General features: G+C 37.1%; 1 protein-coding gene and 2 pseudogenes across 2 annotated transcripts; 1 reads left to right on the top strand and 2 right to left on the bottom strand.

Annotated features, from left to right (window-relative positions):
• LOC149575762 (beta-galactosidase 5-like) overlaps positions 1-38 on the bottom strand; it is an 18945-nt pseudogene extending 18907 nt beyond the window's left edge.
• A 70089-nt stretch (positions 39-70127) lies between these two features.
• LOC149575760 (DNA photolyase) lies at positions 70128-264447 on the top strand. Of its 2 annotated transcripts, XM_089815548.1 has the most exons (14): positions 70128-70670; positions 71368-71501; positions 71780-71929; positions 72072-72183; positions 72285-72519; positions 140319-140532; positions 140642-140734; positions 199896-200151; positions 200297-200409; positions 249192-249290; positions 260669-260716; positions 260839-260949; positions 261140-261230; positions 261418-261714. In XM_089815548.1, the coding sequence occupies exons 1-14, from the start codon at positions 70289-70291 to the stop codon at positions 261549-261551; spliced, it is 2172 nt and encodes a 723-aa protein (XP_089671674.1). In that variant the 5' UTR covers positions 70128-70288; the 3' UTR covers positions 261552-261714. The 2 variants fall into 2 exon arrangements, with proteins under 2 accessions (XP_089671674.1, XP_089671675.1); XM_089815549.1 differs by lacking the exons at positions 260669-260716; positions 260839-260949; positions 261140-261230; positions 261418-261714 and adding an exon at positions 264323-264447.
• On the bottom strand, positions 208818-209483 carry LOC149575761 (F-box protein GID2 pseudogene; annotated as a pseudogene).
• Positions 264448-288358: the final 23911 nt, after the last annotated feature.

The raw sequence follows: 288358 nt of genomic DNA, 5'->3' as shown, positions 1-288358 counted from the left end.
GACCAGCTAGAGAAACCAGAGATTTGATGAAGATCCATACTTATCAAACGTGTAGCTTATTTCCTCCAAACAGAGCTTTGTTTCCTCATCTTGTGAGCAATTCTTTGTTGCTTCGTGACCACAATCTTTGAAGTGAAAAAGAACTTGTTCGAAATAGAGCGGATGCTTACCATCATGACAAGTGCTTTCACATAGGTGACCACATTGGAGAAGAGCCCTACAAATTCATCTGATCTATATTGTCCACATCATCTAGAACAATGAGCACCCTGATAGATTTCAGACGAGAGGCGAGAATTCCCTTCCCTTCTTCTATATTCTCAATTGATATATTTTGAACACCGAGATCTTCTACCAATTTTCGCTATTTCTTGTGCAATGCACTTTTTGAATCAGCATCTCTCATATCGAATAGAAAACTAGACTTTTCCATATCTATGTATTTATTATTAAATAATTGTTTGGCAAGTGTGGTTTTTCCAGAGCCACCCATGCCCCAAATTCCCAAGATTTGTAGAGTGTGATGGATTTTTGCAGGCTGAAGTGTTGTTCTTTCAAAGTCTAAGAGAGCCTCATCTAGACCAACTGGATGTTTGGCAACCAAAAATTGAATATTTTTTATTACTGATAGAACACGATTAACATTCTTAAGCACTCTACCAGAGTCACTGAACAAAACAAAATAGAACAGGGCAATTTTCATTTACCATGACACCTATTTCGAAAAGCATAAGAAAGAGCAAAAAGAGGCACCGAGCGTAAATAGAAGATGACTGATAAGAAAAGAATGAGTGCTAAAAACAAAGTAATTACTACTTACTCGTCATTATTTATGATCTCGCCAATATTGTATGAAACTTTGTTGATCACGTCCTTCCACTCCTCAACCTTTCCTGAGCTATATCAACCCTTCTTTTTATGCCGCAAGAGCACTTCAGCATACAGTCCCTTGTCATATCGGATGTTACTAGGCTGAAGATGGTAGAAAATAGGAATGATTGGGGTACCAATTTTAAGCATATATGCAAGTTCAGCCAAACACTAGGGGGATTCTACATACTTCTTTGAAAATAGGGCTATGTGGAGCGAAGCACTTTGCATCACTTCTTGAAGTTCTTTGGGCAAACAATCCCCCAGTTGAAGCTCTTCTTTATCAAGGAAAACCCTCAAACCCATGACAGAGAGGGTATTGTAAAGAGTGGTTGCGAGGGTGTGTTTGACATCGGGGCCACAATGGTTGATAAACACATCGTAGGAAAGCTTTTTACCTAGCTTTGAGGACGGGGAAGATGGAACGAGCTCTTCAAAAGCATTTGTAGGCGGCGATGAAGAAGCCTCTTGAAAGTCATTTGTAACCAGAGTAGAGGGAGATTTATGTGGCGTGGAATGGGATTGATTTGAACAAAGATTGAAAGAAGAGGAAAACAGGGAAGAAGAAGTAGATGGAGATGAGGCAATTTTTTCAGATGCATTTCTGTGCTCATCATCAGTACATGTGCAGAACAGAGGATTGAAAGAAGATGCATCTTTAATGTGCAAAACAAAAGGAGGGTCGCAAGGATGTCTTGGATAATGAAAATATATTTCCTCGCTCAAACAATCTTGTTCTTTAAAATCTAACAACAAGTTGTGATTGCCATAGAAATATAGTGCTCCTCTTGCTCGCGATACAAAAATGCATAGCCTATTTTGCTTATCCAGATATCCAAGATTTCTATCATTGTTGGATCTTACAAGGAAACAATCACAGTGTTATTCTCTGAACCTTGAAACCCCAACAGTAAAACATCAAACAACCACATTGACAATGAAATAGGGCATCGACCTTTTTCATTTTCAAAACAATATGAAGCCCGTGATGGTCAAAATTTTGACCAACACAGGCATGGATTTTAAAACAAACATATTTTTCCTTGCATAGTGCGACCAATCTAAACCATTTTAATAGATGGTCAAAAATTTTGGTCGAAAAATAGGGTCAAATGTACTAGTGATCTAAGTTTTCTTTAAATATATTTTTGAATTGTTTATTATTCCATTTTAGTATCTTTTCTTTTACACTCTTAAGTTTGGATACAAAGCAGACTCTTGCCACCAGTTTTTTATAGTATTCATAAAGCTTTTATCCATGAACCACATCTTTTCACATTTAAATGGATTTCCACTGGGTTTAGTTTGTTCTTTGAATTCAATTTTTACTAGAAAATGATTTGATCCTGCCATTAGTAGAATTTATGCCTTGATTTTTTTTTTCAAGTTGTTTAATTCTCCTTTAAAGAAAAATATGTCCAATATTTCTACTATATAGCTAAATTTTTTCCTTCTGTTATCCCAAGTATACACTCCATTAGATGTTGGAATGTCAATGAGAGAGTTCCTATCTATCCATTCTTTGAAATCTTCTACAACTCTAGACATTGTTCTGGCTCCACCATATTTTTCATCTCTATTTAAAGTTGCATTAAAGTTGCCCCCAATAATGATGTTCTCTTCTTTTAATGTGCTAAGGTAGGTACTAATCTCATTCCAGACTACAAATTTTTCTATTGTTTGTATGCGTTCATAGACATTAATTACTATCATCTGTAAATTTGTCTTAGTGCTAGAAACTTTACTTCCCATCCAATTTGAGTGTGAAATGATGTCTTCTATATTAACTTTTCGGTTGTTCCAAATAATTCCCAATCCTTCTGAGGCTCCCTGAGATGGTTTAAATTCTGATTTCCAAATTCCCAGTTTTTGTCTTAATCTGACACCTTCTTTGCTTAGTTTTGTTTCTTGAATTTATAGAATCTCTATATTAAATATTGTTAGGCTATGCTTCAGTAACCATTTTTTGCTAGGGGAATTTAAACCCCTAGCATTCCATGTAGTAATTTTCATTGTTCCTTGGGAAGGTTATTCCCCTTCCCTCCTTGTAGGATTTCTATTATTTTAGTTTGTTCCTTTACTTGTCCTGTTTCTTCCCTTAGCTCTTTCGATGATTTTTTTCCTCTTTTTTGTTTTAGTTTTCCACAAACGGGTGTCTTTATGCCTTTTTGATTCATTGCTATACCAAATTTTTCCATATTAGCTTGGTTAATTACTCTTTCTACAACTTCAGATTCTTCTATTGTCTTTTTATCCTTTGTTAAGATTTCTTTGATAAGTTGGTTGTTTATTTGGTCCTCTTCTACTTCTAAATTTTGCCCTTCTTCTTCCAGTCTTTTTTCTCTTATTTCCTTCTTCATAGTGATGGTTTCCATAAAAGGTCCATAATCTTCCCCTATTTCCTGTACTTGATTTTCCTATTCTTCTTTTTGCATGCTTATTTACTTTTCTATTTGTATTGTTCCTAATGTCGCTTTTCCTATTTCTATCTCCTTCCTTGATTCTTCTTTATCCTGATTGAACATATCCCTTCCATCACTTGGTGTCTGCCAAAATTTATAGCTCTTCCTTTTTGTTTTTTTCCTGATAATTATATTACTCCATTGTGTTGATTCTATTGGTGGAATACTTGGGCTTTGTTCTTTCTTCTTCATTGCTTGATCTTGTTCTTGATTTGTTTCTGAATTTGGTTCAAATTCTCTGTGAATCCCTTTTTCTGATTGGTTGTTACAAATCTCTTTCTCCATTTGTTTAGATTTTATATTGTTGTTGTTTGGTTTTTCCTTCTCTACATCTATCTCCAAAATTCACTTACCTTTGTGTATTATATGATTAGCCTTTGCAATGATGCATTGGTCTTCCAGATCATTCTATAATAGCAAGATCTCATGAGTGAGCATCTTTATTTTTTTGGCATTGCTCTCTATCTCATCTATTGATTCCATCTCTATATTGTAGTCCTGACATTTCCCGTATTTCTCTAGTAAATGTTGATAGTCTATTTTTGTCATCCATCCATACTCTACCTCTTTTTTCCTTTCCAAGTCCTCCGTTTGAGTCTCTTCATTTATTTCTACTTTCATTACATCTTTAATTATGTCCTTCTCTATTATTATTTTTGCCCTATTTTTCTCAAGTTTTCCATCCTTTTTCCTGCCTGCCCTCAGTAATTTCTTAATGTTATTTTTTATTGTAGTAATATTAAAGTCAATTCCTATAATATTATTGATTTCTCCTGTGTATTCAGTGAATGTTAGTTTGTCTATTGATCTATTTGTTATGATTTTCTTATTTATGGAGTTATTTTGATTAATTTTAACTAGAAATCTTATTTTGCTTGTTTTGTTTTTATTTGATTCAAAACCTATTAATGTTCCTAGAGATTGACCTATTCTTTTTATAATGTGGTTTTCATTTAATTATGATGGTATTATTGCACATTCCAACCATTTGATTGCCTAGTTATGATTGTTATCATTTTCATCAAAATTTGGCTTCCATGCTATGAAATCTATATGATGCCCTTTGTAATAACAATTTGATAATTCTAAAAGTTCATTTCTAGATTCTATGTCCAAACTTTGCAAAAACCAATAATGCTTAGTGTTGAGTATTATGTTACTTAGATTTGCTTGAGAGATTTTCGTTGGATATCTTTCCAGATTAGCTCTATATTTGTCTAGACCGTTCCAATAAGCATAAATGCCTTTTTCTGTGCATTCCTTCCATCTTACTTCATTTTATATGTTGCTAATGATTATAATATCGATATAGTCATTTTCCATAGAGTCACTTTGTTTAGGGTTTCTCCCATCACTTGGTTTTCTTGATATATTATGCCTTTTTTGATGGGGTGGAATGTAAACTAACTAGGACCGTGCTTTGATTCCCTTCTAAATTGATTTTGGATTCTTTGGTTTAGAAACATATGCTTTCTTTTTATCAATAAGAGCCCTTGTTGGTGGCAGGGAGTGACCTAGAGGTATATTGTTGGGTTCAAATATTTAGAAGGGTTGATTTGCATACTTATAGTCTTGGCTTTGCTTCAACGAAGATTTTTTATTTACTCTACTAGGGTATTTTGTTTTATTGAAAAATACCTCTTGATTTTTGAGCCATTGGTTTATATCTCTGCTCCCTTTATATTGATTTGAATTCTGGTTTCTATTTCTTCGTCTTTACTTCTTTTTGTTTAGCATGGTCTTCCATGTTAGGAATAAGGTGTCTCAACCTTGGATAATTCCTATTCTTATTATTTGTTTTGTAAAATGTATTTCTTGCAAATAATGTTGATGTGTCAGCATCTTGAATTGTGTATAAGGAGATCATTGCTAAAACGGTTATGACAAATTCCTATGACACGTAAGAGCTTTGCCAGGAAGATTCAATGATAGGTGAAGACATGTGGAAAATGATAAATTTGAGTATTGTACACTCTACCCCAATAATTTTCTCGAAGAATGGTAAAACCCTAATACAATTACCTTTGGGAGTAGCCCTAAAGTGAAGCACATGTTATAAGCATTTGTAGGGTTGCAAAGAGAAGCGATGCGAGAAAGTGTATTGTTGGTACTGTGAGTTGCTACTGGGGTCTTTTGTTGTCGTTGTTGAACTTGCATTGCAAGTGTATTGTAACCTTGTGTTGAAGATAATATATTGTGCAGGTTCTGGAGGGGTGGGGTTGTTTTACTGAAAGGTTTTTCCCCACCGAAAAATCTTTGTGTTATGTGTTTCTTTCTCTATCTATTTTCTTTATGCTTGGTTGGCTGAAATATTGTTGTTTACATGATATTGAATCTGTAAGTGTAAAAGATTTTAATAGGATTTGCACCATACTTCTCTTAAGAGATTAGTGTAGGAAGCTATTTCCACACCTAAGTTTCCTTACATTCCATTCATGTTCATTCGTGCTATTCTGAGATTTATGAATGTTCGCATTGTGTTTTGAATGAAGCTGAAGTAGGGTTTCGAATCCCATTGATTTTTTGGGTGTTTTGCATTTTTGTTGATCCTCCTGGGACTTTACGGATACTCCACTCTAGTGTCTGACTAGGTTAAGATAATTTCCCTCAAGTTGAAGAAGAGGCCTAGTTTTGGACCCAAATGTTTCTTCTGCTATCCGAGCTTCATACTTTTAACCATATCTCAGAAAGAGTTTTCCTTCTAATTGCCATTTGTGAGTGCTTTGAATTTGTTACTGATTGGAATGCACGGGTGCGCCTACCTTACTCTTAGTTCCTTTGCTAGTGATGCATTGTTTTTGGAGCCATTTTTATTTACTTTGCCTCTATCGCGAGAAGGTTTGTGAATTGTTCAAAAATCATTTTTGCAATAGGCTACTTTTTTTCACTTTTGCTGCTTTTCTCGCCATTTTTTCTTCATTCCAAATATATTTATTGTTAGATAATAGATTATGCAATAGCCTTAAAGCTTAAAGTAATAGATTGTATTTTTTTTTAAAATGCACATGACATTTTTCATTATGCAATAAGAAGTTTGTGAACAATTGTATTACAATGGGTTTTTGTACCCAATATTTGTAGAATATTAATGAAGACTACCTTTTTTAGATTCACATAATCTCTTTTTTCTTACATAGTTGAGAAACCACAAGGATTGGATGGAGAAATATGAGGTGTGAAAGGGCAGTGCAAGTATGGAAGGAAAGAAGTACCTACATTAATGTAAAATTGAGAAAGTTCAAGGATTATGGCATAGAATGAAAAATTAAATGGTTGTATAAATGAGGGCAAGAGTGTAGTGGTAGCTACAATGCATAATATTACACAAGCCTAGTGGGTAAGATTAGCAATGACATTGTTAGGCTACAATTTCATAGATCAAGAGATAGATTGCATATGTCGTTCCATTAGAGGAGTTGAATGGAGCATTCATTCTACTGTGTGTATGTGAATTATGCATTCCTCTTTGGAGAGAGCATGGTTTGAATTCTATTGTCATAGTATGCTACATAGTTTGTTCATCCCTAATATCAAATAAGATAGTGTCATATTTCTAAAATGACGTTTGTAAGTCTGAGGATGATACTATCTGAATTTCCACATGACATTTCTCTATTGCTAGTCAGACATCCATAGCCCTGGTAGAGTTACTTGCATTACCTAATTTTGTCAACATTTCCTTTTTTAGTTAGTTGTCTTTTAGAAATGCAGACATTGAAGTCATTTCCAAGTTGGAAACCAATATTTTGTCAAGGAATTTGACCTTTTAATTTTTCACTTAGTATGATTATGTAGATCAATGACTTACTAGCTCATAAAAGGATTTATTGTGTATTTCTTTGAAGATGTAATGAATAATGCCTATTCAATTTAATGTAACACATAATAAGTCTACTCAGATGATGCAAGAGTTTGCAAGCTAACAATGCTAAACAAAGTCCAATGTCATAAACAATCTAAGAAATGGCACTTCTTTGGTGTGCATAGCTTGGAGGAAGGATTAATTGTACATATTGTAAAGATAATCCAAATTCCAAATTGGGTATGGAGGAAATATTTGTGTCCATGGGTAGATTCCTTTATTGCATGAGGATTACTTCATTGATTGATTAGCAATAACACAAGAATTCATACATGTTGGATAGCTTAGTGAACTATAATTGTAGGAAATATTGTAGTACTTAATGTTTAGTTTTGCAGCCTTACTCGTGAATACCACTTATGGTTTGTTTGCAATAGAGTCAACTTTTCCAACTCATATACATTTTTCCCACCAATGAGAAATAATATTTTTACTCATTTTTTGTAATGTCATCATTTTGTTAGTCTTGTTCAAATTATCTTGTTTTTAAAAATGAACATAAAATATTAGAAATTATGCATATGTAAATATTAAATAGACATAAATGTGGTTGTGAAATATAATAGTTTTTGTTCAAGAAGCAAAGTATATCTTGTACACTTTTTATTTTGGGAGATCTTTGAGGTATTACAACCATGTCAATTGATGTTGAATTGCGAGAGAGCTAACTTCTTTCAATTTGTGTAGTTTTATTTTTTTGTAAGTTTTGTCAAACTATACCTACATTAAAAAAAAAATCCATTATAATTTTTGTTTTTGTAAATTTGTAATAGGCATTTAAGTGTAAAGGATGTAGACCTTTCTTTTTAAAGGTACAAAGTAGATCTCTAGTATTTTCCTTTTTTTTATTTGATATGTAGGAGATTCAAATTAGTAGTTAATTAGCAGTAGAAACTATTAGGTAATAAAGAAGCCAAAAATATACAAGTTTGTCAGTATGAATACTATGACAACATTTTTCTGTACCCAGACAATCTTTTTTATGCTACCTTTGTCTCCCTTAATGTGTTGTATTTGGAATGAGTAGATTGTTGTGAACAAGGGATCATTTCATTGGGCATCTCATTATTCTCAAGCACACCTTTTGCGCTATTGATTATTGGCTTACTATTTTCATTCACCTCGAAAATACTTCTTTTCAAAATCATTCTAGCAATTTTGAAATAATGTATTCATAAATTTTGAGGGAGCATTAATTTGGTGAGCTAACGTACCTTTAATTTTTTTGAAACTTTTAGTAAACCTTGTATTTTTCCCTTTCTTACTCTATATAGTAGTGAAATGAGTAATTTGGCTAAATGAGAGTGTGTAATAACCTAGTTTGGAAATGCTTGTACTAGTATTTTATTTACAGTAATCACTATTAGGTGATAAAGAATAATACAATACAATCTTGTTAGTATGAATATTGATGAACTAATTTTACATAAATGGCTTATCTTTTTTGGTAGGATAATTGTAGGTAACATTGTATCTCTGTAGATGTGTTTTTTAGACCATTCACTAGTTTGAATTCTCATTGAGAATAGTGTGATGGTTTTATCTAAGATTGTTATACGACACTTCTTAGATAGATGACGTGGTGATTACTTGTCATTTGACTTTACCCATATTGGTTATGAGTCAATCACCTTTAGAATGTGATTGAGATGTTACAATGGCCATTCTAGAAGACATACAATGGTGAGCAATCAATGCTCTTTAACTTTGTCATATTCCCTTTGTAATGTAAGTCATTTCCATTTTTTCCTATAGTGAAATTCAATGTAACAAGTCAATAAGTATTTATTTAAAAATAATTAGTAAATTTTGTGAAGTATTTGAGGAATTCAGTTTTAAGAAGCATTAAATAGAAAATAATGTATAAAGGAAACAAACTTTTTTATGGGGGAGTAGGAATGTAAAACTTCATCGTCTCCTATTATTCTTGTTTGAGTAGGTATGTCGATAGTAAAAATATAGTATTTATGAAATAGTAGCGAGTAATAAATATTAATTAAGTACCATTTATAATGTTATTAGTGTGAACAATGTAGACATTGGTGGTCATACCTTTTCTTTCTATTTTGAGAGCAATTGCGAATGAGCCTCTTCTTTTTTCTTTATAATGTTGTAAGGATTCTTTTTCAAATTGGAATAGAAATCAAAAGAGATCTTATATGTCTTTTACCTAAAATACTGCAGTAAAGGTGAGGCCTTTGTGTTTGACTTTACCAATATCATTTGCTTCCTTTTTTAGTGTCAAGCCTTGTGATTTTTGTATAGTGATAGTGCATGTTATTGATGGAGGAATCTCCCTATAGTTCCCTCACGTTATTGGTTGTATTTTGGGCTTTTTTTCATCCCATGGAGGACCATTATACTTGTTGCAACCTTTTTCTATTATATATTGTTACAAGCTAATTTTTTGGGAATAATTGTATGGATAGGTCAAAATCTTCTTGTTCAGTTTTTGTTATGTTCTTGTTTGTGCATATGATTAACAAGTCCCAATCTGTTTGATTTAGTTCTACATTGCACATATTTTAAGGTTTCTCAAAATTGTACTTGCATTCTATGACCACTCTCTTGTCTGTAAAAGTTTTGCAATATTATAAATATATTAAATTTGTTTTTTTTTACAGGTGTATTAGATGCTTGGATAGGTTTTTCCATCATAGGCGTTAGGTGTGCAAAGTCGCCTACAAGTATGATAATAATGCCCCTGAAGCAAGGATGTTGATTTTTGAGTATTGCTTTACAAAGCCAACTATCAGGTTTTAGAAGCATCATTGGCCCAATGAAGATCATCTCATCGATGAGAAAATGTCTTATATTTTCCATCTCTTCTTGGAGAGATGTTAATGGTTGTGCTTGGAGAGGTTGCATATCTCTTATTGGAATCTTTAGGGTTGCATGTATTGTTAAGGCTTATATATTAAATATTGTAGTTATTCTCGTTGGAGCAAAAAAAGGAGTGGGTTTAATTCTTGTTGTCCTTGTCTTTATAATGTGTTTCTTGTTTTATTGTTAATGCAAATCTATATTATTTAATACAAAACTATTTTATTTATTATTCTAGATAATTAGGAATCTTATTATAGTTTATTTTAATTTGACTAATTTATTTAATAAAAATAATAATTTTTACTAGTTATTTTAATTAATAAAAAATAGATAACAAGATTTTTTGGATTTTATTGTTATGAAAAATGTAACTTCTATTTTTCAATTAATAAAAATCTATTTTATTTATTATAATAGATATTAATGAATATTATTTTATTATATTTAATGTAATTTTTTAATAAATTAAATAAATAATATTTTTTTTTGATGAAATAAAATATTGAGAAAATATTTATTTGATTCTTAATATAAAAATAAGCTTAATTTAGTGTATTATTATTTTTAATTAATTAAATAGATATTTTTTAGGAAAATAAAAATATTGAAAAATTATTTATTTAATTTTTCAATATAAAAAGTAATCTTAAATTTAGTATATACAGTTTTGAAGATATTATTATAATTTATATATTTTAAATGTGAACATATTATTATTGCATTTATATAATTTTTATTTTAATCACTTAAGGATATTAATATTTTTCTAATTAATAAAAATAAAATGTAATGATTATTTTAATTAATTAAAAAATAGATTTTTACTTTATTAATAAAAGAACAACTAAATTAAAGAAGAAATAAATTGGTTATACTATCATTTACCAAGAAAATATACAAACTTATTTTTACTATCATTTTACTTATACTTCTAATAATTTCTTTGATTATTACATATCTTTTTTACCCTAAAAAATAATTGTAAGGTTTTATACAATTAAATTTATTATAGAATATTTATTGGTAATGATTATTTTGTTCAATAATATATATATAGATAGATAGATAGATAGATAGAGAAAAAAGGGGTAAAAATTTATTCAATCAAATCTAGATTACAAACAAAGGCCAGATGCCCGCCAGATGCCCACAACAGCACTATATATTCCTATCTTCTGATATCAACTTATCAACAATCTCACGGTATTCCCAAGGTAACTCATCCTTCCCATTAATATCCCAACTGTCCACGTTCTCTGAAGCCCACTTCGTCAAACAATCTACAACTCTGTTCCATTTGCGAGGGATATAACGAAAGCAGACAAAGTCCAAGGAACTACATAAGCTTAGAATTTGTCTAGCCAAAGAGGCTAATCTCGAATTAACATTCTTCAAGCTCTGATTATTTAACATATCAACAACAACTTGCGAGTCAGACTAACATATGATCTACTTCCAGCCTAAAGAGCACTCTCTCTCCACAGCCATCTTAATAGCAAGGGCCTCCATCAGATTATTAGAGTGTTGACCCTTATAAATGGACAACATAAAAACCTCACCCCCATCATTACCTCTACCTATAGCTCCAATACCAGCATGCCCAGGATTTCCCCGAGAAGACCCATCAGTATTAATCTTCAAGATCCCAGCTAGGGGAGGGGTCCATCACCCATCCCTACAAACACATTGCTTGCCATGGCACAACCGTTTCCCAAGGGTGCATCCCCAATTATTATCGTCCAAGTTCAAATTCCTCACAATAGTTTGTTCCCTAGGATCTATACTTTTAGACATGTCACACTTAGAAAAAATAGTCTCCTAAAGCTTACTAAGAATCTTCCTCCACAACTGCAGGCTATCTAACTTAGAGTCACAAAAAATCCTGTGATTCCTCTCCAACCAAAGGTTCCATAGAATAAAAATTGGCCCAACCATCTAGGCACTCTGCAAGAAAGAAGTCTTCATTGGAGGTCTACCCAAACTTTCCCAAAAGTCAATGAGAGAAGTTGCATGAACACAACCATGACTCCAAGCCTCCCACCATCTATGCCAATTTCCTTTGAAAAGGGGCAAAGAAAAAACAAGTGAGAGATACACTTCTCATTATGTGAACATAAGAAACAAATAGAAGGTCCTTGAAATCCTCTTTTGCGAAGATTCTCCCATTTAAGACATTTCTTCTAGGCTAGCAACCATATGAAGAAATTACATTTGGGCCAAGAAAAGTTGTTCCAAACCTTCTTCCACCAGTGCACTTCAGTTGTACCATGTAGGTTCCTGTCCAGCATAGCATAACCTTGAGCCACAAAGAATTTACCTTTTGGGCTAGGATCCCAAGCCAAAACATCCCTCCCCTTAAGAGAGCTACAATACCTATTTTCCAACACATGAGCAAGAAGAGCACGATCCTCATCAAAGCCCCCAGTAGGCCACTCTGGAGGATCCTTGTTCAATAAAATATAGATAAGAAGAGTTTTTTCAAATAAAATTAGAAACATATAATGTTGAACATTGTTTCTTAATGTCGAAAAATTTTTTGACCATCACAAAATGGTTTTACAATTTTCTTAAGGTTGTTTTATAGGTTTTAAAATAGTTTCGCAGGGTGAGACAAATTTTTTGATCAAAAAGTACAAGGGCAATCCCACATTAAAAGTCTATTGGTTAATTAACCTAGGTTTCAATACATTACCTATCAAAGAAATAAAATAATAAATAGTATGTTTTCTCTATATTTTAATTAGGTATGTGCAAGATCATGGTGTGTCAAACTATACCCTTAAGTGGTAATGTAAAATCAGTGATGGGGACACAACCCAAGCACAGAATGGACACAACAGAAAAAGGGAAATTGTATTAACTGTGAAAATAAGCTAGTACATTTAGTACAAAGAAAATAGACTTCAAAACATGCCCTAGGGGCTTACAATAGCATAAATCTGAAGATAATTTCTCCTTTTAGTACCTCCTCTCAAACTCCACTCTAAACTGCCTTTTACAATGCCAGAAATCTCCTTAAATAGACCCTGGAGGGTTAAGGACTAGGAATACATTCTAGAAAGTGCTAGTAGGCATCCACCGACCAAATAGAAGGCTCCAGAAGCTACGTTAGAATTCGACACAAATCTAGAAGAATCCAAAAATAGTAACCGAACTTTCGGGAGGCATAACTTTTGAAATGTAGCTCTGATTGACGAACCATTTACATTTTCGAAAAGCTCTCGAAGCGCTCTATAGCCCTATGGACCAAGCTTTGCTTGTCCCCAATTTTTTGGCCCTTTTTGAGGTCATTTAGTGCCTCTAACCTGACTCTGAAGCATTCTTAGGAGGTCTCCAAAACCCGAAAAAATTGCAATAACTTTCAAACCGTGGGGCCTTTTGACCTGATTCTTTTTTTGGAATGCTCTAAATTACAATTACATTCATCTGGCCAATTTACACATTCTAGTTTACCAAAATTATGGCCCAATTACATACTCCTATTTTTCGGCATTTATGCGTATCCCAAGGTGTTCAAATACTCTATCCTAGAACACTGATAGCGGAACTGTGAGAGTTGGAACCTTTATTTGACCCAAATGGGTATCCAAAAATGAAAACACATGAAATAGAAACTAAGTCTAAGTACATTTTTTTTGGGTGACATAGGATTGCCCTTATACCTCTGGATGCTCCTGTATCAGACACCCAAGGTAGATTGAAAAGTGACCCTATCACTTTATGAATGGTAGAGGAAATCCCAAATGGAAAACCTCAGCTGCTGAAATCCAAGTTGAGTCCTTGATCGGCCGTCCTTTCCACTTGACTAAATACTCTTCATACTGCCTATTTTTGGTACTCCTACCCACACGATGATCTAGAATGTCTTCTATCTCCTCCTTCTTAGAAGCAGGAATCGGACATGGCTCTAACACCAGCTCCTCATCTGCACCATCATCATGATACTCTGTTAAGTCTGCAATGTTGAAAATAGGAGAAATGTGAATACCATTTGGCAGCTCCACCTCATATGCATTTCCTGAGTCATATTTCTTTAGAATTTTGTAGGAGCCAAATTTCTTCATTTTTAGCTTGTTGTAAGTACCGGCTGGAAATATTTCTTTTCGTAAGTGCACCATGACTAGATCCCCTACTTGGAATTCCTTATGTCTTCTCCTTTGATCAGCCCTAGCTTTATACTCTTGATTCATCTTGGTAATGTGTGCTTGAACCTCCTCATGTAGAAACTTGATATGTTCAGCAAATTCCTCAGCTTCAGCACTTGTCCTCTCCCCTTGTTCTATCTTCCTCAGCTCCGGTGCAGTCCTTGGGCTACTTCCATATACAATTTGGAATGGTGATTTTTCAGTACTCCTATTTACAGAGTTATTATAAGAAAACTATGCCTGTGGTAGAATCAAATCTCGTCCCTTGGGCTTATCCCCAACTAAACATCTCAGCAAATTGCCCAGACTTCTATTTACCACTTCAGTTTGGCCGTCAGTCTACGAGTGATGTGTGGAATTGAATTTTAAGTCTGTTCTCAACTTCTTCCACAATGTTCTCCAGAAATACCCCACAAATTTAGTATCTCTGTCGGAAACTATACTCCTTGGGAGACCATGTAGTCTCACCACCTCTCTGAAAAACAAGTCTGCAATATGGACAACATCATGAGTTTTGTGGCATGGAATGAAATGTGCCATTTTGGAGAACCTGTCAACCACCACAATCTCCTCCTTTTTCCTGGTTCTATCTCACCACTTAGTAGGACCCTTTCATTTACCAAGGTCTCTCCTCTTTTTGCATCTTCTGAATGTGATGATTGTGCATCCTCATCCACATGAGAAACCCTAGCTTGACCCTCAACCCTCCTATCTGTCCTTCCTTGTCGTTGAGGGAATTCAAAGGCACAATGACCTTCTTCATTGCAATGGAAATAGGTACCACGTAAGCCTCCTCTTCCTTGTCCACATCCTCTACCTCTTCCTCTCTGATTTCCAAAGTCTTGATCACAGGAGAGGTTAAAACCCTCATTCCTCTGGTTCCTGTTAGTACCCACATCTTCATTTTTCTTTTGGGTTTCATTGTGGCCTCCAGATGACCTACCACTTCCCCTTCCTCCTTGACCGCGCCCTCTTTATCTTCCTTCAAACCTTTTATTCAGCTTCTCTTCAACTCGTAGGGAAAACTGGTATGCCTCTTCAATGTTGGTCATTCTTACCAGACTTAATTCCTCTTGGATGCTAGGCCGCAACCCATTGATATAACGTGCAACCTTCTCCTTATTTGCTTCTGCATGCCCTGCTCTAATCAAGAGTCGATAAAAATCCTTTGTATATTCTTGGACTGATCTTCCTGCTTGCTTTAACCCATGCATCTTCTTAAACAAATCAAGCTCGTAGTCCACAAGAATGAACTGCTTCTTCAATTTGTCCACCTTGTGATCTTCTCCTTTCCTCTTCTGTTTCTTTCCAATTGAACCTCTTGCCACCAAATTTTGGCATGGCCTTTCAGTTTGACCTTTGCAAACTTAACCCTATCTGGGTCCCTGATATCCTCATACTCAAAGTATTCTTCAAGTTCATTGATCCAATCGATCAACTCATCTGGTTTCAGATTTCCTGAAAATACACCCACTTCAATTGTAGGTCTTTTCCCAAACCTAGTAATGGCCCTAAAAAGCCTTTCCTCTGCCTAATTCAGAACTTCCCCGTCAAATTCCCCTTCTGTTCCAATTTTATCTTCTTCATTGTCATCCTCACTTTCATCACCTGCGGCCACATTTGTTCCTCTACGGAGCTCCTCCTATGCTTGTACTTGCCTTTAGAGGGCTCTAACCTCCTCAAGATTAATAGCCCTAGCCCTTCTGCCATGCTCTCTTCGTGGAGGCATCTTCTAACGTGAATCCATAACCACACAGTCCTAGTGCAAACTGCCTCACAGTCGGTGCTCTGTCTCCACACTCAGGAAAATCAGCTCTGATACCACTTGATGGGGACACAACCCAAGCACAGAATGGACATAACAAAAAAAGGGAAATTGTATTAACTATGAAAATAAGCTAGTACATTCAGTACAGAGAAAATAGACTTCAAAACATGCCCTAAGGGCTTACAATAGCATAAATCTGGAGATAATTTCTCCTTTTAGTACCTCCTCTCAAACTCCACTCCGAACTGCCTTTTACAATGCCAAAAATCTCCTTAAATAGACCCCGTAGGGTTAAGGACTAGGAATACATTCTAGAAAGTGCTAGTAGGCATCCACTGACCAAATAGAAGGCTCTAGAAGCTGCGTTAGAAGTTGACACAAATCTAGAAGAATCTAGAAACAGTAACTAAACTTCTGGGAGGCATAACTTTTGAACCGTAGCTCTGATTGACGAACCGTTTATATTTTTGAAAAGCTCTCAAAGTGCTCTATAGCCCTATGGACCAAGCTTTGCTTGTCCCCCATTTTTTGGCCCTTTTTGCGGTCATTTAATGCCTCTAACCTGACTTTGAAGCATTCTTAGGAGGTCTCCAAAACTCGAAAAACTACAATAACTTTCAAACTGTGGGGCCTTTTGACCTGATTCTTTTTTTGCAATACTCTAAATTACAATTACATTCATCTGGGAAATTTACACTTTCTAGTTTACCAAAATGATGGCCCAATTACATACTCTTATTTTTTTGGCATTTACACGTATCCCAAGGTGTTCAAATACTCTATCCTAGAACACTGATAGTGGAACTGTGAGAGTTGGAACCTTTATTTGACCCGAATGGGTATCCAAAAATGAAAACACATGAAACAAAAACTAAGTCTAAGTACATTTTTTTTGGGTGACACAGGATTGCCCTTATACCTCTGGATGCTCCTGCATCAATCAGCAAATCAGGTTTATGTCAACTTGATGTGTAATTTTGAACTAGTTATGAAGTCTATATTAAAACGTTATAAGAATAGAATCTGTGGGAAATTGAATGTAGTTTCTAAACTACTAGGTCTATCTAAAAATAATATAATCAAATCGGTCAAAAAGTATTATTTTAATGCAGTAGAACAAAAATTTCAAAACAAAAATAAGTTGGTGTATGTTCGACCACCTTTATCACAATCAAATAATAATATATTTTTATAAGATTTTAGATATAAGAAATAAAAACATGCCCAGATGTAATGCATATTTTTGGGTATTTGTATTCCAATAATTAATTAATTATCAATTTTTGGCTACAACATGTTCTAAAAAAAAAAATTCTTATGTCTGACCACCTTAACTAATTCAAAAACTTATCAAATTAAAAAAAATTTGTTGTAGTAGATGAAACATAGAACGTGACGCATCATTCAAATTTTTTAAAAAATTACAGTTTGAAAGTTATTGTTATTTTTCAATCAATATGTCAATCAACACTTTATAGCTAACTCCATTAGAAAATAAGTAAAAATTACTTACTAAACCCGTAATTTGACAGACATTATATCAATGGAAAGATGAGAACATTATTAAGAAACCCTTTTCATTTCATCGAATACAGGTGAAAAAAAAAAGCCATCATCTACATGCTCGAAGTCAAAAATTTGAAGAAATAGGGTAAAAATATATTTTTTGGGACATTTTTGGCATTGACCATGTAGGCTTGGTATCCAAAGCACTAACAAATATCAGATATCAGATATCTGATATATGGGATACCTACCAAATTTGCTCAGTTATGTGTCATGAACCCAAATTGTGCTTTCATACTCTCTATATAGAAGTCTACTAATGCCCCAAGTTTCATCTCCGCAAGTGGTCATTTGATTAGTTTTCAAAGCCAAATCCAAATGGAATTTCTTGTTTCTTACAAGTTGTTTGTAGGAGCAGTTGGAAAAGGGCCAACTTGGTCAGTCAAAATCTTTCAATTGAATAGTCATCATAAGGCAAGGTTTTGAAAACTAAAAGAGTTTGCACCAAAAAAACATGAATGCAAAGTTGCAGGGTCACATTAGGTGTTTTTTTCAATTTTTAAGGTTGGCTTTGGGGCCTACTGTGATTTGTAAACTAGGATTTACAAATTTTATAACTTAGTCCAAAATACAAATTTAATCCCTGTTTTAGGTAGTAATTGTGTGGTATGCAATTTAAATCGTTGAAATTACAAGAAAAATTATGCTTTAAACACAAATAAAGTATGTGTTTAAATACATAAAACAAAGAATAATAGATTTGAAGAAAATAGAAGGAATAAGAAAGATATAGTAAAGAGACGCAAATAATTTGATACAGAGTTTGTCCGAGCAAGACTATGTCTCTGGGTCCGCTTCTCCATTGGGGGGCCGCTTTATTAAATTTGCCAAGAAAAATGCTTTATAATAGAATCCAAGCTTTGAGCCTTTACAGTCTCCTTCTATGCACCTGAAGACAATGCACAAAGCCTTCATGCTTATAACATCTCCTCACTTTACAAAATCCTCTCAAGAATGTACAAAATCTTCCCAAGAATATAATCCCTCCCGAAATTCTAATTTCTTTCCCAAGACTATTTTTTTTCCAAAGACAATAACACCCCCTTTTATACAAAATATTTTCTTTATTTGGTCTAAAACCAAATAACAATTTTCCCCATTTCACCATGCAAAATAACCTCTTTTCCCTTATTTAATTTTAGACATAACAAATAATAAATTTTGTTTAGTAAAACTTGTTTTATGTATCATATTTGGAGTTAGTTTTAACCATAACCTTTCTTTTTAATAAAATTGGCAACTAAACATATATTAAATCTAACATACCACCAACTGAGTTCAAAATTAGAAAATGGTGCATTGGCGAAGAGTGAATTTAGGGTATAGATGGTTGGGAGATTAAACCTCCCAACCACAATTTTAATGTCATTGCCATGCAATTTTTAGGAAACAAATAAAATATTGCCTAAATATAATCCCAAGGATCTTGCATAGCTTAGTAGTAGGGAGAAAAGTTAGAAGGTGAGAGGTTATGAGTTCAAAATTCATAATTAAGTCAATAGGCTTCCCCTATGGAGCGAATGCTCCAAAATATTGTCTCTCGCACAGTTAGTTGTCTCATGCAAAAATTACAATATGTATGTTAATGCCAGCACATTGTTTGACTTATGTCTAGCTGGAGTATTCAATTTCAATTCTAAGAGTAGTAATCATAATAAGTAGTAGTGACAATAGAAGTAGTCATGAACTTGTTATCGTATTCAATTGAAATGCTAAGAGTAGTCAGGACAAGTAGTAGTGACAAGAGAAGTAGTCATGACAAGTAGTAGTGACAAGTTAATAGTGACAACTATATGTGATCTTAATGAATCGATCCATGACTTGACACCTTTGCATTTAGACAACTATTTTCACTACATAGTGAATCTTTGTATATTGGTCACTTTCTATTCATATTTCAACTCTCCTTACCTGGTTTTAGACTTGAAACTGGTTTTACAACACACCACACATGTTGCAGGCTTCCTTGTGATGATCAAAATACTAGGGACATAGATTTCACTGTCATTACACTTCTTCAGTAGAAAATCAAGTAGCTTTTTAGTGACATCCCATTTTTGTAAATCAATGGTAGTGGAGAAATTTGGCAAAATAGTGTGAGATGTGGTTGAAAGAGAGCCTCTACGTAGAGAATACCATAATGTAAGATGCCACTAAATGTGGGAATGCTCAAACAAGCAGTGTTTATTGGCAACATCTCTCACGAGCAGTGTGTACTAAATGGGCAGAGGTTCTACCACGTGGCTCTCAGAATGGGAAGGGTGAGGAAAGTAGTGGTGCCTTCTAGGGATTATTTTTCTTTGCTTAAGGTGAGTTCTTTTCCTATTCATTATGTTCTTCTCTGAGGTGTGCCAAAGGATGAGCTTGAGATTCTTCTTCAAGGCATTTTGCCCAAGTTGGTCACTACATAGTTGCTCTGCTCATGGGGAAGATCCCAAAATCTTCCCTGTATAACTTGACACTGAAAGAAAATTATCTACAGACAGAAAATATTGATTAGTGAAGCACAACTTTGGATGAGGCAAGAGTGAAAATGAATCACAGTGGTTCCCTATAGGCTAGATGTCTGTATCAAAAATTCACAAGCGGAGCAAAGAGGGAATGTCATGGATTTAGGTGAAGTGTGGTGACAAATAACTAGCTTCATTGCACTCTATCTGCTACTACCTCCTCCATCATTTCCATACCCATTGACAATTACAGCCATAACAAGAGAAGCTTAAGTTGGTGTTTGCAACAACCTTCATGTGCTAATCTTTATGAAACTTGTAAACCATAACCCTGTCATACCCAGTGAGATCCTAACTTCCTGAACAATAGTATCAGTATAGAGCAAATTGATATCCTTATTGGGCACAACATGCAACCTCAATGTTGCATTGATTACCCATCCAACTCTCTTATTGTGGGCTTCAAATCAATCACAATCCCAACATCAATCTTATGCACAATTACATAAAAGGGCTTCTTGCTCTTGGACTCTTTTGTTGGGTTTACCAACCTTTTTTCCTTCATCATCGCCACCTTCTCCAAATTCCTTGCACTCCACACTATAAAAACTCTCTATACATCGCTCATAATTCTCATTGTTGCCTTAATTCCACATCCAAAACATATTGACTCTCACTCTTCCTTGTCGCACCCACCATTTCTATCACATTTTCCCTATAAGCAATGATCCTAAAATTGCATTCCTCGATAATGAGCATGCATCTAAAAACCTAAAGCTTTCCTCATCTTTGCATTCGAGACAGATGGGTCATAATTTCCTGTTCAAGAATCGATTCTGGCATAAATGGATTCATTGTCATTATCAATTTATTATTAGTGTTACTTGTCAGCTTTGCTTCTAACCCTGTCACGTGAAGCCTATGTCCTATTATTGGATGCTATGATTCTTCTTTTATATTCTTTGTGCACTCACCAAAGACTTTTGCTTAACTTTTTAGATTTTCCAATTGCAAAAAAAATCAGGAAGAGATGTTGGATAAAATCTCCCAATTGTCAAAGGTTCAATGTCATCTATCAAATTCCAATGTGAGGTGTCTCCAAGCAATGAAGCATGCACAATTTCACTATTTTAGAAATAAAGGAATGCCATGATTATATTATATAGATAGGTGATTCAGTAATTCTTCAAAAGTCATGATAATATGGCCTCCCTCGAAAAACCTAAGGAATATGAATAAAAATCTACATCAGCAATAAAAATGATTATTCTAGCCATGGCCATTTTTTCATGTGAGTTTCATTATCAACACATTTGATTTTGATTACATCTCAATAGGAGACTATAAAATTTGAATGGTTATTTTACAATTAAATTATTTTTACTAGCTAAGGAAATGATGCCTACTGGACATTTTATCAACATTTGAATTCAATTATTTGTACAAGCTAATATATCAATTAGTTTCACAAGCTGATATATGAAATTTTAAAAAATAAAATATAAAATAAAGTTCTTTTCAAAAGAATGAACACTTGTTACACTATTTATGATGAATGAGTTGAAGTTAGCATATTGAAATAGATCTTGTTTTGAAAAGGATTGCTCTTCCTTTTGCGTCCCAATAATCAAATTGGTTGTAATTATGCAAGCTTATTACCTGTTTTTCAACAATGGTTAAAGGAACGTGAGTTGAAATTAAACCAAAGTTCCTAACTTTTGATACACTTCTTAAAAATATTTTTCAAATTCTAAATTCTCTTGTGAATATGTTCTTTAATATATTTTATTTCAATCTTTCTGAACTTTTTAAATAATTCAAAAATACACTAGATTTTTTTTTTTAAAAGCTTGATCTTTTTTATAATTTCTATATAACTAAAAAAGTGTAAGTTTTCCTTAAAAATAACATCAATATGCATTCACATACAAATGTTAATTGATAGTTGCCTCATGCATATAACAAGTAATGTAACAAATGAGATTTAAGCAATATATATTTTAATAATTTGACACACAACTCTTGTACCAAAATAATTTAATAAACATTAATATGAATATATGAGTATTTCTACAATATTAATATATTTAAATATTACATTTATTATTCTATCTCTATCGGCTTACACCTTGAACCCTTATAGGTGCAAGTGCTAGTTAGGTTTTTTTTAAATAAACAAATGAATTTTTTTCCTTCTAAGGTGATGTGTGTCACTAAGACTTTAGACCATGAAGGTACATGTGTCAACGCCTAATTAGACTAAATGTATACCACATCACCATTTATGTCATGCTGATGTCATCAGTAGCCACTTGCTCATTCTTTTCGTTGGAGAACTTCATTTTGCTATAACTTTTGCATACAGACTTCATTTTTGATGAAACAAATGTCGTTGGAAAGCTTTTGACAAGATCTTTAATTTGAAACCCATTGTTGACCACTTTTGAGATAATTAATTTTTTCAACTTTTTGATGACTTATGTTTTCATTTTGACCAAACTTTGACCAAGCATAACTTTTCACCATGATCTCCTTTCGACACAATTTAAATACGTCAAGATCATATCAGTAAACCTAATCACTAATATTGATTCTGTGAGATTCTGAGACTATAAATTTTCAAGTTCTTTGGATCCACCTGGATCATTCCTCCCCACTAAGAAGCTTTTGGACCTCCAAAAGTCTATTTTTACATAGAATGAAAATGAGGACATATTCGCCTCACTTGTCCAATATCATCTGCACACCCTACTAGAATTCTAAACATTTGGCTCAACACAAACATAATGAAGAATGAAATAACATTGTTGATACATTCAACCATACATTCACTAGTATCAATTGTCACATTCAACATCCACATAGTACCAACTAGTAGAAAAAGAAGCAACAACACTAAATAAATTGATGAAATAGAAAGAGTATCAACTCTTTGGATCTCCTGCATAGGAACACCATTAGGAAATGAATCATCCAAACCCTCTTTTACCATCACTAGTTTAAGACTTGATTCTACTTGCACCTAATCCTCACTTGTTGTGGAAAACATGAGATTCATTCTACTACTTGTATTTACAATCATTTTCAAATGCCTTTTATTTACAATTGAACCTTCATTCTTCATGTGATGAGCTCTTATAATGTATTCAATTTTATCCTTAAGCAAATGGTACTTATTATGCTCCTTGTGGAAGATAGCTTTTGTATCATATAAGTATGGGCTACCCAACACAATCCCATAGATGTCAAGTACAACCACATCAAAATCAACCTCATCTATGTACTTGGATGTAATTGCAAATCTTAACCTACATTGCTTAGTTATTCAAAATATGTTATCATTACACAACCAACCTAATGGATAAGGCCTCTTGTTTGGATTAGTTTCTAATCCCAATTGTTTGAAAACTTCTAAAATCAAATTAACTTGGGATCCACTATCCATCAAAGTGTCAACTTTAATGTTCTTAGAAATCACCCTTATATGAAAAATTTCACACCTTTTACTATCTTTAAAAACATCGCTACTTTTGGAAGTAGAACATGAAACATTAGTGGTAGAATCAAAAAAGCTTTACCTTTCAAACCTACAACTAATATTTTTGTTTCATCATCAAAATCTGATCCAAGATCCTGAACAACAGGTACAGTCTTTTGCTTTCCTTTGTGATTCTCCTTAAACCACTTTGGTTTCAACTCAAGATGTAGTTTCCAACATTCACATCCACATGCCCTTTCTTCTAACAATGTGAACATGTAGGACTTTCACCTTCCTCTTTCTTCACTGTGGCTACTTTCTTGCCCTTCTTGTTGCCTTCAAGAGGAACAATATTTTTCTTTGAATTGAAACTTTTGTTTCCTCAACCTACTTCAATATGGGTTGCTTGAACACATACTTCACCAAAGTTAGAAGGACTAAACATCAACATTGTATGTTTCAAATATGAATGCATTCCACCTATATACTTTGACAAAGTATCTTGTGTATAAAGAGGAATTCCAAGAGTTAATGCCTTCTTCCTAAACACCTGTGTATACTCTTGTACAGATTTCCCTTTACCTTGCCCAAGATTTTGCTAATCCATAATGACTTGTTGCATATAACCCAAAGGATAAAATTGTTTCTTTTTTTTAAGTAGAAGTAAATTCATACCAAGATGAAATAATTTTACCATGTGTAGCAAGATGATCCTAGATCTTACTCTCCCACCAGAATAATGTAGTGCCTCTCATGATAGTAGCTAGCTGGATTTTGGAAGAATAATCCAAAATATTTGGAGCCCTATAGCACACTTCAATCTTCTTAAGCCAATTATCTAGTTATTTTGCTTCCAATTCACTATTATATACAAGAAAATCAAACTTTACATCAAGCTTTAACAAGGGTGTCTTCATAGAATGTTTCTTTTTAGAAGAAATAGATAGAGAAGAAGATGATGATGAAGATGATGAAGAGGATAGAGATGAAGGTTCAAGAGGGTCACTACCACCTATTACTCCTTTACCTTTGTCATCTTTTGCCGAGGATATAGCATCTTCCTTCTTCTTAGCCTTGTCTACCTTTCATCAATTGTCTTTCATGCCTCTCTTGAAGAAGAATTTCCACCAAAGCCTTCAATTCCACAAAAGCTCTTTGGAAAGCTTTTGCATCAAACTCAAAAAAAAATTGTTCAAATGCCATGATTCATGGAAAAGTTCTTCTTTTTCCAATCTCTACATTGAACTCTGAAAGTTCACCTTCTCCTTGTTTCAATTTCTACCTGGTTAACATTCACCACCTGCAATTTTTTGCAAAATAGGCTCTGACACCAACTTGATCTATAAACTAGGATTTACAAGTTTTATAACTTAATCCAAAATATATATTTAATCCCTGATCTAGGTAGTAATTGTGTGGTACACACTTCAAGAAGGCATTCAATACACCCTTTGATACACCTAGGGGTGAAAAGAACATCTCATTCACCATGCATCTTAAGGAGATAAAATGTCCTTATAAAAACAAGCACAATAAAATGAAAGGCACAAAGAGGCCATATACATGGCCACTAGAAAAAGATCCCATAATCAAACTAAGTCTAATGCTCATGCACACAATGACGAAAATAGGCAAGGCTACTATAGAAATCTATTTGATAACATCCTTGTCGGTGGTAATGATGGAAACAATACACCTCCTAGGTCTCCTACAATCAATGCAGGAGCATGCCCATCACCACCTAGAAATTCACAATCATACCATGAAAGTGAAACCAATGATGAAGTCACTAGTAAAGACTTGATGAGATTTTAACAAGATGAGGTCTCCCAAAGGCTAATGCTCAAAGCCTTGGAACAAAATGGGGACCAATACTTTTGATACATGACATCAAAGGGATGGAAACTCCCTCAAGAATTTGACATGTAAAGGATAATTAATTAATGAGAACCCACTAAGGCTAAAATTTTGAGAGAAAAAACATAAGAACTTAGAAATCAACTTGTACAACTACAAGTCTCCAAAGAATAACCTAAAACTTCATTTGTTGAATCGATATGTGCTCTTCCTTTTGATAGGATTATTTATAGGCACTTCTACACTATTAGCATGGATTTTATGCATGATGTCACTTACCTCATGAGGTTGTATCCTAGGAGTTTGAGAGGACAAGCCATGGAATGGTTTACGAAATTGAGGCCTCCTCTCAAAATGTTTGATGAACTTGCACAACGCTTTATCCAACAATATTCTTATAACATTCAATATCCTATTACTAAGTTTCATTTGTGTAACATCAAACAAAAATAAGGAGAACTCTTTGCAACTTATTTCTAGCAATGGAGATCTTTACATTCTATATACCCTCGGCAAGTTCTTGAGACCAAGATGATTGACATCTTTGTCAATACACCTATACCAAAACTCTACTTTGCCCTTAGGAAACAACTATTCACATCCTTTAACAACATGGTTGAAAGTGCATGTCACATTGAGGATGTTGCTATCAAAAAAGGTGACATTTTCTTGAATAAAGAGAAAAATGGCAATGGAAATGGAAAATACAAGAACAAGCCTTGGAATAAAAATATATACATTGTCAATTATGGAGTAGTGGATGCTCCTAAGACCAAGGAGTTTACCTTTAAGCTTACCAATGTTATTTACACTGTGAAACAACAAGAGGATTTGAAATCTCAAGCATATGACAAAAACAATAAATTTTCCAAGAAAAGATGTGTTTACACACCTATGGTCGAACCTTATGAAGTGGTCTTGAAGACCTTACTTGTAAAAAAAATAGTCATGCTTCCAGAAAATTCTCGGCCCTATGACCCACCCATTAGACCGACATAGTGGAGAGAGGATCGTGTCTACAATTATCACAAGAGAAAAGGCCACAATACTGAAAATTGCTTTAAACTCAAAGATGGCATCCAATATCTCATCAAAGCTAGAAAAGTTTTAAGGGATGGCTTAGTTAAAAACTATGATTACAAATATTTCAAACAACCATTACCAAAGTATGAAAAAATAAAATCATCCAAGGCTAACAAGAAAAACCATGATGCAAAGATCAACTATACATACACTAACACTAACAACATCATAAACATGATAGAACCCATTGAATATCTTTGCATGACGGGTCTTAAATTTGACAAGGATCCCAAATATGATATAGATGATGAAAGACCCAAGGTATTCCTCAAAACATGCAAAGTTTCACAAAAACATAAGGATACTCGACCTAATGTAGTTCTTAGAGTGGCAAAATCTTCCTCCTCGCATGGTGATACACTTAATGTTGTCACTAAGGAGCAATCAAAAATTGTCCTTAAAGTTACAAATGATCCTAAAAATGCCTCATCATCTAAACAAGAAACTACCTCAACAATCTTTAGTTATGACCTTTTCAATCAGCTACAACAAACCACAACACAAATATCCATCTTTGAATTGTTAGAGTTATCTCCTTTGCACAAGGATATTCTTGAAAAATCCTTACACTCTGCCAACATCCCCATGGATATTGATGCAAAGTGGTTCCAAGCTATGGGGAATCAAATTTCTTCACCTTATTACCTCACATTCTCCAAAGAAGATGACAGATCTCTCGCTCATCCCCATAATCTTACTCTCGACATAGAAGTCCAAATTTTTTATACTCACGTTCATTGAGTCCTGATAGACAACGGTGTAGGGTTAAACATTATCTCTTTCAATGTTATCCAACATCTAGGCATGTCTAGATTTTTCATCAACCCTAGGTGAAAGATCACCACCAAAGCCAATAATGAGGTTGAAAGGCCTTCTAAAGGTGTCATTGTGCTACCAATTTGCGTTGTTCCTAGTGAAAAAGATGTTGTCTTTCAAGTTCTAGACATCCCACTAGCATATAATTTGTTGCTCGAAAGACCTTGGATTCATGACATGTAGGCAGTACCATCTATGTACCACCAATGTATAAATTTTCCCTTCAATGGTACTGAAATAGGCATTCCTAGCGATAATTTTATGTCTATCAATACATTGTTTATTGCTGACACACTTGTCCCTCTCAATCACTCTTCTCATGAGCTTAAATCATCCCTTAAAGAGTGTGAATAAAATTGAAAATGATGATCCTAGGTATGGATGAGTACACTTTGGATTCTATTGTTGTTCTACCTATTTCTCCTCAATCTTATGGGAAACTTTATACAAATTCAAAGCTCTCGGCTTCCACTATGACTATTTTTTGTACTTTTGCTCAATCCTCAATTCTCCTAAAAGTAGAAAAATAAGACCAAGTTGTTAGAGATTGGGTATACAGGCAAGAGGAAGATATGGAGGAAGTCATGGTCACTACTCCTATCTCTCCTAAGTGTTATGGAAAAGGATAAAAAATTCTAAAAAAGTATGGGCTATTGAGGCCATGGGCCCTTAATTGGTAACTAAAAATCTCTCATGAACCCTTAAGTCATACTAAGGGTCGCAAAACTAGACATACTACTAACCTAGGCTTTGGGCTAGAAGAGAATTACCAAGATTTGATAAAAGTGCTCCCATGTTTAGTGAATCAGAGGATGATGAACCATCTTTTGCTACAACTGTTCTAGAAGAAGAGGATTTTATGCCTCCTACTTCTCTCCTTTGGGGAGAAGAACTTATGGTTACCTTGAATGAAATTGAAACTTCTACCTCTAGACAACACTAATAAAATGAATCTGATCATGAAGACCCAAACAAAGGAAGGATAAGAGAGAACATTGCTTGCTTGATTGCTAAGAGTTGGAGTATAGATTCCAGTGAGTATGAATGTGAAAGTCTCTTAGATGTATCTTGTGAATTAGGAGTGGATATCATCTATGCCTATGTTACCCAACCAAATGTGGTCGAAGACTCTAGTTTAGGGTCTGACGAGTTTGGTTTGCAAATTGTTTTAGTGGATCATGTTGATCCCTCTAGTCCTATCCTTGATTTGGATTCCTTTGGAACTTTCACTATAGGCTCAACTTTTCATGTTACTAGAGATGACTCCTACCATATCAACAATCTTGAAGCCTCCATGTCCCTCTCATTAACCCATCTTGATCTCATAGATTGGTCTTCTCAAAGACCTAAACTACCATCTTTCCAAACTGATTATGATATCGCCTGCTACCTCAACACTATCAAACCCATGATATCTTCTACCAGTGAACCTATAGTTAACATGATAGAAACAAATGTCAAGTACCTAAGTCAAAAAATCAAAAGAAAAAATAAGCGGTCAAATGGCAAAAACCACTTTGTGGTGGTATCTGAACTAAAAAATTTTTAAAATAAAGATGTATCTAAAGGTGAAAATCTCCTTGAGGTTCCTATGGATGAGGTCCTTGGTAGTCTACCAAGCTATTTCTAGGATAGATTATTGATTCTCATCGAACCCATACAACCTTTCAACTTGGGTATAGAAGAATCTCCTAGAATCATTCACATGGCTCAGTCTCTATCAGTTGAAGAAAAGGAGAACTTTACTAAGTTCTTACTAGAAAAGAAAATCAAATTTTCATGGACCCACTTAGATATGCCTAGTCTTGACACTAATCTAATTATGTATCATCTATCTATTTCTCCTAGTATCAAATATGTTAAACAAAAGTTGAGGAAGATGCACCCACACGTGGCTCTTTTGGTCAAGGAAGAACTAGAAAAACTCCTAAGTGCAAACTTTATTAGAGCCATTGATTATGTGGAATGGATCAGCAATATTGTACCTATGTCTAAACATGTTAAGTCCATTCGAGTGTGCACCAATTTTAAAGACTTAAACAAAGGATGCCATATGTTGGGCCCACTTGCCGTTGCACCAAAAGCCATGACTATTAGTGAACATGGAACACCACATAATTAACCACCTGTGGGCAGGGGAGCGCATCGCATCACCCAACAATCTCCCCCTCGACGTGCATACCAGGTGCTTACGCGGGTCGGGAAGGCACCGGGGAGATTTGAACCCATGACCAGGCCAAAACCAGGCTCTGATGCCAATTGTTGGGCCCACTTGCCGTTGCACCAAAAGCCATGACTGTTAGTGAACATGGAACACCACATAATTAACCACCTATGGGCAGGGGAGCGCGTCGCATCACCCAACACCATAAGGATGATTTTCCACTACCTAACATAGACATGATAGTGGATATGACAATGGGTTATGAGATGTATTCTTTAATGGACAGATTCTTTGGGTACAACCAAATCAAAATCACACCTGGAGATCATGAAAAAAAAAAAAATTACATGTGCATGGGATACCTTTTGTTGAAATGTCATGCCCTTTGGGCTAAAGAACGTAGGAGCTACCTATCAATGAGCCATGACCACCATATTCCATGACATGATGCACAAAAATATGGAAGACTATGTTGATGACACATTAGCCAAATCTAAACAAAGAAATATACATCTCAATGACCTTAGTTTGATATTGGACCATATGGAACAATTTAAACTTAGGCTAAATCCCAAAAAGTATGTCTTTGGTGTCATGTCAAGCAAATTGTTAGGCTACATCATATCAAAAAAAGGCATTGAAGTTGATCTCAAAAAGGTGCAAGCCATCATGGGAATGCCTCCTCCTAGAAATATCAGTTAATTATGAATTCTTCAGGGATGTCTGCAATCCATTAGGAGGTTCATTTTTCAGCTAGCTGATAAAGGTCAATCTTTCAATAAGAACTTCCATAAAGGTTCCACGTCTATCTAGAATGAAGAGTATCAACAAAGCTTAGATCAGAGAAAAAGGTATTTGGCTAAACCTCTAGTATTAACGCCACCTATCATAGGAAAACCTTTGATTATATACACCTTGGCTACAGATTCTTCCCTAGGAGTACTCTTAGCACAAAGTGATGAAACTGGAAAAGAGAGTGCTATTTACTACATGAATTGTACTTTGGTGGCCTATGAGATGAACTACAACAACATTGAGAAGGATTACCTTGCAATGGTATTTTCCTCCCAAAAGCTTAGACACTACATGTTGACTCACACAGTGCATCTCATTGCAAAGATCAATCCCCTCAAATATCTATTGAGTAAATTTGTTCTTACCAACGATCTGGCTAAATGGATGATGATTCTCTCAGAATTGACATCCAATATGTCAAACACAAAGCTATCAATGGGCAAGCCATACTTGATCAACTGGTTGATTTTCCATTGGAAGACACAACTTCTATAAAGATTGAATGTTCGGATGCTTCCATCATCTATGCCACTGAAAGAACCCAGAAGATGTTCTCTAATGGTTTTCACACCCAAAAAGGGGTTGGTGTAGGCATTCTGTTTATCACACCTCATGGTTACACAATCCCTAAGTCCTACAAACTTCTATTTCCTTGCATTAATAATATAGCAAAGTATGAGGCCTTAACAAATGGGATTAAAATGGCTTTAGAATGGAGGATTATAGAACTACATATCTATGGAGATTACCAGCTTGTTATTAACCAAGTTAATAATGATTATCAAACAAAAGATGACAATTTGGTACCCTATAAGAAATTGATTGACACTCTACAAAACTATATTACATTTGTGACCTTTCAACAAATTCCTAGAGCAGAAAATAAGGATGCAGATGTTATGGCCACCCTAGCATCTATTCTTTAGTTACAAGAACATGAATCACATTTTGAGTTCCTGGTGGAAGAATTATTTCACTCTACATATGACTTCTCTAACAATCATGTGATATGCACTATTGCTGACCAAGACTCCTCATTTTACTCCACCATTTTCTTCTACCTATGTGATCAGGTTATTCCTAAAAATCCCATGCAAAATTAAAAATGTCAACTCCTTCACAATGCCTCACACTACACTTTGGTCTCTAGTGACTTGTATAGGAAGGGCCTACATGTAACTCTTCTTAGGTTTCTAGAACTAGAAGAGTCCAAAAAGGCATTAGTCGAAGTCCATGAGGACATTTGCAGGCACACTCCAATGGCCTTGCACTTTCTCAAAAGCTACTTAGGTGGGCTACTATTGGCCAACCATGTAGGTTGAAACTATTTGATATGCTAAATCTTGTAAGAAATGTCAACTTAACGATAACTTGATTCATGCTCCTAGATGTGAGCTTGTATCTTATGTTACAGATTAGCAATTTCAACAATAAGCCTTTAACTTTGTAAGAAAGATTCATTCAAGTTCATCTAGTGGTCACAAGTTTATTATTACAACAACTAAATACTTTATAAAATGGGTTAAATCTGTAGCTTTATCTACTTCTATAGGAAAACATGTTGCCTTATTTATTTTCAACCACATTATCTATTGATATGGCATCCCATCCTCCATAATTATTGATAACGGAGGATAGTTCAAAAATAAAGACCTTAAACAACTATTTAAGAAATTCAAGATCAAACAACATTGGTGCTCAATTTACTATCCCCAAGGTAATGATCAAGTTCGGGCCTCTAATAAGACATTGCTCAAAATCCTACACATAATAGTTCACAAATCAAGAAAAGATTGGTACCTATAGATCAATCTAGCACTATGGGCCTAGAGGACCACCATTTGTACTCCTACAAGGGCTACACCTTTTTCTTTAGTCTATGGTTCTGAGGTTGTCTTACCCTTAGAAGTTGAGATTCCCTCACCATGAGTCTCTATACATGGGTCAATAATTGATGAAGACCATAGGACTATGAGGATGCAAGAGCTAGAAACCCTTGATGAGCATTGCAAGGCTACTTTTGATCAGATGAGAGCATATCAAAACAATATGTCTACTACCTACAATAAAGAGGTCCATCCTCATGAGTTCCAAGTGAGCGAGCTTGTGCATCGAGAAAATCCCAAAAATCAGCAAAATAAGGAGTAGAAAGGGAAATTTGAGCCTAACTGGTTGGGTCCTTACATTTTCACAACAAATTTTGGATCCAATGCATATCAAATTTCTACTCCTGAAGGGGAACAACTTGTTGAGCCTATCAACATTCTACATCTAAAGAAATTCAATGCTTAAGGCTCACAACTCAGCTATCTATATATATGTATTGATCATGAAAAAAAGTCAAAAAATCATAAATTGTCCTTAAAAAGATGAGCATCTTAGTGAAAACCTAGCAATAGGCACTTTGATGTATCACCAAAAAATTCAAAAAAAATTGAAAATAAAAGTCTTGAAAAAATCTACCAAGTGGTGAAAACCTGGAAATGGGTGCTACTTGAGACCTTCATTCTTATATCTATCATTCCCATTTGTTCACTCTGCAACACATTTCCTAGCTTGGAATTGTCTCTTTTCCTCATCTTGGGAACATGGTTGCTTATCCTATTAGGGTCTCCTTGTGCATTAGGATTTTTTTTGGAAAACTCAAAAATAGTGTTTCTCAACACTTCTCCCTTGACATCGAGTGTTTCTCAACACTTTTTGGATATTCTACCCATAGTCTAGGATGTTGCAATATTTCTCACTATCAAATTCAAGTCTTAAATAAATGGCCATGTGACATACACACATGCACTTAAAAATTAAACTTGTTGAGCTAATATGAAATTTATCTTCTTTGTGTGTTGACTATGATGATTTCTTTGTTGAATGTTCCCTCCCTAATATTCTTTCAAGGATTTCATGGACTAGAACATTAGGGGCATGGGGGCATGTTTTACTTGCTTTCCTCTTGTGGGTATACTTTGCTAAGTCTAAGGTGTTTAGAGAATTCATGCTTGCTTTCTTCTTGTGGGTATACTTTGCTAAGTCTAAGGTGTCTAGAGAATTCATGCTTGTCCTACTTGACACTTTGGACCTACAATGTATCATCCTTGTTTTTTTTTCCAAGACTGCACTCAGGAGTTATCATGTCGCTTATGCCTTAATATAGGTGTCATCTTTCTATACTAAACTCAGGAAAGTTGACTGCATTAGCCATCTTGACTTACAAATCTTTGATGCTTAGGTTGGATTCCCACATACCTATCTGATATAGATCATATTCATATCCTCATAGTTATACTTGTGAGTATTGTATGGTCTTCTGATGTCCCTAATAATGATCAATGATGAAATTAGAATCTAATTTTTTTGTGTCCCTTGCAAGTAAACCATTTTCACATACTAATTTGCATCATAGGTACATTCTAGCTTAGTCTTTCATTTCTGCATATGGGGGAGAGCTCTCTCTTCATCTTTTCTTAGACATATCAACTAATTGCTTTCATCTTTTCTTCACTTTCTTCTGGATCATGTCATTTCATCTTCTTGATCTTTTGCTTCATCTTTTTGTTATCCTGTCATCACAAAGGGTTAATCTAAAAATCACATATGATCTATCCAAGTATTACATTTTCAAAACATGATTCTACATCATATACATGAGAGCTAAACTATACATGAGAGAGATCCATGAGCACATAAACATGAGCAAAAAATTGCAACATCACATGGAAAAATAAACTAAAAATATTGAAACATTCATATACAATGTGAAACACATGAGCATAAAGATGAGACAAATACACAAGTACATCAATTGAATCCAGTATCTCATATATATCAAATGTGACAAAGGTACATATATAATATGGAATCCAAAATATGGATAAATATCTCAAAATACATATGGTACAACAAAAATGTCACAAGGACATCATCTTAGGCTACTTTTAACTCTAGGACTAACTCCTATCTTCCTAGGTTAGTGGTGTTCATGGAGGTGGAGCTTTCCTCTTATCTACTAATTTTACAACATCATCTAATCTACTTGCTCACTCCAAATAATCAGGCAACCCCTGTACCGATGGCACCACACTCATGTATGTTGCATAATAGTAAGCAGTTTGTGCCCCATGATGTGCTAACTCTCACCTAGTAGCATCTTGCTCCCTATAGAGCTCCTCCCCCTATGCTCGCTTTTCTATCAGCTATTGATCTTGTACAGCTCAGGCAACCCACCCTATCTGGAATTCTATACATATGGTTTTTTCTTTCGTTTACATTTTTTTGACTAGTTTTCAAAATATAAAGTGATGCCCTAAGCTGACTGCTCGGAGTAGGTGAACCAGGACAGTGTGAAGATGTCATTGTAGAGCACACCCCTGATCAGACTAGGCCAATCCAATGCCATGTTTAGAATCCTTAGGATTTTACCTTGATATAAAAAGTGGTTGGAAAGGTTGATCTGAAGTTTGAAAGGATTTAGAGGCCTTTTGGTGAAAATTGGTCTAGAGGCCAGAAAGATAACCTAGAGACTAGGGCTTGAGGGTGAATAGGGTTATGGATGTTTGGAGACTGTAATTTTAGATTCTAGGAGTGCTAGATGATATATTTTAGAATCCTAAGGTCTTCCATGGGTTTATTTGGAATAATTTGGTGAAATGGAATAAATCATTATTACTAGACCTAAAGCAAATATCCCTAATTAGCCCTATTTGAAGATAGTGAGTTTTTAATGGTTGTTGATGTGACTAGACATGTTAGGAAAGGTCAAGAAGGATATAGAGGGTATCTAAAACATTAGTAGAAACCAAGGAAGGGTGAGAGAAATATCCTAAGAAAGGGTTAGGGTTCTAAAGGAAGGAAGTGCTAGTAGGATTAGTGCCTTAGTAAGGGAGATTAAGTCTACACCAATCCAACTATACCTAGGAGTCAAGTTGGGGTAAGAGTCTTAGAGGCTAAGGTTGGTGTAAAGATCAAGAAAACAAGAGCCATTGGATGGTTCAAGGATTAGATCCTTAATTAGGGGTGGTTAAGTGTTAGAGCCCTAGTCCCTCTACATCACCTACCTTCACCTCCGCCACCATCTCCTACATCTCCCCCCTATCTTGCCACCATAGGTGGGGCATCTAGTTGTGTGAATCTAGGGAAAGGGTGCCTCTGCATCTCATACAGATACGTCAGGTCTGCTCTCACATTTGGGCAATAGTTCCAAGGCTCCTGCATCAAAGTTGATGTATCCCTTAAAGTAGCTTGATAATCTAACATGGGCAGCCAACCTCGTGCCTCCTCCTCATGGAATTGTGCATAGGTAGTGGTCTCCACTAAGATCTCCTATCAATGGCCAAACTAATGTCGTACTCAACTAATTACAAAGCACTCTAGTATGTATGAATGTCTATCAATTAGTGGCCAACTATAGTGCATATACTCAAGCTCCCACACATCAGACCATTCGTAGCACTCACGATATGGATGTCAGACAAAAGAGGTGAGCTCATCAAAGAGACACAGATAGTAAGTCACATCTCCATTGTGACTTTGTGGAATGAACCCTATATACCTAAAAATGAATGGCTCCTTACACTCTTGTGGTTGCACCTGAGGTTGAATCACTACAATATCTAGGCCAACACCAAATCACATGTTCATGTCTTCCCCTCTTAATAGGCTATCTTGTGAAGCTCCTAATACATATTTGCAATAATTTTAGGGTACCATGCCATACTTCAGGGCCACTCAATCAAATTTGCTGCTAGTCTACCCCATCCTAGTGGGAAGCCCTTTTGGCTCCTATCGGTGACTACAGCCTGAGAAACTAGTGAGCAAAGAAGGCAAGGTAATGGATACTCATTTCCATACTCATCTATGAGCCTCTCTTAGCTCAAGTGGCAATCCAAGATGGTCACATCTTAAAATATTTGTTGTACTACTAATCTCCCCTCTATCAGGGTTTGATCATAATAAACCTCTGACATGCAAAACTCTCATTAGCACACCTCATATGGCTATCAGAAACTTAAGAAAACAAACGAGCAACCAAACATAAAAATTCACTGCATCTTCATAGCATGGTACCCAAAGGGTGCAATATACATCCTCCAATGTGATGGTGGCCTCACCAGTAGGCAAATGAAAGGTGTTGTGTTCATTGTTTCATTTTTCAACTAGAACAGTCAACAACCCATAGTTTTCTTGTATATGGGGCATGCATGTCACCCACTTCAAACCCATACTCAAGATAACTGCCTTCTCATTAGCATCTAAATTCTGAAGGACATGCAACCCCACCACTTTGGGGGCTCTGATATGAAGAGTAGGAAAACAAATCTGCAAAATCGAGTCAAATGAATGTAAAAAAAATCAGTAGCTACTATAAACATCATCAACCAAGAAAAATGACAAAAAATAGTACTCAAACATTCAAAAAAAACTCAAAAATAGACCGTGCGACACTTTTCACTATATGCAGGTGATACTTTATGTTGAGTATCATGTGATACTTGTTATAATACTCAGTTGATACTTTTATTCTGGGTGATATTTTGCACCACTTTATACAAGATTTGGATATAGCTGATATGATACACCTTTAAGAATTCGTGTGATACTTTATGTTTGATAGAAATATCATGCGATATTTCTTTAAGTATCTGTGTGGTACTTTAAAAGTATCGCACGATATTTCATTTCAAAACGGTAAAATGCAACAAAACCATAATAAATACTTCAAAAAATGACAAAATTTTGAAGACTTATCGGGGCCTTGTACTCAAGTGGCTAGTTGTGTAACTGGTTGTGCTCGAAACAATGTTTGTGGGTCAAAATACCAGCTAGTGCCCTAACTCTCCAAATCGCTCAAAAGCTCTCCAAACCCACAAAAGACAGATGAATTGAAAATGACCCTTGGACCCCTTATATAGTCCTTGAACCTCATTTTGACTCATTTTTCAAACTCCTCAGAATTCCACAAAAATTGTATCCCTAGCTAATTTCAATGTCCTAGATCCAATCAAAATCAAAATTCAAGTTCATCTTTATAGTCAAAATTGCATTTCAAAATTCTACCTTCTTCTATGGAATTAGCTGACCTTTTGAGGTCTAATATTTGAATCTTCACTAGGGCATCTTTATTTATCCATGTCTTCACCATTTATACACTTTTTACCTACTTCAATCCACATCTTTCACTTCTAAATCATCTTTCTACTTGATTTGACCTAATTTGCATACTTTATCCTTCTTGGTCAACTTTGGTCAAACTAGGACATTCTATCACTTCTTTATGGTCACTCTTTGGTTCTAATCTCATATCTTTCATCATGGACTTTGCTATATTTTGATTTTCTCATATCTAGCTCATTTTTACATTCTCTTTACCCAATTTCAATTTTGATCCCAAGGGGGCAAAAATACTCTATCATTGCTTGCTATAGCTATCTATTTTTTAGGAGCATCTGTTTGATCTTTTCATTCTTGATCTATCTACTTTTCTTGGTGTTAGTACTCTTCTTGATTTTTGATAGTGCCTCTTTCCTAATGTTCAATACTATTGCTATCTAGTTGTATATCCAGGACTTGTTATCTCTTTCTGTATTTTGGTCTTTGAAATTAGATCTCTTTATCTATTGTTGGCTACTTGGCTTCTATATTATTTGACATCATGTGTTCCCGAATTGATCACACATTAGTCAAAGAGGGGAAAATATAATCACCTAAAACTGATCATCTAGACTATTAGCCCCCTTCTCAATATTTTGGCTAAATTAATTAATCATTTATCTAGACCAAATTGCTAAAAATCAATTAATTTGATCTTAACCTAAAGTTTGACTGTATTATTCTAAGTCCATATTTGATTAAAATAATGTGTCCCCATTTAATTAAATTAAAGACCCCATTCTTCTAACCCACTCAATGCTCACACATAAAGTCCTCTTTCTATGTACAAATTAAAAGAAAAGGCTTTTGTCTCACATATAAAGTCAACTTCTTTTCATTGGTTGACTTGGTCTTACACATGGATCATGCCAAAATTCAACCCCCACCCTTGATTATCAACATCTTGATCTTTATCTCAACTTTTTGTCTACCTTTAAAAGAGAGAGCTTTCTCCTTCCCAAAGGATCCATCTTCTTGAGTATTGTTATGTTGCAAGCTTGTTGATCAATTTCTTGGAGCTTTGTAAAGGAGTTCTCATTTTTTGTCTAATTCTCTCATATACACTCTCATATTAGCTTAGATTCATCTTTCATAGTAGCTTGATTCATTTTTTAGTAACTTAAATTACATAGTTTAACTAGCTTGACTGTTGTAACACTCTCATTTTGATTAATCTAGTTGCAATATTCCTATCATTCGAGCTTAATTTCATTCTTACATTACATGATTGCGTGTTCTTTTGGACACTTGAATTTTTCTCTTGTCTCAAAAACCTCTCATTGCATGGTTTACTAGCAAGGGTTATGTCTCTAAGGCTCAGCTGAGAGCTATTCATATGCTCAAAAACACTCATTTTCACTCCATGGATAGGGAGCTGTAAGCCAACATTCAACCGTTCCAACTCATGGGATCACTTGGATAGAAGGGTTTAGAGTGGTGCACATTTCTAGTGTAAACTAGGACCCTTAGGCACATATATTGTCATGAAATGTGTTGAAAGGGGCCATAGGTTATTCTATGACCCCTTTCGATGTATATGAACAAATGAAGTATGTCCCTAAGTGTCCTAGGAACACTAGGCAGATATGTTTTCATGAAATATGTCAAAAGGGGTCAAAAGTAATCATGTGACCCCTTTCAACCCATATGAATAAATAAAATATGTCTCTAGGGGTCATAGGACCCCTAGGGACATATGTTGTCTTGAAATGTATAACCTGTGACCCCTTTTGACCCATATGTTGTCATGAACTATGTCGAAAGGGTCACATGTTATCTTATAACCCCTTTCGACCCATATGAACAAATGGAATATGATTCTAGGGGTACTAGAACCCCTAGGGACATATGTTATCATGAAATGTATCAAAAAGGGTCATAGGTTATCATATGACCCCTTTCAACCCATATGAATAAATGAAATATGTCCCTAGGGATCTTAAGGCCCCTAGGGATGTATGTTGACATGAAATGTATCGAAAGGGTCATAGGATATACTATGACCTTTTTGGACCCATATGAATGAATGGAATATGTCCCCAGGGGTCCTAGGTCTCTTAGGGACATTTGTTGTAATGAAATGTGTCGAAAGGGGTCATAGGATAACTTATGAGCCCTTTTGACCCATGTGAATAAATGAATCATGCTCCTAGGGTTCCTAGTACCCCTAAGTACATATGTTGTAATGAAATGTGTCAAAATTGGCCATAAGGTACTCTATGACTCCTTTTGATCCATGTTAGATATGTCCCTTTCAACCCTTTTATGTTATCATCGAATGGGTTGAAAGACCCCTTTTGACCCTTTTGAACATGTGAGATATGTCCCTAAGGGCCCTAGGACCCACAGGGACATATTTATTATGTTTGAAAGCATCAAAAGATATGCCCCTAGGACCCGTAGGGACATATTTCTTATGTTTGAAAGCATAAAAAGGGGTCATAGGGTGACCTTTGGCCCATTTGATGACAACATATGTCAACATATCTCATATGTTTGAATGGATTGGAAGGAGTCATCAAGTACTCTATGACCCCTTTTGACATATTTCATGACAATATGTGTGCCTAGGGGTCCTAGGAACTATAAGAACATAATTCATTTTTTCATATGGCTCGAAAGGGGGGGTCATAGGATAACCTATGCAACACATTTAATGACAACATATGTCCCTAGAGATCCTAGGATACCTAGGGACATATGTTTTCATCGAATGGGCCAAAAAGGGTCATATGTTACCCTATGACCCCTTTCGATGCTTTCAAACATAAGACCCCTTTCAACCCTTTTGAACATGCGATATAGGTCCCTATCAGCCCTAGGATCCATAGGAACATATTTCTTATGTTTGAAAGCATTAAAATGTGTCTTATGTTTGAAAGTATCAAAAGGGGTCATAGATCCCTAGGGACATATGTTGTTATTGAATGGGTCAAAAGGGGTCATATGTTTCCCTATGACCCCTTTCATTAATTTTTAACACGTGAGATATGTTCTTAGGGGTTCGATGATCACTAGAGACATATGTTGTCATCAAATGGGTTGAAAGGGGTCATAGGTTGCCCTATGAGCCCTTTTGATCCATTGAGTCACATTACATGTGTCCCTAGGGTCCTAGGACTCTTAGGAACATATATTGTCATGGAATAGGTCGAAAGGGGCCATTGGATACCCTATGATCCCTTTTGACCCGTTCAAACAAATCAGATATCTTACTATATAATTATTATAACATATACTATATAATTTAATATACACACTATAATTGAATATATATTAATTAAATATATGTACTATCTTACAAATGTATATAGTATATTAAATTTATACTATGTAGCTACTATGTATGCTAAAATATGTACTATATATGATAATATATAATATCCTATATCCTATATAATATATAATATATAATATAATACTATTCTATATAGTATATGTTATATTCTCATAATATTAAATATATGCAACAATATGTAATTAAAAGAGAATTAAAAGACAATTTTGTTTATTTGTCTCATTTTATAACAACCAAAAAGGCATAAAGTTGACCAATAGAATTTTAATTGCATGGATCAAGGAGGAGAGAATCAATTTTGTGCAAAGATTTCTGCCTGATATTGTAGCTCTTCTCAAGCCTTTAACAGCTATGCTAAAAAAGAATGTAGTTTTTGCATGGACCAAGGAGGCCAAGGAAAATTTTTAGGCCATAAAAAATGCATTAGCAACAACACCCGTCCTAATCAATCCTGATTTCAATAAGGATTTCATTCTTTATGCCTATGGTGGTTATGACGTGATTTCAGCTATGCTGGTTCAGGAAAATGCTGAAGGATTAGAATAGCCAATAGCATTCTTCAGCAAAGGACTAGAGGAGTATGAACAGTGTTACAGCTTTGTGGAAAAACATGTCCTTGTTGTGATTAAAAGCCTTAAGAAATTTAGGCATTTATTGATGCATAATAAGGTTATTTTGCGTGTCACACACCCAAGTATCAAGGAGTTCCTCCTAAGTAAGGACCTGAATGAGAAGAGAGTTGGCTGGATTACACGTGTCATGGAGTATGACATAGATATACAGATAACCAAGTTGGTTAGAGGAAAGGGATTGTGCGAGCAAATCACAGATAAGAATATTTCAGAGCTTGAGGAGCAAGCAAATGCAGTTTTGCTGATTGAAGTTGCTAGAAACGATGATGGAACAACAAGTTGGTTGCAGGATATGATTCATTTTTTGAAAACCAGTCAATGTCTAGCCACCTTGGATCGAGTAAAGCGAAGGTATTATCGTTTGCAATCAATCCCTTTTGTGTTGATTAACAAAATTCTATACTGAAAAGACTTCAATGGAGTCCTTCTTAGGTGTGTTGATTCATATCAGGTTGCTCAAATGTTACATGAATTTCATGATGGACATTCAGGAGGGAATTTTTCTCCTAGGACAACAACTTATAAGATTCTATGAGCGAGCTATTACTGGCCTAGTTTGTTCAAGGACTGTCATGCATATGTCAGAAAATTCACTAAATGCACCATGTTTGCAGGAAAAGAGAGGTTGCCAACTTTTCCCTTGCAGCCAATTAAGACAGAATAACCTTTTCAGAAGTGGGGCATTGATTTTATAGGGCCCATCAACCCTCCAGCAAGCACAGGTCACAAGTGGATTATCACAGCCACTGATTATTTCATGCATTGGACTAAGGCAGTAGTGTTAAGGGACGCAAATGAAACAACAATCCTAAATTTGTATGACGACATTGTGAATAGGTTTGGAGTACCTGATTCCATTATCTCTAATAATGTGCTTGCTTTCATTGGAATGAGAGTCATTGTTTGGGTCTTTAATCATGGGATATATCTTAGCACCGGCGCTAATTATTACCCACAAGGTAATGGATTAGCAGAGTCTTCAAACAAGAACCTTATAAGGATCATCAAGCACAATTTGCAAGAGAATCAGAGAGATTGGCATTCAAAGTTGAAAGTTGCTTTATGGGTTGACAAGATTACTCCAAAGAAATTTATTGGAAATTCGCCTTATAGGCTTGTATATGGGAAAGAGGCCAGATTATCTATTGAGACAGAATTACCCGTGCTTGATCTTGCTTCACAGCTGATTTTATTTGAGGAAGGTGACCTTATTTTAGTACAGTGTGCTCAGTTGATGGAGCTGGAAGAAACCAGGAAAAAGGTCATGGAAACTATGGAGTATCAACAAATGTAGATAAAATAGAGCTTTGATAAAAGAGCTCAAGCTCAAGAATTCCATATTGGTGACATGGTACTGAAGTGGGATGTTTTGAAGAGCAGGCTAGGCCAGCACAGTAAATTTGATCATATGTGGGCTAGGCCATTTCATATTGTTGATTGTAAACAACATAATGCTTATTAGCTTGCTACCATGGAGGGAGATGTACTATCGATCCTTGTGAACGGGATCTACCTCAAACTATGTTTTGAGGTATGAGTTTCAGTCCTACTTTGTACATACTAGGATAGTTTCCGTTGTTTTCAATAAATGTGTCTGCATTTTATTTTGTTTTGTTTTCTATCCTATTTTGATTTGGTAGTCTAGGTTAGTTAAGTTGTTGGTTTATGTTGTTTTGCAGTCATATCTGCCCATTTCATTCACGCATGCATAGATATGTGTGCCTAAATGCATGCATATATCCAACATATGCACACATACACACATCCATATCACTAACACTAAATATGTCTGGCTGTCAGCCATACATATTTGCATATCCATGCATACGTTGCATACATGCATTCATTTAAATCCATACATCCACACATACGCCAACCAAGTGGTCAACTATGACGGTTCAACTCCTAAAGTTGATACTTGAGTTCTGACCTTGCATACCTGTCAATTTAATAAGAATTTCCAATCTTATTAAATTCATGAACATACATTCAAAACTGAACCAACAACTTTAGAAGTCACTTTGTGTCAGGTTTAGGTGCTACGAATGCATAATCAAACTCTATGCCCAATAAATAAGAACAACTAATCAAATGTCAAGCAAGCAGACATACAACAGAAGTCGCCAAAAAATGTTACTAAAATTTTGCACATGTGTAAAATTTTAAGTATATATGCAATGAAAATACAAGAAGTGCCATTCATTTCATTAAAACAATAGAAATTTCCTTGTATTTATTTACTTTCAAATATACATTGATGTTTTCAAACAATGAAATGAAATGATATGCTGAACAAAAAAGATCTCACACAAGCCGTGAGTATAGCTACTAAGTTTCTTTCATAAGGAAATACACAAACAAATACATATGAATGAAAGAAAATAAGAGTAGAGATAACCAGTCATTGCCTATTGCTTTGACTAGTTATGAGCTCTTTTCCAGGCGCACTCGTCCAGCTCTGAGCTCCACGATCTCTAGCAGTTGCAAAAAACATGAAAACAACTGATGTTAGATCCCGAAGGATGTAAGCAATGACTACCTATCTCTACAACTACATACTCTATTTGTTGATGCATTTCATTATGAGAGAAAGTAAACTGAAAGAAAGAAATAAAAGTTATTGTGAGTGTCATGAGCCCATGATCAAACCTCACAGAATAAGATGCTACAGGATTATAGCAAATAAATAATGATTGCCATCATAGATTGCAAACATGTGTACTACTGCAAGAAAGCATGAGAGATAATCAAGAAAAAATACTTCAAGCTATACTTCAAGCTACGCTGAGAATTTCATTGCAAATGTAAAACATGCTACTAGAAAATATATTGACAAAATATGCTAGTACAAAAAAAAATGTAGATGTAGGATGAAAAACAAAACAAAAGAATGTCAATGAATTAGTTAGTTCATCTAATGGTGAGAGCAGATTGACAATCATATACAGCTACCATAATGAAGGGAGCAAAATTACCCTCCACCAAGATAGGATTGTGGTAGAGGTCCAATGGCAACAGCTACAGTAAAGAAGTTAAGGCATTTTAATGTTGGAATATATGTAACAGCAAGGAAAAATGAAACCTTCAAACATCCATATCGGTTCTATCCATGGAGGGTGCAAAAAATTATAAAAGGAAAAGTATCATGGTAGCAAGTTATAAATTTTGTGCAGGTTTTAAAGAAGAAAAGGGTCAACTTGCATTCATCTAGCAGAGTCGGCAATCAATTTTGTAAATGAATCTATTGTTTCAGCAAAGTCCATACATGAAACAAAAAATTTGAATGTACATTCAAAAGGGCATATAACATATAGAGGTTTCCCTTGTTACTAATTTACATCTGTGGGTTTCAAAGTAATGCAAATATCAGAGAAAGAAAGTTCAAAGCAAAAAGTTCATGAGGAACCTGACCTGGGTTTTGTTACAATACAAGGTCACTTTAAGAATTTACTAAGGAAAGAAATCAAACCCGTATGCAGCAGTGAGTACAATATATCTTGTGTCAGAAAGTTATAAAAGTTCAGTGAAAAGCATGATTTTGCGAGAAGCTTGCAAGGTGGGGACACAATTTGTATTTGGGCACACCCATCACTTCTACATCCACGAATATAAAAAGAAAAGAGTGGAGTTCATTTTCTATGTGGAAGGGAAGGTCAAGAGACACAAACCTTAAAATAGGAGAATAATTTATATGATAAACTTGTTCTACACTTGGTATGGATGCAATGGAACTAAGTTAGAAACATTGTGTTCTTAATAAGGCAAAAGTCTTCCCAGCTTCAAAGATGTGGAAGGTCACACAGAATTTACAAGGTTAACATGAGAATTTTGATAGTTTCTGTCAGAGATATTAACCGGCGCTATGTTGGTGATTATGTACTTTCAAGCAATGCGTCAAGATCTTCAGAATGCGTACACTGCACAAGTATAGTTCTATGAAAAGCTATGTTCATGGAAAAGGACATTTACAGAATAACATGCATAATTTTAGTAGACACATGACTGGAAAACAGGGCAAATTCAAGCAGACAAGACACCAAAAGATGATAAATTGGTCCATGGTTGAATAAATTTTCATTGCTGGCCGGTTTATGGTTCTTTTACCTTACACTTGCAAATCATGAATTATGTATAACAGCAAAGAACAAGAAAAGGAAAGGAAAACCATTTGGGTTTTATGAAGCACATTTTAGCTGCATTAAAAGTTTTTTTTTTAAAATTAAAGTTCTTTCAAGCCATGGAAAATTGAAGCACAAGTAATACATTCAGGTTCTCTCAAAATACGACTTGCAAATTCCTTCAAAGAAAAAGAAACCCTCAGTAATTTTAAATGCAAGCACTACGTATGGAAAATGAAATGAATATTGTAGTAATGTTTTCATAGCGGCCACCCAAAAACCAAAAGCCAACTCTATACGCTGTTTAAAAGTGCACAAAATTGAGATATATGCAGCAGACCTGTGTATCATGGTGACTGTTGATCCAAAAGGAAAAGCTCCAGCAAAACCCTCATTTGAAATAAATTGCAACTCATAGAATACCAGCAAATAATGCCATCATATAAGAGCAATGGAGGGAAAAAGAGCAACAAAATAGCTTACAACAGTGTTGTACCTCCAATCTCAATAACAAAAAATGAAGATAAAGAACAATCCAGATATGGCAACTCAGCCAGCAAAACTCTATCTTCTTTAAACCCTCACTCCTCTTCCATATGCGAAAACTCCAGAATGTATGAATGAAACAAAATTTTAGGGCTCTTACAATGTCTATCTGCCCTTTTACGTTTTACATAGTATTTGGAATCCATGAATGATTATGGGATATTAATTCCTTCCTCATTTGTTTGAACTATGTGAAACAATAAAATGTTCAAGCATTTTAAATGTTTGACATTCCTTTAAATTCATATAATGCATTTTAAAATCTTTTTTTTTTTTTTTTGCACATGCTATTTTTAAGATATTAAAATGATTTATCATTTTGATATTTTTATTTATTAAATGCAAAATAAAGGGGATGTTGTTTTTTTTGCATATCTTATTGTAACAAAATAATATTAAAATGATAATATCCATCATTTAATATTATTTTTCCTTTTAAAAGGCAAAGAACAAAAGGGGGGGTTTTATATTCATCATTTTCTTTGCATAAATACTCTTGTAAAGGAAAACTATTTAATGATAACCTTTATGAATCATTAAATAATTTCCTATTTGTCATGCAAAAGAAAATGAGTCATCTTGTATGCTCATGTAATGGTTTTTAAGAGGGGAATTAGTTGGGAAACATGTGGAGAGAATATAGGGGGTCGAGTTTGACTTTGCCAAGTCAGTTTATGGGTCTTTATGACTTGTTAGAGCATTTTTAGGGAGGTTTTGATGAATCATGGGGGCACTTATGAGTTAGTGGAGTCATATGAGTTATGAAACTTCATTTTTGAAAGTTTCTAAGCCCTAATTTGGAGGCTTTTATTTTGCATTCGACCCAAGGATGGGTTGGTACTTAATGAGTTTTTTTTAACTCATTAGAGGAGTTCTGATTTTTGATAGAGTTTGGAGACATCTTTTTGAGTCCTAAGATTTGTTGTAGAGTTTGTAATTCAAATTTTTTGAAGAAATAATACCAGTGACAACAGTGTGATCATGCTCTATGAAGTTAATTACTACACCCTTTTCTTTTCTGCAAATTCTATGTGCGTCTTTGGATGATTTGATGGATTAACTTGTGAATGTTTCATTGTTCCTTGTTTTCTATCTCATTCCAGCATATTTTTGTAGAAAAGTAAGTTTGCTTGTAGGTTATGATATGTGTTTATAGATGAAATTAATCAAAGTGAGGTATTAGTTTATCCTTCTTTTGTAGTTTTAGTATTGAAACCTTATCGTAAATTACTTGTGTGAGCCTTTATAGGAAGTTGTACTTTATGTGTGTTTCATATAGCTAGATAATCCTCTCTGTTACATGTTTATTACATCTTCAAAATCACTTCTAGTGTATCACCTCCTTAGTTTAAACTTTAGGTTTTAGGTTTGTTTTTAGTAATTTCTTACCTTTTCCCTGCAATTTTTTATTGAGTTTTACAAGTTTTTCACTGAAGAATCCAATAGGAGCCGGCCTAGAATTTGGAGGTTTCATTTCATTAGCCAGTCTCACATAGTGAAATGACTCCCATGTTAAGTAAGGGTTACTAAATATTACTAGTTCAGTAGGGTGCAAATCTTGAAACTTAAGAAGACTAAAATAATGGTGTCTCCATTGTGGGTAACCTGATTGGAAACAATGAAACTCAACATCATTTCTTCCCAAAATCTCAAAATGTCAACTACAAGCATGATAAATTTGCTCTATTATAGAAATATGTTGCTCTTAATTCTTAAGTGACAAAATCTAACTATTCTAGGTTAGGGCAGAAGGATAAATCATCCCTTACATTTCAATATGTTGCTATCTTGCTACCTCAATCATGAGATTTGTATCGATGAAAAAATCTTGAGCAAAATTCCAGACAAAATCTAGGGTTTTCCACTCTTGGAAAATAGTAATTCTCAACTTAGGTAGAAAATTTCCTCATTATCAATTCACCTCTCTAGAGAAAAGAGTTGCAGTATCTAAGCCCATTCCTCATAAAGAGTACAAGGTCACTGGTCATCATGTTATTATTTATTTAAACCTTAAGAATCCCTATAGATGGCATTTTAAGGTGGTCATCTACAAAATCAAGAGAAAGCATGGAAAATCAAAAGGACACATGGCAGAGGCAATATTGCTCCAATGGTTTATTTGTGAAATGTGTGGCCCTAAGCAAAAGAAAGGAAGAGATTGTGAATTGGTGGTTGGGAAGTTTTAAAAGTCAAGGAAGTATAAATTCTCATTATATTTTCTTTTTCCTTTATAAAATGAAATTCAAAGTCAATTAAAAATAAACTTTTATTTGGAAAACTAATCATTTGTAGGATTTCTTTTTCAATTTATCTAGTGGAGATTGAATTTTGATTTTAGAGATTATTGACCTAAAACTAACCCTAAATGAATTAAACCCCCCTGTCTTCTAATAAAATTGTTAAACTTTAAAACCCCAATTGAGATTGGGAATAAATTTGGTACATTTCTGGGCACAAAGGATAACTTTACTAATTCTTCAAAGCTCAAAATTTTAGTAAACATAAAAGATGGCATTACAACCCCCGATGCTTTATAAATCATTACTAGGGTAGAAAGGCACTTCATCACCCTTTAGTTGTTTTCAAGACCTATCCCCAAATATGTATTTGTAGACAAACCCTAAGTTGATCAAGAATCTGAGTATGGTATCTTCTCAACACTATGTGCCCCACACATAAGGATATAGAGTTGAATTTGACAATTAGACAAGTGGTTTCATCCCATGATTAAATAAAAATGTATTAATTAAAGATTCAACCATTCAATGCACTCCTAAGGAATATGGTATTATGATTAGTAATGGGGTTTGTACTATCTAAAATTAGATGCACTCCAATTTAATGAAGGTTCAACACCTATTTAGTGGGAGATCATCAATCTCCTTGCACCATTCCTTCTTTTTTCCCTTTTATGTCCTTTCTCCTAGGTGGAATTGCAATAAAACCTAATACATCCTCTTTCAAAGATCCCATTTTCATGTTGATATGATCAAGATAGGACATATCCTCCTAGGTCCTCCCTTTCCTTCATTTATCCACTTAGAATCTTCTCTTCACACTATAATGACTATATCTCATATTTTGCACTTGATTTTGGAGATTCAAGACTTATTTTGGGATCTTGAAGGGATATTAGAGACTCTAAGACCTTTTTATCAGGGGTGTAGTGTGCCCTAACCAATCAAGGGCATAGTCCACCCTTGATGGGTTAATCAAGGTTATAGTGTGCCCCTGATTGGGACCTATTTTGGGTCTCCTCTTCGATTACCATGTTCATGTACCTTCGGGGTTTTAAATTCCTAGGAAGTTTGGCCTATAGGAGTTGGTCAATTTTGAGCTCTATATAAAAAAATTTGTTTGCTCCATTTCTCATAACAAACATTCTATGATCAAGTAGCCACAAGTTCAAATTGCTCTACTACTCAAATTTTCAAGTGTTTAAACCTTTGAGTCTTTGAGAATTCACTCAAGCATTCCTCTATTAAAGATTAATACTTCATGAATTCAATTGATTGAAGGAGTTTATCTTAAATATCTTCTTCAATCGATTCAAGATCCTTTGTTATATATTCTTCATTCATTTACCTTCATCTTCTTGACCCAAATGAAGTAAGCACATTGCATTTGATTCGAGAGATCCTAAAATTGTAAGGTGAATTCATACATTTACTTTAAATTATTCTAATCCAAGGTTAATTCCTAAATTAGGGTTTGATTAAGGCAAACCACCCATAAAAACCCTTTTTTATTGCAGGTTGTAGATATTGAATTGACGAACAAGTTGTATATCTAAGTACCTATTTTTGTCTTTCTTTAGACTTGTGAAATCAGAATCAACACCACTCATATTCAATCAGGGTCGCAATGCACCCTTGATCATCCATTTCACCCTTGATTGGTCGATTTCACCCTTGAAACATCACCAAATAATGTTTGGGTTTTTGTTTGTTGCATAGTTTTCCACTCATTCTAATCAACACAACAAGCTTAAAACTTAAAAACATATTCAATTTATTCTAACTAGCACAACAAGCTTAAAAACATATTCTAAAGGTGTGTTCTCTACTTTCTTTTCCCTTTTAGCATATTACTTAAATCTAGCTCTAGATTCTTATGTTATCTATGGTTTTCAACAACTCAAATATCTTTTCCCCTATTCTTCCTAGATCTAGTTTGCATTAGTGCTCCTCAATTATTTAGTTAGCACTAATTTCTCCAGACCTAGTTCTTTAGAATTAGGATTGAAAGGATTCACCACCTTGACTTCCCTCCCTCTAGTAAGGCTCGTTTGGAAGTGGGAATACAAGTGGAATAGGCATATGTAAATTCTAAAAAAATTGAACTCTTCATTTGGATGCACCAAATCAAAATTGGAATACGAAATAAAATAGGAATACGTATTCCAATTTTGGCCCAAAATTGAGGTTTTGCAATTCCACATAAATAGGTGGAATTGGAATATGTATTTCTATTCCAATTTTATTTATTTTAGAAAACATAAATTTTTGGGTTAGTGAATTCCCCATCAAATTTTGGCTGAATCAAACAAAGAATAGGAATATGTACCCCCATTTTCTATTCCAGAATAGTTATTCCTATTCCCACAGCCAAACGGGCCCTTATGGATATGTATGTTGGTTATGGGATGAGCTTGGGCTCCTATCCTTGATTCACATTTCCTTCATTACAAGGCTGAAGAAGATGACAAACTTTGGGAGCAAGAAGTCGAACCTCTTCAAGAAGAGTTGTAAAATGAACTATTATTAATTGAGCAAATGTATAAGGAAATGAAGCACGATCAACAAAAAATTTAAAATATGTGAAGGAAGTAGATCTAGAGGAGGGAGAGATAGTAGGTAATTGGAGAGAGAAAAGTCTGGCTCTAGTGAGTTATGTCCCTAATGTTAATTTAGTTATGGAAGAAGAACCTAAGGGTCCAAATGCTTATGAGGAGTCTCTATAAAGTTTAGCTAAAGGGGTTAGATGAAGATGATCCAATATAATGAGGAGAAAAAAAAAGACAAACCCTTCTAATAAAGGTGATGTCTTGGCTAAAACTATTAACCTTGGTCTTGAATATATTTGTAATGAGGTGTTGGATGATCTCCTTAAGTGAATTTTTGAAGAGCTACTTAATCTGGAGGAAATTGCCATGGAAAAATAACTACTTGTTTCTAAGATTGTAAAACTTGAACAAAATAGGAATCAAGTCATTTTGGAGCAAGAAATTGTTGAACTAGGTAGTGAAGAATTGGAGCCTATAGAATATACTCTAGGAATCGCACAAACTAAATACAATAAGGACACCCCAGAATGTGCAAACAGAAACAAAAAGAGAGGGGAAAAGTATTTCTATAACTTAGTACCAAAGATGTGTTTGTTGAAGATCAAACCAAAATTAACATGTGGAATGTTAGGGACTTGAATGCTCTTAACAAGTGACAGATCTTGAAACACTACATTTCTGTCACCAAAGCTAAAATTTTAGTACTTCAAGAAACAAAGCTCAATGAGGGAGACTTAATTGTCCTTAGTAAAAAGATAGGTATGTGGGAACTAATTGGGGTCCTAGATGAATGTGCCTCTAATAGTCTTGCGATAGTTTGCAACCCTGGAGTGGTCTCTTTTTAGTCTTGGAGAGCCAAAAAAATTGGATGTTTGACATTGTTAAAAGCATTAAGAATAATCTTCAATTCACGTTGATTTATGTATATATGCCAAAATTAAACAAAGACAAGAGTGTAGTTAGGAAGGAGATTGAGTAGTTCTTAGAAAGCATTCTATATCATTCCTACATAGTTGGAGATGATTTTAATGTTATCATTGACCCTAGAGAGAAATGGGGAGGTATTACTCAAGCTTACCCACTCACAGTTGACTTCAAATAATGGGTTAGTAAGAACAAGATGATAAATATCAATACAGAGATAGGAATATTCACTTGAAACAACAAAAAGAAAGGTTTTAACAACATATCTAAAAAACTTGACAGATTCCTTTGCAAAGGTAATTGGATTGAGTTACCTTTCACTCTCACAATTGAGCTCATCTCATACCCAAGCTCCTACCATTTGCCTGGACAACTAAACATCTATGAGGATACTTGCCCAAATCGACGTTGTTTTTTTAAGTTTAAAACTTTTTGGCTAAAAGATGTGATTCTAATGTGTTACCTTGCATTTTCTCACCACAAATTGTAGGTAACAGTGCAAAACTTTTTCAACTTAGTTTCACATTTATCTGAGATAACTTATTATTTACTTGGCCAACATTGATCAACCAATCAATCCCAATTTTCATAATGAATCCTTTTACTGAAGGCTTTTATCAAGTCCTTTTAGCTTTTCATTCTATTAAGACTATGCTTGATTTTTGAAACCTTCAACATCCTTATTTGCATTTTTGAGTGTGTGTTTAGTTGCTTTTAATTTTTTGTTTTGTTTTGTCCAATCTCTTGCATTCAGTTTTCCCTTCGATTTGGTATATCTTAAGGCTTAATTAGATTTGGCAGTTTAAAGATATGACCATTTAAGTGCCCAAAAAGTGGACTCTCTAGGCACACTCACATATTTAAAATATGAATGTTATATTTCATAGTTGATACTCACTTTTTGAAAAATATAACATAAATTGACTTATGTTATGTTTTTTAGTTGCTTTATCACTTAAGTGACTATAGTGCACTTTATGTTATATTTTCACGTTGAGTTGCTTTTTAATTTTTCACTTAAGTGACTTTATCACTATATAGTTTTAATTTATTTTTGAATTTTACTTTATGCTTTATTTTAAAAACATCTAAGTTAAATATTACTTTTTGAATAAAATTTGCACATGATATATAAACTATATAGTGTAAATATTATTTTTAACTCCTTTAAGTGATATAACTCAAAAATCAATTAGACATGTACTTAATTGGTCATTTAAGTTGTGCAAACTCAATAACATGTCTTTTTACATCTTTACATGAAAATGCATATAGAGAGTTTGACTTTGGCTTGAAATTACATATTTTAAATATGTAATGGACTTCTAAGAGTTCATTTACATGAAAAATTCCCTCTACATGCAAACAATTGTACATATAATAGAACTTTAAGAGTTTCATTTACTCTAGGAAAACAATTTGTGAACTTAGGCAAATAAAAAAGTATGTTTTTTAAATATGCAATGGGCCTCCAAGACCACAATTTTCATATAAATGCCTTTCCCAGCCAAACATGTAATATGTAATACCACAATGAGAGTGCGATTTTGATGTAGCAACATCCTGGGTGTAAGGGCAATTTTGCATTACCCAAAAATATTTCTATTTCCAGATTTCTAGATTTTTTGTTTTCAATAAGGGTTATTTATGTACAGATTTGCTATTTATAGGAGCTTTCTAGTTTTAGTAAGTTGGTATTATGTGCTCAGATTGTTCTAATCTCATATATGGAGGTTTATCTTTGACATATCAACTTGTTGGATGAATTTTATTGTCATATCATATGTATTGGTGTAATTATTGCATATTTTCAACATGAATTTTGGCTATCCAAATTTTAGGTCCAATGATGAAGTCCTAATAAGCTCCAAAACAAGGCAAAACCATAAAAGATGAACGCTTGTGTAAGTAGAAGATATAGATTTTCAGTCGAGGATTTCAAAATGGGGTTATAATAGCTCATCAAGTCAATGGTTCACTAGTTATGGTCTCCAAAAGTGGACCCATCCAAAAATGTAATTTGTAAATTATCTTGAGTTGATCATATGTCATAAAGTGTAATGAAATGATAAAATATGAGGTTGGTTGACCTCAAGAGTTAGGGCTTAGTGTCTAGAACTTTCTTGGGTGATAAAAAGTGCCTATATAAGGAAGGCTTATAGGTTTCTAGAAAAATTATGGGTGATAGTCGCAACTCTGTCATCCAAACTGTTGTAAGGAAGGCACCCATGTGAGTTTGCATATGGTAACTCTATAATTATGCATTTGGAGCGATAATAAGAAGCTCATATTTTATTCCCTCAATTTGTGTTGTTCTATGTTTATGTTGTTTGTTGTGATATTAAGAGGAGCACCCTTTATCAAGTGGTATCAAAGCAGTAGTTCCTAAGAATGGGACAAATTGTTGTTTGGAAGGTAGTTTGTACCGGGATTGTGGTTTGGGTTGAGCATGTGGATAGATCACCATTTGTGATGCAATTTACACTAGGGTTTTAGTAGAAGCACAAAAATGCCTCCATGACGAGAGTATGGTGGAAGAGATGTAGGTGTTATGACTAATGATTTTAGAGCCATTCAGAAATAGATGCAAGCATTGGATGAACAAATGCATTGAGGAATACATGTTACTGTAAGAGATGAAAGTGAGGACGAAGGAGAAGAAGAAGAAAATGTTCAAGAAGAGGCCATTCTGAACCTAGAAGAAAAGAGGCTTTTTAGGGTCATTTGCAAGATTGGAAAAAGACTTAAGTTTGAGGTTCCTACTTTTTTGGGAAATCTTAACCCGTAGGAATTGATCTATTAGATCAATGAATTGGAGGAATACTCTAAGTATGAAGATATTAAAGATCCATATAGGGTCAAAGTTGCAAAGGCCAAACTAAAGCATCATGCAAAGATCTAGTGATGGGAGATTCAATTGGAGTGAAATATAAGAGGGAAGGACAAAATCACAAGATGGGATTGGATGATAGCTAAATTGAAGTGACAATTCATTCTTGTGGATTATGAGCTTGATCAACTAAATAAAATGCAAGGATCGAAGCAAGCGGGAATATATGTTCAAGAGTATATCTAAGATTTCTACCAAGTTCTCATGAGAAGCAACCATGCAGAAGCCAATAAGGAGAAATTTAATCGTTATCTTAATGGGTTAAGGCCAAGTATTTAGGAGGAACTGAGTCTAGTTTTAATGACCAATATTGATGAGGCACACCATTTTGGCCTAAGAGTTGAGGAAAAGATGAATAGAAAGGTTGATAACAAAAATAGTGTTAGAGGTCGTGGTGTCTAAGATCTAGCAGATGGTCTTACAAAGGCCAAAATGATTAGAAGAGCAAGGATGAGGCTAGTAAAAGTAGTCAGAATCAGAGGAGGAATGAATACAATCATTTTTATTATCAGAACAATAGAGATTGGAGAGGAAGAAGAAGACAGAAAGGATCTAAAAGAGGAGGTTTTTGTGGAAAATGTTTTTATTGCGGAGAAGAAGGGTGTAGAAAATCTGAGTGTTCCCAACACCAAGGAAGGATTGATAGAAGAATGAAAGGCCTGGACAGAGGTGTGCATGTTGATGAATATGTCAAATCCTCACATTTTGAAGATGGTGAAAGAGGAGAAGTCTTGGTTAACAGAAGAGTCTTGTTAAGTGGTGAGAATAAACCTGATCAAAGGAGGAGTTTATTTCACACAAGGTGCAAGTGTGAAGATAAGTGTTGTGATGTGATCATTAATGGTGGAAACCTTGATAATCTAGTACCAAAAAAGATGGTCACAAAGTTAAAGTTGAAGAGGAAAAAACACCTACATCCATATCGTATTTCTTGGGTTCAAGATGACCACAAGGTTATGTTCAATGAGTAGTTCCTAGAGAAGTTCAACATTGGGATCTACCAGGATGAGGTGCTTAGTGATATCATACCTATGGACATATGTCATATGTTTCTAGGTAGGTCATGGTAGTTTGTCAGGCATGTTGTACATGATGGGTATGCAAATACCTACACTCTGACAAAGGATGGAGTAAACTATAAGTTGAAGCCAATGAGGAGAAAGAAGAAAAGGTATGTAGTGCTGCCAGAATATGTTTTATTGATGGAAAGAAATTTCTCAAGGATTGAGGTGTGAGCATATTTGTTTTGTTGTAATTCCAAAAGATGGTAAAGAAGAAGTGGAGGAGGTACCTAAAAAAGTTGCAGATTTGTTGGAATAATTTTTAGATATAGTGTTAGATAATATACTTGATGGATTATCTACAGTGAGGAAGATCAACCACCAGACGAACTTGATCCAAGAGCTAGTTTTCCAAACAAGGCAACACAAATAATGACACCAGTAGAAAGTGAAGAGATGAACAAACAAGTTCATGAGTTGTTGTAGAAGGGATTGATTCGAGAGAGTCTAAGTTCATGTGTTGTACCAGTGGTATTAGAACCTAAGAAGAATGGAGGATGGAGGATGTGTACAAATTCTCAAGCTATCAATAATATCACAATCAAATACAAATTTCTATTGCCACAGATGGATACTGTTATGGATTGTTTGAGTGAAGTTGTGTATTTCACAAAGATAGATCTAAAGAGTGGGTACTATCATATTCACATCAGAGAAGGAGATGAGTGGAAGACTACCTTCAAGAGAAGGGAATGATTATACAAGTGGTTAGTAATACATTTTGGGCTAACCGATGAACTGAACACTTGCATGAGGTTCATGAATGAGGTACTTGCATAAGGCTCATGAATGAGGTACTAAAGGAGTTTTTGGGTAAGTTTGTCATTATTTACCTATACAATATTTTGATCTTTAGTAAGACATTAGAGGAGCATTTGATGTAGATTTGTAAGGTGTTTGACAAGTTCAGGGAAGAAAAGTTGATAATAAATTTGAAGAAATGTAGTTTTGTGAAGAAAGAGTTGGTGTACTTGGGATTTGTAGTAATGAAAAAAGGTCTGAAAATGGGCCCTAAGAAAGTGAAGGCTGTCCTTGAATGTCCTACTCTAAGGAGTGCAATAGAGGTAAGATATTTTCATGGACTAGCTAGTTTTTATAGAAAGTTTATCAGCGGTTTTAGCAATATTTGTAGATCTTTAACTAAAACCATGAGAGGAGATAGGAAAGAATTTAAGTGGACTTTAGGATCAAATAAGAGTTTTAATATGTTGAAATATAAATTTATAGAGCATCTTGTTTTAGCACTTCCATATTTTAATAAGGTGTTTCAAGTAGATTGTGATGCTATTGGTACTACAATAGGAGTTGTTTTGAGCCAAGAAGGTAGACATGTTGCTTATTTCAATAAGAAATTGAATGATGCCAAAAGAAAGTATTACGTTTATGATTAGGAATTTTATGCTATAGTTTGGGCATTGAAGAAGTGGAGACATTATCTTCTTCTTAGGGAGTTTGTTTTGAATATTGATCATCAAGCTTTGAAATATTTGAATAGTCAAGGAAAATTGAATCAAAGGCATTTGAAGTGGATTGCATTTTGTAGAGTTTTACATTTGTTTTAAAACATAGGAGTGAGAAGTCTAACATTTTTTTTAAAACATAGGAGTGAGAAGTCTAATAGAGCTGCAGATGCTCTTAGTAGAAGACAAGTTTTGCTAATAGAAATGCAAATTGAGGTGGTGAGGTTCAAGGAACTCAAGAATTTCAATTCGGAGGATCTCGAGTTTGGTGAAGCTTGGAAAGATTTTACAAAACCTATCACACTTGGTAGGAAAAAGTGGTTGGATTTCATAATCCAAGATAGTATGTTGTTCAAGGGTAGTTAGTTGTACATTCCCATAAGTTATATGAGAGAGAATATCATCAAGGAGAAACATAGTGGATGATTTATTAAACACTTTGATAGAGATAAAACTATTGCTTTGGTTGTTGAGAATTATTATTGGCCATAGTTACAGCAAGATGTCAAGAATTTTGTGCAGAGTTGTAGAGTATGTCTAATGACAAAAGGAGTGAAGCAAAATACATTGTTATATTCGTCATTACCTATACCTGAGAAGCCATGGGATGATGTCAAATTGAATTTCATTCTTGGTTTACCAAGGACATAGTGAGGGCATGATTCAATATTTGTAGTGGTTGAAAGATTTTCAAAGATGACATATTTCATTCCCTGCAAGAAGACTAGTGATGTTGCTCATGTGGTGGACTTCATTTTCAAAGAAGTGGTGAGACTGCATGGTCTTCCAAAGAGCATAGTTTCAGATCAGGATACCAAGTTTGTTGGGTATTTCTAGCATACATTGTGAAGAAATTGAAGATAGATTTGAAGTTCAGTCCATCACATCATCCATAGACTGATGGATAGATAAAAGTTGTGAATAGGAGTTTGGGAAACTTGTTGAGATGTTTGGTTGGAGATAAGGCAAACGGTTGGGATCTAATTTTACTATAGGAAAAATTTGCATATAATAATTATGTCAACAGGAATATTGGTAAATCACCATTCTAGATTGTATTTGGGAGTAGTCCCATAAATGCTTCTGAATTGAGGTAATTGGAAAAAGGAGAAATAAGTACAGTTGAAGCATAAAACTTTATTAAGCATTTGAAGAACATCCATGAGGAGGTGGGGAAGAAAATTGCAAAGATGAATACACAATATAAGGCTAAAGAAAATGTGAAAAAGATGTATAAGGAATTTCATATTGGAGATGAAGTCATGGTCCAATTGAGAAATGAGAGATATCTAGTAGGTACATATAATAAGATGAAAATGAAGAAGTTTGGACCATACAATATTGTGAAAAAGCATGATTCTAGAAATGTATATGAAGTAGAGTTGCCTATTGAATTGTATATTTCACTAGTGTTTAACATTTCAAATTTGATAGAATATTATAAGGGAGGTGATGGAGATGAAGTTGCAAAAGCATAGTGGAGTATTTCAACATCTACTTCAGCTACATAGGAGATTGAGGAGATATTAGACAATCGTGAGGGAAGAAGCACAAGGAACAAAATAGATGAAGAGTATCTGGTCAAATGGAAAGGGAGGCCAGTGGAGGATTCATCATGGCTAGCACGGGAGGAGGTTGACCATCTTGGTTTTCCTCTAACTACCTGAGACATGATAGGGCTACTTCTCAAATTATCCTGGGTGTCTGATGCAGGGGCATCCTAGGTGTAAGGGCAATCTTGCATCACCCAAAAATATTTTTATTTCCAGTTTTTGTGTTTTCAATAAGAGTTGTTCCTATACAAAGTTGCTATTTGTGGGAGCTTGCTAGTTTTAGTAAGTAGGTATTATGTGCTCGGATTGTTCTAATATCATATGTGGAGTTTCGTCTTTGACAATATCATATGTATTGGTACAGTTATTGCATATTTTTTACATGAATTTTGGCTATCCAAACTTTAGGTCAAGTGATAAAGGCCTAAATGGATCTAAAATGAGGTGAAACCTAAGTTAATGGATGCTTGTGTGATAAGTTGTTGTAGATTGCTAGTCGAGGATTTCAGAATGGGATTATAATAATCCATCAGATCAACGGTTTGCTAGTTATGGTCTCCAGAAGTGGACCCATCTGAAAATATAATTTGTAAATTGTCTTGAGTCAATCATATGTAATAAAGTGTAATGAAATGATAAAATATGAGGTTGGTCGGTCTTAAGGGTTAGGTTTTAGTGTCTAGAACATTCTTGGGCATAAATATTGCCTATATAAGGAAGGCTTGTAACTTGTTTAGGGCAATTCTGGGTGATATTCATAGCTTTGTCTTGTAAATTGTTGTAAGGAAGGTGCCCATGTGGGTTTGCATATGGTAACTCTTTAATTCCACATTTGCATTGATAATAAGAAGCCCACATTTTGTTCTCCCAATTTGTGTTGTTCTATGTTTCTATTGTTTGTTGTGGTATTAAGGGGAGTACCCTTCATTGTACTTTGCACTGTAACACTAGTAAAGGCATCTCAAAACCACATTTTTGCTCCTCAAGGGCAAAAATGCCTAAAGCATGGCATGTGTTACATATTTTAGACATGTAATGAGGCATTGAGAGTGTAATTTGCACCAAAAATATGCATTTTTCTCCAAATATTGCATGTAATAACCATTATAGAGTCTATTTTGACTCCAACTTGCATTATAGAGGGCATTTGAAAGAGAAATAACACAACAACAACACATTTAGAGTTTATTTTGGCACGAAGATGCATGCAAGTGCATTTGGGGCTCACATATTTTTATTCCTAAGCCAAAAATGGCTCAAGATTCGATAATCCAAGGGCAATTTTTTTCTAAAAATGCCTAGAGAAGCATATCCAACTTGAATGATCCATCGACAAGGGCCATTTTTGCATTTGGAAGCTTATTTTGGCATTTTAAAACCACTTTTTTGCCCTTTGTCTTTAAAAATGGTCCATGTTTTGGCATTTGGAGAGCACGTTTTTATAATAAAAAAACGCCTCAAGAACATGTATGAAAAAATGTTTTGCATTTCAAAGGTTTTCTAGGTTGTATTTTGGCTTCAACATAAAAAAAGGTCCAATTATTTGAGCATGCAAATTTAGATTTGCAACTTTGAAATGGTCAAAAGCTATTGATTTTTTGCATGCAAATACATTTAGAGAGTTCAATTTTGGAAAAAGACTCTTTCATTTCAACTTATCTTTCCTCCACATTTGTCTCTTTGAGCTCACTAAAAATGTGATGGCACTATCTATATTTTTATGTGTTTTCCAAGTGAAGATCTAAATGCATATAAATAGGAGTAGAAGACACATGTCTCTATGCTAATCAATATTAGTTATGGTAAATCTAACACTTCATAAGAGGCAACCTTGTCAAGGAGGTTAGAAGGTTGATATCAGATTTAGAGGGAGTTTGATGTTCTATTAGAAGCAAGCTTGATTGGAAAAAGTCAACAGATTTAGAGGGAGAATTTTGAGGTGAAATCACTTATAATACATTCTTCTTAGCTATGGTGTATCCATCTCTAACTTGGTTCATGGTGGATATCATGAGAGTTTCTATTTTGCATATGTGGATTATGTCATGAAAGGCAACAATCTTTCATTGATGTATTTGTGAGGTCACTATTGTAAGGTGATGATCTTAACAATGGCTTTACCCGTTATCATGATGGACTACACTAAATTGTTGTTCTAGAATATACCAGAGATCATGATAGACTACATTAAGTTCTTGTCCCGGAATGTGACAAAGATCATGATACTATATTTGTTGTTCTTGGGTTCTTGATCTATTATCATGATATACTTCATTAATTTGTTGTCCCATAATATTTTGAAAATCATAATAATTAATGTATCGCAATAAACTACATTAAATTTATGTCCCAGAGCATACCCAAGATTGTGATACTTATTGTAATGGAGACTACTTTGTTGTCCCTTAGATCAAGGTTGTTATCTAATAGACTACATTTAGTATTGTCCAAGGATATTTAAAGTAAGAGGCAACCTTCATAATCTAGTGTCAAACTCCCTCTTATCATAGTATAATAGACTCATAATCTCAATCTTCAAGGGTATTCACTTCAAGAGCCTTACTTCATCCAACCTTATCATCAGATGATTCATGAATTCTAGATCACAACTTCTTTATAGTTGCTATCATAAGATTGAGTTTTGCACAATATTTGGTAGTATGTGTAAAGTAACAACCTTATTTTCCTACACAAACAACCTCAGAGACAAAGGTAAAGATCAAGGATAACTCTTATAGTATATATAGAAAATAAGAGATAGACTACAAAATGTAATACTCAGATAATGAATACTTATTTGTATATCAACATTCTTGATACAAGTTTCTCCAATGAGGGTCTATATGTATCAAATTAAATAATGGTTCAACTAGGAACTTTGATGATGTCCCTTCTCAGACATGTTTCCTTTAAAGATGGTTCAAATGGGGAATGGAATATTGGTAATTATTATTCCCCCCTGCAATGTAAAATTCTCACTCATTCCATTTTATAGAGTTTTCAATAACTATCAAGTCTAATGAGTGATAATCATCTAGGAATGCTATCAACCTCTAACTTAGTTAGTCATCAACTTCTATGTCTAAAGTGACCATCTAATGCCTCAAATGACCAATCAGTCCAAAGTATATGCATATATAAATTACTTTCACTTAGCAATACATAACTCATATAATTAGCCTATTCCAAATTTCATTATCTTGTTGCATATTTTGGCATCTACTTCCTTCCATTTGGAATATGACAATGACTTAGTTACGTTTGGAATGGTTATCAATTTGGGATTATTCATCCAAGTGGATGTAGAAACTAGTATGAAGTCTTCATAGTTTATAGAGGTTCTTCAAGTATTTTTAATTTCTTCTTTTTGAGTTGAGGCCTTCTGAAAGGTCATTTCTTCCTCTTCTCCGTTTGACTTATACTTTCTTTCTTTAATTTAAATAAAAATAAAAAAAATAAAGCATATATTATATCATTTCAAAGAGGATAACTCCTCTTAAGTAACATTTCTTCTACTTCCAATTTTAGTGTAATGATCAACGTACAATTTTGAGTTCGTTTGAAGTAATTAATTTTATGTTAGATAGGAGGACCACACAATATTGTGATCGATTGTAGAAGTCAATTCTGTGATCGACTGTAGGAGAAGTCAATTCTAGGATTGACTTAGGAGAAACCAATTTTGGAATCAAATGAGAATCTAGCTATTTTTTTCTACTTAGATTGAAGAATCTCTGAGTTTGATTGCAAGTCCAAGCTATTTAAACTTCATAAAAAATATTGATTGTGCTAAATTATTTGTAGGAATTCAAATCACAGTCAAGGTTCTTGTGCTCTCTAGATAATTGAAGGGTAACAACCTCATATGGTTATGGGAAATATACCTATTCTCCCATTTCGCATGTACTCCTTTGTTTGTCGGGTTAGCCAACGACCATCCTTAAACACCATACACTAAGGAATAAATTAAGCTTGGAAAATTAAGTAAACTTTGACTATTTAGCACTTTTAGCCTAAGAATCAAGCCTTGGTGTGTGATGTTTGAGCCATCTGCTAGCCAACAAGGGTCACCCTTATTTAATGTATTTATGGTATTTTCTTGTTAGTAGGTGGATCTAGAAAATATATTTTTGACGTCGCTCACTACAGACTTGGTAATAATTATTACTGTTATCTCTTGAAATTACACCCTTTAAAAAAAAGCTTGATAAAACCTATAATTTCAAGAGGAACAATGGAAACACTTATAAGTTGTGGGTGAACTGTATAAGAAGTGAATCTCCAAATAAGGCCGGCTCCTAACTTTCTCACACAACAAAATATTTACTTTTAGGGAAAAGGGAAGAAAATATAATCCTTATGAAAAAAAATGACCTTGAACATTAGAATAAAACCCTTAAAGAAGGTAAATTACTCTGTGACAAGTACTTGTTTTCAAAATGCAGAGAAAAAAAATCACAACCTATTATGGACCTTTGTGCATAAATATTTCATTAACAGGTATGAACGGTGTAAACACTAGCAAAAAAAGATGATTTTTTTTTACAAGTCAGTATTTGTCACCTCTACAACACAGTTAATAACTTGCACTAAAAGTCACTTGCAGAAAGATGAAGGTAAGTGAGACAGAAAACTACAAAAAATAGAATTTTTAAAAGGGAAAAACATCTGCATTTTTTGTTTCATCAATCACATGTCATACTGAATGCAGTAATGAGTAGGAAAAAACTCTGCAAAATGGAAGAAATACCTGCTAAATATATTGATATTCAGTGATAATGAGCTACAAAGAAATGATGCCAAAAAGATCCAGGAACAAAATTTTCACTAAGTTCTTTTCAAATCACCAATTAGAACTCTATCAAAAATGAGCTCCTCACCCACTCAATCACTTTCCACAACCTCTGAGGTCGGATGCTAGAAAAAAGCCTCAGAAAAAGGGCTTAGAAACTTCCATCATAAAGTTCCACTTCTGAAAATATCTCCTAAGTCATAACAACCTTATGACTCATCATAAATTGCCCATAAAACTCTCCAAATGACCATGAAGACTCTCCAACTGATAAGACAAGGTCAAATTCGACCTTGGTCTCCTATATTCCTTGCACCTATTTTGAAACTGACTCATGATTTTCAAATATCTCCATCAAATGACAAGATAAACATGGCTTAGTCTTTAAATGCATTTTCTAAAAATAAACAAACCTATTTTCATGGTTTTAAATGACCACTAAATAGTTTACTTATTCAAAACTATGCAAATGTGAATACATTTTAAATAAGCTATGATATAAAGTGTCTCACTAAATCCCCCCCCCCACCCCCCCCCCCCATGGCATTATACATGACACAACATTTGTGAAATAAAAAAAGAGATCCCATCAAAATGTCGAATTTCAAAATTTTATGAAATCCGACATGGGACTTGCTTTTATGAACATCTCATGTTGCAAACCTAAAATCATTTGCAAAAATGCAAATGCCTGGAGAGCTGTAGGTTAAGGGGTCGGCTAGGGTTTGCTGAAGAAATTATTATTTTTATATTCACCATGACAATGCCTGAAAGAGCATTCAGATTATGAAGTTGCCATCATACTGTTGACTGCACTATGGCTTAGTGCTAGAAGCAATGATTTATGGGTATTTTTCAAGTTAATGATGCCATTTTCGATCACATACTTCGCGGGTAACTTTTGCAAAGCATGTTTTTGGTATACATCAGTATTTTTTCAGTTGTTATTTCGTGTTGGAAGCACGATTTCCTCCTGCTGTATGAATTATTGCTTTATAAATCACTATTCTGGGCGTTTTCTTTTTAAAACCAGGTTTCTGATTTTCTTTTCTAGATGCGTTTTTCCATCTGTTGTAAACAAAAATGCAATGTTTCATCATATATTTGCAGGTGACTTTTGCAAAACACATTTTGGTTTTTTGCTGGCAGAATGTTTCTTCAAGTGCAAAAATAAATAAATCATGATATTCTCCTTTCTGGGTTTAAAAAAAAACAACCAGATCTTATGTTTTCTTGCATATTATCTTTCTTTTATCCATTTTCTTTCAATCCGCCTGAGGTAGTATGTATTTGCTTTTAGCACTATGCCATTCTGGAATTTTTTTTTTCTCTGGTTTTCCTGAATCTCTCGAAGATTTCTTCTTCGTAGAAGGATTTTCTTGCTGAATCTACCAGCCTCCTGAGGAATCAGAGGCTTTGAATCCAGAGGCTACCTTTGGTTCCAAATAGTTTCTATTTCTTTCTTTCGGCTGTAAAGAACTTTTTGAGCTTAAGGGAAGACAAACATGATTATATCCTATCTTAGGAGTTCTTATGTAGTCCCATTTTGTGCTTCAGGAACATCTGATGGATGCTTTATCAAATCTTTAATGGGTTCCTGGTTTGGATCAGTATCACATTTATTTAACTAATTGATATCATGGACTCTGAAAGTTTATTTTTTCAACCTCCTTAGTTGCTCTAATCTCTTACAAGTACGCTGGGCTCAATAACCCTCGTGGGAGCCTACAGTTATATCCCCGTACTTGTGAGAGTTTGGATGCTTCACAAGAAACAAACATGTTCGAGAAAAAATGGATCAAGATTTTATTTTTTTGAGATTTTTAGATGTAAATGCAATGTATGAGGTAAAGGTTGAGCTTGTCGGTTATTGCTTAGATCATTTTGCTCTAACTCAAACTTTTGCATCTGCAGGATCTAGACTGGGAGCATGGCAAGACGAAACGACAAAAGCAAGTGTGCAGACAAACATCGGCAAGCCAATCATTCCAGGCAATGGCTGGCACCTATGAACCCTTTACTTTTACATTACTTCTTTTTGTACTTGCATTTATATGTAAAATTCTGATTCTGATGTATTTCTTTTTTCATTGGTTAGTTTCACGGCATGTGTGAAACACTATGGACATTTAATAAATGAACTTACATTTTCGAAAAACATTTTGTATCTGTATTATACATTGCCTCTTTTATGCTTTCGTCATAAAACGTAATTCATAATCCATAAAATAAAATGAAATATCCAGTGCAGAGAAATAAATTATGCCAGCAACACAATCTTGTCTTTTTGGACTAATAGGTCAAAAGGATAACAATTACCGATGAGTTTCTACACAATAGTTATTTATCTATGATAAATGTCCAACGCTTTATCCATTTGAGGTATAAATCACACCATCATAGTTGTTTGGTCTCGCGGATGTCATTAAAATCCTTCATTCATTCATTATCTCCTCTCAATCATCAATGTAGTTTTAGGTTGCCATCAATGCGCAATGCTTCATTAAAGTCCTATCCAATATCTTGGCCCTCTAAAGATTCTAAATAGTTTATACTCCAGCTGGTGTTGGATCTAATTAAAGATGTCAATGTTTGTATTTGGTATCCCCACCAAGGAATTAATAACTCTATACATATCTGAAATATATAAGCAATGGCGTACACGATAGTATGAATCATCAAATTTGATTTGATCAAAAGTAAAATGATGCTTTCATTATTTTAAATTCTTGAAATTGATGGGGTAATCAATGTATCATATAGCGGATATGTAAATTGAATTATTTTAAAACTTTGGCGACTTCACTGGATCAATGGATTACTTCTCCCAGTAACTACAGAGATGATTTCTTATCTTTGGATTGGAAATCTTCTATGAAATACCATTGTGATTATTATTTCATTAGGAATTTTAATTTGTATGTTGAGGATTTTGATATTACCAAGCTAGATATTGAGACAAGATGTTCCATGAAAATTGGGATTAAAATGATACACGAGAGGTCTAATTTTTTTTGAGTTTCCGCATGGCTTGGTGGATCATCATTTACAGTACACAAGGAGACACCATAAACTTAACAATATTGGCTCTCACCTTACTAAGTCTGCGAGTCTATCTAGATAATGATTATATAAATCCTACTTACAAAAATAAGATTAAAAAATTTAACCAAAACATACAACTACCATACTTAACCATAATGTCTTTAGAGATAACTACTGAAATACTATGAAGTTCATGAGCTAAAAGCAAAAAGGGTACACATACTCGAAAAGAGAGAGAGAAAAAGGTAGGAGATAGAGAACTTGATTAACTAAAATTATTATTAAGGACAATGATGAGGTCCCAACTCTTTTCAAGGTCCTCCAAGGCCTTCTTCTAGTTGTTCCTTCTAGCTGTTCATCTGCCCAACCCAAAGACCCTGACCTTTCACTTTTCTATTCTCGTCTTTCTTGTTGAGATGCTTTTTAAATTTTGATATTCATACTAATACCCCATCACCTATCATCGCTCTATTCAAGATCATCCTACTACCAATGTGGAAATAAGGAAGTTTGTTATGAGAAAAATTCAAACTTCTATGTGGTCTCATAACATGAGTCGAAAAAAGATATATTATATCAAGGTGTTCAACACATCTTGAGAACATGGGGGTCAAACTTACCTAGGATCAAATATTAAAGGGAAGGCTAGGGTGTTAGTAGATTAGTTGAGGACAGGTTCACATCATCTCATATTCGACACAAGTAGATGGAAAAGATGGAAGGGAAGTAGGGGGAGATGATTTGTAGGTTTTACGAAAAGGGTGTGATTAATACTAAATGCCACTTTCTCATCGATTGCATATCATATGAAGACATTTGGGCCCAATACAAGTTCGTCGTAAGGGCTAACATAAGTATGCATAGTTTATTTGATGAGGATATGATAAGGCAGACTACAAGTTTTATTGCCAAAATCCACAACAGGAGATCGTACATAGAAAGGAATATGGAGTTAGTATAAGGCTATGATTCATGGTCCTTTAGACTAATGGTCTTGTGGATGTCATTAAAAATCTCCATTCATTCATTTAGTTAGTTTTATGATGAAAATGGTAGCTTCCTCCATTTCCTTTTTTTTGTCAACCATCTTATTTTCTAGCAAATTCACCTTCTCCTTAAGCTTCAAGATAACATCCTTGTTGTTCCCTCTCTCCATCTTCATTCTCTTGAATCTCTTACCTATCACCCCCTTCCTCCTAGAATATTTCAAAGTCTTCATTATTGAAACCCTCAGTTTGTTGAGTCAATGTTATCCTCATAAAAATTGACCTCCTTTTCATCTTCTTCCTTCTCCTCATAGACCTCTTCTTCACTATTTTTCTTTATTAAAAAAGTATTGTTTTTCCCAAGAAGATTTATTTTCCTCATCATCAAAAATAACATTTTTACCTTTAATTTATGTGGCCAAGGAAACCTTAGCTAGCATGTGAGATCTTTGACCCCTTGAACAAGAGGACACAATTGCATCATGTTCCTATCAAAATGTTTTTATATTGAAGTTGAAATTGTAGTAGTACTATTAGAATCTTCATATTGTGAAGAATAAAATAGAAGTTGAAGTTCTTTGGAAGATAATTGTAGTGACAATATAGTAATTATTTTGACAAATAATAATGAAAAAAGTTCAACTTTGAATCATTGATATTTAAATGTTAAAATGTGAAATATTTTCCTCGGTAAGTCACAAGGCCTATTGAAAGGGTAGTTATGGATTCAGTTCTTACTTGCCCATTGTTGAAAATAACAAGGATGGTGGCCTAGAATGGTTAGAGATCAAACACCATAAAAAGGCACATGATATTAATGCTGCCATAGTTACTGTTATTGTTTATGGTCTTTTACTAGAATTACTATTGGGAATTGTTGACAAAGGGTTGACACAATGCTCGAGTAGAGATATTGACAAGATAAAAAATGCATGCATAGATTCATGGAGAAGTGTTGGGTGAAATTGTGCCATCATGGTGAGAGTGCTTTGGGAGACACGAGGGATAAGGAGTTGTAGACAATGAACACGAAAGATATAAGAAGATTCATTGATCGAAGTAATGGAGAAATAAGGGTCATAGAGGGATAAGGAGTCAAGGAGAGATAAGGAGGAACTTAATTAACCAAAGTGACAAGGGGCACTCAATTAGCCAAGCAATAATGAGGAGAATGTATATATCAACATGAAACAATCTAGGTGTTAATGTGTCATCACTTGCTCATACCACCACAGGGGTGAGGTCCCCCAATGTGAACCCATTGGTTCATAGCTCTAGTCAAAAGGATTGACTAGTGAAAATAACTTATTATCATATTCATGATTAATAATGTATATTATCATTTAAATTAATAATTCTTCTATTTACTATTAATGATTACATAATAATAGTAATTATTCAATTGAATTTTTTTGATGGATAATAAGCCAAAGTTGAGATTTATTATTATTTATTAGGTTTAAGTAGACTTGAACCCAATAACTCCTATATAAGAGACAGACAATTTATCACTGTGTTGTAGCCTTTTGCCTTATTGAACTGAATATTTGTTAACTAACCAAATATGTAATAATTACGATAACTACTATTATGTATAATTGTATGTATAATAATTATTCTATATTAAAATAATGATAAATATTGTTTATCATCTATAAAAACTATTATTATTCATAATAACGATTCTATTATTTATTATAAATAATTATATTTTTTAATAATAAGTATAAATTATATAATTATATTTAATGTACATTATATATATATATATATATATATATATATATATATATATATATATATATATATATATATATATATATATATATATATATATATATATATATATATATATATATATATATATATATATAGTACATTACATTCTTATTTATTAATTATAATATTACCATCTAATAATGATAATTATTATATAAAATAATGATCTTAAACGAGTTCATTAAAATATCACATTAAATTGTAAATATTTGTGTTGTCTTTTCTCTTAATATTATTATTATTATCTAAGGAACATCCACGTTGCCAAATTTGTACGAGGCACAATCCAGGCCTCAACATTAAATTGTAAATATTTGTGTTGTCTTTTCTCTTAATATTATTATTATTATCTAAGGAACATCCACGTTGCCAAATCCAGGCCTCAACATTAAATTGTAAATATTTGTGTTGTCTTTTCTCTTAATATTATTATTATTATCTAAGGAACATCCACGTTGCCAAATTTGTACGAGGCACAATCCAGGCCTCAACATTAAATTGTAAATATTTGTGTTGTCTTTTCTCTTAATATTATTATTATTATTATCTAAGGAACATCCACGTTGCCAAATTTGTACGAGGCACAATCCAAGCCTCATCCCTTACGATGTCTTTGAGCCTTGCACTCAACAAGACTTGATCCCTAGTGGGCTCTTTGTGAGCCATTCAACTTCACTAGTAGACCAAAAGCCCATTCAACTTCAACTTAATATTATTTTTAATAATAATAATAGTTATACTTGAATTTTCTCTATAAAGGGCCAACACAAGCCGCTCTAAATTTTTAATATTTTCTTAAATTAAGACAGCATTTAAAAATTGAAAATTAAACATCTCTAGTAACTTTATATGTATGCTGATTTATGGGGCTACTAAGATTATTATCATATGTATGCTAATTTAATTAGCCTAATTAGTGTTTTAAGATTTTATTGCCTTCCGGATATATCCCACCTTTGTGTGGTTCAACCTGCTCGTGATCCAAAATCACGACATGACAATAACTACATTTTTGTTTTGGCGGGGGCAAACGTAGGTTCAATGAATTCATATTTTCAATGTTATTAACTGTCCGCCGCATGCCCTTCATTCAAATTTAGTGGCAAAATCCATACAAAATTTAAGCTTCAAAAATGCCAATCCCCTGTCACAGACTCCATTCCCTGACTGCTTACGTAGCAACTCCACCTGTAATTAGGAAAAACAAGTGTTTTTTGCATCGATCCACATTGTTAACGTCCGCCAATTGTTATCAGCTCAATGACATTTTAAGAATCCATAACAAGTTAAAACACTCCGTACATTTATCTTCAGTTTATAGAAGGGGAGACATCCGGGCAGACATACGGGCAACTGGGGTGACCGAGAGTAGTTCAGGAGGAAGGAAGCAGGAGGAAGTGGCTCTGCTTTGGTTCAAGCAAGATTTGAGGATAGATGACCATCCCGGTCTTGTTAGAGCATCCCAATTCAAGACTCTAATTCCTGTTTATGTATTTGACCGCGACATTTGCTCTCGTAAGCTCATATACATTTTGGTTTAATTTTAGTCCCGATTTTAAGGTTTTTCATGCACCAATTAATGTTTCTATGTAAAATTTACTGGTTTAAGTTTCTGCATTTTGGCTAATCTGAGTCCTGAATCGAGGATTTAGCATTCACAGAGGTTTGTTTTGGCTAAACAATAAATTTTTCCTCAAGAAGTGTCTAGAATTTCTTTAGCTTTTTAATTTAATATTTCGTTTTGCCGCTGGTCTTAATGACATTTTTTACACCATTTTAGACTCTTCTAAAAATACTTTTTAATATCATTTTGAAGTTCATAATAATATCGAAAAGAAGATACAACACACTCTTATACCTTTTACAGTTGCAGCACTGGTGCCTACTCACTGTGAACTTGAATGCATTAATTGTTTTCACAGGTACTGTTCGGTATGCAAAGAGAATACTTTCTTGTCTGTTATAGCCAACCTACACCCCCTCGCAAGCTGCTGCTTTATTTAATTCTTTTGTTGGTCGCACATCAACATTTTCTTAAAGGAAAAGATAGATGACATAAATTGTAATAGCTCCTAAGTGCAAGAGCATTTCAATAAAATGATTAGGTTTAGTTGAACTGAATATTAAATTGATCAAGTTCTTCTTCTCTAATAATTGACAGTAGTAGGGATCCACCTAATCTCAAACTCCGTTTGATTCTGTGATCCTCCAGGTTTTTCTAGCCAAATGCTGGAAATGCTCATTGATGCTGTTCAGAACTTGAAACAACTACTCAGAGACCAGGGTTCTGATTTAATCATCAGATATGGAAGAGCTGAAGACATCTTACTTGCATTAGTAAAAGAGGTACCGCTGATAGGTTAATGACTATAATTATGATTATTTGGCAACATGTGAAGGAAAGTTTTGAATTGTAATGCAATGGAGACCGTTTGCGTACTAATCAAACTGCAAAAGCGCTTTAAGAAGTTGAAGCCTTTATTTAGAAGCTACTATTTTTATGGAATTATTGGAGCTGTAGGTTGTATAGGAATTATTGGAGCTGCCGAGAATTTAGCCAGACTTCAGTCATTACGAGTTATTCACTTTAAGGCTGAACTGTTAATTTTATTTGCATGGCTCAGGTTAATGCTACTCATATTATCACAGAGGAGGTGGTGGAGTATGACTGGCTCAACTTAGTTCATTCAGTCTCAAAATCTCTTGCAACAGTTTATGTCTCAAAGGAAATACCAAGGTTTATCTTTTGGCAAGCACATATGTTTGAATTTGAGGTTCTTACTTGACACTCTTCTGGGTCCTTCATCTTTCATTCAGAAGAATGTTTTTCAGGTTTTGAGACATTTATATTGAACACTTTCCAATGCGTAATGCATGCATAAACTTTGCTTTTTTTCTTGCATATACCTATTATAGAATTTGGAGAAAATTCCGGAATCGTACAGAGAATTTCAGAAGATGCAGAAGCCCTCTGTTTTACCTCTTTCATGCCCTACATTACCTGTGTTGCTACTGGACATAGACAGAGGTAAGGCAAGTCTGATCACTTTAGTTGTGCACATATTATCTTCTTTTTTGTTTTGAAAAAGTACTGGTTCAGAAGTTTATGGTTCTATTTCAATGCTTCAGGAAATTTGCCGGAATTGAACATCTTAAGAGGAATTATGGAGGGAAAAACTAATCTAGAAAATGTTAAGTCAAACCAAGCTCTCAATGAACAACATCTACAAAATAAGGAATCTGTTTTCTTGAGTGATGAGGCTGTGAAGCAAATGGCCATTGGGGCTGGAGCAACCACGGTTCGTAATGCATTAGATGGATACTTGAGGTATCTAGAGGCAACTTCGAGAGATGATTGGCAAGAGTAAGTATTGATTCCATTCTAAAAAACAAATTTATAAGTGCTTCTTTGCTGTAATTTATGTTTAATTCAATGGAGCTAACTTAATCCAGGGCATCTCATGATCTTGTCAGAATCGAAGGTCCATGCCTGTAATTGATTCATCCATTGTTATTTTAAGTGTGTTTTATCAACTTGAATCAACATCACAGTTTTCCTTCCACAATGCTGCTTATGAAAATAACTGGAAATCATGAAACTGGCATCAATTTAAATTTCAAGTGATTTCTCTTCTATGACACTAAAGACAAGAAAACTCTATCCAGAGCTATGTCATTGGCCTTCAAAATGGAAAATTCAAATGACAATTTAACCTAACAAACAAGTTTAATCACCACAATGACCATAACAAGAATCATTGGAATTTATTCAACTTACATTCTGTGGGAAAATGTCCTCACCCCTTGATCCTCCATTACCATGCTATTTTCCTATTCATATATTATTTGTAGGATATTTGGTGGCGTTTCTAGGTCACTGCTTTATATGTTCTTGTCCTTCCCTCTTCTTCCAAAAAGATGATTTGATGGAACATAGCATTTGACGACAAAATAACAATGATAGAGACACCAATAATCCGATATTTAAAAAAATTTCTAGCAGAGGCAGCTTTTGTATTGTAGGGTGTTGATGGAAGAAACAAAACCAGTACCAACCCAACCAAAATAAATAATACAGTGTCAAAGATAGGACTTATAAGAGGAACCAACCATCCAAACTAAGACATCTGAGAGGAATATCCAATGATATGTATTATGGATGCATTAATATTTATTAGACTCAAAACTTTCTTTGAAAGATAAGATTAGAGTAGTTGAAGCACCTTAATCTCAAGAGTATGCCCAACAACATGACATTAGATATCATGCATTCAGCATCAAATTTCAAATTACAACATGGTGAACTTCTAGACTCTACCATAATGAAGATATGCACTTGCAGTCATCCTAGGCATTGAAATTCCAATAAAGTTAAACTTTTATAGTGACAAGGATAAATTCCATACACCCCTAGTATCCCATATTTAAGAGACCAATAAGAATCACAACTGGTTAATATTCCTAAAGGAGGCCTACAAGAAAACTAAAAGCCCAAATGTAAGGAAAAAACTATCATGAGATCATAGTAGCACCCATGCGGCACTGGCAACTTAACCCGGACTACACCTCCCCTCACGAGCTCAATTGGAATAATATATGATGAAGTCAACCCAACTTCATACTTTTGTAATGCAATACCCAAGACTTCCAACAATACATCATAGACACAACACGATCAAACATCAACATGCACAGGTAATACAGCCTTGGATCACCCAACCTTGGAGTTCTCCCTAAGAATTGTGCTATAGACTTGGGGCCTATGAAGGGACTCTATCCTCAAACAAACCTCTTACATCACCACCTACAATACAGCCCAAAGTCTGACATAATTATGATAAGTCGGCTCGCCCCAGCTTGGCTTGCCATGTGCCAAAGACCCTATGCAGAGGTTCCATCTTAGCGCGTGCACATAGTTCTGCAGCACGAGCTCACCATGAACCCATTATGATCTCTCTCGACAAGTCCAACTTCAGTTCTGAGATCACTGTTGCATATCTTGCAACAAGGGATTCGATCATCAGTCTAGATAATTGATTTACAGTTCATTGTTCCATTGGGACCAACGTAGCTTCCAACTACACTATGAAACCATAGACCTCATTCGACACCTTACTGTAGCATCCGACATGCCAATGCGAGTTCTGCTCCAAGAACCCTCCATTCAAATCACAATTTCACAGATCAATTTGCCACCCACGAGCATGACTTGGATTGCCCATGCAGGAAGCCTTACATTGCCCTCCATCCATTTTCGGAAACCTGGGACCTCAATCTTGAGTTCAACTCTCAAGAAGACTCAACATAACACTTGGACCAAACAGCTTGACTTTGTTAATGCAGAGGTGACTTGGATCACACAGTACAACCGCTGGCCCAGTGCGGGATCCCAAGATTACCCATGCATGACTTTCACCATGATCAAGATCCTTAAATCTGCAACCCAACGTTGCAGATCCACTTGAATCCATCAAGAACCAATGCAACCACTGCAAACTTCAAAGAATGTTTCCCAACAATGCCATAGGTTTTGAACCTCAGTTGTGGCTTCTTGGATTTCCATCGCAGCTCCTCGAGACTAGCTCTCCAATTAACCCCTCCCAGCTCAAACTCATTCGTGAATGTCACGGCTCATGACTATACTCATGCGATTCAAAACTGTTCAATCAAGTATTTCCTAATGCAATGTCTGTCACTACGTGTTACCAATGGACATGGGGAGCATAGTGTATTATGCATGACATCCCATGCCATTCTTATTCTATCTCTAATGATTTCATAGAGTTATTCTTATAACACTGCTTCCTTCTCGAACCTTCAACTTGGATCAACAATTTCACTCCAATTGATGGCCCATAGCAATCTCAGTGTGGTGATCCTAGACCCCTTGGAAAAACCAATGAGATTTTCAGCTCGCCGCATTGAACCCCCAATGTTGCACAAGGGATCAGATCTGCGCATCGTGATGAATATGCTGATTTGGTTACCATGAAGCCTCGCTTCATAATTTGCACTTCTAGTTCGTGACAATGACAACCCTTAGATCCATCCGAATAAACTTGGAACTCAATGTAACTTGTTTCATCCATCCGATTCTGATCCGTGAGACTTGGGCCATTGCATACCCAAGTATGGATTCGAATTGTCATGCTCAACTTGTTGCTAGGGGTAAGAAGGTGTGCTAGTTCCATACTACCTTGGCTCAACTTGTATGGGTCTTAACAGTTGCTACACTCCCCCCCACCTAAATCAGGCGATGTCTCGATGCCAATGATGCTGAACTTGAGTTAGGCATCATACCCTTTGGCCAACTCATACCTCATCAACAAGGCGATGCACAATGCTCCAATCTGCACATTGTCTTTCCAAATAAGAGCCAACACAAGGGCTCATTCTAGATTTCGCTTCTCAACTGCTCATCTGACTTAGGATTCCATCCTTAGTCAATTTGGATCGAGCTCAATTCCAGATCCCTCACCAAGTCCTCCCCATGAAGAAATCCTCCCTTCAAGCTCATTGAGATCTTTGCTTCATTTAGACGACTTGCACTTGATTTGATCTTGGGACCTGTGGTTTATGGGCCCAATTTCTCGAACACTTAACACAAGTTGATAGAAGAGCTACACCCAACTCAATGTGGTATCATTCTTGTTTTCCTTGCAGCTCTAGCAATTTTGCAGCAATCACTCAAGCTTCTATATGTCAGCTAGCTTCATTTCAAAATTGTGTTCCATGCGTTAACACTAGTAAATCTCAACAATGTCGCAAGTCATGGCTGGGTTATCACTTGCGTGCACAACATTGGGATATGGATTTAATCCTTTTCAACATCTCAACGACGCATCTAGGACCTTTGCAATTAACTCGAGCTGAGAAGTCACCGTGCATCACTTCTAGGTAACTAATCTAGAGCTTGTTAAGGTTGTAGCTTCTATCAGATTGAATTGACCTAGAGATAATCCCTTATGGTCATTGGTTAATCATAAATAAGATAAGCGCTAAAATATATCTACTTATATATATATATATATATATATATATATATATATAGTTTAATTAATGATTAATTAATAAATTATCGAAGAGACATGTCTCTTCTACGAATATTTATATAACATTCAAATCTGCAATTGGAACACACCAATATAATGGCAGTGTAATTACATTAGCAGAAAACAATCCATATGATAAGTAGGAGATGATTTCCACAGCTAGTCAAATTGTGATGTGAATATCAGGATTTAACTGTGTGATTTTGAGTCAAACTTGATGACCCATGTTTCATGAGTAGTGATTCAACATGAATCCATCTCTCATGAGAATAAATGGAACACTTAGCACTCATTGGATCTAGGTGATGCTCACAGGGGTGAAGCACCGGGACTTCCCGGGAGGTCACCCATCCCAGTACTACTCCAGCCTGAGCGCGCTTAACTACAGAGTTTCCTCCATAGTTAAACCCAAAGCTTGCAACCCCATTTGCAAAACCTTCACCAAGTGTTGTGCCTTATGAACCATTCATTAGAAAGCCCCTTAAGCTCATCAATTGATAAGTAGGAGATGATTTCCACAGCTAGTCAAATTGTGATGTGAATATCAGGATTTAACTGTGTGATTTTGAGTCAAACTTGATGACCCATGTTTCATGAGTAGTGATTCAACATGAATCCATCTCTCATGAGAATAAATGGAACACTTAGCACTCATTGGATCTAGGTGATGCTCACAGGGGTGAAGCACCGGGACTTCCCGGGAGGTCACCCATCCCAGTACTACTCCAGCCTTAGCGCGCTTAACTACAGAGTTTCCTCCATAGTTAAACCCAAAGCTTGCAACCCCATTTGCAAAACCTTCACCAAGTGTTGTGCCTTATGAACCATTCATTAGAAAGCCCCTTAAGCTCATCAATTGATAAGTAGGAGATGATTTCCACAGCTAGTCAAATTGTGATGTGAATATCAGGATTTAACTGTGTGATTTTGAGTCAAACTTGATGACCCATGTTTCATGAGTAGTGATTCAACATGAATCCATCTCTCATGAGAATAAATGGAACACTTAGCACTCATTGGATCTAGGTGATGCTCACAGGGGTGAAGCACCGGGACTTCCCGGGAGGTCACCCATCCCAGTACTACTCCAGCCTGAGCGCGCTTAACTACAGAGTTTCCTCCATAGTTAAACCCAAAGCTTGCAACCCCATTTGCAAAACCTTCACCAAGTGTTGTGCCTTATGAACCATTCATTAGAAAGCCCCTTAAGCTCATCAATTGATAAGTAGGAGATGATTTCCACAGCTAGTCAAATTGTGATGTGAATATCAGGATTTAACTGTGTGATTTTGAGTCAAACTTGATGACCCATGTTTCATGAGTAGTGATTCAACATGAATCCATCTCTCATGAGAATAAATGGAACACTTAGCACTCATTGGATCTAGGTGATGCTCACAGGGGTGAAGCACCGGGACTTCCCGGGAGGTCACCCATCCCAGTACTACTCCAGCCTGAGCGCGCTTAACTACAGAGTTTCCTCCATAGTTAAACCCAAAGCTTGCAACCCCATTTGCAAAACCTTCACCAAGTGTTGTGCCTTATGAACCATTCATTAGAAAGCCCCTTAAGCTCATCAATTGATAAGTAGGAGATGATTTCCACAGCTAGTCAAATTGTGATGTGAATATCAGGATTTAACTGTGTGATTTTGAGTCAAACTTGATGACCCATGTTTCATGAGTAGTGATTCAACATGAATCCATCTCTCATGAGAATAAATGGAACACTTAGCACTCATTGGATCTAGGTGATGCTCACAGGGGTGAAGCACCGGGACTTCCCGGGAGGTCACCCATCCCAGTACTACTCCAGCCTGAGCGCGCTTAACTACAGAGTTTCCTCCATAGTTAAACCCAAAGCTTGCAACCCCATTTGCAAAACCTTCACCAAGTGTTGTGCCTTATGAACCATTCATTAGAAAGCCCCTTAAGCTCATCAATTGATAAGTAGGAGATGATTTCCACAGCTAGTCAAATTGTGATGTGAATATCAGGATTTAACTGTGTGATTTTGAGTCAAACTTGATGACCCATGTTTCATGAGTAGTGATTCAACATGAATCCATCTCTCATGAGTAGTGCTTCACCCCTGTGAGCATCACCTAGATCCAATGAGTGCTAAGTGTTCCATTTATTCTCATGAGAGATGGATTCATGTTGAATCACTACTCATGAAACATGGGTCATCAAGTTTGACTCAAAATCACACAGTTAAATCCTGATATTCACATCACAATTTGACTAGCTGTGGAAATCATCTCCTACTTATCAATTGATGAGCTTAAGGGGCTTTCTAATGAATGGTTCATAAGGCACAACACTTGGTGAAGGTTTTGCAAATGGGGTTGCAAGCTTTGGGTTTAACTATGGAGGAAACTCTGTAGTTAAGCGCGCTCAGGCTGGAGTAGTACTGGGATGGGTGACCTCCCGGGAAGTCCCGGTGCTTCACCCCTGTGAGCATCACCTAGATCCAATGAGTGCTAAGTGTTCCATTTATTCTCATGAGAGATGGATTCATGTTGAATCACTACTCATGAAACATGGGTCATCAAGTTTGACTCAAAATCACACAGTTAAATCCTGATATTCACATCACAATTTGACTAGCTGTGGAAATCATCTCCTACTTATCAATTGATGAGCTTAAGGGGCTTTCTAATGAATGGTTCATAAGGCACAACACTTGGTGAAGGTTTTGCAAATGGGGTTGCAAGCTTTGGGTTTAACTATGGAGGAAACTCTGTAGTTAAGCGCGCTCAGGCTGGAGTAGTACTGGGATGGGTGACCTCCCGGGAAGTCCCGGTGCTTCACCCCTGTGAGCATCACCTAGATCCAATGAGTGCTAAGTGTTCCATTTATTCTCATGAGAGATGGATTCATGTTGAATCACTACTCATGAAACATGGGTCATCAAGTTTGACTCAAAATCACACAGTTAAATCCTGATATTCACATCACAATTTGACTAGCTGTGGAAATCATCTCCTACTTATCAATTGATGAGCTTAAGGGGCTTTCTAATGAATGGTTCATAAGGCACAACACTTGGTGAAGGTTTTGCAAATGGGGTTGCAAGCTTTGGGTTTAACTATGGAGGAAACTCTGTAGTTAAGCGCGCTCAGGCTGGAGTAGTACTGGGATGGGTGACCTCCCGGGAAGTCCCGGTGCTTCACCCCTGTGAGCATCACCTAGATCCAATGAGTGCTAAGTGTTCCATTTATTCTCATGAGAGATGGATTCATGTTGAATCACTACTCATGAAACATGGGTCATCAAGTTTGACTCAAAATCACACAGTTAAATCCTGATATTCACATCACAATTTGACTAGCTGTGGAAATCATCTCCTACTTATCAATTGATGAGCTTAAGGGGCTTTCTAATGAATGGTTCATAAGGCACAACACTTGGTGAAGGTTTTGCAAATGGGGTTGCAAGCTTTGGGTTTAACTATGGAGGAAACTCTGTAGTTAAGCGCGCTCAGGCTGGAGTAGTACTGGGATGGGTGACCTCCCGGGAAGTCCCGGTGCTTCACCCCTGTGAGCATCACCTAGATCCAATGAGTGCTAAGTGTTCCATTTATTCTCATGAGAGATGGATTCATGTTGAATCACTACTCATGAAACATGGGTCATCAAGTTTGACTCAAAATCACACAGTTAAATCCTGATATTCACATCACAATCCATATGATCTCAACATGGTATTAGAACTAGGCTGGAAATGTAAGAAATGATAGAAAAATAGGAAAAGAGAAAGTTAAGCAGACTCGAAAAGGGATGTAAAGATTATGGATCTGTTTTAGAGTAAAACTAAATTCAGTAATATTAGTAATTGATGAACAGTTACAGATCCTTATACATACGTTGAAGTATCTTTGAATATTCCTGATCCTGTTATTGCTGCGAGCAGAGACTGTTAGTATTATATATAAATCTGATGAATGCTGTTCATATGATGAATGCCACTTTAATTGATTCGATATAGAATAGTCACTGATTGCAATGTATTTATATCATAGGGAGGGGTCACGATACCATGAGAAGGTGTGACTTCCTCAAGGCAAATGCCACGGGAGTCACAACCTCTCATGAGATCGTGACTCCTCATAACCGATTATAATACAATTAAAACACCGATAGTCCTATTGTTACATGCAAGAATATAAACAACTTTTAATATGGTTTGTCCTCATAATTATATTAAAACACTGATAGTCCTATCCTTACATGCAAGAATATAAACAACTTTTAATATGGTTTGTCCTCATAATTATATTAAAACACTAATAGTCCTAGCGTTACATGCAAGAATATAAACAACTTTTAATATGGTTTGTCTAGCAACAAGAATATATATATATATATAACTATAATAAATTCATATGCTTCAATGCGAATGAAGCTATATTCTTAACACTTCCTCTTAGTTAAAAGAGGATTGAATGTATCCAATGCACTTGTATCAATTTGAGGAAATGAATTCCATTCATTTTCACTATTTATGACACAACCATTATCACTATTCCTAGTGATAACATAGTATCAAGATATTCAACACATTTCGGAATTTCAACCCAAATGTAGACAATCTAGATACATCCGTTATCATGTGTTCTAACAAATTTATAGACATATGACAACAGGTCAACCTATTGATAAGATTGTCATCTTACAATAGTGACCTTATCCGCATGAAAGATCGTCATCTTTATTGCCACAACACATCCACAATATTGCAATATTGATTTTATTAGATATTCAATAAAAAGTTTACATAATATTGAATTACAATTTAGACATACCAAGTTTATTCCTAAAATGCTCAAATTTCAACTTAGCAAGAGGTTTGGTGAAGATGTCAGCATTTTGTTTTTGAGTACTAATGTACATCAACTTGATAACATTTGTTTCCACCATATTCCTTCTATAATGGTAAGGAATTTCTATATGCTTGGACGTGCTATGGAATACTGGGTTAACTAATACTTTAATACAACTTTGATTGTCACAGTGAATTGTAGTGGATTCCAATGGTTTTCCAAATAGTCCATATAAAATTTTCCTTAGCCATACTGCTTTGCGTGCTCATGTGGAGGTTGCCATATACTTTGCTTCCATAGAACTCTAAGCAATTGCTGACTATTTTCTACTAAACCAAGATATCATAGTTGATCCAAGACGAAAGCAACATCCAATTGTACTCTTGCGATCAATAGAACTACCTGCCCAACCTGAATCAGTATACCCTTGAAGTCATAGTTCAGAATTCTCATACTTCAACCCTAGTCCAATTGTTCCTCGAAGATACCTTAGAATATGCTTGGCTGCCATAAGATGAATCTTTTTGGGTTCACACATGAAGTGACTTAACACATTCGTTGCAAAGTAGATATCTGGTTGAGTGTTCACTAAGTATGTAAGAGATCCAACAATTTGACGATAGTGAGTGGGATCTACTTGTTCTGAATCTGCTGCTTCAATTTTAAGTTTATGAAGATTAGTTTCCATTGGAGTAAATAAAGGTTTACAATCCATCATTCCAAATTTGGTCAATATATTTGTAGTGTACTTTTCTTGATTTAGGAAGATGTAATTTTCCTTCTGTTGTACTTCTAGACCCAAAAAATAATGTAGAATGCCTAGATCCTTCATTTCAAATTCAGCTATAAGATCCTGTTTACATTTGGCTATAAGATGATCTGCACCTGTTATCAACAAATCATCAATATAAAGAATCAGTATTAACATGTCATCATTAGATATTTTGAAATATATATTTGGATCAGCTTCATTCTTGAAATATCCCAATTTGAGAAGATAGTTGTCTATCCACCCATACCAAGCCCTGGGAGCTTGTTTCAACCCACAGAGTGCTTTCTTTAGTTTACATACGTATAGTTTTTTGGTCATGCGTCGTGAATCCTTCAGGTTGTTCTATGTATATTTCTTCTTCAATGATGCCATTCAAGAAGGCTGTCTTTATGTCCATTTGATGTATTTTCCAACCTTTGGATGCAAAAATGGCAACTATCGTCCTTAGTGAAGTGTATCATGCAAAAGGAGCCAAAGTTTCTTGATAATCAATTCCGACTTTTCGACAAAAACCCCTTGCAACAAATCTTGCTTTGTGTTTTTCAATACTTCTGTCTGCTGCATACTTTATCTTAAACAACCATTTTGAAGATACCATAGATTTGCCTTTAGGTCTAGGAACGATATTCTAGACATCATTTTTTAGAGTCAATTGATATTCCTCTACCATTGCATCTTTCCATGCTTGACATTTTAAAGCCTCCTCAACATTAGTTGGTTTTGTTACTAAAGCAACATAGCATTTTTGATTTCTAGTTTTCTTATTTTCTCTAGAAACTTCCTCTGGTTCCACATTGTTCTCTTCAATCATTTTCCTTGCCCATAGTAGTCTTTTCTTGTAATTTAAAACATCATCATTATCAATGTTAGGTGCAGGTGTGACTCTGTTTTCAAAGAGACTCTCCCTCATATTTCCAGTTGAATTATCTTCTATAGTGTTCTCCCTCTGATTCTTAGTATTATAATCATTTTCTATGATAAACTCCCTTTGATTTTCAATTTCCTTATCTTCTTTGTTTAGAGATGTTTTGAAAGTGATCTCTTCATCAAATTGAACATCCCTGCTGATTTCAACAGACTTTTGCCGTAGAATATATACTTTGAATCCCTTAGTTGTTTCACTATAGCCAACAAATATGCCTTTCTTTCCAGAAGGTTCTAGTTTAGACCTTTTCCCTTTGGCAGTGTGAATGTAGACTGGACAACTGAAAATTCTTAGATGACTAAGATCTGGTTTGATTCCTAAGAAAGCTTCTGCGGGAGTTATATATTCTAATGTTGCATGAGGACTTCTATTTTGAATTTAAACTGCTGTATTTGCTGCTTCGGCCCAAAAAGACATAGGTAGATTTTGATCCTGAATCATTGCTTTTGCTGCTTCTATGATATTTCTATTTTCTCTTTCTGCAACCCCATTTTGTTGAGGACTATATGGCACTATAGTCTCCCTCTTAATCCCAATAGAAATGCAGAATTCTTTGAAGATGTCAGATGTGTATTCACCTCCACTATCAAATCTTAAGCTTTCCTGTGTGATTTTCCGCAAGAGCTTTAAACTCTTTAAATTTTTGTAAATCTTCATTATATTCTTTAAGTTTTAGAAAATATATCCATGTTTTCTTGATAATCATCAATGAAGGTTACACAGTACAATAACTCGACAACGTCTATACAGCCACGAAAATGCACTTCCATACGAAGGAGAGGACTTAGTTAATTTTTTAAAAAGTTAGAAAAAGCAATGTAAAGGAAGTGCATTTTCGTGGCTGTATAGCCACGGGCCAATAAGCCCCCTAGAGAGGGTGTTGACATGGGTCCACACAAATCGTTGTGTATAAGTTCTAGTGCAATTTTAGACTCGTGTTTGTTTAAGGTAAAATATCCTTTCTTATTTTTTCCCAGGGCACACCCTTTACAAATACTAATCTGATCAGATTTGAGGTTAGGTAGACTTGAAGTGATTTTCCCTATGGTGAGAAGAGCACTAAAGCCAAGGTGCCCTAATCTTCTATGCCAAAGTTCATTTGAGTTATGGACTTCAGGCATTTTAATATCTTTTTCTATGAAGGAATCTAGTTCGAGTTCTTCAAGTAATGCTATCATTTGAATTTTCCAGGAAGGAAAGTTTACTGCCCTTTCCAACCTGTCTTCTACTTTGATTCTGTTCACTATTTCGATTGAGGTTAAAATAGCCTTGTATAAGGAAAAGAATATTGTAAGTTTGTCTTTAGAATTTTTCTCTAGTTAGGCTTTGATACCATGTAAAGATTATGGATCTGTTCTAGAGAAAAACTAAATCCAGTAATATTAGTAACTGATGAACAGTTACAGATCCTTATACATACGTTGAAGTATCTTTGAATATTCCTGATCCTATTATTGCTGCGAGCAGAGACTGTTAGTATTATATATAAATCTGATGACTGCTGTTCATATCATGAATTCCACTTTAATTGATTTGATATAGAACAGTCACCGATTGCAATGTATTTATATCATAGGGAGGGGTCATAATACGATGAGAAGGTGTGACTGCCTCATGGAAAATGCCATGGGAGTCACAACCTCTCATGAGATCATGACTCTTCATAAATCGATGATAATACAGTTGAAACACCGATAGTCCTATCATTACATGCAAGAATATAAACAACATTTAATATGGTTTGTCCTCATAATTATATTAATGTATTAACAATATGAATATATATAGATATAAGTAATAATATATACAAGTATGTATATATATGTATATATATATTCATAACCATAATAAATTCAAATTTTTTCAATCCGAATGAAGCTATATTCTTAACAAGGGAGGCTAAGAGAAAGAATATTAAAGGGTTTTTTAATAAAAAAAAAGAGATACCATATAAATTGACTGCCAGGTAAAACTACATGGAGTGCGAACAACATAGAAAAGTAGGAAGTGACAGTGGAATTACACATAAAGAAAGAAACTGTCCAAGGTATTCATTCTGATCTTTAGACGTGCAAAGGTATCGACAAGTCTGAAGGGATGCGATTTATTTAGAAACAGAATTATGCAGAGACCACAAATGACATTGCAAGCATGGCAGATTCATCACTGATAGATGTTTAAGGAAATGTTGTTTTATTTAATCGGGCAAACAATTAACTATGGAAGGTCATCACCATATACACAACCTGTGGCATTAAACACAAGCGGTGGGAGACAAATCTTAAGCGTGAGCTGTGGTGATTGAGAAGACACACTTTATCACTGAGTTTAGTGTGATGTTGTGAGTCATCTCTTTGGAGTCAATTCAAATACTTCTAGAGCCAGAGCTTTTCTGAGCGGCCAAGGTGAGAGAAATCCCAGTCCATGCGAGGATGACCATGAAAATCATAAGGCAACCTATTTTGTGTGTATTTTTAGCATATGTCATGTCGTTAATGACTGATTGTGGCCTCAAACATTCTAGATTCAATTATATTAGTTTTGATTCGCATTTGGTTACGTTTTGTGATTCATGAAATGAGATGAAAGAAAATCAAAGCTGATATATCTGGATTAAGTTGCTTTTGATTTGCATCAATATTTCGTTTCAGATCACTTTTATAATCTGTCACAAGATGAAAGAGAAATGACACATTAATAAAACCTCCCATCTGTAAGAACTTCACTGTTAAGAAGCATAAACTTCACTATTAAGAAGCATGAGGAGCATATAAGGGAGTAGTCAGTGCCCACAAGAAGTGACTTCTCAGTATGCACATGCATTTTTCTTCAGCCATTCCTAGATCCAGGACTATATGTTGTACTGAAATTCTTATCAGTTGGGAATCATCACATTTTGTGCAGATACACATATATCTTTGATTTGAGAGCAGATATTAATAATCACTGGAGTACAATTTCTCAATGTTTTCTGGTGGCGGCATTTGTTTTTGGGACGAATGATTGTTATATAGGATGTAACTCATCATTTCAGTTGAAGGAGAATGTTCAAGAGGTATATATATGGCCAATGCAAAATGGTTAGAGGATAGATATAATACCCACAACAACAGGAAGATTATTCAGCAATGTTTATTATCTACTATAGCTGCATCATTGATTTCTTTGTGGATGGGAGAAGATAATGTTGGGAATTAAATAATATATTTTCTTAGTGCCAATTTATTACCATTATGGAAATGGTTGATATTTTGTCATGGGCTCAATAGTCTGTAATGTCCCCTCTTTAGTTCGACATGACATTGATCATGGATTTTGCCTATTCCAGACTCTCGTAGGCAAATGGTGTGGAGAGAGAGTCAATTCTGCGGATCAGATGGTCATATCTTGCTCTTGAAGAAGTGTTAAGAGGTTATATTTTATTATTATGTGTTATTGGGGCCTACATGTTATAATTTTAAGTTGAGTTGCACTTTTTATTTTATAAAATTACTTTATTATAAAAAGTGCATTATAATGAGATTTTATAAAGGATGTTTCTAGAAGTTCTAGAAAAAATGCATTATAATGAGATTTTATAAAGGATGTTTCTAGAAGTTCTAGCAACTTCTTAGAAAAGTGAATAAATAGAGGGCTGGGTCTCTCATTTTGGACATGCTTGGATTTGAGATTTCTTCTACTTCTTCCATTGTGGAGCAAATTTGTAGTCTCTTGGGTCTGCAAATTATTATTTGATCTTTGGGAACGAATCACTCCCTTGGATTGGCGACTTTGAGGGTGTGAAACATCACCTGAATTGTTGCATTTGAGGAGTTGGTAATTCAGCCATCTCATTTGGACTTCATTGAGATTCAGTTATAAGGGTTTACTTTGGTTGGAATAAGGGTTTCAGTTGTGCCCTAGCATTTGTGGATTGATTAACAGGGTTTGAAGACACAGTTGTGCATTATTTTCAGACTGCCAGTCCAGGGTTTGGACCCACGTTTTTGCTCATAACTCCTAATTGGTTTGACAGATGAATTTCATATTTTAGGGGGTTATTCAGCAACCCTAGGCGCCCAGATTTATTGCTTTTGGAGTAACAAAAACGCTGCAATATTTTTATCTAGCAGCCGTACCAGGCTGTACCTGTACGACCCAGTCAGTTGGGCAGCAGCAGCAATTTTGTGAGTCGGTTTGGGGCAGATTGTGAGGTCTTCGTGTGGCATCAATTCAGCATTTATATCTGGCAAAATTGGAGCTATTCCAGGTGCACAAACTGAAGTTTTGATTGCCAAAATATTGCATGTTATGGATTAGAACAGTCAACACTGTCATTGCATAAATAGTTATTTCCAGTCATTAATAATTGTTGTAAAAGTTTGTCATTTGCATTCCAAATCTGAACTGGGTTATTATTCATGTCATAACATTGCATTGTCAAGAGCTTGATGTATTAGAAGTGCATAATTGTGATAGTCTCTCATTGTAATCAGTTCTATTTGCTGTCATAAAATCAGAATTGAATTGGACTTCAGATTTGAGTTTCATATTGTCATCTATCTCTTAGATTGGTAGTGTTATAATCTGGAAATTGTTGTTCATACATTATTGGCATCATATATTGAGGTTTCGTTGTACAACAATTAGTAATATTGCAGCCTTATTCGGTTACATGCCAACTGTTTGACAAAATTCCTAAGTCCAGTTTGAGGGTTTCAGTGGCCTTTATAGTAAGGGTCATTACAGTGGTATCAGAGCTATAAGTCCTGCCATCCTGTGGAGGTCATATAGGGAATTTGGAACAGCTGGATAGAAGGGAAAGTGTTTGACGAAATGTCAAAACACTAAAATCAGAACATTTATGTTTGAGCATGCGACAGAGGCTTTATAATTTTCGCAATACCAAAGCAAGACAAGATAGGATTTCGGACCTGCAGAGCGAACAGTCTAGCTCATCTGTACAGGTGGACATAGAATCCAGTCATACAGACACAGGGGAGGTATTCTTTGATCAAGACTACGACTACAATATGGATAGAGGTGGGAATGCCGGTCCAGATCAGCGAGAGGAAAGATTTTTACAGTTATTAGACACCTTGGCACAGGGACAGCGATTAGCCGAACAAAGAGCACAGGAACAAAATCAGAGAATGGAGCTTATGATGCAGATGATGGCTCGTCAAATGGGGTTGAACGCTAACATAGGTGGAGGAAATAATCAGAATGGTAACAATCAGAATGGGAATAATTAGGATGGGATACATAATGGAGGCGAACAAATTGGGAACAATTTCGGTCATGCAACCCAGCAAGCTAGGACAGTGAGTTCGAGACCTATGATTCCCATGTTCCTTCCTAGAGCTCCAGAGCAGCCAGTACCAGAACCCCAGATCACTGACATACAGGATCAGCTGAGGAGAGATTGGGAAGCAGGAGGTCCAGATTTTACAGCTGCAATCACCTTTAGAGAGTATATGGATGTGCGGATGAAGCATATGCCCCGTGGACATGACAGGACTCAGAGCTATGAGCTACGAAAGAAAGTAGGGAAACTTTAGTTACCATATTATGATGGCTCGGTGAAGTCTACAGCAAGAGCTTAGGTTCAAAAACTTGACCCATACTTTCAATTGAACCCTATGTCTGAGGAAGAAGCTATTAAGTATGCAGCAATTCACCTGGATGGGTTAGCACACGAGTGGTGGCATCATGGTATGATCACTATGGGTCATGCACACATTACTTCATATGTGGAGTTTACGGAGAGACTAATTGAACGTTTTGATAAGAAGGATCCAGAACTCCATTTCAAGGAGTTAGCTTAGCTTAAACAATGGGGATCATTGGAAACATACATTTCAGAATTTCAGAAACTTGTAGTGTTAGTAACAGATGTATCTGAACGGAGGCTATTGGTTTTATTTATGGATGGGCTAGTTGATCCGTTGAGAGGGTGGATTAAAGCTCTCAACCCTCCCACTTTGTAGGAAGCCATTAAGAAAGCTCGTGACATGGATTCCTCTTCAGCTTCTAAAAATAAATTCCAGGCAAAGAGTTTCCCTTCAGGAAAAGATAGGGACACCCTTTCATAGAGAGGCACAGCTACCTAAGGAGGAAAGTAAGAGGTTGGACAAGGAGACACTTAATGACTTGCGTAGGAAGAAGCTATGCTTCTATTGCAAAGGCCCGTATGAGTATGGCCATGACTGTCCTATGAGGCCAAAAGGGAAGGCCAACCGAGCAATGTGGGCTTATTACGAAGGCTCAGATTCAGATAGTTCAGAACATCATGATGAGGATCCTGATGAAGCAGATGGAGAGCAGGAGATAGACAGTGCAGGGCAACAGCAGGGAACAGAGCTACATTTACAGGAAGCACGACTGTCTAGCATCCAGAGAGAGGGATCTTTCAGACTTCGGGGAGTTTTGGCTGGGCAGAAGGTTATTACATTATTGGACACAGGTGCCACACATAATTTCATTGATGCACGATTCGTGGAGAAGCGTGGACTCATTACTGAGGAGTTCGTGGGACTAAGAGTCAAGGTAGCTGATGGATACACTCTTCGTTGTGACAAGATGGTACGAGACCTACCTTTGCGCCTGAACAACTATGAGTTTAAGGCGGACTATCATGTGGTCAACATGGGTGACATGGATATAGTACTTGGAATGCAGTGGCTACATTCATTGAAGGTGGTTACCCTGAGACTAGAGGATATGGAGATACAATTCGAAGTGAATGGTAGGACTCATGTGCTTAAGGCTATTCGTAATGGAGACATCAGGACTATCTCATTTAGGCAGCTGGAGAGATTAACTAGGCATAATGATATAGAGTGGGCAGCAGTTTGTACTTTGACACCTACACAGGAGGAGCAACATAAGACGGAATATCATCCTGATATTCAGAAATTGAGGATTAAGTACGAAAAGGTATTCAGTGAGATTCCACCAGGCAGGCCACCGGACAGAGGCATTGAGCATGTTATTGAGCTGGAGGAAGGTGCTAAGCCTATCATGATCACACCATATCGACACCCAAAGCGACTCAAGGATGAGATCGAAAGGACCATCGAGGAGTTGCTAGCTATGGGGCACATCCGACCAAGTAAGTCACCTTTTGCATCTTCTGTTGTTTTGGTAAAAAAGAAGGATGGAACTCTTCGGATGTGTGTTGATTACAGGGAATTAAATAAGAAAACCATTAAGAACAGGTATCCCATTCCTTGCATTGATGAGTTGATAGATGAATTGCATGGGGCTTGTTATTTCACGAAAATTGATTTGAGAACAGGATATCACCAGATCAGAGTCCGTGAACAGGATATTGAGAAAACTGCTTTCAGATGTCATTGTGGGCACTTTGAGTTTGTAGTCATGCCTTTCGGTCTGACCAATGCACCTGCCACTTTCCAGTCCACTATGAACAGAGTTTTCCACCATCAGTTGAGGAAATTCGTGCTGGTGTTTTTTGATGACATTTTGATCTATAGCCGATCATGGCAGAAGCATCTAGAGCATTTGGAGACAGTATTGAGCATTTTACAGGAGGAGTCCTTGTATGCAAAAGAGTCCAAATGTGACTTAGGGATGACCGAGCTGTTATATTTGGGACACATTATTAGTGCAGATGGAGTGCGGATGGATCCTGAAAAGATTCGCGCTATTATTGATTGGCCTCCACCAAAGAACCTTACACAGTTGAGGGGGTTCCTTGGTTTATGTGGTTTCTATCGCAGGTTTGTCAGTGGCTACTCACGACATGCAACTCCCATGACAGGTCTACTGAAAAAAGGGGAATTTGTGTGGACTCAGAAGGCACAGGACTGTTTTATGAGATTTAAGGAGATAATGACTACGTGCCCAGTTCTAGCATTACCTGATTTCACGAAGCCAATTGAGCTTCAATGTGATGCATCTGGAGAGGGAGTAGGTGCTGTACTTATGCAGAATAAGCACCCCATAGCTCATGAGAGCAGGAAGCTCAGAGGCCCCGAGCGTTCATTTAGTATATATGATAAGGAGATGTTGGCCATCATGCATGCTTTGGCCAAATTCAGACAATATCTTGTGGGTAGCAAGTTTTGTATTAAAACTGATCATAACAGTTTGAGGCATTTCTTGGGACAGCGGGACCTGAATGATTGCTAGCAAAGGTGGGTAAGTAAGTTGCAGGCATATGATTTTGACATCTCATATGTCAAGGGAACTCAGAATGTTGTTGCAGATGCTCTTTCTCGAAGGCCACAACTCACTCTTATGGTTCAGATATCAGAGGATTGGTGACACTTGATTATAGCAGAGTATGCCAGGGATACATGGGCCTCCGATATAGTGGAGGGAACAGTGATTGATACCAGATACACACTTGTAGATGATTTAATCATTTACAAGAACAGGATTTACCTAGTCCGAGGATTGAAGGTTAAGCAACTGATTTTGAGAGCATTTCACGACTCGCTGACAGCAGGCCATCCCGGGTACTTCAAGACTTACAGGTCAGTTCGAGAGCGGTTCACTTGGAAGGGGCTGAAAGCTGATGTTTTGCAGTACGTTCGAGAGTGTCTTGTTTGCCAGCAAAACAAACAAGAACACACCTATCCGGCAGGGTTCCTACAGCCACTTCCGATCCCTGACAGGAAGTGGGAGTGCATCTCCATGGACTTTATCACAGGTTTGCCCAAGGTACAAGGACAAGATTGTATTTATGTGGTGGTAGATAGATTAACAAAATATGCTCATTTCTTTCCTATCACCACTACCCACTCAGCAGCTCAGGTGGCAGAGGTTTTCTTTCGGGAGGTTTTCAGATTGCACGGATTGCCTCGGAACATTGTGAGTGACAGGGATAGCCGTTTCATGAGTCATTTTTGGCAGGAGGTATTCCGGTTATGTGGCACGGAGCTTACACCCAGCACTAGCTATCACCCACAAACCGATGGTCAGACGGAGATTGTGAACAAATGGGTGGAAGGGTATTTAAGGAATTATGTGGCAGCTCAGCAGCGAGCTTGGGTCAGATGGATATATCTCTGCGAGTATTGTTACAATACTACATATCACATCATTATACAGATGACACCCTTCATGGCACTTTACGGTTATGAAGCACCTAGTTTCTTGGATTTGTTGTTGGGTGACAGCCGGGTACTCAGTGCAGGAGAATTATTACAGGAGAGTAAGGATATAGTTGCTACTCTCAAAGATAATATTGCGAGAGCTCAGAACCAGCAGAAGCAGTATGCAGACCAGAAGAGGACTGAGCGTAGATTTGAGGTGGATGATATGGTTTACCTCATGTTGCAGCCATACAGGCAATCTACTCTTAAGAAGAGTGGTGCAGAGAAACTCAAGCCACGCTATTACGGACCATTCAGGGTTATCAGGCGAATTGGTGAGGTGGCTTATGAGTTGGAGCTTCCGGCAGACAGCAGGGTGCACAATGTGTTTCATGTGTCCCGCCTCAAGAAGGCGTTGGGTCAGAATGTGGTGCCTTCCGCAGTATTACCTCCTTTAGACGATGAGGGAAAATTGATTTTAGTGCCAGAATCCATCCTGGAGAGCAGAGAAAAGCAGCTTCGCAGAAGAGTGATAAGAGAATACTTGGTTAAGTGGAAAGATCTACCTGTTGAGAATGCTACTTGGGAGGGGGAAGCTATTTTGCAGCACCCGGCGTTGAGATTGCTTGAGGCCAAGCAATTTCAGGAGGGGCGGACTGTAATGTCCCCTCTTTAGTTCGACATGACATTGATCATGGATTTTGCCTATTCCAGACTCTCGTAGGCAAATGGTGTGGAGAGAGAGTCAATTTTGCGGATCAGATGGTCATATCTTGCTCTTGAAGAAGTGTTAAGAGGTTATATTTTATTTGTAATGTCCCCTTTTTAGTTCGACATGGCATTGATCATGGATTTGCCTATTCCAGACTCTCATAGGCAAATGGTGTGGAAAGAGAGTCAATTTTGCGGATCAGATAGTCATATCTTGCTCTTGAAGAAGTGTTAAGAGGTTATATTTTATCATTATGTGATATTGGGGCCCACATGTTATAATTTTAATTTGAGTTGCACTTTTTATTTTATAAAATTACTTTATTATAAAAAAGTGCATTATAATGAGAAATTATAAAGGATGTTTCTAGAAGTTCCAGCAACTTCTTAGAAAAGTGAATAAATAGAGGGCTGGGCCTCTCATTTGGACATGCTTGGATTGGAGAACTCTTCTACTTCTTCATTGTGAAGACATTTGTGGACTTTGGATCTGCAAATTATTCGATCTTTGGGAACGAATCACTCCCTTGGATTGGCGACTTTGAGGGTGTGAAATATCACCTGAATTGTTGCATAATTGGAGTTGGTATTCAGCCATCTCATTGGAGCTTATTGAGAATTCGTTGTTAGGGTTTGTTTTTGGTTGGAATAAGGATTTCAGATTTGCCCTATCATTGGAGAAGCATTTGACAAGAGTTTGAAGACAAAATAAGTGCATTTTCAGAATTGGCAAAGCAGGGTTTGGAACCACATAATTGCTCATATCTCCTCAACCCCTTGGAGTTATTTTTTATGGTTTTACAGGGTTACTACCTAACCCTAGGCGCCCATTTTTCCTTGCATTTGGGGGTCCCAAAACCCTAATATTATTTTATTTCAGCAGCCGTACAGGTACGGCCTGGTACGGCCCTGCTAGTTTGGGCAGCAGCAGCAAATTAAGGATAGTTTGGGGGTGCGGTTGGAGGTCTTCATCAACGATCTGCAGCAAAACGTGGTGTTCTTCCATAGTTCTTCAAACCAGGTTCTTGCATTCTGAAATATATGTCAATTTTTGGGTAAATTTGCTGTCATACAGTCATTGTAATAATCAGACCAGAATTGGTAATAAAATAATTTCAGAATTTATGGCATTGTAATTGAAATATAGTTCAATGGCTTTATATATATTGTAATTCTGTGATTATATTCTGAAAGTATCAAATCTGAAATTACCATATTCTGAATATTGTTACTGTTACACGCCAAGTGTTTGACAAAATTCCTAAGTTCAGTTTGAGGGTTTCTGTGGCCTTTAGAGAGAGGGTCATTACATTATTATTATGTGTTATTGGGGCCTACATGTTATAATTTTAAGTTGAGTTGCACTTTTTATTTTATAAAATTACTTTATTATAAAAAGTGCATTATAATGAGATTTTATAAAGGATGTTTCTAGAAGTTCTAGCAACTTCTTAGAAAAGTGAATAAATAGAGGGCTGGGCCTCTCATTTTGGACATGCTTGGATTTGAGATTTCTTCTACTTCTTCCATTGTGGAGCAAATTTGTAGTCTCTTGGGTCTGCAAATTATTATTTGATCTTTGGTAACGAATCACTCCCTTGGATTGGCGACTTTGAGAGTGTGAAATATCACCTGAATTGTTGCATTTGAGGAGTTGGTAATTCAGCCATCTCATTTGGACTTCATTGAGATTCAGTTATAAGGGTTTACTTTGGTTGGAATAAGGGTTTCAGTTGTGCCCTAGCATTTGTGGATTGATTAACAGGGTTTGAAGACACAGTTGTGCATTATTTTCAGACTGCCAGTCCAGGGTTTGGACCCACGTTTTTGCTCATAACTCCTAATTGGTTTGACAGATGAATTTCATATTTTAGGGGGTTATTCAGCAACCCTAGGCGCCCAGATTTATTGCTTTTGGAGTAACAAAAACGCTGCAATATTTTTATCTAGCAGCCGTACCAGGCCGTACCTGTACGGCCCTGTCAGTTGGGCAGCAGCAGCAATTTTGTGAGTCGGTTTGGGGCAGATTGTGAGGTCTTCGTGTGGCATCAATTCAGCATTTATATCCGGCGAAATTGGAGCTATTCCAGGTGCACAAACTGAAGTTTTGATTGCCAAAATATTGCATGTTATGGATTAGAACAGTCAGCACTGTCATTGCATAAATAGTTATTTCCAGTCATTAATAACTGTTGTAAAAGTTCGTCATTTGCATTCGAAATCTGAACTGGGTTATTATTCATGTCATAACATTGCATTGTCAAGAGCTTGATGTATTAGAAGTGCATAATTGTGACAGTCTCTCATTGTAATTAGTTCTATTTGCTGTCATAAAATCAGAATTGCATTGGACTTCAGATTTGAGTTTCATATTGTCATCTATCTCTTAGATTGGTAGTGTTATAATCTGGAAATTGTTGTTCATACATTATTGGCATCATATATTGAGGTTTCGTTGTACAACAATTAGTAATATTGCAGCCTTATTCGGTTACATGCCAACTGTTTGACAAAATTCCTAAGTCCAGTTTGAGGGTTTCAGTGGCCTGTATAGTAAGGGTCATTACATAGTCAACTAGAAAAATGAGGCATTTTCTCTCTTGGACATGGTTGAATATTAATATCTGAACGTCTTAAATGGTTAATGGAAAGTAATATTGCAAAGTTAGTTTGATGGCAGTCTGCAGTTAGGATTTGGTTGAAACTTCCTAACATCCTATAGTCAGCCAAATATCTCTTAGATATATTATGCATTCCTTGATTTGAATGAGCGAAATTGAGATATGTAGAATGAAAGTAATGAAAAGAATATAATAGAAGTGCAAAATAAAAAAAACGAATTTAGAAGACCATTTAGAAAGAAAAAAGAATTATATATATATATATATATATATATATATATGTGAGAGTGAAGAAAATATGGTTCATCGCAAGAGCATTGAAAACATCAATACATAACAGGGAAGAAGGAGGGAAGTAGAGTTTCAGCAGTGGAAATATATTGGAGTCTCTATGAGAAGCCAAAGTATGAGTAATCCAAGTGCCTCATGAAGAGGAGCCATTTCTAGAGATACTAACTCTAAAGGATATTAAGTGCAACTTACGACAAGGAGAGAGATACATATTTTTTGATTAATATATCTTGAGAACTACCTTTATTTACTTTTTGTAGTTAATCTCTTATTTGTATCCATGAATGTACTGTTAAAGTTATTTGCTTTGAAATGTTTCATTCTTTTCTTCGAACCATGGGGATGATCTTGTAGGGAAAAAAGTATGGTGCATTAGGAATGTTACTCAAGCACTTGTGTGGGTGATGGTACATTTGGAATTATGGAACAATGTCAAGACAAAGGGAGCTCCTCCATTGAAAGGGAGTTGACTGCAAGGAAATTTTGTTCAAGCCTCAAGATGGTCATGATAGTAGGTCCAAGGTAGTTTAGATCTAGCACTCTTAGCCACATCTGATGATCATGGTAGATAAAGTGAGGCTCTTGAAGTAAATACCCTTGGTGATTGAGATTATTAGTATCCTTCTATATAAAGAGGGAGTCTTACACTTCTTCAAAGGCAATGTAGGAGCTTAGAAGACTGATATTCAGAGGGAGTCTAAAAATACTTATACGTGAGTGCATGATTTTGATGGGCCTATCCTTATGTTACTTATGAGGAAGTAACAACTTATCACCAAAAATTCAGAAGATTGATATCAGGTTCAGAGGGAGTCCGACAATTTATTATAGGCATTCTTGGATGAAGAGAGGCTCTAAGGTAGTAGCTAGAGGATATGAATTCCCACGATATTTGTTCAGAGAAAATTTCCAGGTGCAATTCCTTCTTAATGAGTTCTTCTCTATGAAAGGAAAGTTCAAAGTGAAATTCTTTGTAATACATTCTTCACTGTGAGAGAGAAGCTAAGGTGAAAGCCCTTGTTACACCCTTTGACTTGGTTCATGGTGGTTACTATTTTGCATATGTGGATTGTGCCATGAAAGGTGATGATCTTTCATTGATGTATTTGTGAGGTCGCTATTGTAAGGTGACAATCTTAACAATAGCTTGCCCTATTATCATGATTGACTACATTAAGTTGCTGTCCCGGAGTGCTGGATATCATGACAACAAATGTACCATGACAAACTACATTAAGTTGCTGTCCTGGATTGTGCCAGAAGTCATGATACTTGTCATGATAGTGATCATGACACCCTGATTACTTGTTTTTTGATAGATTACATTAGGTTGTTGTCCCGGAGTGCTGAAATCAGATAACTCGTATCCTACTAGGATATAACATATTCTCTCGGTAAGCTTCCTGCATTTGATGCTAGTGTACATACAATAAGAATATGAGATTGATAAATATCTTAAGGTTGATATTCCTTGTTGAATCATACTTCAGATGATATTGAAAGATAACATCTATTTTGATGAATATATGCTGATATCCTTAAATATGTCATTCAAGAATATCACATTGAGATGATATCTCTATATGCTTGAGAGCATAATGTGTTCTATAACAATCCTTCCTATCTAAGAGGGAGTGTTAAGGTTGTAGCTTCAGTCGGATTGAGTTGATCTAGAGATATCCCTCTATGGTCATTGGTTAATCAAAAATAAGGTAAACACTAATATATATCTACTTTTATATATATATATATATATATATTAATATTGTTCAATTAATGATTAATTTATAAATTATCGAAGAGACATGTCTCTTCATGAGACATGTCCCTTCCACGAATAATTATATAATATTCGAATCTGCAATTGGAACACACCAATATAATGGTAGTGTAATTATGTTTGCAGAAAATGATCTATATGATCTCAATAGAGCTACACTAGTAACAAGTCATTAACCTAGATCTTTGCATATTGCTATTCATTTCTTGTTTCAACTGATAACTACAAGAAATCACTTCTGCTTTTGATCTGCATTGTCCAACTCCCCAATTTGGACTGCATTTAGAATGTCTCGAGGTCTTGAGTACTACCAAGAAATCTACAAGACACAGTTCCACTCCTATCCTTGGAACTAAATCTTCCTGGTTTTGCCATCAAAAGATGACAATGACAAGCTCCGAAGTTAGGTTGTGTCATTACCTTCCACTTTCTCACCAATACTGATCCAATCCTGTCGTCAACAATACAACTTGCCAATAACCTTCAAAGAAAGCTTTGTCACACAATTCTGAATGCTCACAGACTTACTTTGATGCTGTGACTGTGACTCAAGCTCCCAGCAAGCTCTTGCTCCTAAAAGACTTCGCCACCTTAGACATCCAAAAATTTTGACCTAGACGTGAAGAGTGCTCTTAGGCACACCACCCAACACTCAGCAAATCGAATTCTGCAATCCCTACTTTCTTCTATGAATGATCCTAATGTTTCATCCTATGAAAGCCCCTATGCAAAGCTAGAGCCTTGCTCCAACTTCACACAGGAAACCTGATTTTGCATCTGTCATTTTTTGAAATGTTATGTCAAACCTTGGATCCAAAGCACAACCTCTTACAATGACTTAGAACTTGCCTAGCTCAGCTCCAACTCGGATGCATTGGTGACTGCACAAAGAATCTCGCATCTTTCCTCACTCAGGATGAGCACAAGACCTTTCAAGTGCCAACATAAGGCGTACTTCCAACTTGGAATTCAAGCCACTAAGGAGGTTGCCAAAAGTGACCCCAACACCAATGCACAGGATTTGAGATCACCATAGCTAACCACAAAAATCACCTCGCCACGCCAAAGGGCTTAACCTTGAATTCATTATCAAGTAGAACTAGCACAGCCATGGGATCCACCGAGGAACCATTGTACAGTAAGAAATCCACACCATGTAGATTTCAAGAATCAGTATCCTCTAATGGTTGCTCCAGAATACCCACCCCATGCTATAAAATTTGGCACTCCCATCAAGTAATGTCACCAAACCTATTAGCAATGCACAATTGCAGTCATTTCCTTCTCATAAGCTGGGTAGTTTCCCTCTCTATCATCAACTTCCTTCATTGGTATTAGAGCAAAAGAATTGGTGTCATAAAGGCAATTCCAATGCTGTGGTATTTTCTATGACTAAGGTTTTGAAGGTCCCTTGTCAAGAATCAAGAACTCATGTTAGATATGGAGGATGCAGTGGATAATCTGACGATGAGTGATTGAGTGCAGACGGAGTGTGGTTCTGCAACGCACCAACTGTGCACAAGAGACTCATTACAAGATCATTAGTAGAGGCTCAATGCATTGGAAGCTGCCAAGATGGATGGGTTAGTTCTCAATGTTGAATCTGGTTACATTGTTATCCAAGAAGAGTTGGAAAGATTAGAGATGTCCTTGGTGCAATGTAGGATGAGATCAAATTCTTGAAAGAGGTACAGTCTCTACACCATACATTACTGCAAGCTGGAACTCAAGGATTGAAAGCCTCAGTACATATCGGCTCCTATGATGGAGATCATAAAAACAAACTTCTTGATAATTTTGTCGAGGAGTACCTATCATCTCTCCTAAGTTAGTCGATGAGGCGCATTTCAAGAAGGTTGCAACGTGCTTCATGAGAAGTGCAAAGTTGTAGTGGTGAATTCATTTGGTCAATGAAAGAGTTGGCAAATCTCGTGAGATCGATTAAATCTTGGATTGACATGAAGGCAACTCTTCAAGACCAATTCTGTCCAAAGAACTCGGATTGGGTAATCCTAGCTTGCTTCAACAAATTGTGATGACAAGATTTCCGATTATGTTCGAGCATTTCAAGTTCTTGATCTAGAATGCATGAAGTTGAATGACTTCAAGAAGCTATAATTATTCATGAAGAATCTACAACCATGGGTTATGAAGGAGCTACCGTGTCAGAAATTTCAAATGCTTTTTGAGACAATGACTATTGTAGATGGATAGTTGAATTACAAAGGTTATGCAGCCAAGGGTTTTGGCGGGGCATGATTCGATAATGGAGATCATCGCAAGGCTTTTCAACCAAGGAATGAGCAAAGAAATAATGCTCCATATCAAAAGAATACTAATTCGAAGAGTAAACCCAAGTAGAATGGCAACAATGCTTCCAAGAAGGCCAGAAATTCTTCTTCAGCGAAAAATAAGAAACCAAAACGAGGACAAACTATTTCATTTGTGGACAACCTGATCTTTGGGCTCGTGAGTGCCTTGAACGAGCTCGTGTCAATGCTATGTTATTTGACGATAAGAAAGTACTTGAGATGGGGATACTATAATTGCTGAATACTTCGTGAGAGATGACTAGCTCTAGTGCGAGCCTATGCACTATGAGATGACAAGTGCGAACCCACACACTATGAGACAACATGAGTTGAGCTATTGAAGTATTCTTTGGGGAAAGAAGGTGCTTGTGATGGTGAATTTTGGAGCGACGCATAACTATATGTCAGCGAGCCAAGCTAAGGGGTTGGGACTCGAAATGAATCCCATCGAGTCAAATTTCAAGGTAGTGATTGCTCCTACACAAAAAGTAAGCGGAGACATCATAAATGCCATTATGTGTGTTAGTTCATGGTAGGGACCGATTAGCTTGGTGGCAATCAAGATGAAGGAATACAATCTGATTTTGGGGCAAGAATTTTGAGGCAAGCGCCAACAGTGGTAGAACCCCACTTCGGTTGTGTGCTTATGTTGGATTCAACACGGCTATGCTTGGTACCCACTGTACGTTGCAGTGACTTAGATTGAGTCTTGAGCACATTGAGGATAAAGCGAATTGGAAGGAAGGGCAAATATGAGTTGTTCTTGGCAACTTTGCTTGGAGGTTGGGATGAGGGTGAATCATCTAATTTGTCACATCTTTTTGCAATGTGCGAAGTCATGAGTGAGTTCACTGATGTGATGCCTGGCAAGCTACTAATAGTGCTACTCGGAGGCGACATGTTGATCATTGGATTGAGTTGGAGGCTGGTGCAGGACCACCTATGTGTGCTCCTTATTGTCTTTCCAATCTTGAGATAGAAAAGCTGAAACTACAATTGAGTGAGATCGTCAAGAGGCTGGTTACTTGCAGCCATCTTACTCTCCCTGTGCGCCCTCCATGTTGTTCTAGTGTAAGAAGAATAGATCATTGCAATTGTGTGTAACTACTGTGCATCAACAAGATGACAACAAAGAACAAATACCATTACCTTTGATTGCAAATAGTTTTGACCAACTTGTGGAGGCTAGGTACTTCACTAAGCTCGACTTGAGGCAGGGATACTATTAGATTAGGATTCTGATTAACGTAGGTGATACGGAAATGATTGCCATTGCCACACAATATGGACTATATGAGTTCTTGTCATGCCGTCTGGCTTGACAATTGACCTAACCACATTTAGTACTCTGATGAACGACATATTCAAATCTTTGTTGGATCAGTGTGTTGTTGCTTACTAGGACAACATTCTTGTTTATAGCAATTTGTTGGCTGCACATAAAGATCACCTCGCCAAGGTGATCAATCTGTTGAGATCAAATGGTATCTTTGGTAAGAAGGAGATATGTGTGGTTGCCCAAGAGGAAGTGCCATTTCTCAGCCTCATTGTCGGACAGGCAAATCTGACCAGATCTTGAGAAGCTCGAGGTAATTCAAGAATGGTAGCCTTTGAAGAATGTCCATGAGGAGCGTCAATTCCTTAGGTTGGTGAACTACTATCGCAAATTTGTGGCTGGATACTTCAAGATTGCAGGTCCCTTGACTAATTTTCTTAAGAAGGACATAGGTTGGAAATGGGGGCCAAAGCAACAAGAAGAAATCGAGTTGCTCAAGAGCAAGTTCACTATAGAGCTGATGTTGGCATTGCCGAAGTACAGTGAGCCATTTGAGGTTCAGACAGATGCATTTGACTATGCTATTGGTGGCGTTTTGGTGCAACGTGGACAACTTGTGGCATACAAATCAAGGAGTTTGAATGGCAGAGAGAGAAACTACTCAACATACGAGAAGGAAATGACTACAATCGTGCATTGCTTGAGAGTTTGAAGACATTACTTGTTAGGAGTGTTGTTTGTGGTCAAGATAGATAATATAAGCTCGATATATTTCAAGACTTAGGCTAAGCTTACATTGAAACAAGCGAGGTGGCAAGAGTTCCTCGTTGAGTTCAATTTTGAACTTGTCTACAACTTGGGCAAGCATAACACAAGCATAATGTTGCGGCGAATGCATTGAGCAGAAAAGATCAAATCGATGTGTTACAAAACTTGGGGGATGAATTCTAGTCAAGTCGTGATGGCTGAAGATATGCAAGATCAGATCAAAGAGGGTTTGGAGGATGATTCATAGACACACTAGATCGTGCTTCAAGTCCGAGCTGGGAGGACGAGGAGGTTTACATTAAGAAATGACATGCTATATTATGTGGAGAACAAGCTTTACATTCCGAAGTAGAAGGAATTGTGCAAGAAATTATTGCACAAATGTCATGATTCAGCACGGGCAAGGCACCTAGGCAATGAACAATGGCATTGATGGAATTTGATTTTTGGCACAATATATGCCACGATGTCAAGCTGTATGTGAGGACTTGCCTCACTTGTTAGCAAGACAAGTCACTGAATATGCAACCTAAAAAGTTATTGCAGCCTCTTCCTATTCTTGTTCGTCCATGGGCAAGTGTAAGCGTTGATTTCATCACACAATTGCTGAATGTTGAAGGGTTTTCAATTATCATAGTAGTTATCAATTGTAATATCCCCCTAATGATGAAATTTAATCTTAATAACCATAATACAAATCTGTAAACATCTTGAAATCAGAAGAGACAATATTTACGACAAACTGATTAATTAAGAGACTATGATAATTATGTACTGATTATACCTGATATTAGTTAAATAAATATGATTATATATCTATATATATTTACATAAATTTTAACATTTATAATATGTATAGCTATATTGAATATATATTAACAAGGTTGCATGGGTGCATGGGTACGGGAACGGGAATGGGTATTTTTCGAAACAGGGGATGGGGGTATGTGTGTATGTCTAATTTTATATATATATATAATTGTCTTATAGAAATTCTGAAAATCAAAATATCAGTCATGAGTCATGACATTGAGCATCCAAAACAAGAAATCCAAAAATGTTTAAACTTATAAATTTATAATATATACTACTGCTGAATGTTTAAACTTTAGAGTTTAGATACTTAACAGAGAAGACAAACTTTAAATACGAACAATAACTTCATAAATCATATAGATAGGACATATTGATATTAGAAATGATAAACTTCTAGTTTAAACTTAAAAGTTTAAACAGTGAAAATCAGAAAAAGTTTATAATAATCTATTGTTAATCAGTATTGTACCAAAGTCTCAAACTGATTACATATCGAAATAAGGTTGATAAACAGCAAACTGATATGCAAACGAAAAACTAAAACAAAAATCAGACATCTTAATCTATTTTCTAGCCTTCTATGCCTTCATCATCCATATCAAGGTCCTCAGTTATGATGCTGTCCAAATAGTCATCACTCTCAAGCTCAGGTTCCTCTATTGGTAGAGTAACAATAGGCAAGTCAATAAGGCCATCTACTTCAACCTCTCCATCCACAAGGGCAGCAAGTTCTCTATCACGTGGGATTTGATCCCATTTTGATGAAGGACCGTCATTGTATCCAGGATCTAGACGAGAGAGGAGATAAAGTGAGCTGTGAATGTACACCAATTTCTTTGCTTTCTTTGACCCCAAATGGTTTTTCAATAGTGAATGAATGAACCCATAAGTACTCCAATTTCTCTCACAAGATGAAGAGCTAGCTACTTGTGAGAGCAATCTTATTGCAAATGATTGCAATTCAGGAGCTCCACCTCCATGGTTCCACCACCACTCTATAGGGTCTATCTTTAATTTCATATCATATAAAGCTTCCACAGAACCAAACTTACCTTGCCCATGTGAAAGCTTATTCCATTGACTCCTTACAACTGCAGCATCCTCACCTCGGCCATAGATCTTTTTTATTGCAGCCCAAAATCCTTTCATTACCTCTCTATCCTGATGTGGAGCCCTCTTCCCAGTCACTTGTATATCATGCCATTTAGGATTAAGAGCATATGCAGCACAATGAAGAGGTGTGTTAAGCTTATTCAATCTTCCATGTAACTTCTCCTCTATCAAATGATATAGAGAAGGGTCTTTTATACCAATTATTGTCTTGACTTTTTCACACATGGAATCTATTGCTTCATATATTTCTCCCAAACATGCCTTATCTGAATCTGCATATCTGATCATCTCACATATGGGCTTAATAAACTCCACAACAAATTTCACATCAGCCAAAAAATGCTCATCAAGAATCATACCTTGCACCTCAATAGCAATATCTGAAGTAGATTGTCTCCAAGTTGTCCATGCTTCACTAACAACTGTGGAACACAAAGCTCCCTTGACTTCACAAAGGTGGTCAAGAAGAATGAAGTAAGAAGCAAAACGTGTATCAGCAGGTTTGAGTAGCTCCACCTTGGCAAATTTACGATAGATGGCTTGTGTCTGGTGGTGATTGCATATAAACATTTGTATTTTTCTCCCCTTCTCTATGAGATTTGTAATCCATTGAAACTTGCCAATGTCTTTGAGTGCATTATTCAACGAATGCACACAACAGGGTGTCCAAAATATATGCTTGTACTTTTTTTGCACGAACATACCTACTGCTTTACAAACAAGGGCAGCATCAATAACAATTTGGACCACATGTGTAGCCCCCACCCCCTCAATGCCCTCACATAGCTGGGTGTGTAGAAATTCTGCATTTTTTTCTTGCCCTGAACAGTCTATTGCCTTCAAAAAATAAGGCCCTTTGCTGCATGTTACCATGATATTAAGTAATGGACGATTTCTAGCATTTGTCCACCCATCCATCACAATACTGCATCGCTCTGTAGGCCACACTCTTTTCATTGGTGTACTTTGTTCATCTAATTGACTTTTCTCTTTATCAAGTAAGGTAGTGCAAAGCTTTTCATATCCAAGTGCTTTATACCCTGTTGGTGCATGAAGAATAGCTTGGACCATCTTAGTGTAGAAAGGGGAGCGAGAAACATTAAATGCTATTCCATTTGCATAAAAGAATCGTGGGATTGTTGCATCAACAGCATCTCGACCGTGCACATCAAACAATTCTCCAATGGGATTTGAGCTGCCAATGTGTTGTCTCTTGTAGGCATGTTTTGCTGCTACATCTTTAGTTGAGACATCTGCTTCTAAATCTCCATGTTGACTCTGTACAGGCCCTATTGTTGAAGCATGAGAGCTCTTCTTAGCAACTTTCTCTACAGCCCTTTCTTGCTCCCATATAAGATCATATCGTTCCACCTCATTTGTACAAGTGTTTACCGTACTGGTAAAGAAATCAACGCATACAGACAATGGAACAGAATTATATTCGCATGTGCCAGAACATATATTAGGCTTCATAATATTCGCAATAGTAGATGATGATTTACAACGATCCCAGAGGAGATATAAATACTATCCGCCGAACCTTCCCGAAGGAGTTTGTCAGCCACAAACATTATGTCCGCTACAAACTATTTACCCGTCGGCTACAAAATACAAAACACCGATGACAATCATTCTGTCGGCTACAGAAACACCGTCGGGACCATCCAGTCGACTGACACCATCCCCCCCAAAAAGAAAAGTTGTCTACTGACGCCTGACAAAATATCTGAGACAAATTAACAAACAAAATACATTAATGGACTAATTACAACAAGATAAATCTGCTTCTGACACATCACTGTCACCTTCATTCCGTGCTTGTAGCCATTGCTAACACAACACTGCCTCCTCGATGAAGCTGACCTTGATAGCCACCTGTGCCGCTTTCTCTGCTTCCAACATTGGTTCCACTGAGCTAAGTGTCGCTGCACTGCCTCAAACTGGATGATTAGCTCCTCCCGAGCTCTCTACGCATCCACCAAGACAGCCTCCCGGCCAACACCTACTCCCAGTGCCTCTGGTACACAGAAAGTCCATGCCTGCAGCAACTTCAACTCTTCTCAACTGATCAGACTCCCACGATTGATATCCGCAACAACTGGAGGTCCAGGGGGCAACGCCCCCGCGGGGTCCTGGGGCAGTGCCAAGACCAAATTAGCACTTCGCAACCCACACAGAAATGCACGGAACACACCATTTCTGTCATTTTCTGTCGATTCTACACTCTTTCTGGCAACCATTGATGCTTCCCCTTCCCTTTGGCATTATCTGTCACTCATTCTGAACAACTTGATTCCGTCGTCGTTTTTTTTTTTTTTTTTTAAAATTTAGAAAACCCCGCACACCCATCTTCTACACAGACTCAACAATCTCTCCTCCGCAAATGAGAAAAACAAAATTCCAACAATCTTTCACTGAAACCACTCCTCCGGCAATGAGAAGCTCAACAATTCTTCCGGCAATGAAAACAGACAGATAGATCATGCTGCGGAAGACCTCCCGCGAGACAATCTGCAGACATCTGCCGCAGGACAGTCCGCAGACAGCTAACCGCTGGAGCCACCCACGGGACAGTCCGTGGACCTCGTTGCGGGACAGTCCGCGGGAGCCACCCGCAGAATAGTCTGCGGACCTCTGCCGGGGGACATGTCCGTGGGGACTACCTGCGGGACAGTCCGCGGGAGCCACCCGTGGACGTCTGCCGCGGGATAGTCCGTGGACAGCTACTTGCGGGACATGTCCGCGGACACCTGCATTTGCCCGCGGGACTATTACTTTCTTTCTTTCTTTTTTTGTTTTTCATTATCATTTTTTTTTTTTAAAAATTTTATTTATTCAAAAAATATACAAAGCACCTCAAATTTGCCTTTGACCATCGCCATTCGGCAATGACAAGGGAGTCCCCTTCTGCAACAATGACAGAGTCTTCCTGGCACCATATATTTTGAATTTGGATTCGTTGACTGCCAGAGGTACTTTCTGCCCATCCAAAGTTGATAATCTGATCGCTCCATTGTCGTCGACCTTCCGAATCTGATATGGTCCAACCCATCTGGCCTTAAACTTTTCCACTTTGATTTCATTCCGATCGTTGTACGCCTTACGTCTGTTCTGTGCCACCTCCGTCGCCCACTGTGCCTGCGGTTGTCGCGCAACTGGATTATTTCCTTGCTATCGGTGCCCTTCCACTAATTTTATGCTGCGGTGTAACCTTTTCTTTCCGCGCAGTCCATTCACCATGTATCGGACAGTGGGATCTTTCGTTTTTCTGTGTTCAGACTATATGTTCTTCCCCTCAGCTTCAGCCATGGTAGCTTTTCCTTCTTCCGCTTCCCTGCATTCCTCTGGATATTCATTTTTTTGTGTTTTTTCACGTTTGTCGACCGTTAACATATTGCAACTCGGAAACAGTTCGTAGTCTTCTATCTGCCAGTGGAACAGGCCATTCACCTAGTCCAGTTCGTCATCATTCGATCCTTCGTCAAGTCTCAATACTCCTTCATCTGGTTCCATTCTCCTCTTTGCTTCGTCGTCACTTTCTGAATCTGACGATGCTGCCTCTTCACCGACCATTTGTGTATGCAGGTCAATTGTGAATCTTTTGCCTTTGCACTCCATTGATAGGGTATTTCGTTTCCAATCATGTTTTACTTTTGCTTGCACCAACCAATTCCATCCCAGAGTAGCATCATATCCTTTTCTTTTTAATGGAATAACCACAAAATTCAATAAAAATGGTTGCGTACCAATTGTTATTGGTTGCGCTTTCAAGATTCCAACGATTTGATTCCATGTTGGTCTGCCGTGAGCAACTGAAATGCAGGTGGCCACAATGTCGGCTTTCCCAACTTCTTCCAAGTATCCTCTGACAACACATTCATGCCGGACCCTTCGTCGACAATTGTGTCTGTCAAAACATCTCCCAAAATCCCCATCTTGACGACCGCTGGGTGCCGTCCGAATGTGAGTGCCAGCAACATTGGGTCTGTTGTCATCACTTCCCTACTATCCTTTCCTGTGTCCTCCGGTACTTTCAGAAACGGTGTATGATTCAGAATGGCCGTCCGTAACTGGGGCATTGTGAAAAGGAGGTCACTTATCTTGACCTGTGTCTCCATTTGTAAGATCTGTCGTACAATGTTTTGTTCTGCGAAGTTCCTTGCCAAGGTGCCGGTGATGTCCTTCAACTGAGATGTCCCCGTCGACGATGCCTTTGCAATTTTCCCCTGCGTTTCCCCCACTTTTCTCTTTTCCTCCACTTGCCTCCGTGTAATTGCCAGAACCTCCTCTACATCCGTGCCGACAATGATCAAGTTTACTCCAAACTTTGGACACTTGGAATCTTCGTGATCGCCGGGTCCACACCATCTGCATAATAATTTTGGTGTGTTCGCCATTGTACAATCCCGCGCAAAATGACCCCACAAATTACATGCTCGGCATTGAACAATCGGCCGTCTGTTTGCATCATACTGAGTTCGACTTCGGCTCCCATTATTATTGTTATTATTTGTATTGTTGTTATTTTGCCCTCTGCTATTATTCCTGTATCCTCTGGATGTAGCACCGGCGGTATTCGTGTTTCCGCTACTACCCGACGGGGAAGCCTCCTGTGTGAGAAACACCCGCGGAGATCTTGTCTTCATGTAAAAGGGGCACTCCTTTGTCGAATGGCCCATGATCTGACAAATGTCACAAAATTGGTTCTTTGGACACGATCCTTTAGTATGATCGTCGGTCTTACATTCCGTGCACCACAGTTCACTGCCTTTTGGCTCTTTCTGCATGTTTTTAAACTTCTTCATTATGCGAACCATATCCTTCTGTAGGGCACGAACCTTCTTGCTGCTGCCTTCGTCGTTGCTGCTATCATCTTCGGTAGGCTCTTCGTCATCAGAATCAGAGCTAGTTTTCTTCTTCTTTGTCTTCTGCTCACTTTCAAGGTCCAGTGCTTTGTTATACGCGTCCACATATGACGACGGTGGCACAATTTTCATTTTCCTCTGCAATTTCGAGCGTAGCCCGTCCACGAACCATCTTTTCTGCAATCCGTCCGCCGGCTTGCTTTCCATTTTGTTTATTAAGTCTTTTAATCTCCTGGCGTAGACACGGACAGTTTCGTGCTTCCCCTGTTTGGTATTGAAAATCTCTGCTACGATTTCATTATCATCCCGCAAGAGTTTAAATTCCACCAGGAACTCCTTTCTAATGTTATCCCAACTATTCAACTTTTGTGGATCCGTATCCGAAAACCAATCAATCGCCACACCTCGTAGGGTTGCCAGAAATTGCCTGACCCATTCGTTGGCATCTATGATTCCATTTGCCCGCCAGATCGTCTCACATGTCTTACAATGTCGGATGGGGTCGGCTGTACCATCGCCCTCAAACTTCGGCAGTTTCTCTTTTGGTCCTGCCATCACAATTGGTTTTTGTAAACAGGCGTTCCTCGGTCCTGCAATACTGGCGCTCTTCACTCCGACACCGGCGGTCTGCACTCCCACACCGGTGGACTGGTCTCCCACACCGGCGGTCTGCACTCCCACACCAGAGGTTTGCACTCCCACACTGGCGGATTGCTCTCCCACACCGGCAGACTGCACTCCCACACCGGCGGATTGCTCTCTCACACTGGAGGTGTCGACAGCTGCGAACCTTGGTGAAGAAGAAGGATCTTTTGAAGCTGTTTCCTGCGGAAGTCTATCCCGGACGAAGAGGTCACTCCACGCTCGTGCTCCCTCGACACTGCGAGCCGTGCGAGTTGATGCTCTTCCGTCTGAATTTTTTTCCCTCAGCAAACACAAATTCAAGAACTCCTCCCGTGTTTCTTCCACCAATTCCACTCGTTGTCGAGTCTCCTCCAACAATTCTTCGGCGCTCCGGTTTTCGTCGGCAATCTTCTGAAATCTCTGTTGGCGTTCGGCTTGCTGTGCCATAATTAAATTCTCTTGTGCAGTATGGATTCCATCTTTTCCCTTGACCTTATTCTGATCCTTGTTAAGCTGATTTGGCATTAATCTTCATTCCTCCCACCTTCCAAGTTCATAAGGCAACGGCGCCAAATGTTTACCGTACTAGTAAATAAATCAACGCATGACAATGAAACAGAATAGCAGAATTATATTCGCATATGCCAAAACATATATTAGGCTTCGTAATATTCGCAATAGTAGATGATGATTTACAACGATCTCAGAGGGGATATAAATACTATCCGCCGAACCTTCCGAAAGGAGTCCGTCGGCCACAAACATTATGTCCACTACAAACTATTTACCCGTCAGCTACAAAATACAAAACACCGACGACAATCATTCCATCGGCTACAGAAACACTGCCGGGACTATCCATTCGGCTGACAACAAAGATCAACACCTACCCCAGCTATGTGAAGGAAGTGAGCCTTCACTCTTGTCTAAGAACCTTTCCATTTCAAAGGGCAAAGCTTGCATGTGACCTCGACTGATCCACCTGAACCGTTCGACCCTTGAACATGATCAACATAGTTCCACAAAGGATACAGCCCTTGCTTTCCTTCGCTTGACATTCTAGCTGGAAAAATAAAAAAAATATTCGATAATTAGTGTCAAATTGTAAACTCAATCGAGAAGATATTGTATAGCAAATAAAAAAGAATTAAAGTTGCTTTATATTGCTTAATATTTTAAATTTAATATCTAAAATAAATTCAGTTTAAAATTTAAATGATTATTTAAATTGTAAACATCTATTTAAAATTTTAAAAATCTATATTTATATATAATTTAATTTTTTTAAAATTTAATATGATTGTGTATTGTGACAAGTCAAAAGAGTAAACTACTAAACTGTAAATTAAATCAATAAAATAATATTTTTACTAAATTTTATCAATTTTAAGTTATATAAATATTAAAGACTAAAGTTAAACGATAACATTTAATTTCAATAAACTGTATAAATATTGAAATTTAAAAATATTTATTAATTAATTTGGTTTAAGTTTAAACTTATTATTTTAAATTTATAATATATCCTAAATATAATATGTCAATCATATATAAAATATTAAAAAGTTTAAAGTTAAAACTCAAAATTTTAAAAAGTTAAAAAACAAACGAAAACGTCGAGAGCTTATAGAAAAATAATCTAATTTCTAAACTATAATTTTGAAATAATTTCTAAACGTCGAGTGCAGAAATAAAAATATGAAGTTTTAACTTAAAAAAACAAATACCTTTGTGTGCGAGGAGTTTGTGGACTGTGAAAAATCGATAAAACAGTCTCTGCGTGGATGAAAAATTGACGTTTGAATTGCGTTTTCCAGCAACGGCTCTTCCCTTCCGTTTTCCAGCCCGTGTTTTTCAGCTGTCTGCCTATGTTTAACCTGCTGCATTTAACCTGCTGTGTTTAACCTGCTTGTGTTTAACTTGTGTCGGCAAATGGAAATAGCAGATGGTGACAAACTCGTGTTTAATGCCGCATTTTAGGTCAGATTTTAGGTTTCCTTTCCAGCACAACAAATTGTGCCACCTCTACTTTTTAAAAAGCTGACGTGGTGTTCCTAAATATTGGAAACATGCCCTAGTCCGTACCCAGTACAGGATACACGTCCCAATACCTGGTACGTGTACCAAGGGTCTGGGTACGCGTACCCGTGCAACCTTGTATATTAATAACAAATAGAATTATATTATAATGAAAATACAAACTTGGTTGATCAGTCACTAAGCGTTGTGCCTATTCAATATATAGAATCAATAAGATAGAAGAAAGGAGGAGCCAAATAAAGAACAGGGTAAGCAGAGAAAGGAGAGACGAAAAGAACTAAGTTACAAACAAAGTCAATTACCAATCAACCCATACAGTAACAGCAAACAGAGATAAAGAACTACCAATACCAATCAATGTCATTGCATATATATAATGAATGAAAATAGTTGAAAAGCTAATGACACAAAAGGAAAATAGAGGAGAACAGTTATCACACAAGTAAGCATATGCAGACAAAGACCATCATTCAAACCAGAAATATATCTGCAATAAGACAAGTCCAGAAACGTAGGAGTTCAGAAACAAACAAATTATAATCCTCCACCGTTGGTAGGAACATTGACCAGTCAGAGGCTGATATTAAGGAAATGATAAGCAAAGATCCAAACAGGGTACCTTCTATAATCAATACGCATGAAAGTTAAAGATGATTGTGATCAGACATTACCATATCAATTAAATCTAACTCTTATTACCGGTAATTCCATATTGAGGAAGATAGTGACCGAGAACATAAAGGGGAGGAAGAAACTGGTATCAGCGAATTGATCCAAATTTGGGACTATGGAAGAGATCATTTTCTTACATTAAGAATTAAATATTACTTCACCAGTTATAACCTATAACATAGAAATAGCATTTCAAAACAAAATATATAAGAAACCAATCATCGAGAAGCTACCTAGCCGTCAAATCAGAGTTAACTGGGCTATTGGTGTTAGCTAAATCAGAACAAACCTACAACTGGTCAAGTGGATGTATAATACTATCCTTGAAATTACATTTTTCTTATACAAAAATCGGGGAGATACCAACAGTATGAAGGATAGATACTGAAGGAATTTGATAGATACCTCCTCTATATGAGATGTTAGCTTGATGATCAATATCTGTGATGAATACTTTAGTGACACCATATAAATTTTATATCGATGATGACAATCAAATATTAAAGGACATTGTGATACGAATGCGTCTTAACTCAATGGATGTGTAATGGATATTAATGGAGCTTGACTAGAATGATCTAGCCATAGGAAAGAGTTAGGGGAGTAAGAAGACTAAACAGAGAAATCATCAATCTAAGATTGATAACCATAATAGCTCTATAGTACTCATAGAGACCAACTTCATCTTAGTAGAGGGCATCTATTGTGGATGTCAAGTTTCTTATAAAGAGAACTCAGAAACTAGAGGACATTCTTAATTGAATGTTGGGATTTCAAATTGGAATCCTAGAGAGATTTTTAGAGAATCTCTTAGAGACAATATATATTGTAGTGGTCAAATAGATGCATATGTCAGAGATGAGAGACTTGTTAGAGGTGGGATCTCTACCAAGTGATTAATTAGAGATCCCAAAAGAGGCATTAGGAAGATGCTCTTTATATGACGATTACCTAATTGGGGAGCAATTCTCACTAGAGGGTTAGGTGATTTGAAAGGAGTTTCTTCCGAAGGATTAGGAAGGGTTGTTTACCGTACAGGGTAAAAGGATACTTATTGCATGTAGTATAGTAAGATATAACACATAACAAATACTTTATTCATATACACAATATGCATTCCAATGCTTACAATTGTTTACTATACAAGGTAAAAAGATACTTATCGCATGTAGTATAGTAAGATATAACACAGAACAAATACTTTATTCATATACGCAATATGCACTCCAATGCTTACAATATGATTATGCTTATTACAATGCTTATGACGATCATCCAAAGTCCCTTTCGAACGGTGTACATATACTTCCTGAAAGGGGTGACTCAACCATCACGCGCCCTTCCAAATATAGTTTTACCTGTCGACTACAATATAGAATTTATTGACAACATCATCCCCTCCAAAAAGTAAAGTCGTTTCCGGACGACAATTACAAAATATCCAAGACAGATTAACAAAATAGAACAGGTCGTTTTCCATCACATCACATTCACATTCCTCCCGTGCTTGCACCAAATTGGTCTCCAAAACATGTTGCATCTGTAGCCTCGGTTAACACAATACTGTCTCCTTAGCCAATTTGATCTTGATAGCCACTCGTGCCGCCTTCTTTGCTTCCAACGCCTGGTATGTTGAGCCAAGTGTCGCTTTACTGCCTCCAAATTGGATGGTTAGCTCCTCCCGAGCTCTCTATGCATCGACTAAGACAGCCTCACGTCCAACACTTACCCCGAGCGCCTCAAAGCATAGCACCCCTCTCGAAAGGCTTGCTCCAGTGCTCTCTCCACCTCTGACATACAAACACTTCATGCTTGCAACAACTCCAGGTCTCATCAACTAGTCACACTTCCCAAGACTGATAATTGAACTGATTGGGGTCTAGGGGGCAACGATCGACGGGCAGTGTCCCCGAGCTCCTGGTCACGGTACAGGGCGGGGTCGGGATGCCAAGACCAATTAGTACCCTAAAATTCACACAAAAGTCCATGGAACACACCATTTTTGTGATTTTCTTCTGATTCCATACTCTTTCAACTAACCGCTTATGTTTTCTTTACTAGCTGTTTATGTCTTTCCCGTTGGCACCATACATTATTCATTATGAACTGTTTTGATTTGTCATTGTTTTAAAAAAATTCTCCTAACACCCTTTTTCTGTGTTTGTACAGTGGTTGTCTCTTGTATCTGAACTGGTGTAAGATATTATGTTGTGCTGTACAATGTATTGCCTCCATAGTGTATTTTGTACGGTCACCTCTACTTCGTTTTAAAATGTCGTACGACAATGTTTGTCTTTTATAGCTGTCTGTACGATGCTCTTCCCATGTCATACGGTAATTGTGTTACCCCTTGTGTCGTACGAGCTACTTCCTGTTGCCTCCTCTCTCTGTCTCCCTTGCCGTACGTTGTATCAGTGTACTGCTTCTGCGATTTCTACTCTTTGCTTGGTTGTATGGTGAATCACTGTGATTACGTACTGACTTCGCACAAGGTCGTATGATCCAATATATCCCCATATTGCATTCCGTATGTCCGTGCGGCCCTTAAGTTTGTTACTCCCTTTATATTTTCTTTCTTCTGTACAATGTTCATTCTAAGTGCTTCCTTAATGCTTTTTCCTTATGTATGGTGGTATGGCCGTATGACTTCCCAGTTTGCATGTCCATACGGTACTTGCTTGCACTTATTATAATTCCTCTTATAGCCGTACAATGAAAATTTGCTCAACTTTATACATTATTTAATGGTACATGTGGTTTATTGAATCCATACGGTACTGCTTTCCCTTGCAGACAAGTCTTCCAACAGTACGATGCATTGTATGGCCTTCAATTTACTCTTTTATCACTGCTCTATACAATTCTACATTCTTTATTATTATTTACATTTACATATATACATTAATAATTACTACTTTTATACTTTCTCTCAATTGTTCGTCCATGGAGGTGCGTTATTTCTTTCATGATAGACTTTCAGCTTTGACCCATTCACTGCATTGGCTACTTCCTTTCTGCCGAGCGTCTATAATTTTATTGCTCGCTCACTTCACGGATTTTATATGGCCCGACCCACTTTATTTTAAATTTTCCTAGTGTGGTCTTGTTGCATCCATTATACTTCAACACTAGTTGTCTCGATTGAAATCTGTTCAACTTCAAGTGCTTGTTGTGCCATGCCTTATGCCTGTTCTGTGTAACTTTTGTGGCCCATTGTGCCTGCAATCATCACTCATCAAGTTTATTTAAATTATGCAATCTCTCCCTTAGGCTTTCCATACCTCCAAGCTTGTTTTCAATCGCAATCCCTGAACTTGGTACTATGAATTCCGTTGGCTGCCACTCCTTGCCGTCAATAACTGTATTTTTTATTTTAGAACCTTCACTCCGTACTGCTGAAGTTTTTATTAAGCCCTTCCTCTTTTTTCCTGTGTAGGCTGTACAATGTGTTTTCCTTGTTGCCGGTACCTTTCTACTAAATCCTTGGTGCAGCGCGTAACATTTTCTTTCTGCACGGACCATATGGTGAAATCTTTCTTTTTGCTGGGTTCGTATGTATGTTCTTCCCTTCAGCTTCAATCGTAACCACCTTTCTTTCTTTCGCTTGTCTATATTCCTTCAGACATTTATTTTCCTCTCCTTTCTCACTTTCGTCGGCCCTGAACATATTACAACTCAGAAAGAGCTTATAGTCCTCCATTTGCCAATGGAGTAGGCCATTCACCGAGTCGAAGTCATCATCGTTGGACCCTCCTTCCAGTCTCAATACTTCCTCTTCATCAGGTTCCATTCTCTTCTTCCTTTCATTGTACCCTTCACCTTCGCTCTCGGAATCTGATGACGTTGCTTCCTCACCTATCGTCTGCGTATGTAAGTCAATTATGAATCTTCGGCCTTTGCATTCCATGGATAGGGTATTTCGTTTCCAGTCATGTTTCACTTTCCTTTGCACCAACCAACCTCGTACAAGGATAGTGTCATACCCTTTTCTTTTTAGTGGAATAACCACGAAATCCAATAGAAATGGTTGCGTTCCGATGGTTACTGGCTATGCCATCAGGGTCCTCAACAGCTTGATTCCGTGTTGATCTGCAGTAACTGAAATGTAGGTGGCCACAATGTAGGTTGACCCAACTTTCTCCATATATCCTCTGGTAACATGTTTACTCCTGACCCTCTGCAGGCGCACTAAAAGTATCCCAATTTTTAAAAACTTTTAAGTCGCCACCCATGATAAATTTTCGCTAATGTATTCCTTGATTCTAAGAAAGTTTCTATGAAGGATTGAATTGTTTCTGAGTCTAGATATGTAGATGTGGAAGAAAAATGAAAGTCAAAGTTCATTTTTCCACCATGGAGAAGCACTTCTTGAATTTTCTGCAATAGAGTAGTCGACTCGGGATTTTTCGCCAAAGGAAAAATGCGTAGTGGAAAACTCATTTTCCGCTACGCCTTTCGCAGTCATTTTCAGATTTTCCATTGGAGAAGCAAATGTTTCATTTTCTACCAAACGGAAAAATGCGTAGCGGAAAACTCATTTTCCTCTATGCCTTTTGTAGTCATTTTCAGATTTTCCACTGGAGAAGCAAATGTTTCATTTTCCACCAGAAGGAGTAATGCGTAGCGGAAAATTCATTTTCTGCCATGCCTTTTGTATTCAAAGTTCAGTTTTTCACATTAGGAGAGAAAAGACAAATCTCAATCCACAATGAAGATATACGGGGTCTAGTATCAAGATCACTCTAGAAATGTAATTTATGAATCAATCTACATCAAAATTGTGCCCACTACATTGAAATGGAAAATTGAAGATTGGGTGCACTTTTCACACTCAAAAATGGAATTTCCACCAAGCATCAAATCCACAATAGAGAGATGGAAAAGAGCTCTTAATTGATTAAACAAAGAATGATAATCTCATAATGATTTATCACTTGAAGATTTGGACATCAACATGATATTAAATATGAAGTGGAAAATTCATTTTCTGCTATGCCTTTCATAGTCAGGTCGGAGTTTTCCATAAAGGGAGAAGACAAAAGTCAAATTTCCACAAAGAATGAATTGGAGTGTTCTATAACCAGTAACTTGATAGCAAAGAAGAAGTATTGCTTGTTAATTATTTACAAAGTGTAACTATTGCTAGAATGTGCAAAATTCACCTACAATAAAGAAGCGGAAAATTGAGAACTTGATACACTTTTCGACCTCCATTCGGGATTTTCCACCACAGGCATTCCAGAGATTCATTCCCAAAATTAAGCAGAGAATCAACATGGTAAGCATGGAAGATAAGATATTGGCAAATTGAAGACATCTGGGTTACATAGCATGTGAAAGAAGAGTGGCTGAAAACTTTATTTTATCAATTCTGATTTTGTAAGTCATATAGACCAGCATTTAGTAGCTCATATCTTTTGACTCAGTGATTTTTTTCCGATTACCTTGGTCAGAATGAAGATAACTAGGTTTGGAAAAACATATCCAAAGCTGAGCTCGATCCAACGGTGGAATCAAAAGATTGTTTACCGTACTGGTAAGGAAATCAACGTATACAGACAATGGAATAGAACAGCATAATTATATTCGCTTATGCCAGACATACATTATGCTTCATAATATCAGTAATAGTAGATGATGATAATTTACAATGATTCCAGACGGGATATAAATACTATCCGCCGAACCTTCCCGGAGGAGTCCGTCGGCCACAAACATTATGTCCGCTACAAATTATTTACCCGTCGGTTACAAAATACAAAACATCGACGACAATCATTCTGTCGGCTACAGAAACACCACCGGGACCATCCAGTCGGCTGACACCATCCCCCCCCAAAAAGAAAAGTCGTCTCCGAACAACAATCACAAAATATCTGAAACAAATTAACAAACAAAATGCATTAATGGACTAATTACAACAAGATAAATCTGCTTCTGACACATCATTGTCACCTTCGTCCCGTGCTTGTAGCCTTTGCTAACGCAACACTGCCTCCTTGATGAAGCTGACCTTGATAGCCACCTATGCTGCTTTCTCTGTTTTCAATTCCTCAGTACCCTGAGCCAAGTGTTGCTGCACTGCCTCCAACTGGATGATTAGCTTCTCCCGAGCTCTCTACGCATCCACCAAGATAGCCTCCCGGCCAACACCTATTCCCAGTGCCTCTGGTACTGCAACAACTTCAACTCTTCTCAATTGGTCAGACTCCCATGACTGATATCTGCAATGACTGGGGGTCCAGGGGGCAATGCCTCTGGCGGGGTCGAGGGGCAGCCGCTGATGCTTCCCCTTCCCTTTGGCATCATCTGCTACTCATTCCGAACAACTTGAATCTGTCGTTTTTTTTTTAGAGAAACCCTCTTGCTACCCTGCAATCTTATAGAAATCCCTCTGCACACAGAAATTCGTCTCCTTCCCTACACAGATTCCATCTTGGCTCCTACAATTTTACTGTGGTGCCGCTAAACTCAAAAGCGCCCAAACTAAATATGCCATATTTTTCCGACTCCTCACAAAACCCTGAGCTTCTGCTAATTATACGTATATAGGTGGACGGAAGAACTCTGCACGTTGGATTTCTCCAGCACCTCTTCGTGGGAAGGAATTCTTACCAAGAACTTTCGCAACTCCTGCTGTTGTTGATCCTTCCCTGAGCCCATTTCATCATGGATGGCTAAGAAAATCGAAATACACCAAAGGTCTGTGGTGCTGAATGAAATTGTGAATTTCGTGGTTTTAAAACAACCCCGCGGGTTGCTTCCGCGGACAAGACAGGTGGTAGGTAGTTGACCGTGGGGCAAACTCCCACGGAGAAGTGCTCGCGGGCCATCTCCCATAGAGAGTTGCCCGCGGACATGTGCCTGTGGGACTCTCTCGCGGAGAGTTACCCGTGGACATGTGCCCGCGGAACTCTCCCGTGGAGAGTTGCCCGCGGACATGTGCCCGCGGGGTCTCTCCCGTAGAGAGATGCCTGCCAGTGGCCTACTCAGCTTTCCTGGGGCTTGCTTTTCTTTTTTTTTTTCTATTCAATTTTTCAAAATTTTTTTTTTTTTTTTTCCCTTCAATTTTTCAAATTTTTTTTTTCGACAAAAATAAAATAAAATAAAAATAGAGCAACTTAATTTTTCCTCTAGGCGTCGCCGCTGGCCATTCTGTGACAACAACGGAGTCTTCCTAGCACCATATATTTTCAATTTGGATCCATTCATTGCGTGAGGTATCTCTTTGTCGTGCGAGGTTGACAATTTGATCGCTCCATTATCGCTGACCTCTCGGATCTGATATAGTCCAACCCTTCTGGCCTTAAACCTTTGCGGTTTGACTTCATTTTGTCCATCGTACTTGAGTACCAACTGCCCTAACGAAAACCTGTTGAGTTTGAGAGGTTTGTCGTGCCACGCCTTACGTCTGTTCTGTGTCACCTCCGTCGCCCACTGTGCCTGCGGGCGTGGCGCATCTAGATTATTTCCTTGCTATCGGCGCCCTTCAACTAATTTTGTGCTGTGGTTAACCTTTTCTTTCCGCGCGGTCCTTTCGCCGTGTAATGGACAATGGGATCTTTCTTTTTTCTAGGCTTTGATTGGATGTTCGTTCCCTCAGCTTCAGTCGTAACGGCCTTTCCTTCTTCCGCTTCTCTATATTCTTTCGGGCATTCATTTTTCTTTGTTTTCTCTCCTTCATCGACCCTTAACATATTGCAACTCGGAAACAGTTCGTAGTCCTCTAGCTGCCAGTGGAAGAGACCATTCACTGAGTTCAGGTCATCGTCATTCGATCCTTCGTCAAGTCTCAATACTCCTTCATCTGGTTCCATTTTCCTCTTTCCGTCGTCGTCACTTTCGCCGTCACTTTCTGAATCTGACAATGTTGCCTCCTTGCCGACCATTTGCGTGTGCAGGTCAATTGTGAATCTTTTGCCTCCATGCTCCATTGATAGAGCATTTCGTTTCCAATCATGTTTTGCTTTTGCTTGCGCCAACCAAGTCCATCCCAGAATAGCATCATATCCTTTTCTTTTTAATGGAATGACTGCGAAATTCAATAAAAATGGTTGCGTACCAATGGTTACCGGTTGCGCTTTCAAGATTCCCAATGGTTTGATTCCATGTTGGTCTGTCGTGAGCAACTGAAATGCAGGTGGCCACAATGTCAGCTTTCCCAACTTCTTCCAGGTATTCTCCAGTAAGACATTCACGTCGGACCCTCCGTCGACAATTGTGTCTGTCTAAACATTTTCCAAAATCCCCATCTTGACGACCATCGGATGCCGTCCGGAGGTGAGTGCCAGCAGCATTGGGTCTGTTGTCATCACTTCCCTATTGTCCCTTCCTGTGTCCTCCGGTGCTTTCGAAAACGGTGTATGATTCAGAATGGTCGTCCGTAACTAGGGCATTGTGAGTAGGAGGTCACTTATCTTAACCGGTATCTCCGTTTGTAAGATCTGCTGTACAATGTTTTGTTTTGCGAAGTTTCTTGCCAAGGTGCCGGTGATGTCCTTCAACTGAGATGTCCCTGCCAACGATGCCTTTGCAATTTCTGCCTGCGCTTCTCCCAATTTTCTCTTTTCCTCCACTTGCCTCCGTGTAATTGCCAGAACCTCCTCTACATCCGTGCCAACAGTGATCAAGTTTACTCCAGATTTTGGACACTTGGAATCTTCTTGATCGCCGGGTCCGCACCATCTACATAATAATTTTGGTGTGTTTGCCGTTGTACAATCCCACACAAAATGACCCCACAAATTACATGCTCGGCATTGAATGATCAGCCGTCCATTCGCATCATACTGGGTTCGACTTCGGCTCCCATTATTATTGTTATTGTTCGCATTGTTGTTATTTTGCCCTCTGTTATTATTCCTGTACCCTCCGGATGTGGCACCTGCGCTATTCGTATTTCCGCTACTGCCCGACGGGGAAGCCTCTTGTGTGAGAAACACTTGCGGAGATCCTCTTGTCTTCATGTTAAAGGGGCACTCTCTTGTCGAATGGCCCATGATTTGACAAATGTCACAAAATTGGTTCTTTGGACACGATCTTTTAGTATGCCCATCGGTCTTACACTCCGTGCACCACAACTCACTGCCTTTTGGCTCCTTCTGCATATTTTTAAACTCCATCATGTGAACCATATCCTTCTCTAGGGCATGAACCTTCTTGCTGCTGCCTTCGTCGTCGCTACTATCATCTCTGGCAGGCTCGTCGTCATCAAAATCAAAAGAGCTAGTTTTCTTCTTCTTTGTCTTCTGCTCACTTTCAAGGTCCAGTGGTCTGTTATACGCGTCCACATATGACGACGGTGGCACAATTTTCATTTTCCTCTGCAATTTCAAGCGTAGGCCGTCCACGAACCATCTTTTTTGCAATCCGTCTGCCGGCTTGCTTTCCATTTTGTTTATTAAGTCTTTTAATCTCCTAGCGTAGACGCGAACAGTTTCGTGCTTCCCCTGTTTGGTATTGAAAATCTCTGCTACGATTTCATTATCATCCCGCAAGAGTTTAAATTCCTCCAGGAACTCCTTTTTAATGTTATCTCAGGTATTTAGCTTTTGTGGATCCGTATCGGAAAATCAATCAATCGCCACACCCCATAGGGTTGCCAGAAATTGGCTGACCCATTCGTTGGCATCTGTGATTCCATTTGCTTGCCAGATTGTCTCACATGTCTTACAATGTCGGATGGGGTTAGCTGTACCATCGCCCTCAAATTTTGGCAGCTTTTCTTTGGGTCTCGCCATCACAACACTGGAGGTTTGCACTCCCACACCGGCGGTCGACACTCCCACACCGGCAGTCTGAACTCCCACACCGGTGGTTTGAACTCCCACACCGGCGGTCTGCACTTCCACACAGGAGGTGTCGATAGCTGCGAATCTTGGTGAAGAAGAAGGATCTTCTAAAGTTGTTTCCCGTGGAAGTCTATCCCGGACGAAGAGGTCATTCCACGCTCGTGCTCCGTTGGTACTGCGAGCCGTGCGAGTTGATGCTCTTCCATTTGAATTTTCCTTCGTCGGCGAACACAAATTCAAGAACTCCTCCCGTGCTTCTTCCACCAATTCCACCCGCTACTGAGTCTCTTCCAACAATTCTTCGGCGCTATGGTTTTCGTCGGCAATCTTCTGAAATCTCCGTCTGCGTTTGGCTTGCTGTGCTAGAATTAAATTCTCTTGCGCAATATGGGTTCCATTTTTTTCCTTGACCTTATTCTGATCTTTGTTAAGTTGATTTGGCATTAATCTTCATTCCTCCCACCTTCCAGATTCATAAGGCAACGATGCCAAATGTTTATCGTATTGGTAAAGAAATCAATGCATACAGACAATGGAACATAACAGCAGAATTATATTCGCATATGCCAGACATACATTATGCTTCATAATATCAGTAATAGTAGATGATGATAATTTACGATGATCCCAGACAGGATATAAATACTATCTGCCGAACCTTCCCGGAGGAGTCCGTCGGCCATAGACATTATGTCCGCTACAAACTATTTAACCGTCAGCTACAAAATACAAAACATCGACGAAAATCATACCGTCGGCTACAGAAACACTGCCAGGACCATCCAGTCGGCTGACAAAGATATGCCCTCCGCAATGAGACCCAAATTTATAGGCAGAATTATTTTTTAGTCCGACCAGCAAAGGAACATTTTGATTTGAATTTAATATATTTTGATATCACTGTTTACCGTACAGGTAAAGAAATCAACGCATACAGACAATGAAACAGAATAGCAGAATTATATTCGCATATGCCAAACATACATTATGCTTGATAAAATCAATGATAGAAGATAAAAGATGATTTACAATGATCTTAGATGGGATATAAATACTATCCGCTAAACCTTCCCGAAGGAGTCCGTCGGCCACAAACATTCTCTGCTACAAACTATTTACCCATAGGCTACAGAATACAGACACCGCCGACAATTAGCCTGTCGGCTACAGAAACACCGTCGACAATCACTCCATCGGCTACAAAAACACCGACGACAATCTAGTCGACAGACAGTTTCTACCTACGACATCGTCCCCCCAAAAGAAAAAGTCGTCTCTGGACGACAATTACAAAATATCTGAGATAAATTAACAAACAAAATATATTAACAGAGTGACCACAACAAAAAATTTGCTTCTGTCACATCACTTCCACATTCGTCCAGTTACATCTGTAGCCTCTACTAACTCAATATTGTCTTCTCAAGCTGACCTTGATAGCCACCCGTGCTGCTTTCTCTGCTTCCAACACTGGGTCCACTGAGCTAAGTGTCGCTGTACTGCCTTCTGGATGACTCACTCCTCCCGAGCTCTCTATGCATCCACCAAGACAGCCTCTCGGCCAACACCTACTTCCAGTGCCTTTGGTACACAAAAAGTCCATCCCTGCAGCAACTTCAACTCTTCTCAACTGGTCAGACTCCCACTATTAATATCCGCAACGACTGGGGGTCCAAGGGGCAACGCCCTCGGCGGGGTTGAGGGGCAGCGCCTCAGAGTACAGGGTGGGGTCGAGGGGCAGCGCCCCTCGCCGCTAAGACCAAATTAGCACTTCGAAACCCCACACAAAACTGCACGAAACACACCATTTTTGTCATTTTCTGCCTATTCTACACTCTTTTTGACAACCATTGATGCTTCCCCTTCCTTTTGGCATCATCTGCTACTCATTCCGAACAACTTGAATCTGTCATTTTTTTATTTATAGAAAACTCCGCACATCCATCTTCTACCATAGACTCAACAATCTCTCCTCCGCAAATGAGAAACAAAACTCCCACAATCTTTTTCTGAAACAACTCCTTCGGCAATGAGAAGCTCAACAATTCTTCCGCAATGAAAACAATCAAACAATCTATTCCTTCGAAATTCCTTATTGCAAATCGCATTAAATCCGGGCTTCTCCAAAAATCGTAGAGCTAACGCACTTGGAAAAAAATGCAAAGCCGCGGGGCAGTCTGTGGGAAAATGTGAAAAGACTCTGCTGAGAGATGCGGATAACTCCGCCAGCGCCCGATGAAGAACTCCGCGGGAAGATAACAGACAGATCACGCTGCGGAAGACCTCCCGCAGACTGTCCGCAGACATCTGCCGAGGGACATGTCTGCGAGAGCCACCCGCGGGACAGTCTGCGAACATCTGCCACGGGACAGTCCACAGAAAGCTGCATCTGCCCTCGGGACTTTTACTAACTTTTTTTTTGACAAAAATAAAATAAATAAAAAACAACACCTCAATTTTGCCTCTAAGCGTCGCCATTTTGCAACAATGATAAGGGAATCATCTGATCATTCTATGATGGTGACGGCGATGGCATCTTCCTGGCACGGTAAGATTCGTTGACTGCGTGAGGTATTTCTTTGCCATGCGAGGTTGACAATTTGATCGCTCCATTATCGCTGACCTCTCGGATCTAATATAGTCCAACCCATTTGGCCTTAAACCTTTGCGGTTTGACTTCATTTTGTTCGTCGTACTTGAGTACCAACTGCCCCGGCGGAAACCTGTTGAGTCTGAGAGGTTTGTCATGCCACACCTTACGTTTGTTTAGTGTCACCTCCGTCGCTCACTGTGCCTGCGATCGTCGCGCATCTAGCTTATTTCTTTGCTGTCGGTACCCTTTAAGTAATTTTATGGTGTGATGCCTTCTTTTCTTCCTGTGCGGTCCGTTCACTGTGTATCGAATGGTGGAATTTTTCTTTTTTCTGGGTCTGTGTTGTATGTCCTTCCCTTCTTTAGCCGTAACCTCCTTTGCGTCATCTGTTTCTCTGTATTCCTCCGGACACTCATTTTCCTCTTTTTTCTCACTTTCGTCGACCCTTAGCATATTACAACTCGGAAACAATTCGTAGTCTTCTATCTGCCAGTGGTAAAGGCCATTCACTGAGTCTAGGTCATTATCATTTGATCCTCCTCCTAGTGTCAATACTCCTTCGTCGTTCGGTTCCATTCTCCTCTTTCCTTCATCGTCATTTCTTTTGTCATCATCGTCGCCTTCACCTTTTGAGTCTGACGATGCTGCCTCCTCACCTACCATTTGTGTGTGCAGGTCAATTATGAATCTTTTACCTCCGTGCTCCATTGATAGGGTATTTCGTTTCCAATCATGTTTTATTTTTTCTTGCACCAACCAAGTCCGTCCGAAAATAGCATCATATCCTTTTCATTTCAATGGAATGACCACAAAATCCAATAAAAATGGTTGCGTACCAATGGTTACTGGTTGCGCCCTCAAAGTTCCTAACGGTTTGATCCCGTGCTGGTCCGTCGTGAGCAACTGGAATGTAGGTGGCCACAGCGTCGGCTTTCCCAACTTCTTCCAAGTATCCTTCGGCAACACATTCACGCCGAACCCTCCGTCGACAATTGTGTCTGTCAAAACATTTCCCAAAATCCCCATCTCGACGACCATCGGATGCTGTCCGGACGTGAGTGCTAGCAGCATTGAGTCTGTTGTCATCACTTCCCTACTGTCCCTTCCTATGTCCTCCGTTGCTTTTGAAAACGGTGTATGATTCAGAATGACCATCCGTAATTGGGGCATTGTGAGAAGGAGGTCACTTATCTTGACCGGTATCTCCGTTTGTAAGATTTGTCGTACAATGTTTTGTTCTGCCAAGTTCCTTGCCAAGGTGCTGGTGATGTCCTTCAACTGAGACGTCCCCGCCAATGATGCCTTTGCAATTTCCACTTGCGCTTCCCCCAATTTTTTCTTTTCCTCTGCTTGCCTCCGTGTAATTGCCAGAACCTCCTCTACATCCGTGCCAATAGTGATCAAGTTTACTCTAGACTTTGGACACTTGGAATCTTCGTGATCGCTGGGTCCACACCATCTGCATAATAATTTCGGTGTGTTTGCCGCTGTACAATCCCGTGCAAAATGACCTCACAAATTACATGCTCAGCATTGAACAATCGACCGTTCGTTTGCATCATATTGGGTTCGACTTTGGCTCCCATTATTATTGTTATTTTTTGCATTGTCGTTATTTTTCCTTATATTATTATTCCTGTACCCTCTGGATGTGGCACCTGCGCTATTTGTATTTCCGCTACTGCCCAATGGGGAAGCCTCATGTGTAAGAAGCACCTGCAGAGATCCTCTGGTTTTCATGTTAAAGGGGCATTCCTTTGTCAAATGGCTCATGATCTGACAAATGTCACAAAATTGGTTCTTTGGACAGGATCTTTTAGTGTGACCTTCGGTCTTACACTCCATGCACCACAACTCACTACCTTTTGGCTCCTTCTGCATATTTTTAAACTCCTTCTCATCATGCGGATCATGTCCTTCTGTAGGGCGTGGACCTTCTTGCTACTGCCTTCATCATCACTGCTATCTTCTCCGGCAGGCTCGTCGTCATCAGATGAGCTAGTGTTCTTCTTCTTTGTTTTTTGCTCACTTTCGAGGTCTAATGCTCTGTTATAAGCTTCCGTATATGACGATGGTGGCACAATTTTCATTTTCCTCCGCAACTTCGAGCGTAGGCCTTCCACGAACCATCTTTTCAGAAGTCCGTCCACCGGCTTACTTTTCATTTTGTTTATCAAGTGTTTTAATTTCTTGGCGTAAATGCAGACGGTTTCGTTCTTCCTTTGCTTAGTATTGAAGATCTCTGTTACAATTTCATTATCATCCCGCAACAGTTTAAATTCTGCCAGAAACTCCTTTTTAATGTTATCCCAACTGTTTAGCTTTTGTGGATCTGTATCAGTGAACCAATCAATTGCTACGCCTCGTAGGGTGGCCGAAAATTGCCTCATCCAGTCGTCTTCATCAATTATCCCATTTGCCTTCCAGATCGTTTCACAGGTTTTGCAATGTCGAATGGGATTGGCCGTACCATCGCCATTGAACTTCGACAGTTTCTCTTTTGGTCCCGCCATCACAATCGGTTTCTGTAAACAGGCATTGCTCGGTCCTGCAACACTGGCGCTCTTCACTCCCACACCGGCGGTCTGCACTCCCACACCGACAGTCTGTACTCCCACACCGGCAGATTGGTCTCCCACACCGGCGGTCTGCACTCCCACAGCGGCGGACTGATCTCCCACATCGGCGGTCTGCACTCCCACATCGACAGTCTGTACTCCCACATCGGCGGTCTGCACTCCCACACTGGCGGACTGGTCTCCCAAATCGGCGGTCTTCACTCCCACACCAGCGGATTGCTCTCCCACAACGGTGGACTGCTCTCCCACACTAGCGGACTGCACTCCCACACCGGCGGTTTGCACTCCCACACCGGCAGACTCAACAACTGCGAACCTTGGTGAAGAAGGGTGTTCTGAAGTTATCCCTTGCGGAAGTATATTCCGGACGAAGAGTTCACTCCACGCTCTTGCTCTGTCGGCACTCCGAGCCGTGCGAGTCGATGCTCTTCCGTCTGGATTCTCTTCCCTTGGCGAACACAAATTCAAAAACTCCTCCCGTGCTTCTTCCACCAATTCCACCTGCTGCCGAGTCTCCTCCAACAATTCTTCGGCGCTTCGATTTCCGTCGGCAATCTTCTGAAATCTCCGTCGGCGTTCGGCTTGCTGTGCTAGAATTAAATTCTCTTGCGCAGTACGAATTCCATCTTTTCCCTTGACCTTATTTCGATCCTTGTTAAGCTGATTTGGCATTAATCTTCATTCCTCCCACCTTCCAGGTTCATAAGGCAACGGCGCCAAATGTTTACCGTACTGGTAAAAAAATCAACGCATACAGACAATGGAACAGAATAGCAGAATTATATTTGCATATGCCAGACATACATTATGCCTCATAAGATCAATGATAGAAGATAGAAGATGATTTACAATGATCCCAGACGGGATATAAATACTATCCATCGAACCTTCCTGAAGGAGTCCGTCAGCCACAAACATTATGTCCGCTACAAACTATTTACCCGTCAGCTACAGAATACAGAAACACCGCCGACAATTAGCCCATCGGCTACAAAAACATCGCTGACAATCACTCCGTCGGCTACAGAAACACCGACGACAATCCAGTCGGCAGATAGTTTCTACCTACAACAATCACTTGTCCAAACATCATTCAAATATGTTAATGTATATCCTTATAAATCATAGTTTATAAGTATGTCTGTTTTCAAAAAGAAAAATATGGGAAATCAAAGAGGCAAGAGTCAGTTATAGAATTGAAAAGTCACCAAAAGAAACCAATCGGAATGCAAAGAGAATCTCCGGGAAGAAATAGTTATAGAACTGAAAGGTCACCATTGGAGAACTGAATGGTTATGAAGAAGTCTGTTTATTGTAAATCTTTGCTGATATGCGTGGTTCTTCTTTTCTGCGAGAGAAAGAGAGTTGGAGTAGGGGGAAGAAACTTAGTTTAGTTTTCTGCATTTTCATTATGCATGTTAAGAGTTTGGTGCAGAAGCACCCAAATAAAGAATGTGCATATGCCAATCAGTCACTATCGGGCATCAGTTCTGCGTGAGCCGACTGGAGGTGTTTATTTTGGGATGTGTACATGTCCTTGTGATAAGCCATTTTGGCAAGAGATACAGATCTAGATCTTTCTGTAAGCCGTTTTCGTATTGTAGGTTCAGTTTTCCTATGTAATAATCTAGAATGTTCTCTAGACCGTTTTAGCTTGTATAAATGGATTCTTTGGTTTAGAGTTGGACAAGTTTTTTTGAGTGAAGTTGCTCTGGATAAAAGTTTTTGGATACAAAGTGTTTAGGTTGAGGTCAAGTTTTTGGATATGAAATTACGGGAAGAAGAAATCTATAGGAGAGCAAGTATATATACTGTTCATTTGATGAATTAATTAGAAGAATATTACTATCTATCTCTTTCTGGTGCTGGTTCCTTTTGTTTTTGCTTCCGTTGAGTTTATCTCTGCATCATTTTTGGTATTAGAGCTTGGGGAAAGCTCTTAAGGTACTTGGGGAAAACTTGGGGAAAGCTTTCAGCTTCTAAGGAGAATTGGATTTTGTGACAGGTTGAGGAAAGAACCTGTAACTGTGGCCAAAAGACTAGGTTGAGTGGAGAGAACCTAGATAGGAGACAATGGTCATAAGAGGAGATTTATCTCATGATCAGAAGATACTGTTTGATGCATGGGTTTCATATTGGGATTTTCAGAACAAGAAGAAGGAAGAAGCAAGGAAAAGAGTGGAAGAGAAAAGGAAGAAAAGAGAAGAGGAAGCCAGAATAGATCAAGAAATAAAAGAACGAATGGAATTCCTAACGCAGGAATTGAGAAAGCATGAAGAAAATTCAGTGCGACTAAAAGAGGAATTGCATAAAAATATGGAAAAAGAAAATACAGATATGGAGCATCAACAAATTTAGATTACAGAAGCCTGTACTGAGACATTGGAAGAGAAGAGTTGTCCGTTGAAAGAACAACCTGATCACATTGATGCTGATATACCAGATGAACAGATCAATGCCGACATATCAAATGAACATAGTGATGCAAATATGCAAGGTGAGCAAAAACATGGTTTTAATGAAACTCATGATATAAAAGTTTTTGAAGATAGAAAAGAGGTTGAAATGGTTGATGAGCATTGTGATGAAATGGTTCATAAAGAGCTGGATGTGATGGTTCTTAATGCAACCAAGAAATGGCATTTGGAGTTAAGAAAGAAGGTGGTCTGGCCTATCAAAAGGATACTAGCAGCAAGGAAGAAGACTTTGTTATGAAGCTAAGAGGATAGAGGAGGCTCCAATAGTGATGAATTTGTCTCCACACATGGAGATATTGCAGCATAAAGACATCACAGCAAAGGATGCAACGATTCCTACAGAAACCCAAATTGGTGAAGTCACATTTAATGAGGTTTCATCTAATACATTCATTGTAGGTTTGCGGGAGTTCTATTTGAATATGAAAAAAGTTTATGCATATATGACTGTTGATTTGGATACTGGTCAAGAGTACAAACAACAAATACCAAAGAATTGGAAGACACGAAAGAGGAAGGCCAATCCAAGGGACTTGGATTCTATTGTCCCCAGGAGTATGGTGCAGAAGCACCCAAATAAAGAATGTACATATGCCAATCAGTCACTACCAAGCATTAGTTCTGCGTGAGCCGACTGGAGGAGTTTATCTTGGGATGTGTACAGGTCCTTGTGATAAGCCATTTTGGCAAGAGATAAGGATCTAGATCTTTCTGTAAACCGTTTTGGTATCATAGTGTGAGTTTTCCTATGTAATAATCTAGAATGTTCCCTATACCGTTTTAGCTTGTATAAATGGAGTCTTCGGGTTTAGAGTTGGATAGGTTTTTTTGAGTGAAGTTGCTCTAGATAAAAGTTTCTGGATACGAAGTGTTTAGGTTGAGGTCAAGTTTTTGGATATTAAATTACGGGAAGAAGAAATCTATAGGAGAGCAAGCATATATATTGTTCATTTGATGAATTAATTAGAAGAATATTACTATCTCTCTTTCTGGTGCTGGTTCCTTTTGTTGAGTTTATCTTTGCATTAGAGTTCAAGTTTTTGTAATAGATTTAGCATAAGCTGTGAGCAAATAAAATCCAAGCATTCTTATTTGTGATGTTCAAGGCAACAGGGGTTTTATTTTGAATCGGAGCATTTAGTTATTTCTCGTTTGATTAAAATCAATCAGAGTATTGTTATTTTCAGTTTTGGGCATCATCTTGCATCTCGTGTTGAATAATGAATGGGTTGTAGATCAGAGTATTTGCAGACATTCCTATTACAGGAATTGGGATTATTTAACTTTCTCTTTCATTTCATTTTGTATTGCATTTGCATACATAGCATTCACATTGCATTACCAGTGTCAGGGAGCCATAGGAAGTGTGAATTCCTGGGGTTGGCTAGGTGTAGAACTGAATTCTTTGCCTAAGTTAGTTTTGTCTAGGGCTGGCTTGCTTTTCTTCTTTCGTTCTCAGGTTAAGAACGTATCCAGTTTGTTTAGGAATAGAACAAGATTCATTGAATATCATTGATAAGGGAGTTGTACTTTTTAATTCAGAGGAACTCTATCAACCTCATGATAGATTATCCAACTGTTGGTATCAAATTGTTTCTCACATTTTTGGCATTTAAGAGTTACATTGGAAAGAACAATCTATTTACCAACACCCTCCATCCACGATTGTGTCCGTAAGTACGGTTCCTGGGATATCCATCTCTACTACTATCAGATGTCCTTGTTGTAAGTGCCAATAGCATTGGGTCTGCTACAGTTGTTCCACTACCATCCTTTCTTGTTTCCTCCGTTGCTTTTGAAAGTGGTGTCATGTTCAGTATCACTGTCTGCAACTAAGGCATTGTAAGAAGAAGGTCATTTAATTTTATAGGGACTTCTATTTGTATTACCTGCCTTATCATGTTTTGTTCAGCCAGGTTCCTCTTCGAGGGGTCGGCAGTATCTTTTGCTTGCAACTTTCCCATTTCCATCTGTTTTTCCAATTCCGTTTGTGCTTGTTACGACCTCTTCTTTCTTCCTTTGCATCAACGTAATGGCTAGTGCTTCCTTCTCACATGTTTTGATACTTAACAAATTCACCCCCTGCTTCGAGCATTTCAAATCATTGTGGTCTCTTGGACCACACTATCTGCATAACAACTGCGAGGTCTCCTTTGTGGTACAATTTTTGGCAAAGTGCCCCCAGAGGTTGCACGCATGACACTGTATCATCGGTCGTCCACTCAAGTCATATTGTATCCGACTTTGGCCTCCATTATTATTATTGTTATTATTAGTACCACCCCTTCCGCGTCGGTTATTATTGCGATATCCTCTTGAGTTATTCGTGTTTGTTCTGGTGGACACTTTTTGCGTTAGTAACACTTGCTGGTGTCCCTTTGACTTCATATTGAATGGGCATTCCTTTATGGAATGTACCGCAATATGGCAGATATCATAAAATTGTTTTTTCAGGCAAGAGCCCTTTGTGTGGCCCTCCTCCTTACAGTCCGTACACCACAATTCCCCCTTCACCGAGTCAGGATTCTTTTTTAGATTTTTAAATTCCTTCATCATCCTTAGCATATCCTTCTGCAATGCTTGAATTTTCTTGCTTGATTTTTCATCGCTGCTACTACTTTCGAACGATGAATTGCCTGAGTCTGATGATTTGTGCTTCTTCTTGCTTATTTTTTGTTCACTCTCCAGATCCATCGCTTGATTATACACATTTGCGTACGATGCTAGAGGTACAATCTTCATTTTTTATTTTAGAGCTGGCCGTAGCCCCTCAACAAACCATCGTTTCTTTAATCCGTTAGTTGGTTGGCTCTCCATCTTCCCCACCAACTCTTTCAACCTTCTTGCATAGGCATTGATCTTTTCATTCTTTCCTTGCTTTGTACTATATATTTCCTCTACAATTTTGTTATCGTCCCTTAGCAGTTAGAACTCCACTATGAACTCCTTCCTAACATCTGCCCATGTAGTTAATTTCTAAGTATTAGCATCCGCAAACCAATCAATTGCTACACCTCGCAGGGTTGTTGGAAACTACTAGACCCAATCATCCTCGTCTATTACACCATTAGCTGTCCATATTGTTTCACATGTCTTGTAGTGCCTTATTGGATCTATTGTCCCGTCACCATTAAACTTCGGCAATTTCTCCTTTGGTCTTGCCATTGCTACTTTTTTTTTATTCTGTGGTACTTGCTGTGTACCTGCGTTGTTCTGAGCATCAACGTTGTTTTGAGCACTCGTGCTGTTCTGCACAACAACGCTACTTCGAACAATTGCCTTGCTTCCAACAACCGCATTACCTGGTGAAAGATCTTCCTCAAGCGAAGTTGTTCGATTCTCTGCCTGTATCCATTCATTGGGTGTATCGGAAACGAAGAGTTCACTCCACACTCATGCTCCTTTGGTACTTCGAGCCGTGCAAGTTGCTTCTCTTCCGTTCGGATGCTCCACCCTCACTGTATACAAGTCAAGGAACTCCTTCCTTGTCTCTTCCACCAAATTCAATCACTGTCGAGTCTCTTTTAGCAATTCCTCGACACTCCTCAGTTTGCTAGGTGAATGCACTCCCTTCGTCTGTGCTCCTTCACCCCCTCGGTGCCTGTTGGCAATTTGCTGAAGCTTTTGTCTACGCTCCGCCTATTGTGCTAAAATTAAAACTTCCTATGCTGTGCGTATTTCATCCTTATCTTTTATCTTATTCCTATCCTTGTTAAGCAGATTCGGCATTAATCTTCATAACAATCCCTTCGTTTTAGGTTTGACTGGCAACGGTGCCAAATGTTTACCGTACAGGGTAAAAGGATACTTATCTCATGTAGTACAGTAAGATATAACACAGAATAGATATTTTATTCATATACGCAATATGCACTCCAATGCTTACAATATGATTATGCTCATTACAATGCTTATGACGATCATCCAAAGTCCCTTCCGAACGGTGTACATATACTTCCCTAAAAGGGTGACTCAACCGTCATGCACCCTTTCGGATACAATTCTACCCGTTGGCTACAATTTAGAATTTACCGACAAATCATCCCCGCCAAAAAGTAAAGTTGTCTCTGGACGACAATTACAAAATATCCGAGACAGATTAACAAAATAGAACAAGTCTTTTTCCATCACATCACATTCAAGGGTTAGACGGGGTAGTCTTTATACTATTCGTTCAATATTTCTAAAATAAATTTTATTTATTTTTTCTATCATGTACTAACAATATGTTGCAGGTTCCAACATTTATTCCTTATGCCAGAAGAGGGGACATTACATCAATTAATTTAGAAAGTACACAATATTCATTGCTTGTAAGAAGTTGTGTCTAGCCATGTAGGTGGTAGATTACTTCTTCATGAACATCGTGAAAAACTAGGGAGTTCCTCTAAACATTGTGATTGATAGGGATTCGAGATTCACTTCAAAGTTTTGGCCTGAATTTTTCAAGATGGTTGGCACGAGGCTAGTGATGAGCACAAGCTACCATCCTCAAACAAATGGCTAGACTGAGTGCATCAATGTCATTGTGGAGGATTGTTTGAGGCATTATGCATTTGAGTAGAGCAATTGGCTCAGATTGCTTAATGCATCTCAATTCAATTATAATCTATAGAGAAGTAGCTTGTCTAAATATTCTCCATTCAGTTGGCTACGGCGCAGCAATAGCTCACCCTCATATAGTCATGTGAGGTTACCAAAGATCTAATATTGATGCTGCTGATCTAGTACAGAGATGGAATGAACTAGTTAACTTAGTGAGATATCATCTCATTAAGGGAGCGGATTGTATGAAGCGATTTGCAAATGAAAAGAGAAGGCAAGTTGATTTCATAGGGCGTGGGAGTGCATCTTGTCATTTATGTTTGTTAGCTCCGTGTACATCAACTGGATGAAGAGGACTTGGTGCAAAACATTTCGAGCTAAGGGCCTACAAATTTTTTGGACAACCCAGATCGACAAGTTGTTTAAGTGCTGGCCATGCGCACGAGGGGGCACAAAAAGAGGGTATTCCATGAGTTCCTAGTGTTTTGGGAAAGTTCAGATCGGAAAGCAACAACTTGGGAAAGAGGAGATACTCTATGGTGAGATGAAGAAAAGATTGTAGAGTTCCTCGAGGGGAGCTTGACTCAGCAAAAGTGACTTGTAGTGCCTTATCTCTTGCATCTTCAAGTTTAGAGTTGTATCAATGTCGAGCATGTTGCACGAGTTGGGTGATGGGCTCATGTCAAGAGCTTGAGGTGATATGTTGAGATTGACAATCACTCGATTTTGAATCAATGGAGGCACTATTGGCATAGATTAAGATTGTATGGGTGAAAGCTTTTGATTTTGAATGGCGATGAATCGATTTGAATGGTCTATGGTGGGTAAGGTTCGAGGTGATATGAAAAATCTTCTAAGTGGCAATTTGAGTGTAGACCTCACTGTGTATTGTGGGGAGTCTCCTTAATGAGCTACACTTAAGCAACATGAGAGGCAATCGTGAGTTGTCACCGAGTGATTCCATGACAAGTTGGATCGTCCCTATTGTGCAGTCTGAGAGTCATGTGAGGGTGATCCGAGTGACATGAAATCTAATGGTGCAGACCAACTTGAATCCAAGGTGGAGTTAATAAATAGGGCTTATGTATGATGCTCAAACCATTGAGTGGAAGTTGGAGGCAAGCAGAGTGATTCTTGATTGCATAGAGTGATTTGTGAGAAGATAGCTTTGAGAACAACTTGATGCATTTCATTTTAAAATTCTGGCTAAGTCTTCGGTTCTAGGCTAGCTAAGATATTTGGGGAGATTTACTGTATGGTTCACATTGTAAGATCAGTGCAGCCAATGTTGGCATTGCCTGACCTATGACTGCAAGCGAGTTGGCTTTTTATTTGTGATTGCATGATGATAAAGGAACTACGTTGACCCCTAATCTTTGTGTTGTATTGAATCTTTGCATATGATTTTATGTGTTCTTGGTAATCTCAAGTCTTTGCTATTAACATAGCTTTTGCTTGAATGATCCAAGTTGGTGAGGCATAGTTTGGGATCTGACTTGTGTTGATTTTAGTTTTGTTTGTGTAGCTTGGAAGGTGTAGTTGCTTTAAAGCAACTTGAGTTGAATGTTTAGCAACAACTTTAGGCTTTTTATTCTTTTATAGAATAATTATGAGTTTGTGAGGTTGCATAAAGCAAGAGTGGTTTTATGTGTTTTAAAGCCAAAGAAAGCAAGAATAGTTTCTTTCCTTTCTTGCTAAGTAAAGCAGTTGGGCTCTATATATGTAAAGTTGCTGTAGTAAACTCTATTGTATTTTGGAAGAGAAAATTTGCTGTTAGGCTGAATGGAAGATCCAACAGTGCAGGTTTTTCCCCAAACTGAGGTTTCTTGGGTATTCTGTGTTATTGTCTATGTGTATTTGGCTTTTGTTATTTTGCTTCCACTATTTAGTTTCAGTTAATTAACCCAGAGTAACAATTGTTATAAATCAGATAGAGCTTCTTTCTATGAATTAATTTGTAACTGGGTTATAAGAAATTAACAATTTCAAGTCGACGAGCATGAGCTGATCACCAAAGCTGCATGGGTTTAACTTTGGGCCCATAAAATTCAAACCTTTATTTGATCAATTGATCAATTTCTTTTCCAATGCCTTGCAATTTAAGCTACCACATTTATGAAACATTGATTAGCAGATGAAACTAAAATCAAATATCAAACTAGCTGTTGGAGAGAAATACAGACTTTATGACAATGAAAATTAGGAATTAGAAAAACAAAGTTTATAGCCGTACAACATTTCAAAAACCTTTTCGTGCATTTGCTCGGTTACAACAAGGATAATATAAGCAACATGTCTGTTAAACATTCTTGGATCAATTCATAAATATCCCATACATGGATTAATGTTTGCTTATATGATCTTTAGAAAAATGGAATCTTTGAAATACTTAGTTACAAGTGAGAAGTAGACATAAGGTAAAGTTCATGGTAACACTCTTTGGCCTAACTGGAAATGAAATGAATTTGTTAATACAGATTGTCAACATATTTTGACCATACCAAGGAAAGTCACCACTATAAACTAAATCCCTTGGGTAAGATGTACTAAATTTTGCACAAACTTAATGTGTCCTTTTTAAGTAGGGTACTTGGAACAAATTGTATTAGCATTGTAATTTGAAATGCCCCTTTTAAAAGATTTTCTAATTTCTGTTTAAACAATAATTATAACTCAGAAACTAAGTTGCCAGTTCGGATTTTGGCTTGGATGCAGTTTCAAATTCGTCCCAATTTTTTTTGAGTTGGGTTCGGGTTAGTTTTAGGTTCGTCTATGTGTGTGTGTATATATATGTATATATACACCATAGTAACGAGAATCACGGCAATTAATGTGATTTGGCCGTTTGATTCAAGCTAGGTGATTTTTTTTGAATTGGTGAATCGAATCAAATGATTTCTTGGCATGAATTGCCATGAATCACCATGAATCGGCTGGACAAATTGGGCAACTTAAAAACATAAAACAAAAAAAAAACAAATTTTTTAATGATTTTTTTTTATAATCCCTCTTATTTATAACTCTAAAAAGCCTTCTATTTGTTGAGTATGACAAAAAGAGAGGAAAAGTGAGAGATAAACTTGAGCTAGAACTAGAGCTAGAGCAGATAGACTTGTCTTTTCATTTTGTTTACAGAGAGACATAGGTTTCATGGATCTCCATCTTACATATATTTAAGATTTGATGTCATTGGTTTTATGGATCTTCATCTTACATACATTTATGATTTGACAACATTTATAATTCTATATATTTATGTCGTGACTCATTATGGTCCTATGATTTCTATTTACTTAAGGTAAAATCTTTGTTTTACATATGTGATGGATTTATTATTTATGTTCCTTGTTTATGTATGTTAAATTCTATTTGGTGATGTTATAGTGTTTTTAAGTTATATTCAATAAAGGGTGCATGAAATAAGTTTTATATTGTTAAAATCTCTAAATTTCAAGGGTTTTTAAAATTTGCTGATTCAATTCCGATTCATGGCCGATTCGCAATTTGATTTGGCCTTGCCGATTCCGAATCTTGTTACTTTGATATACACACTGCTTGAAGACTGTTTCCTGTAGCTGTAACCTGTGTTTGTCAAGTTAGTCAGTGGCTCATTCTATCAAAAATTGATCACAGAATGCCTGCCGTAGATTGTCCACAGAATGCAATGAAAGAACAATAATTAATAAAAATCTTACCGTTTCGATTTTGGAAAAAAAAAGTTATAAACAATAAAAAACTTTAATATTGTTGACCGAAGCCAACATGACACAAATTCGCGAAGATTTGCTGCACATTCTCTTTGGGCTCGCGCGGGTGTTACCAAAGTCATCCCCATTTGCAATAAAGTCATACAGGGTTCTGTTTGCAGACTTTGCCACAAATGTCTCAGTTTACTCACAATTTCGCAACGAATGAGAACTGACTACGAATTTTGACCAAACCGCATCTCGACTTTGAGATTCTGATACGAATGTGGTAATTTAGATCAGAAATGATAATTTATTTATATTCATAAGTAAACATTAATTAAAATTTATGATTTTTATTATAATTCTGAAAATAGACTTTTCTTGATTTTCAGCTATAATTATCTTTTCTATTTGCAGTTGTATTTCATTGAATTTTATCCTTGATATCTGAACAAGTTATGGGTTTTCATCCAATAAATCGCTAGAAAAAGTAAGAGTTTCTGTCCTTTTTGGCTGTAATAATTACTTGCGAAGTCACATGATATGTGTTCCCGATTGATGCCCTGTCCACAATAAAATGATCTCTCTTTATATCCAATTGTTGAAGGAGTCACCACTCTTCATGCCATCCTCCCTCTTTTCATAATTTAATTGTAATTAAACTATTTTGCTAGTGCTACCACTTTATTATATTAATGATATGGGTGCTAATCTGGTTTGGTCTACACCAGCAGTTGCAGGTCTAGTTGTGTTCCCAGAAACTATACCCAAAGGTCATTAAATTCCAATCATGTTTGGACTTAATTTCTAGGTGGCATGATTTTTTCTTCTCAAAAGTTGAAGGTTTGGAAATGTGATTGCAAGTGCATTATTAGCCATTTTCATTTTGTTGAGGATCTAGAACCCTCCTTTTAACTCCCTAGAGGTTTTCTAAAACTACTAATGACTTTCTTGTTAAAAAATGTACACTTAATCTCCCAAATTCAAATATTCAAATGCAATAAAAATATAGTTTTTAATTGTTTATAACTATATTAATTGTTTCAAGACATGACCTTGGGCGAGCATAAAAAATGGTATCTTTCACGATTTGCTTTGTTTTATATAACAACTCCAAGGCCAAAAATTGCTGCAATCTCAACAGGTTGTACGCACAAACCTGTCCAAATTTGAGCGCAAATGATTTCTTTGCTGAACTCAAAACTTGCCATCTCCTATTTTACCATCTTATATTTTATCATATTCTTTTATGTGCGTAGCAAACAATTTGGTGTAAATAACTCTTCTTTCAAACTCTTTTCAATGTGGGTAAAGAGTATTTGCAACAAGCAGCAGTGCTGGGCGTCTAAGGATCTCTTTCTTTTGAAAAGAAAACTTTGAAATGAAATCTGTAACGATTTAATGGTGACTTTTTTTCTCTCAGAAAACCTTTTGAATGTAGAACTCATTCCCACACACCCTTCAAAATTTCTCTGCAATCATCCTCACTCCTAGAGACAGTTTTATGATTTATCATGTTTCATTTCATTTGCAAGTGTGGTTTCTTCTTTCAAACATCAATCCTCAAGTGCAACATGTCCAGTACACTTCTTCAAATAATTGGTGATGATCAGATGCAGCTTTTAAACTTATTCACATGAGCACAGGGTTTGAAATTGCTCTGATTCCATAATGAGCAATATCAAAGAGCAGAGAGAGGATATATTATTGCATGAGGAAAATGCATATAAGTACAAAGGACAGTTCTATAGAGACAACCAACAGAATTGACTATAACCAGCTAGATAGTCAGCTATAATGATGTTATAAACTGACAATGGCTACTCTAATTGTCTTCCAACTGTAGCCATTTTACTCATATTTTTTCTAATGAAGAAAAAAATTATAGGCTATTTTTCTGCTCTACATTATTTTGAAGATTAAGCTCATTTATTTGACTTCTTTTGGGCAGTATTTTCCTAGAGATCCATACTCTTCAATAATTTTGATGGCTTCCATAATTCCACCACCAAAGGATCCAAGCCCATCCTCCCTTTAGCTCAGGTTGAAAATAAAGTTTGTTTTCCAAGCTCTAACATGAAGTATTTCTTAAACGAGACTCATTCATTTTAAATGATAACTATATAGATCTGATAAACCCTCCTCAGATTTGTGTTCAATTATTATGGATTGACAATTAGAGAACAAGGCTACCTTTGATGTTTCAGTGGGCTTGCTTTTGGTTACAAACTGATACAGAAGACCAAGTTATTCAGCTTTTCTGTGGTCTGATTCTAAAGTTGCTGGATAGGTCTGCGACTCTTTAATGGAATCAGCATATGTATTGTTTTGACCTTAGCTATGACACATGTCAATGTGTTAATGATTATTTCCATTTAGTGGAGTGGGTCAAGGTCATGCGACGCTATCACCCAGTAGATAGTCAAATTTGTAAGAACTTTTTTTGATAAGGCAAAAAGTGTGGCAGCACCTGAAGTTGATTAAGACAAGATTCTTCTTGAACTTGGATGTGTCAGAAGAGCTATCTTGGTGCTCTTATAAATCTTTCTATAGCATAGTTCCTGTTATTTCTTGGGCTGTCCTAACTTTTGCCAGTCTTCTTACATGGAGAAGTCTAAACTTTGGTCATAAAGCTTACTCAAGATTTTCCAATAGCTCCATAGTTCTTTGTTTGTTCAGTGTGCTTGTTAAAGTATTCAAATTATGCGTGTATTAATGTAAAGCTCTGTTACAAAGTCACCTGATTCAAATATAAAGTTGTATATGCAGTTGCGACAAACACACCTGGTCTGCAGGATTAAGTTAAGGAAATGAGTGATAGAAGTGCCAATCCCTTAAAATAACATGGAAGTTAGCAAGTTTGTAAAATGCACTAGTGTTAACTGAAATTGTACTTGTCATCAAGCAGCATGTTTTTCAACATAAATATCCTATATTTTGTCTTCTAAGTTAAAACAAGTTTGGGGTGTTTCTGTTGTTTCAGAGTTCACGATAGGGTTCGTGCAACCGAAACAAGACTAGGAGCCTCTTTCAGAGCTCTATTTGGTTGTGCTCTTTCCCTAGGAACAATTTCAAGGCGAAGGGTGTACCATGAAGCTATAAAATATGAAAGAGAAAGAAATGCAGGATGGTTGTCTCCACTTGGATATTCTGTATTCACGGTTTCTGCTGCTGTGGAAGATTCTATGTCCTCGGAGGTATGAAAAATAGAATTACAAGAGTGTAGATGCGTTTTATCATTTGTCAATAATGTATTATAAAAAATAGGGCTTCAATTGTTGCTGTCTTTTAAACGTATTCTGGCAGTGGTATAGGCTTCTAGCCTTCAAAAGCCAACAGCAATTTGTTAACAAAGGATTATCAATCAGAACATGGAGATGGCGTGGGCATCTGATTCAGGTAATAAAAACTGTTAATATTTAATAATTTATTAGTCAAAAATGTAAATAAATATTATTTGGGATAGAATTAGCTGTTTTATCAGGCATTTAATTTCTAAAATTACATCCACATGATATTTTTATTGCCTCTATGTTCTTGTATCCCTCCTAGCATCTTATCTACAGTGATTTTTCTTTTGCTTAGTTACCAGATATGCCCTTTAGGGGTCCCACACCTGTACCAGGTATGTCTAATTAAGGGTTCACCTGGAGGTGCAGCTTGGGTGTTTGGGTATGCCCAGGGACATAACTAGGGCATACCCGGCCATACATACAGGAGTTGAACACCAAAAAGTAAGAAAAAGAATTCAATTTTTGACTTCTTTTTGCTTCCAAAAACCCAAGTACACCTAAAATAACCCTAAAAGCATCATTTTGCCCACTACAAAGATCATTTGCTCTCTTCGCTCTCTCTTTTCTCATTTTCTCTAAAACAGTATTCAAAATGAAGACAGCAATAATTATCCGTATTAAATGCCAATTGATAAAGATAAATATTAGATATTTAACTATCAATTGCCATGTAGTATTTATCACTACCATTTTGGTATTTGGCATTTATCAATGATGAAATATCATACTATCAAACATATTTAGTTTTACAATTTTATAGATTTCTTTAGATTTTTTGTACACACACACACACACACGTTCATACATGTGTACCCAAACCCATGTACTCAAGGGCAAAAAAATTGCCCGTACCCATGTACCCAGTTCTTGTGCTTTTTTTTGTGCCCAAACCAATATTGACAACTTAGCTTTTTTTGTGATCTGTTGAAAGTCTAAATAGTTCTTATACCTTTCATTCTACAGTGTATATTTTAGGAGTGTCTTTGTTAGAGATATGCCTCCCTTCTTGTTTTAGAGCAGCATTTTTGGATACATTTCTAGGACAGCCTTTCAAAAGGGCAACTCTCCAATGCAATTATCAAACCAACTATTCTTTATGGACATGGTATTTGAGGCATTATCATGAAGAAAATGATATGATAGTACTGGGAATTATTGCTCTTTACATATATAACTCTAGTCAGTTACATTATACCAAACATGCTACATTAGAGGAGGATAATAGATAGACAAGGACATGGTATTCGAGGCATTGTCAAGAAGAGAATGATATGATAGCATTGGGAGTTGTATAACTATAGTCAATTACATTATACTAAACATGCTACCTTAGAGGAGGATAGTAGATAAACTAGCCATTGTAAATATTAATTATTTGAAACCCACTAATTATAAAAAATCAAATTAGGCCATAGGATTTAGCTTAGTTAGTTGAAGTAACGAATTCTCATTGTCGAGACCTTGGATGAAATCCCAAGTGGGACATCTTTGTGGAATTCTATGTTGTGACCCTTGATCTTCCAAATGTTGTTTCTGGCGTGGCTGCTCCTAAAGAGCTTGGATTTGTTTTAGGTTGATGATTGAATAAACTTGTAATGGTCTAATGTTGTTGCTCGAATGAGCCCAAGGTTTGTGAACGGTCTATAATATAGAAAATATATCAAATTAACAGCTCCTTTAAATTAAGGAATCTCTTTGTAATACACATAGAATGGTTCTTTTGGGTTGGTTTTAACCTAAAGAATCTCCTCTATTTAAATTATTTGCATGCCTATCAACGTCCATATTCTCTGTTATGTGACATGAAATAGCAGCCCTTAACTGCAAGTACCTTTGTATCTCTTGGCCAAATGTAATGCTTAGTTGAAAATGAGTGCTTCACTAATACCGATTTCTTGATCATCTCTTGTTGGATGTCAACCTCATATTCCTTTACCTTTGTAATGATAAAATTCTTTACTTCTCTAATGTAAGTCATCTCATAAGAGCACTTGGTACAATACTAAGTAAACTTAATCCATGGTTCTAGGTTCCTACCTGGTCTTTAGAGGATTTTGGGCTTCTAAAGATTTTTTGTGGGTTAAAGAATGTTTCCTTATAGGTTCGGTGTTCTATATATATTTTTAACCTTATTAGAGATCCCTTCAACATGTGTAATAAACACTACCAAACCCCCTAAAGAATCATCACGACTAGAAATAGCTTGTGATTATTTCTAGCCTGTTTGGAAGCCCAAGAAATTTGTTTGTTTCTATAACCATTTCTTTTGTAAACCATTTTGAAATGCCTAATTTCTTGCATGAAGTGCTTCGCACCACAAGTCTATAGGCACTTGTTGCAAGTCTTTTGAGGATACTTGCCTTTTGTGGGGGCTTTTGATGAGATGTAGCATAAAGAAAGAGATCAAAAGTAATACTTTTGTATATTTATTAAGAAAGAAATAATGTTAATGTCCACAAATGGCCAAGAAGAGATAAATGAATTGAAATGTAGAATAAGGAATAGGAAAAAATGTAGTCATAGATAGAGGGTCTAATTAAAGATTATGTATCCAATTGTCATTGATACCGAAATTGAAATGTCAATGCTTTAAAAAATATAAGATTAAGTAATACAAACATGAATAGTAGTGTAGTGCAAAATGATGAATTATATTGTACAGCAAATCTTACAACATATCCATGCACAAATATGAATTGAATTAATACAAGTGTACACCAAGATTCTCAATCCTTTTTGAATCCCCTATTCTCATCTCTAATCGTCAATCTGCTCTTTTCTCTTTCTCTATTTCATTTGAATTGCCATCTTGTTAAGATACTTTTATGATATTGTAATCAAATTCAATAAGAACCATGGGCTGTCCTCAGGCATCCTAGGTGAACTTGCATTGTACTTGTTACTCAATTCACACATGTCAAAATTCAGAAACATACATGTTTATCACTTTCAAGTTAAAATCAGAATTGCAAAAAAGAATCACTTTTCATTCGTATTGAAATAATAGATAATGTCCTTGTATTATTCATCATCATGGTACAATTCATATTTACAAGCATGACATTTGATGCTGAAAGTGAAATTCTACAACACATTTGACAGTGAGAGTAGTCCTTACCTATTGATATATATTCCTACTCTATAAAAAATGCATAACATAAAAAAAAAGAGAATAGAGTAGAGGAAAAGTCATGGGCACTAGTCATTGCCTGTAATGACTGGTAACACTGCTTCCATTTGGCTGCCTTGCACCACATCTTCTCCAAGCTTTCGAACCCTGCATTCAAAAAAAGAAGATATGTTAGATCCAATGGATCCAAGCAATGCTAGTGTCTCACTTCACCTCAAAATTCATACTCTTGTCATGCTACACATTTTCCATAAAACAAGAATATCTACCGGCAAAAGGAAAATAATCACAATAAATGCTTTATTATTAACATGTTTGTTCCCTGTGTAGCATGATCATAACAGATTGAATCATTTATGTGTGGCTGATTCATAATAGAAAAGCAAAAGCATTAAAGGGACAAGTCATTTGGATTTGAAACCTTTTGCTTTCAATATCAGAAACAGTCAAACATCAAAGGGACAAGGCTTTGAGCCTTGAAACCTTTTGTTTCAAGTAGACTGATGTAGCTGAAAGACATCAATTACAGGAAGCAACAGTAAAAGACAATGCAACATTGCTTAGAGATAACTGCAGATTTTAAAATCAGAAAAGGAGTATGAAATTCTCAGGATTAAATATGTATAATAAAAGAAAACAGGGCTGCTGTTGAAATAGGATAGAAGTCATGTATGCAGAGCTACAACATGAAGATGTAAATGTATAATCAGTGCTATGAAGAAGAGATAAGTACAAGCTTAAAAGCAGAAATGAATAGTACAGCTGCTGGTGTTTAGCAAAACATTGTTTTAATGCAAATCAAGACATCAACAAACTGAGTATGAAATGCTACAAGGGAAAAGGAAACTGCAAAGAAGATGCTCAAACAGAAATTCATCAATGAAGATATGAAGATGTTTCAGCTTCACATAAAAGATTTCAAAGTTGATGTTTGTTACACTCTGAGTGCAAAGAGCATAACACATGAATATCAAAGTAGACAACTTGAAATCAGTTATTTTGAAGTTTGGGTTCAGTCATGCAGATAGAAAATGAATATCAGCCACATGTATGTAGCAGCAGGTGAACAACAACCAAGTGATAAAAAATGCAATATCCTCATATTCGAACAGTATGGAATGATACAGTTGTAAATGCAAAATAAAACGAAAGAATTTCATATATACAATCAACAAAATCAAGAAGAAAGGAAGAACCTGTGAAGACTATTTTAATCATCTATGTGCATCTACAAGTTTAAGTTTCAGATTTACATCAGGAAAAGTTACATCAGTTATGTCTCATGATAGTAATTCCATGTTTCTAAGAGAACATAAAAGCACAATTTCTTGCCAAGTTGCAATCATAATTTTTGAGGAAATATTTAGGTTATCACAAAGACAATAGCAAATATCAAATTTGATGAAAATTAACTGATAGTGGAAGACCCAGTTGCAACGATCTAATAGCTCAGAGATCAAACCCAGAAGTAGAAAAATAACATATCCTTCATTTATTTGAAAACCCAAGTTGGAAAAAGGATGAATATAAGAGCGAATATGTTTCAGCACAGGCCAGACACCATAGCAGCAGCAATGCCAGATCTAGTGGTGGAAAAGAGGGAGAATGAAGGCATGTTTGCAAAGAGAACAAGGGTCCTATCGCAGCAGGGGTAGAATCAACAAGATCATTCATGAGACAGTTACAACAAACTAATACCCATTTGCGGCATGCAGAAAGCAAGGCAAGAAATTAAAAAAGAAGAAGAAATTTTGCCACTTGTTTCCACAAACAACAATTTTAATAATGACACTCAAGGAAAGAGGGAAAAACGTGGTCATACAGCTAAAGGAACCGACCTAAAGAGCCACGATATCCCCAGCAGTCACGGTTATAACAGCATAGAGAAGAGCGACAAAATCTGCAGACCCAGCAAGCCGTAGCCATTAATGGCGTCAGATCTGAACAACTCACGGCTACAGGTAAAGAAGTCACCTTAACTCAAAGAGTAGGCTCCCGTGCAGAGAAAATCAAAGAACAATAGATTAGCAGATAGAATAGCCATCACGTGTAGCAGATAGAGGTGTAAAAAATGTGCAAAGCACCCAGACCAGAAATGAAATCATGGCTTACCTAGTCTAGAATGGTGGCAGCAACGACATTACAAACAATCGGAAGTAACCAGTCAAGGCATGAGGAGATACCAAGAAAACCTTCAGAGTCATGACATCACAGCGTCCAAAAATGCAGAGAAGAGAAAGATAATAGCAATGTTTAGCCGAGACCAACAGAGAAGACAGTCACGGCATCATGGAGTCCATATAAAAAAAAATCGCAGATAAACTTCCAGACTTCTCCATTTTATCCTGTGGCTAGGGTTTTAACCCTTCTCATTCTTTCTAGACAAAGCTATCAAATGAGCCAATATCTTGTTTTATTTTGACTTTATCTTTCCCTTAAGCGGATTTAAGAAGATTTTGGGTCCGCCTTATTTTAAAGAGCTTATTTTTATTAATGTTTATTATTAAGTGATATGTGATTTAAAATTGGAGTTGCATATTACTTAATTAATAAATATATATAAAAAGTAAATTGGTTTTTATTATTAGTTGCATGAACCATGTATTGTGATTATTATATTTATTATAAGTTGATGTTTTATAAATCAATTTTTAATAATAAATTTCAAATGCACAAATAAAAGTAGGAGGGAGTCTTTGTTGACTAGGAGCAAGGGACAGTTGGGATTTTAATCCCTATTTTCAGGGGTTGGAGCTCCAGCTAAGATCCCATGTGTCTTAGTTACAATTTTGAGACTTTTAGTCTTAGAGGCGGCCTTGGAGCTGTTTTTGGACAAATTCTTGGAGATTTTTGAGTGATTATTGATTTCTCTTCATAAATATTTAGTTAAGACACAATTTGAAATGCAAGTGGCATGTTTTGGAGCTTTTAGATGTCATGTCCCCTTTTTCGCACTAGTTCTTTTGGCACTTGGTTAACCTCTCTCCACATCCGGATAGATTAACAACATTACCAGTAAGGATGCCAGCCAATCACAAGGGAAGATTTGTCTTAAGTTCGTCTTTTAATGTATTTAAGTACTTTAATAAAGTTACTTTATGTTTTAAAAGTCATTCACTTTGTAAAGTGACTTAAGTGACTAGAAGACGAAATAGGTGTTTTGTCCCACATCTCTTATTCCAACACTTCTCCCTCACTTTGAGGTTATAAATATGAGACTCCGTCTTGGGAAAGAACACAATGCATATATGATATTTCTACAAAATCCGAAAGGTTGCTTAAATGTGACTGGATATTTTCTGAGGACGAAACCCCTTAAGGAAAATAGTGAGGTTGGATGCAAACCTGGCACTCACATTGCACTTTTAAAACTAAGAACTGGACTGATACATTGGTTTTAGGAGCTTATAGCTCCACAGAAAATAGGGAGAAAAGTGATTGAAGTCAGTTAACACACACAGGTCATTGTTTGGCAATTGGAGTTCGAACAACAAGGAGGGAGATTGGTCACCCACAATAGAAAAGAAAATAATCTACATAAGTACCATTCCATTATCCCTTAGTTACCGGATTCTCCTGGAAATGGCCGGATCTGGATCCACGTATGGATCCGAGAGGATCCGGGCAGGATTCTTAATCCTGTTTGTGGATCCGTAAGGATCCGCGAGCTCGCGGATCCTTACGGATCCACAGACAGGATTAAGAATCCTGCCCGGATCCATGCGCGGATCTGCGTGAATCCGCGGCAATAACAAATAAGGAAGTAAAAACGTGGGCCCAATTTCATTCTTTTATTTTTTATTTTTCCTAAAGGCCTTAAACCCTAAAAACGACCCTCTAAATCACAATGCAAGTTCATTTGCTCTCTATTTTGCTCTCTCATTTTGCTTTCTCATACTTGCTAGTTTGAAGTAAAGTGCTTGGATTCGAAGGAGATCGGTTGTGGAGTTTCAAATACCTTGCAAGAAGTGTTTAAGGTATGCATTTCAACCATATTCTTGAGTTCTTTCATAGATTATTGATTTATTTTTAGTTTTCCAAATTTTCAAGTTTTTGTGCAAATGTGAAGCATGGTTTTCTTTCACTTTTTTTTTCTAGATTGCAAGAATAGAACAATGAGTAGTCAAGGCTCAGTGGGTGGGGGTGGGGCTGCATCACCAAGCTTCAAAATTGATAAGGGGTCTCCTTTATGGAGACACACAACAAGAGTTGCACAATGTCCTGGGGGTGGGGCATACATATGGAAATGTAATTTTTGCAACATACAACATAGAAGCTCCTATTCCAAGTGAAACACATTTTTTGGGCCCTGCGGGTGAAGGAATTCACATATGTCAAGGTAATGATAAGAAGGTGTAATGTTCCCTTTTGGAACATTAGAAAATATTGAAGTCTTATTTCATGCAATATTAAATTGACTCTGAGACTTAGCTCAAAATATTAAAAAGGTCGATTTAATGTTATATTAAAGACAAAGGGACAAGGAGGAACAAGACGAAATGCTTTAGGGAAGTTGAAGATCCACAAGGGAATAAGACGAAACCAGAGAGGAGTTGAAGAGTCTTGGTTTGTGTTTTAAAAGGAGGAAGTGGCTCATTGTTGGGGATGCTTGATTTACTATTCAATTCAGTTTTCTCTCTTGGAGAGTTTCAGAAAGCTTCAGCTTTCAGCCCATATAAGGACGTAGCCCCTCGTGCAGGCAAGCAGTGGACGAAAACCCATTGCCCATGGAGATATCATTGCAGATGTCTCATTGAGCTTACAGGTTCTTATCTTGTTCTCCAATCTGACTGTAATATTTGTGTATAAGATTGGATTTTGTGGTTGAAAGGTTATTGTATTGCTATTGTATGGTACAATAACATTTAAAAGTTATTCGGAAGTTGCTGGTTATCATATTTGCTGCTGTATACGATAACAACCTGCTTCTAGATGGTTGAAAGGATGGTGGTTTTAGTGTTTTGATTTGTACTATTCTGTTCATATGCTTGAGTCTTTAATGACATTTTGAAAAGACAGATTTATTGGAAAGTTTGGATTTTACTTGCTGTCCATATTTTCATCTGAATAGTGTTGTATGTACGAACATGTTATTTGAGAATGAATTTGAGCAAATACCTATTTGGAATATCACCTGTTATTCATATTGTTAGCTATTTGTTAAGTGAATTTGTATTCTAAGTGCTACATTTAAAAAAGAACGGAAAAGTCAGGTTCAGGACAATACAGTGCTGGTTGGATTTATTACAGTATTGGTACGGGTCGTTACAGAAGGGATTACCAGCTGCACAAATAGCAGCGTTAGCAAAAGAGCAAGAGGATGCTGATAGAGTAGTTGCAAAAGAAAAACATGGTGCTTCAAAAAAAACAAATATACCAACACCATCATCCAATCAAACAAACACAAGAACACATCCTTTTTTGCCTATGCCAACTACAAATGACGAAGATGAAGACCCATCTCCACTCACCCGCAAGAGAGGCCCACTAGATAGGGCATTCCAAATTGAAAAGAGAGACATTGCTGATCACAAAGTTGGACGTTGTTTAATTGCAAATGGTGTTTCATTTAATTTTGCTAGATCACCTTATTTTAGGGAGATGGTGGAAGCAATAAATGATGCACCCCATGGTTACAAACTGCCTGGTTATGAGAAGTTGCGCACTACCATATTACATGATGAGAGGAAAAATGTAGAGGCTCAACTTCAACCAATAAGATATTTTTGGGTTCAATCGGGCGTGTCAATTATTTCAGATGGGTGGAAAGATTGTAGAAACTGTCCATTGATCAATGTTATTGCTGTATGCCCTAAGGGGGCAATGTTCTTGAAGGAAGTTGATTGTGAAGGGCAAGTGAAAGATGCAGAATTTATTTCACGCATTCTCATTGATGCCATAGAGTCAGTGGGTCCTGATAATGTTGTCCAAGTGGTCACGAACAATGCAAAAGTTTGCAGGGCTGTAGGGATAATTGTAGAGTCTAGATATGATCATATCTTTTGGACACCATGCATCGTCCACTCTCTCAATTTAGTGATGAAAGCAATTGGCACCGAAATAGATTGGGTGAAAAGGATATATGAGGAAGCTGAAGAGATTCAAATGTTTGTGACAAATCACCACATGTCACAAGCAATTTTTAGGATTTTCTCGGACTTGGAGTTATTGAAGGTAAATTTTTATATTTAATATATAATTGAATATTATTGGATTCCACAATTATTAATTTTTGTTGTTGTTTACATTAACATGTTTTAATTTTTAAATGTTTTACTAACTTGAGTTTAACATGCTCTGAGGTTGTTGAAACCCGCTTTGCCTCTCACACAATCGTCTTGAGACGACTTGTGAAGGTAAAAGAAGCATTGAAGCATATGGTCATTAGCCCCCAATGGGGCGTTTGGAAGAATTCCAATACAGCAAGGGCTTTAAATGTGAGAAGAATGATACTAGATGAGGATTGGTGGGGTCTTGTGAGTTATGTGTTGGAAATCACCGATCCAATAATGGCAATGCTTCGCTTTGCAGATAGTTTATGATCCATGCCTTGGGGATATTTATGATTCCATGGATAGTACGCTGGAAAAAATTAAAATGGTAAGTTTTACGCTCTTTTACAACAATTTTTTATTTGAGAGATATCTAGATTCTAAAGTTTAAATTGACATATTCACTAATTATAATTATTATTCATATTTCATATCTTAGGTCATACAGAGTAGGGAGAATGATCCTGAGGACACCCTTTACAAGAAGGTGGAAAAAATTGTTCATCATCGATGGAACAAGATGACCACACCTTTGCACCTCCTTGTATATGCTCTATCCTCGAGGTACTGTAGTTCTTATCAAATGTTTGTGCTTATTTTATCCAATGTTTGTGCTATTGATATTTGATAGTGTTCAATTGTCTTTTGTTATCCCCAAGTACTATAGTGTAGATGTACTTAGCCTTCCAGGTAGAGTGCCACCATTTAGAGATGCAGAGATTGCAGATGGGTATAAGAGGGCACTAGCTAAGATATTCCAAGATCCAGAGATTGGGGCAATTGTGAGGAGTGAATTTGCTGCTTTCAACTCAGGTGAGGATTTCCACCCTATTGCCATAGCAGACCAAAGCAGGATGGGTGCCATCAAATGGTGGTACCTTCATGGGCAAGCCTTCACGTACCTCCAACCTCTTGCCATAAAGGTCCTATCCCAAGTAAGTTTGTAAAATTAAGCTTAAGGTTAACATTCTCAATTCCTTGAATTTATTATTTAATTTATTTATCTTGATTGTTGTATTGATAATTTTTAATTTCTCTTTAGGTTGCTAGCTCTTTTGCAACTGAGCGGAATTGGAGTACTTACTCCTTTATCCACTCAGTCAAACACAACCAGTTGGCTCCAAAAAAATTAGAAGACCTTGTGCTCATTCACAACAATTTGCGCTTGTTGTCACGGAAGGATCCTAAGTACAAGAAGGGGCCCGAAAAGCTTTGGGATGTAGCACCCAGGACTCCTGATTTAGATATGACCATCCGGGATCTTGCTAGATCCACTTTGATTGATGTGGATGATGAGGAGGATAATTATGAGTTGACAATCCCCTCTACTACTAGTGGTTTGGGTTCCTCTACTAATATAGATGCAGCACTTGCAGCTCACCAGTACCCCTCTGATGCGGATTTTCTTGAAAATCCATTTGATGATTAAATAAAAACTTTAGTGTTGACTCTTGACTTTTTTATGAGTAAATCATGTTATAAACTTTAAGTTTAATGATCTATATTTTGAATGTTACAAACTTTCACTTTCAGTAATTCAATGTGAATGTGTTGATTTTCTTTATAATCGTGAAAATAGATCAATTATCAATGTCATTGATCAAGTATACTAGATTCATAGATGCATACTAGAATCATAGATTCATACTATAAAATGATTTAGTTTTAGAATTATGTATATTTCTCTTATTTTTTAGTATATATATATATATGTATATATGCACGAATCCTCCACGAATCATAATTGGGGAAAAAAAATCTCGAATCCACGGATCCGATTCACGTGCCCGAATCGGATTCGTGTCATGAATCGGCAACTAAGCATTATCCAGTAAATTATATCAGCGTTGCCTAGCACCTAACTATAGTAGTTGAATATATAATAGATGAAGGAAATTGAACAACTTACACTTTTTCCCTAGTAAATTTTGCAAGTAGTAGCAAGTTGGGGTTCAGGAATTGCACACAAAGTTTGGAGGGTCTGCAAGGACGTTAAATATCCTTGGCAGTGATTCGGGAGGCAACAACTTGACATTGAAGAGACACCCTCACCATCCGCTAGGCCATACACCAGTATACACATGCCGCACTAAATCCTGGAGAGATCAGAGGTGGATATGTGTATAGTCGGATTAGCATGTTACAGGCGACAATTACATATAAAACCAGATATTTGGACGTGGATGCTGGGAGAACATTCATAGCAAAAATTAGACCTCCATGGTGGCACCACATTGATAACGTGTTTGTATAATGATTACTTAGTCTGCATTTTAATCATTGTATGTTCATTTTAGAGGAAGTTGGAAATCTGTCAACAATATATTGTATGACAGTTGTTGATCTATTATCATGGTTAAAAATCATTATTGCAACCTAGTGTTTTTGAACCACCATCTATGAACTTACTAAAGGGCACGATTCCATAAATTAACATAATCATTTCATAGCATTTGTCTTAGAAATCAGTACAGTGGTATGGTAGTAGTAATTTTGCTTAAGGGCTTGCTTACATAACAACTATTTGACAAAATTCTCGTTAGTTCAAATTCAATATTTTTGATCAAACCCAGTAGAGATCATTACAGTGGTATCAGAGCTATAGGTCCTGCCATCTTGTTAGTTAAACAGGAAGTAAAATGACAACGAGGTATGAGGATAAATCTTTATGATTGTAGTCACCTCCAACCAGAACAAGCAGGTTCTTCTGAACAAATTGATATTGAGGATAGTTACTTAGTGGATGAGGAATTGATTTTTGGAACAGAGGAACAAGTGGAACAGACTAAACAGGTTGCTCAGTTTGAACAGGTAGAACAGGTAAACAACATTCAAATGACACATAATGAAATTGAACAAGACATGGAAGTAAGGGAAACATTGCGGGCTATTAGAGATGGGCAGAATAACATAGCTGTTGCACTTCAACAACATGTAGTTAATATACAACAATTAGCCCCTATTAATAGGGGAGCCTCGAGCTATCACAGTGGAGGTAATAGTGTAGCTGGATCACCTCGAGTTGTTAGGTCTCCCACACAAAACACTGACATGCCTTTAATGCTAGTGTTTAATGCAGAGGAAGAGGTAGCACCACCAACAACACCACATTTACTACCGGATAATGTTATGGCAATGTATGATGAATGAGATTTATTTCCTGATCCTATTAAACAAAATATGTCCTTTGTCCAATATCTAAATTAGAAAAGGGAGTCAGATAGACAGCAGCAAGATAGGAGGTCTAGAGCACCAAACAAAGACCTAAAGCATGCTATGAACAAACTATCTCTCCCTACGTTTGATGACAGCAATAAGACATCTACGAGAGCTTGGATTCACAAGCTAGACACGTACCTAACACTTAAACCTATGTTAGAGACAGAAGTCATCAGATTTGTTGCGACGCACTTAGAGGGAGCTACATATTATTGGTGGCACCATGGGTTGGTTTCACAGGATCATGGTCTCATTACATCATATGAGACTTTCAACTCTAAGCTGATTACTTGCTTTGATAGGAAGGATATAGAGGTCTATTACAGGGATTTGACAAAGCTACGACAGGTAGGATCTTTAGATGATTTCATTGACAAGTTTCAGCAGATCTCGGTGATGGTTCCTGACATGACAGAACAATGTAAGGTAATGTTGTTCATTGCAGGTTTATAGGATAGATTTAGAGGTTTGTTTAAGGTACTTAAAATAAACACACTAGATGATGCTATTAAGATCGCACATGATTTAGAGTCACCCTCTTCGATATTACAACCTCCTTGTCGTCTGTAAATATTGTGTAGCCGACAGGGTGTTGTCGTCAGTAAAGATTTTGTAGCCAACGGGTTCATGTTGTCGGTAAATATTTGTAGCCGACAGATAGATTAGTATTGTTATGTAGCCGATGGGTAGATTAGGATTGTTATGTAGCTGACGGACCCTTTCGGAAAAGTTCAGCGGGAAGTATTTATACCCCGTCTGGGATCATTGTAAATCATCTTATCTTATCTTATCATCAGTTATGTAATCTCTTGGCATGTGTGAATAAAGGAGTACTGTTATTGTTGTTCTTATTCATTGTCTGTGTGCATTAATCAATTAATCTATGCTGTAAACATTTGGTGTTGTTGCCCTATGAACCTGGAAGGAGGAAGGAATGAAGCTTAATGCGAAATCAGTTTAACAAGGATCGAAATAAGATAAAGGGAAAAATGGAATACGTACTGTGTAAGAAAATTTAATTTTGGCACAGCAAGCCGAACGCAGAAGGAGGTTCTAGAAGATTGCCAACGGACACAGAAGTGTGGAAGAATTGTTGGAGGAGACTCAATAGCGGGTGGAGTTGGTGGAAGAAGTAAGGGAGGAGTTTTTGAATTTGTATTTGCCGAGGGAAGAGAGTCCAGACGGAAGAGAATCAACTCGCACGGCTCGGAGTGTTGAGGGAACAAGAGCGTGGAGTGAACTCTTTGTCCGGGATACACTTCCAGAAGGGACAACTTCAAAAGATCCTTCTTCACCAAGGTTCGCAGTTGTTGAGACCGCCGGTGTGGGAGAGCAGACCGCTGGTGTGGGAGTGCAGACCGCTGGTGTGGGAGTACAAAGTGCTAGCGTGGGAGTGAACAGCGCCAGTGTTGCAGGACCGAACAACGCCCGTGCACAAAATTCAATAGTAATGGCAGGACCAAAGGAAAAGCTGCCGAAGTTTGATGGCAATGGTACAACTGATCCAATCCGACTTTGTAAAACATGCGAAACGATTTGGAGGGCAAATGGCATCACCGATACAAATGAATGGGTCCGGCTATTTCCAGCCACCCTACGGGGTGTTGCAATTGATTGGTTCGCCGATGCCGATGCAGATCCCCAAAAATTAACCACTTGGGACGACCTCAAGAAGGAGTTTACTGTGGAATTTCAACTACTCCGCGACGACAATGAAATCGTAGCCGAAATATACAACACAAAACAAGCAAAAAATGAAACAGTTTGAGTCTATGCCAGGAAGTTGCAGGACTTGATCAACAAAATGGAAAATAAGCCAGCTGATGGATTACAGAAAAGGTGGTTCATTGAAGGCCTACACCTGAAATTGCGAAGGAAAATGAAGATCGTGCCGCCATTGTCATACATTGAAGCATACAATCGGGCACTGAATTTGGAAAGTGAGCAAAAGACAAAAAAAAAGAAGAGTAGTTCCTTTGAGTCAGACGATGATGCATCCTCGGAAGAAGAAAGCAGCGATGAGGAAAACAACAGCAAAAATGTCTGAGCCCTCTAGAAGGACATGATCCGGATGATGAAGGAATTCAAGAACATGCAAAAAGAAACAAAGGGAAGCGAACTATGGTGCACAAAATGTAAGTCAGAAGGTCACACAAAGAGCTCCTGTCCAAAGAACCACTTCTGCGACATTTGTCAGAACATGGGACATTCCACAAAAGAATGCCCCTTCAACATGAAAGCCAGAGGACCTCAATAGGTGTTCCTGGCACAGGAGGCTTCCGTGTTCGGATGGAGCAGGAACACAAGCACAGAGGGTGCCACGTCTGGAGGATACAAAAATAATAGACGTGGGTAGAACAACAACAATGCAAACAATAACAATAACAATGGCAGCCGGAGTCAAATTCAGTACGATGCAATCGGGCGGCCGATCGTTCAATGTCGAGCCTGTAATTTGTGGGGCCACTTTGCTAGGGATTGTACAATGGCAAACACACCAAAATTATTATGCAGATGGTGCGGACCCGACGATCATGACGATGCCAAGTGCCCAAAGTTTGGAGTAAATCTTATCACCGTCGGGATGGATGAAGAGGAGGTGTTGGCAATCACATGAAAACAAGCAAAATTCTACCCCAATCCCATGGAAGAAAAGAAGAGGCTGGAAGAATTATAGAAGGAAATTGAGAAAGCAACACACGTAGAGACATCTCAGTTGAAGGACACCATGGGCATTTCACCAAGGAACTGCATCGAGCAGAACATTGTAAGACAGATACTACAAACAGAGGTACTTGTCAAAATAATGATTTGTTGATCACAATGCCTCAGCTTAGATCGGCACTCAAAAATATCGCGCCAGCAGCTAAGTTACCAGTAGAACCAGGAAGAGGGAAGGAAATTGCCGCCGGTGGAGAAGACCCAATGTTGCTAGCACTCGCATCCGGACGACATCCAACAGTTGTCGAGATGGGGATTCTCAGAAGTGTGCTAACGGACACAATTGTCGACGGAGGATCCGACGTGAATGTGTTACTCGATGATACTTGGAAGCGGTTGGGACGGTCGACGTTGTGGCCACCTACATTCCAGTTGTTGATAGTAGACCAGCACGGCATTAAACCTCTTGGCGTCCTGATGGCACAATCGGTGACAAGTGGCACACAACTGTTCTTGCTTGACTTTGTTGCGATCCCGCTGAAGAGAAAAGGATACGACGCCATTCTGGGCCGCAGATGGCTTATTCAAGCCAGAGTTAAACATGACTGGAAGAAAAACACTTTATCACTTGAAAGCGAAGGGAGAAAATTTGTTATTGATTTGCACACCCAGATGGTGGGAGAAGGTCGTCTGTCATCAGATTCTAAAGAAGAAGATGAAGGAAGGCAACGTATGGAACTAGATCAGGAGGGAGTCCTGTGGTTGGAAGGAGGATCAACAGAAGATGATTTGGATTCTGTCAACGATCTTTACCACTGGCAGATAGAGGACTATGAACTATTCCAGAGCTGCAAAGTACTGACAATGGAGGAAGGCCACAACGGAGATGAGTTTCCAAGAGAATTCAGAGAAATGAAAGAGGGGGATGTAATGTCCCCATTTCAGCAGTTGACCAAGTGTGTGTGCGTTAGCCTTGTTCTACATGGTCCCGAGGGCTAACGAAGGGTTTAATGGGATCTTGGAGTGTTTTGGCCTAGTCATTTCCAGTTTGGGCCAAAACGAAGTTGATTTACTCAGTTTCAAGCATATTTACTATTTTTAGTAAGTCGGCAGGACACAGTGCATGTCAATTTTGGTGATTGGATTCGATACTCCTCGGTGAGAGCTTTCCGATGAGCTATCACTCGCATTATTCGGAGTCCGATTGCTAATACATTTTAATGCCTGAAGTTTTATTAAAGTAACGTCTAATTTAATTGTAAAATATTAAAGTGTTACTTTAATATTTATTTTATGGTGATGTGTACCCAAGGGAGACATAAGGGGTATTTTAATATATGTTTTATATTACACATCTTTTATCCCACATTGCCCATATGAGTTGAGCGGACCCGTGGGAATAGAATAAAAGGAAGCATTTGTAGCTTCATTAGACAGGTTGAATATGAGAAGAAATTGGTGTGTGAGTTGCAGCTTTGTTCTTGGCATTTGAGGACGTCTATCCTCTCTTGTAACATTCTAGACGTCATTCTCTTGGGGTTTGGCCTTTGGAATTCTTTCTTATTGGCTTCATTATCAGGCAGTTTAGTTGCATTTCCGGCTACAGGCAGATTTGATATTTTGCTCATATCTTCTTCACTACTTGTCCGACGCTTATGCCGCTTGGAGGGAATGGTATTATGAAGGTAGTGGACTGATTGGAGGACAAAGTATTGTAGCAGCAAGTTCGTAAGCATGGCTGGAGTATTATGACAATATTGTTGAAGTAATTAGTGAGTTGATAAATCTGCCATGTATTTGGTTTTATGAATTCTGAAAATAACATTTTATTAGCAGCAGTTCATTTCCACTTTGCATATTATTGTAGTTTCTTTCTTGTTTATGTTGTATGATACCAATTCCATGCACGAAACACAACAAACAAATAAACGTTTGATTTCCGGAGCTATAAGGGGTTTTTGAATGCAAATTGTTTGACATAATTCCTTTCAGCAATTTGGGACATCCAGGGGTGTCCATTATAGGGGATGCGCCGTTGGATGAGACACCCGCCCATACATTCACTAGGGGGGAGCCCATCAAATACAACGAAGCCACACTACAAACCATGAATTTGGGAGATGAGGCCGATGAGTCAACTTCAAAAAAAGTGGAGCTGCAGCAGAATGAATTAGAGAAGGAGATTGAGGTTACTATGAAAACAAAGACAAAGCAAAAGCTCTTGGAGAAAATGGAAATCGATGAAATGGTGAAAAAAAAACATTGAGACTGAACAAAGCAAGGGCATGCGTAGGAAAAGGAAAAAGAGGAAGCGAGCAAACAAAGTAAAAGGAGGAGAAGTGAAGAAAATCACAGAGGAAGATAGAGAAGGGAAGAAAATACCACCGGAAGTAAAGAAGAAAACCACAGTGGAAGGACATACAAAGAAAATCACAGAGGAAGAGGGAGAAGTAAAGAAAATCACACAGGGAGAAGGACAGCTGAAGACAACGAAGGTTGATGGAAAAGTAGAGAAGAAACCAGAGGATGATCGAAGAGCGAGCGGAGTCTGCTTGGACAGGGGTCCCGCAGACAGATCCGCAAACACCTTTTTCGCGGGCTGTGTCTCCGCGGGAAGTCTTTTGTTCCCCGTGACCTGCCTTTATCTCTCGCAAATTTTTGTTGTGCGGATGGCTTTCTATTCTCCGCGGATTGTATCTTGGTGTCCGCGGGCTCATCTTGTTCATTGGCAGCTTCACTTTTTCAACCACAACGTAGTGCGGCTTTTCCCTATCTTCCGTGGATTGAACTCCATAGCTCACTCTCCTTCCGCGGACTTGATTCCTCCGTGGGTGACTGTTTTTGGCTGTGGTTTGAGTTTTTGTGATGGCCGCTTTAATTGTTTTTGTGGACTAAGATCCTCTTTGGGGTGTCCTTTTAATTTCCATTTTCTATTTATAACGGTGGTTTTCAAACTTGTTCTCCGGCGCTCAACACTTCCGGGATGCTGTGGTGCTATTCTTCCCGGGTTGCATTGTGATTGCAAGTTGTCTTCATTCTCCCTCGGTGGCATCTTCTTCCACCCCCAATGGTGTTCTTTCTTCCACGGTTTCCTTTATTTCCTGCACACTTACTTTTTTATCTGCGGATGACTCCCTAGTTCAGCGGGTTGCGTTGTTATGTATCTTTCCATCTGTCGCATTGTGATCCCACGGGTTGTAGCACTTGTGTTTATTTTCGCCAAAGTTCCATTTTTCTATCCGCGACTTCCCTTTTTCAGCGCTCATTAGCCTCCTTGGCATGCAAGAGACATTACCAAGTAGCAGACAGAATCTACGGCAGGTGGTGTAGCAAGAGAGAGATGTTATTGCTCGGTGTCTAAACTCATTCTCCATGGGAAGGCAAAAGCAACAGAGCAGTTAGGTAGGAGCCAAAAAAAAAGAAAACGACGACAGATTGAAGCAGTTCGGAATGAGTAACGCAGGTGCCAAAAGGAAGGGAAAACATCAGCGGTTGCTAGAAAGAGTGTGGGATTAGAAGAAAATGACAGAAATAGTGTGTTCCATGCAGTTTTGTGTGGGTTTCAGAGTGCTAATTTGGTCTTGGCGGCGAGGGACGTTGTCCCTCGACCTCACTGGGGGTGTTGCCCCCTAGAGCCCCAGTCGTTGCGGTTATCAATCGTGGGAAGTGTGACCAGTTGATGAGACCTGGAGCTGTTGCAGGCATGGAGTGTCTGTGTACCAGAGGCACTTGGAGTAGGTGTTGGACATGAGGCTGTTTTGGTGGATGTATAGAGAGCTCGGGAGGAGTTGATCATCCAGTTGAAAGCAGTACAACGACACTTGACTCAGTGTACCCAGAGTTGGCAGCACAGGTGGCTATCAAGGTCGACTTGATTAAGGAGATAGTATTGTGTTAGCAGAGGCTACAGATGCATCGTGGTTTGGAGACCAGTTTGGTGCAGGCACGGGATGAATGTGAAAGTGATGTGACAGAAACAAATCTATCTTGTTGTAGTTAGTCAGTTAATGTATTTTGTTTGTTAATTTGTCTCGGATATTTTGTAATTGTCGTCCAGAGACGACTTTTTCTTTTGGGGGGGATGATGTCATCTGTAAATATTGTGTAGCCGACAGGGTGTTGTCGTCGGTAAATATTTTGTAGTCGACAGGTTCATGTCATCGGTAAAGATTTGTAGTCAACAGATAGATTAATATTGTTATGTAGTCCACGGGTAGATTAGGATTGTTATGTAGCTGACGGACCCCTTCGGGAAGGTTCGGTGGGAAGTATTTATACCCTGTCTGGGATCATTGTAAATCACCTAATATTATCTTATTTTAATCATTAGTTGTGTAATCTCTTGGCATGTGCGAATAAAGGAGTATTGCTGTTGCTGTTGTTATTCATTGTTTGTGTACATTAATCAATTAAATCTATGCGGTAAACACTCTTAAGAAGACGTATAAGGGGACCACTTCCTTCCAAAAGAACAAAAAGCAGCATAAGGCTACACCTCCTAGGATAGACTTTGAGAGACGAAATGAACTCAGGAGGAAGAAGCTATGCTTCACTTACAAAGAGCTATGGACATCGGATCATAGATGCCTTGGCAAAGCCAAGATACATTATGTAGAGGTGCATTCAGAGGAGGAGGATGAGTAGTAGGAGGGCAGCGATGATGGAAGTGATGAGGAGGAGAATGAGGATTCACCACCTAGAGGAAAGAAAAAGGTGGGTGCCTAGGGGCAGCCTCCTATCATAGCATCACTTTCTAGCAATCCCATGGGACACCTCTTTCGTTTGAAAAGAATTGTTAGAGGACATCGTATTATTTGTCTCTTGGATATAGGTGCCTCGCATAACTTCATAAGCTCATGATGGGTTACCAAGAGGAGGTTATAGATTGACGACATACCTAAGTTTGAGGTTAGGGTGGCAGGAGGTGAGAGATTGAAATACGTAGGGAAGGTGTTACGACTCTTGATTCATTTTGATGATTTCCTTCTTGAGGCAGATTTCTATGTGGTAGATTTAGATGGACTAGATGCCATGTTGGAGAGACAGTGGTTACAGACCATAGGCAGATATACGGTTGATCATGAGAAGATGCAGTTGGAGTTGTTATAGGATGGCTGATAGGTGATCCTCAAGGCTATGCTAGGAGGGGAGCCCAGGTTGATAACAACTAACAGGATGGAATCCATTTTGAGGCACGATGATATTGAATGGGTGACATAGTGTTTCATCTCTTCTAAGGAAACACAAGGTACAAGATAGTAGTATCATTGTGACATCTAGATGGTGCTAGACAAACATAGGAGGGTATTTGAGGATTTACCCCTAGGTATTCTGGCATATAGAGGGTTTGAGCATATCATTGAGCTAGAGGAGGGCACTAAACCCATCATTACTACTTATCGTCACCCCATGCATTATAAGGAAGAGATAGAGAAAATGATTAAGGAACTGCTAGATATGGGACATATCAAGCCTAGCTCCAGCCCTTTTGCCTCTTCAGTGGTGTTGGTTAAAAAGAAGGATGGCACTCTTCAGATGTGTATTGATTACCGCGCCCTTAATAAGAGGACCATTAAAAATAGGTATTTGACTCCCCGCATTGATGAGTTACTGGATGAGCTTCATGCTCATCCATGGAGCTATTTATTTCTCGAAGATAGATCTTCGATTGAGATATCATCAGATATGAGTCTGGGAGGAGGATATGCATAAGACAACTTTTAGATGCCACTACGGACACTATTAGTTTTTGGTGATGCCATTTGGGCTCACTAACGCACAACTACTTTACAATCATGCATGAACCACATCTTTAAAAAACAACTACAAAAGAGTGTGTTGGTCTTCTTTGATGACATCTTGATCTTTAGCAGGACTTGGGAGGAACATTTGCAGCACCTAGACAAGATCCTTAGCCTCATGGAAGAACACTCTTTATTTGCAAAGGAGTCTAAGTGCGAATTTGGACTAACTGAGATTCTTTATCTTGGTTACGTGATTGGCACAAAGGGAGTTAAGGTACATCAGGAAAAGATACAGGCTATCCTTGATTGGCTACCACCAAGAGATGTATTTGAATTGCGGAGCTTCCTTGGCCTTTGCTCTTATTACAGGTGATTCGCTAAAGGTTTTTCTCAGGTAGCAACCCCCCTTACCGATCTGACACAGAAAGGGGCATTTAGATGGACAAAGGATTCAGAGGTAGTCTTTGATAGACTCAAACAAGTGATGAGCACGTGTCTGGTTTTGACACTTCTTGATTTTTCTAGACCCTTTGTTTTGGAGTGTGATGCTTCAGGGAGTAGAATCGGGGTGGTTTTGATGCAGGACCGACATCCCATAGCTTTTAAGAGCAGGAAACTTAGGCGTAATGAACTACTATATTCTACTTATGATAAAGAAATGCTAGCCATATTGCATGCTTTAGCCAAGTTTAGACAGTACTTGGTAGGAAGTAAGTTTACAGTAAAGATTGATCATAATAGCTTGTGTTGCTTTCTAGAATAGGAGTTGAATAAAAGATAGCAAAAATAGGTCAGCAAGGTTCAAGCATATGATTTTGACATTGAATATGTCAAGGGTAAAAATAATATAGTTGCTGATGCACTTTCGAGGAGACCCCCAGTGATAGAGAGCTGCGCTATTTCTGAGATTTCAACAGATTGGAGGTCCCAACTATTAGTTGAGTATTCTAAAAATACTCACGCTTGTCAGATTATGGATGGTCTACTTCAGTACAAGGTAATGAATGATATTATATATTATAAGGATAGAATCTACCTAGTATCAGAATCTAGACTTAAAATGAATATTATGCATACTATACATGATGCACCTTCAGCAAGTCACCCAGGTTTTTTAAAAACCTACAGGCAGATTAGAGAGAGATTCTCATTGAAGGAGCTTAAAGAAGATGTATTGCAACATGAGAGTGTCAGACTTGTCAGTAGAACAAGTTAGAACAGGGCTTCCTAGCAAGTTTATTTCAGCCTCTCCCTATTCCAGCTCAGAGTTGGGAGAGTATCTCCATAGATTTTATTACAGGGTTGCCGAGGGTCTAGGGCAGGGACTGCATTTTTGTGGTGGTAGACAGATTGACTAAGTTCGCACACTTCTTTGCTATTGCAATGAACTGGTCAGCCTCTTAGGGGGTAGAGTTGTTCTTTTGAGAGGTTTTTCGTCTTCATGGATTATCTAGGACTATTGTGAGTGATAGAGACAACATGTTTCTTGGCACCTTCTGGCAGGAGGTTTTTAGACTGGCAAGTACTGAGTTGACACTTAGTACTAGCTATCACTTGCAGATAGATGGTCAGACTGAAATAGTGAATAAATGGGTGGAAGGGTATTTGAGATACTACATTGCAGGTCAACAAAGAGCTTGGGTTAAATGGTTGTATTTGGGAGAGTATTGCTACAATTCCACATATCATATGTCCATTCGGATGACTCCTTTCCGTGCACTTTATGGCCATGAACCCCTCTCATTGATTTGGGCTTACAAGACAGCAGGGCCCCCTTAGCCAAAGATTGGATTCTGGATCAACAGGATATTCTCAGGTCTCTTAGGGATAATATTCAATAGGCATAGAACCAACATAAGTTATATGCTGATCGACATTCTATTGAGCAGAGCTTCGAGATAGGTGACATGGTTTATCTTCATCTCCAGCCATATAGATGGAAGTCCCTGAAGAAAAGTGGGTCAGAAAAGCTTAAGCCCAGATTTTACGGACCTTATTGCATCACCAAGAGGGTTGGTGAGGTTGCTTACAACTTGGATTTACCTGGTGACAATCGAATCCACAACGTGTTTCACGTCTCATGCCTCAAGAAGGCAATTGGTCAACTGGTTGTACCGTCAGAGGGCTTGCCTCCACTTGACGAGGAGGGTAGACTTGTTTTGGAGCCGACAGAGGTGATTGAGACTAGGGAAAGGAAGCTGCGAAACAAATTTGTTAGAGAATATCTAGTCTACTGTAAGGATTTACCGTATGAAGACGCCACTTGGGAAGGTGAGTCTATTTTACAGCATCTAGCATTGAGATTGCTTGAGGGAAAGCAATCCTGGGAAGGGAGGACTATCATGTCCCCTCTTTCGCACTAGTTCTTTTGGTGCTTGGTTAATCTATCTCCACATTCAGATAGATTAACGACATTATTAGTAAGGATTCCTGCCAGTCATAAGGGAAGATTTGTCTTAAGTTTGTCATTTAATGTATTAAAGTACTTTAATAAAGTTACTTTATGTTTTAAAAGTCATTCACTTTATAAAGTGACTTAAGTGACTAGAAGACGAAATTAGTGTTTTATCCCACATCTCTTATTCCAACACTTTTCCCTCACTTCACGGTTATAAATATGAGACTCTGTCTTGGGAAAGAACACAATGAATATATGATATTTCTACAAAATCCGAAAGGTTGCTTAAATGTGGTTGGATATTTCCTAAGGACGAAACCCCTTAAGGAAAATAGTGAGGCTGGACACAAACCTGGCACTCACATTGACAAATAGGGAGAAAAGTGATTGAAGTTGGTTAACACACACAGGTCATTGTTTGGTAGTTGGAATTCGATTGGTCACCCACAACAGAAAAGAAAATAATCTCTGTAAGTACCATTCCATTTTCCAGTAAATTATATCAGCGTTGCCTAGGACTAAACTACAGTAGCTGAATATATAATAGATGAGGGAAACTGGATGACAACTCAAACTGTCTCCCTAGTAAATTTTGTAAGTAGTAGCAAGTTGGGGTTAATAGCAGGAATTGCACACAGAGTTTGGAGGGTCTGCAAGGACATTAAATATCCTTGGCAGTGATTCAGGAGGCAGCAACTCGACATTGACGAGACACCCTCACCGTCGCTAGGCCATACACTAATATACACATGCCGCACTGAATCTTGGAGAGAACGGAGGTGGATGTGTATAGTCGGGTTAGCATGTTATAGGTGATATCGACATATAAAACCAAATATCTGGATGTGGATGCTGGGAGAACATTCATAGCAAAAATCAGACCTCCATAGTGGCACCGCATTGATAATGGGTCTGTATAATAATTACCCAGTCTGCATTTTAATCACTGTATGCTCATTTTAGAGTAAGTTGGAAATCTGTCAACAATATATTTTATGACAGTTGTTGGTCTATTATCATGGTTAAAAATCATTATTGCAATCTTGTAGTTTTGAAGCACCATCTATGAACTTACTGAAGGGCATGATTCCATAAATTAACATAATCATTTTTTTAACATTTGTGTTTGAAATCAGTACAATGGTATGGCAGTAGTAATTTTGCTTAAGGACTTGCTTACATAACAACTGTTTGACAAAATTCTCGTTAGTCCAAATTCAATATTTCTGATCAAACCCAACAGAGATCATTACATTAGACTATTTTTATAAGCAGTTTTCTCTGATTTTCTACCCTCACTTCATGATTTTGTGGGAAGGTGGTGTTGTTTCATTGTTGTTATATACCCCTCTTTTTTATAGAGAAGGGGTTCAAATTTTGAGAGGAGAGAAGTGCAGGCGAGTTTTTGTTCTTGGCATCTTTTTCTCGAATTTTCCGAGCTATTATGCAGATATATTGTTCTTTGGGCCTTTGATCGTAATACACTTTTTAGTGGATTTAGCTTTTGTAGTAAAAGACCTAGTTGTATGCTTTGTGGTGATTGATATTATCTAATTGTGTTTTATTCATAAATTCTTTGGGTAATGTCTCGTTTTGCATCTTTCATGTCTGATATCTGTTATTCATAGGTTTTGAATTGTGTTTCTTTGGTGATGTTGGGTGAATATTTTGCAGCTCGACAGTTTTAGGTAAAAATCCAGTCGCAAAATAGCATGACCAGCCATAACGTGTGAGACAGAGTCTCTCCTACCTTAAAGGAAAGAGTTCCCCTTCTCACCGTTCCTTGGATCAACTCAGTAAAAAAAGAAGTTGAGAGATTTTATAAAATGGGTGTTACCAATATCCTTTCTTCTTATCTTTCAAGAAAGAATCCTCTTACTTGAGCGAGTAATGGGTAGGGTGAATCTGTAACTACACTTCTATCAAAAGCTGGAAATAGTGATATCAATAAACCTTTACTAACTCAAAGGCTAGCTAAAAATGTACCAGTTTGGCTCTAAGTCTGGTCGTACTTCTATATCGAAAAGCTTTACAATTAGGGCACAAAGACTCCTAAAAGTAAGAATAACTTAACTTTTTTGTGAATTAAGAAGGAAGTATAAGCTACAGACAAAGCTTCTAACTATATATTTCGACAATTGTTCCTAATCAAAGCTCTGGCTCCAATTGCTTCTTAACTCTTTTATATTCAATTCATAAGGTACAATTACCCAAAACACAAGATAACATGAATCAAAGATAACTTAGATGAATTACAGATAAAGCTTATAATTCATACAAGTAACAATCTCACTTAAACAAAGTTAAGTCTCAAATGCTCCTTTGTATTCACTCTCTCTCAAAATAGTGCTACACAAACAAAATTTTGCTGGCACAATTTCTCTAGAGCTCTCTTGCATAAAGATAATAATGATTTTACAATGAGGGGGCACTCCTTTATATAGGCACGGGAGTTGAGAGAAAAGTGGAGGAAAAAGTGAGAGCAATTCAACCAAATTTGACCTAGTCTAACTACAAGAGAAAAAATAGGTTTACATGCAACTGCACATGCAACTCGCATTACATGTAATTACACTTTTTTATGTAATGCATCCTCTTAAACCTATAAACATGAAATAAAAACAAAAACAACAATCTTAGAGATTGTTTCTTAGTGCTTTGAATTTGACTATGATGCCACGCATTGTGGAAAGATTAGCAATTTCTATGGTCTTTGATATGGCTTCTACTCACTGCAATTGCATATGTTGATTGCACAACTTTGGAATTTGCTGCTATAGAATCTAACAAGTGTTTTGTCAAGGACTTATACAAAACAAACTTGTTCATTGTATGCGAACCAAAGTCTTCAGAATCTACATCAGCATTGATCTTGATTGTCTATTCCGAGCTTACCCTTCCAATCGCTGTGAGATTATTAGATTCATTAATAACATGGTATCCCATCTGTTCCAAATCAGAAGTAACACTTGTTTCAACTGTTTCACAATCTCCAAAGGCCGCTTGCAACTTTGTGAAGATCAAATTTTACCATTTCATCCCAATCATCGAGGATTTCCTTCAAGTTATCCGCTTCCTGAGTCAAAGAAGAAATTAAGTTTCGCTCCATTTCATTCATCTCCTTGACACGCCTATGAACTATGAATGTCTCCATGATGGCTCAACTCCTTTAGAAATGATTACCTGTATCCAAGACTTGGCAGCTTCAACCAGCTCTCTCCTTAGATGTTTGAGTCATAACAACAACACTCTGAGAAGATTGTTGCCGAATGACCTCGTTTAGGCAAGAGACCTCATGTTTCAGTTGATTGTTCTTCTCTCATAGCTCGTGATTTCTTTTTGATACATTAGCCAATGCATCTTGAGCATCTTGCAAACAACTCAAACGTGATTGCTTCCCAATTTCAACCTTAGTAAACTTGTAATTAGAACGAGTAAGTTCTTCAACAGGTTTGTCCACCAAGGGCTCAACAACTTCAACAAATTTGGTTTTATCTGAATCAACCAAAATCCTTGAAACATCTTATCCTTCAAAGATTTGGATTTAGTCTTCTTAATTGGGAGATTGTCTAAAGAAACAACCACTTTTCTCCTCTTTGTTGTTATTTTGCTCAACCATGCGCGCAGGCTGAAACCTTCATCCGTAGAAGCAAATACAGTGGAGACCATTGGCATTGATCCAGATTGTATTTCTATTGTAACAGAGCAAGATTCATTCTGCACAACTGAAGGCATAGGAACATGCTGAGAAGATTCCGTCATGAAAAGCTCAAAACATGAAAACGATGTATCAAGTTGGGAAACTTGACCACTCCTAAGAGTTGGAAAATCCTCAGTCACATTTGCTAAATGTTCATATTGTTCATTTGGAGAAATGTGAGCAACAAAAGAAATAGGAAGAGCCATTGCATTAACTTCCAAGGTTGGAATAGGAGTGAAAACAGTGAAAAATGAATCTACATCATCATCTACTCTATGTAGAAAAGACTCTTCATGTATAGATGGTGCATGAGTTTGTGCAGGCTTCGGGGGAGATATGATCACGACTTCCCCTTCTTCTTGGTCTGAATCTTCTTTATTAGATTCTGTCTCCATTTCTTCTTCTGATTCTTGAACTGGTTCAGAGATTTGAGATGATTTGGCTCATTTTCCACCTTTCAATTTGATTTTGAGGGAACTCTTAGCATCAGAAGATGAGGCACCATCTTTCCCTATGATTTTTAGCTATGATTTTCTGCCAAGAGGACCAAAACTTTCACAATCCAAGCCCATCTTAGGATTTACTCTTTTAAGGCCTTTATTTTTCAACCATTTATTAGTGTTCACTAAAATGGATTGAAATCTATCCATGATAGATGTACCTTCCTTTTGTTGCCACTGAATGGGAAAATGGCACTTTTTATCAAAGTGGGCTTGATGAAATTTCGAATCAAGGATGTTGCCATCATCTTCAATTTGGAAATCTGAAGGGATCTCCAACATGTTAAGATCAATTATCTACTGCAAGGTTAATCTGTAATAGTCCATCTTTATGATGTCAAGCTCTATCCTCATATCAATCCATGTCCTCGATGCGATGAACATGAGTGTAAGCTCTTTTCATTTGAGAATTCATCACTCAGTAATCAAAGTCAAATTTGGCCTTGAACTTCTTCAAGGTCATCAACTGCAACTCTACTTCCATGTTCTTTGCTTTTGGTACAAAATTGATCGAATAGTTACCAATAGCCAAGGGTTTAGCTGAGGTAATGCCAAAACCAGGCCTATGCATAGCATGCTGATCACCCTGTACGTTCATGAGCTGTTTAACTAGCTCCATCAAGATGTTTCGATCTATAGCATACCTAGATAAGGTATATGGCTCGCCTTTGAAATACCCAACTCTTAAGTATGTGAAAGTTGGAAACTGAATGAAAATACAACTGTATTGGCTCTCCTTTTCCCATGCTACTCTTTTGACAGATAATTGTTTATTGAACAAGCATCGGAAATGCCCAAAGAAGGCATCTTGGACTCTTTTGTAATGAAATTTATTATTTGCCAAAGTGATTTGGTCATAGTAATCCCAAATAGGAACTGAAGACAATCTCCCTTGGTTGAGAGACCAGAGAAAGATCCCATGGCAGAAGCAATGTAAACAAGGTAAGAGTTCATGTTCAAGGGTGCTGAAGTTTCCATGTTGACTATCTGCTGGCAAAGTGCAGTAATGATGAGCTCTCCCAAAAAGAGGTGTTCTTTGTTTTCCATTATTTGAAAGATGAATTTATACTCCATGGCTCAAAATCAGTAGAATCTTTGAGACCTCAAATTTTGTTGAAAAGGATGATGAGATCATTATATTCTTGTTTGAAGTTAGATTGATGAATGGTCTTTGGCCATCTAGAGAAGTTCCTTTTATTGTCTAACTAGTATGGGTTGACAAACTTCTTATAGTCACCCTTTTGCCAATTCTAGCATGCCAAAGATGATTCCTTGGTTAAATCTGCACATTCTGCTTTATGTGGTACCTTGAAGATATGTTCAATGACCTTAGGATCAAGGCTAATGATAACCTTGCCGTCAACATCCTTAATAGTCTTCGTCTTTGGAGTAAAATGCCGTGCACATCCAAGAACGAAATCAGGTTCTATGGCTGCCATTGGAAATGTAGACACCAAGTGAATGTTACTTCTTTTGATATGCTTCATTTCGTGGCCAACTGGAGCTTCAACTCTCCGCAGAAAATTAGCCACATCCACATGACCAATCTTCGTGTCCATCATGTTAATAAGAATATATATGATTGACAAGGGAGCTGCATGAGCCTGTTTAGCTGTAGGTGAACAAAAAAGAATCATATAATTAATGCAAAATACTATTCACTTATCAAATGCTTTTTCGTACACAACAATGATATTTTATACAATGATAATGATGCCAAAATACATAAGTGTTCACGACATTTATAATGTCTGAAATGGTGCCAATAAAATGACACAACCGTGTCCATGCTGGTAACTGTCTAACTATCCATTTTGTCGGACAAAATCATCCCCCCCAAAAAAGAAAAGTCTTCTCTTGGTGACTCAAAAACTAACAAAATGAGGAGACAACATATAGACATACAAACATAGAAACAATATAGACTAGGGAGGAGGTTGCATCCCTGAAGTGCTCTACTGTCGGCGCAACTCATAAACTTGATCAGTGCGGATGTGTAATCCTTTTGCATCCGTGTGTTAACCTCCACTGCCTCCTTCAGGAGAAAAGCTGCATCTATGGCCTGGGCCTTAGCTGTTTGCAATTCTTGGTCAGCCGCCTGTAATCTTTGTTCGGCCTTCTCCTTATTGCGCAAGAGCACTGCGCACTCAGTTGTCCATGCTATTTGCTAGCTAACCAATTCAACAACTAATTTCTCTCTAGTTTCTCTCTCAACTGCCATAGACCGCTTAGTTGCAATCCTCTCTGATGCCCTATTCGCCTTTGCATGCTTATGAGCATAGTAGACGCCTTTAAATGCCCCCACTATCTCGTGTGCCAGCTTCTCCATAAGAGTGTTGCATGGTCCCAACTTAGGCTCTATAGCCCAATCAACCAACATCTTCGGTGTTTCCATAGTTGGTCATCCCTAGGCCTCAAAACAAGAGCGAAAACGCTCAGGACAGACCCCCCGAATATAGGCTCGGATCAAGTGTAACTCTTTTTTACGAGTCAAAGCCTAATATGCAACGATGCGTCCTCTCTCCATCACAACCTCCATAGCTTTGATGTACGCCTTGCATCTATCCTCATCCAATCAATAATCCTCTTTCTCCACATCATCAATATTCCACTCCCTATCGGTATCCATCTCTGCCTCTCCTGTGGTAGCCACGTCCACATCCGGTGTCTTCGCCTCCTCTCTAGTCGCATCCTCAGACTGTGGTACTCCCATTTCTTGTGGCTCTAATATGGTAGCTACTCCTGGGGATACCTCTCCATGCCTTAGAGACTGAATGGAGGGATCGACCTCTGTAGGAACGAGTCAGAACTGCTGTCGCAGGAATGCACTGGCTCTGTCCATCCCCTCAGCCTTCGTCGGTTGGGTTGATTGTGTCGTCTCAATGCTCTTGACTGGCTGTGTTGGCTGGGTTGGTTGGGCCTCGGCTAACAAAGATGAAGATATGGTAACTACTATGTCAGAGCCAATCACATCTAGTCGAACCTGAGGTTCAGGTTCTGGAGCGTGCATCTCTATTACTCTGCTGCTAGTGCAACTAAATTTGGTGAAACATTCTATGGAGTCATAACATTTGTCGTAGCCATCGATGGAGTCATGATAACTGGCGCATGCCTCTAGCCAAATGGAGGAATAAGCGAGGTAGTGGTTGTCAAGTGTGCTGAAGTTGGATACTGGGAAGGGGTGAAAAATGTGGACCCTTCGACTGTTGTGTCACTCCCAACTTCTGCCGAGGTACTCTCTTCCTCAAAATTGGCTCCATTGTTCTTTGTGGTTTCCTCCCTTTCGTTGTCTGTGTCCCTATATGCATCCAACCCCTGCAATAGCCTCTTCTGACCAGCTACGGTTCCACCTGTATCCAAATGCCTCCAATAGAATACTGGAGGTTCTCCTGGCGCCAATTTGCCCCTCGGTGGAACTTTAAAGTCATCTACTGAGATTTGATAAAGTGCTGCTTCCAGAAACAATCCAATGGCATGATGTGGCATGAAAAATGTCCGATGCTGTAATGTCATAAACTCCTTCATCCTGTTGGCGAGGATTGTTGCTCAATCATACACGGTATCATTCATGATGCCGTTCATGAATGTAATCTGAGGCAAGGCGATATCTAAGGCCCTACTTGCCCCCCTCAACCTGCTTTTAATTACATCCATAATACATCTCCAATGGCCCTCTCGAATGAAATCTCTCCGTAGTCCTCGGCTCTTGGCACCTTTCACCACAGACTCCATTACCTTTGGTGTGAGATCGCGGCCCACCAATTTTACCCAATATTCCTTGTGTTCTTGCGGCAACTTGTGATTCTTGGTCTCCACTTTATGACCTCCTTGGCTAGGAATGCCAAAAACCCCACTGAAATCTCGCAATTTGAAAGAGACTGTCATATGATGCTTCTTGTAAGAAAATGTACTTGTTCTGCTATTCTTGTTTTACATTTTTATCATAGTTCTTAAGATCGATTCAAATAGCCAAATAGAAAATACTGGAAGTTGTATTGCCCAATGTACTTGTGCACGTATCAAAATTTGTTTGATTAAATCCGTATCTGCAATCTCTTGCCACCATCTCTGACACTCACTACCATTCAACCCTTCAAACTAAACTGTGAGATGTGATATGTCGGCCTTCACTTTCTGCTTCTTGCTGCTGGATGCTGTTGGCCCTGTAACTCGGACTTCAGAAGCCAACACACTGGCATTCTTTTCCATACTTGCCTTCAACTGGGTTTTCCACTGTTTTCTTTTCCCTGCGGACTCCATAGTAATGGTCTCTTATTTTGTCTTTTAATGTAACCAAAATAAACGGTTAGGGTTTGCTCTCTTGTTTTGTCTTCCATGGTAGTGCTTCTTCGGCGGCAATGGTTCCCACGCTGAATGCCCTTGCTGTCCTTTACATCCCTGCAGATATTCTTCTGTTTCCCGCAAACTCTATGCTTTGAAATATGTTTCCTCTTCCCCGGAACGTGGCTTTTTCTTTTCTCCTTCAATGGAATATTTATTTTTTGCTTGCCCATGGTGCTATTTTTGGTTTTTTGTAGCCCTTCTTTCCTCTCCATGGACACGTCTCCATAGAGGACGTTCTCTCTTTCCTATGGATGTTGCCTACCCACGACGGAGTTTCAACTCTTTCCCCTAAAGTTTTATCTTTAACTACTCACGGCAGAGTTTTAACTCTTTCCCTTTGTTTGTGGAAGAATTTGTGACATACTGTCCGTGGGACAGTCTGTCCGCAGGGCACTTGTCCACGGGACAAGCATGTCCGTGGGACAAGTCTGTCCAAGGGATTTAAATTTTTTTTTCCTCTTTTATTTTTTTTTATTTTAATTTTTTTCCTCCTTTTTTCTAATCACCTAAGTCTAATTTGCGATGATCCCTTACTTCGTCACCCTGTTATTCCTGGTAAATTTTTAACTTCGATCCATTGATGGCGTCAGGAATTTCGTGCCTGTCCAAGGTCCATAGTTTTATAGATCCATTGTTGCCAACTTCTCTCACTTTATACGGTCCAAGCCATTTAACCTTGAATTTCCTTGGTTTTATCTCATTGCGGCCGTTGTATTGAAGCACGAGTTGGCCTGGTTGAAACCTCGTTCTTTTCAAGTGTTTGTCGTGCCACGTCTTTCAATGGGTCTGCGCTACCTCTATCGCCCATTGCATTGTTTATCTGCATTCATCTAGTTTATTCAATTGATATAAGCGTTCACATAAACTCTCCATATCTCCAAGTCTATTGTCAATTGCAATTCACAGGCTTGGGACCATAAATTCGGCTGATACCACAACTTCTTAGCCAAACATCAACTGGAACAGCGTCTGTTCAGTTGTGACTTTGAATGTGGTATGGTAGGCCCATAACACCGAAGACAACTTTTCCTCCCAATCTTGCTTGTTTGATGCCACATGATTTATATATAATGGCCACCAAAATTTTATTTGTGGCTTCTGCCTGGCCATTGGCTCGTGGGTAGTAGGGACTTGACAATGACTGAAAAATCTTGAATTCTGTTGTCAATAATCTGATTACGTGGTTGACAAAGTGACCCCCTCTATCACTTGTCAAGTGAATAGGTATGCTATATCGTGTGATTGATTTGTTCATACAAGAACTTAGTCGTACTGATTGCAGAGTTGTTGGGTAGTGTCCGTGCCTCTACCCATTTTGTTAAATACTCCGTAGCCATAACTATGTATTGGCAATGCCGAGCCCTACTCACCTACAATGGACCGACGAAGTCTAGTCCCCAATGTTCAAACAACTCCTGGGCATATGACGGGTTTAATGGCATGAAGTCCCTCTTGAGTGGTTTGCCGACACTCTGGCATGTATCACAGCTCAATACCCATTCTCATGCATCGTTGTAAAGTGTGGGCCACCATAATGAAATGACTCTCACTGTATGAGTTACTAGGATAACAATATTGGAGTATGGCAATTCGTCAAATACTTGGCATGAAATATGATTAATCCATGATATGTCTAATTCACCCAGTTATAGATGTAACTTTAATGCAATGGATAATAGTAGCAACAAAATTCAGGAAAGAAAATGATTTTATTGCAAGTGGTAATAGCAAATAACAATCCAATAGATGAATAACTGAAATTATCAACTTAACAATTTTAAGAAAGAAACCTGGCAATTCGTTACTACCATTAATCGCTATAGAGTGTTGATACCGCCTTATTTAAGCAACTGAATTTCGATGCTGGTGACCGTAAACCCGAGATTATTTTTTTTTCCGAGTTGCTTCTTATCTAGATTTCGGCAATTTGCTATATTAACTTATTTTGAAGAAACGCGTCTGAACTATTGGGAGTCGAAACCGTTGTTGGCTAAGAATTTGAAGCCGATAAGTAAGACCAACTGTACCTCCGCTTTCTATCAGAGAAACTCGCAAATTCTCTACACCTTAATCCATTTTCGCTAACTCCTTCTCAATAATGCGCCCGAATAATGAATCGATAATCATATATGTTTCGACCTGCGGATGATGGTTGTTTCCATGGATCGCGTCCTGCTGAAAGATGCCCGGTTGTTGGATGTTAAGCCTACGGAATGTCAAGGGGTCGTGCGAATAATGGAAACCAATGTATATTCCTACGCCCTCTATAATGTTGATTTTAGAACTCGGGAGGCACTTGTGAATAATCTGTACCCTTGGTCACTGCATCTCCATTGACCAATATCTGAATATACTTCAAACTGCCGAATGAGATATGAGATATTCACCCCAATCTTGGTTATTGGAAGAACAAGATAATCCAGTACTGCAGCAATCTCCGTATGATGAACCGGCTTTAGGCCTGAAATTATGCCCTGATGGAATGTCTATTGCATCATCTCCAATTTGCAATAATTCGGGTGATATTCCACACCCTCAAAATTGCTTATCAATGGGAGTTTTCGTTCCCAAAGATAAATTGAGAATTTGCAGACCAAATGGCTACAAATCGCTCCAGCTGAAGAAGAAGTAGAATCTACAAAACCGCTTGTGCAAATGGGTGCCTCATGTCCTCTATTTATTCACTTTGTTGAGAAGTTACTGGAAGTTTTCCGGAATGGTCTTTTATAATGCACTTTTATTATTAATCTTTATAAAATTAAATTAATAACTTTATAAAGTAAAAGTACAATCACAATTTAATATTAGAACAAGTTGGCCCCACTTATTGAATTATTATTCTCTGAGAGCAAGAATGTAATCATCTGGAAATAAAATGACTCTCTTTCCAAAATCATTTGCCTACGAGAGTCGATGATAGGCAAATCTCCGGTAAAAATTATGTCACTAAAAAGGGGACATGACACATAACCCGACAAGCAGAACCTTCTGTGCTGTTGTGTAGAGTCCCATGTGGCCACCTGTCGGCCCTTCATGTGCTTCCCTTAGAACACTTCATACTTCTTTCATTACACATTGTCGTAGTACTTGATCAGGATCCATCTTGTAGAGAAGACCATTTATTAGTTGAAAAGTCCGGCTTCTTAAAACTAGCTTCTGCCGTTTGCCTGGCAGCATCTCTCTCGGAAATTGAGACGTTGATAGATACTCCCCTATAGACTTGTACCATCCTGGAAGAATGGTGATTCTGAATAAGTGTGCATCCGAAAAATCATCATTGACCCATTTCAATGGCTCCCTAGACCTGATTCGAGAGAGCTAGTTTGCAATGACATGACTCTTTTCGGGTCGCATAATGATGGTGAAGGTGAAGTCCTATAGTAGCAACAACCATCTTCTAATTCTGCCTTGGATAATTGATTTTTTTACTAGGTACATCAACGCCTGGTGATCCACATAAAAGGTAAATGGTGTAGCCAATAGGTAATGTATGAACTTTTGTACCGAGTACACCATCTCGAGAGCCTTCCTTTCAATGGTGCTATTATTCTTCTCGGCTTTGGACAGTAACCGATGTTTACCGTACAGATAAAGAAGTCAACACATACAGACAATAATAGCAGAATAGCAGAATTATATTCGCAATAGTAGATGAATGATGAATTACAATGATCCCGGACGGGATATAAATACTACTGCCAAACTTTCCCGAAGGAGTCCGTCGGCCACAATTATTTTATCCGTTACAAACTATTTACCGCCGGACCGTCGGCTACAGAAACACCGCCGGACCGTCGGCTACAGAATACAAGATACCGCCGGAACCATCCAGTCGGCTAACACCATCCCCCCAAAAAGAAAAGTCGTCTCCTGACGACTGACAAAATTAGGAGACAACTTACATACTACAGAAAGAACTAGAGAGAAGGGGGCATCCTAGAAGTGGGTTGCTGGCGACGTAACTCATACACCTGCTCTGTCCTGATACGGAGATCTGTCTGGATCTGAGAGTTCACTTCGACGGCCTCCTTTAGAAGAAGTGCTGTGTCCATGGCCTGCGTCCTGGCTAACTGCATCTCATACTCAGCCGCATCCTTATCTCGAACCGCTGCCTCCATACTTTGCTTAGCCAAGTCCTTCTCCTGCACCGCGGCTGCCAAATCTGCCAGTAGTGCTGTCCGCTCTGTGGCCCATGCTGCCTGCTGGGCGGTCAAGTCGGTGGCTAGTTTCTGTCTAGCCTCAGTTTCAGCTGCCAATGATTGCTCTACTGCGACTCTGTTCGCCTCCGCACGCTGACGACCGTAGTAAACATCTTTGTATAGTCCCACAATCTCATGCGCTAGTTTCATCATAGGAGTGTCAATGGGTCCCAATTCCGGCTCCGTGGCCCAATCTATCAGCATCTCCTCTGTCTCTGTTGCCGGCCAACCCCTATCTATAAAGCAAGTCTCGAATCGCCGAGGACAAATCCCACGGATATATGCTCTGATCAAGTGCCATTCCCTTCGCCGAGTCAGGGCCTGAATTGCCACATCGTGGCCCTTCTTTAATGCAGATTTTATAGTCTTGAGGTAATCCCGACACCTGTCTTCATCTGACCCATAGTCCTCCTTGGCGAAAGCCTCTAATGACCATTCAGCATCACTGTGTCCCCCCTCGCCAGTGGGAGCCATGCCTACATCCGGTGCTACCGTCTGTGTTGTTGGCGCAACCACGGCATGTGGCATTCCCTCCTCCTGAGGCTGAGGCTGGGGTTCCGTCGGCCATGTTTCGAAACGCCCAGGAGACTGAATGGAGGGACCCTGCTTCGCCGGAGTGAGTCGGAACTGCTGCCTCAGAAACTCACTAGCTCTATCCATCACCTCCGGTTGTTCGACCCGCGCAGGCTCCATATTCATCTTCTGTACTGGCTGGGCTGACTCGGCCTTTGCTAAAAAAGATGATGAAACGGTGATCACTGCGTCACAATCAATGACCTCCAACCGAACCTGCGGCTCAGACTGTGGTAGTGGTGGCTCTGCGACAGTGACATTCGTTGGTGCAGCTGAAACTACTTCTGCTACAGCCGTCGGCAGTGGCTCGGCAACTATCTGTGGGACGGTATCCGGTACTGCATGCGGAACCACCTTAGCCACTGTCCGTGGGACATCTGCCTCCGCTGGAGGAGTCATAAGAACTGGGGCATGGCGCTGACCAAAGGCCGGAATGACCGTAGAAGAGGTAGTCGAGTGCGCTGAGGTTGACAGTTGAGGTGGGGTAAAGAATGTAGGTCCACCTCCTGCTGTCTCTCCGTCAACTTCAGCCGATGTGCTCTCCTCTTCTTCCCCAGATTCAGCCCCGTCACTCATTGAAGTGCCCTCCCTCCCGCTATCTGTTTCTCCGGAAAGGGCTAATTCGCGGAGTACTTTCCTGTGTCCAGCAGCTGACCCTCTTGTATCCAGGTGTCGCCAGTAGAATATGGGGGTCTCCCCGTCTGCCAGCTTGCCCCGTGGAGGAGCCTCAAAGCCATGCATAGGGATCTGATTAGCTGCTGCCTCTAAAAACAACCCGATGGCATGGTGCGGCATAAAAAATGTTCGGTGCTGAAGCGTCATGAATTCTTCCATTCTGTCAGCAAGCACTGAGGCCCAATCATAGACCACTCCCTGCATGATACCATTCATAAACACAATCTGTGGCAGTGCGATATCTGAAGCTCGAGTGGCACCGGTCAACCTGCTCTTGATGAAGTCCATGATACAACGCCAATGGCCCTCTCGAATAAAGTCCCTGCGAAGCCCTTTGCACTTTGTCCCCTGAACTACTGCCTCCTTCTCCATAGGTGTAAGGTCCCTGCATACTAGGGCTATCCAATGCTCCTTCCATTCCTGCGACAGTTTATGATTCTTTATTTCCACTTTCTTCCCGCCGGGGCCAGGAATGCCGAAGACCCTAGTGAAATCTCTCGGTTTAAAGGACACCGTCATCCGCTGCCTTTTGTACAAGAATGTACTTGTTCTGCTCTGGACACTGTATGTTTCTATCATGGTGCGCAATACTGATTCAAACATCCGAATGGAAAAGATGGGAAGCTGAATAGCCCAATGTACCTGTGCCCGCATCAAAATCTGTTTAATTTGGTCTGCCTCCGGGGTCTCCTGCCACCACTTCCGGCATTCGCTTCCACTAAGACTCTCAAACTGGATGGTGAGATAAGTGAGTTCTTCCTTGGTCTTCTGTTTCTTGCTGCTAGAACCGGAGGGGCCTGCAACTCGAATTCCCGATGCCAAAACTCTTGAAGTCTTCTCCATATTTGCCAACTGACTCTTCCACGGCTTCCGCTTGCCCGCTAACTCCATGCCAAAAAATGATTTATTCTTCCTATTGCCGGCTTCTTAAATTTCTCGCGGAAATACTCTGACTGACGGCGAAGGTTGAAGTTTTCTCCCGCGGCGATCTTGTTGTCTATCCGTGGCGTTGAAGTTTTTCCTGCGGCTGCAGTCCTCTGAGGCCTCAATATCCGTCACAGAAACTTTGAAGTTATTACTTACTGGCAATGCTATAACTCCTGCAAACCATCACCGTCTTCCCGAATCTCCTATACTAAGTTGTAAACCGCAACTCAATCTCATGGACTGACAAAATCGGATGTTATCACAATTAATCTCGACCAAATTTCCCAACCACGGCCTTATGCTGATCAAATTCTGAGACACCTCGCACTTCTGCATAGCAATACACAAACTGGAAACATATAAACAAATAGAATCTGAATAAATCTATTATCGGCCTACCTTCACCAAATTCTTCAATATGCCCACCCAAAACTGTCTGAGAGAAGATAAATCGCGGCTGATTTTATCATAAACTGAATTAATCTCCACCGAATTTGTCAGGTGTAGCTGAATGAGCACCAAATTTGGGGTATCTGACCAAATCTGTGCGAAAACTGGGTTAATTTTATCTTGCTGCTGCCGCGGAAGTCTTTCGTCTGCGGACCCGCGGGGCTTTAAGTCCGCGGGGCCTTCCTTCCCGCGGGAGAAGTCTCGCGGGGTCCGCGGGGTTATCAGGCCGCGGAAATTTAAATTTTTTTTTTTTTTTTTAAAAAAATAAAATAAAATGGTATACATTAATCAACAGCAGTACCTTTGAGTGACGTCATCGCCAGGGAATGCGGTACTGACGACACGGAAGAATTCAATGCCGGCGAGTACTTCCTTACACGATATAGTTTCAACTTAGATCCGTTAACTGGCTGAGTTATCTCTTGTCCGTCCAAGGTTGCTAATTTCATTGTCCCCGTGTCGCCAATTTCTCGGATTTGATATGGTCCAATCCATCGCACTTTGAATTTGCCCGGCTTGATTTCGTTACGGCCATCATACTTCAGTACTAATTGTCCTGTCTAGAATCTGTTATGTCTCAGATGCTTGTCATGCCAGAGTTTGCGTCTGTTCTGTGCCACTTCTGTTGCCCACTGTGCCAACAACCCTTTCTCCTCCAGTTTATTCAAATTAGTCAATCGCTCTTGTAGACTTTTGTCAGCATCCAGTTTGTTATCCAACGCTATTCGAAGACTTGGAATCATGAATTCTGCGGGGACCACTGCTTCTTGTCCAAATATTAACTGGAATGGTGTGTACCCGGTCGTCACTTTGTATGCCATGCGGTACGCCCAGAGAGCAGCAGGTAAGTTCTCTTCCCAATCCGCTCCTTCCGCCGCACAGGATTTGTGGATGATGGATACCAGAATTTTATTGGTGGCTTCTGCTTGCCCGTTTGCTCTTGGATAGTACGGACTTGACAGCGAATGATAAATCTTGAACTGAGTAGTGAGCAGTCGAATAACATGATTGACGAAATGACCTCCCCTATCACTTGTTAATTGTAATGGAATTCCATACCTTGTGATGATTTGTTCATAAATAAACTTCGCGGTATTGACGGCCGAGTTATCCGGTAACGCACGGGCCTCCACCCACTTGGTCAGGTACTCCGTTGCAACAATGATGTAGCGACACCGTCGAGTCGTGCTCACCCTCAATGGTCCAACGAGATCTAGTCCCCATCGCTCAAAAAGTTCCTGCGCATGAGAAGGTTGAAGTGGCATGAAATCTTTCTTCAGCGGTTTCCCATTCCGTTGGCAAGTGTCACATCCGACGACCCATTCCCGTGCATCATTGTACACCATTGGCCACCAAAGTCCTGCAAGCAATATCTTCCGTGCAGTGGTGTCAGGCCCTATGTGGCCTCCTGCGGGGCCCTCATGGGCTTCTTTTAACACCTGCGGTATCTCTTCTTCCAGCACACATCGTCGAAGAATGTGATCCGGCCCCATTTTGTAGAGCAACCCATTGATTAATTGGAATGTACGACTCCTGATTATCAATTTGCGTCTATCGTTTGGTGACATCCCCGTGGGAAATTGCCCTGTTGATAGGTATTCACCAATACTCTTGTACCATTCCGGCAGTATCCCAATCTGAAACAGCTGTGCGTCAGGAAAGTCGTCATTCACACCATCCGCTGATTCCCCCGTTTTGATCCGTGACAGGTGGTCGGCACTGACGTGTTTCTTTCCTGGCCGGACACTGATTTTGAAAGTAAATTCTTGCAACAGTAGCAACCATCGGCTGATCCTCCCTTGGATGACGGGTTTGTTAATCAGGTACAACAGGGCCTGGTGATCAACATAAAACACAAACGGTGTAGCAAGCAAATAATGACGGAATTTTTGTACGGGATAAACCATTCCCAAAGCTTCTCTTTCAGTTGTGCTGTAGTTTTGCTCGGCCTTTGATAACAACCGGCTGGCAAAGTATATTGGATGATCCAATCCGTGATTACCAGTCTGTGCCAGGGTTGCGCCGATCGCATAATTAGAGGCATCCACATGAACATGAAATTCTTTATTCCAATCCGGATATGCCAGGATGGGTGCCGTAGCCAGTCGTACCTTTAGCCCTTCAAATGCCTCATCCTACTCTTTCTCCCATCTAAATGCTTCTTTCTTGCATGTGAGCTTATCTAACGGCTGGGACACCTTGACAAAGTTTTTAATAAATCTCTGGTAATACCCAATGTGTCCGAGAAAAGATTTTACCTCCGTGACATTAGTGGATGGCTGCATTTCTAGAATGACTCTCACTTTGTCGGGATCCGTCTTTAATCCTTCCTTACAGACAATGTGTCCGAGCAGTCTGCCATGTGGAACCATGAATCGGCACTTCTTGGGGTTCAATGCTAGCCGGGCTCTGCGACATCTCTCCATACATTCACCAAGTGCTGCCAGGTGTCCGTCTTCTGCGTTGAATATTGACCAATCATCCAAGAAGGCTTTGAAATTTCCCACAGACATCTTGTCGAAGATATGCAGCACAATCCGTTGGAATGTGGCCGGTGCATTACACAACCCAAAAGGCATCCGATTGTACGCATAGACTCCATCTTCAACAACAAACGTCGTCTTCAACTTATCTTCCTCCGCTATAGAAATTTGATTATATCCGGAAAACCCGTCCATGAACGAGTATATTTCATGTCCTGCGACCTCCTCCAGAATGCTATCTGTGAATGGAATTGGAAAAGGATCTTTGATTGTTACTGCATTCAGGCATCTGAAATCAACGCATATCCGAATCTGAATAGTATCCTTTTTTAAGGAAATGACTATTGGTGACACCCATTCGCTGGTCTGTACTTTGAAGATAATGCCAGCGTCCAGCATCCGGTTGATTTCCTCCGTAACGCGTGCGGCATAGTTCTTATTCATCCTGTAGGGTCGCTTCCGTACAGGGACAGCTCCATCCATCAGCGGAATGTGGTGCACACATAATTCCGGCGGTACTCCTTTGAGGTCCTTATATGTCCATGCAAACACATCCTTGTAGTCCAGAAATATCTTAAATGCCGCGGCTTTGAGTACTGGATCCCAATTATCTCCCACTAGGATGTTCTTTGGTTCTGCCCCATCCCCTAGATTCATCGTTTGCAGTGTAGCTTCATTATACTTGATCGACTCTCCTTCACCGAATGCATGAGCGGGTGTAATATGCAATGGTGATTCCCCCTCCTTAACTTCAGTAAACTCCTTCGGATATTCGTTCTCAATTGACAGAACATTGCAACTCGGAAATAACTCATAGTCCTCCAGTTGCCAGTGGTATAAACCGTTGACGGAATCCAAGTCATCATCCGTTATTCCCCCGTCCAATCGGAGAACGCCTTCTTGATCTGGTTCCATCCGTCGTCTCCCTCCATCCTCCTCGCCCTCAGAATCGGATGACAAGGCCTCTTCCCCTACCATTTGGGTATGCAAATCGATGACGAATCGACGGCCTTTACTTTCAAGGGATATAATGTTCTTCCAGTCGTGTCGGGCTCTTGCTTCTATAAGCCAACCGCGGCCTAGGATGGTGTCATAACCTTTCTTTTTCAATGGAATCACTACGAAATCCATTAGAAACGGCTGGGTGCCAATGGTTACCGGCAGTGCCATGAGAATACCCAGTGGTTTAATACCATGTTGATCAACGGTTAGGAGCTGAAAACTTGGAGGCCATAATGTTGGCTGTCCAAGTTTCCTCCAAGTTTCTTTGGGCAATACATTCACGCCGGACCCTCCGTCCACTATGGTGTCCGTGAGAACATGTCCAAGTATCCCCATCTCGACAACTGCAGGGTGCCGTCCTGATGTCAGTGCCAACAACATCTGGTCTTCTCCTCCCGTAACAATTTCCTTTTCTTTCCGTCGACTTGGTTCTCCTGGTGGCTTCTCCTTCTCAAGGCTTGCTTCCCCTGTCATATTTGAAAAAGCAGATCGAAGTTGGGGCATGGTAAGAAGCAAATCACTTACCTTTACTTGCACCTCTGTTTGCAAAATTTGGCGTATTATGTTTTGTTCGGCGGAATTCCTTGCTGAGGTGGCGGCAGTGGTCGGAGGTGTTACTGCTTGAGATACTTTGCCAACCTCTGCCCGTGCTGCCGCAAACTTCTTTTTTTCTTCGGCGGGGTCCGGATATCCTTTTGCTTGTTGCCGCGTAATGGCCAGAACTTCTTCTTCATTGGTTCCAACCGTGGTTAAGTTCACTCCGGATTTTGGGCATTTTGAGTCATCGTGGTCGCCGGGTCCACACCATCGGCACAAGAGGTGGGGTGTATTTGCTGTTGGACATTCTCGCGCAAAATGCCCCCATAAGTTACATGCTCGGCACTGAATAATTGGTTGTCCGTTTGCATCATACTGAATTCGGCTTTTGCTCGTATTGGTGTTGTTATTGTTGTTATTATTCTGTCCACGGCGATTATTTCTGTATCCTCCAGATGTAGCGCCTGCGTTGGTGTTTCCGTTACCTCCTGACGGGGAAGCCTCCTGTGTGAGAAGCACCTGCGGAGATCCTCTTGTCTTCATGTTAAAGGGGCAGTCCTTTGTCGAGTGTCCCATGATCTGACAGATGTCACAGAATTGGTTTTTTGGACACGATCCTTTAGTATGACCGTCGGTCTTACATTCCGTGCACCACAATTCATTACCTTTGGGCTCTTTTTGCATATTTTTAAATTCCTTCATCATTCGAACCATATCCTTCTGTAAGGCACGAACCTTTTTGTTACTACCTTCGTCATCGCTGCTATCATCCTGAGCGGATTCATCATCATTAGAGTCAGAGGAGCTGGTTTTCTTCTTCTTTGTCTTCTGTGCACTTTCAAGGTCGAGGGCTCTGTTGTAAGCATCGGCATATGATGACGGTGGCACAATTTTCATTTTCCTCCGTAGTTTCGAGCGTAGGCCGTCCACAAACAACCTTTTCTGCAATCCGTCCGCTGGCTTGCTTTCCATTTTGTTTACTAAGTCTTTTAATCTCCTGGCATAGACGCAGATAGTTTCGTGCTTCCCTTGCTTGGTATTGAAAATTTCCGCTACGATTTCATTATCATCCCGTAAGAGTTTAAATTCCGCCAAGAACTCCATTTTAATGTTATTCCATGTATCCAGCTTCTGCGGATCCATATCCGAAAACCAATCAATCGCGACACCCCGTAGGGTTGCTGGAAATTGCTTGGCCCATTCGTCGGCATCTGTGATTCCATTTGCCCGCCAGATCGTCTCACATGTCTTACAATGTCGGAGGGGGTCGGCTGTACCATCGCCTTCAAATTTCGGTAATTTTTCTTTGGGTCCCGCCATAACTCTGGAGGTCTGCACTCCTACAGTGATCGGCACTCCGACACCGGCAGTCTGTACTCCCACACCGGCAGTCTGCACTCCCACACTGGAGGTGTCGACAGCTGCAACCCTTGGTGAAGACGGAGGATCCTCCAAAATTGTTTCCCGCGGAAGTCTATCCTGGATGAAGAGGTCACTCCACGCTCGTGCTCCGTCGGCACCGCGAGCCGTGCGAGTTGATGCTCTCCCGTCTGAATTTTCTTCCCTCGGCGAACACAAATTCAAGAACTCCCGTGCTTCTTCCACCAATTCCACCTATTGACGAGTCTCCTCCAACAATTCCTCCGCACTTCGGTTTCCGTCGGCAATCTTTTGGAATCTCCGTCGGCGTTCGGCTTGCTGTGCCAAAATTAAATTCTCTTGCACAGTACGGATTCCATCTTTTCCCTTCACCTTATTCCGATCCTTGTTAAGCTGATTTGGCATTAATCTTCATTCCTCCCACCTTCCAGATTCATAAGGCAACGGCGCCAAATGTTTACCGTACAGATAAAGAAGTCAACACATACAGACAATAATAGCAGAATAGCAGAATTATATTCGCAATAGTAGATGAATGATGAATTACAATGATCCCGGACGGGATATAAATACTACTGCCGAACCTTCCCGAAGGAGTCCGTCGGCCACAATTATTTTATCCGTTACAAACTATTTACTGCCGGACCGTCGGCTACAGAAACACCGTCGGACCGTCGGCTACAGAAACATCGCCGGACCGTCGGCTACAGAATACAAGATACCATCGGAACCATCCAGTCGGCTAACAACCGACTTGCGAAATACACTAGGTGATCAAGGCAATGGTCACCAGTCTGCACCTATGGTGAAGTTTGAAGCATCTATGTGGATGTGAAACTTGCTGTCCTAGTTTGAATATGCCAATATGGGCAACTCCCAATAATCTATTCTTCAGTTCTATGAAGGTGGTCTCTTGCTCGAAAGTCTAGATGTATGGTTCTTCTTTCCGTGTCAACTTGTCCAGGGGTAGAGCAATTCAGGCATAGTTCTTTATAAATCGTCTATAGTACTTGATGTGCCCGAGAAAAGACTTGACTCCAGATACCTCCGTCAGGGCTTCCATTTCTACTATCACCCTTACTTTATCGGGGTCAAGCTTTAATCGTGTCTTGCAAACAATGTGGCCAAGCAGTTTTCCTTGAGGAACCATGAACTGACATTTTTTTGGATTCAATGCTAGCCTTGCCCATCAACACCTCTCCATACATTCCTAGAGTGCTTTCAAGTGGTTGTCTTGTCCATTGAAAATGGACCAATCATCCAAAAATGCTCAGAAGTTGCCTACTGACATTTTGTCAAATATGTGCAAAATAATCCTCTAAAACGTGGCAGGTGTGTTACACAATCCAAAGGGCATTCGGTTGTACGCATACGCTCTATGCTCCACCACAAAAGTAGTTTTCGGTTCATCTTCTTCAACAATGGAGATCTGGTTATAGCCAGAGAATCCATCCATGAAGGAATGCATCTTGTGTCCAGCCACTTCTTCCAAAATCATGTTGGTGAACGAAATTGGGAAGGGATCTTTTATTGTGACCGCGTTGAGGCATCGGAAGTCCACACATATCTGGATTTGGATCCTGTCCTTCATAGATATCACAATTGGCGACACCTACTCACTGAACTTTAAATATTATGTCGGCTTCTAGCATTTGTTGTATTTCCTCATCTACTTGGGTTGCGTAGTTCTTGTTCATTTTGTACAAGCGCTTCTGCACAGGTATGGCTCCAAGTACCAATTGTATGCGGTGGACACACTTCTCCGGTGGGACTCCTTTTAAATCCTTGTAAGTCCACACAAATACATCTTTGTACTCCAAAAAGATTTTGAATGCCGTGGCCTTCAGTACCGGGTTCCAGTCGTCTCCCATGAGTATGTTCCTCAGATTCTCTGCGTCTCCAAGATTAGTAGCCTTTATAGACGGTTCTTCATATCTTATCTCTTTTCCTTCAAAGCAATGGGTGGGACTCTCATTGATCTCCCACTTTCCTTCTTTGTATTCCACGAACGCTTGTGGGAAAACCTCCTTATCTTTTGACTCCTCAATGCGAAGCATGAACGTATGAATGAGTTCATAGTCTTCCATCTGCCAATGGAAAAATCCATTCAGTGAACTGGTCTCGTCTCCTAAACACTCCTCCAATTCTAAAACGCCTTCATTGTTCGAATCCATTCTTCCCTCATCTGTTCGATGCTCTCCATCTAACTCGGATTCTGACGACAATGCCATTTCTTCACTTACTCTCTGAGTTTGGAGATCAATTGCAAACTTCCACCCTCCACTTTCCATTGACAAGATATTCTTCTTCCAGTGGGGATTTACTTTTGCGGCCACCAGCCATCCTCTTCCAAGAATGGCGTCATATCCCTTTTTCTTCAAGGGAATTACTATGAAATCTAGAACAAATGGCTGCATCTCGATAGTTACTTGTTCGGCCACCAAGGTCCTTAGGGGCTTTATCCCTTGTTGGTCAGCACCGAGTAAGTTGAATGTGGGCAGCCACAGGGTAGGCTTGCCCAATTTCCTCCACTTCTCCTCCGGAAGAACATTCACCCCGAACCCACCATCCATGATGGTGTCCGTCAAGATGGTTCCAAGGATTCCTATCTCGAGCACCGCCGGATGACGGTTGTTGCTTATTTTCAGCAATACGGGATCTATTGCCAACCCTCCTAGTATCGTTGGTTATTCCTTTGTCTCCAACAGGTTTGCGTGGGCATTCAATAATGCCATCCTTAGTTGCGGTACCGCTTATAATAGGTCTTGAACTCTAATGGGTGCAAAATTTGATTGACCAAGTTGTTCTCTCCATCCGATCATCGAGGAATAGTATTTTTCATATCCTTCGTAGCCTTCATTGCCCTTTCTATGTCTTCCCGTGCCTCCCGCAACCTTTGCTTCTCCGTGCGGGGGTCAGGATAGGTGGTCTGCTTAGCTTGGTTGCATGTGACAACCATAACTTTTTCCTCGTCAATGTTAATGAGGTTTCCTTGTTTCGGGTAGTTAGCATCTTCGTGGTCCCCTGGACTACACCATCGACATAATTTCTATAGAGTGTCATTCTTCAGACACTCTGGCAAAGTGGTCCCATTGGTTACATGCTTGACATTGCATTATGGGCCTTCCCTTGGAATCATATTGTATTTGATTCCTGTTGTCATTCCCACCTCCGTCCTCCTCGGCGGTTGTTTCAGTAGCCGCTAGATGTAGCATTATTGTTGCCCTGGGTCTCATTGTTTGTGCCAAGAGTGGATGGTTGTTCTTGTGTGAACAGTATTTGTTGCCTTCTAGTCTTCATGTTGAATAGACATTCCTTTGTAGAATGACCTAGGACCTGATAGAGATCACACATTGTCTTTTTGGGGCACACTCCCTTTGAATGACCTTTCTCTTTGCAATTAGTACGCCAAATTTCTCCTTCCTCTATGCTGCCACTAGTTCTCATCATGGATTTGAATTCATTTCTGATCCACTCTAAGCCTTTTGGAGTGCTTGTACTTTCTTGTTGGGCTCCTCCTCGCTATATGCACTGCTTCCCTCGTCAGAGGATTCATTGCTCTTGGAGGAGGATGAAAATTTACTTCTCTTCTTCTTTTTCTTCTTCTTTGCTATTTTGCTCCCACTTTCTAGATTTAAGGCACGGTCGTATGCATCTGTGTATAATGTGGGCGGAACTATCTTCATTTTCCTTCTCAATGCCCTGCGAAAGCCTTCTACAAATCAACATTTCTTTAGTTCATCCGTGGGTTGTGTACCCATCTGGCTAAGAAGATCTTTGAGCCTTCAATTGTAGGCTTGAACAATGTCCTTTCCTTGTTTACAATTGTAGATTTTTGCTACAACTTGGTTGTCGTCCTAGAACAGTCGAAATTGTGCTTGAAATCCTTTCTTCAGATCATCCCATGTGAAGATCTTTGCCTTGTCCATATCAGAGAACCAATCCACCGCCACTCCCAGTAGGCTGGCTGGAAACTGGTTCAACCATTCATTTGCATCCGTGACCAAGTTGGTAGTCAATATTGTTTCACACGTATGACAATGCCGCATGGAATCTTCCTTCTCATTGCCTGTGAACTTCGGGAGTTTTTGCTTTTGAGACATTGTGCTTCTTGCGCTTTGATTACCACTAGATCGTGTCGCTAAACTATTAGAAGTTGGTCTTGGCAGGTTACTTTGACCATCATGCAATGTTGCTCTGACACTTCCTTTTGTCTTGATGTCTTCTGTTGACCTCATCTCCTCTTGTACTTCTTCACAGGTTGCCTCTCATAGTGGTGTACGTGATGAATGTAAAAATTGCTCCTTTGTCTCCTCAAGCACTACTAATCTATGTTGTGTTTCCTCAAGCAACTCCTTGTTATTTCGTCCTCGTTGTTCTGGCGAACTGTGGCACCCTTCGTTGGTTCTTGTGAACCCCACTATGACTACCACACTAGGTGATTCCTCCCGCTGCCCCTCAATCCGTTCCTTGACGAGTTGTCTTATTCTTTGCTGTTGTTCAATTTCGCCACGCATAGTTTGTAATTCGTCGATTTTTTCTCTCAAATTTCTATTCTTAGCATTTGACATATACCATTATAAAACAAAACAAAATAGAACACTCTTTTATTTATTTACTCTGTATACATCGTGTCGACTTATGCGACAATTACAGATTTTTGAGTGCCCTTGATACCACGGTGCAACAACTCATGGTTTAGTTTTTTGACGCCGTGCATCTCTCTCCTCATAGAATTTCTTGAGGGTCTTCTAACGACATTCCTCGCATTCTACTTCCTCTCTGCGTCTCTTCTGTGCCACGTAGGGTTGTGTGATCAGACGAGAAGTTGGTCCAAAAATTTGTTTGTGGTTGGGTTTGCGTGCATAGCATCCCATACATTGTCTGGCGTAACCCATTCTTTGCGGCTTCTCTCCTTACGAAAGTTTCAAGGCCTATACGGTACAGAACGTGAAAGTTCTGCGCTGCCTCTTGCTCTCCTTCAAAAGTTTCTATTTCGCCATCGTCATTCGTCTTCCGATTGTCTTGTACTGTTATTCCCATTTATCTTCATCCTTCCATACTACTTCGAATTTGAACTAGCAACGACGCCAAATGTTCAGCTGTAGGTGAATAGGAAATAATCATATGGTTAATGCAAAATACTATTCATTTATCAAATGTTCTTTCATACACAATAATGATATCTCATACAATGATAATGATGCCAGAATACATAAGTGTTCACGATATTTATAATGTCCGAAACGGTGCCAATGAAACGACACAACCGTGTCCACACCGGTAACTGTCTAACTACCCCTTTTGCCAGACAACAGAGCCAACTCTTTATCATATTGATATTTCATTTTGCCTTTGGATTTTGATGGTGAGGACATTTCTTGTGCTTGTACTGCAACACAAAAATCCTACAACATAAATACGTCATCAGATGGAATTGCCATACAAGTTGATCTGTGATCAACAACAAAGATTTGGAAACAAATTGGAGACTTAGTAGATCCGATGAAATGATCTCAAAAAGAAATCATATGCATATGCAGTGAATCAAAATGAAATGTGAAGTGTTTAGAAGGTGGAAAATGGAAGATGGAATGAAACGAGAATGTGTGAAAGTGGAATGCATGGGAATGCGTGCAAATGAAGATTGTTGATTTTCAAACATGATTTAGGGTTTTCAAGGCATTGTTGCATGGAAAATGGATTACATGTAAGTGCAACATGTAACAAGGGATGAAGGATGAGATGGAAAGCAAATGGGGATGGAGGATGCACTTTACATGCAAGTGCATATGGAGGATGATTGGAAAGCATAAAAAATGCGGAAACATACATTTGCTCGTGGAGATGCAAATGCATATGGAGAGATGGAAATGGAAAATGAAAGAGGGAAAACAAACTTTATAGTCATCTTTGGTAAAAAGATGAAGTCAAAGTACATGAAAGATGAAAATGACATCTTTTTGACTTTTCAAAAAGTGACTTTTAATCAAAATCAAACCTTTTAGATGCAATTACATATAAGTCATTTAGTGTAATTATGTCGTGCGAATGAGTGTGAAAAGTGAGATAAGTAAAAATAGAAGCGGAAAATGAGATTACATGCATGTACGGATGGTGAATGAGATGAAAAACATGTAATCGCACTTGTTGAATGAGATGTGAGATGTGGCATGGAAACAAAATGTGGAATGTGATGATGCTTTCACATGAAGTAAAACAACAAGTTCTTGGGAAAGAACTTGTGACTTCTCCAAAGAGGAGAAAATTGACTAGCAAGTACAAAACACAAAAACACAAAGAAAAACGTACCTTTGGAAAGTGACTTAAACATGCCAAGATGCAAAGCACTTCAGCACACAAATTCAAAATTGGAACTTGGGAAAGAACCAAAAACATGGAAATAAACAAATTCTTCATTTTTAAAGGAAAAATGCACTTTCCATGGCATAGATTTCAACAAGTAGCAATCATCAAGCAATTATGTGCATAAAATTAGCAAGATAAGCACAAATTAAATAGCAAAAAAGAAGTCCACTTACATGAAGATTAAGTGTCAAAAACGAAGGAGAAAGATGCTCCAATGTTGAAAAATTCTCCAAAAATGCTAAGATTTTTTCCAACTTTGCAAATTGGAATGGGAAAGGGCAGCAAACAAGTGTTTTGTATGCTAGATGCCAAAATGTGCGCTAAAAATGCTCCAAGATCCAACGTTTTTGAAAGCACATGCTATGGGACGTTTTTAGTGAAGAACATTCTTCTCTAAGGAGAAAGATGAAATCGATTTGGAGTTTAAAGGTGGAGATTTTTATCATAATGCAATGTAATCACCATAGAACCAAATTGATTCATCTACATGCAAAAACATTGATAAAAAAATGGATGTATTTGGAGTTTTCTTCAAAAATGTGCCCTATAATAGAGCTTCCAAAAATGATTTTCAACATAGTAAATCTATTCTTGATTCAAGAAAACTCATTGCCAAGAAAAAATGCCTTCAATGGAGAAGATCTCATGCAAATCCACCAAAAAAATCTCCCTCAATGATCAAAATCGGGTTTTTGGAAGGCAAATGCATGCATTTCTTCCAAATCAGACTTTTTGGAGGTCAATACACATTTTAAAACATGCTTTTAGTTAAATCAGACCTTTTGGGTGCATAGCATGTTTTAAAATATTTCAACAAGGCAAATCAGACCTTTTTGAAGCAATGACATGTTTTAAAATGTGCAAGTGATCAAAATCGCACCTTTTGGGGTGACTAGCATATTTTAAGTTACATCTCACATTTTGAATGCAAAGACATAAAAATTTACCTTTTGATAGCCTTTTGATATAATGACATCAACAAGGTCCACTTATGATTCCAAGTTGAACTTTATATGCAGTGACATGTAAAATTTTCACTTTTGATGGATTTTACATGTAATTGCATACAAAAGGTCCACTTTATATAACTTAAAGTCATTTAATCAACTTAATTTCATAAAAATGTTACAAATGAGACATAAACAATAGTTATATATTATATTTAAAAATACAACACATAAATATCATTTAAAAAGTAACATTTAAATGAGCATTTGATTTAAAAATTAAAAATTAAAAAGTAACTCAATTTAAAATTATAACATAAAGTGCACTATAGTCACTTTAAGTGAAAATCCAAAAAGTAACTCAATTTAAAATTATAACATAAAGTGCACTATAGTCATTTTAAGTGAAAATTTTAAAGTTAAAGTAACTTAAAAATATAACAAAAAGTGAATTTAAGTTATATTTTTCAAAAAGTGAAAGTCAAATTAAAAATATAACATGATATTTTTAATTCATGTTGTTGCATCAAAAAGGTTCACTTTTGAGGCACTAAAACGACCACATCTTTTGACTGACAACTCCAATTGAGCTCTAGGTTAGATCGAAGTGAAGGAAAAAATGAAAGGCAAGATATGAGAAAAACCAAAGGACTAAAAACCAACAAACACAAACTCAAAAGCAAAGAAAATGATGATGAAAGCCTCAAAAATCAAACAAAGGCTTGACATAAAGAAAAACGAAAAAGACTTGACGGAAGTCTTTAGTAAAATGATTTGATATACGAATTGAAATTGATCGATTGATCAACATTAAGCAATTGAATATCAAATTCAAACTTAGAGATACGCGAAACTAACTTGGAAAATTTTTGCGCTATTACCAACATTTTGTGATGACAAAATGCAGGACAATAGATGATATATTGGATTGTGATTTATTTCTTTTCGTATATTCATCTTTTAGTCTTCTCTTAAAATATTTATGTGGATTTAAATTTCCTTCAAGCTGTGTTTAGTGGTTATCTATTGAAAGTGTTCATCGTGCTACGTAATATAGCAGTAATTTGCGTTCTTATTTCTAGTGTATCACCTTAATTTTCCACATTATGTTTCTTCCATTTTCAAGTTTACCTCTTTATCCTTTTCCATACAAGCTTCACATCTTTCATTAGTACAGGTGAGATATCAGATATATTAGATAGGAACCGACCTAGAATTTGAAAGTTCAATCAGGTCATAGATTACCCACAACCTCTGATTGATCCATTGTTTCTCCAAAATTGCTGAGGGTTTCAGGACTTCATGCATTAGGGTGCAGATTTTGGAGATAACAGCACCTAAGAGGACTTGGGTACACCCACATCAAACAAGAACTTTTCAATGATGAGAATCTTTTTTTTGATTGATTTAGAACCCAAAAAAGTATTTTCCAGCCTTAGCTTTGTCCTAGAGTTCTATTCACTTATTGTTTTGAAAATTGTTTAAATATTTTCTAGTATTTTAAAGTGTTTTAATATCACCTTTTTAAAAAAAAATAGTTTGAATGTCTTTTTAAAGTCTTTCATATGCAATATAGGGGTTATAGTTTTTTCATCCTTTCTTAAGCCAATGTAGTGCAAGGGTTGTAAGGTTTTTTTTTGTTTGTTTTGTTACTCATACGAAATTACTGATAGTTCTGGTTTAGTTGTGCAATAGGTAGAGAGCTCATTCAAATTTGACACAATGTTGCCTCTTTGGTGGCATACATCCATGATTGAGCAACTTCCTTGAGTTTGTGTTATCGTCTATGTTGTAGCCAATATGAGAATGAGTATAAGAGCTCACGTAACAGAGTGAAAGCTCACCTCTGTGCTATGACCAGGTTAGGACTAAGAGTTTGTTCAAGACCGAATGAAATATGGTTGCCAAAGTAACAAATTATGAGATAAATCAAAGAACAAAAGGATGTCAATATTGTTAGTAACCAAACATAGGAAAGAGTACTCTTTCTATTGTGCCTTGGCCACCACGCCGTCGTAGACAAGGACCTCCTCTCACTCTTTGCACTCTTAGGATAGTTTAGTTGAGTGTATAACCGTTTCTCTCCTTGAGGAGTATTTTTGTCAAGGTTATGAAAACAATCTGTAACTATTGTTTTTGGTCTCAAAAGTAGGAACAAAGATTAAAGGCATTTATCCCACCATGGATTCTTTATTATACAACTAAATAACAATATGATTGGAAACATAACATCAATGAATTAGTATTTGCAGTAGAATTATTCTTTTGTATGGAACATTCCATGAAAAATATGAAACACGAGGTGAGATCCAAGACAGCAATCCTTAAAATCATGTAAAGCTATAAATTAAGAACAGATCTTTTAATCAGCTGCTCAAATCTTAGCACAATAAAGTGATGGAAACATTGTCATTGTTGTCAAAGGCACTTGGAAGGGCGTGAGATATTGTCATTAGGATCTAACATGCGTGAAGCCAAAGCAATGCTAGAGATGTCAAGAATAAACGAGATTGCTAGTATTAGACTCATCAATGTCAAAGGGAAAATGATGTGTATCCTGGAACAGGTCATAAAGTCAAGAGAGCAATCAAGAAGGAATATTTAATAAGACTAAATGGACATCAAGTGTTGAAAAAGCAGTTAAAGATATGAAGTATATAAAGAATAATAAAAGATGCAGGGCTTGTAAATGAAAAGTGGTATAGTTGTATATGTGTAGATATATGATATATGTTGAAGCAAAGGCACATAGGCTGAAAAACAACAAGTATTAAAGCCAATGGAGTTGGTTGTTACTAAAACAACATCAATCAAAAACACTGAGAAAGCAGCCAACATACACGGCATACTTGAACAGGAAACAGATATGAATATCCCCTATCGCATAACAGTCCAGATTACATAATGAGCATTGAAATGAATATCAATGGATCTTGGTATGAAATATGGAAGTGGTGACTATTAGAGACAATGTGGAATATACCAGCAGAACAAAATAATCTGATACGAGACAAATAACATTGGAGATACATGTCAACAACAACTCAGTAAACAATGATAAGGTCTGATACAGTGGTGTAATCGGGAATTTAGAAGGCAAATAACGTTCAAACAAAGTCCAGTAACCATTCCCCGTGAAAGCTGATATGTCTGAAGTAAATCACTTGCCATACTCTAATACAGCAGACGATATTGTTTATCTGCATAATATTATGGAAGATAAAATTCGAATGGCCAGACAATAATCAACCATTTAAGCACTGATAAATGAGAGATTTGATTGGTTTGACTAAATAAACCATAAAGCAATTATTAGTATGGAACAGAGGAGCATACTTAAATAAGTGTTTATTGGAAGCCTCTTGGCATACAAACAAGTAACGCCCAGACTAAGGCTGTGTAATCAACAACTAATCCAAGGACGTGGCAAGGAACGAAGCCGATCAAAGTCACTGAAGGATGCCATGGCGCCTTAAATATTTTCCACGATAGCACTGAGAGTCTTATCACGTCATAGATAAATCAATGCCAAATTTACAGCATGGAAGATTGAAACCTGTCGTGTCAGTATGGAATTCACGCATATACATGCCAGCAACTGTATTAAGGTGTGATTAAAAGAGTCCCGATAAGATATAGAGACGTTGAAAAGACATTACAGGATCATGTTACCATTCCACGATTAGCTAAAGAAGGGTATCAAACTGTCCACAGTGGTAATCCTGTTAGTGTGATTGGCAGAGAGGTCACCGTTCGAATATACAGAGTGCAAAAACATTGAGCTCAAGAGTGACAGAGACTATCATGTTTAAAATTTACGGTGAAGAAAAAGACAGACAAGCCTGATAAAGGTAGAGGCGATCAAGCAAAACGAAAAATATAGGTGGTCTCAGTATGAATGTTTTTTTCAGAATGTCAAATGAAAGGGTAACATTAAAAGAAATACAATAAAGTTATTGATTATAATAAAAATCATTTAAAGATTAAGATTAGAAAAGTTATAATTCATGAATACTGATTAGTAAAAGAAATAATAATGTTTTATGAAAGGATGCAATCAATTTTAAGAGAAGTTTAAGTGCTGCAGAGACATATCCAAGTCAAGAATGTGCAACTCATAGGAAAATAAAGATATAAAAGTTAAAAAAACTTTGAATAAAAAAAGTTGTGTAGAAATGAACAGATTTAAAGAACGAAGAAGAGGTATGAGTGATGGAAAGATATCAGCAGTAAACAGAGAAAAAAATAAAATAAAGTATATGTGTGTATGTGTGTGTAAATATAAAAGAAGAGTAAGTGTTCATTTCAAATCTACATGTAGATATAATATTATAAAGAGATAAGAGTATGAACCTAGGCTGAGATAAAAGATAAAATATATTCAGATTTAATAAATCTGATATATATATATATGTATATATGTATGTATATCAGAATTATTGTGCAGTATGTCTTAATTTAAAAATCCATCAATAAAAGGGACTGCAGAGTTCTTGAAGAAAAATTTAGAACCGTATGCTTATGGAGAAGATTAATTGTGTAATTCAAGTATCCATCATTAGTTGACTGAGCAACATTATCAAGGTGGAAGAGAGGTTTGTGCACAGTGGGTTGGTGCTCACAAAGGCAGCAGTCTGTTGGTTCTTCTAGTAGGTCAGAGCTTGTGAAGTGTGGGAGTTGGAGCTTCCAGTGAGTTGGTGCTCATAAATATAAGGGTTGGAGCCTCTAGTAGATTGGAGCTTGCAAAACATTGTAAATGAACAGTTGATACAAGAAAACATTTATTTGTCATGGTTTTTTCCCACATTGGATTTCCATGTCAATTTTGTGTTACTATTTTCATGTGCATGATTGTTCATTTCAGCATTTGAAGTTAATTGTTTGGATTAAAGTTTAAAATTGCAAAAGTAGTTATTATACTGATTTGGCCCCCTCTCAATATAATTCTGTGCTCTTCATAAAGTTCTTCAAAGCTGAATAAAAAGCTTTGTAGGATAAGTCTAGTACAGACCCTAGTTAAATTTTATATGCTTAAACCACTTCTTTATAAGCTCTAAGAAAATGCTAAAATAGTATTTAAAAGAAACCCTACTCCCTACCCTCTATAAAAGAGGCAAAGAATACTTAAAATAGCTTAGAAGCACGAAAGATCCCTGATGGATGCCCTTGTTGATCTGCTATAGTTTTTAAATTAATAAACTATATTTTCCTGTGATTTCTTTGATCGTCTTTGAGAATAGACAGAAGTTGGAGAAGGTTTTGTTTTTGTTTTGTGTTTTTTGATAGTTTTCACAATAGTAATGAATAATGAACAATAAACATGAGAGGAGACTGAAAATAAATAAGAACATAGAGCCAAATCAGAATTGCTATAAATCGTACCAGGCAAATTTCTGATTTATAAAGCCAAATAATAAATCCAATGCAGTTCCAAGGAGCTTACATCCAACAATGATGCCAAACTGCTGCAAATGGCAGCCGTAAGATTGCAAGGAATCACGTCCCAACTGAAAAAATCAATATGTAATGCTGAAACCATAAATTTGCAACCTGAATCCACAATAAAGAATGGTGTACTCTATCCTTGATAGCAACGCACACTGTCTGAAGAATCCAATGCTAATAACTGCTGAGGGCTACGTCCCAGCCAATCCAGAACCTGGGGTTTGTGTCCCAGATGAAGAATTGCTCTCTCAGAGCCAATTCACAAAAATAAGTTTTTCAATATGCCAAAGATGATCTTAGAATGAAGCTTCCATCTCCTTATAACCCCCTCTCAATTGCAAATCGAACCCTAAGTGTCTCCAAGTGGTGTTGTGTAGTGAAAATGTTATAATTTCTTATTTTAAAGTAGTCATATTACTAGAAAATGACCTTTTTCCTCATAGATAGAATTCCATTCACTGAAATGCCCTGAGACCAAAGAGAAAGATTTAGAGAATTTTGAGACCTTTCCAACGAGCTATCACACCATAGGATGCGCATCCAGATGAGGCCAAAAGACCTCTTATTACTCCAAAATGGCTAAAACTTAACCTTATTTAAATTATTTAATCACCAACTTAGGAAATATTTAAATATTTCCCAAATGGTCCCAAAAGGCCCAAAATGACCAATCAAACACGAATCTGACCTTGTCACCTGTCTGTGACTGATGCCGAACAAGATGGGTCAACTGGCAGTCCATCCCTAAAATCTAGGGATGCTCCTAAAAAGTAGGAGACAACCCCAATCAACCAAAATTGAATCCCAATGACTCTCCCCTACTGTGTGCACCTCTGAGAGAACTGTCACTGAACTAGGAGTTCCTCCTAAAAAATAGGAATGCCTCCTAAAAAATAGGAAATGCACTCTAAATTTCCAAAACGTTCGCCGAGGTCTCCAAATGCTTCCTAGACCACTCCTAGTCAATCCCTACAAATTAGGATTCCCTCCTAAATTGTAGGAAACTATTGTCTATTGCTCCAAACTACTTGGGAAGCTCATGCATGACTCTCAAAGCCCCTGGGTTGGTTCCCTCTACGCTTTGTTGGCCTATGGGAACCAGATAATAGATCAACCTTGCTAGAAATGTTGTAACTTGTCACTAAGGAAGGGCAGAAATTGGGGACATGACAAAGCAGGCTTTTATCTATTTCAAACCCGATTTCTCCTTAGAACAGGTAACCTATGACACCGAACAGCCATGAAATGACACATTTTTCTTTCAAGCACCCACGATAGGCTCTGAAACTGTCTTTAGGTGATATGCCATTAGGGGGAAATCTTCTCTAATGACAATGTGATAACAAATGTGCTTTCTTTATGTTTCAAAATCAAACTTTACTGGTCATATTTTACTTAATTTTCACTTAAATCATTCTTTTGAAATGGTTTTCTAGGAAAAAAGCATGACACCCCCTTTCATTTTTTTCCTACTTGCAGGTTCTTGTTTTCTCATTTAATGGCCATTGAAATAATGCTTTTAAGATTACACAGCCACTAAAAAAGTTCATCTCCACTTTTTATTTTAGTAAATTATGGTAGTCATGCTTTTATCAGTCAACTGACACTTCTTTTTTGTAATTTTCTTTTAGTGTCACAACTTAAAGAAGTGCAACATAGCTTGAGTTTACTTGTGGCATGTTTTTCTGCTTTCTCCTGTCTCCTTTTGCGCCTTTCCTACCTACAATGAAGAAATCTTTCACCTAGTGAAATGTTGATGTCTACTTCAATCAGTGGTCTTCATTCTAAATCAACTCAATTAGCGTGTGATTTATAAGAGGACCAAGTATCCATGAACTTGCCTAGTCAAGCCAACTCATGACATTTGAGTTGTAGGTCCATTGTTTCCCCATAGGAAATTAATGGATGGAGGTGCCAATTTGACACCGTATGTGAAGATTTATTATCCATTGTAAGGATATAGAGAACCACAATAACCAAGCCAGTATGAATACAAAATGGAATACCCAGATCGGTTGCAAGATTGTGGTAGGATCAAACACTTATTTCAGAGGCAATGCAAGCAGGGGCTCTAGCATAAAATCCCAGTAGAAGCAAATGTCAAGAAACCTGAAATTTGCAAACAGATCAAAAGCCATACAAAGTGCAGAAATATACTAGATTTACCATGAACAAAAAAGTCAGGTGATGCACATAAAGGATGATAGGAGAGCTTAGTCTTATATGTATCTGTCATTAAAAATGTTTCAATCATAGGTAGAACAAGATGGTTCTGTAGCATCACTAATATTTTTAATTTGTTTGCTTTTCAGTATGCAGCTGCTGGGAAGGAAGGTCCTGCTCTTACTCTTGTGCATGGTTTTGGTGCATTTTGGGAGCACTACCGTGATAATATAATTTCTCTTGCCAGTAATGGTTATAAAGTATGGGCTATTACACTATTAGGATTTGGGAGATCAGAAAAGCCAAACGTTGTATATACAGAGCTTTTATGGGCTGAACTTTTGAGAGATTTTATTGTGAATGTTGTTGGTGAACCAACTCACATTGTAGGCAACTCATTTGGAGGTACTCTTTGACTTATGTTTTCTTGTTGTGGCATCTTCCAAACTTGATAATTCTTAACTGATTTGACCAAAAAACCTTATCATAAATTTAGCTATGAACGTTTGAAGTTTTGATGTATGATCTTACAGAATGTTTCATGACACAGGATATGTGGCTAGTTTTGTCGCTCAAGTCTCTCCATCCTTAGTGAAATCACTAGTTCTCTCTAACCCAGCTGGTAAAGTGGTTCCAAACTACTTATCTGTAGCATATTTGAAGGTAAGACTAGAAGTTTCTGCTGGATATTTGAATTTGGTTCATACAATGAAGTCTTTACTGATCTACATTCTAAGAAATGAACTTGATTGTTTAAGTTCTCCAATTTTCATCTTCAAGTAATAGTGAAGAGTAAGACTGAAGAGATTTCTGTAGGACTATACAGCATATATTTTTATCCTTACAAAACTACAATCCAGTGATTTGGCTTTGGCATCAGATTTTTAATGATTATGAACTTTCTGGACTGTGAACTACAGTACAATTATGTCAACCATAAACATCAAAGTAGGTTTGCAGTTATTCTGTTTGAACTTCAAATGCAATTGTTTTGTCAATAGTGCACAAATCTCAACTCTAGATCAATTCATCAACACACACACAAACCCCTACTTGGAAAGTTATCATTTTTTGGTCAATCTTCTGAGATTACAAGGAGCAAAATAATTATATAGAGATTTCATCATACAAGTCTATTGCTATTTGCAACCAATTCTAGAAGCCTAGAAGACAGGATTTTAAATACTACTCCTATCTTCAAAGAGGCTTCTTTTTAGAAGTCCACTATTCTAGATATAATTTGCTTTTCTAATTCTATCAGGAAGGGATTAGTCACTTATTGTTTTAGATAATAATTCTTCTCTTAATATCAGATCCTGATTTCCAAAAAAGAGTGCAAGCCTCATAGTTTTGCACAGCCCCCTCCAATAGTCCTTTATCACTGAAATTTCTAGTAACAAATGTCCCTGTTGGTTCCCAAAACCGTAGATTGGAATCCTACGAGTCTTGTCAACTCAATGTTGGGATATCCAACTGGTTATGGCCAACTTGACGGGACTGATTGATGCGATCCAAATCCCTTGCGCTTCTGGCTCTACAAAACCAAGGTGGGTGTACCTGCTCCTGAACAAAACACTTAAGCCCAGGATAGATTGGTTAGAATACAAATGCAACGAAATTTTTCCGAATGGCAAGAATTATAAAAAGATTTTAACTTGCAAATTACAAATTAGGAATAATGAATATATGAATGTTTTAAATAAAATTAATTATTATAGATGATTGCAACAAATGAATATATTCATTCTTCAAAGAAAAGATATGAAATAATTGGCAACGTATGGATTGCGAGTTATGAAAAATATAAAGACCAATATCGAAGGGTGATAGAGTCAGTATTATAAGTTTAAAACATACAACTTCATAAAATTCTACACACATCAACTATAAACAATTTAGTAATCAAGATGCGGCAGGTTAGATATATGGACGCAATTTTAAAATAGTCTAGAATGTATTTTAACTCATGTGGTTCAGAGACAAACTAGACATAGATTTGGAATAAATTAAATGTTTCATAATATTTATGATGTTCGATTTTAAATTGCTATAATTGATCTTGTCCACTTATCTATCATATAAATTATTTATAAAATTAAAATAATAATTATAAAGGATGAAACTATATAATATTTTAACTCTAAGGCTTCATGCAAATAAAATAAATATTTCTCACTGAGCATGCCAAAAATAAAATTACACTGGAGACACTCCATACGGATGATCCATCCAATACAGTTTGACTCGAGAATGGCATATGAATATATTCAATAATCCACAATCCATGGACTTAGTTCAAAACTTCATTTCTTTACCAATGAAAAAATAAAATATATCATAGAACATATATGACTTGGGTATGTAAAAATTTGTATATGGATATGAATTGTTGTTTGATTTTACATCTATATTTATAATACACAGAGAGGTGTCAGTTGCCTTTCTGGGCATCGCTTCCTTTCATAACAAAATGCTAACCATACACTACTTTAGTATAATTTCTGACTTAGTGATTAATGTTTCCTGCTCTTTAAATTATGACCAAACTTAATTTTAATAGCTTAACCGATGTAGTTTAGCCGATGGAGGAACAAATCAAATTCCCATGCCCCATATCTGTGAGGACTCTTCCTTCCTTTCTTCTATGCATAGATTCCTGTCACAGAATAATTGTGTTCCAGTTTTCATACAAAGACATTGGTCGTTCTTGAGTTCTCATATAATCTTCGAATAGGATGTTCTCCACTTTATTCTAGAGCGATCTTCTCCACACAGGATAATTCCTTCATGAGGTTTAGAAGTGAAATCTGAATTGAAAGAATACTATAGGTAACACTTCTGTGTGCCTCCTCTTCATTGCATACCTGCGACAAAGACACAACATAATTAGACCCAGATTTTTCTAAGCAAGACTTGGATTAACAACTAGAAAAAGATAACGTAAAAACTCTTGTAGCCTCTTTTGGAGGAAAAATAGACTTCAAGAATTTTTACTTGATACCAAACATTTGGTAATGCCACCAAACAATTAACTTCATCGTGACCATACAAAGGTGCTGCAACTGTGTAAAAGCTATTATTTTGATGCTCTTGTGTTTCTTAAAGCAATATACAAGATGATGCAATACTTTTTCATACTTGAAATACATCGTGAGTGAGTGCATAGAGGATATCACTGAAATCTTATCACCACGAAACAATTATCTAGGCTTTTGCAAAGAAAACATCTTGGAAATACATCGTGAGTGAGTGCATAGAGGATATCACTGAAATCTTATCACCATGAAACAATTATCTAGGCTTTTGCAAAGAAGACATCTTGTCATACTGAATGATGACAATCATTCCCATTTTTAAAGTCTGACGCTTCTTCCATTTTATGTGCAACAAAATCATTGAGTTCAACAAAATATGCTTGTTCTTGTTCCACATGGTTAAGCACTCTCTGTAGCACGTATACGTGAGTATATTATTCTGAAATGTGGCTTTTGCCTTCTTTTCATCTGCTTTGCTGTAGTATAAAATAGTGTGTGGCTTGGCCTCTAGAACACTTGTTCCTATGTTCCTCTCTTGTTTTTCTCTCTACTCAACACTTGACAGGTGTGGAATGACCTTTTATCCATTATCTGAAAATAGAACCTTAAAAAAGCCTATTCCTTTAATTTGTAATATGTATATAACCTGCCATACCCAATGACTTTGCTATGGGAAACAATAGGCAATATAGTAATATCTTATTCCAGAATTATTTATTAATGGATAAGTGTTCAGAGGTTTTCCTCTCATAATAAATTGGCATTGTCTTCTCAGCAATATGTAAGTTCGACTCCATCTTAATATTATCATCTTTCCATCACTCTAATAAGTGACAAGACTTCATCAAGATTTCAATATTACTTCACAAATGGAGGCCCAATTTTTTGCAAAAATTTGGGCTCGATCAGTCCCTTCCAACCAAATGAAGGTCCAAAAAGAATGCTTATGCTTTATTCAACAGGGTTCCAATCCCAAAAAGTTCAGAGCTTTTTGCATTATATATGTGATCCTATCCATCAGTTATATTATACATGCAATTAGCTGATGATCCCTTAGTGCAGTTAGCTATCCGCTGATCTAATTTTTTGGATACATGGTGATTTTGGTTGGCGCATCCAACACTAATAGATTTGGCATTGATTTGCGACGGCTATGTGTCGCAATTACGACAGCAATGTGTCGCCACTGTGACAGACATAGACGTCGTAGTTATTTAGTTGCAATTTACGACGTCTACCCCTTGCCGTCGCATTTGCGACACCTATCCGTCACTTTGCAACCACCTTGGTGCCAAACCAAAATCCCTGTTTTCCGTCGCAATTGCGACGCCTATCCGTCGCTATGCAGCCACCTTATTGTGAAATCAAAATCCCTGTTTGCCGTCGCAATTTCTGGGGTTACTGATGCCAATTGCGATGGGGTTGCTGTAGATGCGACGACAACCCCATTGCAATTTCCGTCGCAATTGCGATGGTGAAAGAAGTAAAACAAAAAATAAATTCGTGCACCATTAAGCTTCCCCAAATATGACACCATTAGAGACCTGCAAATCATTGTTCTCAATTATTATATGTCTCATATTCGTTAATGTATGTTACCCGAAGCCTGAACCAGTTTCAGGCCTTTAATATGGATTCTATAAAAGCTCTTGTCCAAAAGCAGAAGAGATCATTAGAGAAGAAATGGGTAGCTTCTTGGAGGACAATATTACCTCAGTTGGAGGATTTCTTCACATTCCTTACCATGATTGCTTTGTTCAGGTTAATAACAAATGGGTCGAAGCGAGAGCAAGCAAACTGGGTCTTCCATTAATTACCTTTTGAACTGAATTATCACCAACAGATCACCGTCAGGAATGAACTAAACTGACAGTTGGAATTTTGAATGCTAAGAATATTAATTTATATCTAATTAAATTTAAATAACACTCTAACTTTGTGTAACCATTTACTCAGAACTAAATCCTTGGCTGCTAATATGGCCCGTGGCAAGTGCTTCTCTCTGGGAAAAATTAAATGACCATCATAGTTCCTAGTTTGTTACATACCTCACAAACATTTCCTAGATTAAACATTTCACAGTGTTCCTCTGTTTTACTCGGTTTGTGAGTAGCATCAATAGTTTGACAGATACTACAAAAGCACACCGATAAAAGATATTATTAATATATTACATGGAAGCACATACAAAGTGATAAATGATTGTTTTTCTTAGCAACAAAACATAGAACCTATTGTTGCATTTAGTCACAAAGCTATGAGCATTTGATCACGATGCTTCAAATGCAGCTGATTATGACTTGCTTCTTAATTATTTTTCTCTCTACCATCGGCTTTCACAACGAGATGTTTATATCTTGAATTAAAGAAAAACTAAAACAAAGACTTCAACGAAGCATTCAGTCACGAAACTATGAGCATTTGCTCATGATGCTTCAAATGAAGCCCTTTATGACTTATTTCTTAATCAATTTCATCTCTATCATCAGCTTTTACAAGGAGATGTATGCATCCTATATTTATAATAAAAAAATACAAACAGACACTTCAAAATGTCAAATATTATTGTATTAGTCCAAACAAAATAAAAGATATTCTGCCATGCCTTATAAATATCCTAAATAATCTTTTGTCATTTTCCCTGTCTCAACAGTTCCTACACAGGCAGCTTCTAGCTTCTCTGAAAATTCAAGTAGTCTTGGATTTTCATCTAGTTTTGCCCTGCTGTAAAAGCAGTAAAAGCAATTAAACACAGAGAAGATACTGGAAGTGAATCTAGATCATTCTTAGGATGAATGCTTGTCAGATCTGAAAGAAGTTAGTGGATACACTATCATGTAGATTTTGGTCAAAGCCACAAAGCTATTGCCCAGCCTGACCACTTTTATTGTACAGGAGTACAGTAAAACCTGTGTCAAAATGACTAGAGATTTTGATGTTACATTGAGTTATTGGAACTAGGTACAAAAGAAAACATTTAGAAAGTCTAGGCAGTGACATATTTGGAATTCACAACATCTAATTCCTTAGTAAAAAATATATCAGTGTCATATTCTTCATACCTAGCTTCAGTAGTTGTTGCATCTTTATAAGTTTTTGTGTCTCACAATTTGTATGTGTGTAATTATATATATATCAAAGTCACTATTTATATTTATGCACGAAACTCAACAGCAACACAAATTGTAAATCCTACAAAAATAAACGGTTACTCTTGCCCATTGTGTGTATGTGTAGTAAAACAAAATTAATATTTGTTAAAATCTAGTTCTGGATTCAATAAAAAAAAATTTGAACCACAATTGAATCCAAAATCAAGTTTTGAACATCTATAATGGATTGTGGAGGCTTGGTATCGTTAGCTATTGATATTTGCACACAAAATTCAACAGCAATAGCAATTGTAAACTAAACAGGTATTCTTGCATCTTGATCAGTTTTTGCATTTCACAAATCTCTTGCTATGAAGTATGAGTTGGAAGTACAATGATCTGCTATTAGAAAAAATATGGGAAGCTTATATTCTATATCAAGATTATATAAAAGTGTTGCCATCAAAATCTGACTAAACATGCAACTAACTTCATACCTGGGATCTTGGGAGGAGATCCATGATCTCCATAACCCAATTTGGAAGGTATCTTCAATTTGCGTTTCTCTCCAACGCACATTCCCAGAAGTTCTTGGTCCCAACCTGTGCCATAATAGATGATGATGTAGACCATCAGGCTTCCATTAATCCCTTCTTTATCCACAAAAGTTATTAACAACAACAAATTGATCAATTTCATAAATGATAAATTAAAAATCAGAAAGCTGATTTTCCTTCACAGATGTGCCTCTCACAAATACAACTTCATAACTAGATTCTAGGGACTAACCTAGACATCCACAACTTAAAGATTTGTGACAATTACTGAAAAAACTTGCAATGTGAAATGTGAACTTCATGAAATGTCATTAGCAAGGTTGTTCATAAATTGTGTAGAAATCCAGGGCATGCATAAGATGTGATAGGAAAGGAACAACTCAAAGACTAAACATACAAAAGTCACTTAGCTATTATCAAAGACTCCATTACCAGAAATGCAAATAAGTTTGACATTTCTTCCAAATAGCCTATCATCAAATCACTGGTCACTTTGAGGGATCGTAAATTTGATGATACAGTGGCTTAAAGTAACATTATTCAAACACTAAATCTATTGTAATAGTATAGATCACTATCCAAAGATCCCTGATTTTGTTTTAAAATGTTACAAAGATGAATAGTAGTGTGAATTAAGTTGCTGGTTTGATCAATAAGCCTATGCTCATACCTGTTCATGAATCAATCATTGAAAGAAGTTATTGTGTGCCCGACAGAATCAAGATAATCAACATTGCAATCTTCATATTATTGTGCCAAGAAACAAAACCAAACAGATTCCTGCTGTGTCATATTTAGCTTTCCAACTGGCCTCATATACCTCTTGGAAGATATCTTTAAACCTACCAATTTAAGTCACATATAAGAAGAATCTCCGAGAATATGAGGATCCTTAAGCTAGAGAATCATAAAGAATGATAACATGGGAAGTAAGGTATGTTAGAGAAAAAGGTAAAAATAAGATCATCAATCCTTGTATTGATTTGAAAACATACCTTCCATCATATTTTTTTAAAATTGTGTTTTTAGTACTCAGGTAAAGTGGCCATTTCTTCTCATAAGTTGTTGCCATTGATGCATTAGCAAATGTACGAATAGACTACACAGAAATAATTAATCATAATTGAATATTTGAGATTTGCTCAATTAGAATTAGAACAGGAAATTATATTTGTCATAAAAGAGAGGACTACATACCTCATCAGTATTGTACATAGCTAATGCTATTCCTCCATCTCCTTTACAGTCATATACCTCCAACTTTGTAGTTTCACCTCCGTTCTCTGGAACTGCATCAGTTGACATAAATCACTGTTGCATGCTACAAAGAATACTAATGAAACAAAAAATAGATGTTTTCTGATCTCTGAAAGTGAAACCACAATGATATTCACTAAGTCGAAAGACAACAAGGACGCATAGCGTCTAGTTCCTGCCGATTGAGAATTTGAATGGAGAGTTGTGTACTTAAAGTTCTAGTAGCATATAGATCCAAAGTCTAGGGAACTAGCCAGAAAGTTTTTCCATTTTAAATTTGTTGTTAGTTGAACATTACCAACAAAAAGTATAATATATACCAGTAGATCTATGGCAACCTCCCTCAGGACAGGCAAGAATGGGTTTACAGAAACAACCATGATACTAAAGATTTATATTAATAAGGCAGACTTTACAATATACTTCCTGTTCTCAATCTGGCCTTTATTGCCTTGTTTGCTAGAGTCTGGTTGTATACAAGAGGAATTAGGCCACAACCCTGACATAGGCGCAAGAAGAAAGCCTAGTACCCAACCTGAGATGATCCCCATGACACCTTGTAATTGACTCACAACTTTGCATCAACACAGCGTTAGCTATAAAGTAAACAAAATCCAGCCCGGTTACTTGATCTTTGTTTACATCTGCTGAACATAGATTTCGCAATTGGTCTTGAAGTAATTATGAACCCTAAATTAAAAGAGAAATCCATGAGTAGTCCATAATGGGTAACAATCTGTTACTTTAGATGACAAGATTCATTCTTGAAACAGAGCACCATAAGCATCATACCCATGTTAAGAAGTTTATCAATAGCTATGACCAATCACGGAACACTCTAAACAAATCAAATCTGGAAATTTTACCTTCTTATCAGCCACCTGGAAGGGTTTCAAGGCTGCACACGAGTGCTCCTTCTGACCAGGCAGTGTAAGACGTATGGGCATCAAACTAGCTATATATTTACATCTAACATGAAAACGATAAGGTTTGTCTGGTTCTGATGTTTACTTACAAGTCCATGATCAAATTAGGAATGAAAAGATACAAACTTTGGTCTTCACGGAAATTTAATACACACAAAACTGAAATACCAGCAATATCTATTGTGGGGCTAGATGGATTTATACCTATTTGGGCCTGATTGCATCTTCAAATATGGGATGCTTGGAAGATTGAGATTGGGCTGAGGACACGTTTTGCATAGGAGGACTACTCATTTTCTCATAGCAATGGATAGAGAAAAGAGAAAGAGAAAGATGAATCTCATCCTTACCCCAAGATTGAGTCTTTGCACTGTGCTTTTTATTCAGACCAGGCTTTGATAAGAAGGGAGACAAGGCTTGAGAAGGCAATGGACATGGCGAAGAAGAAGAAGAAGAAGCAGATGGATTAAGCATAGGCCAAAGGGAAAGAGAATATAGTTTCCGAAATCCACCAAGAGCCAAAACAACAAATCTTAGTTGATGGCTTCCACAACCAGTGTTAGCCCGATGCTTGAGACATATGTTTTCCCACAACTTGTCATCTTGTGCAGCTTTATGCCATATCCTATTAACACATGAGGCTGTTGCCAATGTTCTTGCATCCATGTATTTCATCACTTCGGATAACAAATCCCCATCTAAAAGAAACTGCTCCATTTGATCCCTCGATAAGTTCTCACACTGATCTTGAGATTGCATCTTTTCAGATGTTTTGTGAAACAATGGCGCCTCCAAGTCTCCGTTGGGCTTATAACTATGATGATGATAATTGATTTTACACTTACTGGGTCTTCTTATTGCCAATCCCATTGCCCTTCCAGATAGAACAGGACAAATGAATGTGTATCTACAAATAAATAGACCTTGTACCTTAAAAAACAAGTTGGATAGTTTCATAAATAAGCATCGGACAGGGATCCGGGTCTCTAAATTTAGGCAGAAACATAGAGATAGACATGGAGACCAGAGAGCACAGCTTCAGAAAAAGGTAAAGTTATGAAATGGAGCAGAGCACTACCAGAAGGAAAATTTCTAATAAAAAAGGCGCAGACGATGAAGAAGATGGGTTCCTAATTTAAATCAGATCCTGAAAGTGATTGATAATCATTTAGAGACTTTACCTTCATAAATATAGCGTCTGCCTTTGGAACTCTGACAAACATGTCGCCCGCAATGTGTTGCACACCTATACCACAATCAGATCATAAACAACCAGTGAGGATTTTTTTACCCAAAATCTGTGAAGAGACAGAAAACGAGTTCAAACATTGTGTTTAAAGCAAGTACCGTCGTAACTGGGAGCCTCCAAGATGACTTCAGGGAGATCAAAATTAAAGCATTTGATATTGGGGAAGGAGCGGGAAATAACGGATCTTGCACTTTGAGTGCACTTTACATCATTTAGGGGCTTTAATAGCCTATTACATCATGTAAACACTACCATCCACCCATAACTCTTCCTAGGACACCCTAGGACTTCAAATGACCCCTTACATCATATTGACTCCCTACTTGTACCAAGTTGAGCTTCACTTACATCTTATTGAGCTTCACTTTGTTTCGAGAATAGTTTAATATTCTCTACTAAACAGGGCCAACCACGTGAAGGTGGAAGCTCATTTGGCGCCACCCCCTCCCCTTAACATCACTCTACATTCCCCGTTAACATCTAACATTCATTCATTCTTTCAACCATTAATAAAATGTAACATTCAATCAATATCACATGATAACATTCATTAACACATTAGATTCATAAACATGCAACATTCATCAATATTTTGCATTAACACATAATTCATGAACATTCATTAGCACATAATTAAATTCATTGAGACATGAAATTCAGTCATTATCAATTAAGGTATGTAGATGACAATCATTTCTTTTTTTTCTTTCTATTTCTTTTTTCTATGTAAGCTCTAAGAGGAGCATCAGTGTCATCATCAATTCCCCCCTCATCAGTTCTTTTCTCTATTCTTGATGATCTCAAATTCCTATGCTGTTGCAAAGGGGGGTCCTCTGCAATAAGAAATAAAAGAGTTAAATTAAAAATAATTTATTATAATTGTTACAAGTATTTAATTATTTTAAATAACATAACTGTGGCGCTCTTTACTTGATTTAACCACATCATTTTGTCTGGACTCAACGTCAACACGCTCATGAACATCGACGCCTCGATCCTCTATAGCTGCTATACAAAATGTTACGTTAATCCAAACACCAATTGCAATTACATATAAAAAATTTAATAGCAAATGTATACCTCCACCACTGGGATACACATCATGCGAACCTTCAGCATTCACAGATTGTGTAGAAGGATTGTTAGGCTGCATTCCAACATCCTACGCATTGTTATCATTGCTTGCTTAAAACAGATATACTCACTTTATATTGGAACTTAACATCAAATAGACTAATTGGTAAAGTATTCAATTTGAAATAAATTTCATATAGCTTATTTACCTGTGGCTCAGATGCATCATTATTAGAACCTTCCACACTGATTTCAGCTCGTAGCCGTTCAGCCACGGCTCTATAGCCTTGTTCGAAGCCAATTCTCTTATCCTCTTCTGTGAGGCATCTCTTGAACTCTGAGCCCTGCATTTTTGCGTGGTATGGTGAATTTTACTTGCATTGTTTGTCAACCAATGGAGGGTAGTTAAAATATCAAAAGGAAATACAAAAGTTGCAAAAGTTGAGGATCAAGAATACTTACAACTCGTGCTTGAAGTTTCGAAAAACCACCAGAGCCGAGCTTGTGTGTCCCGTGCTTTTCTAGTCTTGCCTTTGTTGCCTTTGATGTGTCAGGCAATCTATGAAAAGTTTGAAATATGTTAGATAATATAAATATAGAGGTTAATTAGTACATAATTACATTCTCAACAGTATCACATACCTTGGCGGTGTACTCTCTACTGGTGTAATTGTATTTTTCTTGTCAGCTTTATACTTTCCATCCAAAATCAAAGCTTGCCACTCAGCCTCAGGAACATAGGGCGGACGCTCGTACCTAGGGTTATCCTGTAAATTTTTTCTGTACTGGTCCCTAGTATACTTCAAACATAAACCAGCTTTTTCAAGGAGCTTGTTTCTCTCAAATGCACGAGGTCCAAAGAGTGGGTCATGCTCTCTATAAGATCATCCTTCAGCTTTTTGTCTTGGAGATTCCACCTTTTAAGTAAAAAAAAACATGTTAGACTCATAACTGAAGTGAAGCTACCTTTAATATAGTTCAAGAAATGGATGAAAAAGAAAACTATTCTAGCAATGATATCAAATCAAAATAGTGGTTTGGGGTTTTAGTTAGGATATGATGTTCTACCAGGTACGCATGGTGGGCCCGAATATTCGCAAACACTCATCACCAATTTTTTTCCAAAAAACATCATTCCCTACAAAACAATCATGGGATCATTAGTTGATGAAGAGTAATCAAAAACTAAATTACTATTATATCACTATAGAATAATAACTTTAAAGTACTTGGAACTTTGGCTACTTTTAATGGAATGCCTTCATTGTCGCTGACGATCAATATGACATCCTTCATCGTTCCCGTGCTAGGAACATAGGAACATCCAGGGAACGATGCTGCAGCTCCTATTGCAAAAAGTTTCATAAGTTTACAAGTTTAGAAGGTTACAAGGTTACATGAATAAGTCTGCAAGGTTACATCAATAATTTGGAAATGGTTGACTTGCTTTCTCGCTGTTTCTCAAGATGTGATATGCAAATTCTTCAGGTAATTCATATTAAGCAAGCTAGCTAGCTGTTGGTGCTCAAGATCTGCCACCCCTTAACCACATAAGTATTCTATTGCTGTTCTGTCACTAGGGTAAGGATGAGGACATCATACATTAATGAATTTGACTTAAAAAATTACATAGCTAAATCCTGATAACAATATCACAAATTGACTTGCTATGGAAATATGTCCTTCTTATGTATTGAAATTGCTATGCTGTGTAAACATCAGTGAAACAAAATCAACAATTAATGTATTTTTCAGTCTTATTTTCTACTATGTCTTGCTAACAGTAATTTATCAAGTAGCAGCTTCAAACTTTCAATAAAACTTATGATCTTTCTTGTTCAATGATTCCCGTTCTTAGATTTGGGGGATGATTGCGTGCAGAGAATATATGAGGAATTAAGAAAGGAGGCAGCATAAGGGTATGAGAGAAGCCTACATCTGATTGATAATATTCACAGGTTTATGTGGAGAAGTTTGTATTCTTTATGCCATTAATTGTCAAATTGTATGGAAGGAGACTCTACATATTCATATTTTTGTTAAAGTTGTGCAAGGTTGAATTGCATATCTTAGTCAAGTGAATTGTGAAGGAGATTATTATCAGATATATTCTGTTTATTGATTTTTTTAAATTTCTTGTTGCTGCAAATATATTGTTTCTGTGTATCTGTATTGTATTCTGACATTTGAAGTGATTATGGAATGTTCTTTGTGTGGGAAAGTTATTTACTACATTACTTTAGTTTTTGTCACAGAAGATGTGCTTTATGAAAATGAATTTATTTTGTTTTAGTTCTCGTCGCCGTGAAGACAAGGTTGGATTTTGTTGGTGATTGTGGATTTCATTGCCATCAAATGGTATTTTAGAGCCTATGTTCCTGAGTGTGCAGCCATCTTCGTCAAAGGGAGGCAATTTGCACCGGGATCTGCGTGTCAAGAAGGGTGAATAGTAAAGAAGTTGTGCAAAATAATTTGTCTATCCTCTAGCAGAGATGAAGCTAGGTAAGATGTGTGCAGATTTTTTCCACTGAATGGAAGTGAGTGGAAGAGATTTTGGAGAGGTACCTGAGAGTTGGAAAGACTTGAAGTGATTGATGGTGAAAAGAAAGAAAAAGAAGAGAGGATTTGTTATTAGATGGATTTTGACAATCTTGTGTTGGAGAAAGATTGAAAGAAGAGATAGATGAGGCTGAGGAAGTGGTAGAGGAAGATTTGTGGGCATAGTTTTTCGCAATAGAGCATGAGTGGATGGATAAACTTGGAAGGTGTAAGACAGATGGGATAGTGAAGATGAGGAAGATGTGATTGCAGCAGTGAAATACGGAGAGCTCGTGGATGATGGAGCAGCGTAAGAACATGGTGCAAATTTTGATGAATTTTGTGATAAAGAATTTGGTTTACCTTTGTTGAAGGTAGGGAAAGATGTTGGCAGATTTTCTTGCGGGATTCAATTGATTACATATAGAGAAAGTTGAGAATGTTATAGGGCATCCATGGAGGTGGTCATTTTGCAGTGGATATGATTCCACAAAGAAGGGGAGGAGAGGAGAGATTATGTGGAGGAAAAGAAGAGAAAATTCTTTGGAAGAGGAGGTCGGACTATGGTGAGCACAAGTCCACAAGAGTGAAGAAAAGAAGAGAACAAACGATGTAGGTGGATGGTGAGAATCCCGGCCAAGTGCTGGAATAGGTAGAACTACCTCTATCTATGTCAACGATAGAGTTTGCTGTAGGTTGACATAGTCTAAAAGAGTAGTCCTACTACGTAACTCCATTTGTGAGCCATTCTCACCAGTCTTTACCTAGTTGGGGAGTTTGATGTAGGAGCATCTGATGCGAATCAACAACAGACCTCAAGGAAGCCGATCATCCCTTTATGTTTGAGGAACTTTTATTGCTGGGCATCTCATGTTCATTTTGTAGCTATGTTTGTTGTATGTGGACAGCATTTTGCAAGTCCAGAGGTTGTCCTAAGCACCTGATGCCTCATTTTATTAGTTTCGTTTGCTTTTCCTTAAGTTTTTTTTTGGAAAACTTTCATCTTCTAAAAGCATCACAGATGTCCCTATTGCTCACTTGAGGGCTCGTTCTTCAGTGTGATGAAAACATTCTAGTAATTAAGAATATGTTTTGGAACAAGGATTAGGATCATCACATCAATATAATATTGCTAACCATACATATTTAATGAGCCTGTAAGTTGATATATAATGTACTCAAAGATGACATCGTAAACACATAACACTTAAACACATAACAAAAGAGAGAAAAAGAGGGATTTGTGTACCAGTAGATGGTGCAACAGTCGATGCCTGTAAGCTGCGTGTTGTCGACTCAACAGTCGGAAAGAGATTTGTGGTTGTCTTGGATGGAGGCGACATCATCATAGGATCTGAAGCTGAAGAATAAAATTGTTAGAGCATGCATAAATATAGAACACGTGCATACATTCAGTCTTAATTGCATGTATTGTCAATGATTATGATAATTCCTATATATATTCAATGGAAAACACAAGTGGGGAATGGAACATGCGATCTACCTGAACCACCTGCAACACCCTCATCATGGGAATGGGGCTCGAAATCACGCAAAAAACCTTGTAAAGACAATCCATCCATATTTTAATTAATGTCATAAAATAGCATAACATAAAAATGATTATTGAACTCTTGTTATAATTTAAAATTTCATTAATACTTACTTTTAAGGTTTCAGAGGTGTGCAACAATTCAGATGCCCTATTTTTTATTTCCTGAGTAGTAGGCTTAATGGTTGCCAAACGTATAATTTCTCTGCTAATTTTCTTTAGCAACTTTTTAATCGAACCGATCGGGTCATCGGTCTCTGCTAAATCAATATAAAATGGGTCCTCCTCAAGGGCAGACTGCTGAAGGAGTGCAGGTTCCTTTCCCTCCCTTCGACCACTGGCCCTCGGTGACAACAATAGTATTAGTATTATCAAAATTACTCCAAAACAATGAAGAAAACAACATTAAAAAAATAACATTTTGCTTCTATCTAGTTTGCACAATTACAATGAGTTTTACCTGCTCATGTGTAGATGAGCCGGGAACATCGTCAGCATCCCTTTAATGGCCCTCACTATATGAGTCACTGAAAATAACAATTCTGGACTGTGGCACTTCGTCAAACACTTGGAACAAAAAACTTTAATTCGTGATGTTTCCAGCAAATTCACCTTGTACCCAAAAATACAAATGGATAGTAGTAATAATAAAATTCAGGAAAAAAAATAATTTTATTGCAAGCACTATGATAATGACAATTTTTAACCATCGAATAACAGTGCCTCAACTGAAATATATATAACTAAACAAAACCTGAATATTTGCCTCGTCACATGCATGAGATTGTCAGATCTGTTTGCTGTTCACATACTGCTGTTGCCGTTTTATCACATCTTCCGTTTAAACCCGTGCAGGATTATTTCAATTCAGATGATGAACTGGCCGGTGGGTATTCATAGTTGTTTCCAGCTATCCAATGACCCTCCATTTATTCATGCGCATCACATTATTTAGTGAGTTATATCGCCACCTGCGAGGTTATTCGGGCCTGCGACTCCCATACTTCAGACGAAATACTGTCGCTGATGTTATAAATTTTCCCGTCCCTTTATAACAACACTGGTCTTGCGTGATTCACAATCTTCAAACCTGGTTTGATTCGAATGGATTCCTCCCGTGGTGAGAGAAATAAAACCCTTAGACGTATGCGAATTTATATGCCTCCAGCCCGTCTATCTTTATCAATGATGTACTCAATTGTGAGCTCTATCAAGTACAGTATCGAGTTGCCTTCTGCCGCTACAGGTTGGAATGAAGAATTTCATTTTATAAACTTTGGTTTCCCTCCTTCAATTCGGCTGTTGCCTTTAACCAAACTCTTTACTGATACCAGACTTCAATGAGATGTACCATCAGAATTGGCCTTTGGCCACGAATTTTTGCCCTGGTGAAGTGACTGTAATATCACTTCCAAATTAGCAATAATTCGGGTGATATTCCACACCCTCAAAATTGCTTACCAATGGGAGTTTTTGTTCCCAAAGGCAATTTGAGAATTTGCAGACCAAAACTGCTCTAACTGGAATAGAAGTAGAATCCAAAAATCGCTTGTCTCAAATGGGTGCCCCTGCCCTCTATTTATTTTCTTTTTGAGAAGTCGCTGGAAACTTCCAGAACAACTTATTATAATGTATTTTATTATTAATTAACTTTATAAAATTAAATAAATAAGTTTATAAAGTTAAAGTACAATCTCAGTTCGACATTAAAACAAGTAGGCCCCACTTACTGGATAATAATTTTCTGGGAGCAAGAATGTAATCATCTGTCAACAGAATGACTCTCTCTCCAAAATCATTTGCCTACGAGAGTCAATGATAGGCAAATCCCTGGTAAAAGTTATGTCACTAGAAAGGGGACATGACAGTTCGCCCTTCCTGAAATTGCTTGTCCTCAAGCAATCTCAAAGCTGGATGCTGCAAAACTGTTTCATTTTCCCAAGTGGCATCTTCAACTGGTAGATCTTTCCATTTAACCAAATATTCTCTGATTACTCTTCTGCGGAGCTGTTTTTCCCTACTTTCCAAAATGAATTCCGGCAGTAAGATCAATTTCCCTTCATCATCCAAAGGAGGTAATACTGTAGAAGGTACTACATTCTGTCCCAGCGCCTTTTTGAGGCGCGACACATGGAACACATTATACACTTTACTATCTGTTGGAAGCTCAAGCTCGTAAGCCAATTTCCCTATTCGTTTGGTGATCCTGAAAGGCCCATAATATCTAGGCTTAAGCTTTTCTAACCCACTTCTTTTAAGAGTAGATTGCCGAAAGGGCTGAAGCATGAGGTAAACCATGTCACCAACCTCAAAGCTTCTCTCAGTTCTCTTCTGATCTACATACTGCTTATATTGATTTTGTGCCCGAGTAATGTTATCCCGAAGAGTGCTAATGATGTCTTTACTCTCTTGAATCAAATCCCCGACACGTGGAACCCGGACATCCCCCATCAACAAATCTATAAAGCTCGGTGCATCATACCCATATAATGCTTAGAAAGGTGTCATCTGAATCGACATGTGAAAAGTGGTATTGTAGCAATATTCACACAAATAAATCCATCTTACCCATGCCTTCTGCTGATCAGCCACGTAGTTCCTCAAGTAGCCTTCCACCCACTTGTTTACTATCTCCGTCTGTCCATCAGTCTGCGGGTGATAACTAGTACTAGGTGTGAGTTCAGTGCCGCATAATTGAAACACCTCCTTCCAAAAATGACTCAAGAATCTACTATCCCTGTCACTGACAATACTACAAGGTATCCCATGTAACTTGAGAACCTCTCTGAAGAATACCTCAGCTACTTGTACTGCTGTATAAGTTGTGGTGATGGGAAAGAAGTGAGCATATTTCGTTAGTCTATCCACCACCACATAAATGCAATCACATCCCTGAGCCTTGGGCAACCCTGTAATAAAATCCATGGATATGCATTCCCACTTCTGTCTCGGGATGGGAAGTGGCTGTAGGAGTCCTGCTGGGAAGGTGTGCTCCTGTTTATTCTGTTGACATACAGAACACTCACGAACATACTGCAATACATCCTTCTTGAGTCCTTTCCATGTAGACCTTTTCCGCACCTGTCTATAAGTTTTAAAGTACCTGGGATGACCAGCTATGGGTGAATCATGAAGAGCCCGCATAATAGACCGTTTCACCTTCGATCCTGGGACTAAAAAGATCCTGTTCTTGTAAATGATCAAGTCATCCACAAGTGAATACTTGGTGTCAACAATTGTCCCATCAACTATCCCAGATGCCCAAGAGTCTCTAACATACTCTGCAACAATCAAATGCTTCCAATCCTCAGAGATCGCAATCATCGCACTAAGATGTGGCTTGCGTGACAAGGCGTCTGCTACAACATTCTGAGTGCCCTTAACGTATGATATATCAAAGTCGTATGCCTGTAGTTTACTCACCCATTTCTGTTGTCTATCATTAAGATCTCTCTGTGCAAGGAAATGTCTCAAACTGTTGTGGTCAATTTTTATACAAAACTTACCTCCTATTAGATACTGCCTGAATTTAGCTAATGCGTGCATGATAGCTAACATCTCCTTGTCGTAAATGCTGGATGTTCTCTCTGGCCTATGGAGTTTCCTGCTCTCATATGCAATAGGGTGTTTGTCCTGCATCAAAACAGCCCCAATACCATCTCCTGAGGCATCACACTGAAGTTGAAATGGCTTCGAGAAATCGGGCAATGCTAGTACCGGGCATGAAGTCATGATCTCCTTAAATCTATCAAAACAAGCCTGTGCCTTTGCTGTCCAAACAAAAGCTCCCTTCTTAAGCAAGTCTGTCATAGGAGCCGCATGTCGCGAATATCCGCAAACAAATCTGCGATAGAAGCCACATAAACCAAGGAATCCTCTCAGTTGGGTCAGGTTCTCAAGAATAGGCCACTCCACAATAGCACGAATCTTATCAGGATCCATCCGTACTCCTTCTCTGCTGATAATATGACCTAAGTATAATAACTCGGCCATACCCAAATCACATTTGGATTCTTTGGCATATAAAGACTCTGCCTGCAAGGTCTTCAATACTGTCTCTAAATGCTCCATATGCTCATGCCATGTCCGACTGTATATCAAGATATCATCAAAGAAAACCAACACAAATTTCCTCAGCTGATGATGGAAGACCTTATTCATGGTGGACTGGAAAGTAGCTGGTGCATTGGTCAACCCGAATGGCATCACTACAAACTCAAAGTGTCCACAATGACATCTGAAGGCAGTCTTCTCTATGTCTTGTTCTCTGACTCTAATCTGGTGGTAACCGGATCTCAGGTCTATCTTACTAAAGTAGCATGCCCCATGTAGTTCATCTATCAACTCATCAATTCGTGGAATAGGATATCTATTCTTAATGGTCTTCTTATTCAGCATTCTGTAATCAATGCACATTCGAAGAGAACCATCTTTCTTTTTTACCAAAACTACTGAAGAAGCGAAAGGAGACTTACTAGGTCTAATGTGTCCCATTGCGAGAAGCTCTTTGATGGTTTTTTCTATTTCATCTTTGAGCCTCTTCGAATGCCTGTATGGAGTGATCATGACTGGTTTAGCACCCTCTTCTAATTCGATGATGTGCTCAATCCCTCTATCTGGTGGTGTTCCAGGTGGAATATCGCTGAATACCTTACTATACTTTTCCCTCAATATCTGGATGTTTGGATGATATTCCGTCTTTTGTTGTTCCTCCTTTGTAGGCATGAGAGTACACACGGCTGCCCATTCAATATCGTTATGCCTCCCCAATCTTTCCAATCTTCTGAGAGAAATAGTTCGGATATCACTATTCCTGATAGCTCTCAACACATGCTGCTTCCCATCTACCTCAAACTTGATCTCCATGTCCTTGAGACGGAAAGTGACTTCCCCCAATAAACGTAACCATGCCATACCCAAAACGATATCCAAGTCGCCCATATTGACCACATGGTAGTCTGCTTTAAACTCATAATTATTCAGACGTAAAGGCATGTTTCTGACCATTCTATTGCACTTAAGAGTGTATCCATTGGCAACCTGTACTCGGAGACCCTCAAACTCCTCTTTCTTGATTCCACGGCGCTCAACCAATCGTGCATCAATGAAGTTGTGTGTGGCACCTGTATCAACCAATGTGATCACCTTCTGTCCTGCTAGAACACCACGTAACCTAAAAGATCCCTCCTGCTGAATACTAGACAAATGCTCCTGCTATAAATGTAACTCAATTTCTTCCTTTTGTTCGGGATTCCCTGTTTCTCCTTCAGGTTCTGAACTACTGTGATCATCCTCATTTGCTGCACTGTCGGAATCTGACCCTTCGTAATATGCCCACATAACTCTGTTGGCCTTCCCTTTGGGTCTCAGAGGACAATCATGGTCCCTGTCATATGGGCCTTTGCAATAGAAGCATAGTTTCTTTCTGCGCAAATCGTTTAATGCTTCTGCATCCAAGGGTGTAGTGGATTTTCTTTTGGTTTCAATACTCTTCCCTTTATTCTTATCAAACTTCTTATTGTCTCTGAAAGAAGTAGTACTCTTGGAAGTGAACCTACTAGAAGGTGTTGTTAGCTCCATACTCCACGCTTTCCTCGTGGCCTCCTGAAGTGTTGGTGGATCAAATGCCTTAATCCACCCCTTGAGGGGTTCGGACAAACCTTCTGTGAATAGGATAACCAACCGTCTCTCAGACACATCTTATACCATAACTGACAACCTCTGAAATTCACTATTATAAACCTCCAAATTGCCTGACTGTCTTAACTGAGCGAGGTCGCGAAAATAAATCTCCGGATCCTTTTTATCGAAATGTTCAACCAATCTATCCACAAAGTCCTAGTAAGATGTCACCTGGTTGTGCTGCAACGTAACCATCCTATGTGACCACCAATCATGAGCTGCTCCCTCCAAATGCAAAGTGGCATATCTGATGGCATCTATCTCTGACATAGGCCTCAATGCCAGGAATGTATCCAACTTGTGAATCCAAGCCTGTGCTGTCATCTGACCACTACCATCGAAGGATGGTAAAGTAAGTTTGCTAACAGCTCGTTGCAACTCACTATCATGACCTCCTCTAGACCTCCTATTCTGACGGCTGCTCCTCATATGCTCTCTCCTTTGGTTCAGATAGTGGTCAAAGTTCAATAGTTCACGCACATGCAGGGGTAATGCTTGCCATTCAGCGGTAGCAGCTCTAAGATCATCCTGAAAATCATCCGGCAATTCGTCTTCTCCTATCTCCTGAGCCTCCTCCCTTAGGAAAGTGGGACGAGTAGGCCTATTTACTGTCCATGATTTGCGCCTAGGAGCACCCTGTTAGGCTGCCACACTTCTATTATCATGATCAGGTGTACCTCTACCTTGTTCTTGAATCTTGGGCTGAACAACTCTCTCCATTATGGTAGTCAAAGCTTGTAGTGACTGAGCTATTTCTTGCTGTCCGGTAGTCATGATTCTGTAAAACTCTCTGGTTTCATCGTCATCAACTCTGGGAAATCTAGGTGGACTCTGTGACTGTCTTTCACCTATATCTCTGCCCTTAAGTATTGTTGTCCTGTGAATATAATGTCTGGAATATGGTTGCATAAAATGTTCTACCCAACAGGAAGGCAGGAATACTGCTTTGATACCACTTTAATGGCCCTCACTATATGAGTCACTGAAAATAACAATTCTGGATTGTGGCACTTCATCAAACACTTGGAACAAAAAACTTTAACTCGTGATGTTTCCAGCAAATTCACCAAGTACCCAAAAATACAAATGGATAGTAGTAATAATAAAATTCAGGAAAAAAAATAATTTTATTGCAAGCACTATGATAATGACAATTTTTAACCATCGAATAACAGTGCCTGAACTGAAATATATATAACTAAACAAAACCTGAATATTTGCCTCGTCACATGCATGAGATTGTCAGATCTGTTTGCCGTTCACATACTGTTGTTGCCGTTTTATCACATCTGCCATTTAAACCCGTGCAGGATTATTTCAATTCAGATGATGAACTGGCCGGTGGGTATTCGTAGTTGTTTCTAGCTATCCAATGAACCTCCATTTATTCATGCGCATCACATTATTTAGTGAGTTATATCGCCACCTGCGAGGTTATTCGGGCCTGCGACTCCCATACTTCAGACGGAATACTGTCGCTGATGTTATAAATTTTCCCGTCCCTTTATAACACCACTGGTCTTGCGTGATTCAAAATCTTCAAACCTGGTTTGATTCGAATGGATTCCTCCCGTGGTGAGAGAAATAAAACCCTTAGACGTATGCGAATTTATATGCCTCCAGCCCGTCTATCTTTATCAATGATGTACTCAATTGTGAGCTCTATCAAGTAGAGTATCGGGTTGCCTTCTGCCGCTACGGGTTGGAATGAAGAATTTCATTTTATAAACTTTGGTTTCCCTCCTTCAATTCGGCTGTTGCCTTTAACCAAACTCTTTACTGATACCAGACTTCAATGAGATGTACCATCAGAATTGGCCTTTGGCCACGAATTTTTGCCCTGGTGAAGTGACTGTAATATCACTTCCAAATTAGCAATAATTCGGGTGATATTCCACACCCTCAAAATTGCTTACCAATGGGAGTTTTCGTTCCCAAAGGCAATTTGAGAATTTGCAGACCAAAACTGCTCTAACTGGAATAGAAGTAGAATCCAAAAATCGCTTGTCTCAAATGGGTGCCCCTGCCCTCTATTTATTTTCTTTTTGAGAAGTCACTGGAAACTTCCAGAACAACTTATTATAATAACTTATTATAATGTATTTTATTATTAATTAACTTTATAAAATTAAATAAATAAGTTTATAAAGTTAAAGTACAATCTCAGTTTGACATTAAAACAAGTAGGCCCCACTTACTGGATAATAATTTTCTGGGAGCAAGAATGTAATCATCTGTCAACAGAATGACTCTCTCTCCAAAATCATTTGCCTACGAGAGTCAATGATAGGTAAATCCCTGGTAAAAGTTATGTCACTAGAAAGGGGACATGACAATCTCCTCCTGACGGTTGCTCCATATTGTGCCCTTGTGTCAAAGATCAAGTATAAAAATGTTAGCCAAAAATTTATTGACTAAATGGTATGTTGGAATCATTGATTAGAAGTTGGTTTAATAGTATGTACCACCCCCATGATAGTAGCCTCGTTTGTATCTATGCGGTTCAAATTGTAATCAATAAGAAGCTCTTCCCCTGCACGTATTGATTTTATCGCACAGATGAATACACGATTTCCCTCGCGCGCCTCAAATATGCAATTGGGTTGCTTTATGGTTGACCCGGGTTGTGTACTATTTATAAAACCCGCAATATTCCCTGTTGCTTTTGGCCTTCCGTCAATGTATATAGCCACACTTTTACTTTGATTATTGTCTTGCTGTTGTGTATAAATTGCCGAGAGGGCATACCTACGCATAACTTTTTTATATTGAACAATATGCATCCAACTTTTGTAATCGTAACATGGTCCAACATACTCCATCAATTCAGAAACTTTGTTGTAAGACATCTTTATGCCGTCCATAGAAAATAGGCCCAAACCATGTAATGATGATGGTGCTATGCGATATATCCTCTCGTTAACACAAAAATCAGTGTTTATTGGAGGACGTTCCTTGGGTACCCAATGTTTCTGTAGATGTTGGTACCTCAAGGGCACCTCGATGTCGCCTTTCATCTCATCATCATAAGAAGATGACCCCCCTTGAGCAAGGAAAAATTTCATGCGTTTATTGAATTTCCTTCTAGTCCTTTGACCTCTAGTTAATCTCCCTGTTCTAGATAAACTGCATGTCTCACTTTCCTCTTCTATTCCTATATTTCCCTCACTCGAGGAAGACACTTCTGACAAATACCTATTCGTTGGTACCTGCAAATGGGAGAGATCTTAGAAGACATCAATCTTACTATTGATAAGTGTATTAAACAGACTGTCTATAAGGAGTATTGACTTATACCTGTCGATCCATGAGACTAGGCGGGATGCTCCTGAAAGGGGTTCAGTTTCCTACAAATGTAATTCGATTATCATGAGCATAATCACATCACAATCATAATCACATCCATCATAAGCATCACATAAAAATTAAAAACATTAAAAGGTACATCACATAAAAATTAAAAACATTAAATTAGTGAAGGCTAAGCACTTATATTATGTTTTCCCTATGAATTTTATTCTAGGTACAACTCCCTTTTATAGATATTTAATGAATTCCCTTTTCTAAACTAAACACTTACAAATGCTTTTAACCTGAAAGAAAATAAGGCTCAATACATTCATGCATCAATATGTGTTTTAAATAGTTTTATTTAATTAATTTAGATTAATAGTTAATTTAGATTAGCACTGTTCTATTTCTAATTGAAACTTGTAGCTTTTAAATAGATAATGAATAAACTATGTAACCATATAAGACAAATATATTTCTATCAAGAAATGAATATTAAATAGATTAAGGATTGATAGCATACCTCTAAATTTCATCATCATCATCCTCGTCGTCATCATCATCATCATCATCCTCCTCCTCGTCATCATCATCATCCTCGTCGTCGTCATCATCATCATCATCATCCTCCTCGTCATCGTCATCATCGTCATCATCATCATCATCCTCACCATCATCATCGTCGCCGTCATCGTCGTCATCATCAACATCATCATCATCAACATCAACATCATCTTCATCATCATCATCAGAAGCAACATCTACATCATCTTCTACTTCTTCGGTATCTTCTTCTTCCATCGCATTATACTTTATTGGCCTTCCTCTCGGTTCATGTCTAGCAACAAATGACCAACCCGGTTTATGTAGAACCTCTGAGTAAAATACCTGCTCACATTGGCTTGGAAGAACATAGGGCTCATCCCCAATTGGCTCAAATGACCTTGTATTAACCATTGTAAATCCATTATCATGTTCAATAACAGTTCTATCAGGATCATTTGGATTAAGTCGTAGCCTGTACCATTTGACAATGAAGAGTACTAATTTGAAGGAACTAAAGTCACACTCTAGTATGTCATCCAAAATGCCATAGTATCGATTTTCAAACTCTCGAGGATGTAAGTCGTTTCTAGATGAAATATTAGTCACTTGAAAGATTGCAGTTATTCCTGAATCACAAGTTTTCTTCGTGTCATCCAACACTTTGATGCGAAATTTCTGACCATTACAGAACATAGCCTTGTGGTGTTTAACGTGCAATAATATGTGAAACATGTCAAAATTATTGTATCATGAGTTGATAAACATACGGGTGATTAATAAATTCGTACGTACCTGGAAATCTCTTAAACCACGTGCTAAATCTATTTCCCCTTGCGTAACATTGGAATCTCCATTACGATGAGCTTCTTTAACCAATGAAGATACACCTTCCCATGTTAATGTTCGACCAGAATGTTGACATCGTTCAATCCATACCATCATCCAATCAAGATTGTTTGCAATATACAAATGTAGTGCATCCCACTCTCGAGCACCTGTACAAAAAAAAAATAGACAACTTACAACCGATTTATTTTGAAAATTAAGAAATAATTTATTACAATAACATCTTATAATTTATTACCTCTCACTTTCCTCAATGTACCTTTCCCCATCAAGTACTCCCCTTCTAATTTTTTAAAAGGCTCGAGATCTCAAATGCGATCTACACGGATATTTGATGCAAACTTAGGAAGATATTCAGTAATATACACCATAGTCTGGTATACCATATATCCCTCTACCGTAGAACCCTCAGGATGTGCTCTTTGTCGAACCAAAGCCTTCAAAGATTTCAAGTGCCTCTCAACCATCCACATTAACCTAGTGTGTACAGGTCCACACAATTCAATCTCCTCAACTAGGTGTATGAGGTAGTGTTCCTGTGCATTGAAAAAAGTTGGAGGTAGACACTTTTGCATTTCACACAGTAAATGAGGAATTCTTCTCTTCCAATAGTTTATATCTTCTTTATGGATTTCTTTAGATGACAACCACCTACATTAAGAGATTCAAGTCACAAAAAATATATAGATACGAGACTTTACAAAATAATATACAATAGATTACATAGCAAGAAAAACAAATCACAAATATAATAAATATATACAACAAATTGAACAGATATTACTGCTTACCTCATGTATTTTCCAAGATCATATATCACTTGTTTGATGTTATTGTTGAAGGGCTCTGGGAGAGATAGAGGAAGCACGTACTGCGGTAATTATAAACCAATCATTTCATTATTTTCTAACATAACATAACGAACAATACACGTAGTTTATGGATATATTGTAAATACAGAAGAACATAACTTACCTTGATGAAAGTATGCCAATCATGCATTTTGAGCCCTGGCCCAAATTCACTTTTTTTTGATATGAGATTGTTTATGTTCGCAGCAAATCCTGTGGGAAATCGAATTTTTCGTATGACTTCTTTTATGGCATCACTTTGCTGCTCCGTTAATAACCAAGGAAGGGCACTTATATTAATCTGATCTCTGTTGCTATTTGAGTGAATGAAATTCTTCAATGCATGATTGGATTCATGAATGTCATTACAAATTTTGACAATTTTTTCTTTGTCACGCCTTCCATCCAATATTTTCCACAATGTCTCTATTATATTCTTTCCAATATGCATAGAATCAAACAAATGCACAATTTGTAAGTGCTCGTAGTAGGGCAACCTGCTAAATTGTCTGGGATAGCTTTTTAGTCCCTTTGGAAGGTTGTCAGTACTGCCTTGACAACCTTCACGATCATCAATTACACAATTAGTAAACAAAAATCACAATAGAAATATATAAATTACAAACATAAACCATTAGGTGGAACGACATTACCTCGACGATTAATTCTATTATATTCCAACTTTCATAGGCGAGGTGTCATTCTTCGTGGCTTTGATGTAGTCTCTTCTTTCCCATTGAAAAGATGTTTTTCCGTACTTCGATACTTATGATTCCTGTGGAGGAAGTGTCTACACTCATCAAACACGTGCTTTCCTAAACTTTTTGAATGACGAGATTTCATTTTAGGACCACAAACTGGACATGCAAATTTTCCCTTTGTTTGAAGACCTACAAGATAATGATATAATTGGATTATTAAATATGTTGATTTTTATAATTAGAATTATCGTGCGCAACTTGAATTCACTATAACATACCACAAAAATGTGTTAGCCTTGGGGCATCATGTATTGTCCATGCAAGTATTGCATGGAATTGAAAGTGTCTTTGTCCTATTGGTCTAGACACGTCATACATAGACATCGTTCCATAACTCCACCAACTCGTCGATAAGAGGCTCAATATATACATTCATATCTTTAACTTGATATTTACCTACTTGAATGAACAGTAACTTTACATAATTATTGTGACCGTTTTACTGCAAGATTTGTAAGTACATGTAAATTAATAACTATCAAATGATAAGATACCTGGAACAATCGTTGCCAACATAATGTGCTCCCTCTTTATTGACATCCACGGAGGAATGTTATTGTTGATAACAAAAACAGGCCACACCGAGTAAACAGATCTCATCTCTCCAAATGGATTGACACCATCCGCTGCCAATGAAAGACTGAGTTTACGAGGTTCTTCTTTGAAGTGTTGCCACTTTTCCTCTATGTGCATAAATGCCGAACCATCCGCAGGGATTCGAATAATGTCATCTCGACTTCTATTGCGTGCATGATAATCCATAAATTGAGCCAAGCTACTACACCTGAATAATTGTCGCATCCGTGGAATAATGGGGATGTAACGAAGAACCTTTTGAGGCACCTTTTTTGTTAGTCAATCCGTTCGATATCTACTTGTATGACATACAGGGCATTGTGTTGCAAATTCATGTTCTTTATAATATATAATATGATCATTTGGACAAGCATGTATTGCTTGATACTCATTCCAATATCTTTCATAACAGCAAATAATTCTCGATATGAGCGAGGTAGAATATTTGATGATGGTAACAGAAACTCGCCTATCAATCTACAAGAAAAAATATAAGTTGTTAATATAAACAATATTAGTGGTACATTATTCACCCTTTGTTAACTATAAAGACATATATGACATACCTTAACATACGTGACATTGTTATGTTGGATAAACCACTCATAATCTTCAAGTTCAACAACAACAATACAGCAGAGAGAAGAGTTGTTTGGGAGTCTTTATATAGGGGCTCGTATGCCTTCTCAAGTAGAGGTACATCGAGGCTATCATCATCATCATGATCAGATACGCTTGGACTAAATGTGTCATGGATCAATGTATTTATACCATCATCTTCAATTGTGTTTTCTGGCGCATGATCGTCATCTTCCATGAGATCATTATCTTCACCTTGGATATTTGCACCTCCATGTTCCTCCACTTCGAAAACTATATTCTTCGGATTGTTGTGGTTCATATCATGTACTTCCCTGGGGAGATCAACCTATATAAAATTGATTGACATAAATAAACCATGATCATCAACTCATCGTCAAGTGATTTCATATGTATATAGTTTGTTAAAATGGTATAATGAACGAATTACCAGTGGATGATAGTCATGCCCCCCTTCAATGTGACCATTCTCCCTACAATGTCTCTTAGCTGTTTTGATTAGCAATCTTCTACGATTTAAGCCCTTACAAATTTTGCAAGGACAATAACATTTTCCATCACCTTTTCTTTTCAAGTTAGACCACAATCTAGCGATTGTCTCCTTGTTTTGTTCTTCACTTATATTATCTGACATGATCGTTCTTTGCAGAAGCAAAAAATGGGCTATGAAAACTTCGGTCTACAACTTTCACAAACTAAGCAAAACTGTCAAAAGTACACAAATCTTCTTAGACCTAGCTAAATACTTTAATATTTTAAAAATACTTTCATTGACTTTATTCCTAAGACATTTAATCCAATCACCTTTTATAACATTCAGTCAATTGCTTTCTAGATAAGAATATTTGTAAAACTTTGACCAACTGCCTGAAGGTCTTATTTCAAGAGACCTTACAACATTAAGCCACTAAAAAATATGCAATTTTCATACCCGATCGCGCGGCTATATAACTCGTGCAACGACCTTCTTGCTTAGCTGTAGAAGCTCTCCAACAATCAAATCATACAAGCTACAAGGCCTAACAGCAATTTCAAAACATATAAGCTAAAAGTCTAGTTAAAATATACATTAGATTAAAAAATATGCAATTTTCATACTCGAGCGCGCGGCTATATAACTTGTGCAACGACCTTCTTGCTTAGCTGTAGAAGCTCTCCAGCAATCAAATCGTACAAGCTACAAGGCCTAACAGCAATTTCTAAACATATAAGCTAAAAGTCTAGTTAAAATATACATTAGATTAAAAAATATGCAATTTTCATACTCGAGCACGCGGCTATATAACTCGTGCAACGACCTTCTTGCTTAGCTGTAGAAGCTCTCCAACAATCAAATCATACAAGCTACAAGGCCTAACAACAATTTCAAAACATATAAGCTAAAAGTCTAGTTAAAATATACATTAGATTAAAAAATATGCAATTTTCATACCCGAGCGCGCGACTATATAACTCGTGCAACGACCTTCTTGCGTAGCTGTAGAAGCTCTCCAGCAATCAAATCATACAAGCTACAAGGCCTAACAGCAATTTCAAAACATATAAGCTACAAGTCTAGTTAAAATATACATTAGATTAAAAAATATGCAATTTTCATACCCGAGCGCACGGCTATAGAACTCGTGAAATGGCCTTCTTGCTTAGCTGTAGAAGCTCTCCAGCAATCAAATCATACAAGCTACAAGGCCTAACAGCAATTTCAAAACATATAAAGGAACAAAATTTACAAGTTTTAGCAAGACATATTAAATGACATGATAGTGCTAGAGAGATCACAATTATGTGAGTCAAACATAGTCATGAAAAAGCACATAAATTATCTAGTTATTGATTTGTTGACATATTGTTGTTGATAATGCTTTGTTATTATCTGGTTCGGAGATTTGATATATACTCATCGTTGCTGTTTAAATGCTATTGAGATCCACCCTCTTGGCATGTTGGCCAATGGAGTCATTTTATTATATTGTGTGATCATCTTGGGACGTGCACTCTTGGTGAAGACCAATCAAGTCTTTTGAGTTTATATTGTTACCTTCTCTGAAAAGTTTAAGCCATGGGTGACTTCTGAAAAGTTTATATTGTTACCTTCTCTGAAAAGTTTATGTGGATTGTATAATAATTGTTTTCACAAGATTCTATACGTGAATATAGCTTTGGTGGATAAGAAACAAAAATTCTAAAAAATTCTTAAAAATAAAATCTATAATCTTAATGACCTACGAGTAATTTGAAAAGCCTTGTTTTTGATTAATCTATAATTGGACATCACTTTGGTGTCTAGATTTTGATTGTAGTCTTTCAAAATTGTGTATGGACTATGGTAGTATACGCATTACATAAAGACCATTGTTATGATAGATTATAACATTTTCATTTCTGTTTTATGCATGTGAAGAGGAGGATATTGCAAATTGGAAAAAACATTGTTGTAAAATTGACCATTTGTAATTCTACCTAAATAGGTGGAATTGGAATATGTGTTCCTATTTCAATTTTATATTTTTTAGAAACTATAAATTTTTGGGTCTGTGAATTCCCTATCAAATTTTGTCTCAACCAAACAAGAATAGAAATATGTATTCTTATTTTCTATTCTAGAATAATAATTCTAGAATACGCATTCCTATTCCCACATTCTTTTTCCTACAGCCAAACAGATCTTAAGAGAAAATGATACACACATTTCCCTTGGTGACCATGGAAGAAAATTTGAAGGCGCAGTGGGGGAGTACAATCTTGGTGGCACATCTATTGTGCCAGTAGGAATAAGGTGTTCACTACCACGTTCTGTCTCCATCCAACTTTGGGTATTCAGGATTGTCATCATTCACTTTTACTACTTAAGCACAAATTAGAAGTAATATGAATAGCTATTATCTACTCATCCTCTAACACCTCTATAAAGAATATGATTATGTAATGAAATTAATTTATGCTACAATACCAAACAATATGTATGTATCTTCCCTTGATTATTTATTATTGTGTCTGGCATGACTTTTTGTAAAAAAAGATTGTGCAATATCTTTGCCTCTATGTGCTCAAGTTTGCACAATCTCCCAGGGAATTCAACATCCCCTTCTCTTGAGATGTATGTGACTTAGATTTTTGTCCTCCTATGAGTTAAAGTCAACATGCATGATTTTCTAAAATCCTCTGCACTACCATTTTGCAAGCTCATTGACAAGCTCTATGATAAATTTTCTTAATCATTGATAATGATTAGGTTGTCACTAAGTGTGTTGAAGAGATTGTGGTGATGTTAATGAAGGTGATGGAGAATAAAATCCTCGACTCTCCAAGTTCAAAGAGGCTAACCTCAAGCATAGGTTTTTGCTTTCTTTACATTGTAAGGCATTTAAATATATGATTTTTGGCTTGAATTTCATAATGTTTTAAAGTTTTCATTGCTTCAATTGATTTGAGACGTGTCAATGTTGAGTAAGGGTTTCAATATGTAGTTTTTCATCTCAAATCAATGTCGATATTTTTTTTCTTAATTTTTTATAGCTGATTTGAGTTTAAGGAATTCTCACCCCTAGCCATACATAAAATCCCTTTTACATCCACATTGTTCTCTCAAAGTTGTTAAATCTTTAATTTTGAATTCACAACATTTAGAAATAGATTTGAGTGAAGGAGTGTTCAAATTGCTGAAATTTATGGCATGTGGGGAATGTGTGTGGATCAATAATTGAAGGAAAATATTTTTCTTTTAAATGAGGTAGTGGAAGACCAAATCTACCTTGGAGGAATAAATGCCCCCAATCGTAAAGATGAAGATAGATAAAGCCCATTATAGATGGGATGATATTTGGTGTATCAAGCTCACATTACAACCATTGAATCGATTTCCAATAGTCAGTGAAAACATCAAGTAATATTTAATAGTTTTTATATTTCATCCAACTTTAAAGAGCACTGAAATTTAGACCTCCACGTCTTTAAATACCCTCTGCTTGATAGCTTATTTTCAATCAACAAAAACTCATATTATCACATTTCTCCCTCTGAAATCTTTTTTTGCAAAAGAGAAGTATTTCTGATTGTCTTGGAACTCTTTCGAAGGTTTCAGAGCTTGGTTTCCATTGTAAGCAACAGTGTGAAGCTACATTTTAATAATGAAGCCCTTCTTTGCTTTTATTATTCTAATGTTTTGCCAGTTTCTCATATCAAATCTTGGTTTAGCTTCTCAGCCCATGTCTGATGTGAAGCTGTTGAGTTACAAACCCACTTCTCAAAAAGGAGTTGTGGTCGAAAATGAGGTAAAAGCATTTACATTTGCTATTTCAAACATTTTGGAGAGCCATATCGAGAACTCTATCGAGAACGTTTTGGAAAGCTTGAAGAAAATAGTAGTACAGATGAGACATTGTATAAAACTAGTTATGCTCTATTTCCACAAGTATATAGCTAGATAAACAAGAGAAAGTTACGCACCCCACATCCGGTATCAAGAGCAGTTCGAACAGTACCATCTTTCATTCCTGGAATCGATCGTGGGCAGATAAGCTGTGCTTAGAGTCCGGCCCTAAGGGGTTTTTTTGCTTTGGGAGATCTGATTCATTGGGCGCTCTCTTAAACATTGTGAGCAACTTGCCCTTTTTTTTTTTTGTCTTATAACCCGATGACGTCGCAATTGTGACGTTGTTGGGTTATAAGACAAAAAAAATGCCAAATACACATTGACGTCGCAAAACACTGCCAAATGTATTAGTGCAACTTCCTTTACCAAAGGTAAAAAAATTGCCAAATATAGTCATGATAAACCAGGCATGACATAATTATTGTCAAAGTAGGTAGAAGCTCATTCTCACCTTCTAGTTGGATTTACCATTATGCATAAGATCTCATAATGCCTCACTTATATACAAGAGTAACCACGAATACAACCATTTGTTAAAAATGTTGAATGGAGCCAAAAAGTGAAATACGAAGTCCATGACAAGCCTTTGCATTGTCATAGAATCATGTTCTTGTGGTGTTTTTCTTAATAACAAGGGCCTTAATCACCATTTGGAGGGAATGGTCATGTTATTGCAATGAGTCATGGTAACCTCTTGCAACATGCGTACCACATCATTTTAACATTTCCACTCCATTCCATAGTTCATTCTGTTGTCCTGCATTTTATCATCACAAAATGTTAGTAATAACACGAAACTTTTCCAAGCTAGTTTCGCATTTCTCTAAGCTTGAATTTGATATTTAATTGTTTAACGTTGATCCATTGATCCATTTCAATTCAAATATCAAATTGTTTTACTGAAGGCCTTCGTCAAGTCTTTTTTGTTTTGCTTTCTGTCGAGCCTTTGTTTTATTTTTGAAGCCTTCATTGTCCTTTCTTTGTTTTTGAGTTTGCATTTGCTTGTTTTTAGTCCTTTGGTTTTGCTCATATCATGCTTTTCATTTTTCCCTTTGATTCGGTCTAACCTAGAGGTCAATCGAAGTTATCAATCAAGAGTTATGTCCATTTTAGTGCCTCAAAAGCAGACATTTTAGGTGCAACAACACAAATTAAAAATATGATGTTATATTTTCAAATTGACATTCACTTTTTGAAAAATATAACATTATACTCACTTTTTTTTATGTTTTTAAGTTACTTTTACTTTAAATTGATAACTTAAAGTGACTATAGTGCACTTATGTTATAATTTTAAGTTGAGTTACTTTTTAATTTTTCACTTAAAGTAACTATATAACTATATAGTTTCATTTTAAATGTTTGGTTTTAAAAATCAAATACTTATTTAAATGTTAATTTAAAATGATGTTTATGTATTAATTTTGACTCATTTTGTACATTTTTATAATTTTAAGTGAATTAAATGACTTAAAGACTTCATAAGTGGACATTTTATATGCAATTACATATAAAAAACTATCAAAAGTGGACTTTTTACATGCCATTGCATATAAAGTCTACTTTGGTGGACATTTTTCATGTCATTATATCAAAAGTTCACCATAAGTGGACCTTTTTGATGCCATGACATGCAAAGTGGAGTTTTCATGCTTATGCATCTAAAAAGTGAGATGCATTTAAAAATATGCATTCCTCTCCAAAAGGTCCGATTTTCACTTGAAAGCACATTTTAAAATATGCATTGCACCCAAAAAGGTCCTATTTTTTTGATGAATAGTCCTTTTCAATTAATAAAATTTACTAAGATTACCTAAAAAGGTCCTATTTTCACTTGAAGCATATTTTAAAACATGCATTGTACTTAAAAAGGTCCGATTTGGAAGGAAAGCATGTTTTAAAATATGCTATGCATCCCAAAAGGTCCGATTTTGAGAGGAAAACATGCATTTGGCCTCCAAGAATCCGGTTTTGCCAATAACTTGAGATTTTCTTGGTGGAATTGCCTGAAATCTTCTCCATTCAAGATGTTTTTCCTTGGCAATGATTTTCTTTGCATCAAGAATGGATTTAGCATGCTGAAAATTGTTTTTGGAGATCAATCCTAGGGCATGTTTTTGAAGAAAAACTCCAAATACCTTCATTTTTGCTCCTAACTTGAGATTTTCTTAATGGATTTCCATGAGATTTCTTCCATTAGAGTCGTTTTTGCTTGGCAATGGATTTTCTAACATCAAAAATGGATTTATCTTGCTAAAAAATGTTTTTCCAAACTCCCTCTAAGTGCACATTTTTGGAAATTTTTTCAAAAAAATCCATTTTTAATACATGTTTTTGCTCCAATTGAAATCTATTTGGCATTTTAAGTGGTTTTCATTACATTGTGATACAGATTTTCAACTTTAGAAGCCAAAACTGTAATGGACACCTAGGAATGCCCAAAAGCTGAATCAACTGCTGAAATTATATTAATTCTAAAAATGCTGCAATCAAGTACAAAGAGATGTATTCCAAAGGCCAAACCCTAAGGGAATGACGTTTAGAATGTTACAACAGAGAATGAACGTCCTCTATTGCCAAAAAAGGAGTGTGATTCACGCATCCAAGCTCTTATCAAATGCAAGTCATAATCATCTAATACAATAATCCTATGCTCAACAATGAGACTTTCAGCCCTATTTATCTTTTTCTTCATCCTTCTGGAAGGAACTAAAACATTAATTAATTGCAAGAGCTAGAAGCTTCCTCCTTCTAATAATTAATGCATACCCTAGAAATTCCTCCCTGACAATAATTAATTAAATCACGAGAGGCTTTCGTCCTTCCAATAATTAATACATACCCTACAAGCTTTTAATACAAAGTCACCTTTTAATTTTTAATTGAATGACTTTAATTTTTCTTATCCTCCACTTAGATTTTGGAGAACATGAAGGCCAAAAGATGGGATCATTACAAATCTGCCCTCCTTGAAATTGCTTGTCCTCAATCAATTAAGTAACATAATGAACTCCAACCTCCAGCTGGATCCCAATTGAAGTAGTATGTGATATCCATATGGACATTAAAAAAACTGCAAATGAACATCATTAAGACCAAACACATGTCTTGCAAGTTAGCTCTCAAAACTTGTGCTGAAGAAGTATAAGTTTGGATGTCACCAGAAGGCGGCTCCATAGAAGATCTATGAAACCTCTTCCTCCCAACTGCTGCAACACAAAATTGAATCTTTGTAGATGGTGAAAACTGAGCCCAACTCCACTCAAGTGAATGATCAACATCAGCCTCGAACATTAGATTGTCATAAGACAATGTTGCATCCATGTTGAACATAGTACTATCCCAAGAGTGAACATTAACACTTTGTTGATCGATAGTATAATATGACTCTGTCACTATATTGCTCACTTCATTAGCAATAACAAGTGTACTATCATCAGATGACACATCTACAACCACATGCATACTGCCAAACTCCTCGTTGGATGGTTCAACTGACATAGAAGTGGCTGCTGATATGATAGTATCCTTGCATTCTTCTAATCCCACATCAATGGACTCCATATCACCAGCATCATAGCTAGGTGGCTCTATATGTGTCTCAATCCCACCTGATGAAACAACTTCTTTCTGCACTGGAGCAACATACAAATCTTCAATATTGATGCCCATCTGTCTAGCCATAAGTTGCAACATCATATCCATTCAGTTATTATGCTCCTGTTGCATCCGCTGCCCCTCCTCTAATGAACTAAGTAACCTAAGCATTACATTTTCTTGATCTGGACTAGTATACATTTTGTTAAACTCTTTTCCCTTTATCTCGCTGTTCCAAATTTCCTATAAGAACTTCACAGCATGGCAGGACTAATAGCTTTGATACCACTGTAATGGGCACCTACTGGTTATAACTTTGTGAAACACTTTGTAATCAAGCTCTGATACCACTGTAATGGGCACCTACTGGTTATAACTTCGTGAAACACTTTGTAATCAAGCTTTGATACCACTGTAATGGGCACCTACTGGTTATGACTTCGTGAAACACTTTGTAATCAAGCTCTGATACCACTGTAATGGACACCTAGGAATGCCCAAAAGCTGAATCAACTGCTGAAATTATATTAATTCTAAAAATGTTGCAATCAAGTACAAAGAGATGTATTCCAAAGGCCAAACCCTAAGGGAATGACGTCTAGAATATTACAACAAAGAATGAACGTCCTCTATTGCCAAAAAAGGAGTGTGATTCACACATCCAAGCTCTTATCAAATGCAAGTCATAATCATCTAATACAATAATCCCATGCTCAACAATGAGACTTTCAGCCCTATTTATCCTTTTCTTCATCCTTCTGGAAGGAACTAGAACATTAATTAATTGCAAGAGCTAGAAGCTTCCTCCTTCCAATAATTAATGCATACCCTAGAAATTCGTCCCTGACAATAATTAATTAAATCACGAGAGGCTTTCATCCTTCCAATAATTAATACATACCCTAGAAGCTTTTAATACAAAGTCACCTTTTAATTTTTTAATTGAATGACTTTAATTTTTCTTATCCTCCACTTAGATTTTGGAGAACATGAAGGCCAAAAGATGGGATCATTACAAAAACGTTTTTGTTTCATGTCTTTTTATGAATCACTTTTTTGCTTGAAATGCCCGGAAAATTGGGGTTTAAATCCACTTTTATGCATTTTGATCCATGTATATGCATTTGGGGAAGTCATTTTTGTATTCACAAGTCAAAAATGACTCAAAAACATGCATTTTTTGACTACGTTTTTGCAAAAACGGCTCAGGTTTTTGCATAAAAAAGTCATGTTTTTGTTCAAAAAACTCAAAACAAGGCATTTCCAGCCCATATCTTTGATCAAGAGGGATTTTTTTTGAGTTTTAAATGCATGATATTGTCTTTGGAGACCATTTATTTGTTACTTTCATGTCAAATTCGACTTTTCATTGCTCATTAATTTTTGTTAAATGCAAGTACGAAAAAAGTCGAGAAGTTGTTTGAAAAAATGGATTTGAGGAAGAATTGGTCTTCAAGTCTATAAAACTTGCTATTTTGGTTCTTTAACCTCCAAGTAAGTGGACATTTTCAAACTTGCTCATCAATTTGTGCTTATCTTGCTATTTCCATGCACATTATTACTTGATGATTGCTAGTTGTTGAAATCAATGCCATGGAAAGTGCATTTAAAAAAAAAATGAATAAATTGTTCATTTTCTTGTTTTTGGTTTTTTCCCAATTTCCAAATTCGAATTTGAGAGTTGAAGTGCATTGCATATTGACATTTTTGAGTCACTTTTCAAAGGTACGTTTTTCTTTTAAGTTTTTGTATTTTGTGCTTGCCGGATTTTTCCACTTTGGAAAAATTGCAAGTTCTTTCCCAAGAACTTGTTTTTGTTTCACTTCATGCGAAAGCATCATCACGTTTCACTTCCATTTTCCATGTCACAACACTTCACTTTTCATTTGACAAATGCAATTACATGTTTTTCATCTTATTCACCATTCACACATGCACGTAATCCCATTTTCCATTTCCATTCCTCCATATGCATTTGCGTCTCAATGAGAAAATACATGTTTTTGCATCTTTCCAAGTTTCTCATCTCATCCTTCGTTCACACTTACATATAAAGTGCATCTTCCATCCTCCTTTGCATTCGATCTCATTCTTGCATCCCTTGTTGCATGTTGCATTTACATGTAATCCATTTTCTGTGCAATGACATCTTCAAAGCCCAAGTCACTTTTTTAAAAATCAGCAATTTCCAACAGCATGCATTCCCATGTGCCAAACACTTTACTTCAAAAAAGAAGAAGCAAAGGTGCTGATGGAAAGTTGTTCCGAGTTTATATCTGGACATCATCGAGAAGGTTTTCAAATTGTCAAAGACTCCAATTTCTGCTGATCCACAAAGGAAAATTCATGACAACTTGAGCAAAAAAAGCTAAATCACATCAAGTTTTCAAATGACAGTGGACAATTCGTCAAAGTCAGAGGTTATCAAAAGATGCAACAACATGGTTATCAAAGTGAATGTAGTGGTACAAAGTACAAGAACTTCCGATCTTGTGATCATCCGGGATTGCATTGCCAAGTACAAGGCCCTTCAGAACGATCCCTAGGATTGTTTCAATTCTTTTCTGTCTTTCTTCTTCTTCTTCTTCTTTCATGTTTGTAGTTGTAAAGAACACATTACATGAAAAAGCATAGTTACATGTAATGCTAGCTACATGTACGTAAAAGGATGTAATGCGAGTTGCATGTAACCTTATTTTTTCTCCTATAGTTAGACCAAGTCAAAGTTGATTGAGTTGCTCCCACTTTTTCCTTTATCTTTTTCTCAACTCCTGTGCCTATATAAAGGAGTGCCCCCTCATTGTAAAATTATCATTATCTTTTATGCAAGAGAGCTCTGGAGAAATTGTGCTAGCAGAATTTTGTTTGTGTAAGCACTATTTTGAGAGAACGTGAATACAAAGGAGCATTTGAGACTTAACTTTGATTAAGTGAGATTGTTATTTGTGTGAATTGTAAGCTTTGTCTATAATTCATCCAAGTTGTCTTTGATTCATGTTATCTTGTGTTATTGGTAATTGTATCTCATGAATTGAATAGAAAAGAGTTAAGAAGCAATTGGAGCTGAAGCTTTGACTAGGAGTGGTTGTGGAAATATGTCATGTCCCCAATTTTTGGTGACAGTTCGATTTAATTAATTTAATTAATGGTTGTCCAAGGACGACTAATTAGTTATTTTAATTAAATAAATAGTTATTAAAAGATAACTTTATATTTAATAAAGTGACTTGGAAAATATTTAATAAAGTCACTCAAGGGATAAGATCAAAAAGGTTCTAGAAGTCTCTGGAGAGGATGGAGGGAAAAGAATAAATAGGCACCCCGGGGCTCCATTCGAAGCAGGCAGTTGATTATCTCTCTTGTTTTCAGATTGTGATTCAATCACAGGTGCATTGTGGAACTTAGGGTTTTCGCAATTGTCACAGTTGGCCATTGAGAACGATAACTCTCAATTGGTGCGCAATTTTGAGGGTGTGAAATATCATCTGAATTATTGCAGATTGGAGGTGACATTCAGTCATTTCATCGGAGCAATCATTGGTGGTTCGTACAGCACTGCTTTGGGAAGGATTTGGTACAGATTATCAGATTGATAGCACACTTGAAAAGTCTGGTATCAAGCAGGTTTCAGGAGTAGCACGATTGCTGATTAAGGAAGTTTCAGTGTGAGCGGATTAGGGGTCAAAGAACGAATCTTCCCAAAATATCTTGTCAACTAGCATTTCCATATCCGAGGTTTGGAGCCGTAAGATATCATCTTATAAGGCGACACCATTCAAGAAAATTAGATAATTCCACAGAGGAATTCGTGGGCTGTGGACAATATATACAGTTTGCGCTATCATCATAATCGAATGCGCTATCACATCTTTGGAGATTCTGAAACTAGATAAGGGTCGAAATATTTGTGGGAAAAGGGAAGTCGTGGGTGTTGAAGGGGAAATAACCGCCGCTGCAGCTCTGTGCAGCTTCAAGCCCGCTCCAGTATTTCCGTCAGGAATCAACCACTGTCTCGATGATATTAATTGCATTGTCTTCCGATCACGAAGAAAAAACCGAACCCGACTCCATTTGTTGACATCCCTGCCGAAGACAGAGTTGGGACTGGCTGAAACCAGAGGTATCTCCTTCGGCATTGATCATCTTCGCGAGATTCGACCGTCAGTTCCTGTTTGGGAGTTAAAGAAAACGCAGAGATTTTTGGAGCAATTTTCGCGACCCCCGAAACGCGTCCAGTGGACATCGCGGAAACGACAAAGGGGCGAGTTGTTTATCAATTCTTTGCGGCAGGTCAAAGACAAGTTAGGGCCTGGACGGAAGCATTAGAGTCTTGTGCAGCAAGTAACCGCCGTCTCAGCAATACAAACCCATTGCCAGCGACTGCGAGTTTCACGCGGGTTTCACATTCTGTTGGAGGTTTTCGCATATTCCAGGAACGTGTGTGGAGATTAAGTTTTGATCGGCAGAGTTGGTACCCTGTCTTACGAGTTGCAGAGTAGGAGGAAGCGGCTGCCAAGCTCCAATGTGCAACCACCATTTTGGATACCGGTTCATCTTGTGAGTCCAGAGCGTCCCACCGAACACACAGTTTTTAATGTAACTGCAGATGCTCCATGTGATTTTGTACAGTTCATTGAGTGGTCTCCAATATTGTGCCCTTGTACTTTGCTGATTGCTAATGGGAGAGTAAATATCTGGAGTCAGCCTACTCAGGGCGCAGTAAATCTTGCACGAGCTGTGAATTGTTGGTATTATGAGCATGAATGGCGTCAGGACCTTGCTGTTGTGACAAAATGGCTCCCTGGAATGTCTCCGTATAGGTGGATTAAAGCAGGCACAAATGCTTCAGCAAACTGTAAGTTAATGCCAATCTAATGTGCCATATTATTGTTTCTGATCAGTATTACAGTGGTTCATGTTTGCATACTTTAGTGGTCTTTATGTTGGGGAGTTGTATCACATATTCTTGCCAAGGTTAAAGAGAGACCACGTATAGGCAAGGCTGTTAGTATTTTATGGATTTTTTTTAATAACTCTTGGTGAGGGTCATTATAGTGGTATCAGAGCTCGATTGTTTGAAGAATAAAGAGTTATTTTTGGTGCTGGAGAAAGCAATAACCTGTCAGGGTTATCTCAAAATATATAGCTAGAAGCTTTCTCTGTAGCTTATACTTCTCTCTTAATTCGCAAAATAGTAGTTATTTTTACTTTTAGGAGTCTTTGTGCCCTAATTGTAAAGCTTTTACATATAGAAGTACGACCAGACTTAGAGCCAAACCGGTACATTTTCGGCTAGCCTTTGAGTTAGTGAAGGTTTATCGATATCACTGTTTCCAGCTCTTGATAGAAGTGTAGTTAGAGATTCACCCTGCCCATTACTCGCTCCACGAGTAAGCGGATTCTTTCTTGAAAGTTAAGAAGAAAGGATATTAGTAACACCCTTTTTACAAAATCTCTCGACTTCTTGCTTGCCTTGAGTTGATCCAAGGAATGGTGAGAAGGTGGAGCCTTCCCTTTAAGGTAGGAGAGACTTTGTCTCACACGCTGTGGCTGGTCATCCTATTTTGCGACTGGATTTTTATCTAAAACTGCTGGTTGCAAAATATCCACCCAACACATTCCTCAAGAACCATGATAGATTTAGTCCCTTTATGACTTATGGCAACATGTTTAATAACTAGAATCAGATCAACCATAACAAAGATACATGTATTATAAGGGATAAGTCTTCTAATATGTGAATACTTAAATAACTATTTAGACCAAAATAAGAAGATTCAAGAGAGTGATTAAAATTACTTACAGTATCTTCAGTCTTTCAAGGCCCACTTCAAACTGATTGTAATGAGCGAAGCATCTTTATAAAGCAACAAGTGTGAACACTTTCTAGGGACCAACCCACTATTTAGTAGAAGCTACCAATGATGATTTCTAGAAACTTGTTAAAACCAAAATACAATCCCACAATGCTTCATGCAAAGTCTAGCTGACGATACCATTTGGGATAGCCATAGTCTGAAATTCTCTGAGCATTGAACCTGCTGAATTGACAGAAACTGATGGAAAAATTTATTTAGATAGGCTGTAAATATGAAGTAAAATTACAGTAAATCAGCTATTAGTGGGAAGTTAAATTCACAGTTTGCCTCAAAGTGCGGACCTTCTTCATATAGAACATGTATCTTCCCTCCATGTGAGTGTATCAACATCAACATGAGCACTAATAAACTGCACTTGAAAACTATCGAGACATATAATAGGTTCTCAAATGAATGTTTGTTACCTTGATAAGTGTCTCTTTGGTCTACTTGGTAAGTGAGGTGATGCAAGTTTTGATATTTCCTACATGTTGATCGTTCCTTTGGCATTTGAGTTGTTACATTTGATACACCTTCTTGGTTGTCTTTATTATGCTTGCTAAAATATTCGCTTTTCCCTTTTTGGCCCTAAATGTGGTGGCACCTCTTTTATCTTTATATTTTAATAAATGCTTGTTCTTTTATCTCATTATCTTCTTAAGAGTTTTCTATTACAAGATTTCATTGATGATTACTCTAGGAAAACTTGGATATGCTTTCTAAAACTTAAAGAATCTATTGAAGTTTTACAAAAATCAAAGAATTTAAAGCCCTAGTGGAAAATCACAGTGGAAAGAAAATAAAAACATTAAGATCAGATAATGGAGGTGATTACACATTTGACATCTTCAAAGAGTTTTGTATTTTTGTTGGGATTAAGAGGGAGACTACAATACCTTATAATCCTCAACAAAATGGGGTTGCAGAAAGAAAAAAATAGAACTATTATAGAAGTAGCAAAAGCCATGATTCATGATCAAAATATCCCTATGTCCTTTTGGGCCGAAGCAACAAGTACAACAATATACATTCAAAACAGAAGCCCTCATGTAAGATTAGAAAATATAACTCTCGAAGAAGCCTTTATAGGGAGCAAACCAGATCTTAGTCATATGAGAATTTTCGGTTGTCTAGTCTACATTCACTTTCCCAAAGAGAAAAGGTCTAAATTAGAACCTTTTGGAAAGAAAGACATATTCGTTGGCTACAATGAAACAACAAAGGGTGTTAAAAAAGGATTTTCTTAACTAAAAAGATAGAATTATATTTTGAATTAAGAACAGATATGAAAACAACACTTCAACCAATTTACCGAAGTGAACATCTTTATTTCCATTTCATGTGAATTAACTGAATTAACATTCAACTGAAACAACAACCAACTGAAATAACTAATTTCTATCATAGTTAAAAAAAAACTTAAATCATTAACATTAATTCTATGATATTCGATATTCACAAGAGAAAATAAATGCATAGTAAAGAATGGTAGAGGAACATACAAAATCTAGTTGGAGAGTCTCGTTATGGTTGTGCAAGCCTCGACTTTCAGATAAGAGGAGAAGCATTAGCTTAGGCTTAACTTCCCAATTGCGGACCATATCAATCCCCACACAATTTTTTGATAAGAAAGACTCTCCCTACCCCGGGGCTAGACTTGGGGCACTATTAGTCCAACCATCTAAGCAATACCGGTGTTTAGAATGTCCGCTTAGTAATAGACGGGCATGTGTGATTAACTAGCGCCATTGATATCATGTGATCTATAGAAGGAAAGAATGCCTTTAACGACCTTGGCCAAGGATTTAGATGGGTTTTTAATACCCGATCACCACCGCTCGACTTGACTATAGGGTAAGTAGATTGGACATGCATAAGCTTAATAATTAGTTCATAAAAAATAAAGTTAATGTATCAATACTATTTTCTATTCTTTGTTTTTGCAAAACTTCCTTTCCACCTCTTCACCCTCTCTCTTGGCCAACCAGCCTGGGTGAGTCGTGGGTGTCCGTTCATAAAGGATATTAATTCATTTGCTGAAACTCAGCTGATAGAAGATCATATTTTAGAACTGGCATGAAGCCATCCTTGAGACTCAAGGACTTCTCTTAAAATAAATTAGAGAATTTATTTCAGAAATAAAAGACAGGCTGATTCGAAAAGTGGAATCATAACATAACATATGCATTGGGTTTCAGATTCAATATGATTAGATAGCTGGGTAAAATTGATCGAATGACTACTTGGTAGTCTTAAACTACTTTAGAGTCAAGCATTGAACATTGGAAATTCTGAAACTCCCCTTGCATCTAAAATTCGGATGCAATAAATATATCAAAATAAGGAAAAGAAGTTATTTACATGACCTGATCAATGATGGAACTGAACTTGATTATTCCAATTGGCCAGTTCTCAAATTTGGATTTGCCAGCATGTTTTAGAAAAAAAATGTCGAGTCCTTATTAGCAAAACAACAAGTTCAGACTCTTTCCCAATATTGGCCGTATGAAAAGAAGAGAAAACAATGAGAAGGAAGAATGAGAAGAACACCAATATCGATGTTAGCTACTAGACATACTCTCGAGCTTATATAAAATGAGAACAATATGGAAGGCTCAAATAGAAGCCGTGACTCTTGATAACAGTTACAAGAAGATTATCAGCTTCTTGGTTCACTGATTCAAAAGAAGGAAAATGCCAAGTGTACTCATCGTCTCTTATAGACTTATAATTATAAGAAAAAAGAATTCGAAGGACTCCTTATTAAAAGAATAATTTATAATTTTATACATATATATATATTTGCACATATATATATTATTTTCAAATGGTGTCATCATATTATTATTGTGTCCAAGGTTATACCTATTAGGATACGCATATCTATATATGTGCATAATTGGGAGATTAGTTTATCTTCATATCCTTTCACAATATATATGTATGTATGTATATGTATGTTAATAGAGATGAGCTTGAATAATTTAATACTATGGTGGCACCATACTTTTACACTTATATGTATTTATATGTATATAATAAAATGATGAGAGTACCAACATAAACTATTTAGAGGTACAAATTTTGATTATGTTTAAATATTTTAATATTTTTATTGGTTGTCCAAGTAGCTCATGCATATCCAATGTATGTACCCTGTTATGTAGTCGCTAGGTCCTTACCAAGGTAGTTAGAGGTCATACCTGTCAATCGGATAAATGGACTTAGGTAGTGCCCCATTTCGTAGATCCCGTTAAGCAATGCTTCCCCCCTTTGTTTGCTCCTGCAACCACCCGTGCAACATTTCCCACAATAATAACAAGTACTCCATGATAAATCCATATCAACATATAACACAGATATTAGTAAAAAAATAAGTTAACTACCATCATTCAGAAGAACAAGCAACTGCTAACTACCATTATCGATAGTAACGACTAGCTACCATCATCATTAAGCAATTATACATAGTAATTGTTAACATTCAAGTTCATATGAAAACTAAAAATGGTTAAATATAACTACCCTTTTCACATGAACGAGGAATCAATAGTTTTAACTAATCATCACGACGGCTATAATTTATTTTTAAATGGGTCAAAATTTTGGGATGTAACAAAGGGATACAGAGTATATATATATTCCAAGATAGAAGTCTATTGAAATTAGTAGGGATGTTAAGTTTGATGGAGATGTCACTTTCAAAACATCCTTAAACAAAGAAGACTAGGAAACTGAGAATTACAGGGAGTTCATCATAGAAGATGATTACAATACTGAGAATCAGAGGGAGAACACTATAGAAGATAATTCAACTAGAAATCTGAGGGAGAGTTTTTCCGAAGACAGAGACACACTTGCATCTAATGTTGAGAATGATGAAGTTTTAAATCACAAGAAAAGACCACTATGGGCAAGGAAAATGATTGAAGAGAACAATGTGGAACCAGATGAGGTTTCTAGAGAAAATAAGAAAACAAGAAATAAAAAATGCGATGTTGCCTTAATGACAGAACTCACAAAAACAGAACGAACTAATGTTGAGGAGGCCTTAAAATGTTAGGCATGGAAAGATGCAATGGTAGAGGAATATCAATCCATTCTAAAAAATGATGTCTGGGATATTGTTCCTAGACCTAAAGACAAATCAGTTGTATCTTCAAAATGGTTGTTTAAGATCAAGTATGCACCTGATGGAAGCATTGAAAAACACAAAGCCAAATTTGTTGCAAGGGGTTTTTCTCAAAAGGCCAGAATTGATTATGAAGAAACATTTGCTCCAGTTGCACATTACACTTCAGTAAGAATGATAATTGCCATTGCTATATTTAAAGGATGGAAAATACATCAAATGGATGTAAAGGCAACCTTCTTGAATGACATCATTGAAGAGGAACTATATATAGAACAACCTGAAGGATTCATTCCACATGATCGAAAGCTATATGTATGCAAACTAAAGAAAGCCCTCTTCAGGTTGAAGCAAGCTCCTAGGGCTTGGTATGAGAGGATAGACAACTATCTTCTCAAATTGGGATACTCCAAGAATGAAGCTGATCCAAATATATACTTAAAAATATCTAATAATGACATGTTGATACTCGTTCTTTATGTTGATGATTTGTTGATAACAAGTGAAGATCACCTTATGGCCAAGTGTAAATAGGATCTCATAGCTGAATTTGACATGAAGGATCTAGGCCTCCTACATTAATTTTTGGGTCTAGAAGTATGACAGAAGGAAAATTACATCAAGAAAACTACACTACAGATATATTGACCAGATTTGAGATGGTGGATTGTAAACCACTATTTACTCCAATGGAAGCTAACCTTTGTAAGCTTAAAAGTGAAGCAACAAACTCAGAATCAGTAGATCCTACTCACTGTTGACAAATTGTTGGATCTCTTATGTACTTAGGATTCATCTAATGGTTGCCAAACATATTTTAAGATATTTAAGAGGAACTATTGGACTTGGATTGAAGTATGATAATGCTAAGCTACAACTGCAAGGGTTTTATGATTTTGACTGGGTAGATAGTACTATTGACTGTAAGAGTACAACAAGGTGTTGTTTTAGCCTTGGATCAGCTATAATATCTTGGTTTAGTAGAAAACAATCAGCAATTGCTCAGAGTTTTGCAGAAGCAGAATATATGGTAGCTTGTATGGGAGCATGCAAAGTAGTATGGCTAAGAAAACTTTTATACGGATTATTTGGAAAACCACTAGAATCCACCATAATTCACTGTGACAATCAAAGCTGCATTAAACTTTCAGTTAATCCAGTTTTTCATAACAGGTCTAAATATACAGAGATTCTTTACCACTATATAAGAGATATGGTGGACTAAGATGTTATCAAACTAAAGTACATTAGCACTGAAGAACAAAAGGAAGACATCTTCACCAAACCTCTTGCAAGGTTGAAATTTGAATACTTCAGGAACAAACTTGGTATAACCAAACTATAATTCAATATTATGTAAAATTGTTATTGATTTAGAAAAAAAAAAATTGCAATATTGTGGATATTTTGTGGCAAGAAAGGTGATGATCTTTCATGCAGGCGAGGTCACTAGTGTAAGGTGACGATCTTAACAATAGTTTGACCTATTGTCACGTATCTCTAAATTGCTGAAATGCATGATGACGGATGTATCAAGATTGACTATATTCGATTAAAAGCCTAGAATGTCTTGATTTCTTGATATGGTGGTTATCGCTGGATTCAGTTCCAATTTAGACAAGAATAGTGATAATGGTTTAGACAAGTGCATTACTAAGTAGTATGCTCTCAATTCTCTTTCTTCTAAGAGGGAGTATTAAGACTATAGGTTCATTCTGATTGAAGCATTCTTATCATTAATATGAATTTAATATATTGATGAATATATATATATATTTGTGATAATACAAATGCATGCACACACACACACACACACACATGCATATATATACTCTATTGTTATATATATATATATAATTGTATATACTATTGTTTATCAAAAAATATTTATATATACTTACATATTGAAAGGGATGTCAAGTATCGGCAGATTCATATTAAACTATTGGCATAACTGTTATTAGTTTCATTAGCCTGATACACCCAGTCGATGGTATAAGAGTGTCACGACCATGAAGGGCTGTGAATCCCTGTGGCATTTTACCACGGGGGGAGCTACAAGCCTTCATGATTGTGACCCCCAGACATCATACTTATATGTGACCGATGACTGATGTAATACATCGATCAATAACAAAGGCATTGCATTGTTACAGCAGTCATCACATTTAGTAGTTCGAACATTCAGTTATGGAATCAGACTAATTCAGAATTACATTGTTATCATATTCAGAAATATCGATAAACATCAAAAGCATATATCCATAACAAGTATTTAGTTCTGAACAATACAAGTTAGATTATTCTCTAGAAAAGATCCCTGTTTAACATATGTATCACGTTAAGTCTCAATGAGAACGGTATTTTAACAGTCAGGCATAAGAGAATTGTGGCCAAAGGCAAAGAAAGCCGTGATTGTACATCATTGATCATTACAAAAAGGACTTATGAGAGGTTCATGCTAAATCTATTGCATACCCCTACATACATGTTCTTTAATATTAACATATTATTTTAAAGTAGAATTATAACCAATTTTTTTTTTGTTGTCCTTTGAATTACATCAGTAGATGAGAGGAAGTTTTCTGTTCAACCATTTTGTTTATATGTTATTAACTTATTTGATGTTTTCCATTGTATCCTTGTGTCTAATTAAAAATTTGGCATGGTCTATTGCAATACAGAGATAACATATTGACAGCTGAATCTGACATAATTATATTGGCTCTTCTTGCAAGTCTCATTTGCAGTAAAGAAAGTAAATAGTTTGTGAACTTGTCTACAGTGTTTTAAATTTTAAATATTTGCAGCACTAGTATGTTTAAAAACCTTTGCACAGCACCATGTTTTAGGAATTAGCAGAATGAAATATTTTGAATAGACTATGGCAATGTACTTTGACATCCAATGTATGTCCTTATCAATTTTAACTTTATTTAAAAAAGAGAGAGAGAGAGAATTATCTTGTTGCTAATCCTAACAAATTTATCTATAGCAGGTTTTTTGATGCTTCTGTATTCTGATTTATCATTTCTGCTCTTTTTTCTCTCTTCCAGCCTAATCCTAATTCAACAATTTCACTGTTGGGTTCTCGCTTTTTGCTATTCTACTTAAGGATCATGGCTGGAAGACTGCTGAAAAAGTACTATCCAACGGTGAGTTTTCATGCTTGAACTCCCTGCAACATGGTTGATAAGAGCACATGATTAAATATAGAAAGTGATTAACAATATGATTAGTTGTGAATAGAACTAGCTATGGATAGCATATACTTTTGCTCTTCCTGTATTTTCATCCTATTTTGCTTTTGAATAAGTTGGTCTTGGACAAATCAAAGCTTGAGTGCCATGTATGGGTCATTTCATTAGCTTCTAACATGTACAAGTTTAAGTTGGCCTCATGGTAAAGATCTCTGTACTCTAAAGTGGTGGTCATGAGTTTAAATCCAGAAGAGGGTAGCATTGTACATCTCATTTGAACTGCATATAAGATAAATTCTAAAACCATCCCCCAGTGAATGCTTGTATAATGGGTATTATAAACTAAGACAGCATCTCCTGTGGCAGTGACCTAAAAAACTACCTATACCATTGTACCTTTTATGTATTTTTGTATTGAAAATATTGGTGAGTACAGTTCTAGAGGTGGCAAGGCTTCAAGTTTATGAACTTGCTTCTTGCTGAGTCGTTTGTTCATTTCTCTTCTTTTAGTTGACTTACTTCCTCGCTGTCTAACCTTTTCCAAATGGTTATGATCTTTTGTTGGGAAATTTTTTTATGTATAGAAACTTACAATTTAAAAGCAAAAATAACTGGTGCTAGACCCTGCAATAATGTCTATTGCATTCTGAAACCGTTTTTTGGGTGGAAATGATTTTACCATCTACAGTTCTTCCAAGGAATTGAAAATTTGAAATCTACTTTGCCTGGTCTCCTGAAATTTTACCAAATTAAGAGTCTCATTTTCTGAATATTTTGTTTAGTTCTGCAGCCAGCCTGAATTTGGTATTTCCAGACTAAGATACAAAGGAGTTCTTGACTCAAGAATCACACAATCAACCTGAAGGCCCAACTGGGTGCCTAGGAAAAAGTTAACTCAGAATCTGATGAATCTATGTTATGTCAATTTATTCTAGGTAGAACCAACCATAAAAGAAATTTATAGGAATGGTTAGTGGTCAGGTGCCCAATGTTCCTCAATTGTTTTTGATATAGGTCATGTGTAGTTCTTTTCCTGATTGACTACAATGCCAAAGACAAGCCCCACCTTTGAAAAGGTTTTCAATCATCATGATATTTCCATAGAGGTGATGCTTGATCATATATCGAGGGCCTATCTACCTCTAGGATCACTAAACTTGAACTAGTAGCCATTTTAAATACATAGTTATTATATGAAAATTTTAAAAGATGACAATACATGTGTAATAACAACTAAAAACAATTAAAAAATTAAAATGTGTTTAAGAAAAGTCTTAAACACTTGAAAACAATTCTTAAAAAACTGGAAAGAATATCACACAATACTTTCCTTTGATCGATAACTCTCTTATGCAAGCTAGTGTTCTCCTGAAAGCATGTAGTACATGTTTTTGCCTTCTGGCACCTTTGCAATCCTGTACCTTCTAAGAAAATCAGATTCACAATTGCATAATGGGAAGGGGGAATAGTTTGATTGTTTTTGTGGTTTGTGTTTGTGAAACAAATTATTCTGATCACATGTAGTGTTATTTATGTTTCCATGTTGTATAGGTTACTAAATGTAGTTAATGTAAAAAAAATGACTTTTTCTTCAAAACTTGTCATCATGTACCATATCATGCATTTCACGCCCCACTTCTACTGTCATTCTACCGAAGAGTGGCTCTACTTCTGGATGAATTCGATAACTTAGGAAGGGCACATGCAATTTTGTGTGAAATATAAGACTAGTCAAACATCACAAATATTATTGATGTGAGATCAAATTCAAAATGACTTAAACACAATACCCTTATGAAAGGGTTACAACATATGCCATCCTTTTAGAAGGTATTCTATAAAATTTAATACTGACAAAGACTAACAAAGAGAGAGCATAATTGAAAGACTTCGACTTCGACTTCGCAAAGGCTCAAGAAATTGAAAAAACCATGAAATGTAGAGATTTTAAAGGATTGAAAACTTTCTATGAGCATCATTTATTAAATAAAATTTATTGACAATAAACTAATCAAATAAAACCTAATTGGAAGTACAAAAGCAGATTTGAGCTCAAAGAAACCACATTTTTAGATAAAATATATTATGACTATTGTCAAGTGTATAAAAAACTCGTGGATTATGAAATACATGGCATCAATACAAATAGCGAAAGTAATGTATAGATTTATCGCTGAAAGGGTTTGTATCACTCATTCTGACATCCATTTGTATGACAAATTCTTATAGGCATTTGAGAAAGGTCCTCCATACCGATGCAGCCATGATATCTGCATATGTACCAACGAGAACAACATCCAAGGAGTCCATTCATACTTTATCTTCCTCCTTTACTGTGGCTATAATTTTTGCCTTTAGATCTGATTGATCAACCCATAAATGGTCTTCCTCATTGAAGAGAGGATCCTCAACCAGATTGATCCAATTTGACTAGTGAATAACCTCCTCTTAAGTGATGGGAGATAAAAGTATGCCCATGATTTGTTTGTAATGAAGGCAAAGGTTGTAATAGACATAAACAAGATCATTTAATCTTTGCACCAAAAACCCATTGCACTTCTTGGAGTGGATTTGCTCAAACGTACTCCAATTGTGCTTGTATCTTGAAGCACCACATGGTTGCTTTAGGATATGAATTGTAATTGTCTAAAGACTTGGCACCTTAGCACCAAACATTTCCCATCATACATATAAAATGAGAAAAAAAAATGTTGACCTCATTATTGAACTTTGAGTTTGAAGTTCAACATGAGCATAAAAAGCAGAGTTTACTTAAATTATGTCTTTAATAGATTTGATTACAATGTCATTTGAGTTATCGTGCATGTGTCTTGTACAAAGAGGTTTCTTTGGGCAGGTCTATAGATCTCAATCTTAAATATTTTCTTTACTTCAAGGATCAAATACCATCCATGCTATGACTGTATAACCCACATAGAACCTCCTCATTACCTTTGCAATCTAGATGAAACTGGAATGATAGGTTTAGGAAATAGGTAGTTGATATAAGGGCTTGTGAAGGTAAAGGTGCCATCATTGATCAATGATATTCCATATGGAACAATGCTTACCTTAATTTCAACATAAATGGATCTAATGTCCTCGGCCTTATCTGCGCCCTCATATATATAGTCCATTGTAGGCTTATTCTTGTCAACAATTTGAAGGAGAACGACTAAAAGCTTTATAAACTAAAATTATAATTAATCATTATTGTAATTAAGTAGGAACAAAAAAAACAAATAGAATGAAAATATAAACAAAAACATAATAGAAATATCAAATATGATATCTTCATTGGAAGCCAGAAGCTAAAGAAGCCTTTGAAGCAAAGATTGCAACGTGATAAGGTTTTTAGCAAAATGGGTTATGTTGGGTGGATATTTTGCAACTGACAGTTTTGGGTAAAAATCTAGTTGCAAAATAGGATAAACAGCCAGAGCGTGTGAGATAGAGTCTCTCCTACCTTAAAGGGAAGGCTCGCCCTTCTCACCGTTTCTTGAATCAACTTAAAGTAAGCAAGAAGTCGAGAGATTTTATAAAATGAGTGTTACCAATATCCTTGCTTCTCATCTCTCAAGAAAGAATCCACTTACTCATGGAGCAAGTAATGGGTAGGGTGAATCTCTAACTACACTTCTATCAAGAGCTGGAAACAGTGATACCGATAAAGCTTCACTACCTCAAAGGCTAGCTGAAAATGTACCGGTTTGGCTCTGAGTCCGGTCATACTTCTATATGAAAAAGCTTTACAATTAGGGCACAAAGACTCCTAAAAGTAAGAATAACTTAACTATTTTGCGAATTAAGAAAGAAGTATAAACTATAGACAAAGCTTCTAGTTGTACACTTCCACAATTGCTCCTAGTCAAAGCTTTGGCTCCAATTGCTTCTTAACTCTTTTCTATTCAATTCACGAGATACAATTACCAATAACACAAGATAATATGAATCAAAGATAACTTGGATGAATTATAAGAAAGATTACAACTCACACAAATAACAATCTCACTTAATCAAAGATAAGTCTCAAATGCTCCTTTGTATTCACTTTCTTTCAAAAATAGTGCTTACACAAAGAAAGTTTTGCTAGCACGATTTCTCTAAAGCTCTTTTGCATAAAGATAGTGATGATTTTACAATAAGGGGGAACTCCTTTATATAGGCACAGGAGTTGAGAAAAAGGTGGAGGAAAAAGTGGGAGCAACTCAACCAACTTTGACCTAGTCTAACTACAAAAGAAAATAAAAGGGTTGCATATAACTGCATGTGCAACTCATATTACATCCTTTTATATACATGTAACTCGCATTACATGTAATTATGATTTTTCATGTAATGCATCCTTTACAACTACTAACATGAAATAAAAACAGAAACAACAATCTTAAAGATTGTTTCTCAATGTCTTGAATTTGTCAATGATGTCATGCATTGTGGGAAGATCAGCAATTTCCATAGTCTTTGATATAGCTTCTACTCTCACTACATTTTCATATGCTAATTGCACAACTTTGGAATTTGCTGTTGTAGTAGTTAACAAGTGTTTGCCAAGGATTTATATAAGACAAACTTGTTCATCGTGTGCGAACCAAAATCTTTGAAATCTACATCAACATTGATCTTGATTGTATATTTTGAATTTACTCTCTCTACTACAATAATATTACCAGATTCATCAGTAACATGGTATCCCATCTGTTCCAAATCACAAGTAACACTTGTTTCAACTGCTTAACAATCTCTAAAGGTCGCCTGGAACTTTGTGATCAACTTCCTCAATGTTTCGTCGTTGTAACCAATGAATCCTTGAAATCTGAAGAACATTTCACATGATGGAAGAATGTCACATGAGACCAAGGCATCTAGATCGAATTTTATCATTTCATCGCAATCATCTAGGATTTCCTTCAAGTTATCCACTTCTCGAGTCAAAGAAGAAATTAAATTTTGCTCCATTTCATTCATCTCTTTGACACATCTAAGAACTACAGATGTTTCTATGATTGCTCGAACTCTTTTAGAAATGATTTCCTATATCCAAGACTTAGCGGCCTCAATCAACTTTCTCTCCTTAGACATTTGAGACATAACAACACTCTAAGAAGATTGTTTCTGGATGACCTCATTTAGATGAGAGACTTCCTATTTCAGTTGATTTTCTTTTCCCAAAGCTCATGATTGCTCTTTGATACATTAGCTAGTGCATCTAGAGCATCTTGCAAACAACTCAAATGTGATTGCTTTCCAATTTGAACCTTTGTAAACTTGTAATCAGAACGAGTAAGTTACTCAACAGGTTTATCCACTAGGGGCTCGGGAACCTCAACAAATTTGGTTTTATCGGAATCAACCAAAATCCTGGAAACAATCTTATCTTTCAAAGATTTGGATTTGGTCTTCTTAACAAAAAGATTGTTAGAAGCAAAAACCACTTTCCTTTTCTTTGTTGTTATTTTGCTCAACCATGCAGGCAGGTTGAAACTTTCATTCGCAGAAGCAGGTACAATGGAAACCATTGACATTGATCCAAATTGTATTTCTGTAGTGACTGAGCATGATTTAGTCTGTATAACTGAAGGTATAGGAACATTTTGAGAAGACTCTGTCATGAAAAACTCAAATCCTGTCAAAGATGTATCAAGTTGGGGAACTTGACCATTGGTAAGAGTTGGAAAATCTTCAAAAACATTAGCTAAATGATCAAATTGTTCATGTGTAGGGATGCGAGGAGCAGCAAAGGAAATAGGAAGAGCCATGGTATTAACCTCTGAAACTGGAATGGAAGGAGTGAAAACAGTGGAGAATGAGTCCACATCATCATAAACCTCATGTAGAAAGGCTCTTCGTGTATAGAAGATGTACAGACTTGTGTAGGCTTTGGAGGAGATATGATCATGATTTCCCATTCTTCATCCGAATCTCCTTTATTAGATTTTGTTTCCAATTCCTCTTCTGATTCTTCCACTGATTCTTGAATTGGTTCAGGAACTTGAGATGATTTAGTTCCTTTTTTGCCCTTCAATTTGAATTTGAGGGAACCCTTAGCATCAGAAGATGAGGCACCATCTTTCTTTGTGATTTCCAATTGTGACTTCTTGCCAGGAGGATCAAAACTTCCACAATCCAAGCTCATCTTAGGATTTACTCTTTTAAGGCTTTTACTTTTCAACCATTTTTTGGTGTTTACTAAGATGGATTGAAATCTATTCATGATAGAAGTACCTTTCTTTTGTTGCCACTAAATTGGAAAATGACACTTCTTATCAAAGCCATCTTGATGAAATTCCGGATCAAAGATGTTGCCATCATCTTCAACTTGGAAATTTGAAAAGATTTCCAACATGTTAAGATCAATTATCTGCTGCAAGGTTAATCTGTAGTAGTCCATCTTCATGATGTCAAGTTCTGTCCTCATATCTATCCAGATGTCTTCGATGCAATGAACATGAGTGTAGGCTCTTTTCATTTGAGAGTTCACCTCTCGGTAGTCAAAATCAAATCTTGCCTTGAACTTCTTCAAGGTGATCAACTGCAACTTTGCTTCCATGTTCTTTGCTTTACGCACATAAATGATTGAATAATTGTGAATAGCCAAAGGTCTAGCTAAGGTAATGCCAAAACCAGGCCTATGCAAAGCATGTTGATCATTTTGCACGTCCATGAGCTGTCTAGCTAGCTCTATCAAAATGATTCAATCTATAACATACCTAGGCAAGGTGTACGGCTCACCTTTGAAATATCCAACTCTTAAGTATGTGAAAGTGGGAAACTGAATAAAAATACAGCCGTATTGGTTCATTTTCTCCATGCTGCATCAGATACTCTTTTGACAAATAACTTCTTATTGAACAAGCACCGGAAATGCCCAAAGAAGGCATCTTAAACTCTTCTATAATGGAATCTACTATTTGCCAAAGTTATTTGGTCATATAGTCCCAAATAGGAACCTGAAGACGATCTCCCTTGGTAGAAAGACTAGAGAAAGATCCCATAGCAGCAACAATATAAACAAGATAAGAATTCATATAGAAGGGCACTTCCCACATTGCATATCTGTTGGCAAAGTGTAGTACTGATGAGTTCTCCCCAAAAGATGTGTTCTTTATTCTCCATAATTTTGAAACATGAATTTATACATCTATGGCTCAAAATCAGTAGAATCTTTAAGGCCACAAATCTTGCTGAGAAGGATTATGAGATCTTTATATTTTTGTTTGAAGTTTGACCGATGAACAATTTTTGGCCATCTGGAGAAATTGCTTCTTTTATTGTCTAATTAGTAAAGGTTGACATATTTCTAATAATCGCCCTTTTGCACATTCCAGCATGCCAATGATGATTCTTTGGTCAAATCAACACATTCTGCTTTATGTGGAACTTTGAAGATTTGCTAAATGACCTCAAGATCAAGGCTAACGATAACCTTGCCATCAACATCTTTGATAGTCTTTGTCTTGGGAGTAAACCGTCGTGCACATCCGATAATGAAATCCGGTTCTGTAGCCGCCATAGGAAATGTAGACACCAGGTGAATATTGCTTCTCTTAATGCGCTTCATTTCATGTCTAGCTGGAACTTCAACTCTTTGAAGAAAATCAGCTACATCCACATGACCAATCTTTGTGTCCATCACGTTATCCAAAATAGAGATGACTGACAAAGGAGCTGCATAAGACAATTCTTTATCATATTGATATTTCATTTTGCCTTTGGATTTTGATGGTGAGGACATCTCTTGTGCTTGCGCTACAACACAAAAAATCTAAAACACAAATACATCATCAGAAGAAATCTCCATACAAGTGGATTTTGGATCAGCAGTGAAGATTCGAAAATGGATTGGAGATTTCGCAAATCCGACAAAGTGACTTTAAAGAGAAAACATATGCATATGCAGTGGAGTACGAAATGAAATTGTATGAAAGTGAGAATATGGAAGATGAAGAAACGAAATGAAACGAGAAAGCGTGAAAGTGGAATGCATGGGAATGCATGCAAATGAAAATTGCTTATTTCAAAAGTGACAGTATTTTCAACACATTATTGCATAAAAAATGATTACATGTAAGTGCAACATGTAATGGGAGATGGAAGGTGAGATGAGATGTGAATGTGGGTGGAGATGCACTTCACATGTAAGTGCGAATGAAGGATGAGATGGAAAGCACAAAATGATGTAGAAACATGTATTTGCTCATGGAGGTGCAAATATATATGGAGGGATGGAAATGGAAAATGGAAGTGAGATAATGAGTTTTATAATCACTTTTGGTGAAAAGGGGAAGTCGAAGTACATGGGAGGTGAAAACAACATCTTTTTGACTTTTCAAAACGTGACTTTTAATCAAAATTGGACCTTTTTGATGCAATTACATGTAAGACATTTTGTGTAATCGTGTCATGCAAATGAACGCGGAAAGTGAAAATGAGTGAAAATGGAAGCGAAAAATGAGATTACATGCACGTGCGAATGACGAATGAGATGGAAAACATGTAATCACATTTTGTTGAGTGAAAGATGAGGTGTTGCAACATGGAAATGGAAAGTGGAATGTGATGATGCTTTCGCATGTAATGAAGCGAAAACAAGTTCTTGGAAAAGAATTTGCAATTTCTCCAAGTGGAGAAAACCGGCAAGCAAACACAAAACACAAACGCAAAAGAAACGACGAACCTTTGGAAAGTGACTCAAACATACCAAGATGCAATGCACTTCAACACTCAAATTCGAAATTAGGACTTGAGAAATAACCAAAAACATGAAAATGAACAAAAACTTCATTTTTAGAGGAAAAATGTGCTTTCCATGGCAAAGATTTTAACAAGTGGCAACCATCAAGTAATTACATGCATAAAATCAACAAGATAAGCATGAATTTAAAGCAAGAAAGAAAGAGTCCACTTACATGTGCCAAAAATGAAGGAAAAAGATGCTCCAATGCTTGAAATTTTTTTCAAAAACACTTGAATCTTTCAAACTTTTGCGAATTCGAATGGGAGAAGGCAGCAAACAAGGTGTTTTAGGTGGAAGATACCAAAATGTGCCTTAGAAACACTCCAATATCCAACGTTTTTGGATTGCATGCAATAAGGGACGTTTTTAGCAAAAAACGTATTTCTCCATGATGCAAGATCAAACATGCATCAATATGCAATGCAATCTCCAAAATATGCCAAATCGATTTGCTTGGGAGCTAAAACATGCATTAAAAATGGATTTATTTGCTGATTTCTCCAAAGCGTGCCCTAGAATTAAGCTTTCAAAAACATTTTTGAGTTTAATAAATCCATTTTAAAAGCAAGAGAAATCATTGCCAACTAAAAGCGCCTCCAATAGAATAAATCTCATGCAAATCCATTGAGAAAATCTCAAGTTATGATCAAAATTAGGTTTTTGGAGGGCAAAAACATGTTCTTCAAAACCAGACTTTTGGAGTGTCATTGCATATGTTAAAACATGTCTTTTGATCAAAATCAAACCTTTTTGGGTCACTTACATATTTTAAAATGTGCATCTCGTCAAAATCGCACTTTTTGGGTGCCATTACATATTTTAAAATGTGCTTATAGGCGAAATCGGACCTTTTGGGGGAGGAAGCATGTTTTAAAATGTATCTCACCTTTTAGATGTTAAAGCATGACAACTTCACTTTTGATGCAATAGCATAGAAAAGGTCCACTTATGATAGACTTTTGATGTAATGATATCAAAAAGGTCCACCAAAGTAAACTTTATATGCACTGACATGTAAAATGTCCACTTTTGATGGATTTTACATGTTTTTGCATATAAAATGTCCACTTATGAAGACTTTAAGTCATTTAATTCACTTAAAATTATAAAAATGTTACAAAATGGGCCACAAACAATTTTTATTTATCATATTTAGAAATATAACATATAAACTTCATTTAAAATGTAACATTTAAATAAATATTTGATTTTTAAAACCAAAAATTAAACTGAAACTATATAAAACATGGGTCATTGAGTTTGACTCAAAATCACACAGTTAAATCCTGATATTCACATCACAATTTGACTAGCTGTGGAAATCATGTCCTACTTATCAACTGAAACTATATAGTTATATAATTACTTTAAGTGAAAAATTAAAAAGTAACTCAACTTAAAATTATATCATAAAGTGTACTATAGTCACTTTAAGTTAAAAATTTAAAGTTAAAGTAACTTATAAACATAACAAAAAGTGAATATAAGTTATATTTATCAAAAAGTGAACGTCAAATTGAAAATATAACATCATATTTTTAATTCGTGCTGTAGCACTAAAATGGGCATAACTCTTGACTGACAACTCCGACGGACCTCTAGGTTAGACCGAATCGAAGGAAAAAATGAAAAGCATGACATGAGCAAAACCAAAAGACTAAAAACAAACAAACTCAAACTCAAAAGCAAAGAACGGACGATGACAGCTTCAAAAATCAAGCAAAGGCTCGACATAAAGCAAAATGAAAAAGACTTGACGAAGGTCTTCAGTAAAACAATTTGATATATGAATTGAAATTGATCAATTGATCAACATTAAACAATTGAATATCAAATTCAAGCTGAGAGAAATGCAAAACTAGCTTGAAAAAGTTTGGTGCTGTTACCAACATTTTGTGGTGACAAAATGTTGGACAACAGGTTAATTTAAGACAAGCCAAGTCTTACTTCTTGTTATATTTCCTTGTTACGTTGAGGACCTGAGAACAGTTGTGTATGCATTTGCAAACATTTTTACCATGCTCTACACATGATTTGATATGCTATATTTTGTCAAGATTCTCTATTATGGGGTCAAGGCAAAGAGCAACATAAGCAGTCCACGAAAAGCATGGATGTCTGTCTATGATAAGTCTACACACAAGAACATAATTTTCTGCATTTTATTTAATTATTTGTACACCATTTTTCGTTGCCCACCTTGGTCAAGACTCCCTCCAAAACTTGACAAAGAAATAAACATTTTATGTTTCCGAAAGCATCAGAGAACTGTACCACCTGAGAGAGAAATTTGAAAATTGAAATGCTAATGTTGATCACTATATTGGAAATCACAAATCCCAATCACTAAATCAATGGATTTAAGAAGGTGCCGTCACTTGAGGAAGAAAAGACGAAATTTAGCAATGTTCTATTTCTTTGATCTGTCCAACCATCAGTAATAATGGTACTGGACTTGTAACTGCAAATCTTACACAAAATAATATGCTACTATTCTTCATACTGTTTAATAATACATTTATATGCTACAATTAAGTGCTAGGATGACCTTCAATTGTGCAATAGCTCCCACTTTCATTTTCTTACGTTATTGCAGAATCCAGAACGAGCAGATGAATGGCTCGTTGGAGAAATTTCAAGAGCTGTACGTATAAATTGAATCGGAGATGTGTGGAAATTCAAGCACAAATATAGTGCAAACTAAAACTCCTTTACTCCTATAAAAATTAAATTCTCATAAGGTCTTTTCATTGACACTATTTTCAGTCATATGATCCGAATGCAGTGATTGTTCTGGAAAGCATAATTGACCTCAAGTTGTCTCTTCCAATTAACTATCTTTTGGACTCCTATAATAAAAAGGTTCTGCTTATCCAGGTACATAACTGAAGCCTTCATGCTGTTAATTTCTTAAAAACATTGTTGTATTCATTTCAAATGCTTCACTCTTAAAAAGTCTAATCAGTTCAGACATCTACTCTACAGAACAAGGGATCAGTGTACGAAGTTTCTATCTGTCTAGAATTTTCTTGAGTTTGTTGTTTTGAATCTTTAAAAAAAAATTCAGGGAGACAAGGATCCATTATTCCAGTCCAAGTTAAGATCAACCATGCTTAAGCAGCAGTGCAGCAAAGTTATAGTTAGGAATGTCAATGCAGGTACTGCTATATTTTCGATAGAGATTATATAAGCACTTTATCTCCTTTGCGGAAGGACAAATTAAAATGTTTCATTGGAACAATTTCTGTAAATAAAATAATTTGTAGTTAAGTGTTTTAAACTGTGAAGGAAATAACATGTCAACAAAAATCCTAAGAAACTGCATGTTGTGGCTATGCATCACAGGTCATTGCCCTCATGATGAAATCCCTGATGAAGTAAATTTGATCATTGACAGCTGGATTCAGAGCATTGAGGTGTCTGAGAATAGTGCAAGTGCAGAAGGAGCAAATGTATATGAATTTATGTCCCAAAAATGAGATTAGTTCAGGTTCTTTGGGATGATCCGCTAGCTAAATCCCCTTAAATATATCCTTAGTATTATATGAATACATTAACAATCATAAGCAGAGTAGGTATTTTATAAGAAAATTATTCTGTAATTTATTCTTATCAATCTCATGTGTGCAGTAAATAGTAGCAGATTCCTGAGCTTCATCACATACATCACACAATCATGAGTATAATATAAACTATTAGATTGCCATAGCCCATATGATGCTGTTATGGTTTCTGGATTTGATTGTGTAGAATTTTTACACAATCAAATCTAGAAACTATAACAACAGAGTATAATGTAGATAAATTATTCTGTAATTTATTCTTATCAATCTCACATCTGTAGTAAATAGCAGCAGATTTTTGAACTCCGTCAGATATCGATATTTATCATTCACAAATGTAATAAATACACTATACTTTTTAATGTGTTACATGTATAGGTTTAAGACTCGCCCAGATTTGCCAAGACTCAACGAGTTCCAGGCTGGGTGACCTTGGGCAAGTCCGAGGGACCGGACTTGGGCGAGTCTCAGGACTCACAGACTCAGCCGACGGCAGCCATAAGAAGTGCAAAAAAATACATTAAAACATTGAATTAAGTTGTTTTTTTTCATTATTTGGTCTCTGCAACCCTAAAAATGAGTTCATTTTGTTCTATTGGTGAAAAAGGAGAAGATTGAGTTGTGAGGAAAAATAAGAGTGCATAGAGGGCAACCAACAAGGAGGAAGAACACAACTTTCCAACAAATCATATTGGGGATCTTAATACTTGCATTTGGTACATCAAAAGCTCCATACCAATGATTGAGAAAAGGTTTCATCCCATTTCCAATTTGTTCTAAGAGGTAATTTTTTCTAAACAAAAATATTTCATTATTTTTTTTTTTTGAAAAAACATTTCAATTTTTTCCTTTCATATTCAAACTTCAAAAAGAGAAGAATCAACCGACCTACTTTTTTTGGAAGAAAGTTCCTATATTTTTTTTGTATTAGTTTATAAATGACAATGCGCAAAAGCTTTTTTTTTTCTTTTGTAATATTGTCTTATTGCAGTAACTTTGAGCTCGTGAAAACCATTTTTTTTTCCACAATGTCTACTCCTAACCCTAAGGGTAAGACTGTTGAACTTGTAGCATCGTTCGGATATCCTCTATCTGATTACTGCTTATATGTAAGACTGTTGAATTTGTAGCACATTCGGATCCTGTGTCTGATTATTGCTTATATACATATAGATGTATCTTAATTGACTGTTCAAACTGATTCAATCTGATTCTAATCCCTGTCATAAAACAGCGATCATACTGTGAATATGATTTGATTATTTACAGTTATCCTTGTGCCATATCACCGACTAAGTTATCAGACACCAATAATGGTCGGGCTCATTGAAACATATAATCACCGAATATGATTAGGGATAACAACTGATGGTTAAGAGTAGTCTCATGTAGAGTCATGTCTCTACATAAGACGACCATTCGTTCCTTATATATATGAAGTGACATGATCATTTAGAAACACATCACACATCATATGTTATTGCCTGCGATCTGCATCTTTATATGTATGCTCACCTGCGAATTGAAAAAACTACATCAGCATTGATCATCGAAAGAAGTAAGATATCAGAAATTCATACAAAGCATTTATTGTAGATCCCTGTTGTGATCGATATCAAGTTTCAGATCTGTCATTGTCGGACAATTATTTGTAAGGTAAGCTTCTACCACTAATCTTACATTCCTTAACAAAGACTACCAATAGACCAGGTCAAAAGGATGAAGCCTGGATACATGAAAAAGAGATGCCAAGTGTAAATATTGTAAAGCATTTTTTTCCCATAGATTGAAATACCGTATTATCTAATATGTGGTCATCATATTGATTAGTGTGACAAAGAACCTCCCGAGTTTGTTTGTCAATTCAAGTGCTATTAGAAACATTTACAGCAAAAATAAAAATAAAGGCAAAGGGAGGAGTTGGTGACTACTTGCTCAACTTTTGGTTGTGTTGGAGAGGCTTCTTTCATGCCTCCATTTTGTCCTTTTTATTTTTCTTTTGCTTGTGCTTGTTCTAGTACTAGTGGCACTATTAGCCTTGATTCTATAGTTTGTAAGCCTAGGTTAGATTCATATTTTGAGCCACATGCTGTCCTGGTTCCCAACCATCACTTGAGAGCATGGCTTGGAAGGAGGTAGATGATGTAGCTAAATGTGCAATTGGCAAGTTTTAGTATTGCGCTATTTCCTTTTTGGTTGCCATGTAATCTTATTTATTTGATTTATTTAACATTTACATTTTTTTGTCTAATGAATTTTTAATTAGACATACTCGTCTTATTTAATCTATTTGTGATAGATCTCCTTATTGGTAGAGAATGGTAGATGCCATAAGTATTTGTCTAGTGGACTTTAGTGTCCCTATTGATTATGAGTTAAGTGGTCCAATTTTGGCAGACCCAATAGAATATGTAAATGCCACATTAGAGGACCAATGCGAGTTATGGAACAAAAAGGGTTGCATCATCATGTCTAATTGTTGGACAGATAGGAGGAATAGGTTGCTCCTAATTTTTCTAATGCTATATATTTAGGTGTCACCATGTTCTTCAAGTTTATTAATGCTTCTGCATGTAGCAAAAATGCCACATGCCTATGTGAGGCTATAGAGAAAATCATACCTAAGGTGTGTGAAGAAAATATAGTTCAAGTGTTGACTGACAATGCAACAAATTATGTTATTGCAGGTGGACTTTTAATTGAGAGATACACAAATATATTTTGGCCTCCATGCGCTATCCATTGCCTTGAACTCAATTGGAGGACATTGGCAAGCTTCCATGGGTTAAAACATGCGTAGAAAAGGCCAAAACCATTTGCAAATTTGTGTATAATCACACATAGGTCCTTAGCCTAATGAGGCTATATAAGGGGCAAAAGGAGTTGGCTTGTCTTGGAATCACTAGATTCAGTCAAGGCAGTTTTGAGGCATGTTTATTGGCGAGGAGTGGTCCTCATCCTATAATACAACTACTAAAAAGATTGATGTAGCAAATTAATTTTTGATGAACTGGGCTTTGGGTGCCTTGCACAAAGATTGTGTAGTTATTTTTATAATAAATTCTACATTATATTTGACTTGTAATTTTAATTGTGCAATTGGATACATTTATGAGGGCATGCATAGGGCCAAGGAGGCTATTAGATTCGCCTGTGGAAGAGATGAGAGTAAATTTTTTCCCTATCGGGAGATAATCAATAGGAGATGACACCTCCAATTTTATATGCCCATCCATGCAGTCACTTTTTACCTCAATTCAACATTCCTTTTCCATATTGAATTCAAGGCACATTAGGAGGTTCTAAATGGTCTCTACTCAGTGATAGAGCGGATATGTACTAGTGATACCGATAATATCACCTACAAGATAGAGGTATTTTGAAATGCACAAGTGGAGCTTTTCCCTTGGCATATTTGGAAAGATAAACAAAATTGCAGCTAGGTAAAAATATAGTTTGAGTGCATATTTTGATTTTATAACTTAAAGTCTTAAAGTAATGAAATTGTTCTTTTTTCATTTTCTTATCTTAGGTGGATGGTTGGAAATGTTTGTTGCTAAAACACCTAACCTTCAACGGAATGTCATCATATGTTGAGCCAACCATGTAATGCTTTAGGTTGTGAGCACAAGTAGAGTTATTTTTAGCACATAGACTTCAAGAGGTGCAACCCATTGTCTTTGGAGAGGTAGAATGGTCTAGTTTTTGTTCACTATAACCTTTAAATAAGACAAACATAAGTTTTAGACCATGATTTCACCACGATCATGTGAAAGGAGGTTGATCCAAAATCTAAGTTGGTCACAAAGGACATAGATCATCCCTTTAGTGACAAGGACCTTGATTGGATTGACTAGGAAAAAAAGAGGTTGAGGTTGTAGCCATGGAAGTGGAGGATAAAGCACAAACAGACACAATCACAATTGATGTTGGTGAGCATGGCATGGAATCCAAAAAAGATTATGGTTGCCAATTTATCGAGGACATACCTTAGATACATTAATAGGAGGGATATAAGCTTCATTGAGCCATAGACTTATAGTTTTTCTTTTTCTATACGTTTTGAAGATTTGATGTCATGATTTTATATTCCATGAGTTTTATAGGCATTTGACAATATTTATAATGTTATTTATTTGAGTTTGTTATTTCATTCAACTAAAATTTGCATTTATATTGATGTGATTGATGCATACTTGTGTATGTGATCAAATTATTTTCAATTTGATGACATCATTGCATCTTTAAAGATTATTCAATAAAGTGTAAATGAACAATTTTTGAATCAAAAATCTCTAAATTTCTTGGATTCTCACTTTTGATGAGTCTTGCCAAGTCTTGATTCAAGTCTGTCTTGTTGAGCCTGTGCCAACTTGAAGTCTTGTTTTTACGGTGACATACACAACAATTTGTTCCACTCCTCAAGTCCCTATTTGCATCTTTTCACACATTTTCGACAAACATCTTGGAACACATCATCAAAATTGGGGATGGTTGGGAACATGTAGTCTTTCCCCAAGGCAACTTTAGGGACATCTAAAATGTCCCCTAGTCATCTCGAGAATTGCAAGGCATATCCTACAAAAACCTATTTTTTATTGTAAAAATGAAACTTAAAAATTATCATGATAGCATTATAACATGAAAACACTTACAAAAACAATAACATATCTTGATAGGGGTGTGACAACAATTACATTTAATCATGACAATAGTGACAACAATGATTAAAATACAGATTTAGGTAAAGATGCAATGTTTGATCAAGATTGAGGGACTCTTAAATTTTAGTGTTGTAGGAGGCGGGAATGAGGAGGATGATTTAAGCAGATTTTTGAGGACATGGAAGGTTTTTTATTGGTTGGGTGCTTTTTCCTACATTCTTGGGTCAAGGTATATTGTCCTTGGGGCCTTTTGTGTTGACTATGGGTGTGCTCATGTGGTTGGATGCCTCTCTATTCTCATTTTGAATGCCAATGGTTTCCCTGTTGGCAATGTTTATTGGTGTATTTGGCTATCTTTATTTATTCCCCATTTGTAGTGGTGGATGAGATGAGCTCGTTATCCCCATGTTGGGTCTTGACATATGGACAACACTAGGTTTCATTGGTTATTGTGGTTTTGTTGTGTTTGAAGGTGTCCCTACTTGTGGTTAGGGGTTTGGCTAGGTGTGAGATTTTCTCTCATCTCTTATTTTTGGGTTTGTTTTTCCTACAACCTTCCATTTTCCCGACTACCTTGCCTCATCTTGAGTTTGTTTTGGCTTGTGGATTTGGTGGGGAGATGTTTCTCTTTAATTGAAGTTAGTGTTATGCCTGGTTTGGATGATGTAACTTCTCCTAGCTCCTTGTTGCTTCAAGCAACACTTTTTAGATGTTTCCCTCCCCTATTTGAGGTCTCTGTTGCTTGTAGTGATTTGGGTATTTTTTTGGGGCTATGTATTTGATATGACTTATAGTTGTTTATTTATGCCCTTGTTGGACGTGTGATGTATAGAAATGGTGTACTCATTCTTGATTGACACTCTTCTTCCTAAGGTTGTTTTTTTTGGAGATGGAGAACCGATGGCTCTCCAACATTCCAGAGAAAGAGGAGTATGATTTGGTGAGCCTTATGGCTATGTTTGAAGATGAGAAAGTTGAGATTAAGGATGGGATGTTAGATTTCCAAAGGGTTTTGGATGGCCTTTTTCTTTTATTGATGTTAAGGAAGTGGTTTGGAAATTTTAAAAAAATTGTTGATGAGCGTGGCATTGCTCCTTATAATGGGGTTGGGGCATTGGGGGAAGAATTTTTGGTGTCAAATTGTGTTTGAGGCCCTTTTCACAATTTCTAGTGATGAAGTGTTATGAAAGACAACAAATGGGGTTATTCTTTTATTTGTTAAGAAGAGTGATGAGGTATTCTAATCCTTTCATTAGGATAGGTCATTACATTTTTAGGCAAATTTTGTGGTGGACAAGGGTACAACAGGTTGTCGCTTGGTTGATAAGAAGGGAGATTGTATGGAGAGTTGGAGTTGAAACTAGCTGGCATGCTATTTGCATCTTGAGTGTGGTTGTGGTTTTTGTGGATTGCCATCTATTTGGGATGTCATTCTTGACAATAATGCTTTTGGATGACTTTGCAATGATTATTGCTACCTTTTCCAAATTTTTGTGTATTTTTGGTTGTTTTGTTCATTCTTACTATTAAGGACAACAATCTTCTTTTGGGGCGAGTTGGTCGCTAACAGTTTTCAAAGGTGTGCTTTGCTCTTTTGTTTTTGGTTGAAGATTGCTGCAAGTTTTGGGGTTGTTTGTGACCTTGGGGTGGAGTGGGTGTGTGATTGATTTGGAGGTGGGTATGGTCTGTTTGACTTGCTTCTTCTTTCATAGCTCTTATGGAGATGGAGACTTTCTTTGTGAAAGAGGAGATGCATAGCTCTATGTGGAACCTCTTTTGTGATTGCTTTGATTTGAGTTGGTTTAACCGTGTTCTCTTTGTGATATTGGTTTATTCCCTTCCTTATATAGAGATGGACTCCTTTACTATTGAGGTGGAAAGAAGTGTTGCATTTGGGGAGTGGATTTTCAATCATGGTGATGTTTACCATAAGATAGCCTTGAACACTTTGGTGTTTTCCATGGGGATGACTAAGGTAGCCTTTCAAATTCCCTTTGATCGATTGTCACAGAAAAAGTTATGTGATGTTAAAGGCCTTTAGGTTGTAAGTAACCAAGTATGGCCCCTTGGTCTCTACGCAGAACTTCTAAGGAAGAGAAGTCTCGTTGTTGATTATGTGTCATCTGATGCTTTGTATTGTAAGTGCCAATATTTTGTGGATGTTGATTTCTTGACAACCCCTTGGTTGTGTTGATTTAAGGGTCAACCCCCTTGCTAGTTTGCTTTATCAATATAAAACAACAATTGCAGTATAACAACAATCAATATATGATGCTTTAATTTCATAGTTGATGATATAAGTTATATAACCCACAAACAACAATGATTTGGATTTTTGGTATCATTGTTCAAAAAGTTGCAAATTATAAAATTATTGACATTGTATTACAAAAATATTTGCCATAGTTTGATATAGTATGGTATGATGTGAGAAGTTCAAACAAATGATTAATTTGTGGAATGTGGTTGACATGCAAACTTCTATAAATATTGTCCATAAAAAATGTCCCTCAAACTCCCATCCTTAAAACATGTCTGCTATTGTTCCCCCATTACAATCCTTGAAACACTATGAAGCATAACACTTTAATTATTCAATTGAAATTAAGATCTATGTTGTATGTAAGAGCATAAATATTTCAACAAAAAACAATGATTTAAAAAATGTAAAGAAAACTTAATTTTTTGAATAATAATATGGTAGAAATTATATCACTAAATATTCTCTATGCATTAGTGAACATGTGGTTGTAAGGGTTTAGATAGATTGGTCTTAAAAACAATTTTAGACATCAAGCTTTTTTGGCAATTTAGAAAGGTAGGCTTACAAGCCAAAACTATCGTTGGCTCCTTTTAAAAATAATGGATAATTTTGCTCTGAGAGCATTGTCCTTAGCTTGAGGATAGTCCCCATTGGTCTTCCAACCACCCTACATCCGGTAAACAAAGTCCCGAAACTAAAAGCTGAGCAACATGATCAATCGTCGCATACCAACAATCTTCCACCTAGAGATTGATTAGAATTTGCACCAAATTGTTGTTTCTATAAAAGTAGAGAAAGGAAGTTTGCATATCTAAGCTTTTGTTGGATATTTAATCTAAAGAAATATTAGTTTTTAGAGTTTGGACTTTATTTAGTAAGCGCGAGTAATGCATGCATCACATTTAGACAACCCCACATTTAGAAATTGGCAAATTAAAGATATTTTAGAAAAGAAGATAGTAGAATGGAAGAGGAATATGAAAGGTTGTTGAGGTTTCCATCCTTGTACAATGTCATACTTTTAAAATCAGTAATTGTCATTCAACACCAACTGCAATTTTTTTTCTTAACCATAGAACTTGTCTCACCAACTAGAGCTTAAGGGATCATTTCCAATTTCTTTACATTTGCAAGACTTTCTAGTTTGATAATAGGGAGGCAATAACTCCCATATTTGTAAAAGGGGAAGAAACATGTTGGTTCAATATCAATTCCCCACATGTTTTCACCACACTTCTAGCTTGATGCCAACATAATTGTAGCAACAAGTAAACATGGAAGTTGAAACAAGATAAAAGAAAAACACCATTTCACATTTTCTATATAATTGAATTGTAATGTCTAATTAAAAAAGGGAAAGAAATAAAAAAAACATTATATATAAGATTTGTTTGCTTTTAACTAAGATGTTAACCAATGAATAAAGGCTTAATCACAAAATATTATTGATGCATATGGCTCATTCACATTATGCATTTTACATATATGATGAATGGATTTGAAATGGTTACAAGTTGGGTAGTGCATGTTGTGGATACTCAAAAGACATATGAGTGCTTTTGTTGGGGGATAGGCTTGCACTTGAATTCACCACTCAACAAAATTGATTTTTCACAAGTTTGCAGTATAAATTGACCATGAGAGCTCATCAAGTTTTTCACACTAGCTTATTGGATGCAAATTGATAGTCTAATGCAAGGAAATGCCAAAAAAAATACAGGAAAATTACAAAAAAATTATAGTTTTTTGGGTCATCTTAAGGAACCTTGTACATGACATTTCCTCAAATTTACAAATATGTTTGAGCGAGTTTCAAACTAGGTTAAACTAGGTTGGGGTTGGAAATCTAAAATCTGATTTTTTGTATGTTTCTTTTAATTGAGCAAGCCTTATATTTTTGGGCTTCACTTGTTTTAGTGTTTGTTGCCTATTTGTGGGTCCTATTTTGGCATCATGGACATTATTCACAAATTTCATTCGTTCATTTTTTAAGAATAAAAATTCCATCTACAATATTATATTTAATTTTTAAAAAATGTTTTGAAAGTATTAACATAAATTTTCATAAACTTTAGCATTGATTGAATTTGTTTTATGAAAGAAAATGACATTTGTAGATTAATATTTAGAATTTATGGTATTGAATATTATTATTTTGTTATTTAAAGCTACTTTACTTATTTACACTCGAGCATTTTTTTGTTTAGGGTTCATATTGTTATACATTACCTTTTGTATTTAAATGTTCCACTCTAAAGGATGGTTTTATGATTTTCTGAATGTTAGGTTAGCATACAAGAACATTAGCATTAAAAAGTTTATGTTGATCCATGTTAAAATTCACAATCACAAGGATGCCACTTAACAACATGGCACAAAAACATCAAATTTGGACATCGTTGATTATAATTACTATGAGAAGAAGGTTCTCAAATCATCATGACATATAGTACCTGTTACCAATTTAACATACCTTTTAAATTGTTATGTTTTACGCTAAACTGATTATGTTTTAACTGCTGACTAAATGTGTTTAGCTACTGAGAGTATATAGTGCAGAACGAAAAGAATGCAACAAACAAAGTACAGGAAGCATAAGAAAGAGAATTGATCACTTTTTCAGGATACAAGTACCAAAAAATAATACTTTTATTCAAGTATTCAAAAAATATTTTTACAAAGTGTTCATATTTACACAGTACTTGAATACAATGCATTCAGATATTACTAGTGCTCTCAGCCCCTAACATAAATATCTGAATTAAACACATTGTACAAATAGAAAAGTACTGAAAAAGATAGAAAGGAAAGGCATCCATTGCCTGAATGGAAAGTTGTTGCATTGAATGTTGAAGGGTTGATCCCGCATCTCCGTCTGAGAGTAAAACTTGCAAAAAATGAGTAAAGAAATGGATCAGTTCATACGAACTGAGCAATGGAAAACTTTCCTATCATCTATACTTTGTTGTTTATAGAAAATGGTCATCCAGATAACTATGCTAAAAGGCAAGGCAACAAGAAAATCTGAAGAAAATAAAACATGTTTTTATTAATGAGTTTGTTCCATGTGCAGAAACAGGTATGAAGATTTGAGGCTATGGAGGGATCATGCATACATTACATGCATGAAGCCTTTTGGCTGAGATTGTTCGGGCAAAGACAAAAGATATTGGGGAGGCCGTCGAGGGGGCATACATAAATTACAAGTATGGGACCTTCCGGTTAAACCAATGTAGCTGATTGAAGACTTTGAGGAGATCATTGAAGGAACACGCATACATTACATGCGTGGAACCTTCTGGTTGAATCATGTAGCGGCAAAGAAAGAGAGGAGGCCGTCGAGGGGGCATACATAAATTCAGGTATGGGACCTTCCGGTCAAATCATGAAGGATGTGTATAATTTCAAAGTCTGAAGTTAAAGGAATTTCAGTTATTTTTACAAGCATATTTCAGTGTATATCAAGAGGGTACATATGCAATCAGTTACAGGGTCAATCAAAATTACTTATCAGTGCCAAATAAATAAGAGAAACATGATTATCAACATCAAAAAATCATTAACTCATAGTGTTGAGCAGATTGGGAGATTTATTTTGGCAACAGAAAACAGGTACAACAACAAGATCGAAAAAGTAATGATATGATTAGCTATATCAGGGCAGGTCAGTCAGAAAACGTTAAAGGATTATAAGTTTCAAATATATATATATGAAAGGTGGATAAAGGTATATTTTTGGTGATCATAAGTTTTTGAAAGGTTTCAAAATAAATATGTGAAGAAGGGAAACAAGATGTGATAGGTTTTAAATTGAAACAAAAGGTGTTGTTCACAATTATAAACTATCTCAATATCATATTAGCAATGAGTCAGTAGTCATGCTATTTATCACAAGATTATAACGAAGTAACTTCTCAACCAATTGAACATCATAAGTGGACACAAGGAACTAGTTGCTGAGTATATCAAGCACCCAACTGAATGAAATGACAGAAGCTCATTCTAAAACAAATTGTGTAAGGTACTCTGATCTACATAAAACTAATAGAGTCCAGTTAAAGAATATGACTGATTATGGAATTTCTCTAAGTAGAAAAAATAGAGTACCTAATGGCAAGGAGTTTACATTCATAAATTCTGAATGGAAATACTAAGAATCATAATCAACATAAGCATTAGACAGTAACAACAAATATAGGCAATGAATGAGTTCCTGTGTAAGATGCCATTATTGTTATCATAGTCCGAACAGCCATGACAAAAAACATAACAGTTGTATCAAAATCTCACAGCTAAAATGGAATTAAAATTCCAACAGCAGATTGAAAAGAAGGTAAAAGTAAATTCATGAGAACAATAGCGTTTGAAGTAGATTCTAATATCCAAGAGTTTTCATTATCTTTCGCTGACAGCAATGTTATTCATTTTTTACAAAAGGAAATTCGGCTGCTAAATGAACAATGTTCAAAATTGTAAGTACATGATATTCATTATAAAACTCAGTATTTGTCATCAGTTTCAGCAGTAGTTTATGGTTATACATCAAATGAGGAAAGATAACAACAATATGATTTCTATTACCAAGTTTCATATACAGATTTAATGGTGTTTTTTTTTATGGGTTATCAAATGCATAAGCAAATTATGGAAGTCTGTTATATACTCACAGCTAACACTTGAAGAGAGAACCCTTTGCAAATATTAAGGATGTGGTGCTCAGATTTGTGAAATCAAAGCTGGAGGCTCAAGAAAAACTTAAACACATGTTGCTCATAGCCTTGGAAGAGCTGAATCGAGCCCATTAAAAGGAAAGGATATCATCTAAAGCTTGAATTTGAGCTCACATACAAAAGCCATTCACACATATAAATCGTTGTCCAAATTGCCTAGTAGAAGCAGCATATGGAGAAAGAATAACCTCAGCAGGAAAACGTCTAACAAAGAAAAATCCATAGCCATACCGCATGATGAACTCATACTTACCAAAAACAACTACAACCATGGAGAAATCCGACCTCACGCGAGGTAAAAAACCCCCAACAATGGAGAATGACACTCAAATCTACAAATGAAAGGTCGTCCATGGCCAAATACAACCCGTAGGGAGTAATATCGCCCAACAAATGAGTCCATAAAATGGCATCTTCAAAGAAAAACATCCAAAACAAGCAGCATACGAAGAAAGAAAATGAGCTTGCAGCCAACTCACAATGGCGTCTATAATCAGCTAGAATCAAAGTAAGAAATAGCATAAGACATCCAACAAGGCAATAAAATCACAGTGGAAACCTTCAAAACAGCCGCGGCTAGGGTTTGTTAAAAACCCTCCATCTTTTTCTTCATGCGTAAGACAACAAAAAACAAAAGAAAATGCCCTTTACAAATGTCTTTGAACGTATTTCAAGTTTGCCCTTTTCTATTTTTAATAGAATTTCGGGTTCGGGCTATATTAGGTGTAGCATTTTTAAAACTTCATATAGATTTTGGATAAATCTATTATCTGTATTATGCCAAATCAATTAACAAGGCATATAGATACATTAAGAATACTAAAAGATATATATTATAAATATTATATATATTAAATAAATTATGACTCAATACTTATCTAATATATATAATACTTATTAATATATTTAATATTCCCTTGTTATTTTTAACTAATGCTGATATGTTTTAAATAAGAAAAAATAATAATAATAAGAGTTATTAAAACATATCAATATTAATTAAAAATAACAAAAGAACTTTTGTAAAATTAATAAATTAAAAGGCTATAATTATAAGGCCTTTAATTTTATTAATTAATTAAAGGGAATTAAAAAGAAGTTTTAAATGCCTAAAAACGGGGGAAAGAAGAGGTTCAGTTAACACTTGGAGATGGGATATTTATCGAGGTCAAGTGCGTTTCAAGATTCTAATGCATTAATGGGATTATTTTATGATAGTTTTAGCATCTTATGGGGCAGTTGACATTAGTTATGCATGCAATTCAGATGGAGGGCTTATTTTATGCATATATTGCATAATTTGGAGCATTTTCACATGCTATTTTTGAGGGTTATTCAGTTTATCCGAGTTTGAGTTTTTGTGCATGATTTTGTAGAGTTAAAGGCAGTTTTGAGTTATCTAGCAGTTGTGCAGGTGGTTGAGTGCAGTTTTCAGAGGCTCTTTCATTGTTTTCACCATTTTTTGGTGATTTTTTCTAGGCAGGAGTTTGTAATCCGAATTTGGGTTATTCTTCTATATATTGTACTTTCACCTCATTATGGGGGACCTTCTTTTGGATTCAGATTTTTTGCAGATTGCAAATTTTGAGTTGATTGTAAGGGCATTTGTGACAAAGATTTTTCAGCATTGATTATAGAGATATAGCGGTTCCTTATCATATATTCTTATGCAATTTTGTGAATTCCTTGCTTTAATGTTGTGTTCGCCTTCATTATAGTTACATTTCTAATTGCAGATTTAAATCGTGATACATGTGATTGCAGGTCTATGTTTGTGATTATTGTTTTCTTGCAGAAAATTGGTGAAACTTAGGTATCTCTTTTAAAGCAGGAGATCCCAATCCTTATATAGAAACACTGTTGTGATTATGTGATTATCTGATATTGTAAAACAATTGTCTTTTTCGTAGTATGTGCTGAAGTAATCAAAATTACATTAATAACCATCGGTGTATCACCTCACTTAGATTAGTTTTAATTATTCATTCATTCATTTCTTACCTTTATCTCGAGTACAATTTAGGATTAGGTGATCACAACTTAGGAATCGGCCTAGCTTCTGGAGATTCTTCTCTTGTTTTAGGACAACCCACCACCCGAGAGAGTTTCAGCTGTTTCATAGGATAGCTTTATTTTACATCTCGCTAAAGGCGCAAATCTTGATTGACAACAGTTTTCTAGCACGCCTGGTGGGACACACGAACTGCTACACAATTCACTAATTTTCAAGATTTTATTGCTGTTTTGGTGTGAACAGCAATATTTCAGCCTTTTGAAGATATTTTATTAACACCTGGCGACTCTATGTTTAAGGTTTATCGCAGATTCAGTTGTAGTTTGGTGATTTTTTTAATGAGAAGAACTCCCAGAAGGGCAACAAGAGGAAGAAGAACACCAACAGTTTCAAGGGGAAGATCAGTTTCACCATTCGGATTAGATTTTTCAGTGTTTGAATATCCTACAATTGAAGAACAGCTAACAAATTCTGAAGAATCCATGATAGTTATCTAAGATATTGGTTTTCCTGAAGACTTAAGTGTTTGAGATCATTCTGAATTTGAAGGGCCCATTTTTGAGCCATTATCAAGGGACCAATTTGTATTTTCGGCATCTACAAGTGGTGCTACAACTGCTGTTACAGGACTGAAAACATATTAGCTGAAGGTAAATCAACCTATCCGACCTTCATTACCATTTGTAGCACAACAACAAATACCACCAATTCATCAAATGGCCCGAAATTTGCCATTTGTAGCTTTCAATGCTGGCAGCCCCTTGCAGATTGTTGTCCATCATGATATTCCACCAACAACATTAAAAAGTGTGCCATATTTTACTGGTGAAAATCATGTTTCAGCAGTGGAACATATTAAGGATATTGCTACCCTTTGCAGATTACACCAAGTTCAGCATGAAGATGTGGCCTTGAAGTTATTAGCTGCGTCTTTCAGAGGTAAAGCATTAATTTGGTTTAGAAGTCTTGCAGTAAATTCAATTGATACATGGGACGCATTGGGAAACTTGTTAATCAGCAAATTCGAAGATAAGTCTGATAATCTTTCTTTGGTTGAACAGTTGATTGCCATTAAGAGGCATCATAATGAGCATATTTCTTATTTTAATTTTCGTTTTCGGCGAACTTGGGATAGAATTCCAGCAATTGTTAAGCCTTCTAATGATTATGCATATTTATTTTATTTAAAGGCTTTTAACAACGATATTTTAATTATGATACAATCTATGGGAGGGCGTACTTTGCCTGATGCATTTGATGTCGTTGTAAGGGCTGAAAATAGCTTAATACAAGCTGGTAAACTACCTCAGAGGCCTCCAATGCCTTATTCTGTGGAAATATAGCAGATTGTACCAGCTGTTATACCACCATTGGTTGTAATTCCGCCAATGCCAGCATTACCAGCATTTAACGTACAGGTTGCAGCGGAGGAGCATGCTGCTACAACTCCTATTAGACAGCTACAAGAGCAAAATCAGGGCTTAATTGAGAAAAGTGACAGTATGATGAAAACATTGTAGACTTATGGAAATGATATAACAAATTTAAAGAGACAACAAGGTCAATATAATAAGTCTAATCAACCATCTTATCAGGAAAGTAGGCAATATAACCAAGCTTCAAGTTCAAACCAGCAAAGACAACCTCAAGGACAACAAAGGAATTATGGGCAAAGGACCAATCAACCATACAATTATGCAACTCCTAGCAATTCAAAGGAATTGGTAGTTGTTCCTCAAAACAACTACGCACATGATGAAGAATGGTGCAATACTTGCAACGCTGGTTATTATTGGTTGGATTGTGCATATGCACTTGAGGCAAGAAAGCGAGACCTTTTGAAAGAGCAACAGATTACAAACCAAGGAGAGGTTCATCCTGAACAAGTGCAACAACAAGTACAACAACAAAGTAACTCTAATGCTACTTTGATGAATTTTACTGAAGATGAGGCTGTTAGAGCAGCAAATTTTGATCAAAATCAAACTTGGAAGCCTGTATCAACGGGAACAAGGTCAAAAGACCAAGCTGAAAATAATTTACAACAACAAGCTGATAAAACAAAACAGCAGCGGGCCAATTTTGGCAACACTCAAACAGGACCATCAAGTGCACAAAAAATGCAGTATGTACCAAAAGGATAGCAAACTCAAGTACAAAAGGCGAGCTTACAGCCATCACAACAGCAGAAAGAGCCTGCTGTACCAAAGAATCAGTCAAAGGTTAGTATCCAAAATTTCAATATTGTGGAGCACTTGAAGAAGACTCATGTCCTTGTCGCTATGTGGGATGTTTTAGCACTCCCAGGTCAAAAAGACATGTTACAGGAAGCATTACATTCACTCACCTTGTCTGATAGTGCTTTGGCACAGCAAACCCCAACAATCTTGATAGCTGCAAATGATAATAATTCACAACAACCAGCCAAAATAGTCAAGCCACCACCTTTTTACGTAACAGTCATAATAGGCAAATACCTTGTCCATAATTGCATGATAGATTTAGGTGCCACTAGCTCAGTTATGCCAAAAAAGATTGTAGACCAGCTAGGCCTTGAATATGAACCAATTGAAAAGGGGGTAGTGCAGCTGGATGGGACATCCATTGAGACAATTGGAGTTACAAGGAATATGGATCTGACCTTGCATGCTTGTCCTAGTTTTTCGGTTCCCATGGACATATACATCATTGACCTACCTCCTTATTTTTCCATATGTTTATCACGTGATTTTACAGCCAAAATAGGAGGTTATGTATTTGCTGATTGGTCTCATATGCTTTTCTGCACTAGGTACGGTACTAAGGTAACAATTCCATCTGAACCTATTGCTAAAGATTGCCTTGAACATAATGTTGTTGTTGCTGAAAGTAATACTGCAACTGTTTTATTCGATCAAGAGGAAATTAATGTTGTTTATGAGTCTAAAACGCCCATAGATAATATTCCTGATGTATTGTTAAATGAATGGGCTGTTGAAGATCTTGAAATTTCAAAATCACAAGTTGAAGAACCAAGTTTGGAAAATTAGTCATTCATGAATCTACTGATTTTTTGCCAAATGTCATAAAAAATGCAAATGTAAATGCAGGACAGTAGGGTAATTAGGTATGGAAATTATTTTTTGATGGTTCACGCAGCAAAATAGGTGCTGGAGGAGGGTGCATGCTGATTTCACCAGCCAATGAAAGGTATTATGCATCTTTCAGGTTTACTTTCAGCTGTACCAACAATGTTGCTGAATATAAAGCGTTGGTAAATGGATTAAAATGGGCTATAAAAAGAGGTATCAGTTGCTTACAAGTTAATGGTGTTTCTGAATTGATTGTTAATCAAGTTAGGAGCGTTCATGCCACTAAAAATGAATTGTTGAAAAGTTACAAACATGTTGTTTGGGATTTAATTGAAGGTTATGAAGCTTTTAACTTACAATCAGTTCCTAGAAATCAGAATAAACATGTTGACAGACTTGTTGCAGTTGGTGCTCAATATGATATTCCTACTAAAATTAGCAAGAACAAAGGAAACAATCATGTAAAAGTGGTTGTTAGACCCGTTGTGCCTAACAATGCTGAAAGCTGGCAGGTATTTGATTCTGATTAGCATCTAATAAATTTTATAATAGAAGAGGCAGAGTTTGCTCAGTCAAACCAACATAAGTTGCATGACCAATACGAGGACCATGTTATTCAGCTAAGAACCAATAAGCTGCCAAACGGATTGGTTACCTTAGAGTCCATTTTCAATACTGATGACCAGCTGAGAAAAGACAAATCCAGTTTGCAAATTAAGGAGGAACACTATGAAGAAATCGAAGTTGCTGAAGGTAAAAAATTGAAACTAGGAAAGGTATGCACCTCTGAAGAAAAACATTTGTTTGTCAATCTAACCAATGAATTTCAAGATGTCATTGCTTGGAGTTATGCAGATTTGAAAGGGTTCAATCTTGACATATGTCAGCATACCATTGATTTAGCCCCAGGGGCAAAACCAATCAGGCAGAAACAAAGGCCAATTAATCCCAAGCTGGAACCTCTCATGATCAAGGAGTTGAATAAGTTAATAGAAAGCAAGATTATTTTTCCAATCAAGCATACTTCTTGGGTTTCAAACTTGGTTCCAGTAAGAAAGAAAAATGGTGAAATCAGGTTATGTGTTGATTTTCGTGACTTGAACCGAGCTTCATTGAAGGATAGGCATCCTTTACCTTCAATGGAGCAAATCTTGCAGGTTGTTTTAGGTTCGGAGAGATTCTCATTGTTGGACGATTTTTCAGGATATAATCAAATCCTTGTCAAGGAAGAGGATAGGTATAAGACAGCGTTTACCACCAAATGGGGAACGATGGCGTATCAGAAGATGCCATTTGGTTTGTCAAACGTTGGTGCAACGTTTCAAAAAGCCATGGATAAAGCCTTTTTGAATCTGATGTACAGGTTTGTTCTTGTTTACCTTGATGACATTACTGTTTTCTCTAAAAGTGCAGCAGATCACTTTCAGCATCAGCATCTAAGGATAATATTTGAAAGATGTAGGGAATACGGTATTTCATTGAATCCCAAAAAGAGTGTTTTTTCAGTTCATGAAGGCAAACTGTTAGGATTTATTGTTTCCAAGGAAGGTGTCACCATTGAACCAGAACGAGTAAGTGCTATCTTAGACTTACTACTGCTAGCTCATAAAAAAGGACTGCAAAGCTTCTTAGGTAAGATCAATTTTGTGAGAAGATTCATTCCAAATATTGCTGAATTATTGATTCCATTAACAACTATGCTTAGAAAAGGCATGGTTTTCAGTTGGACTAAAGAAGGTAAGCGAAGTTTTGAACAGATAAAGGAAGCATTAGCTTCAGCTCCCACATTGTTAAATCCCAATTTTTCAAAGGATTTCATTCTATATGCTTACGGGAATAATGATAGCATCGCTGCCATGTTAGTACAATAGAACGATGAAGGCTTTGAATAGCCATTATCTTTTTTCAGCCAAGGACTGAAAGATTATGAATTGCATTACTCATTTGTAGAGAAGCACGTCCTTGCTATCATAAGAAGTCTAAAAAAATTTAGACATATGCTTTCAAATAATAAAATACAGCTAATGGTTGCACACCCTTCAGTTAAAAATTTCTTGCTAAATAAGGACCTGAATACCAAGAGGGCTGGCTGGATTACCAAAGCAATGGAATACAATATTGAAATCAAGGTCACCAAGCTGGTAAGAGGTAGAGGGCTATGTGAACAGCTTGCTGGAACAAGAAAGGATGAGTTAAACGAAGGTTCAGACGCTATCCTAGTTCAGAAGGATGAAGAACAACCTGCTGTTCTAAATGATCAGAATGATTGGATAGATGACATGGTCAATTTCTTACAAACTGGACGTTGTCCTGAAGGTTTGGATAGAGCCAAACGAAGGTATTACAGGCTACAAGCCATTCCTTATTGCTTGATGAATGATATTTTATTTAAGAGAGATCTGCAGGGTGTATTGCTGAGATGTATAAAACCAGAACAAATTGAGCACATTTTGCATCAATTTCATGAAGGACCAGCTGGAGGTCACTTCTCACCAAGAGCTACAGCTCTTAAGGTGATGAAGGCAGGCTATTATTGGCCAAGCATATTGAAAGACACACATCTTTGGGTAAGAAGATGCAAACAATGTGCAATTTTTGCAGGTAAAGAAAAGTTATCAGCAATGCCTTTAAAACCTATTCAGGTGGACCAGCCATTCATGAAATGGGGTCTAGACTTCATTGGCGTCATTAACCCACCTTCAAGTGTAGGTCATAAATGGGTATTGACAACCACAGATTATTTTACAAAATGGACTGAAGCAGTGGCCCTTAAAGATGCAAATGAGATTGCTATTTCAAGTTTTTACGAGGATTTAATTTGCAGATTTGTTGTACCAGATTCAATTATTTCAGATAATGCACTTGCTTTTACAGGAAATAAGATTGTTGAATGGGCTGTTAAGAATGGCGTGTATTTGAATACTTCATCAAATTATTACCCACAAGGTAATGGGCAAGCTGAATCCACCAACAAGAATTTGATTCGCATCATAAAGAGAACATTAGAAGGGAATCAACGTTCTTGGCATGAGAAGTTGAAATCAGCACTGTGGGCTGATCGAATAACTTCCAAAAGGTCAACTGGTATGTCTCCTTACACGCTGGTTTATGGTAAAGAAGCTAGACTACCAGTTTCAGTTGAGTTTCCAACATTAGATTTTATGCATTAGTTAGATATGATTGATGAAGAACTAATGATGGTAAGGCTGGCCCAACTCAATGAACTAGAAGAGAAAAGAAAAGATGCTTTACGAACCATTGAGAATCATCAAGCTCAAATAAAGAGGACATTTGAGAAAAAGGCATCTCCAAAAGATTTTCAGTTGGGAGACTTAGTACTAAAATGGGATGAATTGAAAAGCAGGCTTGGAAAGCATTCAAAATTTGATGCCATGTGGGTTGGCCCATACATCATAACCAGAACCACACAAAATAATGCTTTCCATTTGTCTACACTTGAAGGAGAAGAGTTGAAAATCCTAGTTAATGGGATTCACCTCAAGCGATGCTTTTGAAGTATTTTTTCAGATTATAATAAGTGCTTTGGCACAGTAGAGTATAGGTGTGATTTATTTCAGATTTTAATAAGTGCGGTTGCAACACATCTAGATTCAAATTTCAGTATGTTAGTGGTTAGTAATAAAGCTGGAAACTACACCACATTATTATCAATCTGCCATCAGCACATGAGATACATATCATACAAAGCATGGAATGAATTTCAATGCTCTGAATCATACATGCCTCATGGGTTCATGACAGGCTCATGATAACATGATGTAATTCCCAGCCATTCAGCCGTAAAGAAATCAGAAAGCACTCAAGCACATTGCTGGTATAGGTCTCTTCAGAATATTTTTCAGAAATTCAGCAATCATAAATTCTGGTTTTGATTACTGGTTGGCTTGAATAATATCTTACCCCATAGCAGCAAGATGATGTGCTATCCACCATCATACTAGACTGATATACCGTTGTGTATAACATAGAAATACTGAAAAAAAGGAGGAATGGTCACTCCAAGACAGTCGGCATACCACCCTAGTACAAATCATGAATATCGCACCACATTGCTGTTACGACGCAAGGTACACATTCAAGTTGATAGTCCAAGTTTTATGGTAGTTTTTTTTAATAAATTTTCAGTCAAATCTGAAAGGTGTCATAACAGCCAGCAACTGTCAATCTTCACAACCACAATACAATTACTATCACAGAAAAAGGGATCATAAAAGAAACACATTTTTCCCTTTGCTGTGATACAATTCTATCCTAGTTATCAAAACAAATAGCTACAAGATCCTATGGCGGCTAACAGATCCGTTGTAAAAAGTTCAGTTTTCAGTTTTTAGGTTCAGTTTTCAGTTTTCAATTCGGTGTAGTAAGGCGTGTTTATTTTAGCAAGTGTGTTTCAGTTTTCAGATTTTCAGTTTTCAAAGTTTCAGTCTTTTTCAAGCTTTGAGAAGGTTCAGTTTTCTCAATGTTGAAGATGACTCTATGCCTAATGGATTGACAAGACAACTGGTTTGTTACTGTTTAGCAGGCAAACAACCCTGAGAGGTCGCCAAAAATGTTACCAATTTAACATACCTTTTAAATTGTTATGTTTTACGCTAAACTGATTATGTTTTAACTGTTGACTAAATGTGTTTAGCTACTGAGAGTATATAGTGTAGAATGAAAAGAACGCAGAAAACAAAGTACAGGAAGCATAAGAAAGAGAATTGATCACTTTTTCAGGATACAAGTACCCAAAAAAATACTTTTTACTCAAGTATTGAAAAAATATTTTTACAAAGTGTTCATATTTACATAGTACTTGAATACAATGCATTCAGATATTACTAGTGCTCTCAGCCCCTAACATAATTATCTGAATTAAACACATTGTACAAACAGAAAAGTACTGAAAAAGATAGAAAGGAAAGGCATCCATTGCCTGAACGGAAGGTTGTTGCATTGAACGTTGGAGGGCTGATCCCGCATCTCCGTCTGAGAGTAAAACCTGCAAAAAATGAGTAAAGGAATGGATCAGTTCATACGAACTGAGCAATGGAAAACTTTCCTATCATCTATACTTTGTTGTTTATACAAAATGGTCATCCAGATAACTATGCTAAAAGGCAAGGCAGCAAGAAAATTTGAAGAAAATAAAACATGTTTTTATTAATGAGTTTGTTCCATGTGCAGAAATAGGTATAAAGACTTGAGGCTATGGAGGGATCATGCGTACATTACATGCATGAAGCCTTTTGGCTGAGATTGTTCGGGCAAAGACAGAAGATATTGGGGAGGCCGTTGAGGGGGCATACATAAATTACAAGTATGGGACCTTCCGGTTAAACCAATGTAGCTGATTGAAGACTTTGAGGAGATCATTGAAGGAACACGCATATATAACAGGTGTGGAACCTTCTCGTTGAATCATGTAGCGGCAAAGAAAGAGAGGAGGCCGTCGAGGGGGCATACATAAATTCAGGTATGGAACCTTCCGGTCAAATCATGGACGATGTGTATAATTTCAAAGTCTGAAGTTAAAGGAATTTCAATTATTTTTACAAGCATATTTCAGTGTATATCAGGAGGGTACATATGCAATCAGTTACAGGGTCAATCAGAATTACTTATCAGTGCCAAATAAATAAGAGAAACATGATTATCAACATCAGAAAATCATTAACTCATAGTGTTGAGCAGACTGGGAGATTTATTTTGGCAACGAAAAATAGGTACAACAATAAGATCGAAAAAGTAATGATATAATCAGCTATATCAGGGCAGGTCAGTCAGAAAAGGTTAAAGGATTATAAGTTTCAAATATATATATGAAAGGTGGATAAAGGTATATTTTTGGTGATCATAAGTTTTTGAAAGGTTTCAACATAAATATGTGAAGAAGGGAAGCAAGATGTGATAGATTTTAAACTGAAACAAAAGGTGTTGTTCACAATTATAAACTATCTCAATATCATATTAGCAATGAGTCAGTGGTCATGCTATTTATCACAAGATTATAACGAAGTAACTTCTCAACCAGTTGAACATCATAAGTGGACACAAGGAAATAGTTGTCGAGTATATCAAGCATCCAACTGAATGAAATGACAGAAGCTCATTCTAAAACAAATTGTGTAAGATACTCTGATCTACATAAAACTAATAGAGTCCAGTTAAAGAATATGATTGATTATGGAATTTCTCTAAGTAGAAAAAATAGAGTACCTAATCGGAAGGAGTTTACATTCATAAATTATGAATGGAAATACTAAGAATCATAATCAACATAAGCATCAGACAGTAACAACAAATATAGGCAATGAATGAGTTCTTGTGTAAGATGCCATTATTGTTATCAAAGTCCGAACAGCCATGACAAAAAACATAACAGCTGTATCAAAATCTCACAGCTAAAATGGAATTAAAATTCCAACAGCAGATTGTAAAGAAGGTAAAAGTAAATTCATGAGAACAATAGCGTTTGAAGTAGATTCTAATATCCAAGAGTTTTCATTATCTTTCGCTGACAGCAATGTTATTCATTTTTTACAAAAGGAAACTCAACTGCTAAATGAACAATGTTCAAAATTGTAAGTACATGGTATCCATTATAAAACTCAGTATTTGTCATCAGTTTCAGTAGTAGTTTATGGTTATACATCAAATGAGGAAAGATAACAGCAGTATGATTTCTATTACCAAGTTTCATATACAGATTTAATGGTGTTTTTTTTTTATGGGTTATCAAATGCATAAGCAAATTATGGAAGTTCGTTATATACTCACAACTAACGCTTGAAGAGAGAACCCTTTGCAAATATTGAGGATGTGGTGCTCAGATTTGTGAAATCAAAGCTGGAGGCTCAAGAAAAACTTAACACATGTTGCTTATAGCCTTGGAAGAGCTGAATCGAGCCCATTAAAAGGAAAGGATATCATCTAAAGCTCGAATCTGAGCTCACATACAAAAGCCATTCACACATATAAATCACTGTCCAAAGTGCCCAGCAGAAGCAACATATGGAGAAAGAATAACCTCCGCAGGAAAATATCTAACAAAGAAAAATCCATAGCCATACAGCATGATGAACTCATACTTACCAAAAATGACCACAACCATGGAGAAATCCGACCTCACGCGAGGTAAAAAACCCCCAACAGTGGAGAATGACACTCAGATCTGCAAGTGAAAGGTCGTCCATGGCCAAATACAACCCACAGGGAGTAATATCGCCCAACAAATGAGTCCATAAAATAGCATCTTCAAAGAAAAAGGTCCGAAACAAGCAGCATATGGAGAAAGAAAACGAGCTTGCAGCCAACTCACAATGGCGTCTATAACCAGCTAGAATCAAAGTAAGAAATAGCATAAGATGTTCAGCAAGGCAATAAAATCGCAGTGGAAACCTTCAAAACAACTGCGGCTAGGGTTTGTGAAAAACCCTCCATCTTTTTCTTCATGCGTAAGACAGCAAAAAACAAAAGAAAATGCCCTTTACAAATGTCTTTGAACTTATTTCAAGTTTTCCCTTTTCTATTTTTAATAGAATTTCGAGTCTGGGCTATATTAGGTGTAGCATTTTTAAAACTTCATATAGATTTTGGATAAATCTATTATATGTATTATGCCAAATCAATTAACAAGGCATATAGATACATTAAGAATACTAAAAGATATATATTATAAATATTATATATATTAAATAAATTATGACTCAATACTTATCTAATATATATAATACTTATTAATATATTTAATATTCCCTTGTTATTTTTAACTAATGCTGATATGTTTTAAATAAGAAAAAATAATAATAATAAGAGTTATTAAAACATATCAATATTAATTAAAAATAATAAAAGAACTTTTGTAAAATTAATAAATTAAAAGGCTATAATTATAAGGCCTTTAATTTTATTAATTAATTAAAGGGAATTAAAAAGAAGTTTTAAATGCCTAAAAACGGGGGAAAGAAGAGGTTCAGTTAACACTTGGAGATGGGATATTTATGGAGGTCAAGTGCGTTTCAAGATTCTCATGCGTTAATGGGATTATTTTATGATATTTTTAGCATCTTATGGGGCAGTTGACATTAGTTATGCATGCAATTCAGATGGAGGGCTTATTTTATGCATATATTGCATAATTTGGAGCATTTTCACATGCTATTTTTTAGGGTTATTTAGTTTATCCGAGTTTGAGTTTTTGTGCATGATTTTGGAGAGTTAAAGGCAGTTTTGAGTTATCTAGCAGTTGTGCAGGTGGTTGAGTGCAGTTTTCAGAGGCTCTTTCATTGTTTTCATCATTTTTTGGTGATTTTTTCTAGGCAGGAGTTTGTAATCCGAATTAGGGTTATTCTTCTATATATTGTACTTTCACCTCATTATGGGGGACCTTCTTTCAGATTCAGATTTTTTGCAGATTGCAGATTTTGAGTTGATTGTAAGGGTATTTGTGACAGAGATTTTTCAGCATTGATTATAGAGATATAGCAGTTCCTTATTATAGATTCTTGTGCAATTTTGTGAATTCCTTGTTTTAATGTTGTGTTCGCCTTCATTATAGTTACGTTCCTAGTTGCAGATTTAAATCGTGATACATGTGATTACTGTAGACACCTAAATTTGATTACACCGCTTTAGTAATCCTATTTAGTTATCTCTAAAGGCATCATTAATTAAATTTTTATTTAATTAATCATTTGCCATCCTTAGCTGATTAATTTAATTAATCATCTATAGTCCTAATTGATAAATCAAATAACCTATTATTTATCAATTAAATCCTTTTCTCCTATCTAATTCCAAAAATCCCCATTTATTAAATAAATCTATTTGATAAATAAAATTCTCAAATCCAAAAAACCCCTAACTTATCCCTAATCCTCCATTTAGCCTAATCCACCCCATCCACCCATACTAACCAAGCTTAGCCACTAACTCACACACCCTTGTTAATGCCATCCACTTGCACATCTCTAACATCCTTAATCTAATCATAAACCCAAGCCTAATCCACCCTCTAATGTTGTCACATTCCCTAAGCAAGTTTAAGACTTTCCTAAACCAAACCAAAGTCTCCCCTCAAAAATCCCAACCACCAAGTCATGAGTGCTCTTACAAACCATAAAAGACTCTTACAAACTCACTCATGACTCTTACATCCATCTTCCACACTCTTCCCTCTTCCACACTCATTCCTCTTACATCTCTCTTACATACTCAACCCCACTCATCATGCCTTTAACCAACCCTTTACCTTACCCTCTCACACTCATCCTCCTTGTGACAAGTGTCGCCTTCCCATTTGTGCTAAACAAGCACAATCCATGTGGTCTCCTTTGAGTGCATCCTAACCCTCCTTAAGCCTTCATCTCTCCTTGCATCTTAGCCCTCCATCCCTCAAGCTCTTAGCCTATAAATTGAAACCCCTCCCAAGCCATTTAACGACACCCATTTGAGTAAAGTTATCATGCCCTTTTGAGAGCCAAAAGCCATACCCATACCCTTATAATGCCAAATTGAGAGCTTACAAAGCTACCAATTTGCCATTACCCATCTCCATTGAAGCCATTTTGAGCACTTGAGCATACATCCCCAATCCATAAATAGACACATCCCAAAAACAAGAGAACAAACCTCATTGAGAGAGCCTATCCATGGCTCACATTCGGATTTGAGTTTGTGTTCTCTTTGTCTCTCTTATATGTTATGTTAGTTTAATGTGTAAATGCTTCCATTGAATTAGTATTTCTAGCATATTAGATTAGTGTATACAATTGCAAGTCTATGTTTGTGATTATTGTTTTCTTGCAGAAAATTGGTGAAACTTAGGTATCCCTTTTAAAGCAAGAGATCCCAATCCTTATATAGAAACATTGTTGTGATTACGTGATTGTCTGATATTGTGAAACAATTGCCTTTTTTGTAGTTTGTGCTAAAGTAATCAAAATTACATTAATAACCATCGGCGTATCACCTCAC

The sequence above is a fragment of the Cupressus sempervirens genome, chromosome 2 (assembly GCF_028749045.1).
Source record: "Cupressus sempervirens isolate cs-2001-9-10 chromosome 2, ASM2874904v1, whole genome shotgun sequence".
Classification (NCBI taxonomy): domain Eukaryota; kingdom Viridiplantae; phylum Streptophyta; class Pinopsida; order Cupressales; family Cupressaceae; genus Cupressus; species Cupressus sempervirens.
The sequence above is the reverse complement of the archived record's forward strand: the minus strand, read 5'-3'. Positions and strand labels throughout refer to the sequence as shown.

Bases quoted from the DNA above. Each gene is read 5' to 3' on its own strand.
- LOC149575760 (XM_089815548.1), top strand. From the start codon at position 70,289: ATGCCAATCCCCTGTCACAGACTCCATTCCCTGACTGCTTACGTAGCA. The intron at 71,502-71,779 runs GTACCGCTGATA...TGCATGGCTCAG, and splicing joins TACTTGCATTAGTAAAAGAG to GTTAATGCTACTCATATTAT. The intron at 260,950-261,139 runs GTACATAACTGA...AAAAAAATTCAG, and splicing joins AAAAGGTTCTGCTTATCCAG to GGAGACAAGGATCCATTATT.